The sequence below is a fragment of the Primulina tabacum genome, chromosome 2 (genome assembly GCF_025594145.1).
Source record: "Primulina tabacum isolate GXHZ01 chromosome 2, ASM2559414v2, whole genome shotgun sequence".
NCBI lineage: Eukaryota > Viridiplantae > Streptophyta > Magnoliopsida > Lamiales > Gesneriaceae > Primulina > Primulina tabacum.
In genome coordinates, this window is record NC_134551.1 from 49,812,222 (window position 1) to 50,022,631 (window position 210,410).

Below are 210,410 nucleotides of genomic sequence, written 5' to 3' on the forward strand. Positions count from 1 at the left end.
TTCAATATACATAAAAAATTTTAAAAAGGGTCCTACGCTTTGCTTTCTCTTCAGATTCTACTTATAAATATTTAGATTTTATCGTATTTTAATTGAGCACTTTTCAATTGTTGCCTTGCATCATCCGCGTGAATTATAATAAAATAATTGAGGCGTAGATTGCCTGGATTCTGCAATTGACCCAATTAAAAATACCATCTTTTTCTTTATTTTTTTTTTTTTCCTTTTTCCCCCCTGAAAGCAAGTACTATACTATTATAAATAAATATATAATGTCCTTGATATATACTTTGAATAGGTCTCTTATGACATGGTTTTACAAATTTTTATCTGTGAGACGGGTCAACCCTATTGATATTCACAATAAAAAGTAATATTCTTAGTATAAAAAGTAATGTTTTTTCATGGATGACCCAGATAAGATATCTGTCTCACAAAATATGATCGTGAGACCGTCTCACATAAATTTTTGTTATATATTTTAGTCACGATTTTCTAAGCTAATAAAACGATGAGTGAATTAATTAAGATATAATGTTGCGTGTCTTCACTTTGAATAGCTTAATTAAATTTCAGTCAAATAGTATAATTTGTAAATTGATTGCCATTATTAAAAGAATTTGTCTATTAGCCTCCCAGTCATTTCCCCTGACCTTCTAATTGATGCGGATGATGACTTGTTTATTATTAGAGTAATTGCGTGATATTTAAGCAATTAAGTTGCCATTCTAATTTTCAATTTCATACCTAATATTAACATTTCATAGTTGATTAATTCACTCGGCCTAAAAGTTTGAAACAAATTTGTTTTGTCTCGTTTACTTGTAATTTCCGATGTAACGTAGACTAACCCTAAATCCGATTGTACATTGAAATTTCAATAATTATGGCGAGTTTGCCATTCTAGAAGGGTCCTTTTCTTTGTTGCTTAGTTGGGATAACAAGAGTCGTGTCTTTTGAATTGACGCTTGAAGAACAAATTTCGAGGGGTACCTACCACTAGCGACGATGGCTTGAACGTAAAAATACGTTTTTGTTCACACCCTTTTTCCATTTGTCGCATTCTCGTATTAATGGCAAGGCCGCCTCATTCGTCGGTACACCCATTCCATTTGCATAATAATGAAATATCGATGTAAACAATGCTATCTTTGTGGTGTTCTTTTTGGTGCAATGCATGCACCCAAATACTTTAGGAAAAATAATTGTACTTCATATCAAATCATGTTCAATGAATCTTTTTTTCATTATATCTAAACCTGCATGTATATATCTTGTCTCGTGAATTTGTATATCTGCACTTTTATTACTTTATGCTGTCAAATTTCAGTTTTAGTATGTTATTTTTTTTGTTTTTCATCATTTTTTTTTTCATTTTTACAACATGATGTTAATCTAACGTTTGTGTCACTCCCACGTATACACTACCAAATTAATGAATGTTTGGTTTTATATATTTGTTTTTTCTGCAATTTTGGATTTCTATATTGTCAAATTTCACTTTTAGCTCGTTATCTTTGTATTTTTCATAATTTTTGTCATTTTTGCAACATGATGTTTACCTCACGTTATTGTAACGCTCACGTATTCATTATCAAATTAATGAATATTTGGTTTTGTATTTTTTTTTTTTAGTTTTCTATATTGTTAACTTTCAGTGATAGTTTGTTATCTTAGTATTTTTCGTAATTGGTCGATTTTTTCGTAATTAATGCCAACATTTCACCGGTGAGTGCGATACTCTTACTGAAAAATGACTAAAATTTTTTTACAAAAAACTAAAACTCAATTTTGATAACACATACTATCAAAATCGTAAAACGACCAACATTGAAAATGAAAATTGTAATTTTTCCGAAATTTACTGCCATATACCTCCGCTTAATATGTTTTCAAACATATAACAGTGTGAAGTATAAAGCTTTCCGATCGAGATTCAATGTTCCAGAATTCAGATATGTTTTCCTCAAGAAAAAAGCTTTGTAATTAAAGTAGCTTTCCAGTAAGTACTATTACGATCAAATACCGTATATTAATAAATTTCAGTCATCACAGCAATTAATCGTGCTTTAAATTAATAAATTAATTTGTCAACTGAACATACTATTTGCGGAACAAGAGAGTAGTGATTATTGGGTTGATTCCATCCTACATGTAGGGGCACTATCCTCATGATAGAATCAAGGGCCCAAATTTAGCCACACATACATGTGATCCACTAATTTTTTTAAAATCACATATGTGTGTGAATCTTGTCCATCCAAACCATGTGGGGACAGTGCCCATGTAGCATCGACCTAACCTGATTATTGTGCTGATCACACAACTATATATATATATATATATATATACACACACACACACACAACTAACGTAGAATACGTCGATGAGATCATGGATAACGAAACGTGAACCTCGCCACTCCCAAAATATCACAAGAGAGAAATGTAATCCTATGTATTAAATATTAGGTACGATTTGTCTGATGTATCAGTTGAAAATCACAATTTCGAATTATATATAATTGATATGCCACTCCTACAAAAATAATTCTCTCTGACTTTGGGAATTAAATGTATGGACGAATAATTCAAAGTCTATCGCTTTGTCAAATTACACACCTATAGTTGGGTACGCATTCCGATTGTTCAAACCAGTATTTTCAAAATTCGACCCATACATGTCGCTGGTTCGGTCGGAGCACCTCAAAAACTGTTTTTTTTTTTTTTTTTTGTGTTCGAACCGGTTGAAATCGGTAAAAACCGACTATTAACTGAAAAACCGGAAAACCGATTCAACCGGTTCTTCGATTCTTTTTTTTTTTTTCAGAAAAAACTTATATTTTATTTTTGGATTTCAAAAAAAAAATATTTTAGTAATACGAAAGTTTATTTAATTTGCTATTTTGTTTTTAAAAAATATATAACTATAATTAATATTTTGAATATATGTATATAATTATTCAATTTCAAAACTTTGTATTTTGTAATATACCTATTTTAGGTTTTAAAATTGAAAACATATTATTTATTATATTATATTAATATTTATATATCATAACAGTGTTCTAATCTTACCGTCCGATTAAACCGATCCGATCGACCTGTTCGATCACCAAACAAATCCAGTTATATAAACATTGGTTCAAACAAAAAATAAGATATTCATTTTCCACGTATATAGGTTAGCACGATGCTAACAAACTATTCAAATTATAATAAGATTCAAAACTCATCACCTATTCAAGGTCAGATGCAGCGACAATAGGCAATAACAAAACTATGCATGGCTAGACAATAACTTTTACCTATCTTATATGCTATTTAATTTAAGACAAAAATTTGTGTGAGATTGTCTCACGGGTCGTATTTTGTGAGACTGATCTCTTATTTGGGTCATCCATAAAAATTATTAATTTTTATGCTAAGAGCATTACTTTTTATTATAAATATCGGTAAGGTTGACATGTCTCATAGATAATCAGAAGAGACATACTCTTAATTTAATACGAAGATATAGTAATTGTGACATAACATTAAGAAATTAGATTTTAATTGTTCTTTACAAACTTTTTGATACTCACGGAAAATTTATGGTCCGCTTCCAGCAAGTGTCACTAGTCCAGATGCAGGTTTTGCAATTACCCTGAGCCTGAAATCACGAATAAGACCGTTAGGAGGGGGCCAGGAGGGTGTCCAGGCGTAGCCCCTCCGACGCTCAAGTCAGTGACTGAGGATATATGGGGGGAGCAGCTAAGGGTGCTGCTGAAAACAATATCTTGAAATCATAATCATACGCTCAAACCTGATATTTATAGGAGACTACATGGGCTTGTTATGAGCCATTTACCTGCGGGCCTTAGATATGGGCCGGGAGTTTGGGCCGGATCTTGATGGGTTCATCCCTGGGGTATCACCAGTCTCCCCCTCCCGAGTCGAACTGAATCGTAGGTTCAAAGTTCGATTAGTTGTGCTGTCCTCGGGTCACCGGTTACGAGTTGTGTATTTTCTTCCAGCCGTTTGTCAGTCTCCAAAAATTTGGAAACAAATCAAATCGTAATCTTGCTTTCATTCTCACTTCACCCATACAGAATTTTTTCTTCAATTCACACACGCTCCACCATTGCAGCGCACCTTGCCTACACATATTCAATCGCCTCCAGGCATCCAGCGCCGCGCCGCCTGTGCGCTAGCCCCAACGTCGCCTGCACGCTCGCCCGGAGCGCCCACCTGCCCCTCTCCAGCGCGCCTTGCCCTCGCGCGCGCTCACCAACTTCTAGCCGTGCCGCCTGCCACACGCTCGCCGGGAGCTTCGAGCTCGCCTGGCGCCATGCTCGCCCATCGCCTCGTGCCACGCTCGCCCGAGCCCCGCAGCACGCCCCGTGCCACGCTCGCCCGAGCCCCGCAGCACGCCCCGACAGCACGCTCGCCCAGCCCCCCAGCACGCTCGCCCGGCCCCTCAGCACGCTCGCCCAGCCCCGTGCCACGCTCGCCCGAGCTCCGCAGAACGCCCCGACAGCACGCTCACCCAGCCCCTCAGCACGCTCGCCCAAGCCCCGCAGCCCGCTCGCCCGGCCCCTCAGCACGCTCGCCCAGCCCCGTGCCACGCTCGCCTGAGCTGCGCAGAACGCCCCGACAGCACGCTCGCCCAGCCCCTCAGCACGCTCGCCCAAGCCCCGCAGCCCGCTCGAGCGCCCCGACAGCCACGCTCGCCCAACGCCAGCCCAAGCACGCCCACTCGCCCCTCGACAGCCCAAGCTCGCCTCTCGCACACCCAACCCACACTCTTGCCTAGCACAGCGCCTCGCGATCTCCCTTTGTCCGCATCTCTTGGTTTCTGAAAAAATTATGGGGGCGTTGCCCCCACACCCCCACGACCTGACCGGGCAGGTCGATCCCCGCTGCGGCAAACATCTTTCGTTATCGACAAACCAAATAAATTTTTCTCCTCCCAAACTCTGCTCCTCTACTAGGCGATGCCTTAGTAGGAAAAATAAAATTTAATTTCTCTCAAACTCTGCTCCTCTGCTAGGCGATGCCCTTAGTAGGAAAATTTAATTCTCCTCCTCCACTCTGCTCCTCTGCTAGGCGACGCCATAGCAGGAAAATAACATTTTTCTCCTCCCAAACTCTACTCTTCTGCTAGACGATGCCTTAGCAGGAAAATAAAAATTCACCATCCCCACACTCTAACTCATCTGCTAGGTCGGGCCTTAGCAGGAAAATAAAAATTCACCACCCCCACCCTCTAACTCCTCTGCTAAGCCAGGCCTTAGCAGGAAAATAAAAATTCAACACCTCCACACTCTAATTCCTCTGCTAGGTCGGGCCTTAAGAGGAAAATAAAATCCACCACCCCCACCCTCTAACTCATCTACTAGGGGATGTCTTAGGAGGAAAATTAAAATTGACCACCCTCACCCTCTAACTCCTCTGCTATGCCGGGCCTTCTTAGCAGGAAAATAAAAATTCATCACCCCCACTCTCTAACTCCTCTGCTATGCCGGGCCTTAGCAGGAAAATAAAAATTCAACATTTCCACCCTCTAACTCCTCTGCTAGGTCGGGCCTTAGCAGGAGAATAAAAATTTTCTTCTACACGCTGCTCCTCTACTAGGCGATGCCTTAGTAGGAAAATAAAATTTTTCTTCTACACGCTGCTTCTCTAATAGGCGATGCCTTAGTTGGAAAATAAAATTTCTCTTCCACCCCAACTCTGCTCCTCTGCTAGGCGATGCCTTAGCAGGAAAATAAAATTTCTCTTCCACCCCAACTCTGCTCCTCTGCTAGGCGATGCCTGAGCAGGAAAATAAAATCTTTCTTCCACTCCAACTCTGCTCCTCTGCTAGGCGATGCCTTAGCAGGAAAATAAAATTTTTGCTCCTCCCCCCCTCTGCTCCTTTGCTAAACGATGCCTTAGCAGGAAAATAAAATTTTTCTCCTCCCCAACTCTGCTCCTCTGCTAGACGATGCCTTAGCAGGAAAATAAAATTTTTCTCCTCCCCAACTCTGCTAGGCGATGCCTTAGCAGGAAAATAAAATTTATTCATCCTCACAATACAACAACATCCATAAACTTAATATAAGAACTTGGCTTTATTAAATTTCAACTGATAACTTAAGACAAGTTCAGAAATGAAATACAGCAAAATTCAAGTCAAGATTAATATTCTCTAAGATGATAAGTGCTCCCGGGCCTCTTTAGAGCATTACCCTGCGCATTCTCCAACTTTCTTCTCTGCTCTTCTTGTATCTCCACAGGACAAAGTTACCCACTTAGAAGCTTCTGCGAATGACTCTACAACTGTAAGACTGAGCTCAAGCTTCCATGCGAATGCTCGCGACCTCTCTTTTCTTCTTCCTTCACGATTCTTTCATAACAACGACGTGCGACTTTTTGGTTCCCGCACAAGACTCTAACTCATTTTCTCACAAGAAACTTAAGCTTCTGATGATAAGTGGAAGCTACGACTCTAAAATCCTTAGGCTGGCTGCCCCAGGATTCCTTTATACGATGAGGAAGTATTCACTACGGTAAATGTTATCATCTTTGTCACCCGCCGAGAGTCACGTCCCAAAGATAGGGGAAGAGTAATCTGACCCAGCGACGGGATGACATGTCCTGCAAACCCATACAGCGAGGTGGAGACCGGCTCAAACTCAAATTCTTCCACCTTTATTTGATCCAACGTGCTCTTGAACAAGACGTTCACGGAGCTTCCATTATCAATAAATATCCTTGCCACATCATAATTGGCAATGGTGGCCGTCACTACCAAGGCATCGTTATGTGGAGTCACAACGCCTCGGAGGTCTTCCGGCCCAAAGCTGATGACGGGTTCTTGTGGTAAGTCTGCACCACTATATATCTCAAAGTTCTCCAATCTTCTCCCATGTGCTTTCCGAGCTCGCCCATAGCCTCCATCGGTAGCACCGCCCGAGATCATATGAATCATTCCTCTCGTAGGGTGATTATCCTCATTCGTTCCCCTCGTCGGTTCGACGGGCTCCTGAAGGACATCTTGACCTCGACCTTCTCCTCTCTGCTCCCCAACCCCCTGATTTATCCATGGAGGGCCTTGACCACGTCTAGGGGACGGGTGAGACCTCGCTCGACTCCCGGATGCGGATCCTTCTCGTCTGTCCCGCGAAGGAAATCTAGCACTGCACTCAACCCTTCGTGACTTCTCCCACCTCCTCGCGGGCTCCCTCACCTCCATCACCTCGTCACGACTCCTATCCAGGGGAACATGTGATGAGAATTGTCCTCTACTTCTAGTTCTGTCTTCCTCTCTTTCCCCCGCACCCCTCTTCTTTCCTCCTTTCTCCACTCCCTCAACTCTACTTCCTCCGTGCCGGTTCTCCATCTTTCTGTACCGTTGGGCATCTTTCAAGTTTACATATTTCTCAGCTCGAGCCAACAGTTCATCATAGCTTGACGGGGGCTTCTTGACCAGCGACTTGAAAAACTCCCCTCCCCTCAATCCTTGTGTGAAGGCACTTATCATGATGTCAGGAGTAGCCGCTGGTATTTCCAGCGCTGCACTGTTGAAACGCTGGACAAATTCTCGTAAAGTTTCATTCTCTTGCTGTTTCATCACGAACAGGCTCAAATAATTTTTCTGGTGCCTCTTGCTGCTAGCAAATCGGTGCAAGATGGCAGCTGAGAAGTCCTCAAAAGAACGTATAGAGTTGGGCTGCAAAGTGTTAAACCACTGCTGGGCTGACGTCACCAACGTGCCCAGAAAAACCCACACCTGACTCCATCTGAATATTGGTGCAACAGAGCCGCATTCTCAAATCTCCCCAAATGCTCTTCGGGGTCGGTATGTCCATCATATTCTCCAACATTCGGTTGTAGGAAACTCGGGGGAAGTCCTTCTTTCAGAATGACAAGCGAAAAAGGACTTCCTTTCTTGGGGGCCGGCGCTCTACTTCCCACCTGTTGTCTCAACATCCGTATTTCCTTCCACATCTCTCCAATCTCTGCATTCCCTTCGCTTGGGAGGGGCTGGGTCTCTTCAATTCTGCTCTGCTGGCCCTCAACATTTTCCTCTCGCTCCTGGCGAGTGGCCTGCTCTTCAATGAACACAGCTTCTTGGTTCCTCTTCATAGCCTCATCCACTGTCCGAGTGATAAATTGACCCAACTGCTCCAGGGTCAAGTTCCCCACATTTTCATTAGGAGGGGGTTGCTCGACCCTGGTCTCTTGACGAGGTTGTTTAGTTCTTGTCTCCTGATGGGGTTGTTCCTGCCTCGCCTCAGCATGAGACTGTTCGGGTCCCCTCTGAGGACGCGATGACGCTGAGTTAACTCTTCTACTCCCTCTCCTCCCTACCATCTCTACGTCTCAACTCAAATATTCCCACAGACGGCGCCAAGTGATACTCACGGAAAATTTAGGATCCGCTTCCAGCAAGTGTCACTAGTCCAGACGCAGGTTTTGTAATTACCCTGAGCCTGAAATCACGAATAAGACCGTTAGGAGGAGGCCAGGAGGGTGTCCAGGCGTAGCCCCTCCGACGCTCAAGTCAGTGACTGAGGATATATGGGGGGAGCAGCTAAGGGTGCTGCTGAAAACAATATCTTGGAATCATAATCATACGCTCAAACCTGATATTTATAGGAGAATACCTGGGCTTGTTACGAGCCATTCACCTGCGGGCCTTAGATATGGGCGGGGAGTTTGGGCCGGATCTTGATGGGTTCATCCCTGAGGTATCAGTTTTCATGGCTAGACTTTAACTTTTACCTATATCATACCCTATTTAACATAGAGATATAGTAATTTTGCCAGAATATCAAGAAAGTAGACTTCTAATTTTTTTTATTATTATTACAAAATGGAGTGGGTGGTTTTTGTATCACCTGGATTCAAGCTCCGACCTCTTCTATTTTTAACCAGAAAGATCGTGGCAGTAATTATATTTCTAATTTGGTTCCCTTTCAATCACATTTTCAATCAAGAACCTTCTTTTAAAATTTTTTTGACTTTCAATAACAGCTGCAATATAAAGCCAAATGATGCCCTCCACTTTGCGAGTATAATTTAGAAAATTAGTGCTCCACTGATCGTGACTCCTATGTTTTGAATAAGTGGAACCAAACTCGAAAGTGACCAGGATTAACATTAAAAAAAAAAAAACTTATCTATTAAGGGCTGCAAATCGAAAAATGGTGAGACAATTTTTTGTTCATATTAAGGTGTGGTGACCAATGATATTTTATGGGCCATTAGTTTTGAAGACGTTGATGGATTTGTTTGAATACAAATTGGTTCATTTTGATGGTAAACTGTTGTGGTCAATAACAAGAAACGCGTGGTTGGTGTGGTGATCAAATATTTTTTCTGATATTACAAATTTTTTTTTTTGAAACGAGTCATCTATGTTCATATTTACAATAAAATGTAATATTTTTTATGATCGACCCAAATAGAATATATGTATCACAAAATTGATTAGTGAAACTGTCTCATAAAATTGAACAATGAGTTTATCTCACGTAAGTTTTTGTGTTCTTCTTTATTTATTTTGAGCTGAAGAAAAATTTATTATAATTAGATTTGCAATTTGAGATCTATATTTCAATATATATATTTTTAGTACTTCAAAGATTGAAGTAAGGGCTTAAAAATGATTGGCCCGACTGCATAAATGACACAATTGAGTTCTTATGAAGGCTCATATGTTGGTTGTCGAGACAATGATTTGGGCTTTTGCTGGACGGATTCTCATACGGCCCTGGTTGAGGCAAAAGGAGACGTCCATTAACAATTGATGTATTTAGCGTCAACTTAATTTTGCGACCTTATTATATGTAAGAAGAAAACAGCCTTGTATTAGAAAGTGTACATTTATAATATATATATATATAAAAGAAATAATTTGTATGTGTAAATAGATTATGAAAATGAGATTTTCTTTTTTATGGAAAAAATGGATTGAGAAACTAAATTAGAAGCTGAGAAGAAAAGAATTTTTGGCCTCTCACTTCTATTACTTTTCAATTACTAGTTTTTGGGGTTTTTTTTTTTTTTTTAAAAAAATCGAATACCTCGTGATCTCATTAGAAAAGGGAAAAAAAATTGTATTCAAATTAGAGATGTGAAAATAGGCTAAATCCGCCCTACACCGTACAACCATATAAAATGGATGCGTTTTAACTAGCAAAAATGGTGGATTAGATCGTCTTTCCCGGCCTATTGGTCTAATGGTGGTTCCTGGAAACCCGGCCCCAACCCGCCACATTACCTACAAGCTCGGTAAGGTCCGCGAGCCCGGTAACATGTTTTAACATGTCTAAAGTGATATTTGGCTGTTTTTGGTGATGTTCTGAGTCGACTCTGTGGTTTTTATGATCTGTTGAGTACTTGATAAGTTCTAATTTCTGCTTAGTTCTGGCCAGTACGGTTATAGGTTGTTTGACTTTGATTTTTGTTTTAATGACTGTAATTGGAGTATATTTTGTTATAAACTGATGCTTGAGTTTTTCGGGATGTCCTACTTACGGAGAGGTCATGTCGAAATTTTTTCTAGGCTCTGAGGTCCATTTTAAAGTATTTTAAACATTTTTTCCACTGCTGCTTTAAATCAAATAATTATTGCTTGATAATAATTGTCATTAGAGTAAATGAGCCTAAGTGGCTTGGTTGGAAGAAATTTAAATGGCTTGATTTGGGGCCGCTTTACTTATAAAAAAATAATTTATTGACTTGGGTACTTTGATTCTCATAACAAAATATAAAAAAGAATAGAATCGATTCCATGCTAAAATATAATTACGAAAAATAAGTCTAAATCTTAGGCTTTAGACATATAATTCACATCATATAAATAATGAATTGCAGATGAGAATTGCAAGCCTCGCTGTCATACAAATTAGTTGATTAATTAGAGACAAAAATTTGATCTCCCATGTGAGGATGATTTCTTACCAAAAGACTCGTTAGCACATTATTTTTTTTTGGAAAAAAATAAAAAAGAATAATTAATTGTGGTCAATTAAGTTGTCTCATCGATTCCTGGTTGTTCCTCCGATTCGAGCTTGTCTCGGAGCTAGGGCACACGCACGTTACACATTCATTAAAATTAAAATCATTTATCTACTAAAAGAAAAAAAAAAGATAATTAACTAATTAAGCTTCTCCTTTCATTATATGGATATATTATTAGAAGGTGACTAGTCGAGCGCGTTTGATGATAACTCGTACTGTTTTGTATATAGTATGAGATGATCGAATGGTGTGAATGTGCAATCAAATTACTCTCTTATCAACCGTACCAAGCTTACATAACAATTATGTATCAAATTAATTATCGCGAAATAAAATTATAATACAGGCAAATCAAACGAAGGTTGCATTATATTTTTAATGTTCAACCCCCTTGTAATTAATTAAAGGGTGATTTGGTGACTAACATATTTGGTCACCCCTAAAAAAATGCGAATTCAATACAAACGAGGAGTAAAGGAGGACTTTAATTGTTTGATCCATGGAGTCGTGACTGAAGGGATATAAACAGAGAACTTACGGCCACTGGAATATTTATCCAAACAGAAAGGAGATCGAAATGTCCATAATTTCAGCGTATATACGATATGTGTATGGTTGGTGAGTGATTGAAGCTGCCAGATGACCTGATCTCCATAAAAAAAAAGTCCCAAATCTTCTTGAAACTCAAAGCTTAATTTTAATAATTGGCTCTAGATATATATATATGTGGATGACATGGTTTTTAAAGCTAAATCTCGATAAACGTTGTTATTTGATATTCCACTCATAAGTTTTTGTCCGATCAAAATATCAAAAATATATATAATTTTCATATTTCGAACCTTAATTAAAATTCGTATGCACTGAAGTATTTGGAACGATGTGTCACATGGGCTATGTCCTTGGTCAAGAAAAATTGCAGGGATCTTTTATAAGAACTGATCAAACATGCTGTCTTCTAACATGTTTTCGATATTGTATGTGCATGATCAAGATTGTATTTGAGAAGAGTATACGTAATGGTATTTTAAATCTGGATGGATCTTAGTAATAAACAAATACTTTTGCAATTTGGTGATGGTCCAAATCGAGCACATGAAGCATTAACATGATCACTTCGTCTTATTATTTAATCCTCTGGTTGATAAGTCCGATCCATCGTGTACTATAAAAATATTCGAACTTGTAATAGTTAAATTGTAGACCAAAAAGCTCAGCCCCTACACGCTCCAGATTAAGATTGCGATTTGATTTGTTTCCAAATCTTGGGAGACTGGAGAACGGCAGGAAAAATGCAAGGCCTCACCCTTGCGATCCCCGTAATTTTCGCAGCGGCAAACATCGTTCGTTAACGACAAACGAAATAAATTTTTCTATTACGGTACGTCCTCGTCGCCGATAAACCAAGGACAACACAACTAATCGAACTTTGAACCTACGATTCAGTTCGACTCGGGAGGGGGAGACTGGTGATACCCCATGGATGGGCCTAGCCCAGATGGAAGACATGGATGGGCTCACTACTTTTGGCTCATCCCTAGCCCAAATGGAAGATAAGCCCATCAAGGGCCCAGGTATCCTCCTATAAATATCAGGTTTGATTGTTCAGTTAAGCTATTCACTATATTGTTTTCAGCAGCGCCCTTAGCTGGTCCCCCGATATATCCTCAGTCTCTGACTTGAGCGTCGGAGGGGCTACGCCAGGACACCCTCCTGGCCCCCTCCTAACGGTCTTATTTGTGATTTCAGGTCCATGGTAATTTTGAAGCCCGTGTTTGGATTAATGACGCTTGCGTGGATCGGACCCTAAATTTCCCGTGAGCATCAAAATGGATCAAAGTTCAAAATATAAAAAGTTAATGGTCCTTCAAAATTATTTTTCAGACGATTAATAAAGTGATTGATTGGTAGTTTTACAGAAAATGAAACACATTTGAAAATATAGAATTGGTGAAATTGTGGAGAAAACAATCTGTCTTTAGGTTTATGTTTGGCATTTTGTTCTTGTTAACATGTTTGACAAAACAATGACTTGGATACAGACAACGCTGGCATAGTTGACACGAAGGACCACTATATTTAGTGGCTGAGCTTTAATTATTTCTTTTTATAATATAATTTGATGAATGGATCACATGGTTGTATTTGTTATTTCACAAAAACTACTGTTTCTCATTTCAATTTAGAATTTTACAAAATCGATTTTCTATATGATCGAAGTCATAAAAAATTATAACAAAAATATTATTTTTCACATCAGTTATATATCAAGTAAATCCATTTCACACATATAACTCTGTGATCGTCTCAAAAAAACCTAATTTTTGTCATTTAACATGAAAGATTTGAAACTTTATGTGATTATGATTGGTGGCGGTAGTTGTAAATAAATATAGGTGTCCCTCCTGACGGGTAAGCTTCTCAATTCAAATAAGGATGTCATATTTAATAACATAGTAATATAGATAATAAACACCGCCACCAACCATAATCACATGAAGTTTCAAATCTTTCGTGTTAAATGACAAAAAGTAGGTTTCTTTGAGAGGATCACAGAGTTATACGTGTGAAATGGATTGACTTGATATATAACTAGCGTTTCGCAAATTTGACTCTATAAGATTTACAGCTCCGCAAGGTTTCCATCCGATATATCATCTATTCTATTTTATTAAGGATGAGTATGTGATAGTAACCACCTAGGAAGGACACCAAATTTTTCTTCCAACTTTACCCTTATATGATAATAATATTACACTTTTGTTTATTTGTTTTTTTTAAATTTCAACACACACTTTTATTTTTATTTTTTTATTTCAACGATTCAAATATCGATTTAGTCCCTCCATAATTTGTCAAATTTCACTTTAGTCCATCGATGATGATAAAAAAAATTGTACACACACGTATCGCGTGTGCAGATTAACTAGTATTCAGAAAAACTGAGCTAAGAAAAGGAGGCATTTAAATCTTAGAATAATAATAAATGTAAAGTACATTTGGAACTTTTACAAAACATAAAAAAAATTAATAAAGATAATTAATGATAATATTTTTTGTTATTAAATATTATTAATATAAATTTTGAAAATAGTTTTATTGATTAATTAATTTTTAAATTTTTTATTTAATATTTTAAAAAATACATAAAAAATAAATTTGACAGGTCCACATATCCGACTCGAATTAGATCTGCTTGATTCAAGGGGCAGGGCTGATACAATGGTAAGCAGATCGAGTCTTGGATTTTGCCAAATCCGCATCCAACTTGACGGTTAATGAGATCCTACCTATGTGGGCACTACCCTCACTTCAATTCAACGGGTAAGATCTTACCACAGATACCATTTCAAAAAAAAAAAAGTGGGTCCTATATATAAATGGGTAAATCTTGGCCATCCATCCTATCATAGGGGCAATGCCCACATGGGTAGGATGAAATAAACACAACTTGACCATTGTCATTCCTAACTTTGGTTATTTTTCAGTCATAGTTGTGCTTCGAAGCCCAAAAATAAGCAGGCCCCAAATGGCCCATCAGCGGGATGGTTTTTATTTAAGGCCAGACCATATAAATGTCTTGATTATTCAAAGGGTATTTTTTGGGTTATGGGCTGTTAGGTCCCAGATAACTGGGTACCATGTAACCAAAACACAGCCCAGGAAGAAGGGTAAATTTGTAATTGAAGGACGCCACCAAATACCAATTACGAAATATATCGATTTGCTGACGTATGGTTTCTTAGCTACCGCTGGCCTCCGCCATAAATTCCTCTCCGGTCGCCGTTTGACCTAACAACTTTAAAGGAAAAATTCCGAAGTTATTAGTAATTCTTCAGAAACTATTTGGAATCTCATATCAATCGAGTCGCGTTTGGTTTGTTTTTAACTAGTTGGGGGGAGAGAGAGTATCTGGAATTATTCTGACCGGAGATGGCGGTGTTGTTGGAGGACATAGTGAAGTCTGTGGAGGAGTTATTGAAGCTGATCAGTAAGAAGAGCCAGGAACAGTCCTACGTAGACCCCAATCTCGACCCTGTTCTCCTTGTGCCCGGTATAGCCGGTTCGATTCTCAACTCCGTGAATGAAAAGACCGGCAAAAAAGAGAGGATCTGGGTCCGGATTCTGGCGGCCGATCACGAATTCCGGGAGAAGCTTTGGTCTAAATTTGATCCTGCCACAGGTCCACTTTTTTAATAACGTGCTCATGTTGCAGCAGCGCTCTAATATTTATTGCGTTCAATGCAATGTATCTGCTTGATTGTTGTCTTTTTATTATCTAGTTTTTTTTCCCTATTCTTTGCTTGTTTTAATCTTAACAGTTTTACGTTCAACTGGCCGTGATTGCTTGGTTTTTGTTGGTATTCTTGCTATGGCTAGATAAATCATTTCTATGGTCGGAACTTTTGACCCTCGTGTTTTTATTTCACCCAGTTTATTAAAGTTTTAAGAACATTGACTATCTGTGATGTCGATAAAAATAGTGACACTTCTCTGAAGGTCGGGATCAACTAGGGAGGTCAGTTCTGACTTAAGAATAGCCTGAAATCCGGCATATCCCCTCAGAACCTGGTATTTAGTAAACTTGGTATTTGTCGGAGAAGAGCTACATGTCAGGAGAGTTCTTTCTAATTAGAATTCCCTCTTGTAGGAATCTAGATATTCAGAGTCTTCCATAAGATTGAATCATATATTTGTTATATTCCTTCCTTAGATAGGAGGCTTGGGCGCCATGCTATTGGGCTCCCTGACAGAAGAGTTCGGTTGATGTGAACTGTGAAGGAGCTTTTCTTGGACCGATCCGAGAGCTCAGCTCAGAAGGTCGGCCATTGATAAGAAATTTCTAGGGTGCGACCCTGTCGTTAGATTTAGGTCGGCTGGCAGGTCAGCCCGATGACCCCTAATGGGCCTTAAAATAGATATTTGGGAGGTTGGCCGAACATCCTTGGGATGAACTCACGGTTGACCACCCGGTCTAGGCCTGATTGTTGATGTACCGACCTTTCTGGGTTCTTGGATCTAGACAATTGGGAGTGGGCCAAGCTCTCTGGATTGATCTTATTTTATGGGGTGTCAACTTGGATATACAGTTGTGAGCCAAAGGTTAAAAAACAAGATGTTAATTCAAACTTACTTGTGCACGTAGTAAACTGTCTCTGTATCTAATTGAGTGTATTTAATCTCTTCTTACTGTAATGAAAAATTCCCAAATGTACGGAACTCAATTTTTCTGAGACCCAATGGTTTAAAATTCCTGAAACAACATTATGGACGTGGTATTCAAGTTCGTTGGCCCATTTAATTTGAGCCCAAACAGTTGTATGCTAAATTTCTTCAAAGAGATGAGATTTATCCAAAAAGGTAACTGAGATTGGAAGTTAATTAACAATAAATCAGCCATTGGTTATGCTATTCACTACTGTAATTTGCTGTTTGCTAACTCAGATTAATTCTTGGCTGCCATGTAATCTGTTAACCTTGTGTGGGGCGTTTGATGGAATTTTCGAAAACATATTTTCCGGTCTGCATATATGATATACTTTTTTCGCAGCTTAATAAAGATGTGTTCTTTATTTACTACTTGGTCTTGGACTATTTTTGATTGCTAAGATAATACTTGATACAGGTAGAGCTATGACATTGGATCCTGACACCCATATCAAGGTTCCTGAAGACAGATATGGGCTGTATGCGATTGACACATTAGATCCCGATATGGTGAGTCCTGCCTTGACTTTGTTCATATGTAGATTCATATTTACATAAATTCTCCTATTTGAATATTGTACCAAGTTTCTGCAATTATCCAGTGAGTCCTGCCTTGACTTTGGTCATCCGGTAGATTCATATATACATAGATTCTCCTACTTAAGTATTGTACTAAATTTCTGCAGTCATTTGTTTTTCTCATACACGCTGATTGCATTTTCTATTTTGGTCCTGCATTCATTTTGCAGGTTATTGGTGGTGATTGTGTATATTATTTTCATGACATGATTGTTGAAATGCTCAAATGGGGCTACCAAGAGGGAACAACACTTTTTGGCTTTGGATATGATTTCCGCCAGAGCAATTGGTAACTACCTGATTTTTTGGATAAAGTTTTTGGACTAACAGTGAATTTCTTGTAATGTCGTGAAAATGTAGAATTTTTATCCATCTTACAGTCATTGTAGACTCAATGTTACAAAGTAAACTCCTTGGTTTCTCAGTAATTAAGATCCTTATAGCCATAGACATGCAATTCACTAGAGTTAACTGCTGCTCTGATTTTCTATTTTTTATGCAACTTTTGCTCAAACGTGTCACTGAAATGGTCAATTTACTAGGAAAATAAGTTAAAGATAAGTCTGGGACTCTGAATTTGGGATATACCTCATATACGAATTGGCTGATCGACCTATTTAGTGGTTGGTTGTGAATGGGTGGGCGATGTTTCTTTCACTACGGATTTAAGAACCTACCAGGTATGTTCCCCATTTTTTGTGGAGACATTATTTTTTTACTTCATTTCTCAGGAAAACCATGTAAATTTCATCTGAATTCCCCATCAGATATGCTCATTCTTTTACGGAACGATGAATTCTACCTCTTTGTAAATATGCTGAACATCTTCAATCATTTTGATACTTTGGCATAACTTTCTACATTCTGTTTCCGTTGTTCCAGGTTTCATGGAACTCTGGAGCGACTGGCAGCTAAACTCGAGTCTGTTTATACTGCATCTGGTGGAAGAAAAATAAACATAATAACTCATTCAATGGGTGGTCTTTTGATAAAATGTTTTATGAGCCTGTATGTTGATGTAATACCCCCACTCTTCTTGATCTGTTATAACGTTCTTCCATTTTGTTTACCGTTTTTTCCCCTCAAAAAGTTATCTCCTGTATTTGTTCTTTTGTTCTGTTATTTTCTTTGCGACGCTATCTCTGACTAAGATGTCTTCATTGTAGATCTTTGAGAAGTATGTGAAAAATTGGATCGCAATAGCTGCACCATTTCGAGGTATGTTTTCCCTTTAACCATGGCTTTGGGGCGTCACTGGGATAATGTTGTTTTCCGCGGTTTTGACTTGTATGCTAAGTACCTTTGTTGTGGGAGGGGATAGTTTTTAACTTTCAACAAGTTCGGAAATGCTCGACTATTTGTTTCCTTGCCATGTCAAATCCTACATATAACAAAAGAGGATTGTGTGTCCTTATAGTTTGTGTTTTTTTCTGATTTGGAATCTTTGAAAGTTCCGCATCTATGTGTCTTTTGTGTGGCAAAGGTGATGACAGCCATTGAATTTCTATATCGTTTTAAAGAGATCATAGTGTGTGTTGTCTAACTTTTCTACCGGTTTGGTCTACATAAGAACTTCTTGAAGCAATAATACATATTCATTTTAAATACTGAGCTTGATATTGGACCTCCCCATTAAAGTTTTCTGATAAAATGCCCTTTTTATATATTTTAACAGGTGCACCTGGATATATAGGCTCCGCATTATTGAATGGAACTTCATTTGTTCAAGGATGGGAACAGAATTTTTTTATTTCAAAATGGAGTATGCAGCAACTGGTATACTCTTCAGTTCTAACTCCATGAATTTCTGTTTGTTGAGTTTCCCCTCATCTTACTTTCAAGTTTCAACCCCTCCTGTGAGTCTGTCCATTTACATCGAGTAACAATTAGAAACCTCCTTGCCATGTCTAATACCTTTAAAATTAGAGGTGAAACAAATAATTTCAGTATGTTTAAGTCAGTCCCACTACTTGAAATACTGACGTGACTTTATTTTTACTCTGGAGTTTTTTTTGCCTCTGTGAATGAAAGGACTGCCTGAATTTGTTGTCATAATTATTAAGGTTTTTCTTCTTCTTTCCTCCTCTTCAGGTGATTAACTACTGTTGCTTTGTTTCAGCTGCTTGAATGCCCATCAATATATGAATTGATGGCCTGTTTAGATTTTAAATGGGAACACGTTCCACTTCTTCAAATATGGGGACAAAAATGTGATGGTGATGGAAATTCTACCGTGAAGCTGGAGTCTTTTCCTCCGGTAGAAGCTGCATCTGTTTTTATGGAAGCACTTTCTATCAACAAGGTGAGCTACAAATGTTATTTGATATATGCAAGGGACTGGAGGCATAGTGAATGTGTCTTCAGTCATAGGTAATGAATTCCTCTGTGTGATATATATCATGCAATCAATATTTGATCAATGACTTATGGAATTAATATAGAGCTTCAATTGATTGATAGTGTGTGTGTGATTACTTTTACCATTATTGATTACGTTTATCTAACTGCTACTTTGGCATTTTATATTCAGAGACTGCAGTATTTTTAATGTACTTTGAATATTAACGTGCAATGCACATGGGTGATTAATAATAAAAAACATAATCACAATATTTAAATAATATTTAAAATCGTTTGAATAAAATTTTGTTTATGAGCATTTATGAATCTAAATATATCAAAACACAATAGATAAAATACATCATGACTATAAATCATATATATTCACTTATTCATATGACATTTTTCAATATTATAATGATAGTTCTATCATATCGACAATATATTTTTCATTCAAATGTAATTCACAATGAAAAATAATAAAAATAAAAATAATATAATAGTGAATATTATCAAAACCAAAACCACAATGTACTTAAATGGAGTACACTTAGATACTCGATTGTCAAATGAAAATCCCTTAATTAACTAAATTATGATAATAATGTTAAAATAAAATCACTAGTCTTGTTATTAAGTTAAATATCAATTGTGATTTTGTTAACTTTTAACCCCTTGTAGATTTTGTTTAACTTTATTTGTTTGTTTGTTTTTAGAATACATATTATATATAGTTAATTTTATATTAGAATGAATCATTTGTAAACTAATATTGATTATTAATAATTTCATGTGAAATAAAATTTTAAAATAATATCACTCAAATATATGTGTAGTAAAACACATATATAAATAAAATAACACAAAAAATTTTATGAGATGATCTCACGAGTCAATTTTGTGAGATAAATATCTATTTGGGCCACTCATGAAAAGTTATTATTTTTTATGACGAAAGTATTACTTATTATTGTAAATATGACAAAGTTGATCCGTCGCACGGATAATTTTTAAAAAATACGTAATACTCAGTTAAAAATATCATATGTAAAAATTTTAATATCCAATAAATGCTAATAAATTATCACTATAATTCATATTTATTATAAGGATTATCTTGATTTAAAAATTATAAGGATTATTTCATAAATTTAATTCAAAAATATAAAGTAATTTAAGTATTACTTATTATTGTAAATATGACAAAGTTGATCCGTCGCACGGATAATTTTTTTGAGACAGTCTCACAAGAGACCTACTGATAAAATAATATGTAATACTCGGTTAAAAATATCATATGTAAAATTAATATCCAATAAATGCTAATAAATTATTTATAATCTTGATTTAAAAATTATAAGGATTATTTTATAAATTTAATTAAAAAATATAAAGTAGTATTCATTATTTTTAATTTTTCATTAATTTTTTTTTCTATGAATAAAGTTGAAATAAATTAAACTAATCAAATTAAATTACAATAAAATATTAGAAAAATTTGCAAAAATGCATATAGAATCCACACTCTCACTATCTATTTTTATTGGAAAAGTACCATAAAAAATGACATTCACACGTATAGAAAAACGTAAGCTTGATATATATATTGAGATAATAATTAAATATCACAATGTAAGATATTAAAAATAAAAGAAAGTATCATATTAAAGTCTTTTGTAATATTTGTCGTTAATTCAACCAAATAATGAAATAATGTTATTCTCATTTTCAACCTCAATCCCAATATATTTTTATCGAATAATTTATAACAATATTTGAAATTTTCATCTATTGGCTAAATTAATTTATTTGAGGAGAATTTCAAATTTTCTTTATTAATTTAGTTAAATTAACATAATATTAATCTGAGTTATACTCGATCACAAATCAAATGATCTCATCCGAAAGAAAATCAATATACTATCACACCCACACTTTACACCAACTATTTCATCATGACAAATTTCGAGTGGAGGTGGTAATAACAATCATTTACTCACATATACGCTTCGTTGAATTTCAATAATAATAATAATAATAATAATAATAATATATTTATTAGTAACTATTTATTAGAAACTATATATATTAAGAACTACTCATAAAAATTTCTATACAAAAATTCTTCATAAAATAGATATTTACCTTTTGTGAAATAGTCTGGTAAGTTTTAGCGTATTCAATTTTTATATTTAAATAGAGTTACGAAACCAACTATATAGGCGCTGAAATAAAATAAAATCTTAAAAAACTTAATGTACCAAACAAGGTAATGTAATAAAACTAAAATAAATATAGACTAACATATAATTCAGATAAGAACATTATATAGATTAACAGAAGCACAAAAACCGTTTAAGAAAAAGAAATAGATTCAAAACACTTATCGATGATAAATTAAACTAATTAAATCAAGAAAACCAACGTAGAGTCAAATAATTAAGTAAAAAAACTCATAAAAAGATGAAAATAGATACTTACTAAAATAAAATGAAACCCTAAAAGATCCAATGCATTAAAAAAATTAATGTAATAATAAAATAAATATAGACTAATATATAGTTTGCATGAGGGGAGTTCAAAATAACCAACGAATAAATCCTTAGAGATCGAGATGTAATCTTCAAATTTTGTGACGAGTGTCAAATATATTTTACTAATTAATTAACCAAACTCTGAAAAAACAAGAAGAAGCCGTGTAGAACGGGAAAAGTAGAATCAATGTATTCAATGAATATTACTGCTCATATATATATAATTCGGAAGAAGAGAGCACAAAATGACTATCAAAATAAATCTTTCGAGACTAATATACTCTCATAATTTTGTGAAAATGATAAGTATATTATATAGATTAACCGAACCGTAAAAAAAATTAAGAAAAAGAAATGGAAACAAAACACAAGCCATCGAATAAATTAAATTAATTAAATCAAAAAAACAAACATAACATCAAATAATTAAGTAAAAAATAAAAATAAATAATCACTAAAATAAAATGAAACCCTAAAAAATCCAACGTATTAAACAAATTAATGTAATAAAACTAAAATAAATACAAACTAATATATAGTTTAGATGAAGGGAGTTCAAAATAACCATAAAAATAAATAATCTTCAAAATTTTGTGAAAAGTGACAAATATATTTTACTAATTTACAATTAGAAGTGATATATTTATATGTAAGTAGATTAATTAACCGAACTCTGGGGAAAAAAAACAAGAGGAAGTCGTATAAAACCGCAAGAGGGGAAGTAGGAATAAATTCAATGTATTCAATGAATATTTTTTCTCATATATTAATAATTAGTCATTAGTTATTTAAGATAAAACAAAAGATTTAAAGTAACCCAATAAAAAACAACTTGCTAACCTAAATAAATAAATAGAATTGGAAGTGCTATATTTATATGTAAGTAAACTATTTAACCGAACTCTGGGAAAAAAACAAGAAGAAGCTATGTAGAACTGCAAGAGGGGAAGTAGGTGTAAGTAGATTAATTAACTGAACTTTGGGAAAAAAAAACAAGAAGCAGCCATGTAGAACCGCAAGAGGGGAAGTAGGAATAAATTCAAAGTATTCAATGAATATTAATCCACATATATTAATAATTAGTCATTAGTTATTTAAAATAAAACAATGAAATTACAAGTTAATCCATATAAAAAATAATTTGCTAAGCTAAATAAATAAATAGAGAAGGACAAAAACGTGGAAATTCATAATTGAAAGTGGTATATTTATATGCGAGTAGATTTGGTTTTCCATAATGGACTATTTTTCCGTGCAGATAAATTTCGAAGGTGCAGATATTTCTTTAACTTTTAACGTTGAGATTCTAAAATGGGCTAATAAGACGCGTGAACTTTGAGTTGTGCTGAGGTTCCTGGTCACATTAAGTTCTATAATATTTATGGCACAAATCATGAGACACCTCATAGTGTTTGGTACTTGAAACTTTCATTTTAATGCTTAATTTTTTTATGTCTTGAACATGATAGGATGTAATATTTTACCTTATGCTCACATATTTCATTATGTTGCAGTTATGGAAGTGAAGATGCCCCTGTCTCTGATCTGCGGCAATTACCAACTCTCCAGGTAAAACTCTCACAAGTTTTGTGACATACCAGGCACGAAGAGTTGGATATCTTTTATTTTATTTTTCAGTCTTCAATATCCTTGATTTAAACCCGCAATATCTATGCATGTGATGAATGGTGTGGAACACCCTTGTGAAGATATTGATTCTTAGAGATTCAGATACTCAAACATTTATGAAAAACCTGCAGGCAGAGTATATTAATGTTGATGGTGATGGAACTGTTCCAGTTGAATCAGCGAAGGTAAAAGTTTTTGCATGCAAGATTTGATTTTGAAACTACTGCATAATGGTGTAATTTGTAATGAATGATATTGAGCTAAGAACTGCTGTGAAACTGCATGCAGAATTTGCTCATCCATAGAGTTCAAAATTTTAACGATCCTTATACAGGAATTAATGCTTGTTATTTCCTCCTGTAGGCTGTAGAGATTTATTTTGACCTTTTCACGTGGTGGTTTATTCATTCATTGATTGTGCTCGACATTAACTGTTTGTCAATGTCGCTATAACTTCTTGTTGCCCGTGCTCCCTTTCTTACAGGCAGACGGTCTTCGGGCTGAAGCAAGAATTGGAGTCCATGGAGACCACCGAGGAATTATTTGTGACCGTCATGTGTTCAGAATTCTCAAACATTGGTTGAAAGCTGATCACGATCCCTTCTACAATCCAATTAATGATTATGTAATTCTACCTTCTGCTTTGGACATGGAATTCCACAAAATAAAAGGGTTGCAAGTTACTTCTCTCAAAGAGGAATGGGAAATTATCGGTGACAACCAAATCTTAAAGAAGAGTCGGGGGAGAGAAAGCCGTTGGTGGGTTCAGTCTGCGTCTCGCGTATGCAAGTTGATGAATCTTTGCAGGAAGAGGCTTGTGCCACCATTATAGTTCAAAACCAACAGGGTGGTAAAAAGCACGTAGAGCTCAAAGCTGTTTCCATCTCCACGGATGCGTGAAAACCTCATGCAAATCGATGCTCCTGTAATTATGTTTATGCAATTCATGTGCCGATTGTTTCTGTATATAAAAATACGTCGTATGCCATCATAACATGGTGTACAAGAATGGTATATAATGTAAATACGAAAGAGTAATAATGATCCGGCTTTCATTTACTGCTTACTTGACATTTCTGCACAGCCTTTATAATAACTATTAAAGAAAAACATTGTGCGTTCTGGTCTAGTCGCTGTAACGTTTTTAGGTCGTTCATCGTTGCGAATTATTTACTACTAAGTAATTATGATCATTTATCAATTTAAAATTTAAGATTAAGATACTTATTTATTCATAATTAAGTTTAGCCATTTATCTATTTTGGCACCAAAATAAGCGATCTAACTCCTGGTTTAATTAAAAATAATAATTCGATCTCAAGAATCAATATAAAGGACCAAATTGAATAACAAATGAATAACACACTCAAAATTCATTATTCTTATTCATACAAATGCATCCTTTTTAGATTGGCTTGGTGTTATAGTTAATACAAACATATGACCAACAAACTACCCATAACCACTGGTCTCGTCTTACACATCACTGAATCAAACTTGGTACGATACAAACTTGAAACAAAATATGAGTAAAAAAGAATAACATTAATTCCAACAATAGGCATGGTTCCAACTGCCCACCAAATGCCATGAAATAAAGACATCAGATGGAATGAAGCGTTTTTAACTTGAAATTCTAGTGCCCACCCACAGAAGTTGATTGCTTCCTTCTCTTTGGTTCTGGTTCATCTAACTTCAAAGAAACAGAAATTTTACCTTCGGACGTGTTTTTCAGCACAGAAAGGTTCCCCAGTCCAACCAGGTTTTCTCTTCCAAGATTTGGATATGCCAAAGATTCACATGAAAAGCTCGGCATGAACTGGTGCTCTATACTCGGAGGAGCTACATCACAACCACCCTTGATACGAAACTCATCATGGCTGCATGGTGGCAGTAACTCCAGACCAGAACAGATATCAGCAGAGGCTCTTTGCACAATACTTGAAACAAAGTTCTCTTCTGATTTATCTTTTGAGGTAGTAGTGGTGTTCCACTCGAGTGGTGCAGATTCTCTGAGAGAGGAATGAAATCCTGTTGCAGATGCATTTCTCCGCTCCCGTAATGCAGCTATTTAAGAAGGAAAAAAAGGAGCAAAAGGGCAAAGAAGCACAGTAAAGATATTAGAAACAGAATGAAACGTGATTTTGATGAGAGAATTAAATTTTATTTCAATTTAATACACGAACCTTGAAGCCCTTCTGGACTTGTGATGATATCAAGTTCAAGAAGATCAAGAAGACGTCCTAAATCAACTCCACTGGTCCAATTCTCTGGAGGTTGGCCGGCCTTCAATTTCAGTCGGCCTCGATTGGCTGTCCCACCCCAAATGATTCCTACAGGCCGGTGTTTTTCACCGTTCTGACCTGTCAATAAGACGAGGCTTCCACTGTCGCCTTCAAGGTCAAAAGACCGTTGATTCTCGCCTACAATGAGAAAATCTGTGAAGAAACACATTCCTTTTTCATCATTGTATTCTAAAGCATAAGCCACTATAGTCCCAGTAGTCAAGCCAGAGCTTCTTCCAACTTTCACCACCGGCCTCCCAACTACACTATCTATAGGAGACTGCAAATCTATTATGTGGACATCAGCAATTTCACCTGCACCTTTAACTAGTGTCGTAACGTTTGACATGTTAAAATCCTCCGCAAAAGGAATGAAAGCCCCATCTGCTCGAACAAATGTTTCTGCATGGTCACAAGGTTGTGTTCAGGATGGATCAGAATATGATTAGGGATCCACAACCATGATTATTTAAATAGTGATCCATTCAGAGGATGACATTCAGAAGAATGGTATAAAAAACAAGAAACTAGTTCCATGCTTTGTTATATTATTGCGGGTATAGAAAATGAAAATTTACAATCAGCGGCTGGAATGAGTATACCTGGATTTGTTCCAGCAAAAGTGCCGTACCAGATATCATCAGCTACGAATGATGTAGCCCTTTCCACTGCACCTAAATACACCCCTGGCCCAAGACTTGGTGGCAATGGATGAAACATTTTCTGGCTTGGGTAATCAAGATCAACAGCCACGTGCCGATTAGTGAGAAAACCAACCTCCCTATTTCCTGTCCGGCTTTTGACTATAGCACCTAATGTCCCATAAGTTTCTTGGCTTGCGACCTAAAAATGCACACGGAATTAGATTATTAAGAACTAGGAATAAGATCGAGGAAACAAACCAAGAGTTCTAAAGAGGAAGAGGACTCTGAACCCAACTTGATACAAAATGTTTAGAACTTCACCTATGTAATGACATTCTACCAAAAAAGTACCATATTAGAACCCAGCAGTATAAGCGTAATTTGATAAGAAATCAGAGGGAAAAAAATGATAAGATAGTAAAAATTTTATTGCCTGGGAACCAGATCCAATCCATGGATCACTTCCACCGAAGCCATCAACAAGTTCTGTGCACAGTTGTTCCTTTGGAGGGGCTGCTGGTGTTCCATAATAAGAGAATTCAACAACATCAACATCACACCAAACACCTCCAGGTCCCTGAAAATTCAATTCATTGGATACAATTTTTACAGGAAAAAAACAGGATATGTTTTCAAACAAGGTTCCAAACACCAAAAGCAGTTAGTGCAAAACCTCAAGAGCAGCAGGTAGACAGTGGGCAGAGCTGAGCCACTGCCTGTGAACTTTTCTGGCAACAAATACAAGTATAGCTGGTATATCAGTCAGCGCACCCCTTCTAATCCGAAAACCAATTGCTGTTCCAAGACTAAAGCACCGTAAAAGTTTGCTATGAAATGCCCTGATTGTCATCAGTTCAAGCAAGGTGCTAGCCCGCAAGCCAGTGGGCCATCGACCATGAGTTTCAGGTAGAACTCCCTTTTGAAGATTCCCAAAGTAGAGCAATCTAACTTCAGCAGCATCGGTTAAGCTGTTGGGAGCTGGCCATGAAAAGTAAGCAGCATTGTTCTCAGATGGCTGACAACCTGTTGCAAAGCCTTGCGACGCAGTTGCACTTGCTTCAGGAAGATTCAGATTGTCGCAGTAATTCCTTTCCAAATCGAAAGCTGATTCCTCAGATTTAGCAGAACCAGAATGATGAACTCTCAAAACCATTCCAGCCTGATCCATGCCTCAGCTTTCCTATCGGCAACATACGGAAATTTCAATCAGAAAAAAATGCCAGAAATTATAGAAGTCAACCATAAATGAGGAAAAAACAACAGGAATACGAGATGATCCGAATTTCAAAACAAGAATTTAGAAATAGCAAAACCCTTTAGCCAAGCCTAGATCTTGATATTCATGAAGAAGTAGTGAGACAATCAAATGAGTTTCCCACTGCCTCCAAGAGGGAACTACACAAAGCTGTCGCTTCAAGAAATCAAATAGAAACTCCTGCAAGGTAACTAAAGATCAGTAAAGAAGGTAAAAGGTTCAGAAGATTCAATGTACAAGTCACCCATAGAAAATTTTCCATTTCTTCCAATTTAAAGAACTCATTTGTATGAGTGAAATACCAACTGGAAGCTAATACGCAAAGGGTATGTTGTTTATGATAACATGAACCAACTGTTACTTCACCAACCACATAATTCCAAGGGATGTAAAAATAACAGCAAAGATTGAAACATTTCAAGACACTACGAACAAAAAAGGGTAACTTTTCCATTGAAAAGCCGTAGAATAAGAACCTAGTTTAAAACACCAGGAGAAAATATTTTATAGAATGACGATTTGAGCGCTTAAAGAAACACCATTAAACTCCTGAAAGGCACACCCATCTCTTGAGTTAATCAATACTCGGTCTGAGATTGACAAATAAAAAAGACTGTATCGATACTGAAAGTAGATCGATGCTAACCTGTCAGCAACTCTCAACATAGATTTTCTTCACAAGCACAACCTGCCAAGAACAATCAATTTATTAAGAATGAATGAGTTCTCAATAAAAAGTTAATACGAACATCCTTCTAGGCAATCATGAAGAAGCTAATATGTACGCCAGATAGTTCGTTTTCAATCTTCCTCTGTGAAAGAGAGAGCAGCGAAATACTGCTTCCCTATTTGTAAAAGGAGGCCGATATTAGAAAATTTTAATACGGTATTTTAGTAAACTATTATCAGTAACTAACATATTGATATTGGTAGCCTACGACTTTCAATCATTTGAGTCCACTAACAGACAGTGCCAAAGATCAATCAGATTCCATGGCAATCGACGAAATTAATAATTCAAGAAAGAGACTCACAATATGATAAAAACACATAGCTGTTAATTTTCCTAGTATCATACAAAATTTTCCCTTGCTCCCACTGCTCTTTTTAGCAGCCCCTACCTCTAAAACATTATTTTATACAGTTCTTTCCCCACAATTATCATTTGACAGAGAGATCAAATGATGTGCGCACGCTTCTTTCTTTCTGTTAAAGAAGTCAATATGATAGTACCTCCATTGGTGAGTAAAGGGGCGTCGCAAAAAAAGATACTAACCTTTTTTCTTGGACTCCATTGCTATAGTTATTGGTATCTGGGGGATTAGGGACCCATGGGAATTTTCTCCCGATCGAAAAGCCGCACTTTTGCCCAATAAAGAATTCATTTTCACCTAGCTTTTTACACAACACCCCGCCTTTTCAAACATTTATTTATTTGATCTGTGCACGAAAATGGTATCTGGGCAAAGAGATTTGATCCTTAAGAGATAGTGTGATTGGGATAGCAACAGACGATGATGCGAGAGATATTTGACTGTAAAAGAACGGAAATAAAGCGCTTGTAACCTGTAAGTTCACATATTTTCAATGCATGATCCGAGTGTATTCTAAATGATTGTGGTCTTCGTAGCAATAATTTTTCTTGAGGCCATTTCTCAAGGGGAAAAAAAAAGCACAAAAAACTGTTCTTGTTTTCGCGTGTGAGGGGAGACAGTGGGGCGCTGCTGTCACTGTCTTTTCATTTCATTATCTTCTCAGACTTTTGTCACAATGATACAAATTATGCATCGCATTTTGTCAATTTATCAAATCATCATTGGTGTGGAAATTTGAATTTTTTTTATTTGCATGGAAATATTAAAAAAAAAAATCAAAGATCCATATGTATTAATTTTCTTTAAATTATAAAAATTTAAATATTGTCAAATGAGTCAATGAGTGTCGTTTTGCCTTTTTCTGTGCTTCCTTGATTTTTTTTATAAAAAAATTACCTATTAAATTTTAAATAATTTTTCTAAATTATCATTAGACAAAAATTTGTGTGAGACAGTTTCACAGTTCGTATTTTGTGAGACGAATATCTTGTTTGGGTCATCCATGAAAAGTATCATTTTTTATGCTAAGAGTATTACTTTTTATTGTGAATATCGGTATGATTGATTCATCTCACAGATAAAAATTCGTGAGACCGTATCAGAAGAGACTTACTCTATCATTATTATTATTTATCATCATCTACTGCTTTTATTAGAATTAATAAAATAAATAATAGTGATTCAGATTAACTAATTTACAACACATTTCATGTGTGCCATACGTTGTTGATTCAGATAAACTAATAAATAATATACATATTTGTGTATGAAAATTGGTTTTCTGTATGATGTTGATGGTTATAAATTTTACAATTTATTTGTTGTGACATTTTAGAAATAAAAATATATATTTTATAATTCTAAATTTAGTTATTATATATATTTCTCAATTAATATACAATAGACCAAGACTTTCTCCAACCTTACGTATGAACGATTGAAAATGCCTCTTTGATATTATTATTATTCATTATCATCTGAGATCGAATTCAGAGGTCTTTTTCGAAATATTTATTGATACTCCCCTAAAGATCAGGGGCATGGACGACCTTGCGGTATTATATGGACAACCCAAAATCAGAACTAATGCACCGGGTACTCGCTTCATCACCTGTGCATTTATTTTTTTCTCGGAAAATCAAGAGCCCGGACCCTCATACAAAACTCCCGAGCACCTTGCTACCCGGGCTACCTCGAAAAACGCATCACACTCGAGTGTATTAATATGGTCAATCTTATTTGTCAGAACATCATGTCTTTGGTGTGTCATATAAGTCATCAGAAAATATGGGCAGCCAACTTGCCATATTTAATATTTAGTAGATAGGCACTAAAAACAAGGTATCTACCACGTCAGAAAATAGTGGCCACGCCGGGACACCCCTCCGGCGCCCATTCACGAGCTCCTTTCATTATTTGCAGGTCAGGATCGAAGCCATGTATTTTGCTCATTTTCCTGAACAACATTATTGATTCGATCCGTGGAGCACCCGACCCTACTCATTAATTTCATGAAGATCGCAGCATTTATGTCTCATAATATACGTGTTCTCGCGTAAGTCACATCGTCTACACCATTAACCCTGATTGATTTGGGACTATGGTACGTATATACATATTATCACCGTAAAAGTCGTCGGATCTGGTATCGGGCACTAGCCTAACGCCAGCCACAAATTTTAAAATCGGTTTCTAAAATTTGGAGGTTGGTTGGATGGATGGATGGATGGCAGAGAAAATGTCAGGAGTGGACTGCATTAGTGGGGGATGTACGGATTGGGCTGTGGAGATAAGATTAGGTGGGCCCAAAATCTCCTACAATTGATCAATTTTTGGGCCATTAGGCCCACTATTATTCAAGAGAAGACTACGGACAACAATTTAGCCAATCATTTCAGGTGTCGTTGGTTACAAATAACATTATTATTTAATTATATCGATTATTATTTAAATATAATATATTTAAATAATAATCGATATAATTAAATAATAATGTTATTTGTAGTTTTTCGGTTATCCTAAAATATCATATCGATGCTGATACTATATTAGCATATAATTTTTTTTTATAAAAAAATTATTGGTATATCAATTATATATATAATTATTATAAATTCTCGTAATAAATATGATATCACTAAAAAAAAAGAAAAAGAAAAAGAAAAAGAAAAAGAAAAAAGAAAGATGAGCATTGAACTTAGATTGGCTGGTTTTGGATTAATCCGTAAAATGTTGGCCAAAATTTACTATGATTCCATCTTCAGGATTTCCTGTATTGCTAGATTTCTAACCCTGTTAATAGTCATGAAACCTAAGTACAAATGTTCTTCCAATTCATCCATCTGCTCAATGAAAATCTGTTCGTTTTTCTGTAGCTGGCTCACCACTTCCCCACTGGCTTGCAGACGATCGTCCCCTCTTTCGAGCCAAAGCTGCATCAAAGCATCCACGTGTTCCAGCTCGTTATTTAGACGAGCCACAAGCCGGCCAATGGTGTCCAGTTCCCGAATCAGTATGTAAGTCCCTTTAGCCGCGACATCGAGCTGAGCTGACAACCTAGACATCTTGGCTACTGAAATCAGCTCGAAGGAGGCAGCTATAATTCCAGGCGCAGCCGCTAATATCCCGAACGCATGAGTCGCAACAATCACAATCAGCGAAGCCGTGAGAGCCACGAGAACAACGGCAGAGCCGCGTTTAAGCTTCTTGAGCCTAATCTTGGACCGTGTCTCGTTGCGCAGTGACTCGAGCTGTGTGAGCAGGCTGGAACAATCGTCTTGCACGGCTCGAAAACGGGTCGAAGATGGAGCTGATTGTCCGAAGGGGTTGGATCGTGTGAACTGGTTTGTTTTCGGGTATGACCCGTTTTTAATGGATTGGTATTCGTTTCGTATATGGTCCAGGTCTTTAAGGAGTAGTCCACACAAGTGTGAGGCATCAGCTGTGACGGAAAAATAGAGGGAGAAATCGTCTTTTCGGGTTCGGGTCAGTCCCAAAATTCGAGCGACATTGGGTTGATCCGGATCCAAGAGTTGCTCCACGAACATCCGGTAAGAAGGAAGCCGATCCGCTGACGTGGAGCCCACACTCGCGAGGGTGGTGAGATTATCCCCTTTATTCAAGGATAGGACCCGCATCCAAAATTCATTGTATGATTTGGTTCGAAAGGCATTAGCATACTCTTCTCGAAGGTCCATATTTATCGGATCCGGATTATCCATTTGGGCCGCTGCAAATCCAATATAAACACACATTCTCAATCACATAACTAAATGAATTCTCAGTTGAAATTCCAGTCAATCTAGTTCTAAAAACAGAGATTTTATAATCAACGATAACGAATCCGGCCCGGCCATTGTTTCTTCCCCCTTTGGATTTTGGGGCAGTATCCAAAAAAGTCATTTTAATGTAAACGTAAAGGATGATAAAAGATTACTGCTCTTCTTTTGGGAAAATTGAAATAGGAAAAAAGCGAAAACTATTCTATTTGATTTATTGATGTCTGTTTATCCCAAAGGAAAAAGTAAGTATAAGTATAAAGAATTGTTACGTACCCCCGCAGGCAAACAACTTTCTGATAATAGCACAAAATCTAATCTTCATTTTGGGTCTGTTGCAGCTACAACTGGTTGATGGAGAATGAATCAAGTAGCAAAATCAATCAGATTGATAAAAGGGAAAATATATAAGGAGCAGTGCAGAACTTTAAAATTTATTTTTGTTTTTGCTTGCAAGGAAACAAAAGTGTTTGATAAATATCAAAGGGATTGGCGACAGAAAGATTTGGCTTACACGATCTTACAAGGGAGTATTCAAGCGAAGAAGTGGTCCATAATTCGAATAATGTGTACCAGCATAGTACTCGTATGAATGATGGCCTTCCGATTATTCACCTTGGTTACGTACCTCAAACAATGTCTTAAAATTTTAATTATATTAAGTAACATATATTATTTATCCAGTTTAAACCTATTTTGAAAAACTTTTACTAATGCAAAAATACAATACTCCCAAGTTTTGTGAAGAAAACAAATGCCAAACACTGATGGAGAAGTCTTATTGTTCATTCGGAAAAAAAGGAAGCACCACAGAATTCAGTTAATTCGAAACATATCTAGTCCGAGATTTACTTCATCCACGTTTTTAATTAAATATATATATTTTTAAAAAAAAAACAGTAACACACGGTTATGCTTCTTTGGTAAGCATTCATCTTCAAAATCCGTCTCCGGATGACATGAAATCATAATGAGTACTCTCATTCGTGAAGCAATCATTTTTAGTTTGTTGTGTTGCGTTCATCGGTAACTTGGGAGTGGAAACTGGTAAATTAGCTACGTCAATAAATGGTAAATATGACATGGTTGTGATGTCATATTTCCCCCAACCTTTATTCAACTTGAACTTAATTAATTATAATATTTTTAACGGAGTGCATTTGAAAATCAAAATTAAAATGGTGAAAACTATTTTTCATTTCTATTTAAGACACGGTTTATTGAAATTTTACTAATTAAAATATTGGTTTTTTTTTTTTAAATTTTTGCATTAGAATATATTTTTTAAAATCCAATTTATTGTTACCGAATTCTGAAATGAACCTAAAATAGAAAAACAGAGGTCCCCGTCAGGCACATCGTCAACTCCCAGTGTAGCAGGCAACTGTATACGATTTTTGCCTGTAGAAGTTGGTGGATCTGAAGTTGAGGAAGCTCCACCACTCTGCTGTTATTCTACTGCTTTAGCTGCTTACTTACTCCTGTATTTCGTCCTTGTGGTACTGTTTCTATCTTCTTGGCCCTAATTCTTTGATTATTTGTTTTTAATTTGGAATTACCAGACTGGTTTTGGAGAAAGAGAGAGGATTGTCAATTGACGTTTGGGAGTAATGTCGTTGCTGTTCATTATAACCGTGAGAATGTGAAACGGCAAGAAAACGGGGGAGAACGTTATAGTTTATATATTGATCAATGTAGCCTGCGCTCTTCTTTTGTCTGTAGTTTTACTTTCCTTTATGGGTGAAATGATCTTCAGTTATTAAGAAGATACGAGAATTAGTTTCAATTTCCAGTTGTGAGCATATGATCGCGGAAGAACATGGTTGAGGATTCAAACAATTGTAAACAAAATTGTTATCCCCCGAATGCTTTTTTATAATTCTTCTTCCCAGGGATATTGGACTTTTGGAGTGTTTTTTTCTGCTAATGAGCAACAGAAAAATGGCTAAGTCGAGGCCGCATTTTCCATCTGAAGACGTGTTAGCATCTGCACCGGCGGCAGTTAGGTCAAGGGAATGGGAGGGGCCAGCAAGGTGGACCGAATATTTAGGTCCAGAACTAGCCTCGAGGAATAAGAATATAGATGAATGTGCAACTCCTCAAACCAGCAGCGGCTCATCCCTGAAGGGCTTCAACATGCAATGGGTTTACCAGCTCACACACGTAGCTGAAGGGTTAATGTCAAAATTGTACCGGCTGAATCAGATTCTCGATTACCCTGATTCAGTCGGTCATGTCTATTCCGAAGCATTTTGGAAAGCGGGCGTGTTCCCGAACTACCCCAAAATTGGTATTTTACTCGATAAGAAGTTTCCTGAGCATCACAGCAAGTTGCAGCTTGAACGGGTAGAACTTTTATATTCCTCATTTTAAATTTTGGATATTTGACTTGTATTTCTTTACTTATTGGGAATTGTGAGATGGATTTTTCCAATTGCTTCTAGGTTGATAAATTTACTTTGGACGCTATGTGCGACAGCGCTGAGCTTCACTTACAGAGCTTAGAACCATGGATTCAGGTGAAACATTACTATACATAGCTTGTATTTTGTAATATTATGGTAATTAACAGAAAGACGCCATCTGAATATTGTTAATTGTCGATATTGGTTTTTGGTATCGGCGTCAATGGTGCATTGCCATGTTGAAATTTTCTAATAATCTATCCCCAACCCCCGGGCAATTTGTCTGAGATAGAGAACTTTATGCATGCCGTCTAATATAGCTGTTGTCAGTCAAATTCACACGTACAAAAAAGAGAAAATATCTAAACAAGAAAAAAGGTGTTAATAATATTTTTGTTTTCCTAGATTGCCTTGGGAATTTTTTTATTCATAATTTGAAATCTGGTTCCATCTCTTGAACAGCTGCTTCTTGACCTGTTGACATTTAGAGAACAAGCTTTGCGGCTCATATTGGATCTAAGCAGTACCGTGATCACCTTGCTGGTGAGAAATGGCTTTTTTTTTAATTAATTTGTAGAGAAGCTACAGATGCACCAAGTTGATGCTGTCCAAACATAATAGTAGTCTTTTTATACCCCACGGCCTTCACTGTGGAGTATATCTAGCAGAGGAATGTATTTTTTATGATGAGAGTGTCAGAATGAGGAGCAAAATTGTTTCAAATAACTTTTGACTTGTTTGACCTTTTTTTCCCAGCCGCACCAGAACTCTCTCATACTACATGCCTTCATGGATCTCTTTTGTTCATTTGTTCGTGTCAATTTATTTTCTGAGAAGGCAAGTTTATGGCATGGTTGACTCATGCTCCCATCTCCCTCTCCTTTTTTCTTGATGAAAAGCTATTTTGATTTGTTTAATTCTCTGACATTGATGAAAAACACTTGTTCAACAGGTACCTAGAAAAATGATTCTGCAAATGTACAATCTTTTGTATTCCATGGCACGGAATGATCGAGATTGCGATTTTTACCATAGGTGAGACTTCAACTACTGTTTAGCTTTATGAACCTTATTCTATTGGAATCCAATTCAGACACTCTATGATTTGGTGTTAACATTTTGTCTGTTATGCCTAATAGGGATCGCTTGTTGAGATACTTTATGACAGGCATAGTTTGTATAAGATATATCTTGAGCTTCTTTGTTGAAAAAAAGCAAGATAAAGATCATACTAAACATGCTACTGGAAATAAGTATAGAACAATAAAAGTAACTTGTTACACAGCACTTTCGTATTCGAAAGTTTACTGATAGATTGTTGCGTAAGTGTATATCCTTGAAGAGAAATGAAAAACGGCGTACGAGGTTCAAGTGTTCAACCAAGCAAGATATGCTAGTTCTTGAGTCAGCTCACCGAGTATCTTGACTACACAACAAATGCTATACATGTGTCAATTCTTGGTTATCAAGGGACAACTGATCACTTTATACTGTCACTTCTAAGGTATAGAGAATTGGTGTTAGTGTGCTGGAAAGAACAAACTCACTAGCTTTTGAAGAATGGAAAGGTTTACTTATTTGGCTTCCACCTCAAGGGATTTGGTGTCTTTGGTTAAACTACCTTGAGTGTTTAGTTATGCTATTCTTAACTTTATTTTATTTGAACTAATGTGTTTATGTAACCGCTGTGTACATGTATAGTAGGGATGCTTAACAGGGCAGGTTGAACCGAAACTGGTTCGGAATCGCCCTGATAAATTTGGAACCGGCTGGACCGGTTCCGAATATAGGTTCGGGGTGGTTTCATGAATTTGTACCCTAAACCGGACCGGTTATGGGACTTTGCCACGGTTCCGGTCTGGAACCAGAAATTTCTTCTTCTTAAATGTATAGTGGAGGTGGCTTAAATCAGATCCATAACCGGATCGAACTGAAGCGGAAACTCTGAACTTTTTCACGGTCCGGAGCGGTTTGGAACCGGTTTACCCAAGTACAGGTTGCGGTCTGGTTTTGACTGGTTCCGGACCCAAAAAGTTGTGAACCGCTTGGAACCAGTTTTGAAAATCAGACCATGTTGTGTAAAGAATGGTGTTGTGAGGACATTACTGTCCTAGGAATATATTTGTAAATAACAATTTTACAGGGTTATATTGGTAAATATGTTTTGGAATGATGATTAGAAGATAAAATGGCCAATGTATTCAAGTATCAAATAATGACGAAGTTGTCTTTTGACATTAGTTAATTCCTACAGGGGTGCCTCAGGAAATAAAATTTGGTTTTCTCAAAGAAGAATATAAAATATATATTTTAAAAATAGGTTATTCATTTTAATAGTATAGGTATCCTTTTTCTGTGATTCCTTGAACTCAACTTCTTTATTTCAGCTGTTGTATGCCGTATGCGTCAACTTCACGGTCATGTTGTACAACTATAAGGCCTTTATTTTGACTGATGAGAAGTAGTCATTTACGTTTTACATGTCTTTAGGTGAATCTTGTATTTGATAAGTTACATATGCATGTGATTGATTTTAAACTTTTTAGTATAGTCAATTCTTTTATGTTTCTTGGCTAGCAGATTAACTCAATTTGTTGATTCGTATGATCCACCTCTGAAAGGGTTACATGAAGATCTTAACTTTGTCAGCCCTCGAATTGGAGAGGTTATAGCTCTTTCTTTTGTTTCTTTATTTGGCAGACATGATCCTACTTCAAAGTTACAATGCTTTGTTAGAAATTTGGTTATTTCGTTGAGCAAAAATTGAGTTAGTTTTCTTCTTCGTAGTTGACCTTCATATACTTCTTGCTGTGACAAATTATGTACATCAAAATTTTAATTGTATTGGCTTAGAGCTTCTGAAACACCTTGTACATTTTTTAGTCTACTCTCTCATTTGCATGAGGTAGAAGCATGTCTTGATTCCCTACCTCAAATTTCTTTCCATCTTAATTCTGTTACAAGTTATAAGCATAATAAAGACATTCTGTATTCTGTAGCCAAAAATTACACACAGAATTCACTGCTTAGTAATTTTGGGGTCCTCGGAACAGAAAATAAATTGCTCATATCTCTCTTTTTTTTTAAAGTTGTCTGAGAAGTAGAATTTTTACATGTCGTTAGCAGTGGGGCTACATGTAGTTAAAATGGTATCTTGATCTATAATCATTTCATTTTCACTTGATCTGTGGTAAACTAGAATTGAATATAACATGTTTCTGTGTTGCATACTTTTCAGGTTTTAGAGGCTGTGGGTCCCATTATCTTTTTATCTACAGATACAAGGAAACTGCGAAATGAGGGTTTTCTGAGCCCATTTCATCCTAGATATCCTGACATACTGACGAACTCTGCTCATCCAATGGTAACTGAAGTTCTGTTATATGTTGATAGTCTTAGCAGGACCTATTAGGATTTGGAATGTCCTAATGCAAACTTTTACATTTCATGTAAAGCTATGTACTACAAGGATCAAGCCCTTTTTCCTTTTCCTTTGCATAACCATTTTTAATTTTTAACATCTTTTCTACTTTACAGAGAGCTCAAGACCTGGCAAATGTTACTTCCTATCGGGAATGGGTATTATTTGGATATCTCGTTTGCCCAGATGAGCTTCTCAGGGTCACGAGCATTGACATTGCTTTGGTACATAGCACTCAGTGGAATTTCATATATTTAATTTTCCTGCAGTCATTAGCTCTTGAGCTCTGTTGCTTTTTGTTTCCTTTCAGGTTGTGTTGAAAGAAAACCTAGTTCTTACATTATTCAGGGATGACGTGAGTTTTATATGCATCTTTACAGTTTCGATTTTCTTTTCCCACTTGATCATATTAAATAGAAAAAAGGTGATCGTGTTCCCTAGAAAGTTCGAACAACGTTGAGACTTCAGTCCCAGTTACTTAAACATGCTAGCGCTGAGTTCTGCTGTAATACAGTAAAAATTAATGGTTTTGATCCATAAAATATCTGGAGGTCCTCTGACCTTAGTGGCTGGCCTGATTTCAGAATTTTATTCTGTTTTTAAAATGACTGATTGGTTTTTTTTTTTATAACTGCAGTATATACTATTGCATGAGGAGTATCAATCATATGTTTTACCAAGAATTCTGGAATCAAAGAAAATTGCCAAGTCTGGACGAACTAAACAAAAAGAAGCAGATTTAGAGTATAGTGTTGCCAAGCAGGTAGAGAAAATGATCAGGTATTGACCTTTTGGAGATATGACTTTTTAATTTGGTTTATTTTTATAGAGAAAACTGTTTATGGCTGAGGCAATTCTATGATTTGATTTGATTGATGTAGTTAACACTAGGTAATGAATGATGCCAACGGAGCATGTTCAGTTTGTAATACTATCACTTTATCGGAAGATGCCTGTAAGGACTGCGATGATGCATTGGCATCTCTTTAGATTAATTACAGACTTTCCATCTTACTCCTTTAGAACTAGAATTTAAATGCACTGAGACCGGTTTAATATCGCATCTTTACTTTTGTTTCTGATGAAATCAATATTTGGTTCTTGTTGTATGTCGTAGCTTATACTTTTTGGCACTATGCCTAACTTACATTTGAGCTCATTGATCATGGCAGTGAAGTTCACGAGCAAGCACTGAACTCATGTGATGCCATACACCGTGAGAGGAGAATTTTATTGAAGCAGGAGATTGGAAGGATGGTTCTTTTCTTTACTGATCAGCCTAGTTTATTGGCTCCAAACATCCAGGTATGCTGCACATTTATACATCCATATACCTATTTTCTTGATCTTCATGAGATTATCATATGGGTAGGTTGAATGATAACGAGGACATAAGAAGCCTTTTACAGGCATGATTAGTTCTATACAGGAGATGTTTGCTGTATGATGAAGCAAGATCCTTAGTAGTACAGATAAGTTAAATATGTATTTTTCGCTACAATAATTTTCTGAACCGATCAACTGGTAATGCTGTTTATGAGAGATGTGAAATGTCAGATTTTGATCTTTGATGACTTACCTTGCTAGGCACTAGGGCACTGATTATTATGTGTATGGTTTCAAATTATTTGCATGCATACTGATCAAGTTAATGAGTTATGTGTGTTGATCCCACGTGCGGAATTTGAGATAATAAAACCCGAAAATAAAGAATAAACTGGACACCGAGATTTACGTGGAAAACCCCTAAAAATTATTAGGGTAAAAACCACGGGCAAGATGAAAAGAATTCCACTATAATATTTTGTGGTGTACAACTCACTCACTGTGTTTCCAAAGAGAACACACACTCTCTTAATACAGGAGAACAAAACAGCTCACAAATATTATAGAACTAAGCACTCAAATGCTTATAAGATGAGAGAAAACTCGAAGAAGGGATGATTTCAGAATGAAGGGGGGGCTCTATTTATAGAGCCCCCTGACCGTGTGAATACGCGTTAAAAACGCGTATTCAAACTTTCCACGAAATTTCCGCAGTATCCCACGTTTTTATTCCCCTCAATTATTGTATCAAATTTGGCAACTCATTTGCTGACTATGCCCATTTGACTATTCTACCGACATTTCTCCCACTTGGAGATTTGATTGAGAAACAAACACATCTCCACACATCCTTTCAATCTTGCCATTCCCTGCTGCTTATGTTTCCGCTAGACCACTTGAGAATCTACACCACTCAAACTTATCAGTGTTCACTGACTTGGTCAGAAAATCAGCTATGTTTTCTTTCGTATGGATCTTCTGCATATCCACGCTTCTTTCTTCCACTACTTCCCGCACAAAGTGAAATTGGACTCCAATGTGTTTAGTCCTGGAATGAAAGGCTGGATTCCTTGCGATGTGCAAGGCACTCTGACTGTCACAAAACAAAGAAACATTTTCTTGTTTGTGCCCGATCTCCTCCAATAACCTTTTAATCCATATTGCCTCCTTGCAAGCTTGAGTAGCTGCTGCAAGTGTAAACACATAACCAGTAGTAGATTTCCTCTTATCAGGATCACCTGCATAATCTGAATCGACAAAGCCCCTGGTGTAAAATCCGATCCTCCATAACATAATGCAGCATTCGAGGTACCCTTAATGTATCTAAGGATCCTCTTAACAGTGCTCCAATGCTCTCGTCCAGGATTCGCCATATACCGACTAACTCCTCCCACTGCTTGAGCAATGTCTGGTCTTGTACAGATCATGGCGAACATCAAACTTCCCACTGCTGATGCATACGGTACTCGAGACATCTCCATCCTCTCTGCTTCACTGCTAGGACACATCTCGGAGGATAACTTGAAGTTAACAGGAAGAGGGGTCGATATTGGCTTACTATCTTGCATGTTGAAGCGTTGCAAGACTTTCTTCAAATAATTTTTCTGGGAAAGCCAAATTTTTCTGTTACTTCTGTCTCGGTGAACTTGCATCCCTAGAATCTTGCTTGCTGGTCCCAAGTCCTTCATATCAAATTCCCTAGCCAACTGTGCCTTCAATCCTTGGACCTGATCTTTGTTGGGGCCTGCCACCAATATGTCGTCCACATACAACAGCAAAATAATATAATCATCACCAGACCTCTTGAAATATGTACAAGGGTCTGCACTCAGTCTGTTGTATCAAAGGCTCATGATATAGGAATCAAATCTCTTGTACCAACACCTCGGCGCCTGTTTGAGACCGTACAGAGATTTGTTCAACCTGCAAACCAAGTTCTCTTTGCCTTTTTCCGCAAAACCTTCTGGCTGGAGCATATAGATTTCTTCTTCAAGATCTCCATGAAGAAACGCCGTTTTCACATCTAGCTGTTCTAGATGTAGGTCAAACACCGCACACAATGCCAACACTACTCTGACTGTTGTAAGCCGAACCACAGGAGAAAATATTTTATTGAAGTCAATGCCTTCTTTCTGAGCATATCCTTTTACCACCAATCTAGCACGATACCGCTCCACTTGGTTATTGCCATCTCGCTTGATCTTATAGACCCATCTGTTGCCGATGGCTTTCCTCCCTCGTGGTAGTGTAACAAGATCCCAAGTTTTATTCCTGTCTAATGCCTCCAACTCTTCTTGCATTGCTATCATCCACAAGGATACATCCGAGCTTTGAGTAGCCTCGTGAAAACTTGATGGCTCACCATCCTCTGATAATAGACAATATGCAATGTTGTTTTCAGTGACATAATCTGAAAGCCAACCTGGTGGTCTTCTGTCTCGAGTTGACTGCCTCACATTGGAAACCTCAGACTCAACATGTTCTTGTTCTTCGTGCTCTGGTACTGTTTCACAAGAAACTTGACCTTCGTCCGTCTTATTTTCCACCTGAAATATAGTAGTTTCTGAATTCGGTGTGCCTTTGTCTCCCTTTACTTTATCTTCCTCGAAGATAACATCCCTGCTGATGACAAGCTTGTGAACAGTAGGATCCCACAAGCGAAACCCCTTTACTCCATCAGCATAACCCAAGAAGATACATTTTCTGGATTTCGAATCCAACTTTGATCTTTCTTGCTCATTGTACAGAACGTACACAGGACTTCCAAATGTATGCAAATGAGAATAATCTGTCGGCTTCCCGGTCCACATCTCCATCGGAGTCTTCAGATCAATCGCCACTGAAGGAGAACGATTGATAATATAACAAGCGGTTTTGACTGCTTCTGCCCAAAATGACTTTTCTAGACCTGCAGTCCTCAACATAGCTCTTGTTCTGTCCAACAAGGTCTTGTTCATCCGCTCCGCCACTCCATTCTGTTGAGGTGTGTAAGCCGTCGTGAACTGTCTCTTGATGCCCTCATGTTGACAAAATGCATCAAACTCGTCACTGGTATATTCTCCTCCATTGTCAGTCCTTAGACACTTGATCTTCTTTTCTGAATCAAGTTCAACCCGCGCTTTGAAATCTTTGAAGATCTGGAAAACATCTGATTTCTTCTTGATTGGATACACCCAACATCTCCTAGAGAAATCATCAATGAACGAGACAAAGTATCTCGCTCCTCCTAGGGATACAACCGGTGCTTGCCAAACATCCAAATGAATCAGCTCCAATATGCTTTTGCTCCTGGCAGTAGAAGTGCCAAACTTTAATCTGTGTTGTTTACTGGTAACACAGTGCTCACAAAAGGGTAGTGACACTTTTGTAAGTCCCGGTAGCAGCTTCCGTTCTGAGAGAATTTTCAACCCTCGTTCTGACATATGCCCGAGCTTTCTATGCCATAACACCGTTAATTCTTCTCTTGAACCAATTGATGCAACAGCTAGTTCTGCTTCTTTGTGTGTTTTCCCCAAAAGTACATACAGATTTGCAGCAACTTTTTCCGCCTTCATAACCACAAGCGCTCCCTTCACAATTTTCATGATCCCGTTCTCGATCCGAGTTTTGCACCCGATATCATCCAATTGCCCCAAGGACAAAAGATTTTTCGTCAGTCCTTTCACATGTCGTACCTCCTGTATGGTGCGAATGGTGCCATCAAACATTTTAATTTTGATAGTACCGACCCCAGCGATTTCCAAGGCATGATCATTTCCCATGAATACAGATCCTCCTGAGACTGGTTCATAATGATCAAACCATTCTCTCCAAGACGTTATGTGCCACGTCGCACCTGAATCCATAATCCATGTGTCACAAAATTTGTGTCTGCCTTCTGCAACTGTTGCCGCTTCGCTGAATAATATTTCACCACTGCCTGAAGTACTGGCCACATTTCCTTGAGAACTTTTATCGATACTCGTACACTCTCTCTTGAAGTGCCCTTTACCGCCACATTTAAAGCAGTAAATATTTTTCTTCTTACTTCTCGACTTTGACTCCCACTGGAATCACGGTCCATAAATCTTCCTCTTATCATCGGTAACGCCTCTGCCTGCTTCGAGGTTACCAACCTATCTTCTTTATTCTTGCGCCGGCTTTCTTCTCCGAGAACCGCAGTTAAGACATCGTCGAATCTTAGAAAGCCCATAAGAATATTGTTGGTAATGTTGATGATAAGTTGATCATATGAATCTGGTAGACTTTGAAGTAGAAGCTCCGCACGTTCATTTTCCCCTATTTTATGCCCCATGGAAGTGAGTTGGGCAAATAGGTTATTTAGTATGTTGATATGGTCGGTCATCGATGAAGATTCCGCCATCCGAAGAGTATAAAGCCTTCTTTTTAGGAAAATCATGTTGTGTAGCGACTTGACCTCGTACATCTTTGTCAGAGTATCCCAGATAACTTTGGCTGTTTTTATCTCAGAGATACTTGACAAAACTTCGTCAGCTATAGCCAAGTGTAAATTGGCAACAGCGTTATCATTCATCTCGTTCCACTTTCCATCATCTGTAATCTCCACCGGTCTATCTCCAATAGCCGTCAAGCAATTCTCCTTTCTTAAAATTGCTTGTATCTTTATTTTCCACAGCATAAAATTGCTTCCATTGAACTTTGCTATCTCGTACCTTCCCGCCATTATGTTTACAACAATTTTAGTAGACCGGACAAAATAATCCCGCCTTAAATAAAAAATCTCAAAAAAATCTTTTCTGATGTGGAAGATCAGTCTAGGCTGCAACCACAGAGCATACTCAGAATTTTAAGAAATTTTAAACCTAGGCTCTGATACCACTTGTTGGTCCCACGTGCGGAATTTGAGATAATAAAATCCGAAAATAAAGAATAAACTGGACACCGAGATTTACGTGGAAAACCCCTAAAAATTATTAGGGTAAAAACCACGGGCAAGATGAAAAGAATTCCACTATAATATTTTGTGGTGTACAACTCACTCACTGTGTTTCCAAAGAGAACACACACTCTCTTAATACAGGAGAACAAAATAACTCACAAATATTATAAAATTAAGCACTCAAATGCTTATAAGATGATAGAAAACTCGAAGAAGGGATGATTTCAGAATGAAGGGGGGAGCTCTATTTATAGAGCCCCCTGACCGTGTGAATACGCGTTAAAAACGCGTATTCAAACTTTCCACGAAATTTCCGCAGTATCCCACGTTTTTATTCCCCTCAATTATTGTATCAAATTTGGCAACTCATTTGCTGACTATGCCCATTTGACTATTCTACCGACAATGTGGAGGTATGGGATGATAAACAGCACAAATGAAAAAATACTGGGTCAAGGGGATTGTGGTCTTATTTAATGATTTTTGACGGAAACTAATAATTATAGTCTTATTGATATATGAGGGAAACTAATTATTGTTCCAGTGAAGTGAACATGGAATTAAAGAAGTTACTAATCCTGTGCTTGTGACTGCTTGTTGTTTTGCTGTGGCTTTACACTCAATGCATGGTTGTTGGTGATTGTGCAGATGGTTTTTTCTGCCTTGGCCTTTGCCCAAAGTGAGGTATTATGGTACTTTCAGCATGTTGGAGTTGCATCTTCTAAATCAAAAGCAGCTCGATTTGTGCCTGTAGAAGCTGTAAGAAAAAGATTCAATTGTATTTATTACCAAAACATCTCTTTTGTGGATATTATACCAAAGATAAAAAAGATGACTAGTAATATTTCTTTATCTTGATTTATGAGGTGCAACTTATCAATTTAATTTAGTTCCTTTGAATGTTCTTGATTTCAGGATCCAAATGATCCAACTATTGGGTTTTTATTAGATGGGATGGACCATCTTTGCTCTCTAGCCCGAAAATACATTGCTGGTTTGGTTCCTTTCAAGAAAAAAGATTATTAGATTTTATTGACAATTTCGTGATCATATATGAAATATTTAAGTTTCTGGCTTGTTACTTATGTCAGCTTGCTCTCAAATGGAGTGTTCTTCAGTACAATGGTTTGGTTAGGTGCTTATTAGGTCCTCTAATCAGTTCTATTGTGAGAATAAAGATAGAATATCTGAATTTTGATGAACTATAATTTTTCATTCTAACATTACGTAGAAGCTTGCACGAAATTTACGACTTAAACCTTAAATGTCAGCATATTTTTACAATACATTTTGTTGGTCGATTTATCAAAGTGACATACTTTTTGTATTTTACTGGTTATTAGAAATTTATACTAAGATAGAAAAGGTGTTATTTTCTCTCAGCCATTAGAGGCTATGCCTTGTCATACCTATCATCCTCTGCTGGAAGAATCCGCTTTCTGATGAGCACTCCGGGGATGGTGGCTCTTGACTTGGATGCAACCTTGAAGGGGCTTTTCCATCGGATTGTTCAGCATTTAGAGAACATACCAAAGCCTCAGGGCGAAAATATTTCTGCCATCACATGTGATTTATCAGTAAGCATTTCATCATCTATTTTGTATTTTCCATGTCAGACCTACTATTGCTCGCTCTTTTCCTTACCTGAACATTTTTCTACCATCAGTTCATATCTGCCCAGTTATTAATGTAATGATTTTAAGTATTTTTTAAAAACTTGATTTAATATATTTACTGAACTGAAGTGTGACCTACACTTTACGTTGAAAATTATAAAATTGAGAACGTTAACTTGAGTTTCTCCAAATGTTGATTGGATGACTGTGAGCAGATAATTACTATCGTGTATCTATTTCGGTCTCTTGATTCTGGTAAATCAAGATATTTGTCCCTTCAATGGATGATTCAGTATTAAAAATGGATTGTCAGCGAGTATCTACTTTTTTTACGATCTGCATTCTTGGCAAGCTAGTACGTTACTGATTCTGAACTCTGATGACCTTTCCAATTTTCTGATCCAATGTCAAAAGGATGTTTTTTTAAAAAATAAGTTTTTGTTCTTGAATTGTTGCTTGCCCTGATCTTGCTGCTGCTGTTGGTATTTTTTGCTAATTGCTTGTAAAGATTTTTATTTCTTTTTTGAAATTCGCAGGAGTTACGGAAGGACTGGTTGTCAGTATTGATGATTGTCACTTCTGCTCGGTCGTCTATTAACATTAGGCATTTGGAAAAGGCTACAGTATCTACTGGAAAAGAGGGGTTGTTGTCAGAGGGAAATGCTACATACAATTGGTCCAGGTGCTCGCGTTTTCTGTAACATGACGATATATTATAATATTAGGATTCTTACTGCTAGAGTTTAACTGTCCTGGTCAGCTTCTAGCCGGAGCTTCCAGTTTTCACTGATCTGAATCTCTCTATAACGGCTCAATGTTGATCAATAGAAAAAGCAAGTCAGATGATTTTTTCTTCACAGTGCAAGAGACAGTACTAATGAATTTCTTTCCTAAAAGCAGATGTGTTGATGAGCTTGAAACTCAGTTGTCAAAGCATGGGAGTCTGAAGAAACTTTACTTTTACCATCAGCATCTTACAACTGTAAGTATGACAATGTACAAGTCTTCTTAGACAACCATATGTAGCTCTCATTTGACTTGTGGTATTATAGGTTTTTCGTAACACAATGTTTGGGCCCGAAGGTCGTCCACAACATTGCTGTGCCTGGCTTGGTGTTGCTAGCACTTTCCCAGAATGTGCATCAGCAGTTATCCCAGAAGAGGTATTGATCAACAATATCAAAGGTTTAATTTCTCACGGTTGTGGAAACCATAGTTTGTGGACTGTATGTTGATTGTCTTATATTGCATACTGTGCAAGAGCCATACCAGTTGGAGGGTAAAATAAGTTTATGAACAAGAAAATTTTGAACCTTTTAGTAGAACTTGATTTGTATCAAATTGTAAGTTTCAATATGGATTCTGACCTCTAGATTACCTGCTTCCAACTAAATGACAAGGAGCACCTTCATGCCCTCAGTTCACTCAGGGTGGAGAAATTGGACGTTATGTTTGATATTCTACCCGGTGTAATTTTTGTGAATGAAAATGGTTGTTGTTGATCGACAATGACTTCAACATTTTGGGTTTCAGTTGACTAAAATCGGCCGTGATGCGGTTCTGTATGTTGAATCCCTTATTGAATCCATCATGGGAGGATTGGAAGGTTTAATAAATATTCTCGACTCTGAAGGAGGATTTGGCTCTCTGGAGATGCAGGTAGATCCTCTTCTCCATGCTGCCAAGACTCGCTTAATTTTTAGCTGGGTATATTTATTCGACTAATTGTAAGAAAATTTCAGCTTCTTCCAGACCAAGCAGCAAATCTTATGAATTTGACATCCAGATTGCCGGCAAAATCTCCAAAAGCTTCATATGGTTTTCATTTGCCGGGATATGAGAGCTATCCTGAAAATAATAATGCTATCAAAATGTGATTTTTCTACCTCCATGCCCTGGAAATTTATGTTCGTCATATTGCTCTCGTTTGACTTAGTATCCGGTTGGATGACAGGTTGGAAGCTGCAATTCAACGGTTGACAAATCTATGCTCAGTATTGAATGACATGGAACCCATCTGCGTTCTAAACCATGTTTTTGTTCTTCGGGAGGTAAACGATGTTATAATTTTTTTAAATTGCTCATTGAATGCAGATTCTTAATAACCTACTCAATGATTCCAAAACAGTAAGTGTGAAGTTAGTAGATGGATGAGATTGTAAACCGTCAGATAATTCAGCTTTGTCAGCTTGAGAGAAGTTCGGAATCTGACCTCTGCTGCTGCTGGATAATTCAAATTTCAAAACCCCGATTACTTTGTTTGGTTGATTAATTTTTTTCTCAACTATAATTATTATGATGCAGTACATGAGAGAATGCATCCTCGGGAATTTCAAAAGGAGGCTGCTCACTGTGCTGAAAACCGATACTGATCTTCAGCGGCCTTCTGTCCTAGAATCACTTATTCACAGACATACTTCTATCGTCCACCTAGCAGAACAACATGTCAGCATGGATCTGACACAGGGTATTCGTGAAATTCTCCTTGCAGAAACCTATGCTGGTCCGGTTTCTTCATTACACTTGTTTGAGAAACCTGCAGAACAGCTGACTGGGTTGGCTACCGAAGCTGTGTGCAGTTGGTATATCGATAACATTATTAAGGATGTATCGGGTGCTGGCATACTCTTTACACCGTTTCATGGATGCTTCAAGAGTACAAGGCCTGTTGGTGGATATTTTGCAGAGTCGGTGACAGATCTCAAGGAGTTGAAAGCCTTTGTTCGCACCTTTGGTAGCCATGGAGTTGACAGGTTGAACAGGATGCTTAAGGAGCATACAGCTGCACTTCTAAATTGCATTGACACGACACTGAGGGTGAATCGTGAAATTTTGGAGGCGGTAGCTGGGAGTATGCATTCCGGTGATAGGATTGACACAGAAGCAAATATTAAGCAGATTGTTGATATGGACACCATGGTTAAGTTCTGTATTCAGGCAGGGCAGGCCATCACTTTTGATTCTATTTTAGCAGAAGCTTCTGGTGTTGTGCTTGAAGAAGGTGCACCTTTAATATATTCGTTGCTAGCAGGTTCTGCTAAGCATTTACCTTCTGAAATACCTGAAAAGAAAGAAATAAGGAGGATGCAAAGGGTCGCAAACGCTGTAAACATAGTTGGTGATCATGATTCCAAATGGATTATATCCATATTAGAGGATGTTGGCGGGGCTAGTGATGGTTCATGGAGCTTGTTGCCATATTTATTTGCAGCATTTATGACTTCTACTATTTGGGACACTACTACCTTCAATGTAGAAACTGGAGGCTTCAGCAACAATGTTCACTGTTTGGCCAGGTCCATATAATTTCACTGTTGTGATTTGAAGAACATTATTATAAGCAAGATTGAATGCATAATATTTTGTTATCCGCCTGTCTCAGTTTACGTTTCAAGTTGTAATTAGCATTTTTTGCTTGGTAGATGATTGAAGATACGTTCAAATGAATCCTGTGATCTTTATTCTTTGCATGTACTTTGAGAATATTTTTGATTGTGAAATTTGTCATTTAAATTTCCTTTATCAGGTGCATTTCTGCTGTGATTGTGGGTAGTGAATTCGTTAGACTTGAAAGAGAATATGAACAGAATCAATCACTTTCAAATGGCCACGCCGGCGAAATGTTGAATCCTGCAGCACAAAACTATTTGTCAATAGAAGCAAACATAAAGTCCGTAATGCAGCTCTACGTAAAGTTCTGCGCAGGGATCATTTTGGATACCTGGAGTGAAAGCAATAGGTGAGTTCATGATCTCATCATGAGATGCAGAAGCTATATCATTTCAAGTTTTGATTGCCTCACAAAGAGATAATTGCAGTTATGAGTAATTATCACGACTCTGACGAAGAGGTTTTCATTTGATGTTACTAAGTATCTTGAAATTTTCAAGTACCATTACTTGTGTCGATGATTATTTCTTTTGACATTTTTCTTTTAGTTCCATTGTATTGCTGATATACTCAAAAGATGGCTCACTATTTGAATAGGTCTCATCTTGTTGCGAAGCTTATCTTTCTTGATCAAATATGTGAAATGTCGCCATACCTACCGAGGAGCACATTGGAATCTCATATACCGTATGCCATTCTCCGTTCGCTCTATAACCAATACTACTCAAATTCTTCCACTCCTCTCGCATTATTGAGTTCATCTCCTCATCATTCTCCGGCTATGTCACTGGCCCATGCATCTCCATCAATGAGGCAGCCCCGTAGCGATGCTTCACATTCTAGTACTCATGATTCAGGTTATTTCAAGGTTACATCAGCTCATGATCAGAATCAAGATGATTCCGACAATTTCCATGCAAGAAACATAGACAACAAACACAGGAACGGTAGGCGGTCTGGGCCCTTGGACTACAGTTTAAGTCGGAAGACGAAATTTGTAGAAGGATCCGCATCAGCCAGCACTGGTCCTAGTCCTTTACCAAGATTTGCAGTGTCAAGGTCTGGTCCCATATCATACAAATGAGACACGAAAACTAAATTTATGATGAAAATGTATGTTCTTGGGCTTCCGGTAACTCCAGTTGTGAAGTTGATCTTCTAGCGAAGATTATTTTATACCTGACGATTATATATTATCTGAGAAATATATCAACTTAGTGTTTGTTCTTAATTGAGACAGTTCTTGTTTCTGCAATTTTGAGGTGTTCTATGTTTTTATATTGAAGCTGAATGTACACATCCTGCACCTGTAAAAAGCAAGTGAAGAATGAAAAGCTGCGAGGATATGAATAGGTACGGAATTAGGGGGCGAAGTTTTGTTTTCTGAAGATAACTAGTCGTAAAAATGAGCTTATTATTTCACCAATTTGTTTCATCTTTTTTAAATAACTTTTATAAAAGGATAAATAATTTTATTTACCTAACCAAACTAATTATTTAAAAAATACAATATTCATAAAAAAACACATGATATTTATATAATTATTGTATTATACGCACAATGAATATGCAGCAATACTAGTAGATATAATAATTGACATGTATGCACAAAATGATAATCATTATTATATTTACATTAAAATAACAAAAATGCGATCATAAAAACAATATTAATTTAGTAGAGCAAAAAAAAAAAAAAAACTACGATTTTAAGATAAATTGTTGGCAAAAACTTGTATGAGAGGGTCTCACGGATTGTATTTTGTGATACTGATATTTTATTTGGGTCATCCATGACAAAATATTATTTTTTATGCTAAGAGTATTACTTTTTTATTTTGAATATCGATAGAGTTGACCTGTCTCACAACTAAAGATTCGTGAGACCGTTTCACAAGAGACCTACTATATATTGTTTATATAAAAAGAGCAAGAAGATACAATATCAAAATTTTGAATCATAGTAATCTAGTATGCGAAAAACAGATTAAAAAAAAAACAAGAGAGATAAAATAGTGTTTTAATATTGTTACCAAAATAGTAATATATAAGTAAAAATAACATTATATGCTTATATATAATCATCATTTATCATATTTTAACTATTTTAACTTATGTTCAACATACACCAGTAATTAAATATCTAAAACATAAATATCTTAAAAGCTCGACGACAAAAACTCAAAGATGAAGAAGTCACGGGTAAAGAAAAATGAAAATAAGGAAAATAGAAGTAGGTACGTAGGATAATTAGTTTAAGGTTTGTATTATATTTTAATTATTATTTATTATTTCTATTCTTACAATGATTTTTAAATAATAAAAAAAGATACACGGAGCAATTTGGGGAGTAGAGCTGGTGTCGGCGGGGGAAGTAGGGTGGCGGTTGGTGGCTCCAAAGTCGTTTTCAGCTACTTTAGAATGTCGTTTTAGTGGTATAGGAATACCAGCAAACCTTCAGTAGATCTCAATCAAATCAAGTCAAATAAAAAATGGGAGGCGGGGGTTTGTTCTGTCCAACGGGACACGTGCTCTCTCCCACTTTTAATTATTTTAATATTAAAATAATCTTCGACGTGAAATAACTTTTTGTTGTTCTTTAATCATTCTACTTAAAAAGAATAATAATAAAAAAAAAAGAGTTTTTGATGTAAAACAATGTGTTTTCAAGGTAAATAAAATATCATAGTACAAATCCATTATTATACTGTTTATAAAATAAAAATGAACAGTATACCTGAGATTTTATTAATATATTATAATTTTAGTGTAGATCTTAAAATATAATGTTGATCGATCTAGCCCTAAGTTTTAGTTTCAAGAATATTCAACCTTAAATTGTAAAAAAGGTGTTTTTAGGATTTGGTTCCACGGACCGACCACGTAGTATGACCGACATACTTTTAGTTTGGAACATGATCAGATATATTATTATTAATATACAAAGATTTGAAATTTCATGCAAGCAAAGAGATGAATCAGCAGGAGCGATATCAACGGAAAATCCAACAGACAGCTCAGACCTTTGACGAAGAGATCGATCTGTATGTGCATGCGAAGCTTCTAGAAAATGGCTTACCCCAAATATCAGATCTATAAATACCGGCACATTTATATGACAAACACGAAGAAAATTTACTAGCTAGGCTTCAGAGATACATTGATGGGATCGAGGGGTAATTGTGCAGCAGAGAGACTAGGAAGCTGGATGGTTCAAGCACCATGTCCCATTCCTCCCAATAATTCTTCTCAATCTAAACCCAACACAGCTGCGCTTGCCACACAATTTCAAACTGATCATGTTCGTAGAAATAGTACTACGAAACGAACTAGTGCCGCAGATTTGGCCTTTGCCGACACTGGATCAATTGCACCGGAGCAAACACCACTCCCATCTAAGACCACCGGTGCATGGACTTGGCTCCGGCCGTGACCAGCCGCGATGAAAGTATATCATAAATCACATTTTTATTTTTAATTATGTTCACCGTGTTTTTGTTAACGCGTTACAAATAAGTTGTATCAGCGTTGAAGGTGTAGTTGTCAAGTACACATGATGTTTTTTTTTTTTTATATAAAAATTTTAAATACCTTGTCGAGTTTCTTTCTTTTATCCCTGCACCAATTGCTATTGCCTTTTTATTAAATTAGTTTTTGTGATCGAAAAAAATAATATTTATAATCTTTGTGAAAGTAAAAAAAAAAAAAAAACATCATACGTACATATTACACGAAGTACTAAATATATATATTTGGATATAAATTTAATTTATATTGAAAGCAGATTATCTTAATATATGTAATTTCTTAAATATAATAATGGGCTATCCTACATACGATGGATGATTAAATATTCATGATCTTTATTCATGATCTAGTCGAATATTTTAACTCAAAATAATAAAAGTCAAAATTTTCAATACGTAATCATCGGGCAGAATATTTGGACACCGTGTTGTTCTGGAATTCGATTTTTTTGTACGTTAATTGAATTTCGATTCGTTATTTTCATCAACATTCAATGTAAAGCTTGCAAAGATCTTATATTAATATCGTTTCCAGCTATTTCAGAAAGTCATATTAGTAGAGCATGTAATTTAATTTGGATAAAGGGAAATAGGAATATGCCCGAATCATCACAAAACGGGCAAACCATCCGTAATACTCAGTCAAATTAGTTTTATTATTGGTATTGTGTGTGTTTTGTTTAGCTAGCTTAACATAAAAGCAAATAGAAGAAAAAGTCAAGCCTCCTAATTCATAGAACATTTCATGTAAAAATGGATCGGAATAATCAGGTGTAATTTACGACTTTAACAATAATTTATTTAATTAATATTCATCTCACGTATTATCTCATACATATTGTTCAATTTAAATCTTTCACCATCGTTAAATTTTGAATTTATTCTAAATACATGCAACACATTTGTCGAGTTGTTTGCACATATGGCTGTTTGGTATATATATACATCACATACATATAATTTGTTGATTAATTTATTATTTATAATAACATTCAAAATTTAATCATTATTAATGTAATCAACTTACAATATAGGCATAAGAACAAATTATGAATAATTATAAAAACTGTGTTAATTAAAGATCCAAGTTACCCCATTCAATCAAGAAACCCGAGAAGAAAGTTGAGGTGAAATTACGCTGCGCAGTGGTGGAGCCCGGATTATGGCTCTATTCAGATTAGAATTTTAAATTCTAGAATCTTTAAATATCTTAAATAAGGATAGATTAATAGTCAAATATTTATCGTTAAAATTTTAAGTTGTTTTAATAATCATTTTGACCTTGTTTAAGATCCAATTTTATGGATAACTATTTGATTAATAAAATTGGATCTTAAACCGGGTCAAAATGATTATTAAAACATCTTAAAATTTTAACGATAAATATTTGACTATTAATCTATCCTTATTTAATCAACTCAACCAAACACACCCTTAGTATATTGCATAGAATCATTATGAGTATATCTATATTCACAAAAAATTTGACTTCGTATATCTATATTACGAGTATATCCAGATTCACAATAATTGAAATTGACTTCCTATATCTATATTCACAAAAAAAATTTGTGATACAGTCTTAAAAGTCAATTTTGTGAGACATATCTCCTATTTGGGTCACCCATGAAAAAATATTACTTTTTATGCCAATAATATTACATATTATTGTAAATATGAGTAGGTTGACCAATCTCACAGATAAAAATTCGTGATATCATCTCACAAAAGTAATCTATATTATTGTTTTATGTTGTTTCTCCTTAAATAAATGAAATATATATTGGATTTTAATTAGCAGATTGGGGTTGAGTTGAATTTAAGTATTTGATTTTTGAATAAAAACCGACAAACATTCCCAACATACAATATTCTAATTATGTTATAAAATCCCTATCAAATTAACACCCAATTAAACACCCCCCAAACACACAACGACTCCTCTATGTGTGTTGTTATATTTATATATAATTTTGTTATGTTGTCCATTAACTATGTCCATCTCTGGACTCACAACTGAAATAGATATCCCATTTTCTCGGGTTCGGGTATGGGGATATTATCCACATCCCTGAACCCGTCCCAAAAATAATATTAATAATAAAAAATAATATTATTAGTATTAATATTATAATAATAATTTTTTTAAAAAAATAATAATATTATTAATATTAATATCATCACTAATAATAATAGATAATAATAAGTTTTGGTTTGAGAATCGTCGTACTCGTCCCAGCCTTGTGTCATTAATATTTTTGAAACGAGGATGAAGATTTGATCTCCGCGATAATCTCCGAACCCAAAAAAGCGAAGATCGGGATGGGTATGCGGGTATAGATGAAATTCGGGGATGGTGATGGGAATGAGGATGACAAACCCGTCCTCGTCCCATTAACATCCCTAACAGTGACAATGTTAAAATAAGATGTCATCCTATTCTGTTTTTTTTCTTCCTATTTTAAAAAATTATTTTATTATAGGTGATCCTACCCCGTCCAAGAATGGATGTGATTCCAAGAGTATGCATGTATGAGACTGTACGGTTAAGAAGGACTTCAAAGATTTGATAGGTATTTGATATGTATTAGTTATATCATGCATCAATGCACGTCTTCTTTTCGAAAGCTAATCACATAAGAACTTCAAAATTAAACATACTTGACTTGGAGCAATTATAAGATAAGTGACCCTTGGGAAGTTTCTCAGAGTGTGTGTGAGTGATGATATAAGGACACTAAAAAAACACGTGTTGGTACAACGTTGACAATCATCGAATATGATGGTATAGTTGTGAAGTACACATGATTTTACTATTTGTAAAAATTAAAAATATCATGTGGAGTTTCTTTTTTTTTTTTATCCCTACATCAATTGCTATTGCCTGTTTTTTTAATTAGCTTTTGTGATCGAAAAAAATATCATTTACGATCTTTGTGAAAGTAAAAAAAAAAAAAAAACGTATGTTTATCACCCTTGTTTGGTCATATGTTTTAAATTATTTCATTCAAATTAAGAAAGAATTAAATATAAATTAAAAGAGGCTAGGTAGGCTAATATACATTAATTCTCTGCTACATCTTCATGTATATTGCAAATCGGGTTTTCCGGTTGGTTTTGTGAATCCAACCAGTTTAAAAGCCATAGGACGTTTGTCTGCAATTGGAGTCAAAGTAATACAAATTAATTGTGATGTCGGCGTGATCAAATCTTAGTTTTACTTGCCGACAATACAATAAATGCTATTGAATACATTATATATCATCATTTAAAATCATGAATTTATGAGCATCGTTTGACAATTTTTATGCATTAATATTATAATCATGCACGTTAATGTCAACTAACGACATTTCGAATGAAGTTATTAATGCATCATCCTTGATTGTAATTCACTTGCCATTTATCTTTTTCTTCCATTTCTTTTTTCGGAAAAATTTTTAGATTTTTTTATATATATCAAACAGCCAAAGTTTCAAAATAAATCTAATTTCTTGAGGCTATTCCTATAAACAAATGAGATGTAGAGTATTCTATCTATATAATAATAATAATAATAATAATAATAATAATAATAATAATAATAAAAAAGTGAATTCTGTGGAAGTAACACAAATAATAATAATAATCAATAAATAAATAAAAAAGATTAAAAAGTCAACAAGGAGGATTAGATAAGACACGTACATGTGCTAAATAAATTCGATGAAGTTGGTTAGTTTATAAACATGAGAGGTGTTTTATATCAAAATGTTTGTTTATTGGGTGGTGTAATATCTTGGATTTATAAGCCGTTATTTATTAGTTTCATATAAAATTGTTGACACCTTGAAAAGTCGGCATCCGCGATGGTCCACTTTAGATGGCTTTCTCTCGCTTTATCGATAGTAGCCTTTTTTTAGGTTGTCTTTTTCACTATATCGACTCTCAACGAGAACATCAATGTTAATTTATAAACCCAATAAGTATCTCATCCCAACAGGCAAGTTCATTGTAAAGTGTAACTTAATTGATTTTATATATAAATCAATCTTTATTAGTGTAATATATGAATATGAGATAAATATAAAAACTGTGTTAATTAAAGATCCAAGTTTTACCCCATTCAATTAAGAAACCCGGGAAGAAAGTTGAGGAGAAATTACGCTGCATTGCATGCGTCTTCAACTCTACGTACTTTCAACAGCAATACGTATCAATGTACGTATGTACGTATGTATACTCAAACTGCAAACATGCATGCGCGTATGTATATGTGACCATGTCCTGGTCATAATGATCATCCATTATCCAACCTAAACAAGTCGCTCCAAGCAAGCAATCGAGCAATTTCCCAGATACTGTGGAGTTCCGAACACCTACACAGCCACACTTCGTCTGTTGTTTTGCACATCGATCGAATGCATATGTGTAATCATGTCCTCATTTCAATGACCTTCTCCAAGCAAGCAATCCAGCAATTTCCGAGATGCTGTGTGGTGTATATCTTAAAGGTGTAATACACAGAATGATCGAAGATGGTAAATACATGCACGAAATTTGCGCTCCAAGCTACTCCATAAATCTGTCGAACAGAGGCACAAAATCGAGAAATTGGCGCGTTTTGACCAACTCGTTTTATTGTGTCGCTCATACACACCCCAACATCCGACTACTTTCAATCACACACACAATTAATTAATTTCCGCGTGTGGTGATTATCTTTTCACAGACACGAATACCGTCCCCAACATTTGAATTCAGGCAGCATTAATTTACACCCAATCAAATCTTCATCAGTTACGTGAATTGATGAGAATTAACATATCAAGTAATTTTGATGCAATTTAACATCTCTGCCGCGTGGGAAGCCGATCGAGGATTCAAATGGAAATCACATAGCATTACACGCCCCCTATAAAACCGGGAAAGGGGCAAACCTTATTTTTCACATCACATCTTTCATAATTCAAGAAATCTCAATCTTGATTACTATACAATGAGTTCGAAGAGATCTGCAGCTGAACTTCTCACGGGAACTAATCCCTGCTATGCTTCAACCAACTTTCATCAACCCAAACCAGATACAACGGTCTTAGCTTCCCAATATACAAACCCTCCTCCTACAAACAACAATGCTTCAAAAAACCGCTCTGCCGCCGGTTACACCCTCGATCATAATGTCGCAGCCACCAAGAAAACTGGCCCATCCACCAGACGCAACGTCGGCCTTTGGTAACACAGCAGCTAGCTAACATAAATAATGGAATAATTAATGAATTATATAGATGTATATTAATGAGTTTAATTGTGTTTTTATTCTGTTTATATGTACGTATAGTTCTCATTCCTTTATTAGTTACACATGTATGTGAAAAGGCTGTGCGTAATTAGATCTGTTAATTAGCTTCTGAATTAAGAACATCAAATGTATGGTTATGTAATATATATATATATATATATATAGCATCATATTATTATTTATCTGTGTACATGTTTTTGATATTTGATTCAAATTTGTTGACATGAATTCCATGTTCGGTCACAAGTTTTTGAAGATAAACTGATCAACAAGGCCCGTCCCACCAAGATTATTATGTACTTTTTTACTTGTATGAGCCGGCTGACAATTTACACCGAAGCGATAACGATCGTGATGATAAAAAATATGCGGAATAAAATAATCAACAAAACCGAAACATATTCTATGTTGTCTTTATTATATTGAAGATAAATGTAAATATCTTAGATACAATATCTTGCACGTGTAAAGAGTAAATGAAGAATGCAAAGCTTGCGAGTATACAAAATTAAAGTCGTTTCCAGCTATTTAAGAAGGTCATTTTGGTAGAGCATGCGTATGATTTGATTTGGAAAGAGTGAAGCTCGGCAAATATGCTCCCAAGTTAGTGCAAATTAATTCGATATTTTTAAGTATGTGAAAGAAATATCATTTTAATTTTTGATGAAAAAATTATAAGAAAATATGTAACATTAAATTCATCTAAAGAATCTCACATAATTCATTCCCAAGTCATTTTTTTCTCCCTCATCTTAGTATTACCTGTAACTTATTTATTATTCATCTCACGTATTGTCTCTAGCATAATTTTCGATTTAAATCTTTTGACATCATTAAATTTTGAATTTTATAATAAAAATATTTTTTAAATACACACAACATATTCGTCGAGTGGTTTGCACACAAAAAAACATGCTAGCTATTTGGTATATATATGCATCACATACATATATATAATTTGTTGAATGTATTATAATAACATATATATATATATATATATATATATAGGCATAGGATGAGCACAAAAACTATTGTGAAACTACCTCACAGGTCAATTATGTGATACATATATCTAAACCGACCAGATTAATGAAAAATATTACATTTTATGCTAAAATTATTATTTTTAATTTTAAATAAGGATCATGTTGACTCATCTCAAGAAAATAGATTCGTGAGAATGTCTTATAAAAGACCTACTTGAAGATAAAGTGTAAACAATTTATGAATAATAATATTATAAAGTGAACCACAAAGATTTTCATTGTAAATTTTCTATTATCCCCTTTGATTGTTTGATTAATTGCATGAAAATTTTCTACATCATTTTTGGAAAATCTAATGACAATGATACATTAAAAATGAATATATGTTTGGTATTAAAAATATATTTTTTTACTATATTTATATAAAAGTGCTGATTATGGGTCCTGTTTTCTAATTTTCAAAAGATAAAAATGACCTCCTTATCAATACAAATTCAAAAACTCAATAAGGATATATATGTAAAATATTAATTGTTGTAAGGCAAAAATGAAATATGAAAATTTTATATTCATTCAACCTAATATATAATTAATTAGTAGTCTAATATTCTATGTTAGACTTAATTTTATTGTGGTGGTGAGTATCAAAACCAGTAGTAATAATACCAACCAGAAGATTATGCAAAACAGTAGCTTTTGAGTTGCTCTATTAGATCAGTACTTTAGTCAGTACTCAGCGGCTTAGTATAACAGTAGCAGAACTTAGTCCTACTGGATCAGCACTTAACGGATTGTTTCTGATCTTAATTGTTACCGTTACTTTATCTAGTACCAAGCATTTATTGCGACATTAATTGCTGTACGAAAACATTTAATTCATCCTGCTAATTTTAGTAAGTAACAAAACTGATTGATTGAAAGCTTTTTGCAGGATCCTCTTTAGGAAATAAATCTGCTTACATCAAGAGTCAAAAGAGCCGTTTTTCATTATAGACGTTGGACGCAGTTATCTATATATAAGAATCAAAACCATTTAGATAACAACGCTGATCATTCTTATCAATCCAACGATACATTGAGCAACCGCGAAATTTCCATTATCTTCAAAAGCTCAAACTTGCAGAAAAGCAGTACATACATCATATTATACATATGATCTTTGGAGATCATTTTGTACTGCTGTTTCTTCATCTCTTCAAGCAAAACTTTATAATATCGGGTAGAAGAGTTTGTAAACTGGAAAGAGTCTTTTCCAGAACATTGCTATATTGAACTATTGTATTGAGTTGCTAAGAGTTTCAGTAGGCAATAGATAAGCCCTGCTGAAGTGGGTGTATACAAGTGTGTATTGTAAAACCAAAGTCTTTTAGTGATACCTTCTTGAAAGAGAAGAAGGGGAGACGTAGAAGATTTTATCTTCGAATTTCCAGAAACAACTACTGTGTTACTACCTACTGCTATTATTGTTTTTCACCCTACTCCATCGGATTGTTTCCGCACTTTTAATTGTGATATGCTGGACGTACTGTTGAACAAGAACATCTACAATCTCTAACAGAAGTTGTCTGTTCTGGTAAATGCGTGGAATAAGTCTTCTGTTTCATTAGAAAAGATGCAAGAATTGCAGAAGCAATCCGGTGACAGAAGTGGTCTCGGATTCAGCAATAATGAAAGCACTTCTGAAACCAGTACTAAACCAGAACTGGAGAAAGGCAAAGGGAAATTCATTCACTTCGTCAAATCCAGTGTGGCATATGAACCGGAAGTACCGACTGTTCAAGTTGAAAGAAATGTAAATCAGATGAACAGAAGGAAGCATTATGGTCTGGGTTATGTTGAACCTAAGGGAAGAGTTGACCAGAGTTCTGGATCCAGTAGAAGATTCAACTCAGGAAGACAACCCCCTATGAAGGTTAAAAACTACCAGTACTATAATTCTAGACCTGTTCAGAAGAGATACAGGCCAGACAACAGGAACAGAAGGGAATAACAACATTCTGAGATGCATACTGTTAGAAATAACAGACCCTCTGCTGAACACACGTCTATGGATACCTGAAGTACAAAATCACCAAAAATTGTACAAATGTGGGTTCCTAATGGACTAATAAGGCTTGGACCCAAGTAGATTGGGTACCAGATACTAAAATTTGTGTTTGCAGGAACAAATAAAGAAAGCTAAAGTAAGCAGCTCCACATGGTATCTGGACAGCGGATGTTCCAGACACATGACTGGACAGAAAAATCTACTATCAGAAGTAATGAGTTGTACTGGACCAAAGATAACGTTTGGGGACAACTCAAAAGGTAAAACCATGGGTAAGGGTAAGATTATCCATGGTAACATAACTATCAATGACGTACTACTGGTTGAGAATCTTTGTTACAATCTGATTAGCATAAGTCAACTGTGTGATAATGGTTATTCTGTAGTTTTTCAGAAGCACATATGTACAGTTAAAGATTCTGCTGAGTCCACCGTATTAACTGGAAAGAGAGAAGGCAACACCTACAGAGTTTCTTGGAACTTAGATCATGTTAATGCTCCTACATGTTTAGTTGCCTCTCTTAGTGATAAGCATTGGCTCTGGCACAAGAGATTGAATCATTTGAATTTCAAATCAATCAACAATCTCAAGAAGCAGAACATAGTTGATGGTTTGCCTGATATTAATTTTGTTAAGAATCATGTTTGTTTTGCATGTCAGCTTGGAAAATAGATAAGATCCAGCTTCAAGAACAAAGGTAGTAAATCAACTTCAAGGTGTTTGGAATTACTGCATATGGACTTATTTGGTCCAATCCCTATCATGAGCTTAGGGGGAATGAAATACACTCTTGTTGTTATTGATGATTTCTCTAGATTTACTTGGGTAATATTTCTTGCTGGAAAGGATCAAACAAATAACCTCCCGATCAAGCTTCTAAAAAAGATTCAAAATGAAAAATCTTCTTCTATTGTTAAAATCAGAAGTGATCGGGGTACTGCGTTCACTAGCAAATTACTTGAGTTATATTTAGATGAGCAGGGAATTCATCATGAATATTCAGCTGCCAGAACGCCTCAACAAAACGGAGTAGCTGAGAGGAGAAACAGAACTCTTAAAGAAGCTGCTAGAACAATGTTAGCAGATGCAGACATCTCTCAGCGCTTCTGGGCAGAAGCAATCAACACTGAATGTTATACGCAAAATAGAACAATGGTCAACAAAAGGCATAATCAGACTCCTTATGAGATATGAAAAGGGAGTAAGCCTAATGTATCCTATTTCCATGTGTTTGGTTGCAAGTGCTTTGTGCTCAATAATGTCAAAAACTATTTAACTACATTTGATTCAAGATCAGATACTGGAATATTTCTTGGTTACTCTGCTGTGAGCAAATCTTTCAGAATCTTCAACAATAGAACTCTCAATGTTGAAGAATCGGTTCATGTTGTCTTTGATGAAGATAATAGTACTCCTGAAATATCTAATTTGTCAAATTTGAGTAACAGGATAGACATGATTCATCTGGAACCAGATAGCGAAGAAGATACAGAACCAAGCATTAAAGATGTTCAAAATCCAGAACCAGACATTCCAATAGTGGAACCAGAAGTACAAACATTAGACTTACCAGTACCAGCAGAAGACACTCAAGAACCTGCTACTGGTTCAGATGAGATCAATCCATATATATCAGATCAGGAAGAAATCCCTTCAAACCCTTTTATTTGGAGAAAATCTCATCCTCCTTCTTTGGTCATTGGAAATCCAGCAGCGCCTTTGAGAACCAGAAGGCAAATGATTAATGAATATATGCATGCTGCTTTCATTTCTCAAGATGAACCAAAGAAAATTGAAGAAGCCCTTCTGGATCCTAGTTGGATTGAAGCTATGCAAGAAGAGCTGAATCAATTCAAAAGAAACGAAGTTTGGTTTATAGTACCTAGACCATCTCACCAAGCTGTCATTGGAACCCGGTGGGTATTCAAAAACAAACTAAATGAAGAAGGCATAGTGATCAGAAATAAAGCAAGACTGGTGGCTCAAAGTTTTAGAAAAAAGAAGGAATCGACTATGATAAAACCTACGCACCAGTAGCAAGGCTCGAAGCTATCAGAATATTCTTAGCTTTTGCTGCTTTCAAGAATTTCAAAGTTTATCAAATGGATGTAAAGAGTGCTTTTCTAAATGGTCTACTACAAGAAGAAGTCTACGTCGAACAACCTCGAGGTTTCACTGATCATTTTTCACCTCATCATGTATTCAAATTACACAAAGCCTTGTATGGTCTAAAACATGCACCTAGAGCGTGGTATGACACTCTCTCACAATTTCTTGTCAATCATGATTTTACAATTGGGACAGTAGACAAAACTTTGTTTACTTTAGTCAAGAATAAACATATTCTATTGGTACAGATCTACGTTGATGATATTATTTTGGGGTCAACTAACCCCAAATTATGTGCAAAGTTTGCTAAATTGATGCAGGATCAATTCGAAACGAGCATGATGAGAGAATTAACATTCTTCCTAGGATTACAAATTAAACAACTTGATACTGGAATTTTCATAAATCAAGCTAAATATACTAAGGAGCTTCTGAAAAAGTTTGGTATGGAAGCATGCTCTGCTGCTTCTACTCCAATGACCTCATCTACCAAGCTTGATAAAGATGAAAGTGGAATTCCAGTAGAGGTAACTCAGTATCGTGGTCTTATTGGCTCACTGTTATATCTTACTGCCAGTAGACCTGATATATTATTTGATGTTTGCATTTGTGCAAGATTTCAATCTAACCCTAAGCAATCTCATTATATTGCTGCTAAACGCATTCTGAAGTACTTAAAGGGAACTCAAAATGTCGGCTTATGGTGTCCCATTGATTTATCTTTCAATCTTATTGGATATTCAGATGCTGATTATGCAGGTTGCAAACTAGACAGAAAAAGCACAAGTGGTTTTTGTCAATTTCTTGGTGATAGGCTGATCTCCTGGTTTAGTAAAAAGCAGACTTCCATAGCTACCTCTACTGCAGAAGCAGAATATCTTGCTGCTGGAAGTTGCTGCTCTCAAATACTATGGATGCAACAACTTAAAGACTGTGGAATTCAGGCCTCTAAATCACCTATTTTCTGTGACAATACCAGTGCCATTGCAATCACGCAAAATCCAATAATTCATTCCAGAACGAAGCACATAGACATCATACATCATTTTATAAGAGATCATGTGCAGAAGAAGGACATTCGTCTGGAATATATCTCTACTGATTTACAAGCAGCAGATATCTTTACTAAACCTCTGCCTGAGAATAAGTTTTCTTACTTTCGAAATATATTGGGTTTAATTGACTTAACTTGATTTTATGATATCATCTGGTTTATTTTATCAATTTTGTGTTAACTCTGTTCTCTTTGCAGAAGGATAAAAAAAAAACATGCGTCCTACTGCAAGCATCGGAATTACTTGAATATGATATTTTGAAATCCTTTTAGCTTGTCGTTTGTTGTTGTCTTATTTATACACAGGTTACATTTATGGTGAAGAAATTGAAGAATCTCAAGTCAGCCGAAGCGTCTACTAATTCACCTGACTGAGTTTTTCTTACTCAAACTATTTCATCATTCATTCAATGAAAGCAGTAAATAAACAAAAATGCCAAAATAAGATTCTTTTTCATTCATAAAACCAGAAGCATTACATTGAGTTTATCTACTACATTTGTTGAATATCAGCAGCTTGAAGTACTTTTCTTGTTGTAAAGTATTTCAGCAGGAAAATGATGGTCTTCTTCGAAAAGAATTTAGCAAGCTTGGGTCTTGTCAGCACTAATGTATTGGAAAAGGATGTCTTCAAACATCTGCTTACGAGAGGCTGGAAGTAGTCTTTGGAATTCCTCTGCTGATTCTAACCCTGGAGAAGACTCCGAGAGATCACTTGCACCTATCATATGTATTGGTTTGATGAAAAGATTGAATGACTTAGTTTGTGAACATGCATGCACTTATATAGAGTCACGGGAAGCAGAAGAGACGGCGATCTGGTTACTCGAATACCAAGATTCTTCCCCTCTATCCTCAGATATCATATCTTTGCATTTATTAGTTGCATTGATCGAGGGGGAACAGTATCGTTTTTCAGACTGACATTTTTACCCTATCAGAAGCAGAGAGGATGGTTTGTCTTTTCGATAAAACAACGAGTCTACTGGTTTTATCAAAGTGCTCACATATTTCAGTACTTTGAAACTTCCAGCAGACGTTATCATAAAACGACAAACCTCCTTCTGGTGTTTCTTAATAACCGATTGGACAGCCCGCTCTTTTTATTACTTTTCAAATTTTGAAATAATTAGTGCCTCTCTGACACACTCTGCATAGCTTTTCAAATACTCAACCGTAAACATATTGACACGTGTCCTTGTGTTTACATTGATGGCTGTACATTTTCTTAACCGCCTTTTTCATCTCTTTTCACTTTTTACGTTTCCAGAATCTTACTCTCTAACTACTGCTTTCTTTCGAAATCGTGCTCACACATCTACTTCGAAGCTACTTTCTTTATAGGAAACGAAAATGGCCGGAGCTTACATCCTGAATTCTTACCAGGTTAACTTCACATATATCCTTACTATCAAGGATGAAAATCTCCTAAAGATGTTTCAAACCATTGAAAAATCGGGACTCCGAAAATTCTTAGAAGCACCTGCTGTGATATATAAAACTGCCCTTCTGGAATTTTATGCTAAGGCTACTGTGGAAGAAGGGAAAATTGTGTGTTCCCAGGGTGACGCATCTATCTCTATCGATGCTGCTGTGCTTGGATCGACATATTTTCTCCCTTGTTCAGGACTCAATGAACTTTTTGGAATTTCCAAAGAGGAAATGTCCACTGCTTTACTGAACTTCCCAGCTTCTGGAGAAGAATTGTCTCCATCTTATTTCAAGAAGCTTCTGAAAATGGAATACCAAGTATTTGCTGATATTGTGGCTAAGACACTTCTTGTGAAAGCCAGTACTTTTGATCGTCTAACGAAAGAAAAAGTTCAAGGGATGGTCGCCATCACTTCTGGATACCAGGTGGATTGGAATCGTTTTCTATTCAAGATAATGAAGGAAATGGTGGTTAGAAGGAGTTCTGGTTTTGCTGTGCAGATCAGCCAAATGCTTAAGGATGCTGGTTTTGCTCTTACTTCTGATTCGGACTCATCGTACGTCACCATGGCAGATGCTGATAATGTGTTTGCGTTAAGACCAAAACCAACTGTGGCTGAATTTATTGCTCTGAAAAAGGAAGTGGGGGATGCTCAAGCTGAGGATCTAGCACCTCAGAAGAAAATCAAAAGAAAGAGAGTGGTAATCTCTACTGATTCTGACAAAACAATGTCCGAGGAATCTGCTGCTCAACCATCTCTGCTACTCACTCCCCACAAAAAGAAAGCTCGCACAGTTCTTCGGATCAAGAAGACAGCAGCCCTTTCTGAGCTGGAAACTGTTCCGATAAGGCAAGTATTTCCAGAAGCCGTTCCTTCTGCACGACCAACTGTCTCTGTCTCACTACCAACCACTGCTTCTGTTCCAACAACATCTACTGCTTCAACTTTCAGACCCGTGTCTGGAATTTTTATTCGTGAATCAACTGCCGGGTCTTCTGTTTTTCATTCCGTGAAGACTCTCTTCATCAGGAAAAGGAAAGGGAAAACTTATTGAAGAACCAAATTTTCAAGTTGCCAAATCATCTGTCTCTACTGGTATTGATCTCCATCTAGAAGAAATTGAGAACTTTGGAAATGAAGAAATGGAGTTCTTCAATGAATGGCACAAGGTTCGGGTTTTCTACCCCCTCACGTTTTTTAGAACAAAAGGTTCTTTTGGAAGGCTAGTAAAATATGAGAGCAAGGTCTTTGAATTTGCAAAGACAGAAAATGTGATTGAAGCGATGCACCGTCGCAGCTTCGTTTTCGAGCAGATTAAACATCAAAAGCTGGAATCAATTTTAAAGACTCTTAAGTCTAATTTTGATGCACTGATTCCCACTGCTGCTCACGATCAAGAAGTGATTCTTGTATTAACGGAACGTCTGAAAATAATGGATGAGCAACTTAGTGCTCAAGAACAGAATTTTGGAAAGACCGAACTATTCAATAGGCCTTATTCTAGATCTTGATCAGATTCAGCCAGTTGAGGAACAATCTATAGCACCTACAAACGCTATGGTTTCCAGTACTCCTGCATTTCCCACGATGCCTACTCAGTTCTCTTCTCTTGTATCTGTTCGAGAATTGGCTTCAGTAGATGAAGTCATTCAATCCATCACTCGGGACACCTCTGCGGTATCAGACACCGTTACAGCTGATGAATCCGTTCACCCAACAGTCCAACCAGCAGAACAAGCTCAGGAAGAATCGCATGCTGCCCCGTCTCCCTCCTTGCCAAATTTGGAGGTTTTCTCTACTGAGAACATCAAGAGGCGATGGTCATGATCTTGAATGATCCGATTCAACCAGTTGAACAGTTGGAAGCCACGGAAGTCGGTCAACCAGAAGAAAGCACACTTCCTGCACCTTCTGCTGTTTTTGAACATGCTGCTGTTGAACCCATTGCTGCTGAGCAATTTGTTGTTAAGGAAGGCCTCCCTACTGCATCGTCTACTGCTCTCGTTACTATTTCTTCTGCTCCTGTTTCTTCTACTGCGATACTTGTTGTTCCTACTGAATCACCAACTCAAATTGATCGCGTTGCACGTATTGCTGAAATCCGAGAACGACTGCGTAACGAAAGCTAATCGCCAGACGAAGCTCCATTCAATCTTGAATCTGAGATTGATGATCTTAAGAGGACTATTGACACTCTTTCTCAGACCGTCAAGAATTTATCCTATGATCATTCTGGTGAAGTCTATGCTTCCACAAATTTTAGAAAAAGTGTTATGACATATGTCCACAAGACCGCAGAATCATTGGCCAAAATTGAGAACGAAGCTGATCTCTTCCGACGAAATGTTCTCAAAAGCCATGCTGATCTTGTTCTTGGACAACTCGACGCTCGTCGAACTCTTTCTGCTCATGCTACGGATCTCCAAACTGTTTCCACCAAGGTTGACAATCTAGACTCCCGACTTGATACTATCAATGCTGAGATTACATCTCAATCTCAAACAATCCAAGCCTTGAATGATCAAGTATCCCGTCACACACCAACACTGGATATTCTGCATGATGGGATTATTTCACTCAGTGGCCGAATGGATCTATTACTTGCTCGAGTTCACGCTGCTGATGCCAAAAAGGGGGAAATAGAAGGCATGATGGAAGCTCAAGCAGAACCATCCAACAGAAATCAAGATCCTCAGGATGAAGATACTCTGTTCCGAGATATTGGAACAGATGACTAAATTTTTTGATTTTTCTCAAAACTCTGTTTGAACTATTTATTTACTTTTTAATCATCTGGTTTTAGTTGATATCTAACTTCCAGGTTTTGGCATCACCGCAAAGGGGGAAATTGTTAGACTTAATTTTATTGTGGTGGTGAGTATCAAAACCAGTAGTAATAATACCAACCAGAAGATTATGCAAAACAGTAGCTTTTGAGTTGCTCTATCAGATCAGTACTTTAGTCAGTACTCAGCGGCTTAGTATAACAGTAGCAGAACTTAGTCCTACTGGATCAGCACTTAACGGATTGTTTCTGATATTAATTGTTACCGTTACTTTATCTAGTACCAAGCATTTATTGCGACATTAATTGCTGTACGAAAACATTTAATTCGTCCTGCTAATTTTAGTAAGTAACAAAACTGATTGATTGAAAGCTTTTTGCAGGATCCTCTTTAGGAAATAAAGCTGCTTATATCAAGAGTCGAAAGAGCCGTTTTTCATTATAGACGTTGGATGCAGTTATCTATATATAGAATCAAAACCATTTAGATAACAACGCTGATCATTCTTATCAATCCAACGATACATTGAGCAACCGCGAAATTTCCATTATCTTCAAAAGCTCAAACTTGCAGAAAAGCAGTACACGCATCATATTATACACCTGATCTTTGGAGATCATTTTGTACTGTTGTTTCTTCATCTCTTCAAGCAAAACTTTATAATATCGTGTAGAATAGTTTGTAAACTGGAAAGAGTCTTTTCCAGAACATTGCTATATTGAACTATTGTATTGAGTTGCTAAGAGTTTCAGTAGGCAATAGATAAGCACTGCTGAAGTGGGTGTGTACAAGTGTATACTATAAAACCAAAGTCTTTTAGTGATACCTTCTGGAAACAGAAGAAGGGGAGACGTAGAAGATTTTATCTTCGAACTTCCAGAAACAACTATTGTGTTACTACCTACTGCTATTATTGTTTTTCACCCTACTTCATCGGATTGTTTCCGCACTTTTAATTGTGATCTGCTGGACGTATTATTGAACAAGAACAGCTACAATCTCTAACAGGATTTTAGCACCCTTTGCATAAACTATCATCGAAGGAGAAGAGTTTTTTCACGCCCCCTCTAAACTTTACATCGATCCCCAACATTCTACCTAATATATAAATAATAATCTAACAAATGCTACAGAATTTTCACTACAATATACATTGACAATAATAATTTATATTACTTCGAGAATAAAATGTAACTTCTATATTTATTTTTTCAAATAATCCATCTTTATACTACATTCAAATATTTTATCATTTAAATTTTCTGTACGTGTTATTTTATTATTTTAATGCAATTTTGTAATTATATTTTTAGTGCATTTTCTAATTAAATAATAAATTATATTATTACAAAAAAATATATGAAAAAATTATTTATATATACACTAATAGAATAACATAATAAATATATATTAATATGAAGTTAATACTAACATATTTTATGATTTTTTAATTAAGAGTTGAAATTAAAGAGTTTAATAAATTATTTAGGAGAATTTACGAGATAGACAATATATTTCAAAAATTAGTTATGGAAAATTTAAAACGGAGAAAATTTAAATTATTTTTGTAAATTGACATACTTTAGATTTTGGCATGTTAATTAGCTATATTTCAGTTTTAGTGCAAGAACTTGCTTCTTTTCCAATATTAGTGTAATATTCTTGTCCCGTATGGAAAAAAATTGAAGATTTAAAATAGGTCGTCACAGTTATCGTTTTTCGACTAAATGCTGAAGTAACAATGTATATTGTTGATGTTGAACACCATATCAACTCAGGCCTAGAGCATTTCAATTAAGTTTTTTTTTTCTTTTGTTGTTGGAATGTTGAAGTAACACTGTATATTATTGATGTCATATTCAGCATCATGACAACCTTCTATATAGCGGGAAAAAATTACTAGAGTTGTAAATTTTTTTAAAAAACCTCCCCAATTATCATTAAAAAAAATCAAAAGTAGACTAATTTATTATACAAATTTTATAATTTTTCAGTAAATTCCATGCAATGTGCATTTCACCATCGTTAAAATTAGTCGGCAGCCCGTACTGTTGTATTACACGAAGTCTGAAAATAAAAAATCTGACTTTTTTGGTTGAGTGGATTAAATAAGGATAGATTAATAGTCAAATATTTATCGTTAAAATTTTAAGTTGTTTTAATAATCATTTTGACCTTGTTTAAGATCCAATTTTATGGATAACTATTTGATTAATAAAATTGGATCTTAAACCGGGTCAAAATGATTATTAAAACATCTTAAAATTTTAACGATAAATATTTGACTATTAATCTATCCTTATTTAATCAACTCAACCAAACACACCCTTAGTATATTGCATAGAATCATTATGAGTATATCTATATTCACAAAAAATTTGACTTCGTATATCTATATTACGAGTATATCCAGATTCACAATAATAGAAATTGACGTCCTATATCTATATTCACAAAAAAATTTGTGATACAGTCTTAAAAGTCAATTTTGTGAGACATATCTCCTATTTGGGTCACCCATGAAAAAATATTACTTTTTATGCCAATAATATTACATATTATTGTAAATATGAGTAGGTTGACCAATCTCACAGATAAAAATTCGTGATATCATCTCACAAAAGTAATCTATATTATTGTTTTATGTTGTTTCTCCTTAAATAAATGAAATATATATTGGATTTTAATTAGCAGATTGGGGTTGAGTTGAATTTAAGTATTTGATTTTTGAATAAAAACCGACAAACATTCCCAACATACAATATTCTAATTATGTTATAAAATCCCTATCAAATTAACACCCAATTAAACACCCCCCAAACACACAACGACTCCTCTATGTGTGTTGTTATATTTATATATAATTTTGTTATGTTGTCCATTAACTATGTCCATCTCTGGACTCACAACTGAAATAGATATCCCATTTTCTCGGGTTCGGGTATGTGGATATTATCCACATCCCTGAACCCGTCCCAAAAATAATATTAATAATAAAAAATAATATTATTAGTATTAATATTATAATAATAATTTTTTTAAAAAATAATAATATTATTAATATTAATATCATCACTAATAATAATAGATAATAATAAGTTTTGGTTTGAGAATCGTCGTACTCGTCCCAGTCTTGTGTCATTAATATTTTTGAAACGAGGATGAAGATTTGATCTCCGCGATAATCTCCGAACCCGAAAAAGCGAAGATCGGGATGGGTATGCGGGTATAGATGAAATTCGGGGATGGTGATGGGAATGAGGATGACAAACCCGTCCTCGCCCCATTGACATCCCTAACAGTGACAATGTTAAAATAAGATGTCATCCTATTCTGTTTTTTTTCTTCCTATTTTAAAAAATTATTTTATTATAGGTGATCCTACCCCGTCCAAGAATGGATGTGATTCCAAGAGTATGCATGTATGAGACTGTACGGTTAAGAAGGACTTCAAAGATTTGATAGGTATTTGATATGTATTAGTTATATCATGCATCAATGCACGTCTTCTTTTCGAAAGCTAATCACATAAGAACTTCAAAATTAAACATACTTGACTTGGAGCAATTATAAGATAAGTGACCCTTGGGAAGTTTCTCAGAGTGTGTGTGAGTGATGATATAAGGACACTAAAAAGACACGTGTTGGTACAACGTTGACAATCATCGAATATGATGGTATAGTTGTGAAGTACACATGATTTTACTATTTGTAAAAATTAACAATATCATGTGGAGTTTCTTTTTTTTTTTTTAATCCCTACATCAATTGCTATTGCCTTTTTTTTTAATTAGCTTTTGTGATCGAAAAAAATATCATTTATGATCTTTGTGAAAGTAAAAAAAAAAACGTATGTTTATCACCCTTGTTTGGTCATATGTTTTAAATTATTTCATTCAAATTAAGAAAGAATTAAATATAAATTAAAAGAGGCTAGGTAGGCTAATATACATTAATTCTCTGCTACATCTTCATGTATATTGCAAATCGGGTTTTCCAGTTGGTTTTGTGAATCCAACCAGTTTAAAAGCCATAGGACGTTTGTCTGCAATTGGAGTCAAAGTAATACAAATTAATTGTGATGTCGGCGTGATCAAATCTTAGTTTTACTTGCCGACAATACAATAAATGCTATTGAATACATTATATATCATCATTTAAAATCATGAATTTATGAGCATCGTTTGACAATTTTTATGCATTAATATTATAATCATGCACGTTAATGTCAACTAACGACATTTCGAATGAAGTTATTAATGCATCATCCTTGATTGTAATTCACTTGCCATTTATCTTTTTCTTCCATTTCTTTTTTCGGAAAATTTTTAGATTTTTTTATATATATCAAACAGCCAAAGTTTCAAAATAAATCTAATTTCTTGAGGCTATTCCTATAAACAAATGAGATGTAGAGTATTCTATCTATATAATAATAATAATAATAATAATAATAAAAAAGTGAATTCTGTGGAAGTAACACAAATAATAATAATAATCAATAAATAAATAAAAAAGATTAAAAAGTCAACAAGGAGGATTAGATAAGACACGTACATGTGCTAAATAAATTCGATGAAGTTGGTTAGTTTATAAACATGAGAGGTGTTTTATATCAAAATGTTTGTTTATTGGGTGGTGTAATATCTTGGATTTATAAGCCGTTATTTATTAGTTTCATATAAAATTGTTGACACCTTGAAAAGTCGGCATCCGCGATGGTCCACTTTAGATGGCTTTCTCTCACTTTATCGATAGTAGCCTTTTTTTAGGTTGTCTTTTTCACTATATCGACTCTCAACGAGAACATCGATGTTAATTTATAAACCCAATAAGTATCTCATCCCAACAGGCAGGTTAATTGTAAAGTGTAACTTAATTGATTTTATATATAAATCAATCTTTATTAGTGTAATATATGAATATGAGATAAATATAAAAACTGTGTTAATTAAAGATCCAAGTTTTACCCCATTCAATTAAGAAACCCGGGAAGAAAGTTGAGGAGAAATTACGCTGCATTGCATGCGTCTTCAACTCTACGTACTTTCAACAGCAATACGTATCAATGTACGTATGTATGTATGTATACTCAAACTGCAAACATGCATGCGCGTATGTATATGTGACCATGTCCTGGTCATAATGATCATCCATTATTCAACCTAAACAAGTCGCTCCAAGCAAGCAATCGAGCAATTTCCCAGATACTGTGGAGTTCCGAACACCTACACAGCCACACTTCGTCTGTTGTTTTGCACATCGATCGAATGCATATGTGTAATCATGTCCTCATTTCAATGACCTTCTCCAAGCAAGCAATCCAGCAATTTCCGAGATGCTGTGTGGTGTATATCTTAAAGGTGTAATACACAGAATGATCGAAGATGGTAAATACATGCACGAAATTTGCGCTCCAAGCTACTCCATAAATCTGTCGAACAGAGGCACAAAATCGAGAAATTGGCGCGTTTTGACCAACTCGTTTTATTGTGTCGCTCATACACACCCCAACATCCGACTACTTTCAATCACACACACAATTAATTAATTTCCGCGTGTGGTGATTATCTTTTCACAGACACGAATACCGTCCCCAACATTTGAATTCAGGCAGCATTAATTTACACCCAATCAAATCTTCATTAGTTACGTGAATTGATGAGAATTAACATATCAAGTAATTTTGATGCAATTTAACATCTCTGCCGCGTGGGAAGCCGATCGAGGATTCAAATGGAAATCACATAGCATTACACGCCCCCTATAAAACCGGGAAAGGGGCAAACCTTATTTTTCACATCACATCTTTCATAATTCAAGAAATCTCAATCTTGATTACTATACAATGAGTTCGAAGAGATCTGCAGCTGAACTTCTCACGGGAACTAATCCCTGCTATGCTTCAACCAACTTTCATCAACCCAAACCAGATACAACGGTCTTAGCTTCCCAATATACAAACCCTCCTCCTACAAACAACAATGCTTCAAAAAACCGCTCTGCCGCCGGTTACACCCTCGATCATAATGTCGCAGCCACCAAGAAAACTGGCCCATCCACCAGACGCAACGTCGGCCTTTGGTAACACAGCAGCTAGCTAACATAAATAATGGAATAATTAATGAATTATATAGATGTATATTAATGAGTTTAATTGTGTTTTTATTCTGTTTATATGTACGTATAGTTCTCATTCCTTTATTAGTTACACATGTATGTGAAAAGGCTGTGCGTAATTAGATCTGTTAATTAGCTTCTGAATTAAGAACATCAAATGTATGGTTATGTAATATATATATATATATATATATAGCATCATATTATTATTTATCTGTGTACATGTTTTTGATATTTGATTCAAATTTGTTGACATGAATTCCATGTTCGGTCACAAGTTTTTGAAGATAAACTGATCAACAAGGCCCGTCCCACCAAGATTATTATGTACTTTTTTACTTGTATGAGCCGGCTGACAATTTACACCGAAGCGATAACGATCGTGATGATAAAAAATATGCGGAATAAAATAATCAACAAAACCGAAACATATTCTATGTTGTCTTTATTATATTGAAGATAAATGTAAATATCTTAGATACAATATCTTGCACGTGTAAAAGTAAATGAAGAATGCAAAGCTTGCGAGTATACAAAATTAAAGTCGTTTCCAGCTATTTAAGAAGGTCATTTTGGTAGAGCATGCGTATGATTTGATTTGGAAAGAGTGAAGCTCGGCAAATATGCTCCCAAGTTAGTGCAAATTAATTCGATATTTTTAAGTATGTGAAAGAAATATCATTTTAATTTTTGATGAAAAAATTATAAGAAAATATGTAACATTAAATTCATCTAAAGAATCTCACATAATTCATTCCCAAGTCATTTTTTTCTCCCTCATCTTAGTATTACCTGTAACTTATTTATTATTCATCTCACGTATTGTCTCTAGCATAATTTTCGATTTAAATCTTTTGACATCATTAAATTTTGAATTTTATAATAAAAATATTTTTTAAATACACACAACATATTCGTCGAGTGGTTTGCACACAAAAAAACATGCTAGCTATTTGGTATATATATGCATCACATACATATATATAATTTGTTGAATGTATTATAATAACATATATATATATATAGGCATAGGATGAGCACAAAAACTCTTGTGAAACTACCTCACATGTCAATTATGTGATACATATATCTAAACCGACCAGATTAATGAAAAATATTACATTTTATGCTAAAATTATTATTTTTAATTTTAAATAAAGATCATGTTGACTCATCTCAAGAAAATAGATTCGTGAGACTGTCTTATAAAAGACCTACTTAAAGATAAAGTGTAAACAATTTATGAATAATAATATTATAAAGTGAACCATAAAGATTTTCATTGTAAATTTTCTATTATCCCCTTTGATTGTTTGATTAATTGCATGAAAATTTTCTACATCATTTTTGGAAAATCTAATGACAATGATACATTAAAAATGAATATATGTTTGGTATTAAAAATATATTTTTTTACTATATTTATATAAAAGTGCTAATTATGGGTCCTGTTTTCTAATTTTCAAAAGATAAAAATGACCTCCTTATCAATACAAATTCAAAAACTCAATAAGGATATATATGTAAAATATTAATTGTTGTAAGGCAAAAATGAAATTTCAACCTAATATATAATTAATTAGTAGTCTAATATTCTATGTTAGACTTAATTTTATTGTGGTGGTGAGTATCAAAACCAGTAGTAATAATACCAACCAGAAGATTATGCAAAACAGTAGCTTTTGAGTTGCTCTATCAGATCAGTACTTTAGTCAGTACTCAGCGGCTTAGTATAACAGTAGCAGAACTTAGTCCTACTGGATCAGCACTTAACGGATTGTTTCTGATATTAATTGTTACCGTTACTTTATCTAGTACCAAGCATTTATTGCGACATTAATTGCTGTACGAAAACATTTAATTCGTCCTGCTAATTTTAGTAAGTAACAAAACTGATTGATTGAAAGCTTTTTGCAGGATCCTCTTTAGGAAATAAAGCTGCTTATATCAAGAGTCGAAAGAGCCGTTTTTCATTATAGACGTTGGACGCAGTTATCTATATATAAGAATCAAAACCATTTAGATAACAACGCTGATCATTCTTATCAATCCAACGATACATTGAGCAACCGCGAAATTTCCATTATCTTTAAAAGCTCAAACTTGCAGAAAAGCAGTACACGCATCATATTATACACCTGATCTTTGGAGATCATTTTGTACTGCTGTTTCTTCATCTCTTCAAGCAAAACTTTATAATATCGTGTAGAATAGTTTGTAAACTGGAAAGAGTCTTTTCCAGAACATTGCTATATTGAACTATTGTATTGAGTTGCTAAGAGTTTCAGTAGGCAATAGATAAGCCCTGCTGAAGTGGGTGTATACAAGTGTGTATTGTAAAACCAAAGTCTTTTAGTGATATCTTCTGGAAAGAGAAGAAGGGGAGACGTAGAAGATTTTATCTTCGAACTTCCAGAAACAACTACTGTGTTACTACCTACTGCTATTATTGTTTTTCACCCTACTCCATCGGATTGTTTCCGCACTTTTAATTGTGATCTGCTGGACGTACTGTTGAACAAGAACATCTACAATCTCTAACAGAAGTTGTCTGTTCTGGTACATGCGTGGAATAAGTCTTCTGTTTCATTAGAAAAGATGCAAGAATTGCAGAAGCAATCCGGTGACAGAAGTGGTCTCGGATTCAGCAATAATGAAAGCACTTCTGAAACTAGTACTAAACCAGAACTGGAGAAAGGCAAAGGGAAATTCATTCACTTCGTCAAATCCAGTGTGGCATATGAACCGGAAGTACCGACTGTTCAAGTTGAAAGAAATGTAAATCAGATGAACAGAAGGAAGCATTATGGTCTGGGTTATGTTGAACCTAAGGGAAGAGTTGACCAGAGTTCTGGATCCAGTAGAAGATTCAACTCAGGAAGACAACCCCCTATGAAGGTTAAAAACTACCAGTACTATAATTCTAGACCTGTTCAGAAGAGATACAGGCCAGGCAACAGGAACAGAAGGGAATAACAACATTCTGAGATGCATACTGTTAGAAATAACAGACCCTCTGCTGCACACACGTCTATGGATACCCGAAGTACAAAATCACCAAAAATTGTACAAATGTGGGTTCCTAATGGACTAATAAGGCTTGGACCCAAGTAGATTGGGTACCAGATACTAAAATTTGTGTTTGCAGGAACAAATAAAGAAAGCTAAAGTAAGCAGCTCCACATGGTATCTGGACAGCGGATGTTCCAGACACATGACTGGACAGAAAAATCTACTATCAGAAGTAATGAGTTGTACTGGACCAAAGATAACGTTTGGGGACAACTCAAAAGGTAAAACCATGGGTAAGGGTAAGATTATCCATGGTAACATAACTATCAATGACGTACTACTGGTTGAGAATCTTTGTTACAATCTGATTAGCATAAGTCAACTGTGTGATAATGGTTATTCTGTAGTTTTTCAGAAGCACATATGTACAGTTAAAGATTCTGCTGAGTCCACCGTATTAACTGGAAAGAGAGAAGGCAACACCTACAGAGTTTCTTGGAACTTAGATCATGTTAATGCTCCTACATGTTTAGTTGCCTCTCTTAGTGATAAGCATTGGCTCTGGCACAAGAGATTGAATCATTTGAATTTCAAATCAATCAACAATCTCAAGAAGCAGAACATAGTTGATGGTTTGCCTGATATTAATTTTGTTAAGAATCATGTTTGTTTTGCATGTCAGCTTGGAAAATAGATAAGATCCAGCTTCAAGAACAAAGGTAGTAAATCAACTTCAAGGTGTTTGGAATTACTGCATATGGACTTATTTGGTCCAATCCCTATCATGAGCTTAGGGGGAATGAAATACACTCTTGTTGTTATTGATGATTTCTCTAGATTTACTTGGGTAATATTTCTTGCTGGAAAGGATCAAACAAATAACCTCCCGATCAAGCTTCTAAAAAAGATTCAAAATGAAAAATCTTCTTCTATTGTTAAAATCAGAAGTGATCGGGGTACTGCGTTCACTAACAAATTACTTGAGTTATATTTAGATGAGCAGGGAATTCATCATGAATATTCAGCTGCCAGAACACCTCAACAAAACGGAGTAGCTGAGAGGAGAAACAGAACTCTTAAAGAAGCTGCTAGAACAATGTTAGCAGATGCAGACATCTCTCAGCGCTTCTGGGCAGAAGCAATCAACACTGAATGTTATACGCAAAATAGAACAATGGTCAACAAAAGGCATAATCAGACTCCTTATGAGATATGAAAAGGGAGTAAGCCTAATGTATCCTATTTCCATGTGTTTGGTTGCAAGTGCTTTGTGCTCAATAATGTCAAAAACTATTTAACTGCATTTGATTCAAGATCAGATACTGGAATATTTCTTGGTTACTCTGCTGTGAGCAAATCTTTCAGAATCTTCAACAATAGAACTCTCAATGTTGAAGAATCGGTTCATGTTGTCTTTTGATGAAGATAATAGTACTCCTGAAATATCTAATTTGTCAAATTTGAGTAACAGGATAGACAGGATTCATCTGGAACCAGATAGCGAAGAAGATACAGAACCAAGCATTAAAGATGTTCAAAATCCAGAACCAGACATTCCAATAGTGGAACCAGAAGTACAAACATTAGACTTACCAGTACCAGCAGAAGACACTCAAGAACCTGCTACTGGTTCAGATGAGATCAATCCATATATATCAGATCAGGAAGAAATCCCTTCAAACCCTTTTATTTGGAGAAAATCTCATCCTCCTTCTTTGGTCATTGGAAATCCAGCAGCGCCTTTGAGAACCAGAAGGCAAATGATTAATGAATATATGCATGCTGCTTTCATTTCTCAAGATGAACCAAAGAAAATTGAAGAAGCCCTTCTGGATCCTAGTTGGATTGAAGCTATGCAAGAAGAGCTGAATCAATTCAAAAGAAACGAAGTTTGGTTTATAGTACCTAGACCATCTCACCAAGCTGTCATTGGAACCCGGTGGGTATTCAAAAACAAACTAAATGAAGAAGGCACAGTGATCAGAAATAAAGCAAGACTGGTGGCTCAAAGTTTTAGAAAAAAGAAGGAATCGACTATGATGAAACCTACGCACCAGTAGCAAGGCTCGAAGCTATCAGAATATTCTTAGCTTTTGCTGCTTTCAAGAATTTCAAAGTTTATCAAATGGATGTAAAGAGTGCTTTTCTAAATGGTCTACTACAAGAAGAAGTCTACGTCGAACAACCTCGAGGTTTCACTGATCATTTTTCACCTCATCATGTATTCAAATTACACAAAGCCTTGTATGGTCTAAAACATGCACCTAGAGCGTGGTATGACACTCTCTCACAATTTCATGTCAATCATGATTTTACAATTGGGACAGTAGACAAAACTTTGTTTACTTTAGTCAAGAATAAACATATTCTATTGGTACAGATCTACGTTGATGATATTATTTTGGGGTCAACTAACCCCAAATTATGTGCAAAGTTTGCTAAATTGATGCAGGATCAATTCGAAATGAGCATGATGAGAGAATTAACATTCTTCCTAGGATTACAAATTAAACAACTTGATACTGGAATTTTCATAAATCAAGCTAAATAGACTAAGGAGCTTCTGAAAAAGTTTGGTGTGGAAGCATGCTCTGCTGCTTCTACTCCAATGAGCTCATCTACCAAGCTTGATAAAGATGAAAGTGGAATTCCAGTAGAGGTAACTCAGTATCGTGGTCTTATTGGCTCACTGTTATATCTTACTGCCAGTAGACCTGATATATTATTTGATGTTTGCATTTGTGCAAGATTTCAATCTAACCCTAAGCAATCTCATTATATTGCTGCTAAACGCATTCTGAAGTACTTAAAGGGAAATCAAAATGTCGGCTTATGGTGTCCCATTGATTTATCTTTCAATCTTATTGGATATTCAGATGCTGATTATGCAGGTTGCAAACTAGACAGAAAAAGCACAAGTGGTTTTTGTCAATTTCTTGGTGATAGGCTGATCTCCTGGTTTAGTAAAAAGCAGACTTCCATAGCTACCTCTACTGCAGAAGCAGAATATCTTGCTGCTGGAAGTTGCTGCTCTCAAATACTATGGATGCAACAACTTAAAGACTATGGAATTCAGGCCTCTAAATCACCTATTTTCTGTGACAATACCAGTGCCATTGCAATCACGCAAAATCCAATAATTCATTCCAGAACGAAGCACATAGACATCATACATCATTTTATAAGAGATCATGTGCAGAAGAAGGACATTCGTCTGGAATATATCTCTACTGATTTACAAGCAGCAGATATCTTTACTAAACCTCTGCCTGAGAATAAGTTTTCTTACTTTCGAAATATATTGGGTTTAATTGACTTAACTTGATTTTATGATATCATCTGGTTTATTTTATCAATTTTGTGTTAACTCTGTTCTCTTTGCAGAAGGATAAAAAAAAACATGCGTCCTACTGCAAGCATCGGAATTACTTGAATCTGACATTTTGAAATCCTTTTAGCTTGTCGTTTGTTGTTGTCTTATTTATACACAGGTTACATTTATGGTGAAGAAATTGAAGAATCTCAAGTCAGCCGAAGCGTCTTCTAATTCACCTGACTGAGTTTTTCTTACTCAAACTATTTCATCATTCATTCAATGAAAGCAGTAAATAAACAAAAATGCCAAAATAAGATTCTTTTTCATTCATAAAACCAGAAGCATTACATTGAGTTTATCTACTACATTTGTTGAATATCAGCAGCTTGAAGTACTTTTCTTGTTGTAAAGTATTTCAGCAGGAAAATGATGGTCTTCTTCGAAAAGAATTTAGCAAGCTTGGGTCTTGTCAGCACTAATGTATTGGAAAAGGATGTCTTCAAACATCTGCTTACGAGAGGCTGGAAGTAGTCTTTGGAATTCCTCTGCTGATTCTAACCCTGGAGAAGACTCCGAGAGATCACTTGCACCTATCATATGTATTGGTTTGATGAAAAGATTGAATGACTTAGTTTGTGAACATGCATGCACTTATATAGAGTCACGGGAAGCAGAAGAGACGGCGATCTGGTTACTCGAATACCAAGATTCTTCCCCTCTATCCTCAGATATCATATCTTTGCATTTATTAGTTGCATTGATCGAGGGGGAACAGTATCGTTTTTCAGACTGACATTTTTACCCTATCAGAAGCAGAGAGGATGGTTTGTCTTTTCGATAAAACAACGAGTCTACTGGTTTTATCAAAGTGCTCACTTATTTCAGTACTTTGAAACTTCCAGCAGACGTTATCATAAAACGACAAACCTCCTTCTGGTGTTTCTTAAGAACGATTGGACAGCCCGCTCTTTTTATTACTTTTCAAATTTTGAAATAATTAGTGCCTCTCTGACACACTCTGCATAGCTTTTCAAATACTCAACCGTAAACATATTGACACGTGTCCTTGTGTTTACATTGATGGCTGTACATTTTCTTAACCGCCTTTTTCATCTCTTTTCACTTTTTACGTTTCCAGAATCTTACTCTCTAACTACTGCTTTCTTTCGAAATCGTGCTCACACATCTACTTCGAAGCTACTTTCTTTATAGGAAACGAAAATGGCCGGAGCTTACATCCTGAATGCTTACCAGGTTAACTTCACATATATCCTTACTATCAAGGATGAAAATCTCCTAAAGATGTTTCAAACCATTGAAAAATCGGGACTCCGAAAATTCTTAGAAGCACCTGCTGTGATATATAAAACTGCCCTTCTGGAATTTTATGCTAAGGCTACTGTGGAAGAAGGGAAAATTGTGTGTTCCCAGGGTGACGCATCTATCTCTATCGATGCTGCTGTGCTTGGATCGACATATTTTCTCCCTTGTTCAGGACTCAATGAACTTTCTGGAATTTCCAAAGAGGAAATGTCCACTGCTTTACTGAACTTCCCAGCTTCTGGAGAAGAATTGTTTCCATCTTGTTTCAAGAAGCTTCTGAAAATGGAATACCAAGTATTTGCTGATATTGTGGCTAAGACACTTCTTGTGAAAGCCAGTACTTTTGATCGTCTAACGAAAGAAAAAGTTCAAGGGATGGTCGCCATCACTTCTGGATACCAGGTGGATTGGAATCGTTTTCTATTCAAGATAATGAAGGAAATGGTGGTTAGAAGGAGTTCTGGTTTTGCTGTGCAGATCAGCCAAATGCTTAAGGATGCTGGTTTTGCTCTTACTTCTGATTCGGACTCATCGTACGTCACCATGGCGGATGCTGATAATGTGTTTGCGTTAAGACCAAAGCCAACTGTGGCTGAATTTATTGCTCTGAAAAAGGAAGTGGGGGATGCTCAAGCTGAGGATCTAGCACCTCAGAAGAAAATCAAAAGAAAGAGAGTGGTAATCTCTACTGATTCTGACAAAACAATGTCCGAGGAATATGCTGCTCAACCATCTCTGCTACTCACTCCCCACAAAAAGAAAGCTCGCACAGTTCTTCGGATCAAGAAGACAGCAGCCCTTTCTGAGCTGGAAACTGTTCCGATAAGGCAAGTATTTCCAGAAGCCGTTCCTTCTGCACGAACAACTGTCTCTGTCTCACTACCAACCACTGCTTCTGTTCCAACAACATCTACTGCTTCAACTTTCAGACCCGTGTCTGGAATTTTTATTCGTGAATCAACTGCCGGGTCTTCTGTTTTTCATTCCGTGAAGACTCTCTTCATCAGGAAAAGGAAAGGGAAAACTTATTGAAGAACCAAATTTTCAAGTTGCCAAATCATCTGTCTCTACTGGTATTGATCTCCATCTAGAAGAAACTGAGAACTTTGGAAATGAAGAAATGGAGTTCTTCAATGAATGGCACAAGGTTCGGGTTTTCTACCCCCTCACGTTTTTTAGAACAAAAGTTCTTTTGGAAGGCTAGTAAAATATGAGAGCAAGGTCTTTGAATTTGCAAAGACAGAAAATGTGATTGAAGCGATGCACCGTCGCAGCTTCGTTTTCGAGCAGATTAAACATCAAAAGCTGGAATCAATTTTAAAGACTCTTAAGTCTAATTTTGATGCACTGATTCCCACTGCTGCTCACGATCAAGAAGTGATTCTTGTATTAACGGAACGTCTGAAAATAATGGATGAGCAACTTAGTGCTCAAGAACAGAATTTTGGAAAGACCGAACTATTCAATAGGCCTTATTCTAGATCTTGATCAGATTCAGCCAGTTGAGGAACAATCTATAGCACCTACAAACGCTATGGTTTCCAGTACTCCTGCATTTCCCACGATGCCTACTCAGTTCTCTTCTCTTGTATCTGTTCGAGAATTGGCTTCAGTAGATGAAGTCATTCAATCCATCACTCGGGACACCTCTGCGGTATCAGACACCGTTACAGCTGATGAATCCGTTCACCCAACAGTCCAACCAGCAGAACAAGCTCAGGAAGAATCGCATGCTGCCCCGTCTCCCTCCTTGCCAAATTTGGAGGTTTTCTCTACTGAGAACATCAAGAGGCGATGGTCATGATCTTGAATGATCCGATTCAACCAGTTGAACAGTTGGAAGCCACGGAAGTCGGTCAACCAGAAGAAAGCACACTTCCTGCACCTTCTGCTGTTTTTGAACATGCTGCTGTTGAACCCATTGCTGCTGAGCAATTTTTTGTTAAGGAAGGCCTCCCTACTGCATCGTCTACTGCTCTCGTTACTATTTCTTCTGCTCCTGTTTCTTCTACTGCGATACTTGTTGTTCCTACTGAATCACCAACTCAAATTGATCGCGTTGCACGTATTGCTGAAATCCGAGAACGACTGCGTAACGAAAGCTAATCGCCAGACGAAGCTCCATTCAATCTTGAATCTGAGATTGATGATCTTAAGAGGACTATTGACACTCTTTCTCAGACCGTCAAGAATTTATCCTATGATCATTCTGGTGAAGTCTATGCTTCCACAAATTTTAGAAAAAGTGTTATGACATATGTCCACAAGACCGCAGAATCATTGGCCAAAATTGAGAACGAAGCTGATCTCTTCCGACGAAATGTTCTCAAAAGCCATGCTGATCTTGTTCTTGGACAACTCGACGCTCGTCGAACTCTTTCTGCTCATGCTACGGATCTCCAAACTGTTTCCACCAAGGTTGACAATCTAGACTCCCGACTTGATACTATCAATGCTGAGATTACATCTCAATCTCAAACAATCCAAGCCTTGAATGATCAAGTATCCCGTCACACACCAACACTGGATATTCTGCATGATGGGATTATTTCACTCAGTGGCCGAATGGATCTATTACTTGCTCGAGTTCACGCTGCTGATGCCAAAAAGGGGGAAATAGAAGGCATGATAGAAGCTCAAGCAGAACCATCCAACAGAAATCAAGATCCTCAGGATGAAGGTACTCTGTTCCGAGATATTGGAACAGATGACTAAATTTTTTGATTTTTCTCAAAACTCTGTTTGAACTATTTATTTAGTTTTTAATCATCTGGTTTTAGTTGATATCTAACTTCCAGGTTTTGGCATCACCGCAAAGGGGGAAATTGTTAGACTTAATTTTATTGTGGTGATGAGTATCAAAACCAGTAGTAATAATACCAACCAGAAGATTATGCAAAACAGTAGCTTTTGAGTTGTTCTATCAGATCAGTACTTTAGTCAGTACTCAACGGCTTAGTATAACAGTAGCAGAACTTAGTCCTACTGGATCAGCACTTAACGGATTGTTTCTGATCTTAATTGTTACCGTTACTTTATCTAGTACCAAGAATTTATTGCGACATTAATTGCTGTACGAAAACATTTAATTCGTCCTGCTAATTTTAGTAAGTAACAAAACTGATTGATTGAAAGCTTTTTGCAAGATCCTCTTTAGGAAATAAAGCTGCTTATATCAAGAGTCGAAAGAGCCGTTTTTTATTATAGACGTTGGATGCAGTTATCTATATATATGAATCAAAACCATTTAGATAACAACGCTGATCATTCTTATCTATCCAACGATACATTGAGCAACCGCGAAATTTCCAATATCTTCAAAAGCTCAAACTTGCAGAAAACTAGTACACGCATCATATTATACACCTGATCTTGGGAGATCATTTTGTACTGTTGTTTCTTCATCTCTTCAAGCAAAACTTTATAATATCGTGTAGAAGAGTTTGTAAACTGGAAAGAGTCTTTTCCAGAAAATTGCTATATTGAACTATTGTATTGAGTTGCTAAGAGTTTCAGTAGGCAATAGATAAGCACTGCTGAAGTGGGTGTGTACAAGTGTATACTATAAAACCAAAGTCTTTTAGTGATACCTTCTGGAAACAGAAGAAGGGGAGACGTAGAAGATTTTATCTTCGAACTTCCAGAAACAACTATTGTGTTACTACCTACTGCTATTATTGTTTTTCACCCTACTTCATCGGATTGTTTCTGCACTTTTAATTGTGATCTGCTGGACGTACTATTGAACAAGAACAGCTACAATTTCTAACAGGATTTTAGCACCCTTTGCATAAACTATCATCGAAGGAGAAGAGTTTTTTCACGCCCCCTCTAAACTTTACATCGATCCCCAACATTCTACCTAATATATAAATAATAATCTAACAAATGCTACGGAATTTTCACTACAATATACATTGACAATAATAATTTATATTACTTCGAGAATAAAATGTAACTTCTATATTAATTTTTTCAAATAATCCATCTTTATACTACATTCAAATATTTTATCATTTAAATTTTCTGTACGTGTTATTTTATTATTTTAATGCAATTTTGTAATTATATTTTTAGTGCATTTTCTAATTAAATAATAAATTATATTATCACAAAAAAATATATGAAAAAATTATTTATATATACACTAATAGAATAACATAATAAATATATATTAATATGAAGTTAATACTAACATATTTTATGATTTTTTAATTAAGAGTTGAAATTAAAGAGTTTAATAAATTATTTAGGAGAATTTACGAGATAGACAATATATTTCAAAAATTAGTTATGGAAAATTTAAAACGGAGAAAATTTAAATTATTTTTGTAAATTGACATACTTTAGATTTTGGCATGTTAATTAGCTATATTTCAGTTTTAGTGCAAGAACTTGCTTCTTTTCCAATATTAGTGTAATATTCTTGTCCCGTATGGAAAAAAATTGAAGATTTAAAATAGGTCGTCACAGTTATCGTTTTTCGACTAAATGCTGAAGTAACAATGTATATTGTTGATGTTGAACACCATATCAACTCAGGCCTAGAGCATTTCAATTAAGTTTTTTTTTTTCTTTTGTTGTTGGAATGTTGAAGTAACACTGTATATTATTGATGTCATATTCAGCATCATGACAACCTTCTATATAGCGGGAAAAAATTACTAGAGTTGTAAATTTTTTTAAAAAACCTCCCCAATTATCATTAAAAAAAATCAAAAGTAGACTAATTTATTATACAAATTTTATAATTTTTCAGTAAATTCCATGCAATGTGCATTTCACCATCGTTAAAATTAGTCGGCAGCCCGTACTGTTGTATTACACGAAGTCTGAAAATAAAAAATCTGACTTTTTTGGTTGAGTGGATTAAATAAGGATAGATTAATAGTCAAATATTTATCGTTAAAATTTTAAGTTGTTTTAATAATCATTTTGACCTTGTTTAAGATCCAATTTTATGGATAACTATTTGATTAATAAAATTGGATCTTAAACCGGGTCAAAATGATTATTAAAACATCTTAAAATTTTAACGATAAATATTTGACTATTAATCTATCCTTATTTAATCAACTCAACCAAACACACCCTTAGTATATTGCATAGAATCATTATGAGTATATCTATATTCACAAAAAATTTGACTTCGTATATCTATATTACGAGTATATCCAGATTCACAATAATAGAAATTGACGTCCTATATCTATATTCACAAAAAAATTTGTAATACAGTCTTAAAAGTCAATTTTGTGAGACATATCTCCTATTTGGGTCACCCATGAAAAAATATTACTTTTTATGACAATAATATTACATATTATTGTAAATATGAGTAGGTTGACCAATCTCACAGATAAAAATTCATGATATCATCTCACAAAAGTAATCTATATTATTGTTTTATGTTGTTTCTCCTTAAATAAATGAAATATATACTGGATTTTAATTAGCAGATTGGGGTTGAGTTGAATTTAAGTATTTGATTTTTGAATAAAAACCGACAAACATTCCCAACATACAATATTCTAATTATGTTATAAAATCCCTATCAAATTAACACCCAATTAAACACCCCCCAAACACACAACGACTCCTCTATGTGTGTTGTTATATTTATATATAATTTTGTTATGTTGTCCATTAACTATGTCCATCTCTGGACTCACAACTGAAATAGATATCCCATTTTCTCGGGTTCGGGTATGTGGATATTATCCACATCCCTGAACCCGTCCCAAAAATAATATTAATAATAAAAAATAATATTATTAGTATTAATATTATAATAATAATTTTTTTAAAAAAATAATAATATTATTAATATTAATATTATCACTAATAATAATAGATAATAATAAGTTTTGGTTTGAGAATCGTCGTACTCGTCCCAGTCTTGTGTCATTAATATTTTTGAAACGAGGATGAAGATTTGATCTCCGCGATAATCTCCGAACCCGAAAAAGCGAAGATCGGGATGGGTATGCGGGTATAGATGAAATTCGGGGATGGTGATGGGAATGAGGATGACAAACCCGTCCTCGCCCCATTGACATCCCTAACAGTGACAATGTTAAAATAAGATGTCATCCTATTCTGTTTTTTTTCTTCCTATTTTAAAAAATTATTTTATTATAGGTGATCCTACCCCGTCCAAGAATGGATGTGATTCCAAGAGTATGCATGTATGAGACTGTACGGTTAAGAAGGACTTCAAAGATTTGATAGGTATTTGATATGTATTAGTTATATCATGCATCAATGCACGTCTTCTTTTCGAAAGCTAATCACATAAGAACTTCAAAATTAAACATACTTGACTTGGAGCAATTATAAGATAAGTGACCCTTGGGAAGTTTCTCAGAATGTGTGTGAGTGATGATATAAGGACACTAAAAAGACACGTGTTGGTACAACGTTGACAATCATCGAATATGATGGTATAGTTGTGAAGTACACATGATTTTACTATTTGTAAAAATTAAAAATATCATGTGGAGTTTCTTTTTTTTTTTTTTTAATCCCTACATCAATTGCTATTGCCTTTTTTTTTAATTAGCTTTTGTGATCGAAAAAAATATCATTTATGATCTTTGTGAAAGTAAAAAAAAAACGTATGTTTATCACCCTTGTTTGGTCATATGTTTTAAATTATTTCATTCAAATTAAGAAAGAATTAAATATAAATTAAAAGAGGCTAGGTAGGCTAATATACATTAATTCTCTGCTACATCTTCATGTATATTGCAAATCGGGTTTTCCAGTTGGTTTTGTGAATCCAACCAGTTTAAAAGCCATAGGACGTTTGTCTGCAATTGGAGTCAAAGTAATACAAATTAATTGTGATGTCGGCGTGATCAAATCTTAGTTTTACTTGCCGACAATACAATAAATGCTATTGAATACATTATATATCATCATTTAAAATCATGAATTTATGAGCATCGTTTGACAATTTTTATGCATTAATATTATAATCATGCACGTTAATGTCAACTAACGACATTTCGAATGAAGTTATTAATGCATCATCCTTGATTGTAATTCACTTGCCATTTATCTTTTTCTTCCATTTCTTTTTTCGGAAAATTTTTAGATTTTTTTATATATATCAAACAGCCAAAGTTTCAAAATAAATCTAATTTCTTGAGGCTATTCCTATAAACAAATGAGATGTAGAGTATTCTATCTATATAATAATAATAATAATAATAATAATAATAATAATAAAAAAGTGAATTCTGTGGAAGTAACACAAATAATAATAATAATCAATAAATAAATAAAAAAGATTAAAAAGTCAACAAGGAGGATTAGATAAGACACGTACATGTGCTAAATAAATTCGATGAAGTTGGTTAGTTTATAAACATGAGAGGTGTTTTATATCAAAATGTTTGTTTATTGGGTGGTGTAATATCTTGGATTTATAAGCCGTTATTTATTAGTTTCATATAAAATTGTTGACACCTTGAAAAGTCGGCATCCGCGATGGTCCACTTTAGATGGCTTTCTCTCACTTTATCGATAGTAGCCTTTTTTTAGGTTGTCTTTTTCACTATATCGACTCTCAACGAGAACATCGATGTTAATTTATAAACCCAATAAGTATCTCATCCCAACAGGCAGGTTAATTGTAAAGTGTAACTTAATTGATTTTATATATAAATCAATCTTTATTAGTGTAATATATGAATATGAGATAAATATAAAAACTGTGTTAATTAAAGATCCAAGTTTTACCCCATTCAATTAAGAAACCCGGGAAGAAAGTTGAGGAGAAATTACGCTGCATTGCATGCGTCTTCAACTCTACGTACTTTCAACAGCAATACGTATCAATGTACGTATGTATGTATGTATACTCAAACTGCAAACATGCATGCGCGTATGTATATGTGACCATGTCCTGGTCATAATGATCATCCATTATTCAACCTAAACAAGTCGCTCCAAGCAAGCAATCGAGCAATTTCCCAGATACTGTGGAGTTCCGAACACCTACACAGCCACACTTCGTCTGTTGTTTTGCACATCGATCGAATGCATATGTGTAATCATGTCCTCATTTCAATGACCTTCTCCAAGCAAGCAATCCAGCAATTTCCGAGATGCTGTGTGGTGTATATCTTAAAGGTGTAATACACAGAATGATCGAAGATGGTAAATACATGCACGAAATTTGCGCTCCAAGCTACTCCATAAATCTGTCGAACAGAGGCACAAAATCGAGAAATTGGCGCGTTTTGACCAACTCGTTTTATTGTGTCGCTCATACACACCCCAACATCCGACTACTTTCAATCACACACACAATTAATTAATTTCCGCGTGTGGTGATTATCTTTTCACAGACACGAATACCGTCCCCAACATTTGAATTCAGGCAGCATTAATTTACACCCAATCAAATCTTCATTAGTTACGTGAATTGATGAGAATTAACATATCAAGTAATTTTGATGCAATTTAACATCTCTGCCGCGTGGGAAGCCGATCGAGGATTCAAATGGAAATCACATAGCATTACACGCCCCCTATAAAACCGGGAAAGGGGCAAACCTTATTTTTCACATCACATCTTTCATAATTCAAGAAATCTCAATCTTGATTACTATACAATGAGTTCGAAGAGATCTGCAGCTGAACTTCTCACGGGAACTAATCCCTGCTATGCTTCAACCAACTTTCATCAACCCAAACCAGATACAACGGTCTTAGCTTCCCAATATACAAACCCTCCTCCTACAAACAACAATGCTTCAAAAAACCGCTCTGCCGCCGGTTACACCCTCGATCATAATGTCGCAGCCACCAAGAAAACTGGCCCATCCACCAGACGCAACGTCGGCCTTTGGTAACACAGCAGCTAGCTAACATAAATAATGGAATAATTAATGAATTATATAGATGTATATTAATGAGTTTAATTGTGTTTTTATTCTGTTTATATGTACGTATAGTTCTCATTCCTTTATTAGTTACACATGTATGTGAAAAGGCTGTGCGTAATTAGATCTGTTAATTAGCTTCTGAATTAAGAACATCAAATGTATGGTTATGTAATATATATATATATATATATATATATAGCATCATATTATTATTTATCTGTGTACATGTTTTTGATATTTGATTCAAATTTGTTGACATGAATTCCATGTTCGGTCACAAGTTTTTGAAGATAAACTGATCAACAAGGCCCGTCCCACCAAGATTATTATGTACTTTTTTACTTGTATGAGCCGGCTGACAATTTACACCGAAGCGATAACGATCGTGATGATAAAAAATATGCGGAATAAAATAATCAACAAAACCGAAACATATTCTATGTTGTCTTTATTATATTGAAGATAAATGTAAATATCTTAGATACAATATCTTGCACGTGTAAAGAGTAAATGAAGAATGCAAGCTTGCGAGGATACGAAATTAAAGTCGTTTCCAGCTATTTCAGAAGGTCATTTTGGTAGAGCAATATGCGTCTGATTTGATTTGGAAAGAGTGAAGCTCGGCAAATATACTCGCAAGTTACTGCAAATTAATTCGATATTTTTTAATAAAGAGTTGAAAGTAAAGAGTTTAATAAATTCTTTAGGAGAATTTACAATATAGACAATATATTTCAAAAATTAGTTACAGAAAAGTAAAAACAGAGAAAATTTAAATTTTACTTGTAAATTGCAAGAACTTGATTCTTTTTCCAATGTTAGTGTAATAATCTTGTCCCATATGGAAAAAAATTGAAGATTTAGAATAGGCTGTCACAATTATTGTTTTTCGACTAAATGCTGAAGTAACGACATTGTATATTGTTGACGTTGAACACCATTTCAACTCGGGTCAGAAGCGTCGCAATTAATTTTTTTTTTGAGTGGAATGCTTAAGTAACACTATATATTATTGATGTCATATTCAACATCATATCAGCGTTCTATCTAGCGGAAAAAAAAAAACTAGAGTTGTAAAGTTTTTTTAAAAAAAACCTACCCAATTATCATTAAAAAAAATCAAAATTAGACTAATTTATTATACCAATTTTATAATTTTTCAGATAAATTCTTTAGAATCAAAATATCATAATATCGAATACATCATCAAGAGTCAAGACCCACTTTACCACAGATAAATCAATCAACCTGTGTGTGTGTGTGTGTGTATATTATGTATCATTAAGTAATAAAAAATTTAATTAATAATTATCTAAAATATAAATGGATGAATAAACACGGCGTTCATTCTAATACATTACACTAAAATCAAGATCAAGATGGATTTTAAATCTTGGTATCATACGTTACGATTCATGATCGTGATGTGCATTTCACCATCGTTGTGGATCTCATGTGTCGTAGGCCCCACCGGATCCATGTCAAAGATTTTCATCATTCCAGCGTATTTGGCTGAGTCAAATTGGGTAAGTCAACGACTTGAACCTACCTAAGGAGGTTGATGTCGGCTTAAAATGATAGTAGTAGCGGCAGCCCTACTGTATATTGCACGGAATCATTAATTATATTATTATATGCTAATACATGATTAATTGAGATTATTTTCATTAATTGTAGAAATTGATTCCATGTATCTATATTCACATAAAAATTTGTGATACGGTATTATGCGTCAATTTTGTGATAATGATCTTCTATTTGGGTCACCCATGAAAAAATATTACTTTTTATGGCAACGATATTACTTATTATTGTAAATATGAGCATGTTGACTCGTCTCACATAAAAAGATTCGAGAGACCGTTTCACAAGAAAACTACTAATCTATATTATTGCTTCCTTTTGTTTCTTCTTAAATAAATGAAATATATATTGGTTTTTAATTAGCAGATTGGGGTTGACTTAGATTTAAGTAATTGATTTTTGAATAAAAACTGGCAAACATCCCCAACGTACAATATTCTAATTATGTTAAATCCCTATCAAATTCACACCCAATTAAACACCCCCTAAACACAGAACAACAACTCCTCTATGTGTTGATATATATACATATAGTTTTATTATGTTGTTCATTAACGGTATCTATCTCTGCATTCACCAATGAGGTGACACTCACATATTTGATATATAATTTTAATACGATTCACCACATTCAATAAGCGAGCATCACCTCGGTGGTATTGGGCACAAAAGTTGACACGATATGTGGATAACACAACAAAACTTATAAATATTTATATATATAAAATAAATATTTAATAAGTTAATTCCTTACAAGTTTCCTTGGATTGAATCCCTCCTTTGCCCCTTTTTAGCAGTGACACAATGTTAAAATAAGATGTCATCATATTCTGTTCTTTTTTTTTTCGATTTTAACAAATTAAAGTATCAGTAGAGGCCGTGATCATACCCTGTCCAAGAATGGATGAGATTCTAAGACTATGCATGTATGAGATTGTATAGTTTAGAATATCTTAAAAGATCTGATAGGTATTTGATATATGCTACTCATATCATCAATGTGGATCTTCTTTTCAAGAGCTCGTGATCATATATGAGCTTCAAAGTTAAACATACTTGACTTGAGACAAGTATGAGATGAGTGACCCCTGTGAAGTTTTTAAGGGTGCGTGTGATTGAGGACATAAGTACGCTAAAAGGACATGTGTTGGTATAGTGAGAATAATCGTCGAATCTGAGGCATTAGAGATGGTATCAGAGCCTGTCACCGACAGGAACACTGGAAAATAAGTGTTACGCTGGACAAAGTGCTACGTGAAATGGAAACCACATCTTGAACCTGTGAGGAAAAGTGCTACACACACGGGAGCCACCTCTTGAACCTGCGAGCCAAAGTGCTACATACATAGGAGCCGTCACCTCTTGAATCCGTAGGAGCTACCTCTAAATTTTTGACGTTGGTGGATCGATGAGATAGCCACGACGAGGACGTCGTGTTCTGAAAGATGGGTGATTGTGACCTCATCCAAGAATGAACGAGATTTCAAGTCTGTGAAGGTACGAGACTGTACAGTTGAAGAGTATTTAAAAGATTTTATATGTACTACTACTCATATAAAATGTGCATCTTCTTTTTGAGAGCTCATCAACTTAAGAACTTCAAAATTAAGCATGCTTGACTTGGGGCAAATATGGGATGAGTAATTCTCTGGGAAGTTTCTGAGGGACGTGTGAGTGAAGAAATAAGCTCTTTAAAAAGACATTTGTTGATACAATGAGGACAATCATCGAAAAAAAAAGAATGGTTAGCAAGACTAACATGAGTGTAAATGAACCGAATATGATGGAAATTTGAATGCTCGAATTCAGCTCAAATTAGTTTTATTCGAGTTTGATCTCGATTTGAAGCTCGAAAAGTTTAAAATTTTTTGCTCGAATTTGGTTAATATTAAAGCTCGAGTTCGAGAAGAACTATTTGAATAATTGCTCCACAATAAGTACTCAGAAAGCTCGAAATTCATTTATTTATTATATAATTATATTATATTAATAAAATACTAAAGCTCGTGAGCGGCTCGGTAACTATCTAACAAAATAATTTGGGCTCGAGTTCGATTCGAAAATAAGTTCGAACATCTTCGAGTTTGGCTTGAATATATTGATAAGCTCGAACACGAATCAAATTTTTTTTGAACCAGTTTGAAAAAATCACAAACCCGCTTGATTCGTCTATACTCTTTCAGCAGGACATGTCTATCTACCAAAGGCACGCCGGTTTTTTTATTTATTTATTTTTTCTGCGCGTTTTTTGGGTCGCAGCCCCACACGACACGACATAAAGTTAGTATTCATACGGCGACGTGGATGTTTGAATGTGTGGCCTAAATATTGATCCACGCCAATGAAATATCTCCCCATTCCTGAAATTTCCGTTTGTGGAGATCATCTTTTCACTCAACATTTCCATCTGCTATACCGTGAGAAAATTTGAATTTGTCCTGCAATTTACACCCGTCGATATCAATCAACGTGTCAATCTTCCCATTTAATCTTCGTCATAAGTTACGTAAGAGGGATAAGAATATAGGAATTTTGATGAAATTTTGTTAATAGATTTATGCCGCGTCAAGATCTCTGTAAAAAAGAGAATTACCAACCTTAATTTTCAAGTCAAAACATACCCACACATCTTTCATACGTCAACAACTCTCCATTTTAATTATCTTTTAATGGCTTCAAAGAGATCTGCAGCTGAATTGATGGGCGTGGGAACTAATCCCTCCTATGCTTCTGCCAACACTCATCAACCCAAACTAGATACAACAGCCTTAGCTTCTCAATATTCAAAGCCTCCTCATACAAACAACAATGCGTCAAAAAATCGCTCTGCCGCCCTTTACACCCTCTGTCATAATGTCGGAGCCACCAAGAAAACCGGACCATCCACCAAACACAGCTCTGGCATTTGGTATCAGTAGCTCTACATTGTTATGTAATATATATATATATATATATATATATATATATAGCATTATATTATTATTAATCTGTGTACAAGTTTTTGATATTTGATTAAAATAATTTCATGTTCGGTCACAAGTTTTTGAAAAAAACTGATCAACAAGTAAGATGAAGTGATATAATTAAGATGAAATTTATCATTATTATGAGAGATACATAGCCGATTAAATATAACAATAGAGAATCGTAGCCATTCGCTTCGCCGCTAAGCAAGTGGGCGGTGCATCTCATCTACATGCACCACCGCAACACAGCCCACATCCATCTCTCTGTTGCCACCTTTCATACCTCGGTTCCCGTGCTGCTCCGATTTGCTTGTTGATTTCTGAGTAATTTCTCAGAGATCTTTGCGAAAGGGCTTCCTAGCTATTATCATTCGCTGATGGATCTAGCTTCAGAAGAGCTTCAATTCGAGTATTCCGAACATCCTCAATGAATCCATTTCATTAAGAAAACCAAATACCCTGCTCCCGAACCCGGAAAGAAATTTCTGGCGAAATTACGCTTCATGCATCTTGTACGTACTTGGACAGCTTCAATTTCTATTTTACAGTTTTAACATTTCAATTGTGATTGAAATTCGTCTAGAATGGACCGTCGGCTTCTCAAGAGGTCGAAAATGTTACAATTGTCCTACATTGATAAATTAAACTAATAAATAGTGACTTATAAACTCAAGAGATTAAATCAGTCAATAGACAAGTCGTTGGCTTCTCAAGGATCGACAATATTATAATCGTCTAACATTGATATATTAAGCTAATAAAAAACGACTTATAAATTCTAAAAATTTATTAACCGTGAGCCCAAAATCATCTATCGATTGAAACTTTGATAATAAAAACAATACAGCATAACATCTTGTTTCCAACCATCGAACATTAAAATAGACATATAAAACCATCTTATATTTTATTACTTGGCTTTTTTGCCAAGTTGTTTAGAGAAAGTTGTTTTGTTAGTCAAATAAAAACAAATTCTATTTCCGCCCGTGCCGCTATTTCTGGACCGACTCATTGAAATTGATTTTTATTGACCAATTCCTTGTGGCGGAAAAATAAGAGAGACGGATGGGGTTTCTCACTTCCGTTTTGTTCTTTCTTCCGTATCGTCGGTTAATCCCCCCAACACACAATCTAATTATAACATTAATTCCAAGCTCGGACCAACCTCCCACCCACACCCAAACACATTAATCTCTCTCTCTCTGTGTGTGTGTGTGTGTGTGTGTGTGTTTTATATAAGGGTAATATTATATCAAGTAAATATTTAATTATATACTTTAAAGTTTCCTAATATTGTTTCCTTGATTTGAACGTACGTATAATGGATAGCATGGAATCATTAAATTATTGTATTTTTATACAGGATTAATCGCGATTGTATCAAATTAAAAATTGAAATTCAAAATTTAGAAGAGGTGATCAATATAGCTAGACTTTATAAAATCAAATCACGAATATTTATGTGCATTTATTACACGCTCAAAAATATTTGATATTTCACTGTCATAAGAATATACTTTAACATATCAAATCAAACCTTGTGGTAAATAAAGTCAAAGTAGCGACCGTTATCAAATCTAAGTTAGTTAGCTTCCAAGTACGTAACATCCGTCTCATCACCATAATTGAAAAATGAACGACGACATCTGCCGGTTATATTTAATTAATTAACCTTCGACGTTTGATTTTCAATTTTTTTAAAGTACAAATATGATAATATATCATATTATAAAGATATAGTATAATTATTTGCACTTGAGTGTCGATTCAAGATTTGCTTATCTCGAGCAAAAAAAAAAAAAGGTACAAAAAAACAACTAAATCTATCTAAATAAATAAAGAAAATTATCCACAATATATCAGCGACGCTCGAACCTGAGACCGACAAATCTCAGGAACTCAACCTTAACCTTAGGATCAATGTCTTTATCGTACTAACGATCGTGTTTTATGCACCCACACAACCACAATAAAATGTGCATTACGAGTACATGCATTAATTACGCGAGAAGTTGCGGTTTAAACATTAAATTAAATGTTGGTAGGAGACGTACGATGTAATAGGTAGAATGAATATGGTAATATTTCAAATACACGCACAAAACTTATGTTCGAAGATACCTCGTGAAATATCTATCCGGAAGAGGCACTCCGCGTTTCCTTTGTATCAAATATTCAAACGGCAAACATATGCATTCACATGTTTGAATTTGTGGCCATGTCACATAAATATAAATTTTAAAAATTGTAAACCCGCCACCCCACCACACTCTTCCCGTAAGAAAAAATACTGAATTTGTGTGGGATTATGATCGATCCACGTGTCCATCCTTCCGATTAATCTTACGTGACATGGATAAGAACAAAGTGATTTTGATGAAATTTGGTTGGTAGATTTCTGCCGCGTCAAATTATCTATAAATAGAGCATTACCTTAATTTTCAATTCAAACACATACCACACAAAGTTCAAATACTCCCAATTAATCTCAATCACCTTACAATAGTTATGAGTTCGAAAAATTACGCGGCTCAACTGCTTGGCGTGGGAACTAATCCTTACTATGCTTCTGCCAACACTCATCAATCCAAACCGGATTCAACGGCCTTAGCTTCCCAATATTCAAACTCTTCTTATACAAACAACAATGCTTCGGGAGATCGCTCTGCCGCCAGTTACACCCTCGGTAATAATGCCGGAGCCAACAAGAAAACAGGCCCATCCAGCAAACGCAACGTTGGTCTTCGGTAACAGTAGCTAGCATAATGAAACGTGATATATAGAAAATATGATTAAGTTTGTGTATATGTACGTAGTTATCGTTACTTTATTCTTTACACTTGTTTCTGAAAAGATTGTAATAAATTAGATGTCAAGAACATCGAATCAAATGTGTTTGTATTATATTGTTATGTAATATAGCATTGATATTATTAATCTGTGTACTAGTTTTTTATATTTGGTCACCGTTAGTTTGTGATTTGTGAAGAAACTGATCCACGAGGCCCGTCTATTTCATACTTTTCGGATTGCATGAGCCCACAACATCAAAACCAATCACATTCTTGGACTTTTCGTATAATTTTGGTTTTTTTTTTTAATTTGATGATGATGATGATTGGTATCAGTTTATAGGAAACTATTAGATAATTTAAAACGATGGGGTTATAATCATTTTTAGTTGATATTAACAAAAATTTATCATTTTTATGAGATTCATAGCTGATTAAATAGAACAGTAGGGATTCGCAGCTATTCTCGTCGGCTGCTTCACGTCACCCCACCACCGCCACCACCACCACCGCCACCACCGCAACACAGCTCGCCTCCATTCCTCTGTTGCCGCATTTCATTCCTGGGTTACTCTGCTGCTCCGATTTGCTTGTTGATTTCTGAGTAATTTCTCAGGGATCTTTGCGGAAGAGGGCTTCCGATTATCCTTCGCCGATGGATCTAGCTTCGGAAGATCTTCAGTTCTTGAGTATTCCTGACATCCTCAAGGAATCCGTGTCAATTCCCAAACAATCCCCCAAAACGTTCTATCTGATAACCTTAACCCTTATTTTCCCTTTGTCGTTCGCCATCTTAGCCCACTCACTCTTCACGCACCCCATCCTCTCCCAGCTCCAATCGGACCCAATTGGCGCCTCCGCTGACTGGTCAAAACTCCTCATTTTCCAGTTCTTCTACCTCATCTTTCTATTCGCCTTTTCTCTTCTGTCGACCGCCGCCGTCGTCTTCACCGTTGCATCCCTCTACACCTCCAAGGCCGTCTCTTTTTCGTCCACAATCGCTGCGATCCCAAGCGTTTTCAAGCGCCTCTTTATTACCTTCTTATGGGTTTCTCTCTCCATGATTGTGTACAACATCATCTTCTTGGGATTTCTTGTGCTTCTCGTTATTGCCGTGGACACTCAGAATGTTTTCTTGTTTATATTCTCGACAGTGATTGTTTTCTTGTTGTTTTTGGTTGTGCACGTTTATATAAGCGCATTGTGGCATCTTGCCAGCGTTGTGTCTGTGCTTGAGCCTGTTTATGGATTTGCGGCTATGAAGAAAAGCTATCAGTTGTTGAAGGGGATGACTGGCATGGGTTTTGTTCTCGTGTTTGGGTACTTGGCGGTTTGTGGGGTGATTAACGCGTTTTTTGGATCGATCGTGGTTCATGGTGGGGACGATTATGGGGTGTTGGCCAGGATAATGGTTGGTGGATTCCTAGTTGGCGTGTTGGTGATTGTGAATTTGATCGGTCTGTTGGTGCAGAGTGTGTTTTACTATGTTTGTAAGAGCTATCATCATCAAGGGATAGATAAGAGTGCTTTGTATGATCATCTTGGTGGATATCTCGGGGAATACGTGCCACTTACGAGCAGCATTCAGATGGAAAACTTGGAGGCCTGATGATATTCTTGATTTGGTAAATTGCAGTGATTTGTTTGCTTTTTTCGGAAGGGGGAAATGTGAAGAGAAAGTCAGAAATTTGTGTGTGAGTATGTTTTGTGGCACTCCTGTATTTTCTTTTCTCAATTAAGAATGTTTACTCGTTCTTAATTCTTGCTGTCATGTGCCTTATTATGATATCTTACTGTTGAATTTGACTCTTTTAGATGTGTAGCTTTTGTGTTTGATGATCGTGGTTCTCCTACTCGATTTATTGAGAGTTGGAGGTTAGTGACAAAAGGAAGTGTAATCATGACATTATGTTGCATCTTGGAACTTTTAAGTGATGCAGGGTTCTAAATTTCGGCCTAGGCGGCTTAGCCGGCCGGCCGAACGCACCGAAAAGGTGCTAGTAGGCCATCCTAGGCGGCGGCCTTAGGATGGTAATCTGGGGAAGTAGTCTGGATTGTACCTATTATAACCGTCAGACTTCTGAAACTATGGCCACGACCACGTGTATGGTTAGGGCTCCGGTAGCTTTGGATACGCCGGTCTTGTTGACGTGATTTTGGAGAAGGCGACGTCTTCCGAAATTTCTACAGCTGGTAGACATGATGAGAGTAGGAGATGAACGATTGGAATTTGGAAACTGAAGGAAGATCTAGGCTTGGTTTAGAAGAGAAAATATACATATACAAGCCATTGGGCCTGTTAATGGGACAAAACTCATTAACTTTCAAATGAGCTTAGTTCCCCGCCAAAACAAATAAAGAAATGGGTTTAGTCCCAAGACCTACCCTTTCTTTCTTTGTTTATCATGAATCATAGCTCTCCGCGTAAGCGGGCGCCTAGTCCCCCGCCTATGTGGGCTAGGCGCTGGTCTGGTACCCGACTATCGCCTAGCAAATTTTGGAACCTTGAAATGATGTCTAGGTTACATGAGTATCGTGTTTAGTATTGTCTTAAATCCCTAGCCGTTTTGACCAACATTATTCAGTAGCTCTGTTCTCAGGTTGGTTGTGGTGAAAATGTCCTTGACGAAAAATAAGTGCAACTGACCCTGTATTTGTTATGCTAAGGTAACACTATTTGGTATCTTATGTTGCTTGAAGGGAACGTGGAGAATAAAAAACATTAGTTGTTGAAGTGAAAATGCCTTGATCATCTTTCTCAAGGTCGATTTTCACAATTACATGTTTGGTCACAGCTAACAAACCTCTTTTTCTTCAGCATAGATGGCCTGTTGATTGTGATAGAAATCTTGTTAACTGAATTTTTCTACAGCAGTCATTTTTTTAAGTTTGAGATATTAAAAGAGCCAATTCTTTGGTCATTGAATCTTCTCTGTTCTTTGAAGAGAATAGATATAGTAAGGTTTGAGTGCTGCGTGGTTTGACTGAAGAGTGAAGACTACTTTCTTCTCTTTAATTGATCTCGTTGATTTATGTAGCATAGGTGGTGTAAATGTTGTTTCAAGTTCATGATAGCAAAATTCTTTTGTGCGTTCATTAATGCAAGATCAGCATTCCATTCTGTAATTCACCTAGATTGTTCCAGATGAAGATATTCATCTTTTGAGGAAATGGTTACTGTTCTGTACAGCTGAGAGAAGGGTGCTGGTAAGGAAAGAAACAAAGTCTGAGTGGCATTCTTCTACTTGTCGTCATGGATTATTTCTGAGACTCTTAAGTTAGAAGTAAGAAAGGCAAGAAAGATCTTGCAGGATAGACAGTGTGCTATTCAAGGGTGAGTAGAAACCTATCCAAACCGAACCACATCGCAAAACAGAACCTGACCGTCGGTTTGGTTTGGCTTTTACTTAACTATGGTTTAGATCGGTTTTAAAATCAACCAAACCGAAAGAAGTTGGTTAGGTTCGAAGTTTAGACTAAAAATAAGTCGAAACCAAAGCTATTTTTGTAAATATTAAAATTATATGATATACTTTGTTACAAATGTTTTTTTTCAAACAGATAAAAACTTAATTTGCCGTATTTTATTTTGTTTCTTTTTAAAAATGCTTTTATTCCCTTTACTTGACCTATTTATTGATGACAAAAACTTGTATGAGACGGTTTCACGGATCGTGTTTTGTGAGACGTATCTCTTATTTGGGTCATCCATGAAAAAGCATTACTTTTTATACTAAGATTATAAATTTTTATTGCGAATATCAGTAAGGTTGACCCGTTTTACAGATAAAGATTCGTGAGACCGTCTCAGAAGAGACTTGCTCTTTATTGATATAGGTGATGTTCAATGGTTACAGAGTTTCTTTCCAAGTTTTTGAAATTCAAAAGAATATATTCCAAACGAAAGAAACTTCAAATTCAAAAGATCACAATCCAAACAAAGGATCAGGACTTTTCTGAAGCGACAACTAAAGGCATCTGATAACAAGCAGAGTTTGGTGGTTTCTTTCATTTTGTGAATTTTTTTTAATGCTAAATTTGTGATGTCATTGGCATACTTTTATATTTTTAAATGTCAAACCAATAAAATTGATTTGGTTCGAGTTTTTGTCCATTGGGTAAGTTTGATCATCTTTGTTTGTTTATTTTACAGGTGAAATTTAAAATTTGACAAAAATTTGTGTGAGACGAACTCACGGGTCGTATTTTGTGATATGAATCTCTTATTTGGGTCATTCATGAAAAAATATTATTTTTTATTTTAAGAATATTATTTTTATTGTGAATATCGGTAGTTTTGACTCGTCTTACATATAAAGATTCGTGATATCGTCTCACAAGAGACCTATTCAGCAAAAATTGTATTTTGTTTTATTTTTTTAGTGTAGCTAAATTTTTTGAATTTATTTGCTTGTCAACCTTTTTCTAAAGGGATTGAGCCTTGTGTTAGTTTTGATACAATAAATTGGAGCTTAAGGTGGAAGTTTATTTGGGTTGTATTTGAATTCGTGGATATTAAGTTAAATCACTTGAGTTTATATGGATTTATTTTAATGTGGATTTTAAATATTTGGTAAATAATTTTACCCAATGGACACACTTTTTGCTTTAATGTTTGGACCACCTTTAAAAACCAAAACATAAATGTCCTTCGTTCCAGCTAGCGCACGAGAGAGACATTTTGTACTATGTTTGTGAACTCAATCAATGGGACTGGCTTTTCCTTTTTCCTCATTATAATCTATTATCAATGGTCAACATCGACTCTTTCTGTCAATATTTTATCGGATTAACTTATTATACAAAACATTGTATAATGTGATTTATCTTTTTAACATTGCCATGATTTTTAGTTTTGTTAAATTAAATGTTATGTATCATAATAAAAATATTTATATGAAAAATCAACTTGACAAATATAGACTTCACTGAAAAAATCTGATGCATGATAAAACATGTTGTACTGGGCTGCTTCAAGTAAATCAATCAATCAAGTCTTTAGGGCATAGATTAGTTGGTAAAGTTTGGAATGACGCAGGAAGATATTCTCTGGCGTTACAGGATTGATCCTCATTGAAATATAGTGAAAATATGTTCTGACGGTCGGCTTTTGCAGTCCTCTCCCTCGTATTCATGTCTACTTGTGCACGTCCCTCTGTTTACTATGTCATCCTGGTCAAGGAAGCTCCCCTCGGTTTTCCATTCATGGTAACCTGTTTATAAATTAAATCAATCAATAAAACCCATGTGTGCTCTCCGACATCAGGTGGAAATTATTAACTATTTTTTTTTAGTAAATTATTAATGAATTTTGAAACAAAATAATCAACTGTGTCGCCATTTTCTTTTCCTTGGTCAAAGCTCCTTGCATAGTTTGGTACACATGATAGGATAAACATGTGATATATAATATAAGGATAATTTAATGATAAATAAGATGTAGGATATATATTTTAATGTTTGGTATGATTTTAATAAGAATGATTAAATTTATATATTAGATTGTAATGACAAAATTAACCTTATCATAATAAATTTTATAATTTCAAAGTTGTTGCTTGAGTTCATATTTTTTATCTGTTCATGCGCCGATAGTGCTTGCATGATTTATTTATTTTTACCTAATTTTATATATTATATAATATGATAATTGAGCCCTTGATTTTGTGAGTCAAGTCAAATATCAATTTTTTAGGTTAATCGAGTGATACTAATAATTTTATTGATATTTATAAAAATTATTTATATAATTATCATATTATATAATATATATAAAAATAAATAAAAATATTTATTTGATTTTAATTTCTACCTACTAGCATAGATTTATAAAAATCATTTATAAATTGAGGGCAATTAAGTCATTTGTAGTGTTTTTTATCATTAAATTAAAATTATCACACCTAATAGAAGAGATATTTTATCCTTCTAAAAAATTATTTATCAATATCATAGGCTTTTTAAAAAGATACCAAACATGTGATAAAGATGATTATTTATCAATACCTCCTTTATCTCATGTACCAACCCATGTCCAAATATGAAAAAGCTCTGTTCACTTCAGTTCCCTACTTATCCTATATTTGTTGCTTTTTTGGGTTCGCTTTCTTCACCATCACTCACTCGAATCCAGTAGTTTGAGCCTCATAATCATTATTGAGAACAGGAAAAGGACCGGTAAGGTATAAAGTTTAGACGTTACCCTGATATTTTCCTTTTATTTTATCTTATTAGGAAGATAATTAAAGTATTTAAATTTAAAATATACAACAAAATATGTATGAAAATGATATAAATAGAGCTGTCAAAAATAATTAAAGTATTTAAATTTAAAATGTACAACAAAATATGTATGAATATGATATAGATAGAGATGTCAAAGGGACTGCTAAAATAAAATCAAATCCCCTTATTTTTCATGACGGGACGGACCGGCGCGACGGTTCTGTCTCGTTTTGAAGGTTCGGATCATATTTATTTATTGTTTTCTTATTATGTATTTTTTTTTTCATGAGAGTGACTATGTACTTTTTTGCACATGTGGTGTTGCAACTTAAAGTAGATGATCCGATTATTTTAGTGAGGAATAATATCAGTACTTGAATGATTAATTCCGGTCAGATTTATGAATTGATAAAAGCAAAATTTCGTCAAAATTAAATAATAATAATATGTTCAAAAAATTCATAAGTAAAAGTAAACTTTTAATTTTTATCTGCGGAATTCTGAATAAATTATGATTGACCAATTTAAATAGTTCATAGGCATACGTACGTCCCCTGGTCTGATCGATTGTAATTTATTTCAATATATCAAAGTCAACTTAGTTATCATATTCTTCAGATCTAAAAGTCAACTTACTTATTATTATTATTATTATTATTAGCCTGTATTATTATGTTCTAGCTATGTAATGTAAAATGAAAAAGAAAATGCATTTAAAATTAATAAATAATATTGGAAAAAATACAAAAATTTATCTAAAATATGATAAAAATATGTATATTATATAATTTAATATATAAAAATAATTTAAAAATACAAGAATGAAAACCCTATTTTGTTTATGACAAGTTTGTTTTGTAAAACTAATTAAAAAATAAATATCAATTTTATAAATATAATTACAATTATCTTTTTGAAACCATGTAAATAAAATTATTAAACAATAAGTTACTCAAATTTATTTATAAAATTGCTTTTGAATTTATAGATAATTGGAGAGATAATTAAAAAATTGGAAAAAAGGTACAAGTTATATATCAATACTATATTTTTAAGTGTGAGGCTCTTAGAATAACTAACTCAGAACACACCAAATTATTTAATTTTATAATTACCTTTCTTACCCTACTAAAAACCTCCTCAAATCCACTTCATATTTTATACATACAAAAAAATCTAAACAAAACTTTCCTTTTAAATCGAACAACTCTTCTAAATTGAAAATAATTTCGTGTTAATTGTTTTATTTGATCAAATTAAAAATAATACTAACACATGTGACGCGTATGCATCTTTTACTAGTTTTTAATTATAATTCTGAAGTGAGAACAATATTATTAATTATTTTATTATATATAAAGTAAAATTGAGAGAGACTCCGAACACATAGGACCATCTAACTTATTTATTTTTATTATTATTATTATTATTATTATGTTGAAAAATAGTTATTTAATAATTTTGAATTACAGATAAGCTTTGTCATATATTCTATACATGCGTGTACATACGTACATAGCCTACCATATGTATTTTTTGAAACTTATACAGCCTACCATATAATGCCGCAGATACGTGTCAACTATGGGAGAAATGTAAGCAGCAGTCCGTTTCTTGCTCGTTCGCGAGTCATTGTAACGACAGAGGAGGATGAAAACGAGATTCTAGGGGGAGTAACCTCGCCCACTTTCAGACATGTTTGGGTTTGTGTCAACAAAATATTCATCGGATAGAAAAAGAGAGAAACAGACGACAATCAAAGAAAGAAAGAAATAAATTTGATTTTTCCTCGAGTTAACGTGTTCTACCCACTCTTTTCTAAAGAATTTTAAGACTTCCTGTCTCCTCATCAAACCCGTTCAGGTATGTTTTCTAGGAATTGTGAACTGGGAGTAAAGATTTGAGCTTTACGTTGGATCTTTTGGATTAGCCTAAGTAAGCAACTTGGAAGATTGAGGTGTGATGTGGGCATTGAAAGCTTTAAGATTCTTCGGTGTGAAGTTCTTCATAGGTGGTTGTGTGGCGTAGATTGGGTTGTGGATAGTAATCAAATTTCCTTCTTTGTTTATTTAGTTTCTTCTGGTACTCGTCTGAATTTCAAATTGGGTTCTTGGGAGCTTCTTTCTTTCGCTCGGAGATTGATTATTCTGCCTCAGTTGAATTAGCTATTTTTTTATATATAAAGATTAAACAAGATGGCATCTGAAGTGGAAATCGATGAAGGCAATGATACTAAGGGGAGTATGTGGGTTTTGGAGCAAAAGCTTGATCAGCCAATGGATGAGGAGGCTGGAAGACTCAATAATATGTACAGAGAAAAGGTTAAAGGCCCTTTCTTTCATTTTTCATGTAATAAATGCCTATAGCGTATGTGTGTGTGTGAGTTACTATCTCAATCCGCTACAAACTAGAATCACTTACTTTGTTTTGTTGTCATTAAACCAGATTCATTTGCTTTCATTCTTTTGGATGGAGTTTGTCTTTAGTTCTCTTATTTATTTGATTGCTTAGAATTGTTGTTTGATCTTTTATGCAATATTTGTAGTTACTTTAAATGTCCTTTTCTTTACGTTGGAAAGTTTAAAGTTTTATTTGTTATTAGCTGTTACAGTTCTAGAATATAGATTAATGTGGAAATTAGATGATTTCTTTGTTTCTATTGATAATATCGTTGACATATACTTCATTCTCTTTTTTTTTAAAACAGAAATTCTCGGCAATTTTGTTTTTAAGACTTGCGTTCCAGAGCCTGGGAGTGGTATACGGAGACTTGGGTACATCGCCCTTATATGTGTTCTACAATACTTTTCCTCATGGAATTGAAGACACGGAGGATGTCATCGGTGCCCTTTCTTTGATTATATATTCTCTCACATTGATACCTCTCCTTAAATATGTATTCATTGTGTGTAGAGCAAATGATAATGGTCAAGGTAAGCTGTTGTATGCCCCAAATTCTTAGTCATACCAATTTTAGTAGGTGAATTTTATATTACTTGCTACGATTGTTGTGAGCTTCTGGTTGGAGGAGTTAAAATTTCTTTACGCTGCTTTTCAAGCAAATGGAATTACTTTTATGTCATCAGTGCACTCGTGTAAAATAATAATTTGGCAAACAAAAAAAATACTTGCTGGGAAACGTGTGAACATTCACATCGCTGGTATGTGGAGTTTGATCAAACACCATTGTGGATATCTTGGTAAATCTAGTCCCCTGGTGTAAAACACACTGGATACAATATTGATCTGTTTGCCTCCCTGTTTCACCTTGTATTGGATAGGAATTTTCTGGGCATATTTAAAGGTCCATACTCACTATTTCTAGTCTGAAGTTGTTTGTATGTTTTATATGCCATTAATTAGATCAGTATATAATATCTGTTATCTACAAATGAATAAAATTAGGAGGATTTTGTTTATCATCAGTTTATGCTCCATGCTTCAAAAGTTTGCTTCAACCAGTTGCTGCTTGCCTAAAGTTTCTAGTAAATAATAATAGCACTTATAAATCCTTGTTCTCTCGTGTTTAGGAGGAACTTTTGCTCTTTATTCATTGCTTTGTCGGCATGCTAAAGTTAGAATTATTCCGAACCAGCACCGTACTGATGAGGAACTGACAACTTATAGTCGTAGCACATTCCATGAGAAATCGTTTCCTGTTAAAATCAAGAAATGGCTGGAGGCGCATGCTTTCAGAAGGAATGCCCTTCTTATGATAGTACTTGTTGGCACATGCATGGTGATTGGTGATGGAATTCTCACTCCTGCTATATCTGGTACTTTATCTTACATCTCCATCTTATTCTCTGTTTTATTGTTGTCCGTAATTTTTAAGCATCACCAATCCTGATTTATTCCAATTAACACACCAGTTATGCCTCAGTACACTTACTGTTTGCGGAAATGTGCTAATAAGCTCTAGTGGAATCTAGATGTGATGAATATTATCTTTGTTAACCTTCAAAACAAAAAGGGGAATCGGAAAGGAGAGACTGCATTATGGATGAACAAATTATTGTTCTATTTTTTACCCTGAAGAATGGTTCTTAGCTTGCCCCCTGAATCACGATTGTTGAAAGCAGTAGGGGATGACTTGGACATGATATTTCCTTCGTGATGGATTTTGTTTAAATGGGTGATACAAGATTCTACATCTATGTGAGAAGATGATGAAGCCCAACGTGGATTGGAGTAAAGCACACACCAATTTTCTAGCACTTTGAATTGGTTCAACACTTGATCGTAATTGGTAGATCATCACAGTCATCATGTTACCTATTTTATGTGATGAGTAATATTTAATTCATGTTATTAACTCTGGTAGTTGTGAATGAAATAAGTTAACTTTTACTATGAAGCTGGGATAAATGTGTTTTACGTGTGTATCTTTTTTATTCGAGTACTCAAGAGCATGGCACCTTAACAAATTAATTTAACATGATATACTTCCAATCAGTTTTCAAGATCCTTGCAAAATACTTGTTTACGCGTAGTTTTTTTTCTCACTTTTCCCTTGGAAAATCTTACGAAAAACTTTGGAAACTTGGAAAAAGAATTTAAAATATTGTTTGGATATACTTTTTAGAAAAAGGTGGAAAAAGGTCGATTTTTATGGACATGCTAGGAAATCATGATTTGACTTGTATAATGAAAGTTAGAGAGAAAAGGGAGGAGGTAACAGGCTTTGGGAAATTTTATGTTGAAATTTGAAATGAAAAGAGTGGAATGATAATTTAGATGTGGTATATTGAGAACGAAATGGTGATAAAAATTTGGATGGATCTAAAAAAGTTTCGGCCTTTATTGATACAACATAAGGAAATAAAGCATGACATTTTTGAGTTGGAAAACCGAATAAAAATTCACTTGCAAAGTTCAACTGACAAGTCCTTGTTATATAATATACAAATGCAGGACATTTTGTCCTACTTTATGGGGTTTATAATCTTAATAAACCTTTGAGAATAAGAAGATTTTGGAACTAGACTTAATCCAACATATGAAATCGAAGTGAAATTGTTCTTGAGCAAATGCTATGGTGGAATTGGAGTTTGTTTTTTATGTGGTTAGAATCTGCGTTGATGTGAGCATGTTGTTGATCTATTGGTTCCAGAACATGGTCCAGTAGAAGCATTGGATTTATGTTTAATGAATGACTCTTTTGTTGTATTCAAAAGTAATCTGTGAGCCTGTTCAGTTGATATCGAGTCTTTTGCTTGTTTGCTAGGACAGTTTAAAACCAAAATCAACAAAACACTGATGTTATATTAGAAAGATACTAATAATTTTAGTCAGCATGTATGTGTAAAACTTTCTTCTTCCCTTATTTTTCATTTTCTAAGAGATTTTTGTTTTTTTGAAAACAATAATTGCTGCAGTTCTCTCAGCTTCTGGAGGGATCAAAGTGGACCACCCAAAGATGAGCAATGGTATGCGTAACCTACATTTGAACCATTTCCCTCTCATATATAATTATGTGTGTGTTCTGTTTATGGCCTTAATTATGAGATCGAGCCTCGTTCGTTAATACAGATGTGGTTGTACTTGTTGCTGTATTCATATTAGTTGGTTTGTTCAGCATGCAACATTATGGCACAGATAGAGTTGGCTGGCTTTTTGCTCCAATTGTGCTTCTGTGGTTTCTCTTGATTGGAGGTATTGGTATCTTCAATATATGTATGTACGATAAATCAGTTCTGAGAGCCTTTTCGCCAGTACACATGTATCGCTACTTGAAGAGGGGAGGGAAAGATGGTTGGACATCCCTTGGAGGGATCATGCTCAGCATCACAGGTGTGTATATATATATATTTTCCATCCTATGAATGGATCCTGGCCACTTTTTTTACACTGTGTCTCCTACAGAGCAAATATTTAATCTACCGAGGCTTCTTTTGCAGGGACTGAAGCACTTTTTGCTGATCTTTCCCATTTCCCAGTATCTACTATACAGCTGGCTTTTACTGTAGTCGTATTTCCTTGCCTTCTATTAGCTTACTCTGGGCAAGCAGCATACCTCATGTTAAATAAAGAACACGTGGTTGATGCATTTTACCGTTCAATTCCAGGTATATATATTCTGACAGTTTTCTAAGAATTGCTTTAATTTAAGAGCTGCCTTGAGTATCCAGAACTGAGTGTGTCACAAGATTTGAGATTTATTTTCATTTTTTGCAGAAAGAATATACTGGCCAGTGTTCATTATCGCTACATTAGCGGCTATAGTTGCTAGTCAAGCCACAATATCTGCTACCTTTTCAATAATCAAGCAGGCCCATGCCCTTGGTTGTTTTCCAAGAGTCAAAGTTGTGCATACCTCAAAGAAGTTTCTAGGGCAGATATACATCCCTGATATCAATTGGATCCTTATGGTTCTCTGTATTGCTGTAACAGCAGGATTTAGAAATCAAAGCCAAATTGGCAATGCCTACGGTGAGTTATAATGCATCGTTGTTAATTTATATTATTCGGTATCCAACTGTCGGTTCTTCGACCTTTGCGTATGACCTGACACAGGTACTGCAGTTGTGATTGTCATGCTTGTGACCACTCTTCTCATGACATTAATAATGTTACTAGTTTGGCACTGCCATTGGGTCCTCGTCCTACTCTTCGCTTTCTTCTCTCTGGTGATCGAGTGTACATATTTCTCCGCTGTGCTTTTCAAGATCGATCAAGGTGGTTGGGTCCCGCTCGTGATTGCAGCTGCCTTTCTCATCATAATGTACGCCTGGCATTACGGTACCGTAAAACGCTATGAGTTCGAGATGCATAGCAAGGTCTCCATGGCTTGGATTTTAGGACTCGGTCCCAGCCTTGGACTGGTCCGTGTTCCTGGGATTGGACTCGTGTACACTGAGCTAGCTAGTGGAGTCCCGCATATTTTCTCACACTTCGTCACGAACCTGCCGGCTATACATTCTGTGGTGGTGTTTGTCTGTGTGAAGTACCTCCCAGTGTACATGGTTCCAGCAGAGGAAAGATTCCTCGTGAAACGTATAGGGCCGAAGAATTTTCACATGTTCCGTTGTGTGGCAAGATACGGTTACAAGGACCTACACAAGAGAGACGAGGAGTTCGAGAAAAAGCTGTTCGACAATCTCTTCATGTTCGTTCGGCTCGAGTCCATGATGGAGGGGTGTTCGGACTCGGATGAGTACAGTTTATATGGACAGCAAACCCAGCAGTCAAGGGATTACCTGCTGCAAAGTAACACCGACACATCCCTTACGACTTCGTCTGCAAACTGGATTGTGCCTGCTGCTGCAAGCTCAGGGTCGCATGGAGATACGGAGGTGCACGAAGTAGAGTTTCTGAGTGGATGTAGGGATTCTGGGGTGGTACACATTCTGGGGAACACAGTAGTAAGAGCAAGGAGGGAATCCATGATACCCAAAAAGATAGTTATTGATTACATATATGCATTTCTTAGGAAGATTTGCAGGGAGAATAGTGTTATTTTTAATGTACCTCATGAAAGCCTGTTAAATGTTGGACAGGTTTTTTATGTATAATTTTTTTTTTCTAACATCATTCGTAATCATAACAAAGTAGTAATGAGATATCCACACCAGGAATATATTTTGTGGTTACGTTTATTTTTTTAAAAAAAATCCAAGATAATATGGTTGCCGTTTATTTCTATATGTTAATGTTGTAAGAAGAGAAGAGAGTAGGACTCCATGCATGTAGAAGCAAGGTTCTAAAAAGCGTGAAGCGTCCCGAAGCACGGATGTCGATCTCTAAGGTTTTAAAGCTTAAGTGAGATTAACACAGACTTAAGCGTGAAAAATCGTTTTTTATTTTTAGTGTAATTGTAATTGTCTCAAACTAATAAATAGATAAAATAATACAAAAATATTATAAATTTAAGTCTGATTCATTAATTCTCATATTTATAAAAGTATAAAAATTTCAAAATTGCAATCTTTATTTGTTTTTGCAATTAGATCACATTTGTCAAATCATTGTCAGACATGCTTAATCATAATTAAAATTAAAAAATAAATATCTAAATTATAAACCTAATTTATTATTTTAAAATAAAAAGACATATCTTCGAAATAAAAAAACTTAAAAACAAATAGATGTGATTAATTGTGCTTAAATACACTTAATTAAACACCTTAATTACGCTTAATTCGGTCAAATTAAAGTTTAACCGTTTTTTTCCGCTTTTCTCCGAAATGGGGCGTTTTTGTCGAGCTTCAAGTTTAAACGTGCTTAAACGGAGCCTAAGCGGATTTTTTAGAATAATGTGTAGAAGTAATAGGAGTCATATTGAAGTCATTTTGGGTAAATTAGAGCGGTAATATTAATTATTATTTTTTTAATAATAAAGTTACATTTAATAGAATAAACAATAAAATTAAGAAGCCAATTGTCTTATTCCATTTTATTAAAATTTTATAATGTTAGACAGGAAGAGACACGAGTCCCCGTATTGAACGACAATTCGGCGTTTTGAAGTTTTCAATGCGTTTGTGGTTGTGTTTGATCACGCTATTCAATGTGTTGATAAAACTCTTTTTTTCACTTGTAGTTTTTCGCTAATATATGTCGACGAGATCAAGAAAAATCAAGTGAGGTAGGTGGATAATTTTTTATTTTTCGGGCTAAAATGTGATTCTTTGTGAGTACTTTTGGCGTGGTACGATGAGCTTAGGTCGGATAATCTACACAATCGAATAAAAACATGTTAATGAGACTTGAAAATGATTTTCGACATAACTACTTTGACGCTCAAATAAATGAAATATTGACACAAAGGAAACTATAGTGTTTTAGAAAGTCAGTATTATAAATATTTATGAGAATGAATTGAACTTCTTCATTTTACCTTTGTTCGGGGTATTTATAAGGTGCTAAAGTCGATAACCATCCGAGATACTCGAGTAGTGACCATGATGTGAGAACGTGGCCCACGTCTCGGTCTCAACACGATTTTGTGGACATGAGGGGAACATGTCCCTCGATTATCTGTAGATAGGGTACTCTACGATCAGTTGACCTAGTCTTTCTTATCTTGCCGACTAAGAACGTGAGTTGGGGCTTGTATGATCATTTAGTGATCTGTTTTGTTTCCCGGCTAGATGTATGCCAGGAGTGAAGATGGTCGTCGAGGTAGGGTAGACACTCACTTTAACGGGATAGTTCTGGCTCGGTCTTTTCTTGGCCTCTCGAGATCAGCTCTGGACTCTTGGTCTTTCTTCCTCGCCAGAGTCCAATGATGACCCAGACCGACGGGCCCTTTCTAAAGCATCATATGTGTTGATAAAAACATTATATTAAAATTTGAAATTTAATATATGTTAGTGATTTTTACATGCGATACGTAGTTTTTTTATAATTAATTTGATTTATATTAAAATCAAATTAATATCATAATTATAAAAAATCAATGACAAATCGTACGACAATTTGAAATTATTACATATTGCAATTTGATTTGATTTATTAAAATGAAGGTCATACCATAAACATGAAAATCAGTGATTGATTAAGCCGAAACTTTGAAGTAATGAATTAAAACATACCGTGATACTAAGTGTTTTGAATATTTTTATTCCCAAACTTAATAAATAATAAGAGATGTAATTTGTCTGCATTGCCTATTATAGTAACTATTGGATAAAATGTGTATTATTTTATGAAATCTTATATAAATATTTCTTTTTCTATATAAAACTTATTTTATTAACAAACATAAAACCTTCAAATAGAAAAAAATAATAAAATATGATATATTTATATTTATACTAATACATTTGATATTGACACGATGTATAATTTTGATTTATTTCATCACGTTCAATAAATGAATGATATCTCATCAATGAATATAAAAATAAACGATAGACAGGTGACATATCAAAAAGTATTCCGAGGAATAATTATAAAAAAAATAAATAAGGTTGAGCTACAGTTGAAAAGAAACTTTGTTCGCTTTGCATTCAAGTTGGCAATCTCAACACCTTGTAAAATTCACATTTTTCGAAGCATCTGTTTGCACATCAATATTTAAGCCCCTGAGATGACTTTATATGAAATATGTTTTTGTACTTATTATATTATATAATTCATCACGAAAATACTATCATATTTATATATAAATTTGTTTTACCAAAATTTAGGAACACGATGCGATGTGATTTGATTTATTGAATTTCAATAATAAGATAAAAATTTATATGAGACGGTTTCACGTATCGTTTTTTGTTAGACAAATATCTTATTTGGATCATCAATAAAAAAATATTAATTTTTATGCTAAGAATATTACTTTTATTGTGGATATCGATAGGATTGATCCGAATTACAAATAAAGATTCGTGAGACCGTCTCACATAGGGGTGAAACGGTACGGTATACCGTACCGAACTACGATACCGTATACCGTATCGTAAATATCGGTATGAAATTTTTTCATACCGATACCGGAAATTCGGTATACCGAACTTTCGATATGAAAAAGTTCATACCGGATACCGTACCGACACCGAAAATTTTGTCGGTATACCGGCATTTTTCTGGTATACCGAAAATATTTTCGGTATATCGAACTTAAATTTAAAAAAAAATAATAAAAAAATTTTATTTTCGGTATTTCGGTATATACCGAAATACCGAAAAAAAATAATTATGTACCGATACCGATACTGAAAATTTCGTACCGTACCGAAATTTTCGATATATCGATTTTTTCGGTAATTTCGATAATTTTTCGATACGATATTTCGGTATTTCGGTATTTTTTCCCACCCCTAGTCTCACAAGATATTTACTCCAATAATAAATAGAAGAAGCAGGATGTAATATTTTCGTAAGGTCGATTGTTTTACTATGTAAGACCTTCAAGCCCAAAAAAAAAATTTGGAAAAAAAAATAGATATATATATATAAATATTGCGCAACACAGTAATCCATCAATTGGTTGGACACAAATTTATGTTGTTATTACAGATACTTATTAAAGTTTGGTGCTGGTTGGAGAGATTAAGAATGGCGCGACAAATTACCAGAGCAGGCCGGGAGGAGGAAGTTGCTGCTGCTGCTGGAGCGGTGGAATTAGGTGGTGCGACGGCGGGGGCGGCGCCTACATGGCTGCTAGGTCTGATGGCGGAGACATTCTTCTATGGTTGTGGGGTCCACCAGGATCGCAGGAAGAACGAGAAGAACATCTTCTGCCTCAAATGTTGCCAAAGCTTCTGCCCTCACTGCCTCCCTTCCCATCATCCCTCTCATCCTCTACTCCAGGTATATACATACATACATACATACATACATACATACATACATACATACATACATATATGTACTATATATATATATGTTGTTTTTAAAATCCATCAAGTTAATTAAATGACTCGATTCAGCTATATTAAAATATATATATTATATATGTGCATATATCCTTGCAACCAAACGAAAAAATCATTCGATTAATTCACTTTTAAATGAATTACTTGTGTCTTGGAATTCACTGACCTTGTAAGAAATAAACTAATCCATGTGGAAATGCTCGACTACGTTTTTCAAAATTCATTTACCAATTGAAGATCAAACGGAGGATTTTAAATTATCTGTCTCTCTTGCTCTTTTTCGTTATGTAATTTAATTTAATCACACTTTTAAAAAAACTTCTACTTAATTCCATTCTTAAGGTTTGTACGTTCTGTTTACGTATTGGAAAAATCAAGTAACTTCATAATTGTGGATTTAATTAATGGGTTCATGCACTGGATCAATAAGTGCACTAACCATGAATTAATAACATTCTTCAAACCTAATTACCCTAATTCTGTTTTCCATGCATGAATTATTACAAACTGATACTTAATCAATTTCCACTCAAATAAATAAAAAAATCATTAAATTTTGGTGAAATAAATTGATTGGGTTTAGGGTTACAACCACAAGGCATATGCATACATTACATACATACATACACATATATAGATATATATAATTAGTGTGTGTAATAAATTGAATTTCGAAAAAGAGAATAGTAGGGGCTTTTGTATTAAACTGCACAGAGGTGTTTTTACTTTTTATAACCATTTTTGGAATGGATTATTATAGACATGGATCCACGTATGCTTACGAAGAAATTAAAAGCAAGCTAGGGAGCTTCTTCCTCAGCTGTTGCTTTCATTCATACACACGCAGAGTACTACAGTTTGACCCGAGTCTACTTTGTCTTTATATGTCAATTCAGTAATATGTACCCACTCATCCCTCATTTAATTCATATAATCAAGAACTATGGATTCTACCTACCTAGCTAAGATAGCTCTCTCTCCTAAAGATTTGAGGGAAAGTACGAGTATGAAATCAATTTTTTTTTTTAAGAGTAAAAACATATAATTATACATAAAAATATCGAAAAATAATTGCGTGCAGCGGCCTGTCGACCCCATGGATAACTCGTATATCCCAGTCATATATCAGTCTGATACCACATTTACTCTTTTTCACTCGTTTCTTTAGATAGTTGGTTGCCATATTCAATGATTTTAATTGATATTGTGATTGAATGCATGCATGCCTTTCTTCATGAATTTAGATGAATATTATATGTGTTCGATAAGCGAGTGATTAATAATATCCTTGTATATGTAAGATTTCGACACTGTATGAAATTAGTTCAACGGATGTGCGTGCAGGTGAGGAGATATGTCTACCAAGATGTCATTAGATTGGACGACCTTGAAAAGCTCGTTGACTGCTCATGCATTCAGGTTATTGATTATACCCATTTTTATTAAATTGGTGGAACCTGCGTGCCAACCTGGGGGCCAGTAACTTTTATTTAAATTTGATTCAGAAAACCCAGATCTTGTTTTTGGTTTTTCAGTAACGTGGCTATCAATTTTGGGGAAAATAGGTTTTTTTTTCCATTAATTTGTTTTGTTTTAGGCCGGTTTTGATCGCAATAAATTTTCAAAGTTTGATTTTGTTAAACTAACTTTTAATTTTTGACTATTTTGACCTAATTGCTGATGTAACATCGAAAATTGCTGAATTAGATGTCGTCGGCGGCAATTTGATCAAAACAACTTGAAATTAAAAGTTAATGCACCAAAACCGAATATCCAAAACTTATTAGATAAAAAATATCATTTTCTCTGATTTTTAGCGTGTATCATGATTTATGGTTTAGAGTTGTAGTTAAATAAAATCACCCAATAATTAATGTCTAGCATATCTAATTATATGATTGTTTGGCAGCCTTACACAATAAATAGTGCGAAAGTAATATTCTTGAATCAGAGAGCACAATCAAGATCATCATCTTGCAAGAATCTGAATGGTTCAGGCAACACTTGTTTCACCTGTGGCAGAATTCTTCAGTACCCTTTCAATTTCTGTTCCCTCTCATGCAAGGTCCACTCCACCCCACCTACTAAATAATTTCCTTCTTATATATATAAAAATATCTCCTCAACTTTTCGTATAGCAATCATATAAAAAAAAAGTATCGAAAAACATGGATTTTCATAATCTGAAGAAAAATAAACTAGGTACTTAAGTTCCTGTCTATTACTTATTACTGTTGCATGCATGCAGGTGGATCACATGGTAACACGAGGCGAAGATTTGTCTAGCATTTTATTCAGGTTTGATGAATCTGATTTTGCCATCTCACAATTTGAAGGGCTGCATATGGATGGATCGGATCATGAAGGCCAAATAACTCCGATCTCCATTTTGGAATTCAGAGGCTCCCATTACGACAAGGGTAACGCCGCGAATTCGGAGGGAGAACCGTCAGGACTCGTGAGATTAAACCCCAAGACCAAAAGGGGATTCATGAGCTTGGTCTCATTGAGCAATAGAAGAAAAGGAGCCCCGCATAGGTCTCCTCTTTCTTGAATAAGTTATTATCTATACTAAAATATGAATCATTTACCTATTTAATTTTGAGTGTCAGTTAATCGATAGTTACAAATATGTGTGGCTCTGTAATATTATTGTTATTATCTATGTAATAAAGAATATAAAATGCGATTAATTAATTAAGCAGTTGCATTTACTTCCCATACACTTTATTTATTTGACACTCGTTTCTCTTATCAAGCGTAAAAATTATATAACATGCAAAAAGGTGAATGCCAAAAACATAAAGTGTTGGGGATGTGAATCCAAATTACACATTAATTAATCAATTTTGGATACAGAGCCAACGATGATACGATAATTAATATTCTTGACTGCTTATTCTTTTTGGTTGAAATTATTTTATATTTTGTGTCACGTGCAGTTAATAGAAATAAATGGCATGCCAATATTATTAAACTTAACATTAAAAATCTGTAAAGGTCATTGAATATCACAACGCTAAAAACATACATAAATAAATAAATAAAAGCCAGATCGGATATCAGAAGGAACGGGACCGTTAATTACGACATGCTGGAATGGAACGACACTTTAGATACGGGAGATTGTCAAATCTTTTCGAGGTTGAGGTTCTTGTTATATATTTATTAGTAATAGTGACACACGCCATGCATGATTTTACGTGTAAATTCGATAATAAAAAAAATTGGAATTACCTAATTGAATTTTCTGCACGTACATCAAGATTTTCAATATCAGTACAAATGAAGAAGGCTAAAAAATAAAGACAAAACATGAAAAATGGAAGTTGAAAGAGTTTAGTGGAAGAAAAAACTGCATTATGGCTTGTAAGACGATCTCACGAATCTTTATCTGTGAGACGGGTCAATCCTACCAATATTCAATAAATTATTCACTACTTTTGTAAATTGTAAATTGAGGCTACGGTTTTGTTTAGTTTGATTGATAATATTGTATAGATCAATAATATTTTGATTATTAAAATATTTGAATAGATAGTGAAAAAATATCGGATAAATAATACAACGTTTGATCTGATCGATTAAATTTGAGATTACAAAATATAACATTGTAATTTTAATAGACAAATTATCAATAACACAAAATTGTAAAAAAACATTTGATTTGATTGAATTATTAATCTTATCAAGCCAATCAAGTAAAACCTGAATCAAGTAGTCATCGGTGACTTGAAAACCCACAATTTTCGGCAAAAGTAAGTAAAATCTCAAAAAATATTACATGTTATCTAACAAGTACATGTAAATCCCAAGAAAGCAATCTTCTTTAAAGATCACACTGTTCCCAATTCAATACAATTGAGTGGTGAAATTCAAGTTTTTAAGAACTGGTTTAATTCGAGGGAGCTGAGATTGTGCAGTAATGGGTTGTCATGCATTATTATTTATGAGCACCGCAAATCAATGGTTGACATGTATGTTTGGCAGAGCAGAGCAAAGCAAAGCAAATCAAATCACAAATTAGGAGCCGAGTGGGGATTGGGAGTTTGGGGCCAACACAAAGCGGAGGGGATTCCGGGGGACATGCTTCCTCGATCTCATGAGATCATTATTGTGCGTCAACTTAGATTAGTAGAGATTTTAAGCCTAAAATATTTCGAGACATAAGAATTTGGTAATATTCCTATGATGGGAGTGTGTATTGAGTATGCAAGATCATGTCGGATCCACAAAAATCCAATTGAGTCGATGTAAAATGTGGTGGCAGCCGTCCTTTTCACGGACAGGTTCTCTTCTAAGTTGGCGGCTTATTCAAACTTCATGTATGTGACGTCAAATCAATGTAATGTCCACCCTCCTCCCGGGTCGTATTACCCCTCGAATGACCCCCTCCCACCATCTCTCAATGTCATATAGTATAGTATTTGTTATATCTGAAAAGTTGGATCAGAGTCCGAATACGTCTTTATGTTATGTGTACATATATAGAAGTGTAGGAGTAGGGCGTAGGCCTGCACTGAGGATAACAACTCTCATTGAAACATCCAATCCATTCTATTCTCAATTCAAAAAGATGCACTGTTCAATTTCTATGTACGTATTGGGTCCCATCATTAAAATTAGATGAGCTGTTGCAGGCAGCCATGTGAATTGTGATGAAAAGAGGAGCATCAAACCAGTGACACAAAAGGATATGGTACCATTATAACAAACATAAGTGATCCAACTCCCCCACTTTGAAATGGATGGCTTTAAACTTTTCAGGACAATTGGAGAGGCTCGTGATCTACTTTAGTTTGGAATTTTAGTAAAAGATAGAAACTTGAGATTGTGTTTTGATGGGGTTTTTCCCCATCTGTTTTTATTCCAAGTTGTGTTCATGAATCATGATCATTGATTTGATGCACAAAAAGCAAGGAAGCTAGGTTAGAAATTGTGTTGAGAGGTGTCACAAAATGAGTCAAGACTATGTGCTCAAGCACACCCACTGGAGATTTAACCACACATGTTCCAGTGGAGCATAGTCTCCTATCTTAAAATGAGACAACATAGCAGTGTAAGATGACATACATCTTTCACACCGTCTTGCATTGCTGCGGGTATAGTTGCAGCGAGACTAAATTGTATAGATTAGATCAAATAAATAACTGCGGGAGAGGCACTCGGCCATGAAAGATTCAAACTTTTCAATGGCCATTGCCCTTACGAAGATATTAAAATTAACATGATAAAACAAGAACACGGTCATTTTTTCTTTTGGGTAGCACCTCTGAATCGTTGAATCTTCTCGCTGAAGATCGATCATTCCCCTGATCTATATTCTATACGCTATCCTATAACAGCAGCTAGCTGTTCAGTCCTTATTGGTGAAGTAACCAATCAATTTAATCCGGGAACATTATGCCCAGACTTTCGATACTCAAGACACCAGCTATTGAAGGATTAAATAGTGGCTTGGGGGAATGTAGGAGAAAAGTACCTAAAAGATCCAACTACTGTTGCATCTCCACAAAAAGCTCGATGGCATTGGCAGGTTGATTAGTTCAGATATTTCATCACTTAATTATAATCAGAAAGACCATTTTTGGTAAATTCATCAGACACTTCTCCTTGTAACGCCGACAACACTGCAAATGTTTCAATTGAAGCTCTATAGGAAAAGGGTATTAATTGACGATTATCAAAAATATCAAAAAAATTTACAAAATTTATATTAACTGAATTTAATATAAGTTCAAGACACGTAGGAGCTCTAACCATATTTAGACTTGTGATCAATCCATAAATACCGACAGAAATTAAATAGATACTGAAAACAAGTACATGTTCCATCCACCCTTCATTTAAGGTGGTGTCTATGCTACGAAAAGATAGCTTACTGTAATTAGTTGTTTGACTTGTTTCCCAAAAGGATATCTCATGCACTAATTTACTAAGAAACTCAAAACTTAAATTTAGTCATCCAAACTGAACCAAACCGAAATTAATGGTTTAAGTTGGTTTGGTTATAAAATTTCGTGATTTAGTTTGATTTGAAATTTTGTGAAACCAATAAAACGTTGTTTTGTTCGAATTTTTATCTAAAACTGAACCAAACCACCGTTGAACACCCATAATATCTGCGTATTAATTTGCAATTTCAAATTTAAAAATTATACAATTTATAGTGAGAATAGATAGAAACTGTTATTGTTGTTGTAGTAGTTAAAATATATAGTCACTACGACACCAAAACATTGCTAACAGGTATCATAAAAAAATAAAAACAAAAGAAGAAGCAGATTATAAACAAAAGAAGAAGCAGTAACTTAGAGTTAGACTCGAAATACTAACCAATGATGAGAGAAAAAACGGATATGGAACGAGCAAATCACAAGAAAAATCATGTTGAAAAACTTGTATCATTTTTGGATGGTAATGATACAATTAAAAATATTATTCAAGCTCTCATTGTCAACAAATTGAATGAAAAATGATAATATATATTATTGAAGATGAATACATGTAATATGGATCTAGAGATTTTTTGTCTTGAATGCTGATGGTCCAGAAAATTTGGATAAAATTGATAAAAATATTAAGAACTTTGTTACACGAATATGATACAAATAAAAATTATGTAGTTATGTTTCGAGAATCTCTTATTAATAAAAATCAGTGGCATATTATTCAAGGGGCCCAATTTTTAAGGAGTGGATCTCGAGATGGTCTCACGAATCTTTATCTGTGAGACGGTCAACCCTATCGATATTCACAATAAAAAGTAATACTCTTAGCATAAAAAGTAATATTTTTTCATGGATGACCCAAATAAGATATTTGTCTCACAAAATACGAATCGTGAGACCGTCTCACACAAGTTTTTGCCATTTTTAAGTTCGACTCATGCCTCCAAAAACCCAGATACAGCACTGGGATGAATCAATTGTCAATAGACACTACCACAGTTCAGAAAACGGTTCCGCTTATTCAAAAAAGATCGACCCTTAAATAATCACTTGGGTTTGAGCCCAAACGCCCAAGCACAAGTGTTCATCCTATCTAGTAGATAGTTCCTTCACCCCACAAATCAATATTTTACTAATATATTGCTTAAGGAATGACACAAGATCAGTATCACATGAGAAACAGAGGGAATTTAGTAGAAAAGTACCTGAAATAAATTTCAGGATTGGTGAAGGGAAAAGAAGCACCAATCCGATGCATATCTACATCACCTGTACATTTAAGACACGAGGATTGAGGTCTAACAAAAAAAATGTAAGCATTAATGTTTGCATTAACTTTATTAGACAAAGTAGACAATCGTAAAACCATTGAATCTAGCCACTTACTAGGCAGGTATGCTCTGGATATCTTGCTTTTCTGTCACGTGTAGGAATATCCCCGCACTTGAGAATCCCAAGGATCAAACAATGCAAAATCAGTTGATTATTCGATACCAGTACAACAGTTTTTTTTCCATCTTCTGCTTTGTCTCCCTCCACAATTTCTTTACATTTTCTTCATGAAAGCGTATATTTAATAAATAGGAGATGAATTCAGGAGGAAAATATATAGTTCTGTTTCAAAGGAATCATCAGCATTGACATCATTTCCACTTAATGTTTCTAACTTCTACCAGAGATTAATTGCTTCCAAATTTATACGAGCACGAGATGAGAGCAACTAAATCTCCTTGTTTAACATCCACTTGAACATTTTCAGTTGCATAGTACCAAACTTCCCCTAGGAAAAATGGACCCATTGTCCGTGATAAACAAATCCAGAGACAAGGAGTAGCTGAGCTTGATGTGCACTTGGATGGCACCTAAGAACAGTATGAGGATCATCAGAACGCAATAACTTCTAATACATTACAAATTCTGCAAGAACAAAGTATGTAATCATGCAATGTCGGATAATAATTTTAAGGTTTTAAATTATAACAAACCTGAAAGTGAAATTTTGAAGACACTAACGATCGGTGATAATCTCGTCACAAGTTAGAAAAGACTCTTCTAACGAGTTAGAAAAGTTCAAGGGTTAAATATTTCAGGTAAGATAAGCCGTACAAGGAAAGCAGAAAATCGGTTAAGAGAACTTTAGAAATTTGCATATACAGTAATGTGAAGTGTGGCAAGAAGAAAAATGACTCAAGGCAAGTATAGTCAGTTAGCTTGTTGAAAAATGAGCAATATGGACAACATATTACTTAACAAAATCCCCCATGTTTCCTAAAGAGGATTATGAGGATTAAATAACTCGAATGTAAGCATACTCGACCACTCATGACGATGATATTTAGCTTGTGATCACAGAAGGGCCCTACAAAAATGATGAAAAATCAACCCTTCCAGATCCTCAGTTACATAGGAAATCCTTGCACAAAGTGCAACAATGAAGACAAGAGGATGTTAATGCAATTTGCAGCCCGGGAACAGAATTGAAACCATCTACCGCGAGAAAGGCACACGCGTTTTTTACCAATATTCGATTCCACATCTAAATAACCAACTAAATGTCACTCGAGTTTTCATTCAAACATCCATCATTTACTTGCAAGAAAATAAATTCACCCGATCAGTATAATAAAAACAACGATCAATATTCACATTCAAAGACAAAAGAACCATAGTAAAGGGGAACACGTTCATGAAAAAAAACAAAGTGAATAGCGGATTGTGAACTACCACCCCGGTAAATTTCGACGCGAGCATTGTCAAGAAGTGAGACCATCGTGGAGCACGAGCACCATGGAACCAAGTTGCCATGCATCCTCTACAAAGACTAAACGTCGCAATCGAAGGGACGGGTTTTCGGGATGATTTGTGGGCTTCTTTGTATGGACCTTTGTTCGATTTCCATTTTCGAGTGCTGATTTAAGCCTTGATGTCGGCTTCTGTAAAACAAACTAATATATGGGCTTGTCTTCAACCCATTCTAACTAGCTTATAATTCAACCTCATTCATTTTCAGCCCATAAGTTCTTGGATTAAAATATACCTAATACTGCCACAACAGTCTATCCTTTTGACGGGTTGAAAAATTTTCAACTTAAACCGACCCCTTATTTATATGGTGGGTTTACGTGAGGCGAGCCGACCCAACCGATCTAAATATACCTTATGACTAATTGAAGTGGAAATATTTTTTCCTCCCTAGATGATTTGCAGTTGAATGGAAGAATAACGAAACTAAGTCAAACTACATTAGGTAAATTGTGGTTGCACCCGACCCACCAATTAATATGCACAAAGAATAATCTAACCCGGCAACTCTCCGTTTCCTATCTATTGAAGCAACAAAAATAATTTTTTATCTACTCTTACGCCTCCTGGCCCTCCTCCAACTACTGACATTGACATTTTAATTATTTAATTTATATTAATATTTAAACTAAATAAACTGTGCAGTCGATTCGATTTCACCCAAAAAAATCCATCTGCAGTGTGGTACTGTGGTTTAGGATTTATATTTTGGTCCTTGTTTTTTTAATAAATTACAAATATCGTTGTGGTGCAATTCGGTCAGAGCTCTTCGGGCTGTTAATACACACATTTGATCTCCCTTAAGTTATTGGGATTTGGATCATGATGTACATTTTTTACACGAGATCATCACGTGATCATCTCGTGGACATCACACCATGTGAGATAAATTTAAAAAATTGTCAGATTAAACGAAGTGATCACATTATCATCTTGTGTAAAAAATGCACAGCACCGACAGAAGATCTAAATCCAAATTATTGCCATGAAATTAAATATTTCCAAAGTTGCTAGTATTGTTTCTAAAAAGGCGCGTAAAGTGTCATAATCTTTGGGGAAAAAAAAGGGAAAATTATCTGAAAATTCTACCAGTTTGTAATATATCAATTCAGGTGCAATAATACATGGAAATGCAATAGCTACTTGGCGTCCATCATAATTTGTCCCCACCCTTTCGATATCATACTGTGCATGCTTTTTTTTTTTTTTTTGTGCGTGTTTGTGTCAAATATATTTAGGCAGTGGAAACTATGTCATGTTTCCAATGGATTAATGGGGCCTTTTTTCACATGTAATTCAATTATAATGACTAGATTTAGTTCTTTACCTTGTGAATTGGGAAGATGAGGAGTGGTAATTATTGGAAATGAAGTAACAATGATGAAAAATGAGTTTTGTTTTGTGATCGGTATCTTTTGGTGACGAGATAACTTTTGGTCAGAAAACAAAAATTCTATTTCCGATCAAATAACTCAATGTTAAGATTTTATTTGTTGGTTTGATTTGAACAAACTCCTACATTTGGATCAAGAAATGGGAAATTCGATGTCAATGTTGTCGCGATGCATTCAAGGATCCAAAATTATTTATTTCAACATGTGAGATCCGTGTTAATGAGATGATATCTTATGTGGTATAACTCTAAGGTTGCATTTAATGAATTATCACATTTGTGATTCATACATAGAAAAATCGCGAATATCGTGTGTAAGAATTAATGTGAGTTGTTGGATATATACTTGAGACAATATCGTAAAGGTAGGTTGAACTCTATCCTGACATCAGATTTCTAAATAAAGACATGCTATGGAGCTCATTGCATGTATTTGTTGTTGGGCATGAATTAAAGATGTTATTGTGCACATAGGCTTGCAATAATTTCCGCTTGAAAAGCTTTGGAGATCGAAATATGAGCTTGACGGAGCTCTTTGATGATAAATTTGACTGCTTCAAAGCCATTAGAGTTTATCTTGAGAAATTAAATTTAAAAATATATAATTGCAAAAAATTTGATGATGTATTTTTAATTTTATGTTTTGTTTAATGGAGCACTAAATAAAAAATCACACTACATTATAAGTCGTAGTCTTTATATTTCATATCCAACAATGAGTTAATAATTAATTTGTAGTATATCTCTTGTGAGACGATATCACGAATCTTTATATTTCATATCCAGCGACAAGTTTTTGCCATTAATTTGTGGTTGTGTACAGATTTTTAAGTTTGAGACGAAAAATTTTAAATTCATTGACTTGTTTGATTATGCAAAGTTGTACTGACGGCATTAGCTGATTAATCTCTCAAATATTTCTCCAAACTAAAATTAACTAATCCAAACATAAACATGAGATTATAAATTGTCATTTATATTTGAGGCTTTGAAAAATTTAAAGTACGGAGTATAATTAAATTTGTTAAAATGATTAAAAATCGAACATTTACTCAACTCTTCGGTATATTAAATTCTCAAGTACTTTGTGTAAAAACTTCTCGTTAGTATAATTGATGATGCAATCGACACTATAAGTAGAGTTGCTTGGTGAATCTATCTCCCGTGCAAAAGAAGGAAGAAATTTACCTCTTTTTTTGTACGATAATAACAAAGAATTTCATATGTTAGGATGGTAAAAGAGGTTAGAAAGACTGAATGAACTCTTTATTTTTTTAAAAAAAAAATTGAATTTGTTTTAACAGTTATTAGTTGTTTAAACTCTTTTTTGAACGTCTATATTTAACTGGACCACTTCAAATGATTTTGAGTGTGAAATTGGACTGGTTAGACTCAATGATAAAGTATATATTCAATTCAAGCAACAATTAGCAAGACGACTAGAAATATACGGCAAACATGATAAATTGACATAAGTAAATGAGACATAATTTATGATATTCGGAGATAAATACTCTTATGTTATCATTTTTCCCATTAGAAAGAAATTCACTATAAAACTTTGGTTTTACAATGTTATGTAATAACACACTTCAACTAGGATTTATCACTAACTAAATTGAAATATCTCAACACAAACTCTAGCTATTTAAGAACACTCGCTTCACCAGAAACCAATACAATTAATGGTTAGCTTTGACGGCTGGAGTTGACAGGGTAACACAAAATTGATCCTTAGAAGATCTGACATAAATTGATATATGTGTGCTGAGTGAGCAACTTGATGTTTAAAGAATAAGTGTGCTCTAAGTCTTGCGGATTGAAAACTTGAAACTTGTTAATTTAATCATTGTCTCTTCATTCTGAATCTACATATTTATACTTGAAATGCTCCAACATACAAAAAAAATGCAATTATCATATGTACTAACTCTCAACAGAATGACATTGTCAATCTCTATTAGTCGTGTGAAGCATTAAATGCATTTAATGCTTTTTTTTTCAGCTTCTGAAAAATTGATTGACTCTTTCACATTTTAGAAAATATTCTGTCAATCGAGAGTCGATATAATATTATAGTTTGTCATTTTTATCGGATAGTCATTGAACGGCTTGAGTTGGGATATTCATATCGATCTGTTGATATCTGACCGATTAGAGTTGAATGGTGAAACTTTGAGCATATTCGATAGAATGATTTAACTTCAAACAAATACAAGTGATGATATTCTACCTACATGTTGAGCTTGTGATACTATGTCGAGGAGTTTGACTTGTCCAACTGCTATAAACCTTGAAACACATATAAATGATATAGAATCCTGAAACATCTCAATGTTATTATTTGTTATTATCAAAATTTAAGATTATTTACATTTTAAACCTAACTTTAAATCTAAACCTCATTTATACCAAAGACATGACTTTGGGATTTTACATTTGTCACTGAATTAAGAGATAATTTACTATTTGAGTTTATGTACTCTTGTATTGTTTTGGGGGTATTTTCCATATTCTGTTATTTATTTTCTTACTAGACTCAATAAATAAAAAAAATTCCACCTCTCATTCCACTTGTCTAATTTTGAAAAGTTCCAACAGTTTTTTTCACGTTTCTGCGTCACTTCTTCGATGATGTTATTTGATCGGATCAGAATGGTTCCGAACCAAATTAAACCGGATCCGACTTATGAAATAAAGAAATCATAAGATACCAAATTGAATTTACCGGACTAAAACTATAATAAAATTCAAAACCCAAACCTATTGAGTCAGATTAGAGCATAATTGGCTCGGAGCATGCGACACCCCCTATCCGTCCTGTCCAACATATTTGGTGGAAAGTGGGTTGATAACCAAATCAACAAAGGTTAACGAATCCATTAAAATTAAATCAAGTGATTATGACGTTTGTGGGCCATCCCATCCATTATGTGCTGCGAAGGTTCTTTTGCATTTTGATTACTCGTAGTATTTCGCGTGGTTTGAGTCACTCAAATGGTTCTGGACGGCGGCTGCAGCCGTGTCCGCGACCGTCAACCCCATGCGACCATTTCTCCGCCCAGTTATCCAAACCGCAACCTGTTCTCTTTAATTAATCAAAGTAATTACTGTATCCAGTCTACGATGTATCGTCATCAACAAGATTTCCAATCACCAAACCTACCAAATTTCATGCAGTACAACTCGTTGGTGTTGGTGTAGTACAACAATTCATTCCTCTTTCAACCCTTTGCCTCGAAAGATTTAATTCCACGCCACACCCACGGATTTGTCATTCTCTTATACCTCCGCAAAAATACAAGCTTTTTCAATTGACAAAATTGTATCTTTCTCCCTGCGCATCTCAAGGGTATGACAGGCCTGCAGCTGACGGCGTCTGTGGGGAGAGATTCCGCCGATGAGGAAGAAGGGTTGCTCAGCTCATATGACCGGCATAATCCGTCTAATTTGCGCAGGATTCAGGTCAACGTCACGGGTATGACTTGTGCGGCGTGTTCTAACTCCGTTGAATCGGCTCTCAACGGTCTCAACGGGGTTGTCAAAGCATCAGTCGCCTTGCTTCAAAACAAGGCTGATGTTACCTTTGATCCTGCCTTGGTCCAGGTCTGCTCAGCTCTCCCTCCCCCGATCCTCTTTAAGTGTTTGATTAATTGAATGCATATGCATGGATTGGCATTCCTGTGTGTTACTAGCTCTCAAGTAATGACTTTTTTTATTGCTGAAATTCGTTTGGGATTATCTACAATTTTGAAAGTCCTGATTGGATAGGCGGGATTAGATCAGTTGAATGCATCATTAATTCTCCTATTATAGGGGCAATAAGTTGCTTTCACTTGATTCCCTTGTGGTACGTTTCTGGCAACTCTTTGTACGTTTGACTTGGTTAATTTAGCAAGATTGAAAGTAATACATGGTGGAATGTTAGATTATAATTGATTACAGTTGCAAGCAAGCTTCTCTATGCTTTCGTGAGAAAAAGGGCTGTAATGAATCTTCTTCGGACTGCTGGAGTTGATTTTTGGACTGGAAAACATTAATTTGAGATGATAGACTCCATGGAGTGGCTATGATATTTTGCAATTGAGATTCAAGTTGTGAGCTTATGTCGAATACCACAGTTTGGTGGTCAATTGAATCCATGAACTGTGCAGTCTTCCTCTGGACGTAGTTGTTGCTTCCACTCTAATTTTCCTGTAAATCTTTCAGAACTGCTAAAATGAGTCATGCTTTAACATTAAAATGCTTTATATTCCTTTTCCATTTCATATTTGCACTACTTTGCTTTATGTGATCAGTGGCAACCTCTTTTAGTTCATTTGACATTATTATATGAAAGGTGGAAATATTTATATAATTTCGATCCTGTGGTAGTGTGATTTTCCTTTTTCTTTTTCTTTTTCTCTCTTTTTTTTAGGGGGGGGTTTGAAAATGTTGAATTGTGGTGATTATTGTGCATCTTTCCTCCTTTGCAATAAATTTTCACTTCAAAAGCTCTCAATTCCTCTCAATTAATGATGTTAATTGAGCCGTGAGTTGTTCCATTTCTTGTTTCAGGAAGACGATATTGCAAATGCAATTGAAGATGCTGGATTTGAGGCAGAAATCATTGCCGAACCAAGTGTATCTTATTCTAAGCCTCGTGGGATGTTAATAGGTCAGTTTACAATAGGAGGCATGACATGTGCAGCTTGCGTGAATTCCGTGGAAGGGATTCTGAAGAAGCTACCTGGGGTTGAAAAGGCTGTAGTTGCTTTGGCTACGTCTTTAGGGGAGGTTCAATATGACTCAACTGTCATCAGTAAGGATGATATAATCAATGCAATTGAAGATGCTGGATTTGAAGCTTCATTTGTTCAGAGTAATGAGCAGAATAAACTTGTGCTAGGTGTTACTGGGATTACTAGTGAAATGGATGTACAGATGTTGGAAGGTGTTCTTTGCAACTTAAATGGTGTGCGGCAGTTTTATTATAATCGAACATCTAAGGAATTAGAAATCCATTTTGATCCAGAGCTCCTTGGTTCCAGAACTTTAGTTGATGGCATTGAGAGTGGCAGCCAAGGAAAATTTAAGTTTTTTGTCAAGAACCCATATACTAGAATGACTTCTAAGGATCTGCAAGAATCTTCAAACATGTTTCGACTTTTCACCGCCAGCTTGTTTCTCAGCGTGAGTTACTTCATTTCCTTAATTTGTTTACGCTTAAAGAACTTGTAAAGTTTCTTTGGTATGCAGTGTTAACTGGAAGCAATTTCACACTCCAAACCAATTAGATGATTACATTTGGGATATTGGTTTTTGAAACTTGAACTTCTAATTTATTTATTTATTCCAATTAACACACTTCTTTTTTCTTTGTTAACTCCTGGTCAATTTTTACCAGGTTCCTGTCATTTTAATGCGAATAGTCTGCCCTCGTATACCTCTTTTATATTCTTTACTACTTTGGCGCTGTGGTCCTTTCCAAATGGGTGATTGGCTGAAATGGGGTTTGGTCACTGTTGTTCAATTTGTCATTGGTAAACGTTTCTATGTGGCTGCTTGGAGAGCACTCAGAAATGGTTCTACAAACATGGATGTCCTGGTTGCATTGGGAACTTCAGCTTCTTATTTTTACTCTGTATGTGTGTTACTGTATGGTGCAATGACTGGGTTTTGGTCTCCAACATACTTTGAAACCAGTGCAATGCTTATAACGTTTGTACTTTTTGGTAAGTACTTGGAAAGTCTTGCCAAGGGAAAGACCTCAGATGCCATAAAAAAGCTCGTGGAGCTTGCTCCTGCGACTGCTATACTGCTTATCACAGACAAAGGTTTGTGTTTCTTACTTCATTATACGAGAACTTTTTCGATACCTTGGAATGGAATGATATCTTCGCCAACAATGTTGTGCTGAATAAATCATTAGCGTTGCAGGTGGCAAAGTAGTGGGAGAAAGAGAAATTGATGCTTTATTGATTCAGCCCGGGGACATATTGAAAGTAATACCAGGAACAAAGATTCCTGCTGATGGTTTGGTTGTACGGGGTTCAAGTTATGTAAATGAGAGTATGGTCACCGGTGAATCTGCTCCTGTTCCGAAGGAGGCCGGTTTGTCAGTTATTGGGGGTACGATAAACTTGCATGGTTTACTTAACATACAGGCCAACAAAGTCGGATCAAACACAATCTTAAGCCAAATTATATCCCTCGTTGAGACTGCACAGATGTCTAAAGCTCCCATTCAGAAGTTTGCTGACTTTGTGAGTATTTTTTGTTTGAAGGTGCATTAAATTGAAAATAATATGGTATTAAGAAATGGGAAACAATTAGAGCATCTTGCTATGTGAATAACGAATTTTATATGACAAGACTTTCTTGGTCTGTTTGTTTCTATATATCTCTGCTGTCTCGGTTAGTTTTCTTTCTGACAATTTGTCCACGGATATATTCTCAAGTTGATCAATTTGTTTATTTTTGCCATTGTTCTTTTATACAGATCGCAAGCATTTTTGTCCCTGCAGTAGTAACTCTGGCATCGTTAACATTGCTCGGATGGTAAGATTGCTACATTCAAACTGGTGTATTGATTAATTTCTGCAATCACAGCTATACTGCCTCTTATTGGGAATGAAATTCTTGTGGTTATTTTATACGTATGTTTGAAATATCGAAAAGGTAAAGTATCAGCGTAGCAAGTTACTCCCAAATTTGGATTGTCGGAGTCTGTTTATTAGCAAAGGTGCTTTCATCTATGTACAGTGGAGTGTCAAGCATCTTTGTTGTATTTTTTACTCTCTATTTGGCAACTACTTGTAGGTATCTTGCTGGAATTCTTGGAGCTTACCCCAAGGAGTGGTTGCCAGAAAATGGCAACTATTTTGTCTTTTCCCTCATGTTCGCAATATCTGTTGTCGTAATCGCATGCCCATGTGCACTGGGGTTAGCAACACCAACTGCTGTCATGGTTGCAACAGGGGTTGGAGCTAACAATGGAGTTCTTATAAAAGGAGGAGATGCATTGGAGAGGGCACAGAAGATCAAATATGTCATTTTTGATAAGACCGGAACCTTAACCCAGGGAAAAGCCACAGTCACCACTGCAAAAGTTTTTTCTGGCATGGATCGTGGCGAATTCCTTGCATTAGTAGCTTCTGCAGAGGTATTAAAATACTCACTATTAGAATTTAAGTTGTGTTCGATTATTTGGTTTCCTGGTTTTTCATCTTGCTATACGTATAGATTATTGAAGCTGCTGATTGGTGATAATCTTTAATACTTTATTTAAGTAACTAGCTATTGCTTGCAGCGTTTGGATAAGGGCAGAAATTATACGAGTTCTCATTGAGATTGAGTAGTGGATTCCTTTGTTGGGAGATAAAGTTGATCAATCACAATGAATGTTCCTTTGGTGCAGGCTAGCAGTGAACACCCATTGGCGAAGGCGATACTTGATTATGGCCGCCATTTTCATGAATTTGATGAACCTAATACTACAACGAATGCTCAAACCGATAGGTTGCAGTCTAAGTCCTTTGGTTGGCTTCTTGATGCATCAGATTTCTCTGCTTTGCCTGGACAAGGTGTGCAGTGCTTTATTGGTGGAAAAAAGATTTTGGTGAGTTTTTTTAATGGCAACATCATATGTTTAACCTAGTGAAGAGAGAAAAGGATTAGACTGCCCAGGAAGCATTACTTCTGCTGTGCTCATCACATGTTGTATCCACTTAACAGGTTGGTAACCGGAAGCTGATGACTGAAAATTGGATCACCATTCCAAACCACGTGGAAAATTTTGTTGTGGAGCTGGAAGAAAGTGCCAAAACTGGGATACTTGTGGCTTACGATAATGATCTAATTGGCGTTCTTGGGGTAGCAGATCCACTAAAGAGGGAAGCAGCTGTTGTTGTAGAGGGCCTCAAGAAAATGGGTGTCAATCCGGTCATGGTTACTGGTGATAATTGGAGAACAGCCAGAGCGGTTGCAAAGGAGGTTGACATCATAGCTTTTGCTTCTTTTTCTTTCTCCTGTTATCGAGACCTTACCTCGCCCCACTCACAAATATATGAAGGCATTAAGCTCATTTCTCTCTAATTCTCCATTAAATTGCAGGTTGGCATTACAGATGTGAGGGCAGAGGTGATGCCTGCAGGAAAAGCAGATGTGATTTGCTCATTACAAAAAGGTGGAAGTGTAGTTGCAATGGTGGGTGATGGCATTAATGATTCTCCTGCCCTGGCAGCTGCAGATGTAGGTATGGCAATTGGAGCCGGAACAGACATCGCAATAGAAGCGGCTGACTATGTGCTAATGAGAAGCAGTTTAGAAGATGTGATCACTGCTATTGATCTTTCAAGGAAGACTTTCTCCCGGATTAGATTGAATTATTTCTTCGCTATGGCATATAATGTCATTGCCATCCCAGTTGCTGCTGGGGTTCTATTTCCTTGGTTAAAACTCAAGTTGCCGCCTTGGGTTGCTGGTGCGTGCATGGCCTTTTCATCTGTAAGTGTTGTGTGCTCTTCTTTACTTCTTAGAAGATATAAAAAACCGAGACTCACGACTATACTGGAGATCACCGTAGAGTAGAATTAGGATGATTAACGGAACAAGGAAATGTACGTTATGTAATAGCTTGATAGATCGTGTAACCCAGTTTTGCATATATACATCCTTTTGCCTTTTTTCACCCTCTCCCCATTTTTGCGTTCTTCCCATTGTATTCTTTCTTCCACTTGTATGTTGATATGTAAATGGAGCGTTACCACACTTTTTTTCTTTCTTTCTGGAATATTCGTATGTCCAGATGAACATGTTATTGTTGTTTAAGGTATGAAATTGTGTATAATCCGGTAGTGTTGGATGATGATTTCCTTTGAGGTTTTCTATACACCATGTCTTGCATTCTTTTATATTTTCATGCTTACCAACAATTTATGGCATCATGCTTACGTAGGAGACTGGAAAACTTCTTCAGTTTGAAAATAGATGACCCCTCTCTTCACAAAGAGCAGATATTCTTCCCATACGACTAAAGATATATTCTGCTCTTTTATCCTTCCACAATCACTACTAGTTAAGTGTGTGCTATGTCATTAATTTAATTATATTAGTAGATTAAATGTTAAGATTATGAACTCGGTTTAACTTAAATCAAAAGCTAATTCAAGTTGAAGGTAGCAGATTTCCATGCTTATATATATAATTTTCAAAAATTTAATTCAATCGATGTAAGAAATCTAACACATTCTTTTCACGTTTAAGAATAAATAATTGGAGTATGAAGTTTATAAGAAGACATCTGCGAGTGGTCTATAGGATAGTTCAACAGATAATGATGAGTCTAGACTTTAATACTATATATATATATATATATATATATATATATATATTATGAGTTCGATTTAAAAACAGGTCAAAGACATGAATTTTTGTTACACCACAACGATTTATCAATTCCACGTAAAAGATAATTTTATAAAATAAATTTTGCGTCCAGTGTAATTGTATTTAACTATTTCTTTCGAAACAAAATTGTTATTTACCTTTTTATTTTGTTATATTTTATATTGGAAGTATAAAATTTGATATGTCCCAGAAGATATATAGTTAAATTAGAAATTTTTTTAACCAATAATTCGAATATATGTCTCGTCTTTCCAAAATATATAGTCGAGTATCTATATTTAGTGTTATTTTGTCTATTATTTCACAAATTTCCCTATACTCATTAAATTCAATAGTTCCTTCCAACAATTATTTATATACCATTAAATCACTCATTAAATAAAAATAAAACAAAGTCATTCACATATAAACATTAAATAAGAACAAAAATGAAAAAGTAGTTGGTGAAATTTGTTTATTCAATAATATTATTTTATATACATGAGAACACAAAAATATATATATATTATATATATCGGAGGGAATAGCGACACAAGAAAATATATGATATAGATTAATCATAATAATAAGTACAAGTCGAAAAGAAGAAAACGAATTGGTCAAAATCTTGGAAAAACAAAGAGCAGATTTGGTACGTTACCTGCTCCTCAAATTCTCTTCGTTGACTCGACCCACCGCTTTACATATGTATGTCATCCTTTTTTCACTCACCTTCCAAGAAGTTTACTGCTTTATCTAATAAATTATGATGAATTCAGCTGTCTTCGAAACAAACAGCACCATCGTTTGCAAATTGTGTAATTTAAATGAAAACCAAATACGAAAAACATGCATGGGATGGGAGATATATTTTTCCAGTCAAAATTTAACTGCTAGACTTGTTTGCTGCATTGATAAGGTAGAAGGTCATTTTCACATAGATATCAGCATCTCCTCCTACCTTAATGCAGGTGCGGATAAAAGTGATCATCACCATTCAACGCACCAAATTTCCGTTTATCTCAAAGTTAGACGCGAATACAGGACGATTCTACCACCCTTGTATCAGCTTGTCCAATATTTTATTGTTAAAAATGAAACAATATATGAAATTTTAAATAATTTTTTAACTTATTTACATAAAATATAAAAGATTTTAAATATCTGTGAACTTGAAATTTATCATAATTAATTTAAAGAATATTCTTATCAAATTATAAAAATGATCTATCTTCACATATAATATGTCATCTATGACTACCATATCTCATATAGTTTTTAAGTTTTAAATTAAATGTCACGTCCCGAAAATTTAACATACTTAGTTAATTAGTTGAAACTTTATACATGGTTGTTTAATTATTATTATTAGGTGAGACCATAACATAAATTTATAAAAAAAATTATTTAAAAATTAGTTTTAAATTTTAATATAATCTCTAATTGTTCAAACAAAATATTTAAGATCTAATACAAAGTCTCTTGTGATACGATATTTTATATATATATATATATATATATATATTTGTCATATGCGTTAATTCGATCAATATTTATAATAAAAAATAATACTTTAAATATAAAAATAATATTTTTCATGTACTCGATTTCTTCGCAAACGCACGTGTTTCTTGACTCTTAATTATATCGATGACAAAGCATTCCCATTGATTGTTATAACTCGTATTGATTCAGTAAACTTTGTAATTATTGTCATTACTTAACTAAATACATGCTACGACTTATAAATTCTCAGCTGTGTTGGACCAAGAACTTATGGCAGGAAGGGAGGCTGACATCATAAAGAAGCCTTAGCGTTTACGAATACAAAAAGAGACCAATAATTAATAGAGTCAAGGGAGAACAACATTTACCATTTTATATTTTTATTATGTTATCGATGAATTCACGTTATTAACAAATTAACTTGTTTTATTTTCTGTTGGTATATATTTGACATATTTTTTAATTAATTTTTATTAAATAATGAGGATGAATACATTAATGATTTTGAGTTAGAATATGATATAAAATAATTATTTAAAAATATATAGATAAAGAAGAATTAGATATTTAAGTAAAAAAAAACTCTAATATGTCCTCGATTCGACCCACCTTCCCAAAGGCGGAGTTACAGCCTCTTGTACCTCGGGCTCAAGCTCGGGTTGTCCATTTTTTTAAAAAAAAATTATATATTATTAGGTCGGGTAGATCAATTTAAAATATTAAAAGAAGTTAGAGTTTAAAATTCTAGTTCGGGTAGCGCCAGATTCCTGACTCCGTCTATGCAGCACGTACCCTTTTTAAACACTGTTGACAGGTATATAAGTATAGGTCTATATAGTGGTGGATATGTTTGTATCATTAGTATACTCGAAGACCAAGAAAGATTTTTTTTTTTTTTTTTGGAAGACGACCCCAGAAATGAAGAAACATGAGTAACGACCAAGCACTACCATGTTATTCCGATTATCAGTGGTGGGAATTGCAAGATGACGATCATTACGAGCAGCAGCGGCGGCGGCTTAATTATCAGAAGATTGCCGATCCCCCTCATCCTGATCCTGATCATGATCATGCGGGCCGCCACAACGCCAAATTATCCACTGCTACTTCCGTTTCTCCAGACAATTCGACGAAGCCGCCGATACAAGTGACCGGCACGGTGGCAAGACCGAAACGAAGGCGGGGAAGAGGTGGTACAATGGCGACCACCACTTTTCTCAATTCAACCATCACAAATTTCAGAGAATTGGTTCAACAACATACGGGAATGATGAGCACCACGCCTACTACTACATCTTCTTATTATGCCAGCTGCAACCAGAAAGGCCCAATCACGCTATGCTTTGCTAATTATTCCTCTTCATCATCGAGTACTTCTGAATCAGCTCTTGGGTTTAATCGTGGAAACCAGTAGCTAGCTAGCCGATAGCCTACGAGGAAAGGATTGTTTCTTGTTTGTACGTGGACGACGTTGGGTTCGGATCAGTTTGGGTTATAGATTTCAATTAAATAAAATTAGTGAGCTTTAGAATATCAGCAAGCCAATATATATGATCCGATGTACTGGTATTAATAATGGTGGCCAGGCTATGTATGTATATATCAAACATATTGAATTATGAAACCTATGGATAATTCTAGTTGATCATCCTTTGCTAGTTTCAGAGCTCTCCATTAGCTGATCGATGGAAGGTGGAGGTGGTCTGCCGGGACGGAGTCCCGACCCGGCTGCCGTCTCTCTTCCCTTTTAAATTTTTTTTTTATAAATTATATGTTCCTAAAAATACCTTTCGACTGCAAACTGAAGTTTTCATTTTATTAAAATTTAAGTTCTTTTACCTAAAAAGCTTTCTATATAAATATCATTTTATATTATATAGAAAAACTGAATTGAAAGTCTTAAAAATCTTTGATATCATTTTTTAGTTTGCTTTATATATGTATTAATTTGATTTAAATTTTTAAATTTCAAATTTTTTAAATTTGCAAAAATCAGGATTTCCACGATTTTTTGCGTGTCTTCTACGTTTAAAATTAAGTTTAAGTTTAATTTTTTAAGTTTCCACGATTTGAGATTTATTACTATGCTAAAAATCAAAGAAACAAAAAATCAAAGGAAAAAAAAGTCTTGCTGATATTTCATGAAAGCTTTTATATTCGTTCCACAAGTTTCTGTCTCATCCGACAATTAATTTACACGAGAGCACACTCCATGATCTTCAACGTCAAAACATAAACGTGACATTTTTGGTTATCTCCGTGTAAAAAATACACACGCAGTTAATTATAAGAAAACTATATGTTGAATCCATAAACAATTATCTTGTTACGACTTTAGCCATCTATATTGTTAAATTTAATTCTTAGTTATCTATCTTTCAATTTTTTTTAGAATTTTAGTCATTCATATGAAGTGTAGATATGACATTACACGTCGTCAGGGCCATGTTGATATCAAATATTCAGCGCCAATTCGTGGCCATGCACGTCGAATAAATGACTAAAATCAGAAAAAAAAAAAAAACACGAAGATGCTAGACCAAGTAAAACTGAAATTTGACAATATAACGTCCTGAGTGTTTTATATTGATTTTAATATAATTTTCCGGAGATTCTTTATAACATGACTATTGCCATGTTTCAAGGTTCGTGCATGTACATGAAATCTAATTTAGTAAACGTACGCACATAGCTTCGGACTCAAGAAAGCTAGTAATGCTTAATTGGGAAGATCGATGTATTATAATTTTTAGCCATACTATTTGAATTAACTAAGTCAATACGTAATTAAATGAGAAAGACTGGTATACCTGCATGACTAAGTACAACAATTTTTTCCCTTTTTGTTTTTAGCCAAGACCACAAGATTCAACAACACGTGCAAGTGCTGGAGTCACCCTTGTACTTTAATACGTGTTCCCATTTTAACAAGAACCAAATAGGACGATTTTACTAATGGTTCCAGGCAAAATACATAGAAAAAGAGTTCGAGTACTAGCTCAAACAGTAGTAGACTCGAGCTCAGCTCGATTCGTTAATAACTTGTTTTTCGTGTTAACGAACACGTTAAACAAACTCATTTTCGAGCTCAAGCATTTTTACATCTATTTAAGTATTGTGATTATGCTTTTATAGTTTTTAATCAATCTTAGTTAATCAATGTAGGACAATAATCACAGCCCAAAAAAATTAGCCTAAGAAATTAGTCGAGCTCCGAACTCGAACACGTTAAACAAACTCATTTTCGAGCTCAAACATTCTTACATCTATTTAAGGAGTGTGATTATGCTTTTATAGTTTTTAATCACTTTTAGTTAATCAATGTGGGACAATACTCACAGCCCAAAATAATTAACCCAAGAAATTAGTCGGGTTTGCGAGCTAAATACTATTAAACTCGAGTCGATAACTTTAACAAATGATATTAAATGAGATTTTTATCGAGTCCAACAATTTGATTCATTTACGTCCAGCACAGCTAACAGCATGCTGGCATTATCGAAATTTCAGCTGATCTCTTACTTGAATTTTCATGTTTATTCTTTTAATTCATAATATAATAGAATAATTGTATCAGTATTAAAAGGTGAGTATTTATATACACAGTCTTCAATCTTTTTTTTTTCAACAGTCTTCGTCGAGAGTCGCTCTGCGAGATATCCTGCAGTCTTTGACTCGGTTTTCGAATCATAAGTCTCAACCCGCTCCCGGCTTGCCTCGGTCTCAGGTATATATATATATATACATACATACATTAAAATGCACGATTGACTTTAATTTCAAGGTAATGGAAATAACAGATGGCATTTGTTAATTAAGTTAAGACTGTACGCTGGAAATGGTTCGAGGTCTACCAACTTAATTACGGTACTTGGTCAACTTCTTCTCACAAACATTAATAATTTTTTAGATTCTTAATCGCCATTATATTAATTTTTATTTATTAAGAGACGTGAATATGCATGCTAATGAATATAAAATAGGATAAGTCTATTGTGAAACGGTTTCACAAATCTTTATATGTGAGACAGGTCAACCCTACCGATATTCACAATAAAAAGTAATATTTTTTCATGGATGACCCAAATAAGATATATGTCTCACAAAAAATGACCAGTGAGACCGTTTCACACAAGTTTTGTCTATAAAATAACATCGTCGTCATCGTTAATTAATCCAAATATTGTGTACTTCAAACAAAAGTTAAGCAAGACAAGTGTATTACGTGTAATGATGATTTAATTTAATTAAGTTCGCGGTGCTATATATCAGGAGTTTCCAAGAAGTGGCTCACCGTGTAAACGCCTTACTTTATTAATTTTCTCACGTTATCACATATAGATATTGAGAAAGGGTCAGTCAACATTCAACCTTTTAGTTCCTAATAAAAAAAACCATTCAACATTTTAAATAAATATGACAAATAATTACTATGGAAACATGAACATTTCATTGAAATATAATTTCTTGAAGTACGCTTTTTTTTCCAAACGTACTTTTTTTTAAAAATAAAATAAAAAGTTGTACTTGGATAAAATTTTGAATACAAATTTTTTAATATTTTTAAAGAGGTTTACATTTAAAATATACAAAAAAAAAAATGTTCTTGATCCACTCCTTGTAATCCAAACTTGCTCTAAATGTAATTAATTTATGTTCCTACTATATAACTACGACTAAGCCGAGGCTTGGTTTTCCAATCTTTACTCGTAATTAAGTCATATATAATACTATCTTTCCCCTTAGCTCTTCATCCATTAATATAATATGCAAAGCTCTGATAATGAAACTTTGTGGCAGAAGTATCCTCAAGAAGCTCATGTTGTTACGTGGAACACAACTTTTGATGTCTCTGATCACATGAATTTGGCTTCAAACCAGCTGCTGCCATATAGCTGTTCTTCAGGTGGTTCAGTTGATCGGAAACCTATCCGAAGGCGATCACGGGCTTCCAAGAAAACGCCGATAATGCTCTTCAATACCAACCCTAGAAATTTCCGGGCCCTGGTGCAACAATTTACGGGATGTGGCAGTGCACCTTCAACTTATTATAAAGGCCCTGTTACCTTAAATTTCGAACGCGGTTCTAGCTGTCGTTCCGGTGACCATCAGAACTCACATAAAGAGCGATCGGAGTTGGTCTCATTCCGCACCAATTATATTAATGCGTTTACTGATGATCCTATGTTATTTGATTCTACAGTCGCGCTGACTGAGTATGCCCCCAGTGATCAAGGAGACTCGTTGACGTTAGAAAATTTGGACATGGAAAACTTTTTGTCGCGAGACCTTCGAGGACCTGAAGTTTATAGTACTCCAACATGGGAAGCAACTGCCGCTAGGAACGATGACTCTTGGAGTCATATATAGTTAGTGTTGTAAAAAACATGTATTAATAAATAAGGCACAGGAGATATCATATTGCTAGCTAGCTTTTCGTTAGTTAAGAAGACAATTCAGTGAAAATATCTACTGTACGTCTCCTCTTTTTGTAATTGTTCAAGATCTCGATCGTTTTCCATAAAGTGAATGTTGAATAACGTAACATTGCAAGAAAGGGAAGAGCTAGCTAGAGAAAATTCTCCAATATTCTTCAATTACATTAACAAATAGATATCATCGTATGCTTATCTTTTGAAGTGTGTAATACAACACAGAAAGAAAGACGTTTTAAGTTTCAAATTCACTCTCCAACCAGGTTGTTCTGATAACTGGAAGGAGGCCGGAACTAACTAACAAAGGTCCCCCTTGATCTGCGGTGATACGCACACTTTGCAGAAACAGTTGTCTTTGGTTGAAACAATACTTTGTTACTCGGTATGTTTCTCGAGGCATGGACCGGGAAAGAGGTGTCATCCGCGATGAATATGTAATATACATGCTTAATAAGGTCTGTAAACACCAGTGCCGAGTTGAAATCTGCCTCCCATAAGCTACTATTTCCTTGCACGATTCTTCTTGCAATTGTTGATCTAAGATCAATCCCCTTCACCCCATCGCTCACAACTTAATCAATCTACTTGAAAGCGCCATTCGTCTGGTATAATTACACCGATTCGATTCCCTTATCGGAGCCAGTGAACATGTTATCCACTATGTTCACTCCGCTCATCACACCCTTTATGGACTTGAACACAACGTATGCATCGCCGAGGAAAAAAACTATTGGAGATGGTGAGCTGCGCCGGATCTTCAGCCACCATGCCGGTATAATATAAGCAGGAATTCACAATCCGTGTCTGTGCTAATCCTGGGAGTTCAATATAAATTCCGGTTCCACCAAAACCAGTGGACATGTTGTAGCAGTGGACCACGGTTATGGTGTTGGCCTGACCTATGGCCGCAGAAAACACGACAACATCGGTGATTGAGTTATGATTTCCCGCCACTTCGACTCTTATGCCTATAACGTTCCACTCAGCAGGATCACCACCGGCGGTGCAAGATGTGTTGGCCCACAGTTGAGTGTTCTATCCCAGCTTAAGCCTTTCCTCGTTTGAACCTCACCCTTGGCTATGCCATCCTAAGGTTCTGCTAAATGGATGGATCTTATCAACGTTTATGAATGATAAATCATAGATCGAACCGCCGAATCCAAAAAATTTGTGGCTTCCGTTTACAGAGACACCTACGGTACTAAAATGGGTGATATAATAGTTGTCAATATTTATTCTCAGAGATTTAACTACTTGAATTCCTCCACCACGAAAGTTACAATCCATCAAAAGATTTCGTAGTGTTTCAAACTCGAAGTAATATTCTGATCCATTTGTTGAACAGGTGAAAGTCTATCAAATAGCTGCCATTTGGGAACTCGTTTGATGCCTTTAGTGACCCTAGCTCCTTGAATCTGTTGTCAAATGTTACATACATATTTTATATTCATAACTGTTGTCACGCCTTGACACCGGGGTTAGTAGACATCGGCATTGTTCAACAATCACATAATCGCCAAACAACAAGCCTCGTAGTTCAGTATAAACCAAAACCAGTCTATTTCATAATTAACTCAAAATAATCTTGTCTTATAGCGATAAATTCCAAAACGAAATAAAATGTGCGGAAGCAATGTACAACTTGGATCAAAACTTAGGAAGAACTTAAGCGAGAAATCTTCATATCTCGACACTTCATCACCAACCCCGAAGCATGTCTTATTCATCGTCGTCTACTTGATCTTCGTTCTTATCTGGAGAGAGATGTAAGGGGTGGGTGTTTTGGGAAACACTCAGCAAGTGGGGGCCGATCGATTACCACATGTACATATAAATATAATTTAAAACCCATATTGCAAACTGATTTTCAAAACGTAGTATAACATATCATATCAGAGTCAGAATCGAAATACGAAACAGAGATTATCAGACGATTCAGAACAGAACGAATCAGAACAAACGAAAGCACTGTTATTCATCTCGTTATCCATGGTCAAATTTTCCCCCATATGTTAGTTCTCTAAAGGGTGAGGCCAAAATACATTTTTATACCCACTGATGGGGGCCGAAACACAGTTTTATACCCACTGATGGGGGCCATATAAATTTACAATCGTCGTTTCATATCCCACTCGAATCATAACAGTGCACCACAGAATCAGATGTATCAAACAACATTTATCGGAATTTTTGAATGAACTCAGCAGAATCAAAGAACACCGGAAATAGAATAACATATCGTACATCGATCGAGATTTTATAAAATATATAATAACATTTTTCAAAAATGGTTTGACACACATACAAGTATATCATGAAATACTTATACAAAGTTTAAGTTACAACGAAATACATAGCAAAATCCCACTTACCTGATTTCGTTTGGATTAAGGCGCTAGAAGGACATGCTAAAAGAACTTCGTTCGAACAAGGTTGCGGTAGAGCTTCGACTAGGCTGCTGCAAATGCTAAATTTCGAATTCTTGAAGTTATGAGGAGGGAGTTTGCTTTTTATATAGGCTTGAATAATCAACTATAAAGGTAAGCCTGTATCACTCCAAGAATGTCGTTGATTGCTTAATCAACGTGATGATTGCACTTTTCTCTCCCGAATGAACGTGGCCTCTCCTTGATTCAAGATACACACCCGAGATTCATGAGTGATTTTGGCTTTCCTTAAGTGCAATTGGAGAGTGATTTTGGCTGCATGAATCTCTTCCAAGATTGGTGCACTTCCATATAGTGATAAATGGTCAGTAATGAAGGGACAATGATTATTCAAATTTTCATGATTATGATTGTATGGAACTAAAAAAATGTTGTGCCAAAAATGAGCTGAAACTTCCTATGACATATATAGATTTTCTCGTTGCAAGATTTCGGGTCTTCACATCTGTATCCCGAGGAGTCATTTACTAATCAGATTAATTAGAAGAAATTCCAAAAACTACTCACAAACAGGTTTCCTCTTCCGGGGACAGGGAACTGGATCGGACGACTGATCAAGTAATTGCCACCATCAAGATCAATGCACATGCCTCCAAGATTCAAAATTCCATTAATCACAAGAACCCGGTACTCGGTCCACTCAGCGCATCAGATACAGCTACAATAATAGCATTCGTGCTGTATGTGTTCCCTGTCGGGTCTGCTCCGTAAGATGTCACCTGATATACTTGCCCACAGAAACAGTACTCATTGAACATTATCATCGTATAATATCAACAAATTAGAGTTCCTTTGATTTTTTTGGCCCTCACTGTGGCCGATGGTGGTGATGATTTAAGTTTCGGCAAGTGATGGCGTCGATTAGGAAACTGTTAGAGTAGGTGTCCAACAAATTTTATTGACTCTGATGTGAAACGGTTTTTATTTTAATAATATTTTACGATTTTATTCAATTATGACATTATGTTTTATCTGTATACTCATGCAAGCTGTATAGTTAAATCCTTGAATATACAATAGGTACTATAAGGTCTGTCTCGCAACGTAAGATCATGAAACTCATTAGAAAGTGTATCGTATATTCTAAACATGTTCGTAGTCGATGTACTAACTATATTTTTAAAAGAGTTTTTTCAAATAAAATACATGGATAATTTTGTAATTTTAAAACGAATAAATAACCCTTGTTGTACATGTAACATTTTCCAAAACTAAATGTATATGAAATATGGTATTGAAATGACAAGTACGCGGAAATCAAATGTGGTTACGAAGCAAACACCAGAGAAATATTAAATTAGAGAAAGTGGATGCCTTTGTTGCATTAAAATGCAGCTGAATAATCCTACTTTCAACATGCATGTACTGCAAATATACGTGCATATACAAGAAATAATATTTGCTTTTGTTGGTGAACTTTCCTTCGACTTTCAAACTATTTGAAATGAATGGAAAATGGATAATGACCTTTTTTTTTAGACGGTGGAGAAGTCGAGATTTCCAGAAGTTGGTAAATTGGTGTATCTTCTTAAATATTAGTAATTATTATTCAAAAAGCATTGACTTCTATATACTTAATATTGAAAATCTCAGTTTTGCACAGCTGTTTAATTTGCATTTGATGAATTTGAAGTTGAGAATTTCAAATTCATAATTGTTTGATTTTTAATCCACTTGAAAATGAATTTGAAATCTCAATTAGTTATTGTTGTGATTTCAAATTATTTTCAATATAGATTCATTTCAAATTATCTCCGCAAATAATACATGTAATCCAAATGTAACCTAAAGTCATTGATGAAATGATTTAGGATTTGGAATGAGTAGGTCTCTTGTAAGACGATCTCACGAATCTTTATCTGAGAGATGAGTCAACCCTACCGCGCGATATTCACAATAAAAAGTAATACTCTTAGCATAAAAAGTAATATTTTTCCATGAATGACTCAAATAAGAGATTCGTCTCATAAAATACGACATGTGAGATCGTCTCACACAAGTTTTTGCTTTTGGAGATTGATGTTCATAAATTGCACAAGTCAAGATGGATATGCCTAGTAGTCATAGACATGAATAGAGAGTATCGGCAAGTGACGTTTTTCAAATTTGGTGAACGAAACAAAAACAGGTGATATGAACAAGGACTTCAGAACAGAAAAGTGGTTTCATGATTTTTTATTTTTTATTTTTTATTTTAAAAAGATAACTGAGAAAAGAAACTATCTTTTTAAAAAACTTTAATTTCAAAAGTCATGCATAAAATTTATTTCTTAATATAAAATTACAAACTATATTTAATATTCGTGAAATCGCAAAATTAAAACTTTAAATTTCATAATTCAATCTTTTTGAATGAATTTAATATATTTTTGAACAAATAATTTAATATAACTAGACATTAAATTTCATGATTAAATCCATATTTCGAACTTCACTAAAAGCTAGCTAGAACAATAATTATAAGTATTATATGCTAGTTACTTCTTTTCAAGATTTTCTGGAAAAATAAGAACAAAGATTTAAACAGACACATATAAATTTTAGAACAACCTATGACTCAAATTTTTGTTTTATAATAATTGTGAATCGGGTCAAAATAAACATTTTACTTCGGACAATTGCAATAGTACTTAAAACGTACAAATCAACCATGCTAAACCCTGAATCTAAATCATAATTTTGTAAAAATAAATACTTTAATTCAAAATCAAAATTAATTTTTTTTTCGAATTTCATGAAATCATAGAAACACAGTTTAAATCAATACACTATTTTTTTAACAAAATGGCATATTTTACCTCTCAATTAATAATAGTTTGTCACATCATAAAGATATGACCATTATGTTTCCTCATGTCGTCATATTTTTTCTGCGTCAGCACAAATATCCCACAGAATTGGGGACACCACATACGATGTACAATAAATCTTATAACTGATTTGATGTAGAAAGAAAAAATTGCGTGATTATATAAATACAATAATGTTGAATTTTTATCATATATTTTTATCTCTAAGTTTTTATTTTGAAAAAAAAAATTCTTGATTTCTAAAATTAAATTTATTTTCTATATTATCAAAACCTTACAACTCTCTTATCCATTTCTTCCTCTTTCCTATGCTATGTCTAGCTTTGGCATGAGGGAAGTTACACAGGGAGAAATCTATGGACGAGTTATGTAATCAGGAGAGTTAACAAATGGAGGAAACAGTTTTTTGACAGCATCAATAAGATAGTAACTCATTTAAAAATAGAAATAATAATATAATTATTTTAAATTTATACAACCAAAATCAATGTTAAACCTTCTTTAATTCATATATAACTAGTCAATATATAGTGTAGGACCGAGTGCTTACCGCTTTATCAAAAGCTATAGCTGGTGATATTGATACAACTCAAATATTTTAACCCGCACAGCAGTTCAAGCACCACGGTTCGATCGCTCTACCAAGCAGGGACAATTATTGCACCCAACATCTAGTACATATATAAACGTCTTTCTTTCAAAGCGTAACCCAATAAATTCAATTAGATTCGAAAATCAATGACAACTCAATATAATGATAACGTAGTAACGAGTTATTTATTTTTTTCAGACATAGATTGTCATTTTGATGTGATGGAAGTCATGAGACCGAAAACAAATGGCTTTTTGTGGTCGTTTAATGATCATCTAAGTATTAAACATCCTACAAAACAAGAAGGAAAAAAAACCACATTTTTCAAGAATTGAAGTCATAGATAGACTCGTAGCTGCATGCGTCTTCGGCTATATAGCACCTAGTTTAATGGTAGTGGAAAACTAAGTCGTTTTAAGTTGCTTTGTCTGACTTCTACCGTGCTTTATGTCCTCCTATTTCAAAGCTTTATGAGTACTGTAATGGACTAGTAAGGATAGATACTTTAATATAATTATTAATTTGTTGACTATGTAGCTATTTATTAATGTTGTTGAGGGAAGTATTTATTGAATAATTTGAGGGAGTTCCTATCTAGATTATATATTAGATGTTAGTTTTAATAATATCTTTCTTATTCATAAAAAAAAAATCACGAACTTTACATGTAAAAATAAATGAGTAGGTCTTTTGTGAGACGGTCTCACGAATCTTTATCTGTAAGACGGGTCAACCCTACTGATATTCACAATAAAAAGTAATATTTTTTCATGGATGACCCAAATAAGAGATTTGTCTCATAAAATACGATCCGTGAGACCGGCTCACACAAGTTTTAGTCAAAATAAATATAGATTGTTCGATGGATAGCTGTGAGTATGTGATGAGATCTTAAAAAATTGGTTTAAAACGGTATCTTGATACATTATTATATGCCAGAATGACATAGGGAAGAGTCGATACAAAATCCTACGGCTACCCTCTCTTATTCAAAATTTGACCATCTGGTAAGATGGACCAGAACCGAAAGGAGAAAAAGAAATAATTAGAGCCACAGAAGGTATTAATTAAACTCCTTGATCCGCAGTGATGAAAACGCTTGCAGGAACTGGTGATTGTGATTGAATCACTACTTTGTTACCGGACACATTTCTCAAAACATGGACGGGGAAAGTAGCGGCGCCTGTGATGAATGTGTAATCTACACGCTTGATGAGGTTGGGAAACACCAATGCTGAGTTGAAATCTGCCACCCATGAACTGCCATTTCCTTGCACGCTTGTTCTTGCGATGGTGGACTTGAGATTCATCCCATTCACGTTATTCCCATCAATCACGATTTGGTTAATCTGCTTGAAAGGTCCCATTTTTTGGTCTAACTGCACGGTGTCGATACCCTTACCAGACCCAGAGAACATGTTGTCCACTATGTTGACTCCATTCGCCACACCCTTTATGGATTTGAGCACGATGTACGCGTCGCCGAGGAAAAAGCTGTTGGATATGGTGAGTTGCACCGGGTCTTCGGCTACGATGCCTGTGAAGTCGAAGTAAGAGTTCACGATCCGGGTCTGTGTCAATCCTGGGAGTTTGAGGTAGATTCCGGTGCCGCCGAAACCGGTGGCCTTGTTGTAGCAATGGACCTCGGATATGATGTTGGCTTGACCGGTGATCATTATCCCAAGAGCAGCGGAAAATATGACAACATCGTTGATCGAATTGTCGTTCCCTAGTAGTTCAATTCCAGTGCCTGTGAAGTTCCTCTCGCCGGGATCACCTCCAGCGGTGATGTGTTGCCCCAGATAGGAATGTCGGATGGAGGTTTCGTGGCCGCCTTTTACCGAGATACCGACGGTACTGAAATGGGTAATGTAGCAGTTATCAATATTAATTCTTACAGATTTAACGACTTGAATTCCTCCACCCCGGTAATTAGAGGTCCAGCAACAGATCTCGTAGTGTTACAAATTCGTAGTAATATTCTAAACTGCTGGATGAGGCGGGTGATAGATCTATCAAATAGCCGCCATTTGGGAAACTGTTGGATGCCTTCAGTGACCCTCCGTGAATCTGTCACCAGAAAAATCAATAGTAAATCCAAAAGTAGCTACGTAGAATATTGATCAAGCTGGGATGAAAAAAGGTTATTTACAAAAATGACTCACGAGCAAGTTCCCTCTTCCAGATACAGGGAATTGTATGGGACTACTGATCAAATAGCTGCCACCATCAAGATCAATCCGTGCTCCACCAAGATTCACAATTCCGTTCATCAAGAACCCGTTACCCGGAAGCTTGAGCGCGTCGGATATTGCTGCAATAATTGCATTGGTGCTGTCTACTTTTCCTGTTGGATCTGCTCCATAAGCTGTCACATGAAACACCTGAGGAGGTGTCGCATTAGCCTGCACATAGCACAACATGCTTGTCATGATCATATGATCATATCAACAAATCGAATTGGTGCTCAAGGATTGGTAAGGCGCACTTACAGCACCCGACGCAGAAACCAACCCGCTTGAATTTGTATTATAATCACCATCACCTTTGGCCAGCAAAGCATTCAGGTGATCATGTCCATACACCGCGTGTACTGTAATAAAACTGAGGAGGAGTACGGCTATTCTCGAGTTCTCCATTTCTCTGGCTTGGGAACAGACAAAGAACTTTTCTTCAATATTGATTCATATATAGGACATGCACAAATTATATGGACAGTACTGAAATAGCTTGCTAGCTACTTATTAGGTAAGATAAGATAGAAATATACGTAGCTATGTTAAGAAATTTGATTAACTATAACCCATGGAAAGAGACAGCACCAACTACAACAAATTAACTAGTAATTTGGGATTCAAGGAGAGATTTATTCCTTCATCATCATGCAAATGACACCTCCATTGAATTTTCTTGTAAATCAATTCGATCAACTCCCCCCAACCCCTATCTTGTTCCTAGCCAAGGAATCCCGACAAAGTTTGACAAAATAACTGTGTATATGTGTGATTGTATGTAAAATAACTGCAAAATTAGCTAACTCGTGAATCATTTCTAGAAACCACTCTACTCGTGACATTCCTCGGGCAAGAGTAGCCACCCGATGTCGATACGAGTAGAGAAATGGGACAGAATTAACCTGAAGGATGCTCGCTTGCTGAAAAAATGTGGAGTGGTGTACATATTTATAGGGAATGAAATGGCAAACAATTATTCAAGTTACTGTAATACATTGTACTGTTGCAATGATTAGACAATCATATTCCCAGAGTCCACCGTTACATGTATGCACGTGTTCCATTTGAAAGATAAATCAAATTTCATTTCACTTTTAGCACGTAATATTACATATATGATACAAGAATCATTTGTTTTGGATTCAAGTAAGTTAATTAAACAAGGACAACTAATTGCATATTCCCGGGCCAGAATTTGAATTCAGAACGGTCTGGTTTTTCGTGATGATCCAGCCCAAAACAACAACGCAAGAGCATTATTTAGAGGGTGTATTTGTTCATTTTATTTAAATAACATATTATTTTTGTTGGGTTGGTGGATTTCTATTGATTTTTATAAAATCTTGTAGATTTCAAAAGATTTTCTGTATGATTTTTATTGACATTAGTAAAATATTTTGTAATTTATTACTGTTATTTTTTTAGATATTCTTTGAACTAATAGTTTAACGTTAATAATTTATTTATTTATCAATTTAAATATTTTTATCTTATTGATTTAATTTACGAAATACGATAAATGAGTCAGTATTGAATTTATTACTATTAAATTTCAATTATTCAAATCAATTCAACATGTTTATTTAATTAATTATTATTTTAAAATATATATAACAACAATTTTCAATATTAATAAATAAACAAACTTAAAATAATTTCATTCGTTTTAAGTAAATTTTTGTATGAAAACATTTATGTATAAAAAACAATTATTTATATTTGAAAATAGAGAATAAATATTTTAAAATATTTTTAATTAGATTTATAAAAAATTATATACTTAGTTTATTATAATTATATTTATATGTGTGTGTTCATAACAAATTTTTAAAAATATATTAATATATCAATGAATCTCACACATATTCATATATATATATATATATATGTGTGTGTGTGTGTGTGTGTGTGTGTGTATTAATTTTGAGTGATAATCAAAATTAAGATACAACTTGACTAAAATTATAAAAAAAAACTTACTAAATTTTATTTATTACAGATATTTATTATTATTTTCAATTTATGAACTAACAAAATATTTTATTTTTTGTTATGTATTGTAATAAGTTTTTATTATGTTTTTAAATAAATATAATTTTAAATTGCGCAAGAATTTGTGACCAGAATTCAAAAAAACGAACGATGTTAATTATTTTGATGTTAAAATATTGTTAACAATAATAAATATGTTTTTTTTAAGTTCAAAGAAAAATAAAAACATATATTATAGAAAATAATGAATTAATTATTGTTTGTATTGATATTATTTTTAATATAAATGAAACTGAATATGTGAGTTCTGATATTTTCCAATTTGGCGGTCATCCAAATATTTATGCTGAATCAAATGACATTTTTTGATATTTAGTAGGTCATTTATGAAACGGTCTCATGGTAATTTTTTATAGGTGACCAAAATATGAGATATGTCTCATAAAATTGACTCATTAGATTAATTTTATAGTTGTATCTTAAACTTTAATTACTGTACTTAATAGAATTTAATGAAGTCATTAAACGTCTATTGACATTTTGAATACGACTATTGTAGAATTTTTAAAAGTCAAGTTTAAATATCACATGATTTTTTAAAAACTCTATAAAAATTTATATTGAATATTACTACATTTTTAAATATATATAAAAATCTAGATTAAATATTTGTCGATTTTTAAACACAAGCTAGAGTAATTGGAATTATGGGTGTCAAAATCTGGCAAGACCCGGCAAACCGATCCAAAAAAATCAGGTTTGAGTTGTGGATTTTTAGGTTTGAGTCAGATTGTGTTTGACTCGATATCTGACCCGATAAATATATTCGTGTTCAGGTTGAGTTCAAGTCACTAGGGGTTGACCCGAAAATTTTAATTTCTAAAAATTTTAATTTTTTAAAAATATATATTTAATAAATATAGTCTATAGTTTTATATATTTTATATTTGAAAAAATAATTATGTATTTATATCATAAATTTTCATCATTTAATATTTATTTTGTATTTCTACTATCCTATACAAAAGATTTTGTTATTATGTGTTTAAATTAATAATATTATTATTATTTAATTATTTATCAAAAAATAAAAATCGGATCGATCCGGTTAGTCGAGATCGGGCTGGAAATTTTGTTGCTTTGGGTTCGGGTCTGACCCAATTCCACCCGAGAATTGACACCCATAATTGGAAGTCCAGAACAAATTATGCTAGACCGGCAGCGAGCGCAGCAAGAATGGCTGAGTGTCGATTCATAAACCTCACTGCAAAAACCCCATGATTCCCATCACTATCATCTGCAAATCGAACTGATGCCCCCAAGAGTTTGAAGTTATCTGCATCATCAATGGAAGACCAGCCGCCCCACTCGATTGAAGCCTTGACAAGTATCGACCGGAAGAATAAGTTAATGAATGCGATAAAAGCTTCACTTTCCAGCTGTTTATCTGAGACCCATCTCCATTTAACTGTTCCTGTTCTTCAATCCAAGACTAGAGGCAAGGTTAATTTACTGTTTCGTATTTTCCACGAGATTCATTGAGGAAAAGATTCTTACTGACCAGGAAAAAATGTAATCTTTGAAGGTTAGAGATATCTATGATTGTGGAGATTATCGTGTACTTGTCACAACTGACAGACAAAGTGCTTTCGACAGAGTTCTTGCTTCAATTCCTTTCAAGGGTCAGGTACTTGTATGGTGCCTTACCCTGTGTGTGATCGACCTCATGCACTAAATTTTCTCCGTGCTGAGCTTTAAGCCAGTAACAAGGTTATTTTAGGTGTTTAATTGTACATTTTTATTTGCAGGTGCTTAATGAAACAAGTTTGTGGTGGTTTAGTAAAACTCAGCACATAATTCCTAATTCAGTTGTTTCATCTCCAGATAGGAACGTCACTATTGCAAAAAAGTGTGTTGTCTTTCCTGTTGAATTTGTCGGTGAGTTGTTCAATTGATGCTCTTTTTTCTTGTATCAGCCAGTGTTCTGGAGTGAGTTATAAGCCTTGTGCAGAGCGCTATTCCTTGAACGAAAGGGAGCTGTTATACCTTTTTATATCTTGGATTATCTATTTGGAATGCCAATTGACAACGCTTCTCGTTCGAAGTTAGAGGCTATGTGACTGGAAGTACTGATACCTCACTTTGGACTGTCTACCAGAAAGGCATTCGAAACTACTGTGGAAATGTTCTTCTTGATGGTGAGGTTTGGGATTGAATAGACGATTGATGTTAATTACCTTTTTTTACTAACACTTCTGCATTTATCTGTTACAGATTTGGTGAAAAATCAAAAGTTGCCAGCAAATATACTCACACCGACCACTAAAGACGTGGATCATGATGTTCCCATAACTCCAAAAGAGGTCAAGCCTGTGTGCTTTGTAATCCCTCAATATAGTTATATTTCTGGAATGTCTAGATCCACCAACTGTCCCCCCGCTCTTAGGGCCTTTAAGTATTTTATGCACTTCTTTTCCTGCGATTATATGATTGATGCTTTGGTGCAACACCGAGACAGTGTCACTTTCGCATAAAAATATCATGCAGATGATGTGTCATCCGAGATTGATTGTTTGAGGGGGCGACATTCAAAAAATGGTATGCTAGATAAATAAGAGCATCTAGCCGTGGAATTGAATCACTTGTGTTGTTCGTGAAGCCAATTACAAACAAATAATTCTTTGATTGACGTTGAAAGACGAAGGGAGTCCTTTTAGATGCGTCTACTTGAACAAAAGTCTAATCTTATCAAACTTTCTATCTTCCCACAAACATGTGCCAAAAAATATTGAATTGGTGCTAAAAATAAATTAAAATAAAATAATAGATACCGAAGTGTGCCAAATTTTTGCATACAGAGGTGCTTATAAGAAGCGCCTTGTAGGGAGGACTCCTTGTACGTTCAACCCTTATCGTTGTTGATTGCAAGCGATATTGTGTTAACTGACGTCTAGTTAGAAGTATCCCCTTATTTTCAAAATGAAAGAAGTCAGATGTGTACCAAGACTGCCAGTCATACGGTCTTAGAACATCTAATTGTGAGTATAGATATGCTCATGTTCGTGATTTGCGTGACAGATTGTTGAGCGTGGACTGATGACTCAAGCTGATTATGACATTAAGTACGGGCAGGTACTTAATGTTGAAATCGTTCATGTCTTTTCCTTCTCATGTATCACCGTAAATCATAATTATTAAATTGTTCAAAAACAATTTACTACTTTTTTGTTGCTTATTAAAATTGGTTTGCTTGTAATTAAACATCATCTAAACATAACTGTCTCTTTGTATGGCTGGTTTTCATTCATTCAATGGGTGTTTTATTGTTCCTGATATTTTATTGGTCCCTAAAGTTTAAGTTTTTGGTATTGCAGCGCATTGCCATGGAACATGGTCTGATCTTGGTTGATACCAAATATGAATTTGGAAAGGGATCTGATGGCTCCGTGGTTTTGATTGATGAGGTTATTTGTCTTAAGCATGTACCTGAAATAGATGCATGTTAATACTCAACAATAACATAAATTAACCGAATATTAATAAGCCAAACATCAGGTTCATACACCGGACTCAAGTAGGTATTGGATCGCTGATTCATACGAGGAGCGCTTTCGAAATGGTCTCGAGCCCGAAAACATTGACAAGGTTCATGATGGTGACATGATTTGGAGCCACTACATGCTTGTGTCCATTATAACTTTTTTTTTTCTATATCTTTGGTAGGAATTTTTGAGGCTGTGGTTCAGAGATCATTGCAACCCTCATGAAGATGAGGTAAATTACTCGATATATAAGCATGCTTATATCTTTTTCTGTGTTGAATCTAACTCTAAGGACGTTCTTAGGTCTTGCCCGAAGCACCCAAAGAGCTTGTTTCTGAATTGGCTTGGCGGTACTGTATTATAATGTCTATGTTTTGTCGAGCTTTGTTTTGTACAACTCAAAATGAAAATGGCGCTTTTGATGACTACAGGTATATCCTCTTGTACGAGACTATAACAAAATCAAAATTCGAGATTCCCACCTCACAGGTAAGTGGAAATGTATGGTATCAGTGCAACTTATTAAATACTTCTTAATGTAAAATTTTGGGTTCTGTGCAGGAATCCATACATGATCGAATATCTGCAAACGTTTCACGGGCACTTTTGTCTGCGCCGTAGAACAACAAGCATGTGTTGTGGAATTACACTTGACGCACTTCGCGACCCCATCCGCGGTAAACTATATACATCATGGGCATTTCTTCATCGAAAGTTAAATTTGGCTATTACAGAATACAACGTTATTGTGCATGATTCTTGGTTTTCCTTACTGTTCAAACTTTCAATAGTTCACGCACCTCCATACTCGATAACTTCATAGCATATATATATACATTAAGAAATATGGGACGCCAACGATTTGAACGAAAATTTTCTGCAACAAATGCTCTTATGTTTTTTATATAAAAAACTATAAACAATCTATATCTATATACGAAAGTAGAGTTTTTGTAATATATTAGGTTCCCGTTAAAAAAATAAATAAATGCAAGTTAGTGTTATATTTAGTAATGTTTTAATTTTCAGTACCATTACTTAATTTATTTTTTAAAATATAATAATAATCCTCATTATTTCTCATATATTTTCATTTAAATATAGATATTGAAATAGTATTACAGAAAAATATTACTAAGACAGAGGATTAATCTTATCAAACTTTCTGTAATACTATTTCAATGTTTTAATCGTTCAAGAATGTCCGCCTCTTCTTGAGAGAGTATTAATATTCATTTGATCAATAATCTTAAATAATTGTTTAAATTCTCATACTTATTAATTTTAATAATTAATGTAACACGAGTGAGATAATAAAATCGAAGAATTTCAGTACCGCAGAGTAATGAGTAATAAATAATAAATATAATACACTAAAATAAATTTCGCCTACAAAACATTGCCTTGGGGTTTGGGGGGTTTGTTTTAGTCGCCGGGCCAATTGCGAGCAGAATTTCCCTCCGAAACCCTAGATTGTTCCCCTTTCTCCCAGAACCGAAACAGAATTCAACTTTTCGAACAGGAACTCGGAGAGGAGAGAAGAATCGAATCGAACTCCAATGGGGAAAAAGAAGAAGAGAGGATCTGTAGATAAGATGTGGTGCTATTACTGCGACAGAGAGTTCGAGGACGAGAAGATATTGGTGCAGCACCAGAAGGCCAAGCACTTCAAGTGCCACGTTTGCCACAAAAAACTCTCCACCGCAAGCGGCATGGCCATACATGTCCTCCAGGTTCACAAGGAACAAGTCTCCCAGTCAGTGCCTCTCTTTTTCATCTTGTCCTCCACCCTCACACGCAAGAATTCACCATAAAGCTGTTCATATTATTTAACCATGTTTGAGTTTTCGATATCGATTGTAATGCCAATTTTTTCTATTGGGACCTGGACATTGAATCTTTTGTTTTCTTTTGTTCATTTAACTACCTTGGGGCCTAAGCCTAACTAGGGTTTCTAAATTCCCAGAAAATTGATATCAGTGATTTATTTGAGTTTTGATGTTTCCCTAGAATTCTTAACGTTGTATTTTTCTACCGATTAATATGATAACATTCCTGTCACAGAGTTCCAAATGCAAAACCTGGAAGGGAATCAACAGAGATTGAAATTTATGGAATGCAAGGAATTCCAGCTGATGTTCTCGCAGCTCATTATGGAGAGGAAGGTACGCTTTCTATTATGAATTTTCCCTTTTGGTTTGGTTTAGTATTCACCGGTGAACCATCTACAGATGATATTTTGTTTGGTTCATATTTTCCGATGCTTTGGTGCAACACCAAGACAATGTCACTTCCGGGGAAACACATACCCTCCTTTCAAAGGACTGTCAGTGTAGATATCCATTTAATGTCTATTAAGAAATTAAGTCATTATGCCGAGCTGTCTTTCTCTTCCATCTGTTATCTATATATTGCCTTTACTCAATAAACATGTCTTTTCTTTGCACTACACACGACAAAAGCTTTGTACGGATATCAGGACCCAGGAGGTCTGAACTCCATCAGTGACTCTGGTAGATGTATTGTTCCCATGGTTCGTCGGAACTGTCGCGGAACTCGTCGCGGCGACCACCGTTCCAGTTCCAATATTTCGTCACGGAACGGTCGCGGCGCGGACTTACAAAAAAAATTAATTCAAAATGTTAGTAAAATTTGTGATCGAGCAAAACTTTCACAAAAAAGTTCAACTAAAATAATATAGTCAAGTAAGGCTTGTTGCGTATTTTACCTGCAAATTTTAGAATTGAAGTGAGCTATGATCAAATGCAAATGCTAATACTAAAATGACATAATATGCATAAAACACACACAATAATGATGAAAACATACACTAAACTAATGCAATAAAACACGTAAAAACGACCTATATCAATTTTGTAGAAATATATAAATTACATTATATTAAAATATATAAAATCATTAAAAATTAATACTTCAATACAAATTATTTTACAATACTAGCACATTAAAAAATATATCGTAAAAATTGCACCTTACCAGAGCTAATACCATGAGGAGTGACGGGGAGGAGCTAAATCATCAATATTTTCTCCCTGAGTATCCAGTTGATCAAATTGATTTCTAACATGTGGATATCGATATAAATTATCACCAAGTTGTCCATAGGGATATTGATTTGACTGGGTGGATGAGTGGTCATTGGAATGAGATGAATGACTCTGTAAAAGTGTTTCGTCACGTCGACTGTAATACCCGAATCCACGATATCCACTAGAACTAGCAGCCGTACTCGAAGATCCATACTCAGGACCACGACGTCCAAAACCACTCCTTATAGATGATGAATGATTAGGAAATCTATTGCGAGCACCATCAAAATAACTCTCAGATTCATTGTATCTATCACCGATATAATGAGACGATCCATAATCAAATCCACGAAATCAGCTGTCTTTGTTTTGTTGGAGCAATCAACTGAACTATGAAATACCATATTACGATCACAATAAATCATAAAATTGATGATCGGATGCTTGTTGCGCGTGCTCCAACCATCACACATAACTGTACACCCGTACTTGGGCCATTTAGATTTTAATGTATTCAGATAATTATTTATCTCATCCACCTCATCTTGTAAATAAACCCCACCAATTTGGCGTCCTGAGGGACCTTTTATTCCAGTTCCAGCCTCTGCAATGGTATTAATCATGGATTGATAATATGGTCCACTATCTGCTGCATTGAATGGAATAGCATTGTATATAAACCATTTTGAAACAGCTTTCCCAACTTCTTTGACTTTTTCAACAGCAAACCAATTTTTTATACTCTTACGTTTTGAGGGAAACATAAATGAGTCAATCCCTTTTGATGGTAATTGAGATCCATCTTTTACACTAAAGCTGCGAGGCATATCTCTTTTTAAACCAGGATTTAGGCCAAAAGATGAACTAGCACCAGGAAATCCTACAATTATAAAATTTAAGATTAGACATGCGAAATAAATTAATAATGTATGTACACACAAATTAATAATATTGTTTATATATTGTTTACCTAGATCGTGTCGGTTACGCATTTCCTCCTCAAAAACCCTTGTTTTACGGCTTTCCTTCATGACTTTTCGCAATTCTCGAGTTTCAATATCTTCTGAAGCATCTTCACTGCTACTATCACTTTCCAATCCATGTATACTTTGTTGTATTGATTCTAATACTTTTTCTTTTTTCTTTTTCAATAAATTTCGTTTTGACTTCGAATCTTGGAGATGTTTTCGTAACATCAAAGATATTTCCTTGGGAGCTTTATAACATGTTTCGACATTTCCAGTAACGTGTGCAATATGCTCTTTTAATCTCGTAACTCCTCCGGTTACAACTTTTTCACAAAATTTGCATTTTACTGTCTTTCGATTATCACCTACCATATCACCGAACTCCCAACCAATATCGGGTTTTGGAGCCATTCTACAAAATACTTAAATTTACAAATTCACAACCCACTTCATTTTTTCACTCTCTAAATTGACAATATCAACCAAAAATATTTATTCTATAATTTTACAGATAATTTATCAACGTAAATTTAAATACTTTTTAATAAAACTAATGATTAACTAAGTGAATTATACATAATTAACTAAGTATACGACAAGGCCACAATACATTAATTAACAAAATTTCTTTTTTTTTATATCATAATCAACTACATTTATTAGTGGAACATATATAACATTAGTATTATTAACGTAAATACTTCAAAATAAATATCACCTTAGTTAAACTTTGTCGATAATTAGCTTCCAAATCCAAATAAAAGCTTCCAAATCCAGATTACAAATATTTGTGTACAAAGGAGAAACTCAGCAACAAGAGAGGTTTTTAAATAGAGAGATGATTTTTACGATTTCTTAATATGAAATAGGAAGATAGACTTGAAATTATTGATACAAATTATTGATTCTTTTGCAAGTTGTCTGACACTCTTTTCTTACTCCTCTTTTCTTACTCTCGGCACTCTCGGTCCATTGTTTTAACTTTTACTAGTCTTGTCCCCACAGGCCAACTCATTAGTTTTCAAATTTCTTCTGTGCATCCAAGTCTTCTTCATCCATAAGCTCATCCAAATTCATTTTGAACAGCCGAACCGTTCCATTTGCACCGGCCGTTCCGTTCCGGCCGAGATATCGCCGATTTCACGACACAAAACGGCGTGACACTACACTCAACGTTTTGTACTGGAACTTTGACGCGCTAGGGGCCGTTCCCGTTCCAGAACGGCCGTTCCGGCTAAGACGCGGCCGCTCCGGTGAACCATGATTGTTCCTGTTGCTGGTTATGCCATATTTAATGGATGGGGGTGTCCAGGGTATTTTATATTGTCTGATTTATGTTAGGTGGGATTTTTGAAAGAGAAATAACTGAAATCAAACTGAACCAGACCATTTTTTGAGTATTTTCCTTTAGAATCTTTTTTGCCGTCAATTCAATTTCTCAACAGATTTAGTTCTGCTTTGAGAACCAAAGGGTTAGGTCAGTGAGCAAAAAAACATAATTGAATCTGATTATGTGATCAGTATGAACCTCATAAGATGGACTTGCTGTAATACCTTGAAATTGAAATTTGGAATTATGCAGTCTAAGCTATATATTATTCTTCAGTTGATAATTGATACTTTATTTTAACCTTTTTAATATTTAGAGGGCTCAGATTGACTTTTGCTGAAATTACAGATATAAGTCTCCATCAGGCTCATATCTTCATGATTTTTATTATTGTTATTTTTTACAGAGCATGAGACTCCTGCAAAAACATCCAAAGTTGATCTTGCATCATCCCAAATTGTCGGCGGTATGATTCCGGGAACAATTGGTACTGGATATCCTCCCCGGCCAACTCTGGGAACAATGCCTCCCCTGTATGCTTTCGTTTAACAAGATTTCATTGAACTTTACTTTGTTATGTATATAAAATATATTAACTTAGAGAAAGTGAAAAAATAAAACGATCGATTGCTTTTTTTGCTTGCATGTTAGTATCTGATAATGTACCTACATCGAAAATGTTATTCTATGCTTGTGATTTGTAGAATAAGGCTACAAATAAATGTAATTTCTTTTATTCTTAAGAACATTAGTATCTTGTGGAAACATTGCCATCATTGAGCAAAAATACTTGCCTTATTGATGCAGTTATCCACGGATTCCTATGCCTCCTGCTGGTTGGCCAGTCCCACCTCACCCACAACCTTGGTATCCACAACATCCAGCTATTTCAGTTCCTCCTGCTGCTCCTTTGCCGCAACAACCTTTATTTCCTGTGCAGAATGTGAGGCTCTCTGTACCACCTGCCATCCCCCCTGGGCATCAACAGTCATTACCAATTGCTCCTCCGGGGATGCCTGCTGCTACAGCTGCCATGTCTGTGTCTCAACCTTTGTTTCCTGTTGTTCCTAGCAATAGTGTTAATTCTCAAAGTTCGCCATTTTCTGCTCCTCCAATGAGCCTGCCATCAAGTACTTTTGATATGAAGAGCGCCGAGTCCAACTTCGGAGGCAGCACATTGCCACCTAATAGCTATCATACATCGGGGATTTCAGGTTTTGTGTCCTTTTCATTCTTCTTTTCCCTGTGTTTTTTACCTTTGTCTTTTTATATGGTTTGGACAATAATTACTGTTAGATTTATTTCAGGTCAGAATGAAATATTAACCTACCAGATTTTTTTAGAATGTAACTGAAGTGCTGGCTGAGTCAAATCATGCCTTGATAACTAAACACTTCTGCCGAAACATGCTATCGTGTTTTCTGTCAGTCAGCTACATTTATGAGTGATACTCATTATGATTATATTTTATATAATTATTTTTATAATTACGATTGTTAAGGTTTTATTTCAGTTTTAATCCACGATATAGTTATTCATATCTGCTGCGAAAGATTTATATGCTGTAGTATAATTTTTCTTTGATTATACAGGAAAAACATTTGGGTTTTTTCCTATTAGTTTGTAGGAATCAACAATGTTGATACTGGTACTAAGTATGGACAGAATGCTGATGTTTGTTTTTTTTATTATGGTTTTACTGCTTTCTATTCCTTTAAACTTCACAACTAAATATATTTCGTGCTCTGTCTAAATTATTGTCTTGTACAATTATTTGTTACAGTTGTGACATCCGTTAATTCACATTCTTATGCATCTGGCCCGAATACTGGTGGGCCTTCTATTGGACCCCCTCCGGTAATTGCAAATAAGGCTCCAGTTACCCTGCCTGCAACAAACGAGGTTTATTTAGTGTGGGATGATGAGGCAATGTCCATGGTTAGTAGTTTTCTTTTCTTATCTGAAGTTTGTTTATGGAATACCGAATGCTTCTAGTGCTTCACCTCCATCGGACGGTAGTCATTGAACTCGCTTGTGGTGTAAATTGTTTCAGGAGGAAAGAAGAATGTCATTATCGAAGTATCAGGTGCACGATGAGAATAGCCAGGTAAGTCATAATTGCCTAAAGCTGATATTCTTCTGTGGACGATGGTTGAGTCACTCAACCCAGGTGGTCCGGAATTGCATTTTGTGGTCTAAAACCTTCACTTTTTTGTTATGTTTGTCTTTCTGCACATACTTTTATTTACTCTGCTATCACAATAAATTTTTTTTGTTACGTTTGTATTTCTGCATGTACTTTTAAATACACCGAGAAAAACATCTTAGCAATTTGATCGATACGTTGCTACTTTTTCAATACCATTGATGTGGAGATGTTTTATCTTTGCTTGGTCATTCTCCGGTTTGCAAGCAATTCCACCAATTTTGAGGTCAACAAAGTTCAAGTAGGTATTTTCGTCATCTTTGCTGACAAATAGTAATTTAATTTCTATAACCACTTCAGGGCTCTCGAACATTGATAAAGATTAAGATCAGAATGTGTGCATTTACACACTAGGAATTTAATATTTCTATTTTAAAACTCACGTTGTGATTGATCACAAAGTCTTGGGTTTGCTGGAACTACAATTTTTCCCGTACATGTTGTACGATAATAAATCGATGTGGATTCAATAGTCCAGGTCAGCCTTTTTTTGCAAAGTTTTGGTATCTGCCGACTGTAAGCTAAGCTCTGCTTTTCCATAGCTGATTATGAGAATGCCAGCTGTTTTTCTTCCCTATTAAGTTCTGACGGGGTTGTCTGTTTCAGATGAGCTCAATTGATGCAGCAATAGACAGAAGAATATCAGAGAGCAGGCTCGCAGGTCGCATGTCTTTTTAGTGATGATGCATGAGTACAGCAGCTGGGATGGGATTGCATCTTTTCGAGTCAGTCCAATTTTTAACATCGGTTGGAGAACTTGCTGTTACGGTTCTTTTAATTTATTTGTTGTATTCTTTTCGAGTCAAGTTTCAGGATAATAGCCATTTTACACTGTTGTCAAAATTAAATATATATATGTTTTGGAATTTTTAGGATCTCAAAATGATTCATCTTTTTTCCATGTTTTACAATAAATGCCATTTTGACATACTTGATTTATGTTTTATATTTTCACATTTATATTTTCACATACTTGAACCAAATCGACGCCGTTTATAAATGAGTATTAGTTGGTGATATGGATTCTTGGCTCTATGCCGGTCATTAGTTGGGCGAAATGGACTGTTCTTTCTCTACTTTTTTCTCGAATTTTTCTGTTTTAATAAATTTTTTGTAAAAACGAGTATATTATCAGATTAAAAATGGATTGATTACATTAGGTGAAGAGTGTGAATTAGAAAATACAAAGTTTATATAAAACATTATTTGGCTTGTGGTATTAGAATAGAAACTTCGTATAATATATCATATGATAAAAATTTGTGTGAGACGGTCTCATGGATCGTATTTTATGAGACATGTTTTCTATTTGGGTCATCCATGAAAAAATATTATTTTTTATGCTAAGAGTATTACTTTTTATTGTGAATATATGTCGAGTTGACACGTCTCACATATAAAGATTCGTAAGAACGTCTCATAAGATATCTACTTATATCAAATTTAGTTTGTGAGATTGAGATGATAAATGATATATGATATATGATACTGAAGATATATATAGATAATATTATGATTTATAATTTTAATTTTTTTGTAAAACATGAGTCAAATTTAAATGAAATCAAGATATATAATTAAAAAATCTTAATGATATATTAATTAATTCAAACAAAACCATTAAAAAAAATGAGAAATATATCTTCTTCTTTTTTTAATCAATGGATGAAATAAAAAACAAAATCAAATTGGGGTTGATTTTGTTTTTCCCCTTCTCCATAAATATGACTCCAAATTAGTTAACACTTCTTCTTCTTGTTTTCACAGAATAATTAATTATCAATTAACAAGGTCTGATTTATTTTTAAAATCAATTACGTTTTTCTTTTACGAAATGACCATCATGCCCCAACCTTCCGCTCCTAGCCTCCGTTGTCTCTAAACCCTTTCCAATATAGAAAACCTTCCGTCCTCCGCATCTAACTACAGCACAGACGCATACATCCACACTAGGTTCTGCTGATTAACGCGCGGCTATTTCTCTTCAAATTATGATAGTCGTTCGGGCGCCATTGAGAACGCTACGGGCCTCACTCTCCTCCGCTCAATTCACTCTATTCAATTCTCCCTTTCTACATCGTTTTTATTCCGCCGAGCCTCAGCACCCTGACCCCTTTTCTCCCACATATTCCGGGGAATTTGAAGACCCACAAGAGGCCGTGTTTGATAGCTCCCATTATGACGACTTCAATGTTGACTTGAAACCCAATGATGGTGGTAATAATACTTGCAATGATGATGCAACGTGGTCCAATACGTACAGGGACACGATAAAAAGCAAAGTTTTTGGGGAAGATGTGTCGCATATGAGAATCTTGAGGAGGGAGGAGGAGAAGAAGAACAAGGCCGCCGCTTTGGCAAAGGCGCTACTGGAGCCGTCTTTGGATGTAGAAGATGAGGACGGGGATGTGGAGGTTAGGGAGGTCAAGGAGGAGGATCAGAAGTCTCTGTCTGTTGGCGTTATCGGGGCTCCCAATGCTGGGAAATCTGCTCTCACTAATTTCATGGTCCTTTTCTCTTTCTATTTTTTTTCGTTTTTGCTTTGCCTTCTGTCTACAGACCAAAAGCTTTGACCTTTGAGTTTTGGTCATGGTTGGGGTGAATTTTTCAAATAATACATTCGTTGGTTAAGTTGCATCCTTGCTCTAGATAGACTTATCCATAACAAGCTAGCTATTGACTAGTTTATTAAGTGCTGATGCATTTGTTTATTGGCTGCTTATTTTTATTGGGATCTAAGAACAATTGCAATTGGTTCGATGTCTTTGGAAGTTCTGTTCTAGAATTGTTCTTCCGTTTCATGTAGCTATGTTGGTAATTGATTCTGGCCACGTTTTATATTTCTCTGTGTGCGTAAGGTATGGATGAAGAGAAAACTTTAAACAGTTACCTAATTTGCCATCTTCATGACTTTCTTTTCCCAGGTTGGGACTAAAGTTTCAGCAGTTTCACGGAAGATAAATACCACAACGCATGAGGTGCTGGGAGTTTTGACTAAAGGCGATACCCAAATTGTACGTTTAGATCTGACTACTTGATTTCCTTCAGTTTTATAAGTATCATGTGAGAGCATATGCGTTTGACTATGTACTTCTGGTATTTTATCACCTTGATTCGATTTCTCTGTAAGTTTATTTTCTTTATGGTGCCCATAATTAATCCCCTGGAGTGTGGTCTTATGCCTTAATCCTTACACTAGAAAGAATATAATTACTCTTGAGAGGAATATTTAATTACCCCAAATCCAACTACTACTGTTGATGGTTTCCAACTAATTGTGATATTCTTTCAGTGTTTTTTTGATACTCCAGGTCTTATGCTCAAGAAAAGTGGATTTCCTTACAATGATATCAAAATCCGGAATGAAAGTGCATGGAGTTCCATTTACTTATATGACGTTCTGATAGTTATTTTTGATGTGCACCGGCATCTAACCAGGTTCAGCTTTTCTTTCAGTGATTTGGCCAGTTTATTTTGTCTGATGTTCCCCAATATCTTGTCATCCCTTTTCTAAATTTGGTGTAATTTCTTGAAGCTATACTGTAGATATTCTGTGTATGAAGGATGGATTAAGTTCGTAAATAGTCTTTTTGTCATATGATGCACATAAATTATCTATTTATGTTTATGTGAGGTGGTATTATTCAGAAAGATGTGGTTTCACATTTAGTTAACTGAAGGCTCTGTCAACACTGAAAGACATGTGCATCCATTTCTCTGTGTGTGTTATTATTCAGAACAAAGTGAACTATTTTACTGACACAGATCAGGAAGTTCATAAGTTGTAATTCTAATGATGGATTATATATGAGTGTGATATTTTCAACTTGCAGCTGTTTCACCGTTTTGCTGTGGTGTATCCTTGTTTTATTATGTGGCTTTTGAATTGTGGAGGTTTGACTTGTCTTCTTATTTTCATGAATCTAGACCTGACTCAAGAGTGGTGAGATTGATTGAAAGAATGGGGTCAATACAATACCCAAACCAAAAGCGTGTGTTATGCATGAATAAGGTTGATTTAGTCACAAAGAAGAATGAGCTTCAAAAAGTTTCTGAGGAATTCAGGGACCTTCCTGGATATGAAAGGTAAATACTTCATCTCTAGTTGACTATTCATCTAAATGATGCCTGATGTTAGTTTTACTGCCTTGCTAGGTACTTCATGATTTCAGGACTGAAGGGTGCCGGAGTGAGAGATCTTACTCAATATTTAATGGAGCAGGTAGTTATTAGTTAACGGACATCAATTTTAATAAATAAAATGTTCCAACATTTGGATGGAAAAAAGTTTGCGAAAATTTGAAGTATGTTCTGCATTTCTGTAACTTATGTTTCTTGTTTTTCTCATTTTTTTTTTCGATCGGTGAAAATCTGTTGTATTTCCTACCTTTGTGTATGCACATAGCAAATAAACGAAATGAGAACTCCACAGAGCTTTACAATTGGCTCTTATATTATTGGTTAGGGAGTGAAAAGACCATGGGACGAAGAACCCTTGGGCATGAGTGAAGAAGTTATGAAGAACATATCACTAGAGGTTGTGAGGGAGAGATTGTTGGATCATGTGCATCAGGTAATTTAAACTTGCATTGCATTATTTGTTGTGATGCCTTATGTGGGAGACAAGTGAGTGTTTATTAATTTTCCGCAAACCTAGGAAATACCATATGACATTGAACATCGTTTGATGGGGTGGAAGGAATTGAGAGACGGTTCTCTCCGGATCGAGCAACATTTCATTACTCACAAGATGAGCCAACGCAAAATTTTAGTCGGGAGTAAAGGGTCCAAAATAGGGTGAGCATGCTTCATAATTTTTTCTCATAATTTTTTATGTTTCTGCGAATAATAAAATAATGATGCAGGCGGATAGGAATGGAAGCTAACGAAGAGCTTCGATCCATATTCAAGAAGAATGTGCATCTTATTCTCATGGTTAGAGTTAAATGATCCGAGGAATCATCATATATGCTGTAAATTAACCAACCAGTGGGTGTGTTTTACAGAAGCCAGAAGGGATTGTGAATTATACAGAATTATTTCTCAAGTTGGTTAAGTTTTAGAAAGGAGTGGATTAGCTCAATGCATTGAAAGAGAACTAAAGTGAAGGGTGGGTGATTACCTTGTTGAGGAAGAACCGTGAGTTTTTAGATTCACATCCAAGTATGGACTGGGAAATAATTTGTGACATGCCACACCACTTGGACTTGTACAATGATGTTTTGATATTTTAATGTCTGAATTTTACATTGAGCTAAGGCTCATATTCATAATTATGGGATCTTTTTATACATAATATGATGCTAATTTTAATATTTTTTAGCATTTTGGATTTCCTCGTTGTTTAATAATTTGAATACAATATAATATTGTTAAAATCAAATTGAAATTTTCACGAGTTCAGCTATGCATAAAAGCCACTTTATTGCCATTTCGAGTTGAGTTTTCAAATGATGGCGCGAAGTTGGACTTTTAAGTGGGGATTCTTTACATTTTGATTTAACCTGGTTTTTAACTCAATCACTCATTTTGCATGTAGAGAACAAGTATATTGGTAATTTTGTATGTACAAACAGATATCAATAAATTATTTAAATTTTTTTTTTGAAATCAACCAATATCATTTATTCGACTTCAACTTGATGATTACAATCGTTCAAAATGATAGAGCTAATAGAGAGTGGTAATACAACAGAAATACCAAAACAATCTTGTTGAGAGTCGTTTTAACTAATATATGAGTGACTCTATTTGTTTGTCTCCTAACGTGTTCGACTTTAAGCGAACTCTGATTCCTAGTGATATCACAACAAGATTGCATCTGCTGATATCTTTGAGTCTGTTTCCACTATTACCTCGTCGTAGCCCATGTCTTTTATCCAGCTCAGAGCTTCATGGATTGCGATTGTTTATGCTTCCTTTACTAGAGCTGTTTCATGGTGGATGACTGGTTCTGTTTCACTTTTCACGATAGATCATAATTTTAAGCAAAACAAAATTAATTTAGAAAACAACAAATAAAATTAGCACGATAGTAATTTACCTGCTTCTTCTTACAATATAATCACACTAAACAATAGAAAATTTTAGCTTACCTTTCTGAAATTTATTATGAAACAATTGATAAACGGAACGGAACGGGCACAGACACTCCTCCTATTTAAACGAGCAACAACTGCTGTAAAGACAGGGGTTCAAAGAATTGTGGTAAGATGCCGGTGGCAAAACCAGAATCATCGGATGCAAGGGTCATCGCCCACATCGACATGGACTGCTTCTATGTTCAAGGTCTTCTTTCTTTCCATATCTCTGTACTTGTGTAAACTCACACCCACTATCAAGATTTCTTTTTTCCTTTCTGGGTAAATAGTCATAAGGTTTTCGCTCAGAAAGTAGTGAGCGACCTGTGAATTTCGTGCTGTTCATATTCTCCATGGCGGCTTCTTTTTCGCATTATTTACTCGATAATTATGGTTTCCTGGGAATATCTTGTGATGCTATGCACAAAATATGGTGCAACTTCGTTACTATGTACATACCATGCCACGTGCACCCCCAACCAGGATCACTCCTTTTTCTGATAATTGGCCGACAATTATGTCCTTAGGAAACAAATAAACGGATTAGAGAGTGCTGGGGTGTTTTTGGTGAAGCACCGCCCAGTCCAGGAACTTGAGAAATGTATACGTCGTAATGCTAAAAGATATGTAATTTATAAAGCAATATGTACCACATATGTAATGTTTATAGGAATGGGCAAGAGTCAATGTCGTATGGATGGAGGCACAGATTTACCGTTTTTCTAGTGATACGAGGCAACTTGTTTGCTTTGGCACTAAGTTACTCCGATTGTGTTGTTTTGAACCTACTATTATAGGTGAATGTCTAAATGGTGAATGCTGTCCTCTTGAGTGGAATTCCTCTGCTTGAATTTCTTTATGCATTGCATTATCATCTTATGGACCACAACACAACCAAGCTTCTGTCTTCCAAGAATCTCTCTAACTTTTTTTTTGTTTAAAAATTCTCCCTATTCACTGTCATAAATGGTCATTGTTTCTGTAGTTGAGCAGCGTAAACAGCCAAATCTAAGAGGTCAACCCACTGCCGTCGTACAATACAACTCCTGGAAAGGTGGAGGGCTTATTGCTGTGGGTTATGAAGCCCGTAAATTTGGGGTTAAACGGTAGATGCTCAAACTATAAAACTGCTTTTGCGAGTGAATTTTTTCACTGCTCTTGAATGTTGAAATCTTCTGTGTGAATTTTTAAGTTCAATGAGAGGCGATGAAGCAAAGAAAATATGTCCTGAAATTCAGCTTGTCCAAGTTCCTGTGGCTCGTGGGAAAGCGGATTTGAGTGTGTATCGAAATGCTGGTTCAGAGGTCTGAAGTAATTAAAACCTTCCTTCATCAACCTTGTATAACACCTAATTGTATTTGAAATGTTTGCAGGTCATATCTATTCTCTCCAGGAAAGGTCGATGTGAGCGTGCTTCTATTGATGAAGTGTATCTTGATCTTACTGAAGCCGCAGAAACAATGTTAGCTGAACACCCCAATGGAATTTTGGAGCTAACTGATGAAGAAGCACTTAAGTCACATGTGTTGGGGCTTCATTTGGTTGGATCACATGCTTCAATTTTTTTTTTCTTGCAGCTTCAATTGTGTCGTTAGTGTTTATGATCATAGTGAGTTAATGACCAAGTATGTCAAATAACCGTGCTATTAAAGTTCTGAGATAAGGTTGAACATGTGACTCGAATACGAAGTACCACTTCCCCTAAATTTGTGCATTCCTACCCCTATCCACCAATCCTGAACCCCAATGGAGCACAGGCACACACATTACATGCTGTTCACTAATCAGATACTTTGTGGCCAAAGTCAAGGTTTCGATGTGGGCATTCGGCATTCCCGTGAAGAGGCATCCTGTCTGTCATTGTGAGGCAATATTTTCTCTTTTTCGTGGGAAAAGACTTGAGTAGAATATGTTGAAAAAAAAGGAACATGCGGAATTTCCTTTCCCTTTTGTTGGCAGATTCCTTTATCTTGCATTTGTAAGAGCTGCTGTATTTGTTTTCTCACTTTGTGTCCAGGATGGCCTCAACGCTAGAGATTGTGTGAGGGAATGGTTTCTTATGAATGATGGTGATCATCGTGATAACTTGTTAGCATGTGGAGCCCTTATTGTTGCAGAACTCAGACTGGAAGTTTTGAAAGAGACTGAATTTACATGTTCTGCGGGCATTGCTCATAATAAGGTCAGAGGATTTTTCAGCCGTATATGTATAAATGTGCTATAATTATTGACACACCCACAAAAAACTGTTTCTATCTAGACTTTTAAAGGGGTATTTATGGTGTCATCAGATGCTGGCAAAATTAACAAGTGGTATGCATAAGCCTGCTCAACAAACCATTGTGCCCTTCTCATCTGTAAAGAAGTTTCTTGAACCTCTTCCCATAAAGAAAATGTATGGTGATTTGCAGCTTGTGTTTTGTAATGGTTCAAGAATATTTTCTAACAAAAATGGTTATTACTGTTATTGTTTTTATGCTGAATTGCCATGATTTGCTTGTTATTTTCAATTTTATATGTTTATAAGCATAGTTTAACGCAGACCTTACTACAGGAAACAGCTTGGCGGAAAGCTTGGAACTTCTCTGGAAACTGAACTTGGTGTGAGTACTGTTGGAGATCTACTGCAGTTTTCAGAGGAGAACCTGCAAGAACGCTGTGGAAGAAATACTGGGTTGTCATCTACTTAACATTTGCATGATGCTCAGATTATTTTTTTACATGTGAGGAAAAATGTTGCCGTCAATGATTTGGCCATTTCCATAAATTCTGATTGATTCTTATACTTACTCAAACTGCTACTGACATCACAAGCACATTCCGTAACGCGTAAAAAACTGCCATATTTGATATGATTCTTATCGTACGTAGCAGATACTCAAATTAGTTGAGATCCTTAAGAATCGTTTCTACACTTGCTTTTCAGTTTCAGATCTGATGGTTGTGGCTTTTGCCTGAATATTAAAAGAAGGAAGAAAAGATAAAACTACATAATTGCAGTTCATGTAACTTCTTTGCCTCTTAGTTGAGGAGTTTGTTGTGTACGTCACGACCATTTGTGGTGTAGGAGATCTTTTTCTAGACTGTAGTAAAAAAAATTTGAAATTTTCGTGTTCTTTTTGTAGAAATTCATTTTAGACTATTTTAAAGTCACAGGAAATTGGAACTTTATTACTACTGTGGGTTGTGGGATAATTTATCCTGCACTGTCACATTTGAATTCTGCATTTTCATTAAGCAAGACTTACCTTATTTTATGTGCAGTACTTGGTTATGGAATATTGCAAGAGGGATCTGCGGAGAAGAAGTTGAGGGTCGCCTTCTTCCCAAAAGTCATGGTTCTGGGAAGACATTTCCTGGACCTCAGGCTCTTAAAACTCTCTCGTCTGTACGTATTTTCATAAGAGATGATCCTGTTATAAGTGACTAATCGTTTCAATTTGCTAACAATACTGCAATTTATTCCTTTCACTTTATATTTTGAATTTTCCCTTCCTTATATTATGCTATAATTGCAGGTTCAAAAGTGGCTCAATGAGCTTTGTGAAGAACTAAGTGAGCGGCTGCAATCTGATCTAGAACAGAATAAACGGATCGCTCATACTCTCACACTGCATGCAAGTGCATATAAGGTTTATGGTCTTCCTCAATGAGTTTTTTAAAATTAACATCTGTTCAAATATCTTCTTCCAAACAAATTTTATTGCCTTAAAAGATTTATGTTAGTGAACTTATCTGATAACTTTATATATTTCAAATCCAGTTGAATGACTCTGAATCATTAAAAAAATTTCCCTCAAAGTCCTGTCCATTAAGGTATGGGACTAACAAGATTCAAGAGGACTCTCTCAGCTTATTTCATACTGGTTTGCGTGAATACATTGGCATATACAATGTCAAAGCGAAGGGAAGCAACCAACATGAGTGGGCAATAACTGGTCTCTCAGTGTCAGCCAGTAAAATTGTTGCAATACCATCTGTAAGTTGAAGCAACTCTGTGTCCTGCTGCCTTTTGCTTTCTTGTGTTTGAATCTTGTTCCTTTTGTCAACTGTTTTGTCATTATCTAATCATTTGTAACCTAGTTTCTTGTAGAAACTTTTTGTTTTATCATAAGGTTACTAGTTAATGCAACACTCAGTTGCAACACACCCGGTTTTATTTAATATACATCAGTTTATTTCGCATACACAAACTTAATAAACTTATTATTGCTGATTAAATGAAAGAGTTTTTGAAGGTTGATTTCAAATACATCTATAGCCAAGTGATTTCTGTTCACCTATAACCAACCATGGGTTTCAAGGATGGCAAAACAAAGACCTCTGGCTGTTTGATATTTCAAGAAATAATTTTGACCAATCACTTTCAGTTTTTCCCATTATCCATTTATTTGAGCCTGGAATCTATTTTGTGCTTTTTTGACTTCTAATACTTTCATGTCGACAGCACTTGATTGTGTCTGTTTGCCATTTCAATTATCTTTATCCGCGTCGTCTTTTATCCAACTAAGACTGTTTTATGTTTATAGTCAATTCTTTCTCATTTTTATTTGCAACACTTTTATCAGGGGACCAACTCAATTACGAAATATTTCCACAATGAAGATGAAAATTTTACCTCCAGAAAAGAATCAGATTATGTATTCACCAATGATGCAGCATCTTTATCGTCCTCAGGTTCTATATGATACCATTCTGGTCTAATTGCAACTCTTTGTTAACGTGATTCCCATTCTCATCTATCTATAAACTATAGGTCATGGAAGCTTGGTACAATTACATTTAGCTGGTTCAGAGCTAGACCCTTGTGAGGATGAAGCAAAGACTCAGCAGGACATGCCTGGTTTGTATCCGAAAGAAAATGAAACAGAAGTTAGCAAGGCAAGGTTTGATTTAGTATTCTGAATGAAGTGTTCTTGTTTGCATGAAAATGAACATGAAGCTGACATGGAGGCTTTTTTTCCTCTTTTTGTTTATATCAAATGTCTCCGGACAGGAAATTTCTTATCTTATTGGACTTTGACAAAGACATGATGTTTTAATCTGTAGTTTGAATGCTTTGTCCAGCAGTATTTCAGTGTATGTGTTCATCTTCATATGGTTGGTGCAGGCATTATTACATTGAGGAAAGTTATGCTGCACATAGATGAAATAGGATAAGCACCAAAGAAATCATGGTAGCAAATTTTTCACTTGTACGTGTGTGAATGCTTGATCCCCTGTTAAAATTTATTGAGGCAAATGCATGATAATACAGGGTTTTTTATTGGAGAGAAGCAAGTATTCCCCTGTAAGAGCATGCGGTGAATATTTTTCATTGAGCTCCATTATCCCTGTGATGAGTAGCAATCTCCCCTTGCCACCTGTTCATCCCCTATCCATATCATTTGAATTTTGGAGCTAGAGTCACATAGAACAATTTTGTTTTGTTTGTTTTGGAAAAACGAAACACAAGAATTTTTGGATGTTTAAAAGATCCCTCCCATACATTGTGTAGCCTGAATGTTCCTTGCATTTTTTACAAATAATCTCTGTTAAGAAGATGTAGTTATTGTAACAAATGGTAAAATAATCTGGTCGTTGTGAAACTTTAATGATTCTCTCAACTAATTATGAATATGTATCACATATGTATTACTAACTAAAGTCTTATTATATTGCTCTGTGATGCAGGATTCAGTTTTTGGCACAAAATTTACAGATAACCAGCCATTATCTTTCTTCCGAATGAAAGAACAAAAAGAAAGGCTCAAAGAAGAAATTTTGTTGCCACCATCCTTAGGTTTTTTCCATATCATGGTTCCCATAGCTTTAGTTTGCCCTTTTTTCCCTCTTTATTAGTTTGATTTCATAGCAATGGTAAAGCAGGTGTTCAGAGCTGGGTCGGATCAAAACCTACGCAGTCTAAAATGGAATTTGTAGCGGAAGGAAGTGGACTTAGTGTGAAATCAGGGAAACAGAAAAGGAAGTTTGACACAGAAAAGGTTTGGGTTTTCACTGTTTCTACCCTGGCACGAGGAGTTAAAAATTTCTTTATGTCTGGGAACAGTTTGATGCGTGAGATTTCTGTACGGAATTTCGACATTTCTAATTCTATTATCCTTTGGAATTCCATCAAGTTTGATAGAGTGTGTGAATTCTGTTTGTTTTAATGTTTTTGTTATTAAATTTCTGAAGAAGTTTTGCAAGACAACGTTGGATGAAAATTCCTTCCAATTTTTGGTGTTACAGAGAACTACCCCATCAATCTTGAGATTTTTCCATAGCAATGACGAAGCATCCTCTTCCTCTGGTAATTGTTTGTGAAGCGTTCTTCAAATAGAATGTTGTATCAATCCAATCTAACATGTTTCTTGTCCATTTTCTTTGGTATTTGGTGCAGATATTGGGGCCACAACTGATGGATGCAAATGCAATTTAGGGGAAGATGTACTAAGAAGAAGTAATTCATGGAATTACAAGAGTGATGAAATAGACCCCGTCGTCTTGAATGAGTTACCGCCGGAAATACAAGCAGAAGTGCGTGCTTCGCTTCTTCAGCCACAAACTCAGGCGAAAACTGTGAAAAAGGGTTCCAGTATTGTTCATTATTTTTTACCAACCAAAAACTCCTGACTTTTATTTTTTCTTTTACTGAAACTATACATTTAATAACTGTGTGGGTATATTTAAGCTTGATTAATAGCGTGCGTATAGGAACTGTGGAACCCGGAGCTAAAAATTTTGCAAAACCCTCAATGTTTGATGTATCCCAACAGTGGTTAACAAGAACTCGATCAAGTTTGCTACAAACCTCTGGACTCATCCAAGTGAAGAAACAGCCATTAAACCGGAGATCCAAAAGGTCGAGCGAGACAACACAATCCACAAAATCTTTTGTCTCATAATTTTTAACTTCCAACCCTCCTTTCTTTTCACACGGTGACAAAACATTGTTGAAGTCCCCTAGTATTGAACAAGTAGCACCAAACGCTTTCAAGTCATCACAAAGTACCCTTCTTTGAACTATAGTATTGAATCCATAGACAAACGAAACTACAAATGTTGTATTCGTCGTTAGACAAGCAACGCCAACATGTATGGACTGTTCACTCATATTAACAATGCTTAAGTCTACCGAGCCAGGGTTTCAAAAAACTAAAATGCGACCCTTGTTATTAAGAGAAAAATTTTGAGCAACTTTCATACCTGAGAACCGGATTCTCATGAAGTTCTGGAGAGACAGATCATTGAACTTCGATTCAAAAATACCAAAAACGTTAATCTTATGAGTGCCCACCAAAGATTGGACACTCTTTTGTTTTAGAGGCTTGTGGAGGCCTCTAATATTCCAACAAGCCATCTTCATTGACAATCGGATGCAATTTCGGGTTGCCGCCTCATATCTTGATTCCCAGAGCATTTTAAGTTCTTGTTTGTGGTATTCAAATTCACATATTATGTGTCACAAGAGCTGGTTTCTTCCATCCCTTCAAAGAATAATGCAATATCCTTGTTCTTACCAAGATTTTGTCCCTTCATTTTCTTATTTTTCTTCTTGTTTATGACCGTCTCAAAACCCGCAGTATCAACACTACTTTCACAGTGAAAATAAAACTCATAAATATTATTTAATATTGTAACAAAAAATTACAATACTTTATATGGTTCGATAAAATTATATCTACATCCACGGGCAACTTTGATCACTTACCAAATATATAAAAAAAAAAGTTCGAGTAAGATGACTTGCAACTTGAGAATGACAAATACAAATACTTTCAATTTACAAACTCATAAATTATCTAATATAAATTTTCTTTCAATGTGATGTGATACAATTCTGTTTTTTAAAAAAACCATCCATATAAAGGTTGGAGATTCGATGTTACAATATGAAGATTGAAGTCCGAAGAAAGTAGGCATACAAAGATTCGTCGTATTGTGTCTTCGACTCTCTCTAATAAAAAAAAACTAAAAATAAAAACACCAAATTATCGTTATCTCAACTCCCAACTTGACCGACATTTTTGTCTGAAGAGAGTAGGCATACAAAGATTTGTCATATTGTGTCTTCGACCCTCTCTGATACAGAAAAACTAAAAATAAAAACGACAAATTATCGTTATCTCAACTACCAACTCGACCGACATTTTTATCCAATCTCAGATCACTTACTTGCTCTGACCATCAATGGTTAACGCTAAATTAATTTTTGAGATAAAATCGAAACACAAAAAAATTTTGAGAAATGTAATTAGCACGAACAAAATTACGATGACAAAATTGAAAATAGGGCAAACCATAAAGATATGGGTGAATTATCTCTAAATATTATAAAATAACCATTTTTGGGCTGGCTGAAAGTTATGGTCTCAGATAGGCCCAATGTTTCGGGTTTCTCGGCCATTCCGGTCGAAGTGGGAATGTCGGAGCTAATTTGTCTCCGCTGTAAATCGAGCTTTCCTTGGTTTCTGGTCTAAGGTTTCTTAGCCATCGGGACCGCAGATCAAGCCCTAGTGGCTTATAGATTAATGGTGGAATTTATTCAGGTAAAACAGTAACAGATAATAATATTTTATTCAGAAGAGTAAAGAAAACGGTGATGATGAAGCTGATTCCCGGTGGAAGATTCCTCTCGATATCGTGCGTCTGATGGCTGCCGCTCCTCAATCTCAGCATCGCTGCGTATTTGGTCATTCTTGCTCTCTATAGAGTTTCTATATCCACGTGTGTGTCTGTGTGTGTGTTTGCTCTGTAACTTTACTTAACGACGAAAGTTACTGATGATTGTCGCATGTTTTTTGGCATCTGTGTAGTGGGGAACATACCTTATGATGCGACTGAAGAGCAGCTCATTCAAATATGCGAGGAAGTCGGTCCTGTTGTTTCTTTCAGGTGAGTCGGTTAAAAGATGGGATTGTTGAAATTGGGATTGCTCCCTCCTTTATATTCTCTAATATGTATATAGTCGCTTCGTCTCTTCCTAAGGGAGATTTGCACGAATGAGCTTTTTGCAGAAAAACTAGAGGATCCTATTTCTGCAAAAACAATTTTTCCCTAAACCAATTTTTACGGCTGCCCCCAATTCTGTCTCGTGAAATTGCGGTGGGAGGATTGGCGCGTTGGTCTAATTTAATAACGAATTGGCTGCAGTTTGTAGAGAACTTTGTTTTCAAGAACAAGATTAGGACTTCTAAAAGATACTGGTCTTTCATTGTAATAGCATCCTCTACGATGATGTTAGCCTTGAAGAATGACCAAACTTTCTCCATTTTTTTCGATGGTGAATCATTTGTTCTAGGGGCCTTTTATATTTTGTTATCTAATAATTGATGTCACTTACTTTCTGTCAATTGACCATATAAGAAAGCCCTTCGTGATTTTCCCTTTCCTTTCTCTATCAGATTAGTTACTGATAGAGAAACTGGGAAACTGAAGGGTTATGGATTTTGTGAATATAAGGATGAAGAGACAGCTTTAAGTGCTCGTCGGAATCTTCAGGGATATGAGATAAATGGTCGGCAGCTAAGAGTTGACTTTGCTGAGAATGACAAGAATGCTGACAAGAACCGAGAGCAGGTAAATCAGTTTTACAAAGGCTGGTTCATAATCTGATCCTAGTCATTAGTAAGCTTGCATTCTGTTTCCTTCAATTTTATTCAGAAAAAACCATATCTCATTGTGAACTTCTTGACAAAGTATTTTTTCCTGCAGGGTAGAGGTAATACCAGTATTGATTCAAATATTGGTATGTTCAAATTTAAAATCAAAATTTTTTTTTATGTACACCGGAAAGGTTGAACAGTGAGGGACTTCAAATGTCTTCAACTGGTCAACTTGCGGTTTTTAGTTTATGTTTTCAATTATCTAATGCAGACCCTCAAAAACAAGTTGGAGGCCCAGTGGCACTTGGGGATCTGAATCTTTACAGGCCATTGGGTGATTCTGTTGCCATGGCTGCTGCAACTGTCATGGCTGGAGTCATTGGAGCTGCTCAGACTGCTAACTCAGCTGATCAGATCGGGTTGCAAACTCAGGCCCTATCGTGCATTGATCCTTTGACTCGGCATTTGGCCAAAATGTCTAGGAACCAGTTAACAGAGATTATGGCTGAACTAAAGGTTAGAATATGACTAAGATTCAGTCTGGATTAAATATATTACATTCAATGGTATCAATACTTCATTTGTGTTTATTATTATTTTTCTTTGTTGAAAGCTGACTAAACTAATTTAATGTCACTGTTAAGCGACAAGGTGAGTTTTGTGACTTACACTTATTGTTGCCTGAAATGAATTTACAACCATATGAAAGGTTGCAGGATTAATGCAGATAACTTATGCACCAATCATAATGTATATTTTTTTTGTGCAAGTCTGTTTCTACTCGATGAATATATGACATCATATGATTATTCAATGATGGCAGGCAATGGCTACACAAAATAAAGAAGAGGCCCGGCAGGTCTTACTTGCCATCCCGAACTTGCCAAAAGCTCTTTTTCAGGTTTTTATTGGCACTTGAGTCTTCTTGTTAACATTATGATGTCATTACATACTGGTTCTATTGTTGGTTTTTTAAAGTCACTGTCATATTGTTGGATTTTGTGACGTATATATAAAGTTTATATTGTCTTTCTTCTAATTTCCTTGATCTAGGGAACATAAGAAGATATTTCTTCTACCTCTTTTCGATTTCTTCGTAGTATAGCTTCTTTGCATGATTCTACATGAACTGTATCTTCACAACAATGTGTTTGAGTGCAGGCCCAGATAATGCTTGGGATGGTTTCTCCGCAAATGGTTTGTTCTTTTTATCCAGAGTGTATCCTGCTATTATCTAGTTGAAAGCTCCATGGTGGAGCAATCGAGTCTTATATTATATACTGTGCAGTTGCAGATGGCAAATATTAGCCAACCCTCTGCCCAATCAATGCAACATTTAGTGCAGAGTGGTCAAACTCTTCCTGGATTGCCTCCCCTTCCACAGAACAAACCACATTTTGGTTTGTTGTCCAGCTTCACGTGAAAGTCAAATGTCTGTTAGTGCACCAAAGCAGTATGCTCCGCTACACATGTGCCTACACAATCTCAGATTCAACATTCACAACTAATGCAAAACCAAATTCCACATCAAGCTCAACTGCTTGTGCAATCTGGAGTTTCATCCCTTCCGTCTGTTCGTCCACAGTTATCGGGTGGCCTGTCAGTCAGACCACAAATTCATGTGCCAATTTCCTCTTCATTGAACCAACAAGCGCAACCTTCAATGTCACGACAGGTGGGTCAAATTCCACCTACTGAATCGGCATGTAATGGCAGCTGATTACTTTTAATGCTAGCACTCATCTTTCTGCCTTAATACGTCTGACCCACCTACTGATTTGGTGTGTAATGGCAACTGATTACTCTGAATGCTAGCACTCATCTTTCTGCGCTAATACAATCCACAGATTTCAACCAATTTTAAGCCCAACTTGGCATGAGGTGTATCAACCCAAGAAGTGAAGTCACTTGACACAATTTTATAGGGAATGAATTGTCCGTAAAATGGATTCAACTTCAAGAACAATTGGATTCAACTTGATTGAATATATTTGTTAGGGGGCATCAGAGTCTGTTTGGGTAAAAGCATTATCCACTTCTACATAGTGCTTATAGAACTGCACTTAGATCTGGTAGATTAAACCAAGCCTTGACTGAATTTCATTGGGTGCAGCTAGATTTTGAAGTTGCTACCAGTGTTCTTAACAGCTTAGTTGAGTGACATAATTATAGGTTACCATAAAAGATCCAGGGGGAACAAAAATTTGCATCATTCTTCATTTCAGTAACTTCTGGGTCTTGTATAAATTTCTATTGATGTATGTATTATATATGTGTGTGTGTATCAGCATGTGTTAACGTGGATGTTACTTTACACTGAAAAATGAGAAAAGAATTGAGCGAACAGCACATGCTGAGGCTGGTTTAACTGGCTTAATTTTGTGGGTAATTATTTTGGTATTGTTTGATGGATTTTTTATTGTCTGAAAGATTGACTCGTTTACAAGTGTCTGCTAGCTACCATGATCTGAAAAGAAGCTTTCTTGAACTTTTTGCACCTTGTTGTATGAAAATGACATATTACAAGCCATCTCGTCAAAAATTTGTCGGCTCATGGCTTTTGCAATCAACTTCAAAATAATTTAGTTTTTCTATTTTCTGTACCAGTCTATATCCTCAGCTATGTTAGAGAGCAAGGATTCGAAAGGGCTTGCTTTGAGTTCATTGGAGAAAGTGATAATTGTGAATAATAACCAAGATCAAGTGATTAGAGCACCTAAACTGGTGAAATTGAATGATGGAAGGGGTACCTCTTTATCAGAAGACGCAAATATGCATATGCAAGTTTCTGCAGCATCCCAAATGGTTGATCTTTCCGGAAAACAAATTTTCCAAGCAGAAGAATCTTCAAAGTCTGAGAAGCAAGCCTCTAAGGTATTTAATTATTCCTAATTATTATTTTTTCAAGCTAATTCTCGTCAGCTACGATCCATCTTCTCGTAGCTTTGTGTGTTCTAACAGGTTGAGATTTAATCTTATAATTTAACTATGTGTGGGCAGTCTGAATTTATTATAGATCTCACTGATGGATAGGACAAAGTTTTGGAAAGTTTTCTACTGCATAAAGTGCCCGTTGGTTGTTCACAGGACCAACATTTTGTGTGTGATATACCAAAGCAAAAGAGGAGTTAATTTTTTAATTTTTTTAATGGGATTTGTTGCTTAATCTTTGCATGCTTACTCACTTGAAGCTTTCTCTGTTCTTGTTTTAAACTTTCATTTCGGTTATAAATTGTGGAAGAATTAAAAACAATACTTTCTGGATGGTTTGATAAACTTAGTTTCAACTTGTCAAGCTGATGTCTGCTTCTATTTTATTGACTCTATTCCGTTATGTTGCAATGGTGTTATTATGGAATAATCAGCCATGACTTGAGCATTTTGTAACTTTTATTGAAGATCCAGTGAATTTTTAAGGAAACCTTGTAGTTTGTGAACTGTGCTCTTGTATATTTTATGTGCCAGCATGCACTTGTGTATCTTCACTTATGGAAATGTTCTGAGGTGAATGTGTAAGCATGTTACAAAATACGATGAGTTTTTTTTTAAATAATACGTTAACCAAATTTTGACCATCGTCTTTGCAGATGCAACTTCCCCTCGATGTAGATTCTGCGTTACTTGAGCAAGTGCTAAATCTGACCCCGGAGCAGCTGAGTTCCCTGCCGCCAGATCAGCAGCAGCAAGTTATTCAACTCCAGAAGATGCTCCGGCAAGCTGCATGATTTAAATTTTTTAAAGCATAGATATTCTCAGCTAAGCTGAAGTCATATTGTTTGTCTTTTGCATTTATTTTTTAATAATTTATAAGTTGTAAGTTGATGGTTTTGGGGGGGAGATCATGTTGGAGCTTCTGGATACAAGTGAGTGTCATCGTGTAACATTCAAAGCATGTCACAGAGAATAATGTAATAGAAATTAGAAAAGAAACTTTTGCATCTTCTCCCGTCAGTTGATCGTTTTGTCTCATGACAAGTCGTGATATTCTGTGAACATTGAAGGAATGTTTTGTTTTTGGTTTAATCTTGCGTTTTTTTGGGTATCAGCTATGTATATAATCATGAGAGAAGAAATTTTTGCATCTTCTCCCCTGTCAGTTGATCGTTTTGTCTCATGACAAGTCGTGATATTCAGTGAACATTGAAGGAATGTTTTGTTTTTGGTTTAATCTTGCGATTTTTGGGTATCAGCTATGTATATAATCATGAGACATAGTGTATAAGTTTGCTAAGTCGTGGTTGCTTGAAAACTATGGAGGCTTGTGCATGAGTATGTGCATCAGGCGTAAGATACCAGCAAGCTTGATGATTTTTTTAGCAGAAGAAGCTTTTATCGATGCTCTATTATCCTATACTAGTCTATAATGTAAAAAGTCGCCACATAATTTAAAGGTCTTCTTTGATTTGGCCTTGAACATCGACAAAACTATCATCTCTTAATTACTCGAATCTCTAAAATAAGTAATTTCGATAGCTTTGTGAAAAATTGTTTAACAGATGAAAACTACATTCCATATGCTAAACAAAGAAAATTAGAAATTGAAATATAACTGTTAAAATTGAATCTCAAAATGAGAAGCACCCATGCATGGTGTAAGTAAGCATGACCCCCCCTATTTTTAATTAAAATTATCATTATACCCTTAACGACCTGCAGTGTGTATATTCCAGCAATGCCAGTTGTTATATTTCAAAACACAAGCTTCTTTCATGCAATGGGTGCACAAGACTCCCTTTATGTTGAATAAGTTTGTTCAATATTTTTTACAAGTTTTTAAATTTCTGTTTAATTACTAAGGGAAAAGAAGAAAAGAAATTGAAGACCAATGATTTAAAGCTACCATTTTACCGCATTACTAAATACAAGTAAATAATAAACTGAAAGGTGAATATACTTTTACAATGAAAATTCAAAGTTAAGTCTGTCTTATTGTGGTGGTGTGTTTGCATGTCAAAATTTTACATTCAGAAAGCTAACAAGGTTTCTCTCTCATTTTATATACATGTGTTGTTGACAACTAACTAGAATATTATGTGTCCAGGAATGAGAAGCTCACTCTCTCTCTCTCTCTCTCTCTCGAGCATCGCAGCTTAAACGGATCTTAGAGGCTCGTCTTGGTGGTGGACAACCTGATTTTGATTCTGATTGTTGTCGAGTGGCATGTACTGAGACATGATAGCCATGATCTCCTTGTCCATATACGACTGTAAAACATACATACACACATGATAACAGTTTGTTAGTTTATTGTAGTAAATAAAATATCATATTCACTACTAGTAGATACTTGCCCTCAGTCTGTATCTGTAGAATATGTAACCAGCAACTCCAACACTCAATACTACCGCTATCACCGACAAGGTAATGAATCGCCCCACTTTTGTATTACTCCTTTCTGTTCATCCATCCAAATATAATTTCCAGTGAGTGGTACTTGAGTCTCTTATAAAAGTAAAAAGGGATTATCGGAGGTTAGCTTTACCAATACAGGTGTCTTGTTCCTTTATGTAGATTTTGCTGATCCCCTTACAGCTGCATTGAAATCCACCCCATGTATTCTTACAGCTGCAGCCATCACACTGACAGGCCAGGTTTTCCTTGCATTCATCCACATCTGGTGTTGATTAATGGTGCATGTATTATGTATATGATCACAAGTCAGAGATGCATGAACGATCATCCATCAATTCATTTAAAGTTAACAGCTACACACGTGCGCGCACAAAACACTATTTTTGTTGAAAGAAGAAGAAAATGACCTTCACATTTGTGACCATCCCCTCTAAAACCAGGAGGACACTTGCAGCCTGATACTTCAGCTTCCTGCAGATAGTCAGTGTGAGTCTCAGTGGTTGTATTTTGAAAATTGATCGATAGTTGTCACGAGTTAATGTCGTAATAAATAGTAATGGATTACTATGCAGGCTGAGAATGTGATCCCTTCTTTGGTATCAGACCAGCAACCTCCGTTGTTCATCCAACACCTTCCAGCTCCAACACCTAAACACAACACAAAGGAGGTGATAAGAGCATCACTATGTGTATACGTTTGTATTCGTCTCGCGTGTCCCAGGAACTTAAAAAATCTTGCCTTGACAAGATGAATATCCATCTCCTTGATATTGAACACCATTCACCAATGGGCACTCACAAACTCTTCCCCTAAATGTGTCCTGTGATATCATCATCACATTATAATTATAATGATGCACAGCCATTGCGCGAATAAATCAACTATACAATGCAGAACCGGAATTTTAACTATCAAATTTCAATTTTCTATGTCATCGTTAAATTCATGTGTCTTATATAGCCAATTAAAAAACTAGTATTCTGCTGTAGCAATTTTTTTGTTTTTTTTGACATTTTAGGAAAAAAAAATCCCACGAGTAAATAAAAAGAGACCGATAAAAATAAACTAAATATTGAATGGAGTATTTTAGTAAGCAAAATGATCCATATCAAATAAATGAAAAATGATTTCTACGGATTCTTCTTTAGCATGTAGTATAAACTATTATTATTACACATACATAAAGGAGGTGATTATGTTATTTCGTGGTTTTTACTCCTCTAATTAGCTATAGTGGTGTTCGGTGATGGATCCATTCATACCTTACAGGCAGTGACATTTGATGCTGGATCCTGCCAACACCCACCATTGTTCTCGAGGCACTCATTAGTCTCAATATCTGTTCATCACCAGCAACAATATTTATTATCCCTTGTAATAATCTTTCCTAAAATTCAAAATTTTTCCCCAAAACATGGATCACAACCCTTTCAAAATCTTGTGTTTGCCCTTTTCAGTTCGAATCGAACTGTATGCGCAAAGTGAAATGATAAATTACCTGTGCTCAAACAAATAGGAGGATCAGTGGTCTCCTTAAACCCAGCACATATGGCCTTCAATATTGCGCCGCTCTCCAACTTACCTTTATTAACGATAAGTAATTATAGTTAATAAAGTAAAGCAAGAAAAAAATATAAAAAATGACATTATTTATGAAATCTTTTTTATATATAAATTTCTGTAATTTGTCCTGTATAAAGATAAAAATTCTAAAAATAAAACCATGTTCATAGAATAAGTGCAAGGAACAAGTGGCAGCCGCCCTGCTTGTATTAGTATACCTCTGTATTGAACATCATTTATGAGCATCGTTGGTAAGATTGTAACATCACCACGCGATCCGTGTCCGACCTGAAGATGTTGCTCTGCTTTCAGGACTTCATTTTCGCTGTCGGCTTCGGTGTCTCCCATGCACTTGTTCATCTTCTCCATTGGGAGATCTGCGTATCATCTTTTTCAGAAGATTGAATATGAGTAACGATTAATGAATGATGTTAAATGATTACCGAGTGATTTGATGACTTTCTCTGCACATTCTTTGCTGTACTTCTTTTCCTTCATGGAGCACCTGATATGGAAATCAGTGACATAATCCCACCACACCCATGGCCTCTTGCTCTCATTCGCAACTCTGTGCACGCAGAGCTGCCTTAAGTTCTCGAACACGACATCTTTTCCTTCGTACCCCTCCCTGAAATCCTGTTCTGGGTCGGGCGCGCAATATCTCCCTCGATTTATGCACTGAGACTTGCACTGTCTGGTCTCTAGAAAAGGCTCGGGGCAGTACCATGTTATGTAGTGAGGTGTGAATTGTGTGTAACCTCCTTTCTCCAGTATTTGAGCGTGTCCCTTGAAATTCTTGATGAAATCCATCTGTTCATCGCAACGGATTCCACATTCGTCGTTGCTGTTTGTCCACAGCTCGTATTCGACCCTTTGATCTGGATGAGGCATGGACTCCGTCCAGTCTATCTTCAACACCACCTCCTCAGTACCTCTCTTCAGGGCATCCTTGAGTGTGTCGCCGAAGGACCGGTCGATCAAAGCAGAAGGGATTCCGATCTTCTCTACGTATTCATTGGCATCGGAGCTCTCCTCAGGAGAATCCATGGTGAGCAGAGGTTCGTCTATTATGTCAGCCACTAAAACAGCCGCTGCGCCAGCTTGCTGCCCGTTCCACACCTTCAATGCAAAGTAGCAATCACCACGCTCGAGAAGAAGAATGGTGGGGCGAGAGGAGTTAAATTTGAAGGGCTTGTCACCATCGAAAGGAGAACATCCCATGGCTTGGGACGATTCAGGATAACGGAGAGTGCCGAACATGTATCCACCATAATCAGGAACTCCAAAGTTAGCAATAGCTGCATCGTGCTTTGACCGCAAATCGTAGGGAGACACCAGGCTTACACTGCTCTTCTCCACCACAAATCTTGCGTCCACATACTGAAACACGGCCAGTATCACCAGCGTCAAGAAAGAAGCCATGTTGAATTCAAGGGCAGTGGGGAAGAAATGCAGTATTTGTTAGAGACGAGACAACGCGCGGGAGGAAGAAGACTCGGGATTATTCAAGTCCACGGATTAATATGTTGCTTGACTTAACGGCGGGGCGAGGTTAATTGTGACGTTAAGGAAACACAGAGCACATGTAATTAATTACCTATGAATTAGCAGAAGATCGGAAATTAATGTCATCTGCCAATATATTTGTTTAATAGCATTGACTTGGATGATAAATGCGTTTACATATATATACAAAGACAAAAAAAAAAAAAAAAAGAAGTGGGTGTTTGACGTAACTGTGTTTGAGTTGTGAAATTAGTGAATTTTTAATCAATAGTCAGAAACTTAATTTTTTTCCGAGCGAACATCCGCACATAAATTGTCTAGTGTGGTTACACGTTTGACATTATAGCAAATTATTTTGTTAGTCCAAATATTTATTTGGTATACATCGAAAAATAGTGAAAGTGATTGTCCGCCCGCCTCTTAAAAAAGACAAAAACTTATGTGAGACGGTCTCACGGATCATATTTTGTGAGACGGATCTCTTATTTGAGTCATCCATAAAAAATATTACTTTTTATGCTAAGAGTATTACTTTTTATTATGAATATCGGTAGAATTGACCTGTTTCACAAATAAATATTCGTGAGATCGTCTCACAAGAGACGTACTCCTTGAAAAAATATACAGGGTAACCAGATAAACCTAACATTTGAGTTGTATGTTATATTAGGTTCCAAGTGTTTTTCCGCACAAATGACATCTTGTTGTGGGGCTTCAATTAATGCAACTTGATGATTTTTTTAGAAACCATTAATGCAACTTGATGTTGAAAAAACATTAAGCACGACGTGGTAAATTTTTCGTTGGTTTATTAATTAATATCATACGAATCAAATTTATTTAAATATTGAGATCTGATTATTCAAATACTTCATACTAACCACGGGTTGTGAGGAATAATAATCACTCCAAATCAAGAATATTGCTTCATAATCCAGATGAATACAAATCAATTCGATCTCTTTTAACTTATAAATTTTTTATTAACTTTATAAAACGTTTATTTTCTTTAAAAAGTCGGAGCAATTTTATTTCGTTATTGATATAATTTATATTAAATTGAACTATTATCATATTGTACGCGTTATGACGAGAAAATTTTCCGAAATTTTATTAGCAACCACGCATTGTTTGTTTGTATGTTATATCACAAAAACTAATTTGAGATCGTCTCACATATTAATTTTATGATACGAAATTCATATTTGGATCAACCTATGAAAAAATATTATTTTTATACCAAAAATATTTCTTTTCATCCTAGATATGGATCAGATCGACTCATCTCACAGATATAACTTCGTAAAATCGCCTAACATGAAACGTACTCTTGTTTGATATCGACGTGAGACGTACTCTTGTTCGATATCGAAATAAAATAATTGTAGCAAAACTCATGTGGCTTATCAAATTTATTTTTACCATAATTTTCATTTATTAATGTACATAAAGCTAGGGATGAAACGGAGTCAAGTCGAGCCGAACTCTTGAATGTTTGAGCTTAACTCGTTTATAATCGAGCCGAACTCGAGCTTTATTTAACGAATATATTCATGTTTCACGAGTTTATTCAAACTTTTATCGAGCCTAAACGAACTTAATAAATATGAATTATAAATTTAAATTTTCATTAAATTCATTAAAAAGTAAATCATATATTTAAAGAAAAATACAACTTTCTTATTAAAATTTATAAATTTATTCTAATAAATAAATTTAATATAATTTTCTATATATTTAATAAGTAATGTGTAAAATCAATAAATCAAATATCAAAACTATTATTTTTTCATCTAATAGATGACTCATGAACTTACCAACAAATACGTTCACGAGCTAACGAGCCGAATATTATAAAGTTTAAGTTTGATTCGTTTATTTTAACGAACTTTTATCGAATCAATTTTTAAATATCTTATAAACGATTTGGTTCATTTATATCGTTACATAAAGCAAGCAAGAACCACACTTGACTGAAAACAACTAAGGAAAAACGATGGTTGCTTAGCGTGCAAGTTTGGTAATACTAGCTACCAAATTTTTACACTTTCTTAGTCAATTTTAAATGATGATGTTTAATATCTACTCTTCACTCATATAAAACGAAAACGGACTTTTAAAAAATAGGATTAATAAAAGAAATGCGATTAGTAACTCAGAGCTAGACATTGCAATACATTGGGTTGGGTTTGTTACGCCTTATATGTCACATCCCGTGATCAAGGCACGTCAACATCAATATTGTTCAACAATCACAAAATCATATAACAATAAGACTCGTAAAATTCAATTTTTTTTTACAACTTAAGTCCCTAAAATAATAGCGGATAAAAAAAATATGATTGCGAAAGCGTTTTATAACTTTATTCAGATAACGAAAAATAAACGATTGGTCTTGATTGATGAGTGATTCATCACCATCCCCACAAATACTCGTGTCTTCTTCTTCAATTGTCCATCGTCATTATCTAGGGATGAGTGTAAATGGTTAGTATTTTATGAAATACTCAGTAAGTAAGTGTGTTTTGAGACATATAACAACATATATATAATTTTGAAATATTGACAAAACATCTCATAATTCGAATCGTAAATTGTAATCATACTTCATAAGATCGATGTCATAACATAAATTTCGAAGGCATTGAAATTAATCTTTTTCTATAATTTACTGATATCAATCTCTAATTTTTAATTCTATAAGGGGTGAGGTCATAGCAACTGTTACAAACTAACTGTATAAGTGCACATATCATATCATAGTTCATTTTTAATCTTAATAGTGCTCACCAGATAAAATATTCGTAAATTTTTATGATTATTATTATTATTATGACATTGAAACCTACAACCGCTATCTTTCGATGCTCACTAGATAAATCTACGAACTAATACAATGGTCTGCAAACTAATTTAGTAATGTAAACCATATTGGACGAGCCATGTGTGACAAATTTGTCTAAAAAAATGTTGATATGAAGAATTAAACCATATTGGACGAACCATATGTGATACATTCGTCTGAAAATGTGTTGATATGGAGAATTAAACTCCTAATAATTAACTAAAAATTCACATACTCCACGAATTCAAACATTCTTAAAGACTTTTGATAGTTTTTAAATACTTTGCATAAAGTTCTTATACCTTACCTAACAAAATAAGACAACTTGATACATCTCTCGCTGAAGGCAAAAACTTGTGTGAGACGGTCTCATGGGTCGTATTTTGTGAGACAGATCTCTTATTTGGGTCATCCACGAAAAAATATTACTTTTTATGCTAAGAATATTATTTTTTTATTGTGAATATTTGGTAGGGTTGAACCGTTTCATATATAAAGATTCGTGAGACCGTCTCGCAAGAAACCTACTCCTTGCTGAATGAGGTCGGATCCAATAACTTTTTATGCTAAGAGTATTATTTTTTATTGTAAATATTGGTAGGATTGAACCGTTTCATAGATAAAGATTCGTGAAATTGTGATATACCTACTCCTCGCTGAATGAGGTTGGATCCAATTAACCCCACGGGAAGTTTTCTTTTGCATCTCGACCACACTCCTTTTACCAATTGTACATATCACCACACCCAAAATAGAATCATATTTAATATCGCTAATATATATATATATCCTTGGTATTAATTAATTGTGATTGTAAAAACCTAACACACGAGGATTAATTAAATGTCGGTACACAACTAAGACGCACGATATCCTTATATTACTTTTAATTTTGGTCAGACATGCGGAAACTGTTCTTTAAATAACACATTGTTGTGGTGGTGACTATGAAATTTCTTTACTGTTTTTTGATTTGAATGGAAAATTTCTTGGTTTTTTTACATGTAATATGAAAATTAAACAATCTTGAGTTGAATTTGGGTAACTAGCTAGATCTCAGCCAATACGAACCGAACCCGACTCATTTATCGAGTACAAGATTTAGGACAAAAATTTATGTGAGACGATCTCATGGATCGTATTTTGTGATACGAATATCTTATTTAAACTCAAGATTGTTTACTTTTCATAGTACATATAAAAAATCAAGAATTTTTCCTTTCAAACAAAAATAAATAAATGAATAAATACATTTTATAGTCACCGCCACTGTTATGTATAAGATTTGGTCGACCAATTGAAAACACAAAACAATAATAAATAAAAAACATAAACAAATTGGTTCTTCTTTTTAGAACAAAATTACTATTTTTTTATTATTGTTAGTTATTATTATTATTGGGTTCTTTGAACTTTTATTATCTGCATATTATTTTGCCCAATCACTTTAGTCCAATTATTTAATTACGGCCCCGACCATCATTCGGGTTACGGCCCAGACCATCCCAATCATCCTCTACGTCCTGGCTCTCACCCTCTCCGTCTCGTACTCTGCGGTTGTTCGCTGCTGCTGCTAGGGCTTTGGGTCTCAGCAACATCCAATTTTCTATTCACTATGCCAATGCGTGTTTGAGTACAGATTGAAGGTATCCTATTTTAATCTCTATGTATTGAATGTTCGGTGATTTTTGTTTGATGTTCATTTCACCACGTTTTTTAAATCTTCTAAGAACTGTTTGTTTCTGATTTATATGTAGGTTCTTCGTTTCTAGAATCTATTACCATTTCATACTGTCAGCAATCAACTGGGTGTGATGCGGGGATTCATTTCCTACTGAGGACTATTATATATATGTGTGTCTACATTTGTTCACTACTTTTTTGTGATTAAAACGAGATGGTGGGCAGTGCAACACTTTTTGTTTCAACAAGCCCGCAAGTGTTGTCTCCATGTTCTATCACCAACGCTTCAGGGAGCGGTTCATTGAATTTGTTCCCCTGTTCAACAGCTAATCTGAGGCATAAGAGGAAGAAACCATTTGTTATCAAAGGTTCTGCCGAACAAAATGTGTCGTCTTCTGAAACAAAAAGCCCTCTCTCAGTGATCATCAACTTCACCCAGGCTATGTGGAGGCAAACTTTGAGACCCTTGAGTGATTTCGGTTTCGGTAGAAAAAGCGTATGGGAAGGTGGTGTCGGGTTGTTTATTGTTTCGGGTACGGTTCTGTTTGTGCTTAGCTTGGCTTGGTTGAGGGGGTTCCAATTGCGATCCAAGTTCAGGAAGTATTTGGCAGTTTTTGAGTTTGATCAGGCTAGTGGAATTTGCACCGGAACGTCAGTTAGGATTCGAGGGATAAATGTTGGCACGGTGGTGTCTGTCAATCCATCCTTGCGAAGTATTGAAGCTGTGGTTGAAGTGAGGCAAACTTTCTACTTATTCTACACCTGGGGCTTCAATGCTCGCAGTGATATGATTATTTCTCATGATTTTCCTTTCTTACTTTTTTTTTAAAAAAAAATCAGGTTGAAGATGATAAAATTGTAATACCGCGGAATTCATTGATTGAAGTCAATCAGTCTGGTCTGCTGATGGAAACTCTTATTGATATCACCCCACGAGAACCCATTCCAACACCTTCTGCCGGGCCTCTAGCCTTGGGTTGTGTTGAAGAGGGATTAATTGTGTGTGATAGACAAAAGATAAAGGGACACCAAGGGGTGAGTTTGGATGCATTGGTTGGAATCTTTACTCGCATTGGACGTGAAATGGAAGACATTGGCGTATCGAATGCCTATGCGTTAGCTGAGCGAGTTTCTGCCGTGATTGAAGAAGCACAACCACTGCTTAGAAAGGTTTGATCTGCCCGGTATTATGTTATTTAGTGCATTTGTTTTTCTCTGGAATTGACTGTTTTTAGTTAGATTTATTGTATAATCGTCACAAAATTATCTTTATTTTTTCCCCAATATTAGTGAACGCATTCCCCCAAATTAAGTTATAATTCAGTATTTCAGTTATTTCTATCTATAAAATGAAAATGTATGTATTTCCCCAGCGCTACTCTGATTCTATATTTGAGTCATTCGGATGTGGCTTTTTTCAACTTCATTGCTATATGAGTCTCTATTTATTGTCTCATTTAGTAAATTTTAACCAAACGAACTTGCAACTGTTGAATAATTCTTTTTAGTTATTGTTGTCTTGCGTCCTTTAAATAAATTTAATATGTACTTTGCAGCATTATAGTTTGAATATATTCTCATGCAAAATTCTATCTTTGATATAGTGACTTCTCAGATGACAGCCATGGCTGAAGATATTGAACCTTTACTGGCTGAAGTTAATAGTAGTGGTTTGCTGAAGGAAGTTGAGAATTTAACCAAAAGCCTTGCACGGGTTTCTGAGGATGTGAGGTAAGTAATATATCGAGACACCAAATCTCGATTCCAGTATATTCATATGTAAATGTATTCTTATGCCTCACAGACTTGAATTAATAGTCATCATGATACACATTATCCGGTGAGCGAAGAAAGCCACAGAAAATAATAAACTTTTGACTTATAAGAATTTTCATGAGCACATTATATATATATTAACAAAAGAATGTAGTTCGATGTTATGTTGCTTTCTCTATTTACCATCACTTTTATGTTGAACTTGGTACTGGAGCAAGATACTCAGAAATTTACGCCCGAAGTATCACAAATATTGAAAAGTGCCCTGGATATTTTTCTCTTCAACAGTAGATCTGGTGGTGAGCAGTAACCACACTTTTAAATCTCTTCTGGTTACCTATCTGTCATGGTCACAGATTGATTTTACATTGATTTCATGTATTTTATTTGTGGGCACGATTATGAAAATTATTTGTTATTTTTCAACAGAAGACAAAACAGATTATCTGTGTTTCTATGTGCATTCCTTTTTATATTGGATACGAAATGTTGTAAGATAGTTTCAGACCATTTTTTGCTTGAAATTGAACAATTCAATTTATTTTTCCATGTTCATTGTTCAACTTGGGAAGTGTTAGAAATTAAAATATATTTTGGAACCAGTTTGATGTTATCAAAACTAGGATATATCTTCTATATAATTTTATCGTAGTTAGTCAATAAAAAATCTCAGTTATTTTCCTTAATGCATTTTCTTTCTTACGTGTAGAGATGAGTATTCTATGTTAGAGTGAAAATTCCCATTAAGTTTATCCCTAGTAATTTTTCGTACTTAATACAGAGATGATATTTTATTCTATATTAAGAGCTATCTGTAAAAGTTTTTAGTTCTGGGCATATGCTCGGTAGATGTAGGTCTTTAGATCCTAAGCATGTAAATATTGTCTTTCTTTAGGATTGACCTCCTTTTTTAAGTGTTCAGCATCTACTATTGCTCATCCTCTTCCAATTTCCTTGAAAGGAACAGCTTCATCTATATATTTCTGCTTTTAAAACTCTTGAGATGAAAAACATAAGAGCTTGATTTCGCGAAATCGTAAGAGCAGTAATGCTATGATTTTAATAATTTGTCTTACTTCCCGTGTGTTTTGAAGTTGTGACATAAGCAATCAATGTTTGAATGTAATCAATTTTTAGAAATCTCCCATCAAAATTTTAAGAAATGAATGGGAGAATAGGAGATCTCTTTCCATGCAGTCTTGCTGATAATGATGACGAAGTTCTTTTCAATCAGGTTTTGGCACAAAACGTTGGGGGTTAAATTGAATCAGGAAATATTATGAATATATCCATGGAAAAGTTTTACTCTCATTGGTTTTCTTGTTCCATAAGAGCTATAATGCTGTGATAGTTATGTAACATGAACTTGAATTAAACTTCATCAATAGTTCTCATGAATCCGCGATTTTACATTCTGTTATCTACCAATCGATGGAATGGATTAATTGATGTACAAAGTTCCATCTGATAATTGGAGTATCGAAGTTACTAAATTTTCAGCCAAAATAGCATGTTATCATTTGACACATTTTGACTTGAATCATGTTTCCCTTCTTGTATGATAATTGACTAATGGAGCTTTATGTTTGAACTTTGCAGAACGGCGCATTCATCGATTATGACTCCAGAAAACAAGGAACTAATTCAGAAGTCTATTTATACCTTAATTTTCACTCTAAAGAACTTTGAGGTATGATCCAAGTGGTGGTTAATCCTCTTAGTATCAGACAATATTTAAATGATGCTAGGTTTCATATCATCTTCATTACCAATCAATATGCAGAATATAAGCTCGGATATATTGGGATTCACTGGGGATGAAGCCACACGAAGGAACTTGAAGTTGCTCATTAAGTCACTCAGCAGGCTGCTGTGAGCCAAGAAAAGAAAAAAAATTTGTGGAACATAATTTTGTTGATCCAAAGTTATTTGCAAGGAATTACAAGAATTATTGTCTAACAGATGATCAATTTTCAAGAATCATTGGATAGATTGAGATTACTTTGCCTTTGAATATTCAGTTGATTTGATTAAGTTGTAAACTTTGAGTAGTAACTTTATTTCAAATAAATTAAGGTTCTTTTCGAGAAAAGCTCTCTTCAAAGGCCAATGCCTTATTCGTCTAGTCCTTTCGTGACCATCGGTGCTACTATACCTAAACAGAAACTCCATGTATTGCATGCATATATTGGTATTTTCAAGACAGTTTTACCATTCCTTTAAAAATTAGTTATTCATTTAGTAAATTCAACTGATCAATTCACAAGAATTAATTAGCATGGTATGTGTGTTCTTTTGCGTGGGCTTATGGGTGAGAACAAGAAGGGGGATTTTAAAACTTAATTCAGTGTGATATTGAGTCGGCTTGTAACACAAAATTGAATAATTTCTTATTCAAATTTAAGTTTGATTCACTTGATTTGAAACAATCAAAGAATTTAATTAATAATGACTCAAATATTACTTTAATTTATTTAATTTTTATTTTAAATTTAAACGTATATATCTATGAAACAATCAAAGAATTTAATTAATAATGACTCAAATAATACTTTAATTTATTTAATTTTTATTTTAAATTTGAATGTATATATCTATGAAAATTAGGTATATGTTTTTTCTTTTACAATAAAAAAGAGAAATCACAATAATAGTGATGGTAATTATGGAAACAGTGGTAGTGTGGTAGAGTAGTTAGTGTTAACGAATGATTTGTGATTCTTTGTTCAACGAGTGATTAGTCATTCAATCATTCCCGGGGCTGGGATAGTAATAGTGTATATTAGATAAATGTTTACTGTTTTATCAAAAATTATATTGGATGGTAATAATATAATTCAAATTTTTGAAAATCATATAATAACTTAAACATCATTGTTTTATCGCTCTACCGAAAATGAATAATTATTGTACACAACAATCTCTTTCTGAGTAATTACATTCTTTATAATCAATGAGAATTGAACAAATTACATTAATTTTAATATCAATTATAAGACTAAATACTTCATGCTTTACTGAAAGTTATAGCTGATGATAAACAGTACAACTCAAATTTTTTGAAATCAATCAACAGCTCCAATGTCATGGCTCGATCATTCTACACAACAAAAATAATTATCAAACCCAAACAGTTTGTGTCTAACATTAAATTTGCTAAAAATCACAATCGACTCATAGATTATTTACTAAAATAATTTTGATATAAAACATATTCTAACTTGTTTAGGTTCAACTCGAGTTAGATAATTTAAAATCTAAAAAATAAATTGGTTTGGACAACACAAATTTTTTAGCGGTCATTTATTTTCTAAATGTTAAAACTGTGCTTGAGTCGCAGATTTATTGAGACTAGTTAATTTTAAAAAAAAAAAATTGACTGAAATGAATGCTTAAAATTTCTCAATAAAAAATACCCAAACTTAGATGATGTAATTTCATTAGCCTAAACAGGTTATCACCATCTCTATTGGAGAGAGTTGTAAAATAGAATCAACACAACAGAGATACCGATAATGACCGGAAATGCCGAAACCAAGTAAAGAGCTCCGAATCCCTGCGACAAGTATATTTGATTCCAGTTAGTTCCGAGATTTATTGTAAAAAAATTCATGAAAATTTTTGTCGCAAGCAAGGCATCGATATATACTGTTAAAACACGGATATGATATGTTTATGGCAAATTGTTTAAGACCAGTGATGTCCATGGAATTGGCCCGTGTGACTTCAACGATCGTTGCCATGCTACGGACCAGAAATGTTCTATGAAGCAGTAACAGCCTAGCCCACATGGACTAGATGTTTTAATATTGGGTAAGGAAAAACCTACCACTGCAGCTGGCACTTTCAAATCCTCTGTTTCAGCATTTTCAAACTCAGCAGCTGAATCCCAATCTATATTTAGCCTCTTAGAAGCCTCTTTCACATCCACACCAGTGTCTGTAACTTTTGCATATAAAGATTTTCCAGGTTTTTTCTTTGGTGCTTCAACCTACCAACAAATCATGGAAAATAAATACTTAACTATTTATAATTGATCCAATTCATGGTTTTATGACCATGAAAGATATAAAAATATGATTAGAACCAGTTAAATCTTACTTTGAGAATTTCTTTCAAGACAGTTATCATCCAAATCATTGGACAAAAATAAAATAATATAAAATGACATGTACAGAACAGAGTAGCAGCTAATGTTGAGATCATGGGAGGCGATACAGGAGTTTACTAACATACAAAATCGAGTCTAGAAAAAGAATAAGATATTTTACTTGATGTCATACACAGGACCGAAATTGAAAAATATGAAATAACTGGGTTTTAAGTGACCACAGATTTTACCTCGGATGTTCAAAGGGAAACTTGACAGGTTAGTTCAGATGGCTATGCTATATTGCAGTGGCTGTTTGACCATTAATTAAAATTCAAAATACACAGGAAAGTAAGTCAAATGAGAATCAAGAGAAACAGTCAAAGTTTAGATTAGGGAAAAAAATTATGATATCAATGCAAACTGTTAAGGCTTGAGGAAGTGGATAGAAGGCTTGAGGAAGTGGATAGAGATACAAATTATAGACAAGATTAATTTAATGGAAAATGGCTAAGCATATTCAAACACATATAACATGGAGAGGGATAGAAACATGCAGTCAACCCCAATTTGTTAGAAATTGAGAAAGTATGATGATAACACTGAAGCTTCTACCATAGATTGACAAATTTAGATACTAGCAAGACACAACTGTTGAGCAGTTCAGAATCACTTAAAGTTGCTAGTTACCTCCAAATCAGGCCACTGAATCATTTCCTCAGCTAGCATTTGCAAAGCAAGACGATTTTTTGGAATTTTTCCTTCATTTACCTAGAATACAATTAAATCCATGTAAAGACTCAAACTCAGGCATATGCACAACTCGAGTACAGAGGATTACCAATTCAAATGACCTTCCATGACCCATAAATACATACTAGGGTTGGTAAAAAAAAAAGAAGAAGAATCGACACCGAAGCACAAGCGATCTACCTTAATTTGCCTGGTTGCACAACCATATATAGTGTGTATAAAAAAAAATTAAACTACTTCATTTACACGTTCACCAGTGCCAAGCAGGGATAATCGATGCATAAATTGTTTTTTGTGAGTGTCCACACAAGGATACTAACTTTTAAGTGAAACAATGCGTTAATGCCTATAAATCATATGATCTAAAAAGAAAAGAAAGTAAACATACTCCAGACAACTTTCCTGCATCACAAAAATAACAAAACATTATTTCATGATCACAGTCAGAAATTTCGTACGTTAAATTCGATAAATGAAAACTCCAAGTCATGAGCTGCCTGAAGCAAGATTTTCTGCATAGCTGAACCCGGATTTTACTTTCGTGACAGATGAAAATAAGCTAGCTAGCTCATTTGATCGAAAAGGATCACGAACGCCAGACATACACCCACCCCGTTATCCAAGAGATAGAAAGCCGTAGGTAATACCAGGACAGAGAAACTCAAAGGCGAAGATACCTGCACTAAAACATCTGCCAGTTCATCCCTGGTAGGCGCATTTTCGTCATCAATGCCCAGCAGACGCCTCCGCTCAACATCTCTGGGATCTTCTATCATAATAGTCAATTTAACCTTAAAGAGTAACACCATTTCGGATTAAAAAATGTTCGAAATTGGCTGGGCAATAAGAGGAAGAGGGTTCAAACGAAGAATTCAGGAGCCAATCAACGGAAACAAACCCGAGATTTTGAAAATATTAATTAACATTGAGAAGACGAAGTGAAGCCACGACGATTAAGGGTGGTAAACTAAAGAAGAAGAGGAAAAGAAATCTAACCTCGTTGAAGAGCATGTCCCTGTTTTTCCTGAGAAGCTCCAAAACCTAAATGGAGAAATCCGTAAGTAACAGGTATGCAGGTATGCAGAACACAATGCAAGTAAACATTTGTTTGTGTCAATTGATTACAAAGAAGAATTTCCGTAACTGATTTAATTCTGGAGACATATTCAAGGTCCTGAGGATCTGGGTCGCCATATTCTTCGGTTTGTTCTTCGGCGGGTACAGAAGTGTCTTCCTTATTGACGAATACCAACCCAGAAATGGAGCGATTTCTGCGCCTCGAGCCACCTATGCTTCTGCTGTTAAAGGGGAGGTTAAACAAGCGCACGGGCGAGCTTCTTTGGTTGAAACATGAAGCCACCGTCAGCGACGGCAGACGCGACACACCGTAAACCCCCATTGATGTCGTAATCTCAACACTAAAAAAACAAACAAAATTATTAGCATAATGTAAACCAAGTAAATTATTAGCATATACATATATATATATATATATATATATATATATATATATATATATTAAGAATAGGTCCCTTTACGATCTCACGAATTTTTATCTTGTTAGACGGTCTCGTCGAATTTTCATGAATGACTCAAACAAAAAATTATCTCACAAATACGATCCGTGAAAACATCTCACACAAATTTTTGTTATTTTATAACACCCACAACAAGATTTTATAGCCTGGCTCACTCCTTGGTATCATCATAGTTGAAGGATGTCAATTCCTCGTCGACATTTTTATAAATATTAGATTTCAAAACTGAATCACATCCCCAAAGCTGCTATTTACAAGTTTCATCTCCTTTTTTCTCTTGATGAACATGATGTTCTAGATATACAAACACTCTTTGAAAGTACAATTTATATATATTTTATCATCTAATAGATGAGTGTCACTTTTATTGAAAGAATAATACAGTATATCAAAATTATTGATTTGAAAAACTATAGAATATTTTTTAAAAAAAGATCGTCATAAAATATTTTTAAATTTCAATATATTTAAAGATTAAATCGTTTCAACTTGAAAAAAGTACATATAACTTTTTGGTGATATTACAATTTTTTCATTTACATTAGCCTTTTATAATTTTAGTGAGACTGAATTTTATTTCTATATATTTCAATTTCTTAGAATTTTACTTCACTTTACTAAACAAATTCCGCTCACAATTGCTTGCAGTATTTGAATGGCAAGATAGATGATAGTGAATAGAGAATTTTGTATGATACAATATATGATTACATAAACTGATATAATAATTAATGGTTTTTTGTAAGATAGAATAATATATGGTTTTATATGATCAAACCACTGCTATCTCTCACAGTGCGACAATTCCTGCAACAGTTCTTATTAAAAATATTAAGTTTCATTTCATTATGGCAGATTTCGTGCGATTCCTAAAGAAATATAAGCAAAGGAAGAGATGAAAAAAGTTGAAAGGCTGCTTTTGACATTAGAAAATAGATAGTATTGAACCTAAATATTAATTCATGTGTAGAAAGATACATTGCACGACAAACGATGAATATTTCATATAGCTAGGTAGACAGTCTTATTTCGTCGGATCATTACTGGATTGATTGCTTGGTATTTTGTGGTTCTTGACATACATGCCGTAGAGATAGGAGCAGAAACCCCAAACGCACAGCACTGTCGACACCGCCTTCATTCCGCCGAACTTATCCCCGTACACGATCACGCCACCCATGATGTTCGCGCCAAGAAGCGCCGTCATGCATATCCCTCCCGTCAAAGACGTCGTCAAGAACACCATTCCCGCTGTCCCTACGAAGCATAATTGCCATGCGATCAAGCTCGATGCAATGGTCAACCAGTATGCGGTGGAACCTTTATCAAACACCATTGTGCTCTCAACCTTCATCACCGAAAATCCACCATGCGACGCGCCCATGCCTACAGTTGCTAACACCGTCGCCGCCAGTTCCATCACCAGCTGCATCTCCAGCACCATACCATAGCAGTCCACCTTCCTGTATATTAGCTCCATAACCGGGAGATACAAAGCGAACAGCAATCCTGCACCTATAGTTGACAGGAATCCCACCAAGTATTCGGAACGAGTCAAACCAGGGGGTTTGTCGTGACTGGAACCCAAGCCTACAAGCACCGAGCTAAGAGTCAAAAGTAGGACGCAATTGAGGTTTGTGTAGGTCGCTTTTTGTTTCACTAAAATCATAGAGAGTACGAGATTGAAAGCCAGTTGAGAAGACAGGACAAGAGAGGATGTAGACACGGGTAGATACGAAGTCCCCCAAGAAAAGAGAAGGTTGTTGAGACCCATAAAGACACCCACAATGATGGACAGAAGAAAAATCTTCAGAGTGAATCCAGAGAAAGGTCTCCTACGAGAAGATTTGAAAAGATAGTAAGGGAGACATATTGGAAGCATCAGGATAGGAAAACCGGCGGACTGAACCCATGTTGAGACCCATCTGCTGGAACCTTTGTGAATGAAATAGAACTTGGAGATTAGGCTTGAAGAAACCGAACCCACAAACAGACACGCGTAATTTATCAGTAGCAGAAGAGTGTGGTGGGCATTAGCAGTTCCCCCTCGTGCTTCAGGCACTGTTCCTTGGATCTTGATTATTACCGCATGATCTGATTCAACTTCTACTTTACTTATCTCATTATTAATCGGAGATAGTTGTATTCCTTCTTTATCTGCTGCTGCTGCTGGTGGTGTCTCCAGTGAAGTTTGGCCGGGTATGGACATGGTCACGTACTCACGTATTCAATCAAATAACGTTGTTCTGCATGTTCTCGCAAAAAAATATAGAAAAGAAGAAAAGAAATAAAAAGCGTTACAGTTGAGTCAGAGTCAATATTAATTCATGGGAACATCATGAACAAAACCATGCATAGGAAAGTTACATATATGCACGAGAAGTCCAAAGCCAAAGTTGACAGCATGAAATTTAATGTTAAGTGAAAACTAAAAAAATCCAAACAGAACCCATCGAGTCAAACAAGATGGAGTTATTATCATAATTTTGTTCAGACAAAAGAAAGAAACAGAAGGGGAAATTAATTAGTTCAATTATAATTTAATTGAAATCTCGGAAAACGTTACGAATCGAACCTTGTTCCTTTTTTTATTTAAAGTTTGTTCTTTCTCGAATTTTAGTGAAAAGGTTCTCACTCTCACGCTTTCAAGACAAACAATTGAAGATTGTATTTTCTTCACTTATTGAAATTCTGTCCTACCCAAATGGTGCATTTTGAATAATCAATAAACTCCAAGTGTATTGATAAATGTTCACAATACGTTATGGAAACAGCTACTGTCATAAATCTAAGGTTAATATATGTGACAAGTGAATATTCAATAGATCAACATGTATCGATCAATTTCACCTATAAATCACAAATGGGATAGTAATCTAAAAGTAATATTAAATTTTATGTACATTATAACATTATATATATATATATATATATATGTGTGTGTGTTAGAGTAGATGCCCTGCAAGCCAACGGTTGGCTAGGTAATTTATTGACTCAAGTGAAATAAACAATCTTTATTTTAATATAATTTAACTTTTAATGGTTTCGTTATACTTTATCTGTATACCCATGCAAACAGCATAGATAAAGTCCTTGATTATGCTTTAATACAAATAAATCGCAATTCGATGTTGAAACTCATTTGTAAACACTGCATATTCTAAATTCGTTACTAGTCGATTCAGCCGCCTAAAACATGGATAAAGATCGCTTGAGTTCGAGACTAGCATCTGTGATGTTGTGTACTGCGTTTCTTGGTAAGGGCATGGAGATGTCCAAACATGCAGATGGGTAGTCATATGATGATTATACCGAACAACCCTCCCTCAAACTTTCCAAGTGGTTATCATTAATCGAGAGGATAAGTCCGTGGTTATGATTGTACACATTAGTCCTTACGACCCGGGACAACACTGAGGCTCTATATGCTAGGGCTGTGCTTTGACTCGTTTACCGGCTCCATGAGAGTCATCAGATGGCGAGGTTGGGTACAGTTGCGACACATATAGGAGCCAGTGCATTGTAGTCGGGGATTCACCGCTCACCTGCGGGTGTGGATATCCTATGTGATCTAATGAAATAATAGTGCATGGAATCTCTGGCTAGAGTATGAGATGTATGTTGGAGAAGGAGTTCTCCAATAGTACACGCGATGCCACTATTATAGTTGTCACACAGTTATCGAATTATTATGCAACCCTCGATGAACCAATGGTTGCAGATTCGATCGGGATATATGAGATGATGTGACCGTACTGTACGTTAATCATAATCGACTGGTTCTTACAGGCACTATCAGTGATACCTAGGGGATCATGGGGCGATGCTACTAGACGCTTTTACCATGATCCGATGGGTACAATCAGAAATGAGTTCTGACATTCTTAATCAAGGTGTTGATGAAAAGAATGGGACTAACTATGGTAAGCCCGAATAAGAATAAATATTATTCTGAATCACAAAGATTTGTGAACTCACGGCTAGCTGTATCCCTGAACCATTGAGGGTCACACAAGTACTGGATCATTTGTTCCCGTTGAGAGAATAAATTCAAGGAGTTGAATTTATATTATGATATAGTAAATTCAAGGAGTTGAATTTATGATAATTAAATTTTGAGAAAATAAATTCAAGGAGTTGAATTTATGATATAGTAAATTCAAAAAGTTGAATTTATGACATTTGGAGAGAATAATTCAAGGAGTTGAATTTATAAAATTTGATAATTTAATTTATTAAACTCAAAAGTTGGGTTTATTAAATATTAAATTTTGGATGTGATAAATTCAAGGAGTTGAATTTATAATTTAAATATTAAATTCAAATGTTAATTTATAATTGATTTAATTTATTAAGCTCAAAAGTTGAGTTTATTAAATATTAAATCAAATATAGTGGGAGTATGTTTAATGGGCTTGTACGAGTACAAATCCAACATATTAAATAATTAAAGTTATTAATGGACTTTGATTAATTAATTAAACTAGTTGGACTAGCTCAATTAATTAATCAAGCCCATTAATGTTAATTGTGGAATTTAGGTCAAGCTATTGTTTTTAAGGAAATAAAAATTGACCTAGCCTCCATCATTCCAACGGTGATTCACGTGAGTTTCACAAAATTCCTCCAAAATATTTTTGGCCATTTTTCAAGGAAAAGAAATTTGAGTCATATCTCAAATTTTGATCTCAACGTAGAAACTTCTTCCAAATTTTCTAGTGCAATTTGGAAGAGGAACAAGCGATCTAGTCGTGGACTTGATAGGAGGATCAAAGAAAGCAGATCTGAAGAAAGTTCGTAGGAAATTCATCAAGAGCTATCTCCGCTAATCCCGGAATAGTTGGAGCCGTGTGAATCATTCACCAAAGGTATAATAAACTCTGACGCCCTATGAATGTTTATGATAAAATCATACGAGCGCCCAATCAAAACATATTTTGATTGTCAAAACAAAATAAAAAATTTTAAACTTCCACTGCGTTTGAACGTGTAGAAAACCGAGATCCAACAATATATATATAGATTACTGAAACTGATGGGGGTACAGTAGTCAGTGTCGATGAAAAAATGGCGAAACAGAAGGAACGAGTGAGTAGAATGCTTGACAAGTTCTAAACAGCAAGGGCATAAAGCCATGCACCAGGACAAATGGCATCCGTATTAAATATCGAAAGAGTAAATGTATCCGAAATTATTCAGAAGTATATATATATCCACATTTCGGAATTTCTCATTAATTACACGTAAAATAATTGTTGGAACTACAAAATATTTTTTTTTCCGGATCAAATTGAAATACACCGAAAACGATTATATAATCTCATAAATTATAATAAAAAACACATGAATATAAATTCATGATGAATTTAAACAAAATTATTTTATAGAAAAACTAACCTCTTGTACCTTTCTTTCTTTCTTTCTGTGAATCCGAGAACAGAAACCACGACCATCCATTATGTGTCTGTCTATATATATATATAAAAGAGAAATCAATCTTTTTTGTTTTGAAAATATTTTCAATCTTTCTTTTAGAAGGTAACCCGTTTTCTACCTTTTCAATTATTTTTATTTAATAAAATATAATTTTAAAAAATAAAATAAAATAAAAGCAGTGTAAATCGAAAAATGCTTTGCCAAAGTTTGATATTTTGTTGATTTCTTTTCATTTTTGATTTTTCAAATCCCACAAAAGCTATATAATGTATTCTAAAATCTCGTTCTAATAATATCTTTTTATATATCTTAACAATATATTAAATATATTGTTAATATCTTTTGGATATGACTATAATAATTCAAACCTATAATTATCTCATAATTATAATTTAAATTTAATTAAAATGTCACGACTAATTATATTTATTTTCCAGTCCTTGAAGTTATGGAAAAAAATTTCATCTTCACATATGATTTCTAAATTGTATTTCTAATCTATCATTAATTTGAAAGGCGTAGTGGGACTATAGACTCATAATTAGGAACTCCAATAAATTGAATAAATAATCAAATTCTTTAATTAATTTATTTAACTTATTAATTCCATAGTTACTTCTCTAAAACTATGAAAATTGTAATGATATTGTTCATTATGAAATATCTTACTATACAAAAATAATAGTTCATTGATATAATCATTACACATGGATTAATTATCAATTCATAGTTAAATCCAATAAACTAAGACTTTGCTATGATAATATTTAAGACAATAAATTTAATGCAAACATTAAATATCACTTTTATTAATCATATAAAAACATGTTTAATATATTCTATTTTATTAAGGATGAGGGCATGATGATAACCACCTATGGGACACCAACTTTTTCTTCCAATTTTACCCTTATATGATACTAATATTACACTTTTGTTTTTGTTTCTTTTTTTTTTTAATTTCAACACACACTTTTTTTTTAATTTCAACGATTCAAATATCAATTTAATCCCTCCATAATTTGTCAGATTTTATATATATAAATCTTGAAAATCCCGTGAAATCAGAAGCATTAAGGACACGAAAACCCTTTTCTTTTCGTATGTCTCTACACGTGAAATCCTTTCAGGAAAAGGGCTGGAAACTTTTTAAAACTTCAAAATGAATAAATAAACAAACAAGAAAGAGAGAAAAAAAAAAAAACTACTGTTATATATATATTAATATGTATTTCTAGTGTGGCAACTCTAAACAGGCGACAAGTATTTAATTCAAATATATATAAAAAAAATTAAACTACTGGTCTGCTAGATGTCAAGAGAATCCATTAATATTACAGCAACGTACCTGGAGTTTCATGCCGACGAAATACCTCTTCATCCCGGCTTTATATATATATATATATATATATATATATAGACAGACACGTGTGTGTTGTTTGGAATTTTTTGTTTCCTTTGCTACTAGAGATGTCAATGGGGCGGGTATGAGACGGGTTTGGCTAAACCCAAGACCCTCCCCATGAAAAAAACTTTGACTCATTACCCGCCCCACCCCGGTTAAATATTCTTCGGACCCCCCCACATCCAATACGAAACGGGGCCGGGTAACCCATGAGACCCGAATTTTTTTAAAATAAAAAATTAATCTTTCTTCTCACATGACTGAATTATGAAACAGACAAGCATCTAAACACAACATTGTGGAAAATTAATTCAAGTCTTCGACCACATTTAATAATAACAAACAAAGTATTTTCACGACATAAAGAATTATATAAAAAAAGAGTTACTAGATCTCCAAAAAAATCTTGACATCTCCAAAAATAAGTCATAACATAATTTAAACATATCAATATAAAATCAGCGAGTAGGCAATATTTCAGACATATTCTTCGGGATCATTTCGCTCTTCATCAAGAATGATGAGACAAGTTGGTAATCTACTTGAAGAATTAACTACTAAATTAAATAGATAAAGTACATTGAAAAAATAAAATTGTAATTTCAAATTGTAAAAAAATGTAATTTAAAAAGAGTAAGTATAGTAAAAAAATTAAAATGAAAGTACAATAACAAAATAAACTTTAATTTATTTACCTTTCATCTCACCCCACAACCATCTTCGCGCGCACATCATTGCCTCCAAAGTCGTTTGATTGAGTCTACTAAGATGAGGACCAACTATTCTTCTACTATTGCTAAAAGCATATTCAAATGCAACAGTTGACATAGGAATAACTAAAACCGTTATGGTTGAGGTGAGCTAATAAAAAAATTGAAAATTAATAAAACTAAAACCCTAGGGTATTTATATACACATATATGGGGTGGGTATGGGGCGGGTTTTATAGGACCCATGACCCGTCCCATATCCGGTCGGGTCTGAAAAATTGGACTCGAGACCCGTCCCATGACCCATTTAGTATGCCCAAACCCACCCCATACACGCGGGTCTATTACGGGTCTGGGTAAAACCCGGACCCATTGACATCCCTATTTGCTACCATGATTCTTTATTCGGTTTTTTGGCAAAAAATAAAAAATAAAATTATTTGTTTGGTTTTAGTTTATTTACAAATTAAATAAAATATTTCCATTTGAAAAGGGTTCGTGAAAATTCTGTTACTTTAAAATTGAGCATAATGTTTCCATATGTAAAAAGTTTTCACAAAATAATGCAAGGTGCTAATTATATTTATGACAGCCATCATGCGGTGTTAAAACATTACCTACTATCAAACATAGGATTTCGAACCTTTCATGAGGCAACTAAGTGGTTGTGTCAGGGGCCCGGAGGGGCCAAATATATATATATATATATATATTTGTTTCGTACTCCTTCCAAATCTCAACCCTGATTTTTGTTCTCATTCAACAAATAAAGTTTACGGTCCACTACTTTTCTTAAGCCTTTATTTTCATTTCAAATCTTCTTTATAAATACACATTTATATTTATATTTGTAGATTAATCTATAAAAAGATCCTTGATGAAAATGAAATTTATTTGCAATATGGAGACCTGTAATGTACTTAAAGATCATGTTAATTAAATGAAATTTATTTGCAATATGGAGACCTGTAATGTACTTAAAGATCATGTTAATTAAATATATAACTAAAGCACACATGGCATGATTTAAATTATTTAATGAATTATGAGTTTTATATAAATTTTATGCTCGACTTGTGTAATTAATAAGTAGATAGTCTAATGACATAAAATAAATTGTGAATAAAGCTTGAATGTGTGGACCGTTGAAAGATGAAATTAATTGTTTTTTGGGATTTCTTTGTCCTTTGATTTTGTAGTTTGTTATTTCGACTCAAAGAATTATTTGATTTTGTAGTTTCTACAATTATAGAGATTAAAAGTGTAGTTTTTACAAGAATTATCTTCAATCAACAATGTCGTAAGATAGACTAAATGAGCTAACTGTGTTTTCGATTGAGAAAGAAATTGTCTGAAAATTATATTACACAGATTTGATAAATATTTTTGCCTCTAAAAAGCTAGACGAGTGGTATTTATGTAGTTATTTTAAATATTTATTGAGTTATTATTGATGTAATAATTACGTACAAAGCATATTTACGTACACATGTTATACGAGGATGACTTGGTTTTCGTACATTAACTTTTAATTTTCGACTGTTTTATTCAATTGTTAATTTGACTCTAGAAAATACTGATATGATATCGAAAAATGCCGATATGATATAAAAAATTTATTGGTTTGTCAGATAGCACATTAGTAATTGAACCAAAATCCATAGAAACCTAAAGGTTTTGTGTACCAAAAACTTTGAAAACTTAATGAACCACGACTCAAAATTTGACAAAAATTTTTTTTTTTAAAAAAATCATTTTCTCATAGTTTTAAATATATACAAACTTCTTGATCATCTGCATGGAGAATCGTGAGAGATGCATAAACACATACAAAATGTATATGATTAAAGTTTATTAAACTATTTCAAGAATAAGAATCTAATGTAATTTCATATCCCATAATATCCTATACGATATGACAATATTTTCTTTTTTCAAAAAAAAAATTCGAGAATATCCTCCCGGCCGGCCATGTCACTCGCAATGCTTAAATCTTAATCCCACGAAATTATATTCAAGGGAAGTCAAGACAAGGTTTTAAATGTATTGAATTTAATGTTGAGATCCAATATTCATTGAATATGATATAAAAACTTATCAGTTGTTAAAGCAAGGTTCTAAAAAAGCGTGAAGCGTCTCGAAGCGCGGAGGTCGAGCTCTAAGCTTTTCAAACTTAAGCGAGATTAGCACATCATTAAGCGTGAAAAAACGTTTTTTATTTTTAGTATAATTGTAATTATCTCAAACCAATAAATAGATAAAATAATACATAAATATGA

General features: G+C 35.0%; 17 protein-coding genes, 1 long non-coding RNA gene and 2 pseudogenes across 33 annotated transcripts; 12 read left to right on the plus strand and 8 right to left on the minus strand.

Annotated features, from left to right (window-relative positions):
- Positions 1–14,723: 14,723 nt before the first annotated feature.
- Positions 14,724–24,406, plus strand: LOC142535083 (lecithin-cholesterol acyltransferase-like 4; annotated as a pseudogene).
- Positions 24,407–24,608: 202 nt separating this feature from the next.
- Positions 24,609–29,184, minus strand: LOC142535099 (protein NARROW LEAF 1-like). 8 transcript variants are annotated; one of them, XM_075641678.1, is made up of 9 exons: positions 29,004–29,183; positions 28,745–28,927; positions 28,115–28,156; positions 27,527–27,648; positions 26,887–27,393; positions 26,647–26,790; positions 26,172–26,412; positions 25,471–25,971; positions 24,609–25,351 (listed from the first exon to the last, which is right to left on the minus strand). In XM_075641678.1, exons 5-9 carry the CDS (start codon positions 27,379–27,381, stop codon positions 24,921–24,923), a joined length of 1,812 nt encoding a protein of 603 aa, XP_075497793.1. In that variant the 5' UTR covers positions 27,382–27,393; positions 27,527–27,648; positions 28,115–28,156; positions 28,745–28,927; positions 29,004–29,183; the 3' UTR covers positions 24,609–24,920. The 8 variants fall into 8 exon arrangements, with proteins under 8 accessions (XP_075497793.1, XP_075497785.1, XP_075497803.1 ...); XM_075641670.1 differs by having other exon boundaries at positions 28,745–29,183; XM_075641688.1 differs by lacking the exons at positions 28,745–28,927; positions 29,004–29,183 and adding an exon at positions 28,218–28,368.
- Positions 29,185–31,236: 2,052 nt separating this feature from the next.
- On the minus strand, positions 31,237–32,696 carry LOC142538011 (UPF0496 protein At3g49070-like). Its single transcript, XM_075643458.1, has 2 exons — positions 32,618–32,696; positions 31,237–32,292 (listed from the first exon to the last, which is right to left on the minus strand). The coding sequence occupies exons 1-2, from the start codon at positions 32,664–32,666 to the stop codon at positions 31,310–31,312; spliced, it is 1,032 nt and encodes a 343-aa protein (XP_075499573.1). The 5' UTR covers positions 32,667–32,696; the 3' UTR covers positions 31,237–31,309.
- A 950-nt stretch (positions 32,697–33,646) lies between these two features.
- On the plus strand, positions 33,647–50,630 carry LOC142535157 (protein NAP1-like). Of its 2 annotated transcripts, none has more exons than XM_075641701.1 (24): positions 33,647–33,840; positions 34,234–34,687; positions 34,786–34,860; positions 35,209–35,289; positions 35,503–35,583; positions 35,699–35,781; positions 37,327–37,411; positions 37,985–38,110; positions 38,284–38,391; positions 38,478–38,522; positions 38,805–38,947; positions 39,340–39,472; positions 45,042–45,152; positions 45,309–45,387; positions 45,777–45,970; positions 46,546–46,691; positions 46,910–46,991; positions 47,062–47,172; positions 47,543–47,668; positions 47,752–47,882; positions 47,964–48,060; positions 48,314–49,305; positions 49,536–49,748; positions 49,997–50,630. In XM_075641701.1, exons 2-24 carry the CDS (start codon positions 34,268–34,270, stop codon positions 50,481–50,483), a joined length of 4,149 nt encoding a protein of 1,382 aa, XP_075497816.1. In that variant the 5' UTR covers positions 33,647–33,840; positions 34,234–34,267; the 3' UTR covers positions 50,484–50,630. The 2 variants fall into 2 exon arrangements, with proteins under 2 accessions (XP_075497816.1, XP_075497818.1); XM_075641703.1 differs by having other exon boundaries at positions 33,653–33,840; positions 34,279–34,687.
- Positions 50,631–99,051: 48,421 nt separating this feature from the next.
- LOC142535167 (uncharacterized) lies at positions 99,052–102,131 on the plus strand. 3 transcript variants are annotated; one of them, XR_012817399.1, is made up of 2 exons: positions 99,052–100,331; positions 101,824–102,131. XR_012817399.1 is itself a non-coding variant. In XM_075641706.1 (1 exon), exon 1 carries the CDS (start codon positions 99,289–99,291, stop codon positions 100,240–100,242), a length of 954 nt encoding a protein of 317 aa, XP_075497821.1. In that variant the 5' UTR covers positions 99,052–99,288; the 3' UTR covers positions 100,243–100,392. The 3 variants fall into 3 exon arrangements, 1 of the variants encoding a protein (XP_075497821.1); XR_012817397.1 differs by having other exon boundaries at positions 99,052–100,327; positions 101,824–102,130; XM_075641706.1 differs by lacking the exon at positions 101,824–102,131 and having other exon boundaries at positions 99,052–100,392.
- A 4,280-nt stretch (positions 102,132–106,411) lies between these two features.
- Positions 106,412–112,496, plus strand: LOC142535181 (potassium transporter 10-like). 4 transcript variants are annotated; one of them, XM_075641718.1, is made up of 9 exons: positions 106,412–106,721; positions 106,932–107,179; positions 107,566–107,791; positions 108,389–108,634; positions 110,237–110,287; positions 110,391–110,651; positions 110,759–110,926; positions 111,036–111,290; positions 111,375–112,496. In XM_075641718.1, exons 2-9 carry the CDS (start codon positions 107,054–107,056, stop codon positions 112,370–112,372), a joined length of 2,331 nt encoding a protein of 776 aa, XP_075497833.1. In that variant the 5' UTR covers positions 106,412–106,721; positions 106,932–107,053; the 3' UTR covers positions 112,373–112,496. The 4 variants fall into 4 exon arrangements, with proteins under 4 accessions (XP_075497833.1, XP_075497834.1, XP_075497830.1 ...); XM_075641719.1 differs by having other exon boundaries at positions 107,044–107,179; XM_075641715.1 differs by having other exon boundaries at positions 106,412–107,179.
- A 3,363-nt stretch (positions 112,497–115,859) lies between these two features.
- On the plus strand, positions 115,860–118,813 carry LOC142537834 (protein RGF1 INDUCIBLE TRANSCRIPTION FACTOR 1-like). Its single transcript, XM_075643320.1, has 4 exons — positions 115,860–116,114; positions 117,524–117,598; positions 118,089–118,244; positions 118,428–118,813. Exons 1-4 carry the CDS (start codon positions 115,860–115,862, stop codon positions 118,731–118,733), a joined length of 792 nt encoding a protein of 263 aa, XP_075499435.1. The 3' UTR covers positions 118,734–118,813.
- Positions 118,814–123,179: 4,366 nt separating this feature from the next.
- Positions 123,180–125,134, minus strand: LOC142538012 (uncharacterized). The gene is made up of 3 exons (XR_012818628.1): positions 124,858–125,134; positions 123,517–123,992; positions 123,180–123,399 (listed from the first exon to the last, which is right to left on the minus strand). It is a non-coding gene; the product is annotated as an uncharacterized LOC142538012 (long non-coding RNA).
- A 4,185-nt stretch (positions 125,135–129,319) lies between these two features.
- On the plus strand, positions 129,320–135,112 carry LOC142535224 (copper-transporting ATPase RAN1). Its single transcript, XM_075641721.1, has 9 exons — positions 129,320–129,931; positions 130,883–131,497; positions 131,712–132,141; positions 132,245–132,570; positions 132,807–132,865; positions 133,127–133,469; positions 133,725–133,925; positions 134,042–134,299; positions 134,420–135,112. Exons 1-9 carry the CDS (start codon positions 129,680–129,682, stop codon positions 134,894–134,896), a joined length of 2,961 nt encoding a protein of 986 aa, XP_075497836.1. The 5' UTR covers positions 129,320–129,679; the 3' UTR covers positions 134,897–135,112.
- Positions 135,113–142,870: 7,758 nt separating this feature from the next.
- On the minus strand, positions 142,871–145,846 carry LOC142537835 (polygalacturonase QRT3-like; annotated as a pseudogene).
- A 3,528-nt stretch (positions 145,847–149,374) lies between these two features.
- LOC142535238 (polygalacturonase QRT3-like) lies at positions 149,375–151,426 on the minus strand. The gene is given in 4 exon segments (XM_075641726.1): positions 149,375–150,421; positions 150,423–150,554; positions 150,650–150,889; positions 150,977–151,426. Coding segments are annotated over 4 exon segments (1,389 nt in total). The 5' UTR covers positions 151,124–151,426; the 3' UTR covers positions 149,375–149,551.
- A 2,497-nt stretch (positions 151,427–153,923) lies between these two features.
- On the plus strand, positions 153,924–157,084 carry LOC142535309 (phosphoribosylaminoimidazole-succinocarboxamide synthase, chloroplastic-like). Its single transcript, XM_075641741.1, has 12 exons — positions 153,924–154,213; positions 154,296–154,397; positions 154,519–154,648; positions 154,816–154,908; positions 154,985–155,073; positions 155,789–155,842; positions 156,085–156,174; positions 156,266–156,355; positions 156,434–156,484; positions 156,556–156,602; positions 156,684–156,741; positions 156,814–157,084. The coding sequence occupies exons 1-12, from the start codon at positions 154,058–154,060 to the stop codon at positions 156,871–156,873; spliced, it is 1,020 nt and encodes a 339-aa protein (XP_075497856.1). The 5' UTR covers positions 153,924–154,057; the 3' UTR covers positions 156,874–157,084.
- Positions 157,085–157,651: 567 nt separating this feature from the next.
- LOC142535294 (protein SUPPRESSOR OF FRI 4-like) lies at positions 157,652–164,681 on the plus strand. Of its 2 annotated transcripts, XM_075641737.1 has the most exons (7): positions 157,652–158,008; positions 158,317–158,417; positions 162,007–162,133; positions 162,408–162,814; positions 163,384–163,538; positions 163,654–163,707; positions 164,413–164,681. In XM_075641737.1, the coding sequence occupies exons 1-7, from the start codon at positions 157,812–157,814 to the stop codon at positions 164,482–164,484; spliced, it is 1,113 nt and encodes a 370-aa protein (XP_075497852.1). In that variant the 5' UTR covers positions 157,652–157,811; the 3' UTR covers positions 164,485–164,681. The 2 variants fall into 2 exon arrangements, with proteins under 2 accessions (XP_075497852.1, XP_075497846.1); XM_075641731.1 differs by having other exon boundaries at positions 163,654–164,681.
- Positions 164,682–165,633: 952 nt separating this feature from the next.
- LOC142535252 (GTP-binding protein ERG-like) lies at positions 165,634–169,121 on the plus strand. Of its 2 annotated transcripts, none has more exons than XM_075641728.1 (8): positions 165,634–166,313; positions 166,731–166,820; positions 167,099–167,244; positions 167,734–167,892; positions 167,962–168,028; positions 168,272–168,379; positions 168,464–168,603; positions 168,680–169,121. In XM_075641728.1, the coding sequence occupies exons 1-8, from the start codon at positions 165,798–165,800 to the stop codon at positions 168,690–168,692; spliced, it is 1,239 nt and encodes a 412-aa protein (XP_075497843.1). In that variant the 5' UTR covers positions 165,634–165,797; the 3' UTR covers positions 168,693–169,121. The 2 variants fall into 2 exon arrangements, with proteins under 2 accessions (XP_075497843.1, XP_075497842.1); XM_075641727.1 differs by having other exon boundaries at positions 165,636–166,313; positions 168,672–169,121.
- Positions 169,122–169,927: 806 nt separating this feature from the next.
- On the plus strand, positions 169,928–176,540 carry LOC142535278 (DNA polymerase eta). The gene is made up of 16 exons (XM_075641730.1): positions 169,928–170,094; positions 170,872–170,992; positions 171,079–171,190; positions 171,260–171,427; positions 171,904–172,068; positions 172,178–172,281; positions 172,441–172,560; positions 173,151–173,274; positions 173,405–173,518; positions 173,650–173,865; positions 174,455–174,563; positions 174,643–174,767; positions 175,560–175,668; positions 175,752–175,870; positions 176,118–176,178; positions 176,269–176,540. Exons 1-16 carry the CDS (start codon positions 170,019–170,021, stop codon positions 176,499–176,501), a joined length of 2,076 nt encoding a protein of 691 aa, XP_075497845.1. The 5' UTR covers positions 169,928–170,018; the 3' UTR covers positions 176,502–176,540.
- A 1,676-nt stretch (positions 176,541–178,216) lies between these two features.
- Positions 178,217–183,512, plus strand: LOC142537836 (cleavage stimulating factor 64-like). Its single transcript, XM_075643321.1, is given in 12 exon segments — positions 178,217–178,560; positions 178,685–178,763; positions 179,273–179,447; positions 179,583–179,616; positions 179,745–179,989; positions 180,297–180,374; positions 180,635–180,670; positions 180,762–180,881; positions 180,883–180,940; positions 180,943–181,148; positions 182,081–182,347; positions 183,061–183,512. Coding segments are annotated over 12 exon segments (1,476 nt in total). The 5' UTR covers positions 178,217–178,520; the 3' UTR covers positions 183,199–183,512.
- Positions 183,513–184,299: 787 nt separating this feature from the next.
- LOC142535314 (vacuolar-sorting receptor 6-like) lies at positions 184,300–188,016 on the minus strand. Its single transcript, XM_075641742.1, has 10 exons — positions 186,833–188,016; positions 186,608–186,766; positions 186,325–186,408; positions 186,089–186,165; positions 185,565–185,646; positions 185,391–185,473; positions 185,233–185,296; positions 184,956–185,087; positions 184,765–184,868; positions 184,300–184,677 (listed from the first exon to the last, which is right to left on the minus strand). The coding sequence occupies exons 1-10, from the start codon at positions 187,809–187,811 to the stop codon at positions 184,564–184,566; spliced, it is 1,878 nt and encodes a 625-aa protein (XP_075497857.1). The 5' UTR covers positions 187,812–188,016; the 3' UTR covers positions 184,300–184,563.
- A 4,210-nt stretch (positions 188,017–192,226) lies between these two features.
- Positions 192,227–196,200, plus strand: LOC142535324 (protein TRIGALACTOSYLDIACYLGLYCEROL 2, chloroplastic-like). The gene is made up of 6 exons (XM_075641746.1): positions 192,227–192,386; positions 192,498–193,156; positions 193,264–193,593; positions 194,039–194,154; positions 195,799–195,889; positions 195,983–196,200. Exons 2-6 carry the CDS (start codon positions 192,638–192,640, stop codon positions 196,073–196,075), a joined length of 1,149 nt encoding a protein of 382 aa, XP_075497861.1. The 5' UTR covers positions 192,227–192,386; positions 192,498–192,637; the 3' UTR covers positions 196,076–196,200.
- Positions 196,201–197,579: 1,379 nt separating this feature from the next.
- On the minus strand, positions 197,580–200,500 carry LOC142535333 (ycf3-interacting protein 1, chloroplastic). Its single transcript, XM_075641755.1, has 6 exons — positions 200,187–200,500; positions 200,039–200,083; positions 199,720–199,833; positions 198,980–199,060; positions 198,029–198,190; positions 197,580–197,755 (listed from the first exon to the last, which is right to left on the minus strand). The coding sequence occupies exons 1-6, from the start codon at positions 200,439–200,441 to the stop codon at positions 197,666–197,668; spliced, it is 747 nt and encodes a 248-aa protein (XP_075497870.1). The 5' UTR covers positions 200,442–200,500; the 3' UTR covers positions 197,580–197,665.
- Positions 200,501–201,467: 967 nt separating this feature from the next.
- LOC142538013 (putative purine permease 4) lies at positions 201,468–202,858 on the minus strand. Its single transcript, XM_075643459.1, has one exon. It carries the CDS (start codon positions 202,787–202,789, stop codon positions 201,605–201,607), a length of 1,185 nt encoding a protein of 394 aa, XP_075499574.1. The 5' UTR covers positions 202,790–202,858; the 3' UTR covers positions 201,468–201,604.
- Positions 202,859–210,410: the final 7,552 nt, after the last annotated feature.

What these genes read in the sequence shown, in the direction of transcription:
- LOC142535099 (XM_075641693.1), bottom strand. Translation starts at nt 27,381, where the DNA reads ATGGATCAGGCTGGAATGGTTTTGAGAGTTCATCATTCTGGTTCTGCT. An exon ending in GGATTGGATCTGGTTCCCAG is followed by an intron (nt 26,413 to 26,646) that starts GCAATAAAATTT and finishes GTGCATTTTTAG; the next exon opens with GTCGCAAGCCAAGAAACTTA. An exon ending in AAGTCCAGAAGGGCTTCAAG is followed by an intron (nt 25,352 to 25,470) that starts GTTCGTGTATTA and finishes CTTCTTAAATAG; the next exon opens with CTGCATTACGGGAGCGGAGA.
- LOC142538011 (XM_075643458.1), bottom strand. Translation starts at nt 32,666, where the DNA reads ATGAAGATTAGATTTTGTGCTATTATCAGAAAGTTGTTTGCCTGCGGG. An exon ending in AAAGTTGTTTGCCTGCGGGG is followed by an intron (nt 32,293 to 32,617) that starts GTACGTAACAAT and finishes TTGGATTTGCAG; the next exon opens with CGGCCCAAATGGATAATCCG.
- LOC142535157 (XM_075641701.1), top strand. Translation starts at nt 34,268, where the DNA reads ATGAGCAACAGAAAAATGGCTAAGTCGAGGCCGCATTTTCCATCTGAA. An exon ending in GATTTGTGCCTGTAGAAGCT is followed by an intron (nt 45,153 to 45,308) that starts GTAAGAAAAAGA and finishes TCTTGATTTCAG; the next exon opens with GATCCAAATGATCCAACTAT. An exon ending in TTGGCTCTCTGGAGATGCAG is followed by an intron (nt 47,669 to 47,751) that starts GTAGATCCTCTT and finishes AGAAAATTTCAG; the next exon opens with CTTCTTCCAGACCAAGCAGC.
- LOC142535167 (XM_075641706.1), top strand. Translation starts at nt 99,289, where the DNA reads ATGGATCTAGCTTCGGAAGATCTTCAGTTCTTGAGTATTCCTGACATC.
- LOC142535181 (XM_075641715.1), top strand. Translation starts at nt 107,054, where the DNA reads ATGGCATCTGAAGTGGAAATCGATGAAGGCAATGATACTAAGGGGAGT. An exon ending in ATAATATGTACAGAGAAAAG is followed by an intron (nt 107,180 to 107,565) that starts GTTAAAGGCCCT and finishes TTTTTAAAACAG; the next exon opens with AAATTCTCGGCAATTTTGTT. An exon ending in GATCATGCTCAGCATCACAG is followed by an intron (nt 110,652 to 110,758) that starts GTGTGTATATAT and finishes CTTCTTTTGCAG; the next exon opens with GGACTGAAGCACTTTTTGCT.
- LOC142537834 (XM_075643320.1), top strand. Translation starts at nt 115,860, where the DNA reads ATGGCGCGACAAATTACCAGAGCAGGCCGGGAGGAGGAAGTTGCTGCT. An exon ending in TTGACTGCTCATGCATTCAG is followed by an intron (nt 117,599 to 118,088) that starts GTTATTGATTAT and finishes ATTGTTTGGCAG; the next exon opens with CCTTACACAATAAATAGTGC. An exon ending in TCTGTTCCCTCTCATGCAAG is followed by an intron (nt 118,245 to 118,427) that starts GTCCACTCCACC and finishes GCATGCATGCAG; the next exon opens with GTGGATCACATGGTAACACG.
- LOC142535224 (XM_075641721.1), top strand. Translation starts at nt 129,680, where the DNA reads ATGACAGGCCTGCAGCTGACGGCGTCTGTGGGGAGAGATTCCGCCGAT. An exon ending in TTCAGAAGTTTGCTGACTTT is followed by an intron (nt 132,571 to 132,806) that starts GTGAGTATTTTT and finishes TCTTTTATACAG; the next exon opens with ATCGCAAGCATTTTTGTCCC. An exon ending in CATTAGTAGCTTCTGCAGAG is followed by an intron (nt 133,470 to 133,724) that starts GTATTAAAATAC and finishes CCTTTGGTGCAG; the next exon opens with GCTAGCAGTGAACACCCATT.
- LOC142535309 (XM_075641741.1), top strand. Translation starts at nt 154,058, where the DNA reads ATGGAAGACCAGCCGCCCCACTCGATTGAAGCCTTGACAAGTATCGAC. An exon ending in CTTTCCTGTTGAATTTGTCG is followed by an intron (nt 154,649 to 154,815) that starts GTGAGTTGTTCA and finishes TCTCGTTCGAAG; the next exon opens with TTAGAGGCTATGTGACTGGA. An exon ending in GTTTCTGAATTGGCTTGGCG is followed by an intron (nt 156,603 to 156,683) that starts GTACTGTATTAT and finishes TGATGACTACAG; the next exon opens with GTATATCCTCTTGTACGAGA.
- LOC142535294 (XM_075641731.1), top strand. Translation starts at nt 157,812, where the DNA reads ATGGGGAAAAAGAAGAAGAGAGGATCTGTAGATAAGATGTGGTGCTAT. An exon ending in CACAAGGAACAAGTCTCCCA is followed by an intron (nt 158,009 to 158,316) that starts GTCAGTGCCTCT and finishes TTCCTGTCACAG; the next exon opens with AGTTCCAAATGCAAAACCTG. An exon ending in AGCTCATTATGGAGAGGAAG is followed by an intron (nt 158,418 to 162,006) that starts GTACGCTTTCTA and finishes TATTTTTTACAG; the next exon opens with AGCATGAGACTCCTGCAAAA.
- LOC142535252 (XM_075641727.1), top strand. Translation starts at nt 165,798, where the DNA reads ATGATAGTCGTTCGGGCGCCATTGAGAACGCTACGGGCCTCACTCTCC. An exon ending in CTCAATATTTAATGGAGCAG is followed by an intron (nt 168,029 to 168,271) that starts GTAGTTATTAGT and finishes ATTATTGGTTAG; the next exon opens with GGAGTGAAAAGACCATGGGA. An exon ending in TGTTGGATCATGTGCATCAG is followed by an intron (nt 168,380 to 168,463) that starts GTAATTTAAACT and finishes CCGCAAACCTAG; the next exon opens with GAAATACCATATGACATTGA.
- LOC142535278 (XM_075641730.1), top strand. Translation starts at nt 170,019, where the DNA reads ATGCCGGTGGCAAAACCAGAATCATCGGATGCAAGGGTCATCGCCCAC. An exon ending in GGACTGCTTCTATGTTCAAG is followed by an intron (nt 170,095 to 170,871) that starts GTCTTCTTTCTT and finishes TTGTTTCTGTAG; the next exon opens with TTGAGCAGCGTAAACAGCCA. An exon ending in GGAAGTTTGACACAGAAAAG is followed by an intron (nt 175,871 to 176,117) that starts GTTTGGGTTTTC and finishes TTGGTGTTACAG; the next exon opens with AGAACTACCCCATCAATCTT.
- LOC142535314 (XM_075641742.1), bottom strand. Translation starts at nt 187,811, where the DNA reads ATGGCTTCTTTCTTGACGCTGGTGATACTGGCCGTGTTTCAGTATGTG. An exon ending in GAAAGTCATCAAATCACTCG is followed by an intron (nt 186,767 to 186,832) that starts GTAATCATTTAA and finishes GATGATACGCAG; the next exon opens with ATCTCCCAATGGAGAAGATG. An exon ending in GGATGGTCACAAATGTGAAG is followed by an intron (nt 185,088 to 185,232) that starts GTCATTTTCTTC and finishes AATCAACACCAG; the next exon opens with ATGTGGATGAATGCAAGGAA.
- LOC142535324 (XM_075641746.1), top strand. Translation starts at nt 192,638, where the DNA reads ATGGTGGGCAGTGCAACACTTTTTGTTTCAACAAGCCCGCAAGTGTTG. An exon ending in CACAACCACTGCTTAGAAAG is followed by an intron (nt 193,594 to 194,038) that starts GTTTGATCTGCC and finishes GTGACTTCTCAG; the next exon opens with ATGACAGCCATGGCTGAAGA. An exon ending in CGGGTTTCTGAGGATGTGAG is followed by an intron (nt 194,155 to 195,798) that starts GTAAGTAATATA and finishes TGAACTTTGCAG; the next exon opens with AACGGCGCATTCATCGATTA.
- LOC142535333 (XM_075641755.1), bottom strand. Translation starts at nt 200,441, where the DNA reads ATGGGGGTTTACGGTGTGTCGCGTCTGCCGTCGCTGACGGTGGCTTCA. An exon ending in ATGTCTCCAGAATTAAATCA is followed by an intron (nt 200,084 to 200,186) that starts GTTACGGAAATT and finishes TTCTCCATTTAG; the next exon opens with GTTTTGGAGCTTCTCAGGAA. An exon ending in TGGCAGATGTTTTAGTGCAG is followed by an intron (nt 199,061 to 199,719) that starts GTATCTTCGCCT and finishes ATTGTATTCTAG; the next exon opens with GTAAATGAAGGAAAAATTCC.
- LOC142538013 (XM_075643459.1), bottom strand. Translation starts at nt 202,789, where the DNA reads ATGTCCATACCCGGCCAAACTTCACTGGAGACACCACCAGCAGCAGCA.